The 288358-nt window shown below is 40.9% G+C and overlaps 4 protein-coding genes and 1 long non-coding RNA gene across 10 annotated transcripts; 3 read left to right on the top strand and 2 right to left on the bottom strand.

Moving 5' to 3' along the window:
- Positions 1–68109: 68109 nt before the first annotated feature.
- LOC112988740 (zinc finger protein 366) lies at positions 68110–104523 on the top strand. Of its 2 annotated transcripts, XR_003260612.2 has the most exons (7): positions 68110–68254; positions 84992–85061; positions 87256–88574; positions 90744–90935; positions 96930–97104; positions 99725–100359; positions 103773–104523. XR_003260612.2 is itself a non-coding variant. In XM_026109431.2 (6 exons), the coding sequence occupies exons 3-6, from the start codon at positions 87285–87287 to the stop codon at positions 100258–100260; spliced, it is 2193 nt and encodes a 730-aa protein (XP_025965216.2). In that variant the 5' UTR covers positions 68110–68254; positions 84992–85061; positions 87256–87284; the 3' UTR covers positions 100261–104523. The 2 variants fall into 2 exon arrangements, 1 of the variants encoding a protein (XP_025965216.2); XM_026109431.2 differs by having other exon boundaries at positions 99725–104523.
- A 34121-nt stretch (positions 104524–138644) lies between these two features.
- LOC112988737 (pentatricopeptide repeat-containing protein 2, mitochondrial) lies at positions 138645–154705 on the bottom strand. Of its 3 annotated transcripts, none has more exons than XM_064500833.1 (10): positions 154562–154705; positions 152354–152446; positions 150020–150167; positions 149091–149208; positions 147760–147838; positions 147205–147296; positions 144117–144230; positions 142469–142543; positions 141536–141649; positions 138645–140759 (listed from the first exon to the last, which is right to left on the bottom strand). In XM_064500833.1, exons 1-10 carry the CDS (start codon positions 154665–154667, stop codon positions 140538–140540), a joined length of 1161 nt encoding a protein of 386 aa, XP_064356903.1. In that variant the 5' UTR covers positions 154668–154705; the 3' UTR covers positions 138645–140537. The 3 variants fall into 3 exon arrangements, with proteins under 3 accessions (XP_064356903.1, XP_064356904.1, XP_025965211.1); XM_064500834.1 differs by having other exon boundaries at positions 150038–150167; XM_026109426.2 differs by lacking the exon at positions 154562–154705 and adding an exon at positions 154297–154407.
- LOC112988732 (small ribosomal subunit protein mS27) lies at positions 154668–205753 on the top strand. Of its 3 annotated transcripts, none has more exons than XM_064500831.1 (12): positions 154668–154819; positions 156441–156518; positions 162359–162429; positions 164443–164501; positions 186447–186561; positions 187070–187148; positions 188447–188562; positions 191407–191509; positions 193785–193927; positions 197020–197175; positions 201601–201877; positions 203976–205753. In XM_064500831.1, the coding sequence occupies exons 1-11, from the start codon at positions 154756–154758 to the stop codon at positions 201838–201840; spliced, it is 1224 nt and encodes a 407-aa protein (XP_064356901.1). In that variant the 5' UTR covers positions 154668–154755; the 3' UTR covers positions 201841–201877; positions 203976–205753. The 3 variants fall into 3 exon arrangements, with proteins under 3 accessions (XP_064356901.1, XP_064356902.1, XP_064356900.1); XM_064500832.1 differs by lacking the exon at positions 203976–205753 and adding an exon at positions 200265–200389 and having other exon boundaries at positions 201601–201758; XM_064500830.1 differs by lacking the exon at positions 203976–205753 and having other exon boundaries at positions 201601–201988.
- A 4968-nt stretch (positions 205754–210721) lies between these two features.
- On the bottom strand, positions 210722–284513 carry LOC112988742 (microtubule-associated protein 1B). The gene is made up of 7 exons (XM_064500829.1): positions 284120–284513; positions 279223–279324; positions 233799–233881; positions 229763–229903; positions 218778–225738; positions 216296–216534; positions 210722–215173 (listed from the first exon to the last, which is right to left on the bottom strand). Exons 1-7 carry the CDS (start codon positions 284295–284297, stop codon positions 215018–215020), a joined length of 7860 nt encoding a protein of 2619 aa, XP_064356899.1. The 5' UTR covers positions 284298–284513; the 3' UTR covers positions 210722–215017.
- LOC135324447 (uncharacterized) lies at positions 284067–287461 on the top strand. The gene is made up of 2 exons (XR_010385819.1): positions 284067–284189; positions 284885–287461. It is a non-coding gene; the product is annotated as an uncharacterized LOC135324447 (long non-coding RNA).
- Positions 287462–288358: the final 897 nt, after the last annotated feature.

Here is a 288358-nt window from a genome sequence, read left to right as displayed (position 1 = left end):
TTCACAGTATATCAACAATCTGAGAATAAAACCAGACCTTTCAGCTAACATTACATTAGGTATGTGGGGCTATGGCTTCCAGTTCAGCCTTTCCACATGCAGGGGTATATAATTTATATAACTTACCTCCAGCACTGGGATTCTACATGCCAGCCACAGCTACAACAGGCAAGAATCCATAACACTGGGATGCAAATGTGTTAGTTGCAGTTGTCATGGCTGGAAGAAAGGAGATAAGGGCCAAATTCATGAGTTTCATATTGAAAATATGAGACTTGACAGGTCAAAGTAAAAGCTGCTGATAGAAATGATTTTGTATGGTGATACGTGGTGTACATTTACATAGTGTGCATTTATGTAAATGAAATGGTCCCATTTAACTTTTTTACTTACTACATTTAACAAAAAAAAAAAAAAAAGATAGAAATTCTAAAAAGACACTGAAAATGCTCTAGCTACTCAGAATCCAGAGAACGCCCGTTTTCAAACTTCTCTAATTCATTCACGAAATATATCTATCTGCATTTCATATAGCAATCGTCAGTCAAATCCTGGCCTGCTTTCCTCATGGCATGAAGCTATGCAATTCTAGTCTCTGTTTGGATGTCTAGATATCAATTATTCTTTTCCTGGCAGTTTTGAACCAAACTGCAGTCAAATTTGACTGACAGGTGGAGGTCTCAGAAAGATAATTAAGTCCAAGTCTTGTGACTGCGGGGAGCTGGGTGGAAGAGAGAGGCTGTACTAACAAGGAGAGTTTTGAAATGGTGGGAGGAAGGGCTATTACCTGTTTGGTATACGACCAGTCCATCAGCGCCAACGTACTGGCTAGCCCATCCTGCACATGTAGTTTGCAACCAATCTTGTCATGCTGTTTGTGACCCTGCTATCAGCCTAAAGATGTGGAAGGAGCCTGTGACAACACAGAGGGTTTAGTGGATATACAGGGGGGAACTAGACATGCTCAAGCTATGGTGCTATCTCCCGCTTCCTACTACAGGTATTTTAACCCATTCATAATACAGGAAAGCTACAGAACTGGCATAACCACCTCAGGTATTCCTGCTAAACATGACCGGGAAGCCCATGTGGCCACACTGACCTTGTACTTCACAGTCTCCAGTCACCAGAGTAGTCTTTTGCTGGCTATCGCAATTCAAACAATCTAGGCCCTGTGTGGCCTCTCATGGAGTAGAGACCAAAGCAGGGAAGACTGAAAGATGAGAGTTCATCTGTCTGGCTCTAACCAGAGTTCAGATAAGTCCAGGGTAGTCACTTTCTGCCAACTTTGTTAGGATTTCTCTATTTTAATAAAGTGAAATATTTATAAGCAAGCAATACATTTGCAGGTGCAGCTAGCTAGGCTCCATTGAAATACACCTTCAGACTTGGTATTGTAAGCTACTACTAAGTACGTACAGAAGACCAATAATACTATATTTTATATTCCCTTTTTGCTCTAATGATAAGCAGCAGCAATATGTGTTTGATTAGTTTCTGTTTTCCATGCACACTCAGCATCATCTGCAGGGGTCCATCCAAGATAGTCTTCTGTCCAAAGGAAAAGTCCTCCCTGATGGTCCATTTCAGATGATGCTGACTTCTGATGTACTATCAAGAATGAATAATGGAAAAGGGTTATTGAAAAAAGTATGTTGTCTCCATGTTGATTTGGAATATATAGGCATTGTACTCTGTCGTGACTGCAGGTTACCTGGGTACCAAAACGAGCCTAGCCATGAGAGCACATAACAAAGCATGAGCTAATTGACTTGTCTTCTCTGCAGAGTAAATTACCCTGAGAAAACGAGTCACAGAGTTCCATGCTAGACAAGCCCAAACTTACTTAGAACCAGCTTAACTATCTCTACATTGCACTAGGCTGTGCATTATACAGGCATACATTTAATTTTTCTTCTAATTGTAGGCTGCACTGTACTCATTTCTTTCTATGTGATTGCAGATCTTTTTTCTAGAAGCAGCTTTAGATATTTTCACCACAGTTTGTTATCCTAATCAATTGCCTTTTAAACATCTCATTTTCCTTGGCAGGAGTATGCAATTGAGATGAAGTCATCTGGATACAAGAGCAGTTTTCTTAGTCATAAGGGAAACTATGCAGTTCCCATGCAAATTTGTTCTCTAGTTTACCAAGAACCACTTAACTGATTTTTTTGGTTTGTTCAGCGCAGAAATAGGCATCAAACTGAGGTGTTCTATAGATGGTGGAAAGGTGATCCATAATTCCTCCAAGTTTTTGGCTTGTATTCCAATATCTAAGCATTGTATTTGCAAGTAAGTGTGAAGTTATGATTGAAGAAAACCCTGAAATCCTTAATTAAATGTAAAAGAGTTGTGATATTTGCCTAAGTCTGCAGATTCTAAAACATCAGATGGAAGAGGCATCCAACTCATATCAGTGAGATGTTAACTCAAATGTTCATGGACAATATTTAAATGTTAATATTACTGTTTCATTGACCATCAAAGTGAGGGGAAAAATGAAGTTGTATTGTGTGGATCTCCATCATCTAGTTTCTGGGATGTTCATTCTTGCCTAGTGTTAGTGGATCTGGCAGAGTGCTATGAGTTACCATGTTGCCTAGATAAGAAATAACTGAAATCAACAAACTTAGCAAAAAATGAGCAACCCGATAGAGCACTACTGTCTTACAAAGGGAGAAGAAAGTCCAGATGTGAGTATATGCATTAATACACTGTTTTAAAGCTACTAAGAAGAATAAGACAGACAAACAGAACGAACAAAGGATGAAAAAAAGAAAGAGAAAGAAAGAAAGAGGAAAGGAAAGAGAAAGGAAGAAAAAGAGAAAGAGAAAGAAAAAGAAAGAAAAAGGAAGAAAGAAAATATTTAAGTAGCTTATGAAATATATGTTTTCATATAGTTAAGTATTCTAATAAAATATGGCAGGATTTGTTCAACACTACTCAGTTCACTTTTTTTGGAAGCATCATACATGAGAACAAAGTAAGATGAATAAAGCACAACTTAAACTTGCAAAGACCTGGTCACTGACACATATGATTAACTGGGGATGCTGCTCAAACGGAGGAACTATCACAGATTAGTTAATTTCATAGACCAGATTTTCCACTGACCTTCAGTACACGCAACATGACTAACTTAACTAGTGCCTGGTCTACAAAACCACAACAATATCACTGATATTTTGCCTACCTAAGAGTATTTCTTTTTAGCCAAACTCATGAACTCTCTCTGTCAGGCTGGTGCCCTACAGAACTCACTGTTATCAGAAATGACAGATTAACTTTTTACGTTTGGGTCATTGCTTGCAAGAATTTGATCCACTTTTTTCTAAATTAAAAATATTTATTCAACTACATACAGTCAAGATGGTGTTTAGTGTTAGGTTTTGAGAATCTATCTCAAGTTACTTTCTATTTTGCACTACTACAAAGAAATAAGTGGCCCTTCTACAGGTTTTGATTCACAGCTGAAGCTAAATTTAACAGTAGCAACTAAAGTTGCTGTTGCCTCAAGCAATCTGCACCACCCATCTCTCTGAGATTACTCATGGATGTTAAGTACATTGTGAGTGGAATTTAAAATGTAAATGTTCTGTAGTACAGGTGAAAAATGTATTGACATTAATATGTTTAAATTAAACTAAAAACACACAATTAAGTATAAAGTTTCGTTGGACAGGTTAAAAGTTCGAGCTGGTATGTTAAATAAATGGATAGGGAGAAGGTGTGAAGCAGGTCATCAACATGTAAACCAAGATTAGTGGCAGCTGCAGCCATAATAAACATTACTCATCTATCTAGGTATCATTTTTAACAGAAAATTCTTCACGAACATTTCCACCATCTTCATATCGTTCTTTATAGACATATAAATATATCTATATAGAGACATATAAATATATATATAGAGAGAGAGAGATATAGTTTTTTTCAGTAGAACACTGGATCCTGTTTCATAAAGTCACCAGTCTTCCATCTGGAAACAGTAGCAATTCATAGACAGCAGAAATCTCTGGAGAATACCTGAAAAAGCCAGACAAGTTACACTGAGAATGTCCTCTACTGCCACTAGCACTGATCTTTTTAAAAGTTTTAAACATCTGTTTTGTGGGTGAAAAAGTAGCAATAAAGTAACAGTAGTAGAACCACAGGAAAAGATGGAAGTGACCACCTGGCAAAGATTTTTCATTTAAATCTTTTTATTATATGGGGATAACAAAATCAACAAAGAGGGGTGTAGAGAAACAGGTTAAGACCCCTTACTTCTGTCTTCGCAGTGAGTGAACAGAGCAGCAAAGGAATTCATAAGTCCCTCTTCTTGTAGCCAGGAGCAGCGGCTACTGGCGGCCTACACGAACCTGGGAAGCAGCTGTGAACTTCTGTATGTGGGTTATCTCCTAGGTAGCAGTTCTGGAGGAGAGAGAAAGGAAAGAAATACCCTGAGAGGTTAGAGATTGGCTTAGAGGATTGCGACTTGAGAAAGATAAAAACATCTTGGTGAAAAAGAACCAGAGAAAGGAAAGACACTAGAAAAAAGAGAAGGGCTATGAAAGAAAGAAAGAGATAGTGGGGATAGCTGGTAGAGCCAAGATAGAGGAGCAGTGGAACTGGGAATAGAAATGACTCAGAGAAAGAGAAGGAGGATTGCCAATTTTCTCCTCCTCCTTTTAATTTACCTAATTCTTTCTCGGAATAAAGTGTTGCATCACTTTCTTTATTGGTCCTCGATTTCCATTATTGCAGATTGCTGTACCCTAACGCAGCAGCTTCCAACTGACGAGGTGTAAAGCCAGGAGCAGTGCAGTGCCTAGCTGGCAGAGGTCTCATGGCCCTACAGAGGCAGCGCCAGTGTCCCCACACTGCGCGGCTGGGAGCCAACATGCCGGGGCCAGCATGGGGCTATCTGCAGTCCCCAACGCAGGATCTGGCCCCCAGTAAGCCTTGTCCAAGCAAGGGTCCTGCCAGAGCTGGCAGCGTAGCCCACAGGGGCTGAGGGCAGGTCGTGACAGGTCTAGGAAGCTGAACACAGTGATGTATGGAGTACTGCTCATTTTTTGAAGAATGTCTTTGGCTAGAAATAGTTTGGGAAAGGCTGGCCTAGTATTTCAGGTTGCAAATCAAATTGCAGAGGTTATTATTGATTTCTGTGGTAGTTAGAGGTCTCACCCACAAAGAACGCACTGTTCATTGGGTCTGAAGTGATTACCCACATCCCTCAGAAAGGGAGATATAAGGATACACCTGTATGTGCCCCAGAATATTCTGGTAAAAATACCTATTGCAGTATTTTCCCCATATTATAGAATCATTTCTCTTTCTCACAACTCTGCTCAAAGAGATGGCAACAAATCCTCATCTATGGAATGAAAAAACACCAAATTCCATCCGTAGTCAGGTTAGTTAGATTTGTACTAGTTTTGACATAGCTGAGATTTCTATGTGCCGTCTTACATTCTATGCTTAAGGAGAAATACAATTACTGTTCCATCAGGATACGCAGTCCCAAAGTGCTCAGCCATTATGATATAAAAATAGAGAAATTGATTTCTTGCATTGCAGTGAGTCATATTTGTAAATAACTTAATACTTAAAGCCAAAATGTTGATATGAAAAATGTAAATTGCACGAAGTGTAAGAACTATATAATGAAATATTTCAGTGGCACAAACAAGCAGCTGGGTTGCTTTACTTCTCTGTTCTTAATCTTTTTGTTGTATGTACAAATTTAAAGGACAAGTAGTATATGTTTTACAGTTACAGCTTGAAATATATTAGAATATCCAAGCCATACCGTGGGCTGGATAGCCAGAAAAGATGTATGGTAAATATAAAATGATGACATAGTCCCTAACTAACTCTGGCCTCATTGAAAGCCTTGGCAACATTCCCACATTTTATATGGTGCTAGGATTTCACTCATTGTCCAGTGGAGACAAAATGGCCAAAGAGACAAATTTCTCAAAGGCACCAAGTTATTTAAAACCAGAATTTCTATTTAGATAAAATCATGAGGTCAAATATTTAGTAAAATGCCTATATTTAACTTAGAAAAAATATTCAAAAGGAAATCTGGATGATTGCAATACTGCTATGACAGCCACCTTTGAAAAATCTGAAAGCTTCTCTTTCTCAAGGCATCATCAATATAATTTAAAAAACATCACTTTTTTCTCACCAGTAAAAATGGCTGCTGAACACAGTGAATTCAAAGCTGATGTCGAAACAGAGAGAGAGAGAGAGAGAGAATGATGAACATTTTAGGCATGAGAGAAAAAATGACTGGCTCTCAAAAAAAGAAGAAAGAATGAGTAATTGGGCTTGTGTTTACTTAGATATTGGAGATTTATCAAAGGACAGACATCCCTGGAAAGTATTCCAGTGCAAGCTGTAAACATTTTTGCTAAGGAAACATGTTGAGAAAGACACTTACTGACCTTTCTTGGACAAAATATCCCTCCAAACCCCTTTAAGAGGTGTAAATAGAGATGAGCCTGAAAAAACAGTCATTAACTGAGCTAAATTAATTTACAGTATTTGAGGGACTGAACGTGGCTGAATGGCAGCGAGGCTCTTGCTTTGGCATGTATTTCTTCCTGATCCCCAGGGGCAGTCTGACTGCTAGCCAGAATCATCCTGGAGATTACTAAAAGCATTTATTGCACAACCCTCCTAACGCTCTCTGCTGCAGTTTGAAAGCAACAGTAACTACACTGTTTAGGACCAAATTGTGCTTGATCTCTTGCAAGCGTAAACGGACAGGGAGAGACTACATGATGCCCTCTTAATTCTTCTTGCACATCTGTGTGCACTGGAAGGCTGTTAGCTCCCACCTCCAGCTCAGCGACGGAAGAAGGGAGGACATGGTAGCTGTGTCCTCTCCTCGCGCTCTGCGCAGGCCTGGGCGTCCCAAAGGGTCCTTCTGGGGAGGCGGGGGGCTCTCAAAGAGGTGCTTTGTACTGCACCATGCACGCTTCCCTTGAAGACGTGGGGGCTGAGGAAAGGCATGTGCCCCCCTAGGGATGAAACTCAGCTGTTTGGATCTTTCAGTCCTAGCAGCACTCTCTTATTAGATAATGTTTTCATTTACAAAGAGAAAGTCTATACTCTTAAGCTATTTTTATACAGAGCCTGTGGCTCTCTTTCGTTGGCCTACAATAAAAGGCTCCCACGATCTTCACCCAATGGTATTTTGCAGTGTTGATTGTTGAAAGGAAAAACGAACAGCCACAGCTGGCAAAGTTTTAGAGTTCTGGAATCTCTCTTTTTTTTTAAAAAAAGAAAAAATTAATATAAGCAAGAAAAACTTAAGACACCAACAGTTCTGGTCTGAGAATCTTCATGGCAGTAAAACTCTGTTTCTCTTCCCCAATTTCTTACTGGTTAGTCAGCAATCCCAAGAGATTCTGTAAGGAGACATTCCAGAAGTGCCCCAGTGCTCGGTCATATTTAGACTGTATATTTGGTTTATATTTATCTCCTTTTGTCATAAAGGGATATCAAATTATTTTGGGGCTTATTATTAATTTTGCAGATCTAAGACTCTGTATCAATTTCCTGGCATTACTGCAGACTGGATTTCCCATAGCCTTTTGAATTGACAGACTTTGACCAACCTTCATATCTTCTTGCAGCCTATTATGCACAGTTTGACATTAAATTTTTAAATGGCTACTTTTGGGGTTTTGCTGTTTTATATTGTTCCCTATATGCCTGTGACCAATTATCCTGACCGCATGGACCATCAGTGGTCTCAGTTTGGAAACTGTTTTGCCAGACAGCAGCTAGTAGTAGAGCATGACAGCCAACACCTCTATTCCAGAAGAAATGCATGCTTATTAGTGACAGTATTTTTTTCCCAACTCTGCACGGGGAGGTTATCATCATTTCTGCCTGTCATCTTTAAATAACAGCTATTTTCATTAGACAGCTTCACTTCCCTACCAATTAAAAAGAAATAATTTCTGCAGTCTCTTCCCACAAAAGAAAGTTGCACACTACATGTTGATTTGTATTTCTACCCAGTTGGAGCAGTGTTTCTTTTTATTTCTTTAAAAGCTATGCTAATGATTTTTTATAGATACAGTTCTTCAAGGCTGACTTACTATGCTTGTCACTGTGCTATATCCCTTCTGAAAAATTAAAAAATATGACATATAAATTAGAAAAATATAAGTGGTTATGAAGCAGAAAAGAGGTACAGTAAGTCAATTTAATATTTGTTTTGTTCCTTCCTTTGCTATGCTGAAATTTAAAACTGATGGACAAATCATTATCTGTCAAAGAAGGAAGCATATGGCAGTTCTAGATGAGAAAAATCTCATTTCTGAAATGAGATGATAGCATGTGATCCAATATAAACCTCAGAAATTGCTTTATTTTCTTTTGGAGATCTTATCCTTTTCAAATTATAGTATATCACATACATAACAAGTCATTTCCTGTATTATTTTTATTATGGATCTGTTTGTAGAAAAATATGTTTTTAAACACTTAAGACATTCCTATTGCTATTCTGGCGATTTTCTCAGTGACAATGTCATAAGAACAATATTTGTCATGAGAATATGTAAGCTGTCATGAGATACATGCGATGTGAATATATGAGATGTCAATGTCATGAGAACAATATTTTTAATATTTACCTTTCTGCGACCATCCATAACAGTATTTACTTCATTGTTTGACCTGAAGAAATTAATTTAAGATCATTCCTAAATAGTGTCCCACCTGTAATGCATCAAGTTTTGTAGTTCAACACAACTAGTCATTTCCTAGGGCACAATCCATGAATGAAAGAATGAATGATTATTGAGACTCACATTGTACTGTTGCCTACGGTTCATACGGTGTTTCATACAGCATTTTGGAACTGTAGCCGGGAAATCTGAGCCATAGTAAAATATGTTACATCACCTATGGAAGGGAGTGGAGGAAAGCAAAAGTGGCACTCAAAGAGTGGCGCTCCTGGGTGTTCATACGGGTAGCAGATTTTTAAGGGCCCAGGTTGCCTATTTGCACTCCAGTGTGTGAGGTTTTCAAATGCACGTTGTTCTTTTCTTTGCAATTCTATCAATTAGTTCTGCCTGTATCAGTAAGGATACCACAGTCAGATGACGAGCTGCTGCAGAAAGCAAAGAGGTTACACGATCATAGCAGACCAAGAGGAGCCCCATTTAGCCCTGCATGGTATCCATCAGCCTCTACAGTGACGCTGCAAGCAGGGAGGAGAGGTTACAAGGGAAGGATGGACACTAAAACCTGCCTCTTTGGGGCCTCAGCTGGTATTTCTAAGGAAGGAAGGCAATATAAAGTGAAATGTTAGGGACCAAGTAGAATGATGCTACAGTGAGAGAAGGTGAAGAAAGTCTCGGTAATGTTTGTTGACTTGGATTTGTTAACCTGAAGATGCATCCATGTTGCAGATGAGAAAACACAAGTAACAGAGCTTCTACTTGAAACCATTAACTTCTCACGCATCAGACACTACCTCAGTTTCAGGGGCTCATTTGAGACAGTTAGAGCAAGGTATTCTGAGCAGCTGATCCCATCTGTATCGCCCACTTGTTTCAAGCTTGTCTAAATGAAGAATTTTGAAAACTGATGCCTAGGTGACTTGCTAGCCTCACTATGGAAGTCTTTGGGAGAGCTACAAACCTCACTCAAATCTGTCAGCTAAGACCTGCACTTTAACCACAAAATTGAGGACTCTTCTTTCATTCTCATCTGTCACCGAAGTTTTCAGCCATTGTCTTTTCTTGTTCCACGGCCGTCCAGCATATAATAATCACAAAATAACACCTGGCAGATGCTATTTGTGCATTTTCCCTCTTCTCTTTCATCCCTGAGAGCAGTAAGAGCCATAACACTTGTATGCCATTTGTCCTTCAGTGAAGGCAGCTGATGTACATTTTTCCTTCACTAGATAAAGAGCAGTTTAATGAGATTTGAATGCTGTTTTTGGTAAGAGGCCAGTGGCTGATTAGTGAACTAGCTGTATACTGACCCCATCCTTTAACCTTCTTTTCATTCACTGTATGTTGACATACCAGTGTAAAGCTTAGAGCCAAATATTTAATGACATTTCCATGATTCCACACCCAAATTTTCACTCACAGGTACCATTATGCATGCAGCAGGCTAACTAAATGTTATTTGATTTCCCTGTTTCGTCACTGAAACTGAATATGCAGATATACATGCACAGTTGTGTACAGGTCCTACACCTCACCTTCTAGAAATGATCTTTAATTTTAACTGCCTGAAAGTATCTTTACAAGTATTTCTATAGTTCAGTTTGATTTGTTTACCATTTTCCTGTAACTGGTTAAGCATGACATTAAAAAAAAGTTGGATTTTTCTTCACACAATGGACTATACCAGTACTGGTATTTATTGTATTTGCAAGGTAAAATTCCAAAGAAATACCAGTCTTTTAAACTCCATGAAACTGGTTTTTAGACCTGGGTTATGTTAAGCAATGGATATAAAAGGGTTACAGCAGAATACATCTATAAAAATTCTGCACTAAATCAAACTATGCTGGAATGTAACAGTTGCTGCCTTAGCGAGTGTCGATGCTATTTGCTGATGCAGCTCAGTGCAGTTGAACCACCACAAGGGAGACATTCCAAGAGCTTGGTGTTCAAGCATCTCTTGGATGAAATCCATAAAAGAGCAGACATGACCTGAGTAATAAATCCTGGAGACATTTATGCTGGTGCCATGAAATGGTATCAGTAATCCTATCCACAGTTACAATTAAAGTATCACAGAGGAAGTCTACCAATATTTTCCTTTTAATAAAAAACCTAATCAACAAAGCAACAAAATGACATGACAGAATTTTTTATACATGATGATGATTTATTTCCAGTTACTACTATTTACTAATGGTAAAATATATGATTGCCTTTATCCCAGTAAAAGCTAAAACATAAAAGAATAAGAATATGCCAATAAGGGCCAGGCCCTTAGAGTTTTTATGCACAAAGATGCAATCCTGAAAGATTCTGCACATATTCACTAAGGTACTGGTATTCTTAAATGCTTTAGCAGTATCTGAGAGCTGATGGTGTATACTTGAACATCTCAAGGCAGCTTACTACGCTGCAGATTAAAGGCTCTAGCTCATTAAAATCTACAGAAGACTTCCAAGCTTAAATAACTAGAAAGTTGCAGCCTGTTTTTTCCAAGGCCGTGAGTCAAAAAGAGTTGAGGGCATTCAGTACTTTGCAGGATTGGACATGATAATGGACAAATGATTCGGGATATCTTTACTATGTTACCAACACGACTACTGTTACCAGATTATTAAGAGAGCAAAAGTATCTCAAATCCTCTGTGGCACTGTCAAAGCACAGAGATGTTTCAGTCTCTCCCAAAAGTTCCAACGTTGCCCCAACAGCCCTCGTCTTTGCCAGAGTACTCCGCAATGATCACATCCAGGGGCATGAAAGTTATTTTGCCAAAAACATAGGAAAATTAAAGTAAGTAACAGATGGAAACTTCAATGGGCAGATATGTAAAAATTAATTAGATGGCATTACAAATAATGAAATTCTAAATCACAAACAGGTAAATTACAAGTAGATGTTAAAGGTGAACAGAAGAGCTTTCAGATCATCTCCATCATGATCCATTAACCTGTTTCTGTGTTAACCTTGCTAACCTATGGGAAGCCAATATTTTGGGCAGGAGAAATACACTTCCTTTTACATGGAGTATTTAATGACTAAGAACAGAAAGATTATTTTCGTATACCTTGTGTCTCATTCCACTTTTCTTGTTTTTCTGACTGGTTCTATTGATTTCACTTTCGTTTTAATGTGAATTTGACTGAACTAAGTTTGACCTTTTATTTCTAAGACAGCACTTCCATTTAGCCTCCCTAACGGGCTAGGGTTGGTTCCACAGCGTGTGGTCAGAGCAGCACTGGCCAGCATACTTACATGTTCCCGCACATGTCCTTTTTAAAGAAGTGATACTAGCAATGCTGTCCTAATGTGGAGCATGTTCTTGATAAAGAGCGCAAGCAAATTTCAGACTAAAGTTCATATGTGTTTTGATTTGTTTTCTAGTCCCACAGTCAAAGGGTAGCTTCTGTTGTGTGGTAGTGATAGAAAGGATTTCAGTGTCTAAACATGTAGATTTTGAGATGCCAGCACAGTGCAGTGTCTTCCCCACAGTTTTCTGAAGTTGTTTCTTTCCAAGAAATGCAGAGGTGTCCGATTTCTGCCTCCCTCCGTTTGGGGAAATAATGCACCTTTTCTCTGGGGGGATGAGTGGATTTTGCAGTTGCCGAAGGGAAGCCCTGCTGGTGGGCAGGACTGGTTTTGTGCCAGCCTTCTGCAGAGATTATTGTGGACAGGAATTGCTTCCTCTAGTCAGAGCATGAGATCCATTGGAAGGGGCATTTTGGGTCCTGAAGGAAAACCCAGAGAAGTCCTCCTTTCCCCTTGCTACAGTTTTGACCCATTGGGCTGAATTTCATATAGCTGGGGGAATGCATGGGCCATTTTTGGCACTATATTTCAGGAAGAACAAGATGCTAACTTGCCAAATGCAAATGAAGTTGGCTTTGTTAAAGCTGCTGGAGGAATGCTGGAGGAGGGGAAAGTGGTCAAGATAAAGACATATTTGAAATTCATTTGGAAATGAACTGAGTAACAACAAAAGCCCTCCACCAAGACTACATGGTACATTCACTGTAAGATCTTTTCAACTAAGTTTAAAAATTTGAGTTTTACTAGTCTTTTTGCACTTCACTGTATTAATTATAAAATCCACACTAAAATGCATCATGACTTAAATACATGTAAGCCAACAGTTGTTATCTTGACTTAATAATAGTTTTTGTAAAATCTGATTAATTTTTAATTTGTAACACACCTACATTTCACAGAGGTAATCACATAATCCAGATAATCTGGAGATAATCTGTTGATGACCCCTAACCTAGACTGCACTATGTTATGTTCTGTACCGCTGTCCATTCATGAAGCTATTTTTAATGACATGATTATGAGAAGTCTTTACTATAAATAGAAAAGGCATAGTTCCCCTCCCCAATTGTAAAAAATAGATTTACACTGACAATAAATTACCGAAATCAATGTTAAAAGTAGCCCATCATGAAGGTCAGATGACAGCAGCATAATGGTATTGATGCTTTTTATTTATAATGGGGCCTCTTGTCCTATTTTATTAATTGAAGAATGCCATGCATATACACCCTACTTTTTACCACTTACTGTTTCTTTTAGTTTTTGAGTGGGTGAAGAGAATGTCTGGCGATAGGATAAGGAATATCTTCATTTTAAAAAAATTAACTCATTTTGGATGAGCTCATGCAAACAAATTGGCCTAACTGCTTTGATACCTACTAGCTCCTAAGAACAGGCTGACTAGAATGACTGACATTTACTTTTTAAAACTAACTTTTTAGACAGTGTTTAGAGATATTGAACATATTGAACAAAGAATGTAAAGAAAGAGAAAAAGTACCTTTTTTTGCTAAATATAGATTGCAATTACAAAACTAATTTCTCTTTTTAAGCAGTCTACTATTTTGCTGCTGGTTGCCATAATATCTGAGTTATCTCACGCTCATCTAATGTTACTGATTGCTACCATTGAATTTCTGTTTTGAAAACATTGTTCAAAACGGTTAGCTGAGACTCTTAAAGCAATGTCTATCTATCTGACCTGTAAATGTCTAGATATATATGGGAAATTGATATTATGGAAAATATAATTAAAAATCATGATTCAAATTACCTGAATTCTGTGATACTTTTGTGACATGAAATGATTTATAATTCCAGTTATTCATTTTGGGTTAGAAAATTCCAGTGCTGATAAGATCACAAAATGCTTGCTGAAATTCAAAGGGCTGATAAGAACATTTTTTTTATAGCTATCTGGTAAATTAACATGGCTAGGGCAACCAAAGCGAGTCTCTATACTTACTGCTTATTACAAGGATAATGTGGTATTATCTGTGAAAGTTTCTCTGGAGCGTAAGACTGAAAAAGCAGTTTCAGGTAAATTGCTTTTACTTTATCCTCAGCTACTTCACTTTAAAAGTTTGCACTGGCCCTTTGGTAAAGGATTAATATGAGGCTTTGGGGCAATGAAAGATGAGCTGATGAGATTTTGAATGAAACCAGAGCAAAAATTTTAAAGTTATAAACCATTCAACTGTGGAAAGTCCCATCTGAAAATAAATGATTGGGAATAAATTAGACAGACCTTAAAGCAGAAGCACACAATTACCTAAACTTAACAGACCAGAAAGATATATATTTGCTTTACCAGAAGAATGAGCCACCAGAGGTTGACTAATGCTACAGGTACACTTAATTACCGAACCAATAATTTCCGTTTCTTTTCTTTGTCCCATACCTGTCTATTCTCTTTCTACCTCCTCCACATATATCCCTATCTTCAGCTGTCTTTTGGGGCTTCGTGATGTGTGCTCTGAGCAGCAAAACTCTTGGGAAACTATACTCTGAAAGCTTCTGCCCCCTGTGATGTCCAAAGAAATCGCAAAGAAGGGTGCCAGAGAATAGGAGAAGGCCTGGCTTGTGAAAGAAAAGGAGGACCCTGTTCAAGTATTTGGTACTTGGGAAGCTGGCTTCTCATAGTAAAGATATCTCTTGTAATTTCCAGAATAGGAGATACAAATTTTATTTTATTACCCCTGCAACACCCAGGCTAGTGAAATTCTTCCTCTGAGGATGCCAACAAATAGGCAGTTCACATCAATGGTATACCAGACTTCCCAGACAGTGTGAATTTTTTATTCCTCTTCATGCACATATGTTTCCATAACATAAGATGAGCAGGAAAAAAACCCCTTTCACCTTACATTCTTCGCTCATCAGTAAACTGTGTTGGCTAGAATCTGTTAATAAATTGTAGGAGCTCTTTGTTTTTATCGGCGTTCCATCCAGCAGAACGCCTTGAGCGTTTACAAGACTCCTGACTCTTATTTATTCCAAAGAAGAAAGAAAAATTCTGCCAAACGCTTGCTCTTACTGTTTACTGCATTAGCCAGGCAGACCAGGTGAGTAAATGGTGAGCATTGCTCCAGCATGGACTTGCTGTGCTCTTTTAAGGACAGATTTGGGCACTCAATGAAGGGCAAATTCATAAGGCTCCTGTCTCTTACACCCACTGTAATGAAAAGCTGCTGTAGGTACCTTCACTGTATTTAATCATGTCAGCCAGCCTTCCACTTTAAGAAGCCACTGCCTAATGGACAAGGATTTGTGCAGCTGAGTGGGGGAGAGCTGGAAGGAAGAAAAATGAGAGATCACTTGACATACAAGGTTGGATTCAGAAACCTCTCAGAACCTCATTCTGCTCATTCTAGGGACCACACGAAAGACGTCTGTGCTCATAGCACCATAAAAGCCTGTTTTTTCAGTTGGTGCCAAGATTACCATTCTCTGCTCATTTCTTTTCTCTCTTACTCTCTTTCCCACCAAGACTGTCTGGAAGAGCAGACGGGACTATGAAGGATAATAAAGCTGCTGCACCAAAAAGGGGTGTGTTTCTACTGCCATTTTAGGACCTTTACAGTGATGAAAGGCATCTCAGCTCCCACTCTGAGGAGTACGGAGGTGTGTTAAATCCTGGTCTGTCAACGCTCCCATTTCACTCCACCGTCATATCCAGTGCTCCAGCTCTTGACTCCTTTAGCTACCTTGAACTGGAGGTTTATATAAGAAAAAGTGAATGCACTAACTACAGCATTTTCAGCATGGCAGTTTTAACATCATAATCTGCTTTCTCTTGCAAGAGACTGTTTATTTAGATATGGGCAGTCATGGCCAATGACTAAGGCCATGCTAGGACCAGATGTATCTCCTGAAGCCACAAGACAAGTCAGAGTGAGTCCTGGTAGGAAAGCAGAAGAACTTACACCTCCCAAGAACTTGTGCTACAGCTGTGGTCAGAGGCAAGGCTGAAGGTCAGGCAGCCACAGAGCTCATTTATAGCACAGGCTCCAGGATGAAGGGCAAGACAGCAGAGAGTAGGTTCAGGGAGACAGGAGGAGAGATCAAGTCTACAGAAATAGAGGAAAGGAGCAAAAGAGCAGCAATAGCCAAACAATACATGGTGCAACAAAGAGCTCGTGGCATTGCTTCCTGTATGTGGGGGAAAACAGCATTTGGCTCATGGCCAGTCTTTTGTTTCTCTTCAGTCAGGTCTGTGTTTTTAGGTCTTAGTCACCATAGATAGTAGTTGTGGCAAGCCTGTCAGTTGCCCATGTAGATGCATTAATATGCAGTTAATTAAAAAGTCAATATGCAGGACTAATATGTCCTGATGCTACTTTGAAATGGAAGGTAGAGTCTGAAAAGCACAAATTCAGATTTTTATGATTAGAATTGGTGCTTTTCTACAGATGCACAAAGTGCCATGAGGATGGTGACAGAGAGGAAATATGCTCAAGTTTCATACAGAAACATGGATCCGCCTCTAAAATATGAACAGAATTGTTGAATTTTGGGGATGAGGAGACTGAAGAAACTCTCCCTGCCATATCAGAAAAAAGCAGTTGTGCTAGCTCGACTGTGGCCCAGGTGAGCAGAGATGCTTCCCTGGCATAGGTGTGCTCTGCTCCCCTGGAATCACCAGCTGCAACATGAGCAACTTCATGAGGACACAGCAACAACTGACCCCATGCGGGTGCTTCTTCTGCTGATGCTGGAAAGCCTACCTGTACTTTGTGAGAATGACTTCTGACATACTCACATTTATTTTAGTCATTTTTCTCAAAGATGCAATGGCCGATATATTTTAGAGTTAGACCTGCCACTACAAGCATCAGCCACTATGTGTTTCAGAACATAAAGACTGTAACATGTTTTCACTGTACACTTTACCCATTGATTTCTTGAAATATAAATTGACTTATTTCCACACAATGCTTTGAAAAAGTTATATGCTGCAAGAATAATACCAAAAATACCGGGTTTAGCATCTCATAAAAAAGTACTAAATCTCAAACACCAGCTTGAGGGAAATGTCTATATTTAGTTCTTTCTTGGGTGAGTGCATAACTCCTAGATTTAGGCACTTGAGCTGAGTTTTGTTTTTTTAAGCCATTGCTTAAATTGGTCATAGTCTCTGCAGAATATCTATGAATGCATCACATATTTTGTCATTTCTCTTAACAGATTTCCCGGATGCAATGAAATAAAATATATCTGTAATCCTTATAGACCATGAGTTCAGCACCTTCCAAAGTACAAAGACATAATGGCACATGAATATTCACAGCTTCCATCAGAGCCACAGTACATCACTGTGACATTAATATCAAACAGAAGGGACTTCCCACTGGAAAGCTGGTGCAAGTAGGCTTAAGCAGACTGTTCATCTATCCAATCAGTTGCTGTCATGTGTGTCACGCAAAACTGGCACAACAACTTGTTAACAGGCATAATGTCACCGCAACATATCACTGCAACCATAACTACAAAAGCACATATGTACACCAGATTGTCGGAAATGCAGAAGACAGACATGTTAGAAACAAAAATCTTGGCCAACACAGTTTATCTTAAGCTTGCATGTTTAAGTAGCAAATAATAATTATAAATACTTCCCTTTTTATAACTCTCTTACATCCTTAAATATCAAACACTTTTACAAAAAATGTTATTAACACTACAGAAGGGAAACTGAGAGAGAGAGATTTCGGCTAGAGTTGGACAAACTCTCCAAAGCAGCCCAAGATGGTGTTGCCACTGATAGAAATATCCTGTTCTTCCTACACTCCAAGATGTTTGTGAGACAGATGTGACTGCTTCAGCTGTACTGGCGAAGTTAAACTACAGAAATGGGTACAAGCGAGGGCACAGAAACCCCGCTAGTCTCTCTTCACTGCCAGCAGGGCCACAGTTAAATAATGTTGCACAAGTGTTGCATTTTGTGTTTTTGAAGGTTCTAACTCTGAATTAATTAGCTAAAGCAGAATAGTAAAATGGTGTTAAAATATAGCACACCTAAACGAAAAACAGTTAACTTTTGTGCAATTCATTTCTGTGGCAGGCTGAGGTATATCTCCTATTTCTATAAAATATGGAAATAATGCTTTCCCTGCTAATCCTGTCAGTGCCAAATAGCACAGTCCTATAAAATGCATTGAACTGCTGGAGCTTCAGCTGCTGCTAGATTCCCACATTAGGGATATAGCAATGGGTAATAGAGAGCCCATTCTGCAATCGATCTTCTGGCTCCGCTCCTGTCCTAGCCTGCCCCTGCCCCTCTCCTGTCTGCCTCCCATGCCCTGCTATTTTCACAAAGGCTGTTTTCAGAAAGCAGTGATGTGGTGCCCCAAACTATTTGAACTCTATTTTCTGCTTTCATTTCTTCTTTCTTTCCCTTGCCCTTCTGCAGGTGAAAACATGGAGTAACAAACTTGCCCCTCTGTAGAAGTTACTGTAGTTTTTTACAACAATCAACATTTTGGTTATTCACTTGGCTCTGGCATTTAAACAAATAAAACTCATTGTTCTATGTTTAGATGACTAAAATGATGTTTCAGTTATTTATTAATAATAGGCAGAGCAAGCCAGCCCAACAAGCTTCCTCTTGACAAGAAAAGCTTTCTCATTCTGGATGAATAATGCAAATTGGAGAAATAACACCGCTCCTGCATTTTATGCGTAGGCAGATAACGTCCTATCCTACAGCAAGTGCATTAGGCAAACAAGAACACTTTGGGGAAAGAGCCATCTCCCGGAATAGAACATTGTGTTCTTTCCATAGCACAAAGAACTTTCCAAGTAAGTTACGGTATTTTCAACTTTATGTTTTAAGCTTTTGATGTACAGTTGTTTCTGGTGCCTCGCCTTTGCAGTCATTACTAGAGTTGCTGGAAGAAGAGATCTTACAGATGAATGGTCTGCCTTAGTGTCAGCAGAAATATACAGCTCAAAGGGCTCATGCCATCTGCAATAGGTAGGAGAACAGGGTGATGTTTCATCCTGATGAAACACTGAATTTAAACTGCAGGGAGGTGCATAATGACCCACAAATATATGCTCAATGCTGGTGTTTGGGTAACTGTCTAGTGCCAGTCTCTTGGGCAGATCCCAAGAAATGGTGATAATGTTCTCTGGAAAGAGCCAAGCTATGCCCTCTTGTGCTGAAGTGTGAGTTACTCTGATTTGCAGACCAGGAGGGATGAATGTTAAGAGGTTTTCAGACTCACCAGGGGCTTAGATGATGGAGTCTCCACTGCTTCGGCTAGCTCAACATAGCATATTTCCCAGACAAACCTTGTTAGGCTGGTATTAAAGCCATAGATTCTTATACATATCAATAATACAAAGTAATATGGGAAAAAATGCCTACAAACCTCACACTATAAGCTCTCTTAGGCAGGGAGATTCATTACAAACATTCCTTTATATATTGCATATATACAACAACTGACATATTTTAAAATTATTTTGAATTAGGCAGTAATTCAATTATTATTACATATATTTGTTAAGTACTGAAGGTATGTTTATTGCTGTATGGAAAAAAAGAACAAACCCCAGTGTCTCTGTCGGAACTATTTAAGAAACAAACACAGAAAAGGTAGGATGCTCTGACACTCCCATAGCAAATGTCACCATTTTTCTTTTCACTTTCTTCCTCTTAAACATGTGGGTGGTGAAGACAGCTGATTAATGTGTCTGTGAGATCACATATAAACTGGGTCTCTTGGAGAGATCTAAATAGGGAGAAGGCAAGAAGGCAGCATGGACAAAGGCACAGCGACAGAAAACTGGAGAAGCAAATGAGAGAGTCAGGTATACTGGTGCCTTTGACAGCACCCGCTGAGTATGGGGAAGATCACAGGAGATGAGGTTCAAGTGGTGCTGTACAGAAGCTTCAGTGGTGTAATGTAATTTGAAAAAGCCTCAATGCATTTGAAAGACAGTCAGTTGAAAGCTACAGTTATTTATGCCCTGTGTATTTGGTATATACATTCTCAAAGGCCTTGTGTCTCTTCCTTCTCTGCAGCAGTGACTCCTGGCTCCCAGCCATCTGCTCAGTGCCCAGGTCCGTGCCATATCTGCACACCCAGATACCCTATCGCAGTGGCACCAGCACTGTCTAGTGACACATCCGAATGCTGTTTGGGGTCAGAGAGAGCCTGCAGCATTGTCCGGTCATCATTCCTTGGCTTACTGCCTAGACTGAAGATTTATTAAAAATTTTAGGAGAATATAAAACAAACTTATTGAAAAGAAAAAATACCACAGAAGCTCAGACTATGATTTATGGCTTTTGCAACTTAGGTGTCAGAACGAAGCAGAAGAGATTGAGAGCATAACAGACCAACTTCTTCCTTCGTGTTACTCACTTGATCTGGTAGGAAAGTAAAACTGACCCTCTGTTGCCACAATTTGATTATTTTTCTGAGTTACTGATAAATATGATTTTCACCCTGATTCTAGGCGCAATAAGGTATCTGGCTAGCACGTAAAAGCTTCCTGAATACCATGTTTAGTCCTGAAACACATTATAAAGAGAACAGATAGTGCCAGCTGTTATTCTTGTCTATTTGTATTGCTGTAATGCTTAGAGGCTCAACCAAATAGTCTCTGTGGATACACAGCCAGCCAGTGATAGACCGGGCATAAGAATCAGGTTTCTCAGGGCACTGTGCACTGGACTATGTACCTCAGCCCCACTGGTTTACTGGATTTCCTCAGCTGAATTATTGCAGGTCATTATATACAACGATCAAAATAGAAATGTAAAAGCCTCCAAATATAACCTATTCTGTGGCAATAATATATACAAGAAGAACTGATATATAGAGTTGATATTTTGAATAAGCCAGGATGTTTTACCATTGTACATCTCTTCAGTAAAAGGAAGATAAGAATTAGACAAGAAAATGGGAAAAAGTATGGAAAAGAGTATGTTATCATATCAATTCTCATCAGAAATTTTGTATGTTTACATTTAAAGCCTCCTTGCTAAAACTAGAAACTAACCTGAGCCTGTCAATGTGACTAAATGCTGCAGGTTTGCTTACTAGCTGTTTTGTTAATGTTGCTTTTTTAACATAATTCCCTGTAGTTAAGTCACCAGCAGGCTAGTTTATAGCATCCTTTAGGTCAAATTAATTCATTTTTAAAAATTTATAACATGGGTTTATTTTACATGAAAAAAATGGATTCTATGAAATTAATCATCTGCTAAAGGGCTATTTGGAAGGGATAAGAAAGCTCTTTGGCTCTGCTAATAGACATAGATCCAGCAACAAAACAAATGCCCTCCTTTCAGAGCTCGTGTGTTTTCTTTTTGTGGCAGCTCTTAAATACCATGAAATTTGCAGTGGCAGCATTTTATGTGTAGATATAGAGAACTGTCCAGGAACACAATAGCAAGGATCAATGAGACAAATTTTGAGAGCATGCAGAAATATGAATTGTCCTCTAATAGTAGAACACATATTCAATTTCTCTTGAAGCAAACCAATAATGTAATTATAATTGGTTTGAGACTTTCCTTACAATATATGATAGATACACATGGAAGTTATGGCATAGTACTATAACAGCAGTCTTGAAGAGAAAAAGCTTAAGGGAGCAGACAAAGACAGTCTGAGAACTGGGACTTATTTTGCATTCTGGGCAGAAACATGAATTTCATCATATGACTGTCAAAACTGGTGCAAGAAGCAGCTGAATAAAATAACTCACAGAACATATGTGGAAAGCCTCCATAAAGATGAAATTTTCAAACATCTTTGGGGGAATATTCATTTCAAAATTTCTAGTTTTGTAGTGTGAGACCAACCTAACTCTTACATAGGAAAGGTGTTAGTGGAGAATTTTGGATATAGCTGTATTAGTTTTGAGGTCTTCAATACCCACACAGAGAAATCATGCTAAAACGGGCTACAAAGTGCCTGCATAATTTTGATACAAGAAATTCCAGTATTATGAAAAAAGCTGCAAAATATCACCAAACACAGAACACCAAACTGTACTGGTGTTACTCGTCCTGAGTAGTGGTTACTCCAAGAGTAGCCCCATGAGTGAAAGGAATGAAACATTTGTCTAGTCAGTCCCAAATCTTGTAACAGGTATGCTGGAGAGACATCACTCTTTTGGCAACCATTCAACAGCTCCAACACCATAATCAGCTTGCAGCTTTGGCATTTACAGTGGTCTATGCTGTTGCAAACACCATGTCTGTCCCAGTATCAACAGTAACAAATCCAGGTAACACACAGAATAGCCTTGAGGTTCAAAACATCCCATAGTTCAGCCCAGAGACAAAACGTACAGGTATACCCAATTCTTCATTTTTCTCTTTGTCTCGGTACGTAGTATGTAGCTACAGAAACACCAGACAAGGTGCCACAGAGAAGCAACCTTCTCTGAGTAACATGTTAAAATTTAACAGAAAGCAATCAGTGTTCTGGGCTAATCTGAAGAAGATCATGCTCATCAAATTCCAGCTACACGCTATAGAACGGTATGCTGGTCTAGGGGTTGGAGATAACTACAACATGCCTGTCAAAGCAGGTGGCTTTCTGCCAACTGGAATGAATGGCTCAGAAAGCCAGTTGCTGGTAGCCTAAATGAGGAATCAATTATCTGGTACTGCAGTGACAGTGACATTAGCCTCATTACAACTAGCAACAAATTACCTAAAACAAAATAAATTGTCTCGATTTAATGCCATCACTGGTACAGACAACAGCCATGGTCACTTTATGTAGCTACAAGGAACTTTGGACTGTGCTCAGCTATCTTAAATTTGCCTTAATTCCCTGTGCCTGGTGTGTCCCACTGCCTAGCTCTACACTTACATAGGATCGCTGAACCTCTGAAGCCAACAGAACAAATCACTGCTCGACCCAGGTGTGGAGATTAATGTGTCAATCAGAGAGCCTAATTCTTGGCCGGAGCTTTGTAGGGCAACAGATGACATCTGATTAGAGCACTTCCATCTCATTAAAATCAATGTATAACATAAGAGAGCCACTCAAAGAGAGAACGCCAGAAACCAGCCCTATAGACAGAGTATCTTTCTAGTGCTTCAGCTCTGTGTATGCAAGACCCCCGGGGAAAGGCACGCTGACAGCGCAGTCCTCCTTGGGAATGATGCTTGTATAATCAGAATGACCGGAGCAGCATCCCGGTAGGAAGTGATGCTCCTTGGCACCATGCAAGAGTGCAGAAATGTAAAAAAAATCCCCCTCCTTCAGGCAGCAGCATATGCACAGTGTGCTGGTCAGACTGTGGGGCGCGCTGGTTAGATCCCAGCTCGCGCTGACGTGGTGTCTCAGGCACCCGCGGGCTGTGCAGACGGAGGCTGCGCTCAGCCCTGCTGGGGTCTTCCCAAGCCGGCACGTCTGTGTCCTGCAGCATTGCAATCTGTGAGTGAAACAACTGTAACATAGAGGCAGTACGTGCATCGGATCGTGGCAAGTTAGAGCTTTCTCTCGTGATGTCTGCACTCAGACACAGTATTAGCCATGCATCAAGCTGTTAGGTGCAATGATGATAATCTTTGGTTTTGACTAATAATACCGGAGAGGTGATATAAGAGAATTCTCGCATTAGAGGTAGCATCAGGGGCAATTTCTTCCAATATTCCTTCCTCTTCCTCCTGAAAATATAGTCATTGACACTGTCTGTAAAAATGCTTTGCTTTCTGAGGAAGTTTGGAGGAGTTCTTAGCTCCCCAAGCACTCAGTAAAATCATAAAACCATAAACTGAAGCTGTCTTTTGAACATTTTGTGAAGTACAAGTTATTTTTCCTCATAGAGAATACCAATGAAAAAAAAAGATGCAAACACAAACTGCTTAAATCTTGCCTAATTTGTAGACAATGTAACATGTTAAGTCTGACTAATGGAATGACATCAGTGATGAAGATACCTTCGCCATATAACTTTAAAATGTTTTTCAAACTCTCATGATTAAATAACTGTTTGACTGCTAACTCTTGTGAAAGTTTGTGATGATTTTTCAGTTGTCACAAGACAACTATTTTGTAGACTAAGTTACACATTCAGATTTTGTTTTCAAAACAGTCTGGTTTTCAAAGTATTGAGCATCTCCTTTACAGTGCGTTTTACCAACTGCTCAGGATTTCCAGGAAGCCACACCGGAGTGATTAAAGATTTACCATCTTTATCTCTGAGTTTAGGCTCAGAGTGTGTAAGGTCCTGGCACAGGAGAGTTTTTCCCTTTGTGCTATTTTCCCCTCATTCTGTCAGTTAATTTATATTTTTACTGAGGTTTCATTCTAATCACATTGTCTTGTTCAGCCCTCCAAGCACCTTTTTAAGGGGCAACAAGCCCTTTAGAAGCCAATTATTATTCATTAGCAATTCAGAGAATGAAATGCCCAAGTCATACAAATTTCTTCAGGGTTTCAATTTTACCCTTATTTCTGCACTTCTTAAACTCAGTGGAAGAAATACTGTTGTTATCTATGTTATGTTTTGTTAAATATCTCCCCTAGTTTGATGGCCTCAGTTCTGCTTCCCACTGTCACTCTAAGCTATACATTACTCCCTAGAACTGTCTTGTTGGTTCCACTGAAAACAACTTTTGTAAAGTGAAATAACAAAAGTTAGATCCACAGGTGATGGACCAAATAACATGTTCTACAGCTCCACTGAAATCAGTCACCTGAGACATGAGCTTGGCCAGCTGGTTCAATTTCTGCAGTCACATACTATATACTGAGCTGAATTCCCTTCAATATCCGTAACAGAGCAGTCGTGCAAGAATCCGTAATTTGGCGTAAGAAAGTTAAATCTGTGTAGTTTGCCACAGCTTATCTGCAAAGCATGCAGGAAAGTGTGAACTTTAGTTCTTGAAAATGGACTTGCATTTATGAAAATGATATGATGGGTTTATCAGTAATTGATATTACATCAAAGCCAAGAGATTTCAACTAGTTTGGGATCCCATGGAGTAAAGCATTCTGCAGACACGCAGAAATCTTTTTCAAGAGCTTACAATTTACATTATTATCTAAATAGAAGACAAAGGGTAAGAGGAAAACATGAAGACAATGACTTTCGCAAGGCCTTGCAGCAGAGCCAGGAATAAGAAGCCAGTTCTTCCAAATTTTTTTCTGCGAGCCAGTCTACCACACCACATTATCTCATCAAGATAAGTTGCATCTCGTCACATGAAACAGCTTCAACATGTAAATTATATGCATGCATGTCTGTGCATGCATGCAGATACATACGTATGTATTCCTAAACAAACTGTTTAAAGCTTTCTTGTTTAGCTTCTTTGCCCATGCACTTTGACTTTCACATGAAACAGAAATATATTGACTATCTCCTTTCAGGATAAATCCTAGTACTTCTTTACCCTTTCTATTTCTTGTTTATTTTCTGCTCCAGTAACTTCACTTGTCTTTGTCATCTGCAAGATACTAGGAAAAAAACCCACTCAGAACAGCAGCATGTTGAGAACAAGCTTTTTTCTTGATGTCACCCCATAGAAGCATGACTTTTGTCTTACCTTGGACTATATTTTTTCCAATAATGTTATGCAGGCTTTAGCCACCCTGCTTGCAATTATTTGCACACACACCATTTGTATCACTGCACTTGCAATGACATTGAGGCATGTGAATATGTGAACTGCCATCTTTTTTTTGAAAATGGTATGCAAATTAGGTATCTACTTGCAAGTTTGGACAATAAATACCTTAAAAATCTGATCATAAGATATTAATACATATAATTTATGTAATACATATAATTTATTTATTCACTTGAGAATTTACAGAACTACTGATCATTTATATATCTAATTATTTGTGCTAGGAGAACAATGGGTAGTGTTTTAGAAACTGGTATTGAGACAATCAGAATAAAAACCACTTCTAAAGCCAGTTCCTCCTTTTCTTCCTTGTTAAGGCCGGACTTTAGAGCTATATCTCACTTTGCAGCACATTTCCCTTCGTGTCTTGTCTTGATGCAAGAGCGCATGAAATCCTCAGATCTGGCTGTTCAAGCCAGCACCTGAGATCTATTTGCAATGTGATGACAGGGCAACCATTTCCAAAGGTTTTTTTTTTAATGCAGATGAATTTGTAGTATAGGAGACAAATTAACATTTGTTAGCTGGTTGGACCTAAATCATGTGTCTTCAGAAGGAGTAATAACATTCCTAATTTCCCCACAGCCTGCTCTCACACAACTTTTCTCTCTCCCCTGTCCCCTGCTCCTGAACTTGAGCAAAGGTGAGTGGCATGTACCGATTTTGAAGGGCCAGCGTGAATACCAGCCACCTGAGTGGTGTTATTAGTTCACAGTCAAAGACTCTCCTAGATATGTATGTGCATCTCACCCTTCAGTATTACATTTTCTTAAGTACTTATTTAACTTCCAATGACTAATATAGCCCCCATACTCCCCAAAACTTTTCAATCTCTAGCATTGTTTTTCCTAACAGCATCTCCCTGAGATGAGGCCAAGGGCTTGTATTTTTAAAGACAGTGGGGCAGACAGGCCTGCTCTATAAAACTTTGACAACTTTGCTTCTTTTCCAGATGGATATTGGCAAGCAGGCTTGTGGCAGATGCAGTCCTCTGGAAGGAGCTCCAGCAGCCTCAGATGTTTCTGCCCCAGCTGTCGACCTCGTTGTGGTGCCAGAGCTCGCCAGCCCCGGCGCAGAAGGCGAGGGGCAGGTCTGCCAGTTCCTCGCTCGAGCTGGTTCACACCCCGTGTACCCGCTTCGGCGGCCGTCGACCCAGGGCCATTCGGGCTGTGGAGGAGCAGGCCGCTGAAGGGCCGGCCTGTGTGTCCTTCTGCCCCCAGTGCGAGGGGGACGCTTCGGCATTGGAGCAGGGCACAGCTGGCCACAGGCCACTTCACGCGTCCCTGTGATCAGCAGTGCTGCTGTGCCAGAGCCCCAGATCCTCAGATAACTGCTGCCAAAACCAGGGGGGCTGACCCCAAACCACCGCTCAGTGGACTTTTGCTATAATGAACTCTGATCGCACACACACACGCGCACGCGCACACGCGCACACGTGCACACACACACACACGCTGCATTCTTGGGAAGCGCTCTCGCTGCCGCGGTGCCCTCCCCCACGTGCGCTTTTCAGGTGTCCGAACCCTGACGCAACCTCTGAGAATTCCTGCACAGCAAAGTCGCCGACACCTGCCATAACTGTTTCTAGAAGTTTACGGATGATTGACAATTTGCGGTCAAGTGCAAACCAAACACTTATGTTCTTGTTTCATTCCCACATGACTTTAACTTTTGGTAAATTTTGTACGCAATTATCATAAAATACAACTACCAGCATAAAACATAGCAATGACCATGAAACTCTACAGTTTTCGATGCTGCCAAAGCACTCCGTTTTGCATTTTTCCGAAACATTTGCCATCTGTTTGAAGAAGAGGATCCCCTACAGCATTTTTTCATTTTGATGATGGAAATAGCATAATGATTCAGTCCAACAGCTTTTCTAACCGCAAACTACTGGCATGCAGGAACTGTGAGAAAAATTAGGTTTGACACCTCACCATGTTCTGAAGCTGACAAAAAAAAAAAAAAAAAAAAAAAAAAAAAAAAAAAAAGGCCTACAGGTTTTTTAAAGCAATAGCAAATAGCCATAAATGATTACACCGGACATGAGCCCTGAAACTTCAGGTGTAAAAGCTGAATTTGGATATTGTGACCCTATAAACACATGCTCCAAAACTTTGGGTTTCCCTCTTGAGGGCTGGAAATTTAGACTGAAATACAATTGTACTACAAGCTCCTGCTATTTGTGTTTAGCCTATGTGACTTATGCCACTATGATTACTTCTGCTTTTTGCATGCCGCTGCTTTCTGTTTCTGAGGTTCCTGCTCTACAGAGACTAGCAGCCATTTTTCAGGGAGCTGCTATAGTCTGTAGCAGAAAACAGACACAGTGTTGATGCTGTTTTTTTATTAGAAATGAAAATGTTCCATGTAGAAGTTGTTTGTTTATTGCAGAGAGACATTTGTACTGTGAGCAGTGATCCAGATACAGGAATATATATGTAGGTGTATCTTCAGCTGAAATGGATTTAGATACCATTGTTACAGCTTGTGGAAAAAAAAGGAAAGGCACTATCTCTTATGCTCTAATTCTCCTTCCAGAGTTAGAAAACATTATCAGGAGGTCTTTAGTAGAGCCCAGCTGAGAATTTCTCATCAAAATTTTTTTCATCAGATAATGTCAGCTTTTACTTATAATTTTTCATGAAAAAAGTTCAGAAAGTTCTCATTTTTTTTCCAATTCACAAGAAAGAAAATCCATTTTATTGCAAAATTGACTCTTTTCTGGCCATCCGTAGTGTGTAATGTCTTGTCTTGTTTTAATTTCCTTCAAAAATAGGTTTATCAATATTTTATCTGGAGCTGTCTGTAACTAATAAGGATATGAGAAATTCACGTTAAAAGCTAAAACAAAAGACAGAATCTGGGTTGGAACTGTATTCAAAAATCATTACATTTTAAATCAATAAGCACAACATATCTAGCAGGAAAGCCAGTATTTTCTACTCAGTTGTTGTTTTCAGTGGTTATAGTGATGGTCTATGGAGTTTTCCCTCATAGGGCTGAGAAATGTGAGTAGAGTTTTGTTGCTATTGTTGTAAAGTACTATCAAATTCCAGGACCACGATACTAGAGTAAATTTGTTTTGAAAAGCTTTTAAACACAAAGTGTTTAACAACACTCCCACTTGTACTGTCCAGAAAATTGCTTTGATAACCATAAAAGCTGAAGTAGCTGAAGATTTAGAAACAGATTAAATGTTTAGACAGCATATTACCTACTTCTTAGTAGAAAACAGGGTCACAGTTTTGCCTTGTGGAGTTCTAATCAAGAACCAGGATGGACTGGGGATGAAGCACTTCTGAAAAGACACAGAACATGAGAAATCAAGGGGTTAAAGCACATAATAAATCAACCATAATGCAACTGTCAATAAAATGCAATGATAGTAATAATATACTTTGTATTTATTTAATATAGCTCCTTCCCACCCAGCCTCTTTCCTTTCAAATATTATGCACTTAGTATTGCAATAGTTTTCCTTTGTTTTATTATGTATATATATATTAATAGCCACTATTCCATTTTTTTAGCTGTCTGTTCACTATCTCAGTGACTTTCTGTCAGTGCACTCTTCTGTTTCAGGTCAATGGGATCTAGAACTAAAAATACTACAGACTTCAGTGAACACCTCCACTCTAAATAAAGTCTATAGCGGATATGCAGATCAGTGCACAGGTTGCCCAGGCAGGTTGTGGAATTCCCATCCTTGGAGATACTCAAAACCTGACTGGACATGGCCCTAAACAACCTGCTCTAACTGCCCCTGCTTTGAGCACGGGGGTTGGACTAGATGATCTCCAGAGGTCCCTGCCAACCTCAACTATTCTTGATTTAGCTTTCACATCTCTGCAGTGAATTGCATGACTTTGGAAAGAAATGTCAGCATCTTGGTCGTCACTCACTGCACTAAGTAAACCTGCAAACTCTGTACAATCTACAAGCATAGATCTTGTGCAATGGGGCCCGATTTTCAAAATAGCTCAGCATACTATTGTTGCCATTTAGGACGCCAAATCAGGAAGCTGTCTGATATTTTAGCAAATCCCTTCCATGTTAATGGCCTGTCTTAACTTTAAAGGCCCTATGTTTCTCATCAAGAACTTAAGAAGCGAGCATTTTTGTTTGATACCCTATAAATAACACTGTCCACATTTGTTGTAATGTAATAAACCCTGCAATCACAACCCAGCATTGTGTCACATCTGACACGGCCCTTAATACTTTCTCCACTGGCAGCTCACCACGCAGAGTTCTTCTTAAGAGAGACTCATAAATCTACATAAGTGGACAGTCTCCATTAGATGTATAGTAAAAAAGATCTATGAGATGCTCATGTTGTGTTTTTGTGGGCTGTTTATTCAAACAGTTATATCGAGTTAATATTTAAACACTCGTTAGTTCCCCAGTACACTACTCCATAGCAGAGTCATTTCCTCTTATCTTAACAAAATTCCTGTTTTCAAATATAATGATGTAAAGGGGGCTTTGCATAGGCTGGAATACAAAAGCTTTTACATTATAATGATTTGAGTAAAATTACTTCTTTTTTAAGAGAGTCTAATGCACAGAGCCAGTTTGAATGGAATAGCACTTTGCACATTCAATCAGAGATTGCATTGCATGGACAATAAGACATGAAAAATAATAAAAAAGCCCTTCTTAGTAATGAAAAGTGAACATTCAGATCTTGAATAGCTACTGTGAGTATTCCTGCAGAATAGCTGGTGCATATCACAGCCTCAGAGCTCTCTGTAATTACAAGACACGGGCATTTCACAAGACTCATCTTGTGCTCCTATTCTAAGAAAATTGTCAGGAAATCTATGAATTAAAAATTCAGGTTCTATCTAAAGTGAAATTTTGACTACAGTATCTACATATCAGCAGCAAGAGTATAACATGTTTTTTTCAGTTATGAAAACAATGAAATAATAGCAGAGAATGTGTCCTATTCCAAACATAATAAACGGCTCATTAAAACTTAAAAACAACAGGCTATCCTCTGACTATAGTCAAATTAGATCTTAACAGCCCAAGGAAAAATACAGATGGTGTTGAAAGGTATCCTGTGAACAGAGCCTCATCTACTGCCTATCCTAGGCTGCAGTGACTCTGGGTCTGGAAGTGAATATATTTCAAGCTCTGCCAAGACTTTGCAGCAAATTAAAATGGAATAACTGAATATATTTGTCAGTATTGGAACACTCATGTTGAACACTTGGATGATCACTATGTTGTGTGAATTTTGTAATCGCTATGTGGAATTTGGCTGCTCTTGCACTGAGAGGTTGAAGAGTTGGTTTCTGGATTTAGTCCAGTTATAGTCAAGGCTGCTGTTGCTGTAAATCATTTGAGTGTTATGAAAGAATCTCTGCTAGGCTGACTACACTAGCAAGGCAGAATGAAGTGCTTTAATCAGTAAAAGCTCTTCCCCAGCTGGACAGCAGAAGTAGTGACATGAACTGCTGAAGCAACCCCTGCTGAAGCAACCCTGACGAACCTGGTACTGAGTCATCTTCACAGTCCCATTAACCTTGGGACCTTCAGCAGCTCCAGTCTTCCATTTTGTTAATCTTCATAAAGAAAACCCACGTTTCCAGTATTTAGACAGTGTAAATACATTGGGTGAAATGTTAAGGCCGGTGAGAGTTTTGTCATTGCTATTCACTGGTACCACAATGCTAACTATTTTCAGTTCAGACCGGACTGTAGGTTGCACAGATTTGACATAGCAGCAGATGTGTAGCCCACTGCCCAAGGACACACGTCTTGGGGCTGTACAGCGCAACACACAGGACAACAGACCCTAACAGGAATTATGCAAGGTCATAGCCTTTCATGTCCCCAAAACAGGCAGGCGGGTTGTAACTGAGCCAGCAGCAGTAAGACCACGGCTCTTTCAAAAGTGTCCACAGGTGGCTGGGATTTTAAGTCCCACGTCTCACATAGCAGATCACATAGCCGATGGGATCACATCTCCCCTCTTACAGCTTCTTCTGCCTCAGCTGGGAACGCTTCCAGCTCAGCAACATCGCATTTTGCAGAACCCTGCTCACCTCCTCTTGGCCACCCTCACCAGCAAAGGTGCTGCAGATCTCCCTCCTCAGCTTGCACAACTTTGCTGCTCAGTCTGGCACCATGTGAAAGAAAATAGTCCAGAATGGGTGTAGTAGAATCGTTTTTGTGCTCTGGCTCCTCCTGTGGTCACATTTATGCTGCACCAAGGGTGCCTTCGTGTGTTTTAGCTTAGTCTGTCAAAGTGGACTGTAAAAGCACTCATACTGAGAAAAGGCCACAGTAACTGCTCATGACTAGTAAGTCTTGTTGACAAGCTCCGTATGGAGCTCAGAGATTAAAAGTGTGAAGATCCTCTAACATTACCAAATAAAAATGGAATGTAGGTAATTGTAGGAAGCATTTCCTCTGCAAATTAGTATTAAATGGATCAGTCAGACTCTGCAAGTTCTATTAGAAGACTTTATAGTCTGAAAGAAAATTCACAGATAAAAGGATTCATCAGAAAGTTAGGGTTGGAAATGCTTTTCAGCAGTCCAACTGACAACACAAATCACTTCCACGAAAATTCAATATAAACTACTTGATGATATCTGGGCCTAAACTCTCCAAAAATCTGCAAAAGTAGATGCCAGAACTCAAACCTGCTCTAAACTGTGCTTTGCAATAGTCCCTTGAAGGGACTTTGATTCTGTTAGCCAGATATTCTGGAGTATCACAACGTATTGGCAATGACTTTCCCCTTATAAAGTGGTTTCTAAACTGAGTTAGTGTAACTATACATTAAAGAAACTCATTGCAAATTTCTAGTCAAACACTGTTGTTGTCTCAAGCAGTATTTTTGATGGGATGATGTTTCCTTTAAAATATTGCATTTTTTCACTGCACATATGAACAGAAAAATGAATTTTCCATCCTCTAGTTGAAAAACCTATTGGTTATCCTTTTTAAAGAAAATTCAGGTTTTAGTGAAAAACTATTTTTTCCCAGAAAAATAAATCCATCATTTTCTGATTAGCTGCATCTTTTAATACCACAAGTTTTTTTATGAGTAACCTCTATAATGTGATCCAATGGATCTTGCATAATTTCAGAAATATTCCTATGTGCTTAGTACCTAGCTGAAATAGTTATCAATCTCACATAATATTTATATGGTGATTCAGTATTTCTTAAAGGATCTGTTCTATCAAGATCCCTGCCATTAGATTAGATTAGATTATGAACATTCTTGACATAAACACTCTGGATAAAATGCAGAGGACAAAACCAGTCAGAGCTGGAGCAGTCATGCACAGAAAGCCATTTGTAGCTAATTGAAATGGGATTCCCAGTCCCAGGCCCTGTAACTTAGAAATCTGTTGCAGATCCATTAATACATAGGTGCTGGCATTGGAATGAATCCAAGAAACTGATGGTACTGTTTCTGTGCGATTCACTGATCACAGAGCCAATAATATGCATAAACCAGTATTAATGTAAATGTTGCTGAAATTTGCTTTCAAAGACTATTTCATAATTACCATTTTTTTGGAAGTGTTTGCAGTAAAAATATCTTGGACAAATGTTCCAAACATATTATTAGAAATTCCTAGTGATTATAATTTTTAAAAATATATAAAAATCACCAGAATAAAAGAACTTCACATATTTATGTTTCAAAGAAGCCTTCCAGGAACAGACACTAATTCTTCTGGTCTGCCTAGCTCTTCCTGAACTTAATTCTTAGCTAGGATCAAATATCTGATCTGAACACCATGCTAGAATTAGTAAGTTATCGCCAGCTAACTAAACATAGGCTGAAAAAAATTTCATTATTAATGAGAATTCTTCAGTAACATAAGGCAGCCTCAGTTCAGCCTGGACCATAATTTTGATAATAAAAATCTGCGCGTTCTACAGTCTCTTGTCTGTGGGCAGTGGGGAAAAACCATAGTCGGAGAGATCGGTGCCAGCCCGTACTGTTCCCACGAAGGAGCCCTGCAGAGCTCAGCCCCTCTCTGCAGAAGACGTGGAGGTGAGGAGGAGGAGGGGGTGCACTCCTGAATCACTGTAATTTTCACCTGCTCTCCCGGAGATGAATTTCCCCACGGCTCTGAGGCCCACGCTGAAGCATTACATTCCACAGCGCTGCTCCCTGTGGAAACCGAGAGTTTCTACAAAAGGGCTAATTTACCTGGGAGCTCTATTCATCTTCTCAGGTAACATAGGTTTTCTCAGGCTCTCCTCCTAGTACCAATGCACTAAGAATTAGCAACATAGGAAAGCAGCATGCTGGGAAGGAGCATATAGCTTAAGAGTTCTCTGTGGTTAGGATGTTAATAATTTGGACTTCTCTTTCAACATTAAAAAGTGATAGTGAAGTATAACAAGCAAATAATTAAAGAATAGTATCCATGAATTTATAGGACCATGTACAAACATTAAAAGGATTCTTTTGTGCACGTAATATCTATGTTCCCTTTCTATATCAAAAAGTGACTCTAAAAGCATCACATTTTCAAGAAATTGATCCTATCCCTTGATACTGTGAAAAACCTCTGTGTTCTGGAAAAGTGTATAAGCTCTAATGCTCTATTCTTAGAAACCTGATGATGTGTTTAAAGAAGCTTAAAAAAATCTAGCAGTGATGCATGGTCAACTGGAGTGTGGAATGGCTCTTCCACTTCTGGGGGAAGGGAAAGCCATTCTTCTTCATTTAAAAAAAAGAGGAAAGAAATAAAGAACCAACCCCCCAAACTGTCTGGTCACTGCAATCCAGTCACACACATACTGAGCAAATATGAACAGGACTGTTCTGGCTCTTCCTTGCAAGAGAAAAAAATCATCAGTACGTTTGTTTACATTCTCTCTGCTCTGACATTTGGCCAGGCCACACAGCTCCCAGCTGAAACAAAATGCAAAAATCTCATGCCGCAAACACTCTCAGTATGAGGGGGCTTCTCCTCCACAGCTGGCGTCCCCACGCCGCGCATACCAACACACCCATAGCTGCATCCTGGTTAAACCAGCACCTTTTCAGCGCCTTAACCCCCAGTGCAACATGCGACGGGCTGAAATCGTCCCCTTGCCAGCGTGCCAGAAAGGGAAGGGCAGCAGGGAGGCAGGCACCGGGGGGAGCGCGCCGCCTGTGAGCCCGAGCGGCCCCGCCGAGGCAGCCACCCAGGCGCTGGGCGCCGGCGGCAGGAGGCACCCGGGGCCCGCGGAGGCCCCGCAGCAGAGCGGCACCCCGGCGGCTGGCGGAGGGCCAGCGGCTCGCACGGCAGGAGCACGCAGCCCACGGCCTGCCCCAGCACGGCAGCACACGGGGGTTACGTGGGGACTTCGGTATTTTGTGCGGCTGCCCTAGGGCTCGACACGTTGATCCTAGTGTTGTCCCTCAGATAAAGCAAATACGCAAACACCTCCAGCACGCCAAACCTCCAGCCCTGAAGGATTACACTGTTTATTTCTGGTGCCTCTGCTGAGGTACGTTCATTCTTTTGAAGCAGCAAAAATACCAAATTGTGCTTTTTACTGGCTGCAGCTTCAAGATGCCTAAAAGTTTCCCAGGGGATGCGAACCCCTGTTGAGAGAATGTAAACCTGCTGATTGTAGGGTTGCTGTTCTTAGCTACTCGTCATAGAAACCCCAGAACTAGCCCACAGGTCCCCGGAGTCCGCAGAACACGGATTGAAAGTATTCCTAGAAAAAATTAATGAACCTATTTTGGCAAAAGATTGCATCTACTCATTCAGTTTAATTTGTGTCGTAGGTTAGAAAACCCATGGAAACCAAAATAATTATATTTAGGTCTAAGCAGTTCCAGCTACTTACTATAACATCATGGTTCAGTTATTTAATTCCTGGACACAGTTCAGAGAGAAGTAAAATCAACATCCACTTGGTGGAATTTGTTTGCTTTTCTGTTCATCCCTCCATTGTTTTTCCAGTCCATCAAGAATTCTACAGGAAAACGGTATTTGTTTTCTTTCAGAGTTAACAGAAAGTACAACATGTTACCCATAAAATAAGAGAAGGCCTTACATGTTGCTGTTTTCCTGAGCTTCATGAGCCAGATTCTACCCCCAAACAGTTATGAGTAAATTGGACCTATATGTTGTTCACATATGCATACCACATCAACCTAACGCTTTAAGTAGATCTACTCTAGGAATATTAATAGAAAAAGCTTAACAAAAATAGTTCACTTTTTATATTTTTTTCAGATTTGTTTCTGATCCTGTAGGCTTTGATCTAATCTGCAGGAAAATGAATGTATAGATCAAAGCAAAACCTGAACCGAAATTCTAATAATATAATGTATCTACCAGCCACATTAAGAAGGCAAGTAGAAGTGAATTTGAATATGATTTATATGTTTGTTGATCAGAATATACCTACATAGATGTACGTACACACACTTGTGCTCAATTGCAAGCCTCTCTGAGTTCATTTGGAATTACCCTGGAGATACAGTGGTGCAATACAGCAGGTTCTGGTCTAAGTAACATCATGTTGGGCTAATAATGACAGTGACTAATCTGTAAATTCAACATTCAGTAAAAAACATTCATAGCTGAGATGCCAAGTATGTGAAACCCTCGTAGAGAAACGGCCTAAAAACTTGTGGGGAATGTGATGATTTCACCAGCCCCTCCAGGGACAAAGCCTGTACACAGTTGCAGATGTAGAAATCGGTTTGTAGCTATATTACCAAACGCCAGCCTGACCACGGACCATGTTCAGAGCTGGTGTGAGAGAGTGTAGAACCCATTAGACAGATGGAGTTGCACCCCGGGGGACTTGCTCCGCAGGGGCAGCGAGGCAGAAGGGTCCTTTATGGATATACTGCTGTTAGCAAGGCTATATTCATTAAGAGCCAGATTTTGCTGATCTTGCTCATACTGAATAACATTCGCTTGGGACACGTCCATCTCACTGAATTCAAGGGATAATGAAGGAGAGCCACTCGGGGAGAGAATGCCAGAAACCAGCCTTGTAGAAAAAGCACCTTTCTTGTGCTCGAGCTCAGCAGAGCCTCCTGGGGAGGCAGCTAGGCTTGTTTCCCTGCTGAGCAGCTTGCCTATCGCCTGGGCGGCCCTCAACCTTCCGGGTGCATTTCCATGTGGTCTATTTAAGTCTCCAATAAAAACAGCTGACAGACCTTAAATATGCACTGTAGATCTCGGGACAATAAATTTACACTCTTTGTAATTAAAAAAGATTCACAAAGATCTGTGCTAACTGTACTTTTCACACATTCAGCATATTTCTCCGCATTATATAATTAACATCCTACTTCAGTGTTCAGTAAAAGAAATGAATAAATAGTACAGTGATGGGAATGACAGAAGAATCGGAAATTACTTGGGGATTACATTTGTCACTCTTGACTTAATGTATAACTGTTATATCCAATATCCATACGCTGAGATTATTGACAGTCTGAGAAATAACTGAGAATGCTACACAGCATATATAAGCATTAAATTTGTCTTTGTAGCTAAGGATCAGAGGTAAAACACTCATAACTTGGACGCTGATTACTGGGGAGGAAACCAAGTGGTTTTGATTCCACAGTTACTCTGTGATAGATTCTAAAGTGCTCTAAATAGAAAAAATGAGATTTAACTAAGTCTCCTTTTCTTTGTTCATAGCTACAGCTAACTGCTCCCTATTGAAGTAATTCTCTGTGGCAACATTTCCTGCAAATACAGCCATATCCTCTACAGAAGTGTCTTTTTTAGGGTAAACAACAAATTAGAGCCTTCTTATCCTTTACAGAGAAGAAACACAGAGAAGAAACACAGAAGAAACAGGGACTTTCTTCTGTGAAATACCATCCATCGCGTCTTTCTAGGATCACCTAAACTATTCCAGCCTGAGGCACATGTTAGCACTGGATCAAGATGAGCACCTTCCTTGCTGCCAGGGCTCTGACACATCCACCCGCTGGGGCACATGGCTGTGGGGCTGGGTGCTAGCTCAGCACCAGCCTGGCTGAGGCCACCCCATCCCCTGGGGACTGAGGAGAGGCCCCTGACAGTGTGGCCTGGGCTATCCCCGCAGTGGTGCCCGATGTCCAGGGCTGGGGCTGCCCTGGTGCCCTGCTCCCTTCTGCGTGGTGGGACAGGGCCTGGCGGCAAGACCTGACCCTGCTGCTGCCGGCAGCCCTCTGACACCGGCGCTGGGAGCCACCGGCCCCCACGGCGCCCTGGCACTCACCTGCTTTGTACGAGGTGGAAGGAGAAGCGACCCAAAGGACCAAGTACTCTGCAGGCTGTTGGGCTGCTGTGTGCAGGGGCGGCGGGTCTGAACCGCATCTCCTCTGCCGGCAGGAACGCAGGAGCATTTAGCTTGTCATTCTAAAACTGAAAATATCCAAAGTCCCCGAATAATGTTTTGCCTTTCCTCATGGAAATGACGACAGGGAAGCCGAGAGGGACTGGGAGAGTGGAAGATCACACAAGTGGGCAAGCAGGTTGCTGCAGATGCATATCACCACGTACTTCCATTTCTCAAATACCTCTGCAGACAGTCAAGGCCAGTAAACTAAAATGAGGTAGAGGGTGATAGCTCTCCTTTAACACTTACTCCACAGCTTGACAGGGTTTGGCTTAGACTTCTGTTTACATGCAACATTGTTTACAAATGCAGTACAAATTCTGATAAAAAGAGACAAAAAAAATTCTGCTATCTAGAAAAATGCATGTACTCACTAAACCAAGCAGCATAAATGTCCCAACTTGTAAAAGAGTACAGATTTGATCTGAAAAATAAATGGCCTTTGTTCTATAATCTCCCTCATGGAGAGTACCCCTGAAAGTTTTGGTTATATCTTACTTGCAGTGGGAATACATATCTAAAATCTATTACATGTCTGTGGCACAGATACTGTGAAGAGATTCATTCCCACAACCATCAACAAATTTCAAAGTTTAGTGCTTAAACTTGCAGTATTAAGGGTGTAATAGTAATAGATGGAATGTAAGGAACTGAGAACCTTTTTCCTTCTCTCAGGTTAATGGTAGAATGATATGCTGAAAGACAGAACAAGTGGGTTGGAGCCATTCAAGAAAAATGAATGTTCCAGCTCTTCACAAAGTACACTCCAGTTCATGTATTCACTCAAAGCTGTAGACCATACTGTCTCAGCTTCACGGGTTTTTTTACCTTTTACATATGTGATCCTGCCTTTTCAACTTAAAGAAGAAAATAATGTAAATAATTTGATTTTTAGAGTATAGCATTCAGTGTGTATGCCCCTCATGAAGCAAGTATTTAATTGTTAATTGCCAAACTGTATTCAAATGGGCAAGGACACTTACACAGCAAAGTCATCTTTTCCTTTTGCTGTGAAATCACTGTATCAAATTCACTACATCAGAACTATTTCAGTAGCAACATCTGATTTTGCAAACAAAAGATTAAGCTGTGAGAATACGCAAGTGCAACTCAGTGGAGCCGTGCCTGCCTGTGTCAGCAATGGATCTGGCCCCAAGCCTTCATTATTTAGATTGTGAATTCCTGATGTGAGGAACTATTTCTCTGTTTGTTTGAGAAATGCTTCAGATACTTTAGCCACATTATAAATAATAAATAAAATAACAACTAGAAGTCTCAGGGAAGGGGAAGACTGATTGTAAGGGAGAGGGGCTTTGTGCAAGTATAGAAAAGCCTCACTCCAGCTATCTTCCTGGGACTCAGCAAAAAAGCAATTGCTTAGTTAGATGTTGGTCTTTAATTAAAAGGTTCAGCCCAAGTGCATTGGGTTCTCTGGGAATAATTCAACATAGCTGCCCCAAAGAGTGAGTTGCCTATCCATAGATGGTCCTACTGTAGATCCCAATGTGTTCATTAAGTTTTGGGAAAATATGCAAAAGGAAATGAACTACATGAAGAACTTTTATGGCCCCTTTTTCAGATGTGCTCAGGAAAGAGTTTACTGAGAAGGGGCTGGGAAGGTAGGCACCATTGCTATCACCCTCTGGGCAGTGTGCCTCACCACGACAAGATGATGAAGCAGTCACTCATCCAGGCAATTACCCATCCAGGCACCCTAACCATGCCGCTGCCTTCCCAGGTGGAGGCAGCTGACCCACATGCAAAGCCACCATACATGGTCCAACAGAATAGCCAAAACTTTGCTTGGACTCATCAGTACACAACAGCCAAACAGCACAGTCCTTGAGAAGTTAAGTACAACCAGTCATGTTTACAGGAAACTTGGAGAATTTTTACTCTATATTTAACTAAAATATAATGTGGAGGCTCGTCATCTGTATCAAACAATGAATGTTGAGACATGACATAAGCATTTGACGAATAACCTAGCCAAACAGCCTTCGTCCATGCCATTTGGAATACCAATTCCAAGGCATCAGAGGTCTAGGCAAGCGCTGTGTCTTTGAGCATCCTGAGAATACAGCTAAAGCAGCTGCAATAGTATGATGAATGTAGATCCCAGGGCAATGACTTTAGAGGACTGCAGTCATCTGAATACTCATTAGGTAAAAGTTTAGAGGTTGCAATACAGTCAAATTGTTGGTGAAAATGTGCAACAGTCCTCTTGCTGCAGAAATTATTGGAAGACGACTATCACAATATCATTTTTTCAGGAGACACCAACATTACGCTAGAATTATATACAGAGGAAAATCCTCAGTGCCAAATGTAATTGAAACTCATTTCCACAGAGAATATTAAGACATGAAATGTGTTACCTGTAGGGGCCTCTGGAACAATGACTGCAGTAATAGCTTTGGGACAGATAGAAAACTAGATGCATTTGCAGTTGAGAAGACAAGGACCACTGCGGGATTTCATGGTCCTTCTGCTAGCTTGTCAGATCTTTGAAATGACAGGTATGTTTGGCTAGGTTATTCGTCAAATGCTTATGTCATGTCTCAACATTCATGTCAAAGTCCTTTAATTTCTTATTTCAATATATATAGCCTCTGGAAACCTCTGAAGGCCACAGATATTTCATGTTAGCGTGCTACCACTGAGAAGTGGTAAGCTGAGCACTCACACAGAACTCCTCTGTATATTGATGCATCGTAGAGCTGTGATTAGAGAGACATGTGGGCCTCGTTTCAGTTTGCCTCATCTGACGCTATTTTTATGGATGTGTATTCTATAGGTTCAGCTTTAAAAAACACAAGGAAAGAAAAGCTGTGTTTTGGAGATGCGAATGCTCCTAAAGACTAGATGAGTCAGCAATAAACAGCATGTACTTAATGAAATGCACTCTTCATTATTACTGTTTAGAAGCAATTTTCAATGAGTACCTGTAATGATGGTTAATTTACTACAGAATTGATCCAATCATATATTGTTAGGCATACGATAACTATAACTTGTTTTTCTTCTAATAATACAAAAATAGTGTAGATTAAAGGGAAATGAGCAACTGCTGAAATAAAAAAGATGCTTGCACACAACTTATCACTTCATTACTAATCATCTGATCAAAACGTCTGCCATCCAAAATGTTTATAGTATTTTTTGAGATAAAGTAGCCTTTTCTACCACCCTGCAACATAATTGAGGTTTAACCCCCTCCCCTCCTTTTAATCAGTGATGCTTTAATAGGGCAAGTATTTTCTTCTATACATAATTTAAGGAGAAGAATGGAATGTACATGATTGTGAGCAGAATAAGAATTGTGTACTTTTCCACAAATAGGAGAGTTGTCCAGAATACATGATTAGTAGAGGAGCAATAAGACTGAGCAGTTTAATCAGAGAATATATTTCCTTTTTCTCAAATGTCCAAGAACAGATTTTTCTCAAACTTATTTAGCCAATTTCAGTTTATGTCATTTACCTCAGAGATTACACAGAAGTAAGCTAAATCTTAGCCATTTTACGCAGTTGTTACGAATTAGTGAAGTCATAGCGGTAACATTGCCTCTGTTCCCAAATGTGAGAGCATTTCTGATACCAATTATAAAATTTACTTTTTGGCTGAACATGCAAAAAAGCAGTCTCACATATGAAGTATAAAGGGAACAGCATATATAAAGAGAAATGCTTACATGTGTAAGCATTGGTAGGTTTTAGGATTGAATTTCTGCACTGAAATCAGAATATAATACCATATTTTTCTTGGATAGGAGGTTTTTGTTTGTTTTTTGGTTTAGAGAGTTAGGAGCAAGCTAATTTTGTAATAGCCACAACAGCATTTTGGAACACAGTTTGGCAAAAAAAAAAAAAAAAAAAAAAAAAAAAATTAATAAGCAAAACCATACTGTCATATGTATTAGTGTTTCTGCTACTCTTCTACACAAAATTACCTCTGTATTGAAGTATTTTAAGCTGAAGTAGTAGCTTTCACTCTCCCGTGCAATTTCTTTAAGATTATCTCTTCTTCTCTTTGGTCAAAGAATGAAAAATAGGAAAAAAAAATCCCTTCATACCTCCAAGACTATGCTGCTCTAGTAAAAAGGCAGAGAGATGCAATAGCATCCATTCAGTTCCCCAGGGCACAATACTTGCAGATGATGTTGTAGCTGTATTACCAGGCTCTGATAGGAGACCCACACAGTGCCTCCTGACCTATGAAGGTCACTGCACTCCAGGCTCAAAGGAAGTTGCTGATCACCACAGTATATAGGCACTGCAGTCTGTGTGTCCATGACGATCAGAAGGGGAAATTCAGGAATGAGAGGCTGACACAGAACTCTGGCTATAGCAATACTGTGAGACTGTTCTGTGGTTTTGTGGTCTGGGTGCAGGCGAGGACTTTCTGTAAACTTCACAACCTGCCTCCTTCATTTTCCCCATCTGTAAAATGGGAATAATCTGTGTGCTTCAAAAGAGAATGGAAGAATTAGCAGGGTGTTTGCAAAGCACTGTAGAAGTGCTAAAATGCAGACAGCCAATAGAAAGCCAAGTTAAATAGTTGTACAGAAAATGAAACAGAAAAGTTTAGGAGGAAGTCCAAGAATAAACATCTGGCAAAAGAGAGAGGGATGGGAGGCCTGACAGAAGGGACAGAAAAACAGCGTTATTCGTTTGTTTTTCCTTTTGTAGATCAAACCAACATGTCAGATGCAATGCAATCTGTTGTTTGTACAGAAAAATTGGGTGAAGAAAGAATGGGAACATCTGAGCTAAAAAGTCCCTTAAGAAATTAACTGCGCAGTGCCAAGAAGTAGATGGAGAGCATAGATGGACACATAGGGGAACGGAGTCTGGCTTAGTGCATCAGCAGCCTTCCAGGACATGGACACTGTCAGCTCTGAGATCCAGGGTGGGCTGATATGAGCAATGCTCACGTGTGGATGGAAGTACCTTTCTGAGTCTCTACAAAGAAGAAAAAAGAAAGGGAAGAGGGAGAGGTTTAGTTTATTCAGGAGCTCCAATCCACAATAGTGGCCAGTATTCAAGCATATCAATGAAATCAGCTCTCAAAGATCAGAGCGTTTCCTGTTATTTTGTCCCCAGGCTCCCTCTTGTTCTTCATGTTCAGCTCCCCTCTTTCCCTTATGCCTCCATTCTATTTCTTCACTTCTCTTGCACTCTCTCTTATTCACCTTGTGTCCTACTCATCCTTTTCTTCCCTCTCTCTTCCATTCCCCTCTTCCTTTCTCCTTTGCATTTCACAATGCACCTACATACTTATTTTCCTAAAGCCCCACCTTGTGCTATTCTCTCAGTAAGTAACAGCTGGGACAGCTGTTAGGCCTTGGCACTCTTCTCCACTTCTCGTGCCTGTAGGTAATGTTCCTAATATTCCGGTTTTGGGAACCAAAACCATGGTGATGAACCAAAATCTACCACTATATGCTGTACAAACAGTACCAAAAAGGGACTTCATTATCCAAAAAGTTACGCTGTAAGACATAAGAAACAGCTGGATGTTGTCAGGCAGCTACAAAAAGAGCCAGCCTGATGAGCAACTTAGCTCTAAGAAAAGTTGAGGTTTTAGTAGGTACCACAATAAAGAAGACAGGCTGGTCTGAGGCAGAGCAGGGAAGCCCCTAGGAAGTGTAAGGGGCACCAAAACATAAAGCAGAAAAGGGTTTGGGTGAAATTCCAGTCTGGGAGCAATGTAAGATAGCACCATGAGTGATTGGAGGCTGGAGCTGATTTTTTCGTACTACATGAGAGAGGGAAAAGCTATAGAAGTTCTGTGAAAAGGAAGATGGACAATTCATGTCCTATATGGTAGAGAAGAAGGCGCTAGGAGAGCAACATGGCTGAAATGCTTTAGCTAGGTGGATAGTTGTTGACCACGCACTTATGGTTCCCATTTCAAGCTTTTTTTCTGCTTCTTATAGTTAAAGAAACTTAAAAAATAGGCACAGAGATTCATAACACAGTATGATTTCAGAAGCTGTGGTTTAAAAAAAGCTCTGAGTATTGTGACACTCAGAAGAGCCAAAGTCAGAAACGCTAGATGAGGAAAGTATGAAAGAAATACTCCTCTGTTTTGGTAGACTGTAGAGTTGCAGTTAGATATGACATTCTCCCTAAATGCTAAGAGGACAGAGGAAAACAAAGAGATGAAAAACACATACCATCATCTGAAGCCATCCAGTATGAGAGTGCACATGGAAAATACCTCTCGCCACCTCTCTAGAAAAGGTGCTGACATAATAGCATATCTACCCCTGGGCCACATGTAGCAAAGGGGTTCTCCAAGGAAACAGCAAGTCTGGTTCCAGCTTTGTCTGTGGCAAAGAGCTTAAAGTGTCTGATTCCAAATGCCATCTCAGGAGAAGCTTCCTGCTGAGTCCCAACCTCCTTTCCTATTCCGGGTTGAGGGTACATCCTTCATTTGACTTTTTTTTCTTTTTTTAAGCACTAAGATCAATCACTACATGTCAGCCTGAGAACATGTATGCTTGGCACCAAAAATCCTTCCATTATCTTACTACCTGCCCCTTTCTCCAAACTACAATGACTAGTCAAATTCTTATTCTACTTCTGTCAAATCCAGATAACTTTTCAGACAAAAGCTATAAATTAATATAAACAGGATAATTTCTTTTCTCAATGCTTACATCATATTATTCAATGCCAAACTGGTATGACTGTAACAGAACCTCCTCATCAACTCCCAAAACAGGAATTGGTGGCCATCAGTGAAATATTGTCTGAAAACAATAAGATGCTCTTGGTCAAACAATCTGGCTAGATTAAAGATATAACATACTGTTCTTTAGGTGGAAATCACATTCAGAGGAAACATCAGAAGCAAAGCAAAAAGTCTGTAGTAGCTTTGTGGTGTGAGCTCTCAAGACTCATTAACATTAATTGTATGCATGCTTCAAAGAGCTAATATACCCCAGGATATTTAAATTCATGTCCTTGGTTGAAATGTAAAGTGCTGAAGGCAATTAAAAGTAAATATATTAAGGGTCTGATTCTGCAACCCCTTTCTCACCTAGTTAACTATCCAATCACACTAAATTTACCTAATGCGTGAGAGTTGTCTGAATCAGGCCCTAATTTTCTAAATCAAACCCTTCCTTCATACTAAAGGAAGATCTCTAACCTTGAAATGACAGTTTCAAAGAGACATTTCTTGGCTGTTTTTAACAACAACATTTAAACCTAACATTGCAGTGTTTGGGAAACTTATCTGGCTTTCCTTCCATCTTTGGTTTTAATGAATAATAAGTAAGAAGAATATCGATAGTATGCTGCACTTACTTACATAATACTCTTCATTTCATGATCTCAAAGAGCTTCATGCATATGAGTAAATTAAGCATTACAACAACAGTCTGGAAGTAAGAAGTGTTATGCTATGAGAAACAACTGGAAGTGCAAAGAGTAACATGAAGATCTGGAAACAGAACCCAGGTGTCCTGGCTCTCGGTTTCCTATTTTAACCATGAAGCACATTTTCTACATTTGATCACTGGAAGTGTTTTGTTTTAGCAAAAACAAAACTAAAACTTCATCAAAATGCTACAGTAAGAAAATGAGATGGTCAGATGATGAGAATGCTTGAGGAGGTTCCCTTTGAGGGCCTTTCCATGCACAGTTCCCAGGCAAGCACAGAGAAAACTGGGAGCAGACATTCTGGAGAAAATGTCACAAGGGTTCCCCCAGCAGTTTCCTACCTGTGTCCTCCACAGAGATTTTCAAAGCAGATTCCATGCTAAAGCCAGAGATATACGTAAATATGGTACGTATAAGCAAGGAGGATGAGGGAGGCAGTGAGGGAAGCTGGCTGCTCTCCTGCCCACCTTGCTCCCCATAGGTGCCACCAATTGTTCTCTTCACTTCACTCTCAAGAGGAATGAGAAATAATCCAGCAGGTCTTTTTTTAAAACTTCAGGCTACCTAAAACTGAACTTTAAAAAGAGTCCATCCACCTAAGGGTGGGCTTTCAGACTTGGCCCAATGCAGCACCCATTGAAGTCAGTACAGGCCTTCCTCTTGTATACAAGGCCTATGTCTATATATAAGCACGGGTAAATGATGGTAATGTTTGATAATCAAAAAGAAAATAAAAAATTAAATATTTCCCTTAGTTGTTTCTTGAAGTTCTTTGAAGAAACAGTGATGCTGAAAAGGAGAAAACGGGAAAATGAAATAACAAAATGTCAGTGTAGCCGTAGCATATAAAAATGCCTTTGAGAGTGAACTAGCAAACTCTATGACTTTAGCTTGTTATACACTGCTTTTCTCAGAGTAATAAGAAACAATGAAACTGCAACAGCAAAATGATCAGCTTTAAATTTGGCAAGTCACCATTAATATAAAATGCACACACATATACCCAGGTACAGATGCATATTTCCTCATGTGGCTAATTTTATAATGTTCATAATTAGCTTTTTTAGCACATGATTTCAGGCCTGTTGTATTTGTGACTAGAGCTGAACTGAGCTGCAAGATGAGAGGATGCTTCATTCAGCAGTTCTCTCCCTGTGCAAGAGCATTGCTTGCAGACTTGAAAGGAGATCAAAATCCTTGTGCTTGGAGACCTCTGTCTTAGCATGGGCCTGAAGAGGCTCAGAGGATTCAACTGAGGGCAGACAGCACTGAAGAAAAGAGCAGATGAGGAAGTAAAGAAAAGAGGAGGAAAACACAAGAAAGAAACACCACAGACACAACTCCCTCCCAGTTACAGAGCAGTGAATACAGAGAAACTGTTGACTTCAGTGGACTTATGCTGAACATGCTACAGTGTAACAGAAAGATGTTTGATCCAAGGCGTTCTCAGCAAAATAACTTTTTTTTCCTGATCACTGATATTATTTCTTTCACAAAGAAAACGTTGTCCTGGCTTTGATTTTCATAAGATATGTTTCCCTGAATCTCATTTTGGTCTGAGATGGAAGGCATTCATCCATCTGCATCCATTTTAGCTTGTCTCTGTATTTCTGTGCAGAGATTCACTGACCAAAAAGTTCTTTAACATCCAGGGGAGAAAGGCTTCTGTGGTGGCCTGTGGAATAATAATTATGGTTAATATAACCAGTACTGGGACAGGTAATAATCTTCCAGACACAGCAGTAGCCTCTTACTCCTCCAAGTGAAGAGGCTGAGTTTCTGCCACCACTGCTCCTTTCACATCTTGACCCTGTGGGAGGCTTGGTTTCCTTGGAGCTTCACCAGCCCACCAGCCTCCTTTCCTGCATTTTCATGATTCTTTTCCTTGACTTCTGTGTGTTGCCATGCTGTGTTTCATGCGCTATGAAAAAGGGGGAGAATAGTAACAAGGTGGCATGCTATAGTCAAACACAACATACCAAAAGGCTATGAGAAGCAGGTCCCAATTTGCATTTGAACCCTTGTTGCCCAGCTCTCTTTTCTGCAGTCCCTCCATGGAGTTATGTTGCATTAGCCTCTGCCACTTTAACCTACCAAGACGCCAGCTGAGCTCATAGCTTGATCTGAAGTGTCTTGGAAGATGGCTTTACCCCTAAGTCCCTGGTACTCCTGAGATGTCCATTTGGCCTGTTGCCAGACTGTACATTACAACGAGACACAGAGTAATGTGTGCCAGTGGAATTCGACATTGTTTGTGAAACGTACAGGCTTGGGACAATACAACTTCTGGTCTCGTTTAATGGAAAACATTACACTGAACTTGACCTTCTGACTGAATGCAATGCTGTGCTAATGTCTTTCTCATTTGTATCACTCAAGGAAATCCTGCTCTCTGTGACATTAAGTTTTATCTGTACCATGAATCTTTAGCAGAAAGACATACAGAAGCTCTGCTGAGGGGACTGCACAAATCTTTTTTAGTATTATTAATGCCAAGTATAACCACTTTGGCTTTGTAGTCATTATTTTGCAAATTCATCTGTTCATTTTTCTGGAACTTGAGAAAAATGTAGGTTTTATGTCTTATTTAATGAACTGTGGTTCACACTGTAATGGAATTGCAAGCTACTGTCAAATCATAGATAATATGCCATCTGTGATGTTATATTAAGTTGTTGGGCCAAATATTCTTCTGGTATAAATCAGCACAGCTTAATTTACATCAGTAGAGCCTCTCCATCAAACTTTAAATAACAAATTCATCCATTCAAATGATCTTTCCCTCCTTCTAACTCCATAGCTGAAATGTGGATTTTAGAAGTTGTATTACAGCCTCTAAGAGTGTGGAACCAGTATAGTATCAAAGCAAACCAAATAATAAGCAAAACAATTCTTTTTTTAAAAAAAAGTTCTCTGTATTATTGTGTTCTCTCTACCTCTAAAAATTAAACTGGTCAGTCTATAGCAGAATATTTATCTCCAGTCCTTCTTAAAAATTAATGTGTGAACTGAGTTTTTCTATTTGTTACTGTTTAAGGTCATTGTTTTTTTCTTGTGAAAGTGGATAATATACTGGGTCCACAGTACGGTCACATTTTGGCTCTTTCACCAGTATAAAAACAAGGAGGCTTTCTGATATTATTGTGGTATTCCCAAAGAGATAATTGAGGTAGTTCAAGTACCATCAGCAGCCTAGCTGGGGCAATCACCTTTGCTTTTCAGCAAGGGCAGAAAGGCTCTTCTGCCTCCATGCTATTTCACATGGGTGTCTAAGAAAGGCATATCTCACGCATGGAGGCAGTGATTGGGGCTACCTGCCAACATACTCCCGTAGCCTGCAACCTGCCCCCGCTGCCTACTTTGCAGGGGATCTTTGGGCACAGGCAGGGAGGCTGCTGCGGGCAGATGGATTGTTTGGACAGCCCACAGACAGGGCCATGTACCCTCCAAGCAAGGATCAGATGATCATCTGCCATGAGATCAGAGCAAATGTTATATGATCAGATGTGCACCAGGCACACAGCAGGAGAACCAAAATTTTGGGTAAATGACGGGTGCACTTCCAGCCATTTGACAAGGAAGAGAAAGGAGAGCATAGCCTTTCTGTGCCCCCATGAGGCGTTACAGGACTTGCCTTTGCTGAAATGTTTTTCACCCTCCCTTAAAGTCATGTTGAGTCACAGCTAGTAGCAGCATCAGCCATTAGCTGATGTTAGTAAGTGTTACATGGATGCTATTATCATGTTGTCCATGACACTGTGAGACAAGGACTTCAGAACAACTCAACACCTGGACAAAGGCCCAAGTAAGAAGTAAACAGCACATGACGAAAGAGCATCACAGGTGTATTTCAAAGTTTTCCAAACTCTAAACTTTGTAGCAAATCAGAAAAGATAAAAACCTGGCTCCTTCACAGGAAAAACTGAGATGACACCCTTTGGGAAGACATAGCAACAGTTGCAGATACATCCACAGTGTAGTTAACACTCCTGGTAGTATAGTTGCCTGGACTGAGAGCTGGTGAAAGCTGAAGCTCAGCCATTTTTATCCTCTGGAATTAAAATAGTTTTCCCTTCACCTTGCAGAGCAGCAGCACAAAATGGGCTTACCCACACTCCAGCAGTCAGGATTGTGTTGTCAACAGTCACTGTTGGGAAAAAGCAGCTTTAGGAAAGAAAAGATAGGAAGGTTTTCCACAGTGAGTGGGGATGTCTGACATGCAGAAAGCCCCTGCTGGCTGCTGGGCTGCCCAGGAGCAGGTGTTCTGCAGAGGAGATCTGCAGAACTCAGCCAAAAGCGTCAACTTTACTGCTGCTTTGAGTCTCTTTTGTCATTCTTGTCCAAAGCAAGAGATAGACAGGATGGGCCCCTTCCTGCTCTCTTTGAACCCACTAGCAGGTTTTCCTTCAACAGCAAGGTTCCAGGATCTGTATCTGGCCAAATCACCCTGTGTTTCTGCAGCTGACTGAATTTACCTAACTTCATCTAGATCATGATTCCCACCCAGCATCCAGTGCCTCCATAAGGACAGCCCTTTGCTTCCTCCCTGCTTGTGGCAGGAATGATCAATGAAAAAGTTGTATAGATGAGTAAAGAAGAATACCTTCACAACATTTACAGCTTATGGGGGGAGTCAGTTGTTCAAGGAAAGTGGCAGGCTGGACCTGGCTCCTGACTGCCCTGTGCAATGATGGTGGAACCGAAGGAAAGTGGTAGCACTCTGTTTTTTTGGCTCAAGAGCATTCGGGGGAGTATGGTGCTGAAATTAAAAATTATATCTGATTTTCACCTCCAGGAGACACATGCTTACCTACCAAGGAGGCCAAATTTAAACATACACAAAGAAGCATTTGTATAACAAACCTGTAAGAAAGGGTATCCTGTAAAAGAGATCTGTGGGCCAGAGCTGAAGTGGCAGTGATTTTTCTGGTGATAGCACTACCCAGGCTAATAAACTATGGGGCGTTGAGAGCACATCAGAGATACAAGCTAATGCTTATGGCATTCAGATGAGAGCAGAAATGAGTCTACTGGAGCTATTCCATATCTGAAGAAGATGCAAAGCAATTGAGTTTGCAAGATGCTTGTATGCACAGAACTAACAAACACAGTCAGGAAGCAGGAGGCCATATATTATGTGTTTACACAATACATGTCATACATATTGCTTTACACTATGATGTGATAAATCATTTGTTTGTATCCACAGTCTGACATACTTTAAAACAAACAGCAAAAGATTGCATTGCAAACCAACTTGTCACTGCCAATTCCCTAAACTTTCAGTGACCACTGTTTTGGACCATATCATTATTGTTTGCCCTTTTACAAAACACGTGGCAATAAAGCAGGTATCAAAACAGGAAGAAAGGAATATGCCCAAAACTTAGTTTAACTGTGCCCATCCTTTCTTGAAGCAGAACTGCTGTTAGACATCTGTAGCCTGGATGCTAAGGCATTGCACCTTTTCCCTTCCTCCCTTAACATCACACAACGTGCACTGTTACCTGATGGACCTGCACCCTACAGCCTGCAGCCTCACACTGTGCCTTTTATTGTTTATATCTAATAAAGTACATTTAGAATCTCTCTCCACCCTGTCGCAGTTAAAAAATAGCAGATGGCAATTCAATGTATTTTGCTTTTCATCCAGCATTTCACATTCCTTTACAGATATCTGTTAAATCTCTCAACCCTCAGATGAAAAATGTATGTCTGCATTTTGTCAAGACGGAAATAAAAGAACAGAGAGGTTAAACGACTTATTCAAAAGCACACCAGGAAATCAGTAGCAGAATCAGGAATGAAACAACAATAAAAAGTCCTAGCTCCAATTTCTTCTATCAGCCATAGTACAATACAGTCTTTCATCACTGTCCTTGTAATGCAATGCACAGCAGAGTGTGACTGCTTCCACTGATGCTCTACTATTATCAACTTCATTGCTTAACTTTTTCTGCGGATGAGATAATGCTGGCGTAAAATTTTATAATGTAGATTGTTCCCAGCCAGTAAAAATTATCCCTAAAATCCTGACATGATTCTTCAGTGTTTTATATCTTAAACACAGAATGTCTTCAACGATTTTCCTTCCATAAGCCAGAACAATTTAACATTAAATTTTTTGGATAGGATATGAGGATAACCAGAAAAGATGGCCCTCTTCCTAACGGAAGTCTAGGAATGCCTTTAATTTTTGTAAATTATTGCCACCCAAGTTGAACACTAGGGGTCACATTTAGATAACCACTGACATATTGTAGAACACATTCATGAGAAAAAATAACCACATGCTCCCACCAACAACCCATGAATCCTCAACAGTTCACAGAGAAACAGTTGTGTTTTTTTATAGTACGTAGGCAAATGCTGGTTTGCTATGGAGTGTTGGTCAGCTCCTGTAGTTTTGTGCTTTCACTGGGCATTTGGAAACAAAAGAGGAAGGCTCATAACATCCTCACAGCACCAGACCAGCTCATTTTTTTTCCTCGAAAGGGGAATGTTCCTGCCCAGGGGTCTCAGGGTCTATGTCCCTTTGCATTCTCTGTGCCACACCAATTCTAGTTCAAGAAAGCAGGCCACAACTTGCTGTTGTCTAAGTGCTCTTGAGAATCCCCAAAAGTTCAGTTAGGAGCCAGTTTTGGAGACAGAAGCACTTCTTTTTATTATCAGTTTTACTAAGCTTTTTTATATTTAAACATTTCTTGAAGTTAGCTTTCACCGCCTACAATCCTCACAGAAGAAAGCTGATTTCGAGCAAAGTACCGTGACATTACACAGATTCCGGTAACCCCAAATAGTGCCATTGTGAAGAAAAGCTGTAACATAACACTGATTTTTCATCCTTCCCACAGAAGTGTAAAGAGACTGCAAGAGATATGTACTTCTGTGGAAGTGCAGCTCTACTAGGGTTCGAAGAGATATGTTCACTTATGCTGGCAAGAAATATTAGAAATGGCCTGATTCATGTTTTTGTTGTCCCACTAAACCCAACTGTGTGGTAGTTGCACAACAGTTACAGAGAATTCATATGGTCACACTATTATGGGTTGTCGTAATGCTGGTTTGGTATCAGCTTACAGCATTGTGCTACTGAAGATCTGTACAATGCAAAGTAGGAGAAGACAAGCATTTTTTTTGTTCCATGTCTTTTTTTCTGCACGTGTTGCTTGTTTCCTACATTATAGTTTCCAGTGCTTTGTCCAGTCACCTTTAAACATCCTAAGTAGTGGGGTTTCCACCATTTCCTTTAGGAGACTATTTCACAATTTAAAATGTCTTGCTGTCAAGAAGGTTTTCCTGACATTCATCCTAAAATTTCCTTCTCTTAATTTCATCTCATTATTCCTAATTAAATACTCATGTAAATAATTCCTTCCCCCAAGTAAAGCCAGACTGTAACTGTTCTTTCACGTATATGCAAGCTGAGGAAAGAGAAGGAAACGTGAACTTACCCCTGTCCTGTGAGGTAAATGCAGAACCAACTTGGAACAATACTTTAAAGAATCTTCTTTAAAACTTGAAATGATGAATTTCAAATTATATATAATAATGCAAATGTATAATATTTCCATTTAGTTTGAATTCAGATGCTGTTGAAAAGTTGCATCATACCTGAAATTAATAAACAATTCAAGACAAATAGAAGGTGCTGTGGAGTTTCATTACCCTATGCTTTTTTAAGACCGTTTACTGCTACTACATACTGAAGAGATGATGACACACACATATCTTTGAATCTTTCTCTTAGAAAGTACTCTTTCAGTTGAGCAACCCCACTGTTTTATGCAGATGCTTGTAAAACTCCTTGACTGTTACAACAGCTTTTTATTCAGAGGCTAACAAGTTACTTAAGCCTTATTACTGGTAACTTAGTAATAACAGGTTATCTCTCAAAGCAGGCAGTCATGATCAGGCGTGGTGATAAGAGACTCCAAATCTGTAGGTATGACTAAAACTCATTAGCACTTTTGGCAATAATAAGAGATTAAGTCCTTGTTGTCCTGGTTAAATTCCAATTTACCTCTCTTGTGCTGACATTTAGTTCTCCTGTAGTTTCAAACTGAGTATGTTATTTTTCATTTCCCTTCTCAAAAACAGTTGCACAATATTGCTAATACGCAGTGGCAGCTTTGGTTATAACTCAGGCACTGAGTCTTAGCACAGAGTGAAATAGTTAGTGAAATGCTTCAACACGTAAATCTTTTGCACGAAAACAACAAGCTTTATCAATGTAGAAATTTAGCAGAAGTACAGACATTTTGTGTTAAAACATGTAGTTATGTCACAAATGTTGCTCTTCAGAAACGCTCCTTCTTCCTTGCATATATCCTTGGTTTGACTTCACAAAAGTCAGACCTGTATCAGTTGAGACCCAAATGGACTAAGTTAGGTTTTAATGGAAAAAAAGACCCTGCAGAAATAAAGGAATATTTCAAAATGCTCTAATTAAGTGAAACAACCTACAGCTCAAATATTCCTATTTTCTTTAAGATCTCTGGGAAAAGATCAGCTTGGTTTAACAAATGGTTTGTCTTTAAAAAATGCCTACAGAGCACAACAAATACCAATGGTTGAAATTTAGGTTTGTGGCAGGGATACTAAAGAAAAAAAATTTACTCTCATGCTTTTGCCTGCTTGGGCAGAGAAGCTCCACATGTTCTTTCCTCACCTGTGTTCAGTTGGATATGTGGGATAGTTTCAAGCACTTGGATGAGGAATATGATGCTAATTACCTCCAGCTGACACATCTCAGCAGCTCAGATGTGAAAGGGAGTGCACAGTAACCTGATGCTGAACCTGGCTTCAGAGAGTGAAGCCACAGGGCTGGTCCAGCTCGTGGTCCTTGGGGATGGACTCGGGTGCTTATGTGCATCAGAAGGGTGTCGGGTACAAAGCCTGCTCGCCCATCTGCTGGTGTGCTGGAAAGGGCCCTGCCTGCAGAAAATCAAAGCAGACAGGGAAATGGAAAGAATAAAAACTGACTTCTTCAAAGTTCTACAGTCTGGGTGAGAAAGAAGTATAGCTATTGCTATATTTTTTCTTTGTTGGGTGCAACGCAACAAAGGAAGTGGCTAATGGCTGAAGCTAGGAGGTGGAAAAAGCCAGCTCTTCGTGCAATTCTTTGTAAACTGGCATAATACACAAAGGTTTATTGTTAGTATTTTCATACTAGTACGTTTAAAATAATTTATTGCATTCTAGCAGTATGACTCATTTCAAATGATAAGCACTGCCCTATTGATTCTATAAAATGTAATGCTGAACAGGGAAAAGTTTTACATGTATTTATTGTCAAGGACTATGGAAATTCTTATGTTTTGTTACTCTCCAGCCTCAGAACTAGACTTTTAGGATAAGAATTTTTTTCTCTCTCATACTGCATAGATAAAGATTTTGAATGAGCTGCTGTGTTTATTTTAGCATAATCTATTCCTAAAAGCAGGGGAACTACAAAAGAGGAATAAATATTGAGATACAGAGTTCCTATTCAGTAGCAAAAAAGAAGTATTTTACACCAAGTATGCAGCTTTGGGACAACCCCCTCCCCTGATGTATTAAAATAAGGCAGATGGGACAACTCGTCAGAGGCAGGTTTATAGAATGAATGTCCTGGAAGAATTAGCACAGGAGTCTTATATAAATCATTGGCACTAAATTCATTTTTGTGGTCTAACTGGTAATCAGATAAACAGCATTTGTGTGCTTAAAAGTCAAGGTTAGCATTCCAGATCAAAAGCTGGACATGTTTTAAAATCTTTTGCCATTTTGAGAAGGTCTTGTCTTGGGAACCTCAGTTTATGCAAAACACTTGAGCAATGGACATTGGTTGTGGAGATGAAGATAGTGGGTCTTCTTTAGATACTAACTTAAGAAATCGCCTGTTCAAGTAACAGTTTCCCTGTCTGGGGGTAGCAGAGGCCCCTATCAGGCAAGTGACTGAACATCCTCACTTCTTCTTTTCAGCAAGGATTGGGGAATTCAGCACCTTACAATAAAGGGTAATGTTTAGGGAACTATGGTGCTTCACTATAATTTGCTGTAAAGCTGCAAAATCATTCCTTTGGCAAGTTGTAGTTGAAGAATTATTTAAGCACAGTTAAACTGAAGTTTTTGACACTGTAAGTACATAGAACTATTTTCTGCAACCTACTTTTCTGGGGTTTTATCCAAAACACATTAACTAAATTTATGGATTCATTAGGGAATGCACCACAGTGCACAATGCGTCACAAGCACATCTTGACAAAAAATATGTGCTTTACTCTGACAAACAAGGATATAAAAGGCAAAAATTGCTACAGGAGAATAGTGTGGTTTGCTTAAGGCCATGCTTTTCAAAATGTAGTTTTTGTAACTGTTCAGTGTTGACAACATGCTTGCCGCTCTACAAGAGCAAATAAAAATCAGATTTTAAGATCTTTCAGCCAACATAAGAAAGAGGAGGCAGGACAGAAAGTAATGAAATATTAAAACAGGTAATTTGAATTATTGCTGTGAACTTGCAATTTTATGGCTATTGTAAAAGAAATGATTTTTCAAATGGGATTCAATGAAGAGAGGTGTAAATTTTGTGAGATGGTGTCAAGAGGATCCAAAGCAGTGTTTCCAAACTACGCCATTTCTGTTATTTTGCTCAGGCAACAGTCACACCACATAGCAGGCACTAGTTTTAGAATACTTTTCCCAAAATCTATCCTCTCAGAACATCATGTAACTTCTTGAAATGATGCTTAGCTCTCCTAAAACTAATGTTGAGAGAGAGATGTTGCAAAGGCTTAACCCCACCACCATCAGATTGTTTTCCTTTATCACTCACAGATATCATGTTTAGCCTTCACCTGGAAAAAGCTACATATGATGAGGTGAATAGCAACTTACTTTTTTCCCTTTTTTAAAATATGCATCATATAAAATATGATGTGGAATTGAAAACCACTGTGGCTTGCAAGAAAGCTAATAAAGGTGGCAGGAATCTGAAATAACAGCAGAAACCAATGGCTATGCAAGTTAAGAAAGGCTGAGAGGGCAGGGAGGGGAGTTCCCTGCATTTCCAGGAGATGTGCCAATGCGCATAACAGAAAACTAGAAAGAAAGCTCAGGTTAGGGGTAAAATAAGACTTGTGCTCCCTCGCCTTGCCCAAGAGAAGTGGGGGTGCCAGGCCTGGCAGGCCGGGAGCCACGGCGTGGGCGCTGTCGAGGCGAGCGCTCGGCAGGGCAATGTGAGCACTCGGCAGGGCAACACGGCCCTTAGGTGAAGGGCTGAACATCACCTTCCCCTGGCTGCCCTGCTCACCCCCGCCCAATGCGATACCACGGCCTCCCTATAGCAAGTTGATTCCTGAGTCTGTGGCTTCCTTTTTGGTGACAAAGCCTGCTCAAGGTACTGCTGCCCTCGCTCCCCCCATGTGCCTGGTGTGCACTGCTGCCTTGCCTGTGGCGAGGGGAGGAGGAGGGGGGACGACAGGGCAGCAGGGCCCATATTGCTGCCAAAGACACAGCCAGCACAAGACATCCCCTCCTTTCCAGCAAGCTAAGCAAGATGCCCCCATCAGTTTTGCAAGGCACCTTTCAACAGGGCAGGAGGGTAACCCCGACTGTCTTCAGATTAAACAGCTGAAGATACCCTGGGAGCAAAACCCAGGCCTGGCAGCCGCCCGTGGTACTGAGGGGGTGGTTTGGCAGCTGGCTTAGGCCGAGCCAAGGCTGCACTGTTCTTGGCAAAAAAGGCCCTGTCCTGTCTGTGCTCCCTTCCCTCCACGCGTCTGTCACGTCCCTTGCGTCAGTCTGTGTGGCTACTGCTCAGGTAGGCAAAGACATAGCATTTAATTGCTTTGTTTTTTCTTTCCCTTTCATAACCATGTCAAAATATTATAGTTGACTACTTCATCCCTGATGGGATAAAGCAAGTGCGTTCCCTCCCACTAAGTGCTGCGTGGTGATAAGTAGGTTTCTACGTGATCTGGCAAACAGAGACTATTCCTCTGCCTTGGGATGAACGAATCACTGCTGCGGGCAGATTTGTTTACTCTCAGAGCCCCAATACCTAAGCACAACTAGTGGGACCATTCCTGCCCCAAAGGCTGTTTTATGGCCTGATGACAGCCCATAACCAACATCCTTCTGGCAAGCAGCAAAGGATATATAAAAGTAGCCCAGGTGCCCTAGGTGACGCAGCTCTTTCCTTGATTTTCATACCCTCCACCAGTGGGAGCTCATCCCAGCCCCCAAAAGGGTGACTGCCAGCACCAGGGAGCACACTACGATGTTCTTGGGTGTCTATGCACCAAGTCCTATCATGCTCTTCCTCATGTTTCAGGGGGTCCCAGGTCATAGAGTCATTCTGGGGCCAGCTCCAGAGGGGAGCGGCTACCCCAAATGCTGCCTACCGAGAGGAAAGAGGAGGTCTTTGAGCAGAATTGCACCAACAGCCCGGCTTCTCCTCCCAGTGGCGATCAATCCCAGGACGCTCCACAGAAAATTAGTGCTTATCTGAGGCAGTGTTGATGCCCAAGAGATGTATTCACACTGTCTAATTTTAGGCATCTAGCATATGTGCTCTGACTAGCCTTCTGAGTACCTCCCCCTCGCTTTCCCCATTAACTCTGCAGGGAGCTCAGGCTCCCAGACTTGGCTCTTCAGTGCCGTCTCCCTCCGTTAAAGCCCAAAGTGGCCCAAAATACTCAGCCTGCACAACTGCACAATGCGTGACTCTGCTTTTCTGAGTCATGCTCGAAGGGCAGGAGCTGATAGCTGGTGCCTGAAGCAGAACGCCTGCAAAGTTTTTGCTGCTGCTGAGCCAGCCCCCACCACCCGCACAGGAGCGGTAGGAGCCAAGGCAGGACGAGGGCTCCCCAGCATTGACTACCATCGCCACACGCTTGCCACCATTTGTTCTCTGCCCCGTGCATTTGGACAGCAAAACTCGAACCCTTCCTATCTCTGAAGCAAATGGCATAGGGACCCTTGAGGCTAGGAATGTTATAATGAAGGCATAGAGAATAAAATAACAAGACTAGCAGAACAACACTTTTAGTCATTTCCAGCAATGTGTGATATTTTTATGATGTGTTTAGCTCCTGCTTTATTCTCCAATAAGATGTGATCTGTCTTACAACTGCAAAGTGCTTCAAATCTTATCCTGTAGTGATACTATATTTTATTAAGCTTGTGAGAATGATGAGGTACACCAGAGAGTAAGAGGACTGTTTGTTTAGTGGATTATAGGAACAAATTATCAAGTGCTAACACATACAACATCTTTGTGTGGTTGATCTTTCCAAATATCTGGTTTAGTGTCAGCTACTGGCAAAAAAGATGAAAAGGGAATCTATGTTACAGACAGCTATAGGGAAATAAAAAGGAAAGAAAAATGTCTTCATAATCTGTGAATTGTTTTTTTATTAGTGCAATAAAGAAGTTCTAAGAGTGTGCTCTTCACAATAAAAATGTTAAAAGTAATTGACAGGGAGTTCAAATGCAAATTTTACTGCTCTCAAAGACAAAAAAAATAAAGATTTACAAAACCTAAAGATTATGGAAATATCTTTTGGATTAAAGTGTTACTGAGAGACAGTTTTTGGTTTGGTTTTTGTACGAACTAATAAATGATACCAAACCTGATTTATAAGAACAGTGTATCTGATCAATCTAATTTTTCTGAAATGAATGAAAGGAAACAGTAAGCCAACATGAGAAATAATGAAGAATATATTGACTTGAAAAAACACTACTGAAATTCAAAAATCAAACACTCCTAGATTTGCTAATGCAAAAAAAGGTGAACTGAATTTGCTATGAATGTTTCTGGCTGTCCCATGATGCCTGCTTTCTCCCCCTCGACACGCATGCCAAAGGAGCGGTTCAGCCCTCGTATGACACCGACGCAAGTCGCCAGTGATTCTAGTCCCTGGAAAATTATCTGCTTCTCTGAGTGTTTCATTATCCTGTGCTGAATTACATTTAGTGTACATTTCTGAAAATGCCATCCTGTGGAAAAAGATCCAAATCATGTGCTCTTACAAGCACATCCTCCCTTCTCTCTGCAAAATTTTTGCCTGAGCTTAACTCCCTTTGCAGAATGACTTGATTTGTGTTCTGAGTTAAAGATCAAATTCTGGTATTTTTCTTTGCTACATTGACCCTGCTGATTTTCAGACAGGCTATTAAGGAACCTGAATTTTGTTCTTGTTCTCTTTCACTCCAAATTATTGCATATTCCCTGCTGTTGTAAGTTGCTATATGACAACTTACACCCAGGCAGAATCTGTTTCCTTGGTTCTGAAACAGAATCAGAACAGTTTTAAACCTTTTATCAAACAGTTTATTAAAGCCTATTATTAAACAGTTTTACCTTTTATTTCTCTCATCAGCAAAAACCTCTCATTCCCCTTGTGGGATCTCCCCTGTCCCTCATCTGGGACATTTAATGCTCCAGGTTTTTTCCAGCATGACTCCGGAATCACACTGTTTACTTAGAGTGAAGAAAATCAAGACATAGCCAGAATCAGACATTCAGTTTCTGATTTGGTTTCATCCTGAAAGTAGACTTTGCATGAAAAACAGTCATTTCAGTAAATCCAGCTAGCTTCTTCAAAATAATCCCTGCCTAGACCAGCAGCTGGAAGGGCAGGCATGTTGCTCCCAGAGTTCCTCACGCACACCAGAACTGGCAGATACTTGCAACAGCACAGAGCTTTTCTGTGAGCTCAATCACTGTGAAAAAATAGACATCCAGACTGACCAGGAGGAGACGTGTCAGAAGCCTGAATATACATTCCTTTTGCATACAAAAGCAACACTCAGAGGCTGCGTGTTTGGAATGCACATGATTTGGGAGACAAAGCCCATATAACAACACTGGAGTTTTAGCACTTTAATCTTTTGCTCATCAGACTTAAAGACAAGAATACTAAGAAGGAACAGTTTCACAGGTGATCTAACAATTTCCTGTTAAAAAGAAATCAATTCAGCAGCCAAAGAAAACTTGGATTTATTGTTCCATGTCACTTCTGCAGTTTAAAATAAATACCCGCATTCCTTACCTGAACTGTATGGAAAGTGCCTGGGCCATTGTTTTGAGAGCTCCTTTTTGAAAAAAACCTGCAAATTGGAAACAGAGACAAAACTTGTGACATCTGAGACTGCTTATAAATATTCTCTCTGCTCAGCAGCATTCTCAGATTAATGGTACTAGTAGAAAAAAACCTTCATTGACATACGTTCCTGAAATGCAGAGAAGAACAATGATTAAATTGGTGATGGTTTTTGCAATGCTCAAGGAGCACAGTAAATCCAAAAATACTCAGTAGATCCAAAATACTTCAGTTGACTTCACTGAGTTCATGCTGGTATAAGAGATTAACATCTTCATAGTTACGCAGGGCAGGCTGGAATCAATCTTGCCATGCATTATAAAAATCTGAATGCACATAACTTTTCATGTTGAAAATTAACAGAAGCAATATTGCAGTTGAGCACAAAAATAATTTCACTACCAGTTGCACGCTACTGACAACTATTTACAGTACTGTCTTGAGAGTATTGATTCACTCCCACAACCTGAACTATGGCTTTATAGAGTTTTTTAAGAAAAAGAAGAAAAAAAATCTTTTCCTTCTGTATTAGTTATTTGTTAACTATTTGATTTGGAATCACTTGGGCACATACCGTGCCAGTATAACCTCTATGGACAGGGACAGCTGCCAAGCACAGAACATACAGTCTCTCCTTCTCCCCTTTTCACGCTCACTGCCTGGTGACTGTAGGCTGTCTTATTACAAAACCCAACAATCTTTGCAGTGTAGGTGGTTTCAGACAAACAGAACAATGACAAATAACACATCTGAGAACTGAACAACAGGCTCGTCTGATGGCATAAGCCATGCTAAGGGATGATTCAGGAGCTCGTTTGGGTTCCTTTTCTCTTTCCCCAGATTTTTAACCTACTCATTGTCAGATGCCTTATGACAAACTGAAAAGGCCAATGCCATACGTAGGCTGACTTTCTGTTCAGCTGCTAGGTGACTTCTCCCAAACTGGCACCTACTGGAGCTCACTGCAGTTTCTGTTCAGGGCTTATATCTGGATTCACTTTATCACTGTTTTCTTGGGTCTTTCTCCTATATGGAAAAGCAACAGAGGTAGAGTGTGTGTCAGGGCTGGGCAGCAGGCTGTGCAGCCAAGGGTAGAGACTAGGGAACTTACACAGCCAAAGACTTTGATTTTCTCTTGTTCTGAAACTTAAGCCTTAGCAAAAAAGCACAAGAAAAGGAATTGGGTTCAGAGATTGTTACTGAGGTCCAATAGTGCTTTAGACTCACTTTGCACTGGTGGGAAAGTCTCTCAACAGGACAGTGCAATGGAGGACGAAACCATGCAGCACTTCCAGCAATGCTGCTTTAGTGGGCTAATCTATCCCTATGGAAAGGGCCCGATCATAATGTCCATTAGTGAGAAGGAAAGAACCAATCCAGTGAAGTTAGAAGACCTGCAGCAGTATAAAGTAATTACACCTAACAGCAAGTTATATGAAGGATTTCTTCTTGGAAGGAGACAGTGAAAGGCAGCAAACAGTATGTGGATGCTGACTCTGAACAGAGCTTCAGCTGCAGCCCTTTTCCAAAGCTCTAACCTCCAGCAGCAAGACAAAACATCCAGCATTCAAGTCTACATAGTTGCCAGGAAACAAAAAGTGCAGAAAAATCATCATACGATCATGCAAGCCTAACAGTCCAGAGACAATACTTGTTCTGTAACTGCGTTCTGTTCATTTTCCTTCCATCCTCCTCTCTAGGAAGTCAGTTGTTTGAGACCAAATGTTGCTAGTCAAATATCTCAACTGACTTTAAAAAATAAATAAACCACACACAAAATAGCCCTGTAATCGGCCACAACACACAGCTTCTCCAGAAATGTTCAGGAACTGTGAAACACTGCTTGCTGGGTAATAACATCTTAAAAGGGGTATTCTGGCGTTATGCATATATAGAATGACCACCAGCAATGTTGCATCAGGGAATCCTTTTGCTGTATGCACCAAAGTGAGGAGCCCTGATGAGCAAAAGGGAAATGTATAGCTGAAGAAATCCCAATGGCAAGACTTCTGGTGTAGTCTGAGGTTTTTCCTGTAAATGGGGTTTTTTCCTGTGCTTGAAGTTATAACCGAATGCTCTTCTACAGAACAATAGCAGTCCCAGAAAGCGTTTCGTTAAAATAAAGAAGGACCAAAACCAAAACGTTTTAAACTTTTTGAAGAACAGAGGAAATCTAACAGACCTAAGAGCTCTGCTTTTCTTTTCCCTTAGTTATTCTTGGCTAGCTGTCTTAACACTCACTTTTTATTTATTGATAACTTCTCTGAACTCCTGTGAGCTCATGTGTCAAACCATATACTCTGTCACATACAGTCAATTAGTTTGCATTGTCTGAGTACTGCTCATAGCATTTAATACTTGTGGGACCTAACACAATTATCTTCTTTTATGGGGAAGTCTTAGAGCAGTCAATGGGAACACTGGGTGAACAATGACTGCAGGAGTACAGCCTTTGCTTTGCCTAATATTTCTCAAGTGTCAAGGCACAAAACACCCTCCTCCAAAAAAACCCAAGCCAAAAAAACCCAGCAACCCAGCCATGAGTAGGAGGATTCTTTCTTCCTTCTCTATAGCACAGAATGGTTAAAAAAGACTAAGAGTCACAACTTATCATCATTCACACAGGTGCAATGATCAGTGGAGGACTGATTTCCCAAGGGTGGAACATTGTCCTGCATCTATAGCTTATTGGCTATAAATCAGAAGTGCACTGCTTTGTAGCACTGGTCATGGGTTTTCAAGGGTGCTCCTCAGTAGCTGTATTTTGCTCTCAGAAAGGGCATTTGTGAAGTGCCCACTGCATTTCACCAGAAGCAAAATCTGTCCAATACCAAATACTTTCGAAAAATATCACAAGCTAAAGGACAAAAGTATTTCTCACAAAATCATTACTACCATTTTATTTCACTACCACATTTTCATTACTACTATTTTATTTCACATAAAATAAAAGACTACATTAGCCATGCCTGGTGACTAAAAAAACTAAAATGAGCAAGACTGTAGTTGCAAACTGATAACAATTATTAGATATATTCATATTTATTTGAAATTCATCTTGAAATTTACTGGCAGGCTTCCAGGGGAAATACTATTGTATTATCAGCGCTAACAAGGTAAGGAGCATCACTGCATAGGGAAAAGCATACAGACGTGCTTTTCCTGATATTTTTGAAAGTTTCTGAAGAGCCACACATTCTACAACACCACATGTCTAGCCTAAACTTGTAAATAGGGTAAGTAATTTCAGGTTTTAAGGTACACTACTGGGCATCAGAGTATATGAACACCTTTGAACAAGTAACATCACCAAGACAGACCACAGCAAATGCTACATTAATTTCCCAGTCTAAGTACAGATAAAACTGCAGTGTTTACTGCAGTCAGATGGCTAGTTTTGAGGCACCACCAAAAAACTTAATGGATAGCTGGCAACTTTCCACTTGTTACAGATCTTCAAACGTGACACCAAATTCAAACATACTGACCAAAGCCAAGTTCTCTTTTACTTCTGACCTGAACAGGGCTCACAATCCAGCGCACATAGCTTTTTGTATGTTAAAAGATGAAAACACATCCTCTTAATTATACCATCTTATTTTAAAATAGCTTTTGATGGTATTGTTTTAATAAATGTAGCTGTGATGATTACATACAAGGTACAGGAAAAGCCTGTCTTTAAATGACTGCAGCCAATGTCATTTACAAGAAATGAATTTGGCCCAGGATGGGTTATAAAGGGCACTTTATATTATATTAAGGTGTTTATCGCCAGGAAAGCTACTCTCTTTAAATCATTTTTAAAACAAATTTTCACCTCTCTCTCCCCAAAACAATAAGCGAATGAGGCTGATTTGAAAGTTACAGTCTGCAAATGCTACTAATCCATTAAAAAGTCAATTAGATACTATCTGAGTCAAAAATCAAAACAGATTGACACAGATACACCGAATGTTAAATCTATCTGCACAAGCACATAGCCCTGAGAATACTCTGACCGTATAATGATCATGAAAGACAGGTAGTAGTATAAAACATTCAAAATATTTTCTAATATTCTAGTATGTTCTAACTAGAGAAACTAAATGAATTACTTACAGTATGACTTCAATAATAAAAAAAACCCCTGAAATACATTACTTACAACAATATATGCAGGCTTAATACAAAACCATGCAGCAAATGGCAATACAATAACTGACTATTGGTAACCAGAGCCACATTCTTCCCACACTGCAGCACAGGAGGGAAGCCCTTTAGATTCATCCCTGCATGTCTCTGATCCCATTAGCATTCTGCCAGCTCATTCCTGAACAGTCTACAGTAAACATGTAATGCAGAAAAGAAGCCAAGAAGGCGTAGCAGAGAGTGACTGATGGAAAACAATTAGGTCTCCTTGCAGTTTTTATATCTCTAAGTGAGAACTGTATAATTTTAACTCTGTTAAAATACCATGGGTATACAGTAGATTGGAAGGACAATACTCATCTTTTTTTTTCTTTCTTTTCGGCTGTTGTCCTGAAACAATCAAACAGACCAGTAATTGTCTCTTTTTTTGCATCTGGTCTCATTCTCTCAGGTTAACTGAAGCAGCGACAGTGTTTCACTTTACCTCTGCATCCTCCTCTATCTATATTGGACAGTTGCACAAAGACTGCTGTTTGAAACCCTTCCCTCCTTGTTTCTATCATGCTGAACATGTTTTACTTCATTCTTATTTTTTACATAAGAGAACATCCCTGACATCATCAGAAAGAGCCTGTGAAACAGAATTTATTCCTTATTGGGAAAATGGCTGAAGATCCAGCCAGATCATACAGACTGGCAATAGTAAATTCTTCCATCTCCATTCTGACCATGACCATAGATATGACACTCTTCTGCCTTACAGAGACTGCCTACTGCACCTGGGAAGCAGCCACACTTAAGTTGTTTGGTTATCTTCATTTAGGCTTGGACTATACTTTTCTGAATTTGTGCCTGTGGATTCATTTTGATACGAGAAGAGTGAAAAAAGATGAAAAACCTTCTTCCAGAAACACTTCTAAAACCAGATGAACATGTTCCTTAAAAGCTTTGTTAAATATCATAAATAATAACATCCAATATGGCTCAGTCTGCATGACTCTAGAGACCAATGATTTTGGCCATGCTTCTATTTGTCCATAGTCAGAAATCGCATAAGCAATGATCTTTCATGTTTCAATGCTCCTTCCTCCTTGCGCTGTGACTGTCTGGCAGCAGCGGTGAGGGATGGCCAGAAGTAAGAGGAAGTCAGGCACCACCGCCCCCGCACCCTAGGAAGCAAGATTACTCTATCTGGCCTTGGACAGAGCAACCGTGTATATCCTGAACACTTGGTCTGCTGCAGAACCGCAATTCCACTGGCAGGAGTACTGTCTGGAGACAGTTACTCTTTGTCCTCCTGTTTCATCCTGGCATGGTCTGAGACAGTGGCAACAGCAGTTGTTCAAGGACACAAGTTGCTCCAGCTTTGAGTGTTGGAAAGGCTGCTGTCAGTGCAGCCTCAGGCAGATTATCAAAGACCTTTCAGCTCCTGCTCTCCTCGCTGAAGGAAGAGGGCTACTAAAGTCAGCTTATAACCAGCTGCCACGTGGATGTAAGTGGCCAGCTTCCTAGCTTTGCAATACCTCAATAAGTAAGTGAAATCTGCTCTCTGAAGAAGTAAAGAGACATCTGTGACAATGAAGATCCAGTCCTTCATAGAGGACTACAAAGACTATCATAGACCTGCAGTGGCTTATATAAGAATGATTCTAACCTGGGCACTCTAGGTTTTCAACTAAACTTCTCCAATGTGTTCCCAATGGAGAGAAAAACAAAAAAAAAAAGATATCTGATCACAGTATTTAGGGTTTCATTAACCTGGCACATCTGGGTGAATGGAAATAAAAAAAACTTGAAAAATTGGAAACCGCTATCATTTTTAAGAATTTGTGGTGATGCTGGAAAACTTTAAAACAAAGTCGGACTTTTTCTTCAGCTGTTACACTGTCCCGAGAGCATGATACATTTGTTTGGTTGCTTCCCAGTTGCTCTTTACTTTCCCTGTGTTTCATATGCACGAGGACTCCATTTGACTGAGCTCTCCATTCCTGAGGAAGAATCAACAAGTCCTTTATTTATGGTATATTCCCTAAGTTCATTGCATTCTTTTGCTTTTTAAATCTACGCCATGTGTTAAGCCTTCACTCATTGTAGGTAACACTGGTTATGTCTTATCTCCAGAAATCACTTGTAGCACCTGCTGTGCTCCGTCAACTACTGATGTCCATAATCAAAGCTTTCAAGGCTGAATATAAAATGAAAGCCTCTCCAATCAAATCATTGCTAGACCTCTTCTGGAAATAGTACCAGGAACTGCATGAAGGAACACTGATGCCAGAGAGCTACTTTCTATGTTGGTTTGCCAGCTTATCAATTCTCATTATTGTACAATAAAGGAAATAACAATCTGGTTTTATGGGACAGCATACCAACTTGTCCTCCTGTTAACAGTGGATTTGTAGCAATAAGTCAATTTATTTCAGCAGCATTCATCTAGCTATTACTCCCACAGCAGAGTCTGGATTCCCAGTTTACAGGAGAGGCCATTTGAAACAGCTTTTTTTTTTTTTTTTTTTAACTGTCTTTCACAGAGCTCAACATTGAATTGCTCACTGATGAGCTGCACTGTCTTAGGTACCACATCACTAGGCTAAATGAAAACACAGCCCTCATGACAGAGTGAAGACCTTTACTGGAAAAAATGTCACAACAAAAAGAAATCCGTGGGGACAAAAAGTGACTCTCTACTCGCTATAAGCGGACTTCAAATGATAGAGTCAGCTGGAGGAAAATATACAAGCAAACAAAACACAGTGGAGCATGATAGACTAAATTTATTCCAAGTATAACTCCAACCAGCTGGCCAGTGTCTGCTTGTCAAAATTTGTTTAATGGGGAAAGAAAGAAACATTATAAAGTATAAAATGTGTTCTAGAATATAGAGCACGTATTTTTCATTTGGATGAATCAGGATGTCTTCTACATATTGCAGGTCTGTGAGACAAATTACTTGTTATTGCAACTTCAGTATCAAGCTATGATCCCTACCATTTTTGTGAAGTCCCCCTTAACTCCCTCCTTTCTATTTGAAAGCATTCTGTAAATACCCAATCTATTTTCTTGTGATCACAGCAAACAGGGGTTTGAGGGATTTTTGAGCATATACGAGATACATGTGTATACATGTATTTATGCTCCTTCTCTACAGTAAAAGCCTGCATTATCTGTACAAGCTTTTGGCTAGCTGTTCTGCGTAAGATATGGGTGTCTTATTCATAGTCGCTACCTCGGAAATTCATTTGTTTTAATGTAGTTGCATACAGCAAGCTGTAAAGTAGCTTTTATGAAGCCAATAATGCAGATATAATACTTGAGGAATTCCTTTTGGTTTGGTTATATTTATTTTTCCAAACATTTTGTTTGAGAGAAAACGAGATTGCTATCTGCTGTTTCCTTATTTTTTTGCAGGAAAGCAAAGGGTTGTTGACTTCCTCTCCCCTCCCTTCCTTCCTTCTTTCTGAAGGTACTGTACTCATCTGAAAAAAAGAGAACGAAATGATTGTTCCTGTTCTCTTTCTTAAGTCATTTGAAACACTGTCCCTGTTAGTTTTCTAAGTTTACTGCAATCTCTGCACAGGGGGAGAGAGAGAGAGAGAGAGAGAGAGATTACCAACATGAGAGCAGGTAGAGGGTTTAGGGCAAGATTCCTTCCAGCTGCAACAATTGGTAAGTTAAGTAAAAATGCTTTTATGGCTAACTCTTTAGAAGTGCAATATATATATGTTTTTATATTCAGAAAAGGCATTTATCAGATATACATTTAACTGGTAAAAAGGTAATCATATGCATTGACAAGCAGTATATTTATGGTATAGATATTTATGGTCAGGTTTTTGGATACTAGTGATAACAGTATGTGATTTAACCAATGCAGACAAGAAAATGTTTTCCAGTGAGATTGATAAAATTCATAACTTAATATGCTGTGAATTTTGCATACAGAATTTCACTTACCAGAATCTTGTTACGGGCTTCACTGACTTTACCATGAACATTTCAGTAACCTCCACTGGGTCAATGCTGAAATACAGAAAGAAGCTGTGTCATATGCAAATTAATGTATTTCATATATCATCTGCTACTACTGAAATTTGCACCAGCCTACCAACCTGTGCTGCAGTGGGAGAAGAGTTACTAGCATTTTTTTTCTTGAAATGGTACTGTGTTTATGAGTGCACATGTGTTTATCTCTGCTCGTGCGTGTACATGACTAGCCTGGAAACAATGACATTTAAGACATGCTAAGACAGTTCTAGGTTCTTGCTTGAAAAAAAATAAGAAAAAACAGTTTGTGTTGCATAGTACGCAACCAAGGTTGACGACCAGCAGCAGTTAATAGGATGGACTCAGATGTTATTTACTGCCTGTACTGTTGTAGATACCCATAATGTCTTCCATGTCAGGCATAAACACACAAGAACTATCAGAAGTGGCGCATACAATGAGCAGCCGAACATTAGAGTATATTTCACACACTTGAAGAGAAAAATTCCCACACTTTTATAAAGCAGAATGCAGAGAGGCAGAAGAATTAGAACAGGTGATCATTTCTCTACAGAGAAAATGATCATCTTGATCACTTGAGGATCAGCTTGATCATCTTCTGGACCGATATTTGCTTCAAGCTGCAGCTCTCGGAAGCGTGAGCTGCCCTGCGGGATGCGCTCCAAGCAGCGGGCAGGAGGCACGGGGGCAGGAGGCACGGGGGCGGGCAGGCAGGCAGCCCCAGTTGCCCCAGCCGCTCCCACCCAGGCGCCCAGGCTGGACTGCTGCCCCCACAGCCCTCTGCCCTGGCCCCCTCGCTGAGCAAACTGCCCGCACAGGCTTTTTATCCCCTCTGACTGGTACCTTTCTGCAAGTTTTTCCATAGGAAGGAGTAATCTACCCCAAATTTAGCCTGATTTCTGGGGAAGCTGTAGATTCCCTTCGCTTTAAGAGCAGCAGATGCATTCTGTCAAAAGAGATGAACCAGTTTCTACAACTCTGTAGCTTAATGTTGCAGCTGAGTCAAGTCTCATACAAATTATTAGGTCTACCTGATGATATTTACCTACGAAGAATTGTCTGCTAATAGCCAGACAATGCCAGATGTTGCCATGAAAACCACTCATTTACATCTTTCACTTGGGACATATGGGTTTGTGCTTTACCTGACTAAGTACTGATTCAAACTAAATAGAGAATTAGGACAGCTATTTGAAAGTCATGGGGCAAACATCCGGAAAACCACTTTTTACTTCAGGTGAGAAACCGAGAAGTCTTTCAAACATTTGAAAATAGTTAAGCCCTGTCTTTGAAAATCACAAAATTACTCTGTTGTGGTATTTTGCTCAAACAGCAAAGCATTCATCTGGATTGCAATCTCCTGTAAGTTTTGATGTGGTTAGTGCAGAAGTTCAGTTTGCCATTTAGGTAAGAGCCAGTTGCAGTGCTTAGGTACAGATTTCATTTTTGAAGATACTAAACATAAGTGCATTCTTTATTTAGACCACGTATATGATAAATTTTTTCTCTGAGAGATTGTAAAAAGGAGATAATCTGAATACATAAATAATAATATATATGCTTACAGTCATAGTAGATGGACAAAAGCAGTACATGCTTTTTCTAAATCCATTCCTCAACAATATGCACAGAGAAAATGCATTTTAAAAACAGTGTTTAATAATTTGGTAGTAAAAACAGACCTTGAGCATTGAACTTGGTTCTTGGATTTGACCTTTCAGTTTCATTTTTCCTTCAAATAATACTTTTTTGCAGTCATTTGGAGTTTATTTGTTTTCACATTGTATATTTTATTGTTAGGATAGCTGTAACATGGTTTAATAGAATGGTAAATAAAACAACTAACATCTCGCTGGAGGGGTCAGGAAAAGGATATTTTTGGCTGATATGTTACCCTTATCTTACATTGCTGAGGTATTTACAAGCAGAAAAGGGTATATTCTCTGATGTCAGATTTGACTATAGATCCACTACCAGCTTATGGCACAAACTGAATGTGAAATGAGTTTTCAGTTATTCATTTCAATGTTATTAAAAAAATAAAATTCATGGATGCCATTAATCAGGACTATAGAGAGATGACCTTGTTTATTTTGCTTAAAAGCTTGCTACTGCTATCTCTAAAAGCTTTCTTTGTATACGTAGCATAAATAAGTAAAAGTCAGGAAGTATACGCATTTCTGATTATTTAATATTGGCTATCATTTTCCCAAAGGCTTATCTGAAGCCATTATTTTCATTTGTTTTGTTATGAATTATGATGAATCAAATTATAGATGGATTTTGCTTCTGTTCTGAAAAATAAAATCAAAACTATACTAGTGATGTTGAGGATGATAGGGAAATCAGTTGTAGCCCATGGAAATCCAAAGTTAATGGGTCTGATCCAAAAAGCACAGACAGCAATAGAAGTCTTTCGAGAAAAGTCAGATGTCTTTCTGTACTTAGGAACAGATTCTTTAATGGTGAAAACTGATTTACAACTGTTGAGAATCTGAGTTTTGGATACTGAATACTAGAGCTGAGTTACATTCCTGCCGACATTTCTAATATAGATTTTTGACCATGGGATAATTTAGTCTTTGCATTTTAATAAGTTTCTTATTGTTGTTTGCTCATTCTTTCCAACAAACACGTCAATACGAGCCTTGCCTTAGTACTGCCTAGAATGTAGAGCAGATGCCGGTGGACGGAGAGGTGCCATGTGCAGTCGGCAGATGCACAGATCACCATGTCTTTTAGATGCCATTTCTAGTGGTGCCAGATAGATATACCAGTATTTAGAATGGAAGAAGCATAGATGTCTGAATCATAGTAACAACCCAAGACAAGCCTCATACAGAGGAGTACTGATTGCCTTGGATGGAGCTTATATTGGCTTCAGTCTTTGATATTGCAAAACCTGGATGATGTAGAAAGACTTCTATATGAACAGACCACTCCACTCACACAGACAAGTCAGCAGGATTTTACGCCGAGAAACAAAAGCAGTAAATACTGCATAATATAATAGGGTTTGGGGGCTACGATGGTTCAAGGATACAAGTAAGGAAAAGGTTTGTAAGGAGAAATAGCCTCTTACTAGTTGTTCAGAAACTAGCCAGTTTCTGAGTGCTAATGCATGTTCACCAGTAGCAATTGGTTTAACGAAGAAAACTGCTCCTTCCAATAGACATTGCAAGTGCATGGTAGGTTGCTGCAGATAGTAGTAATATCATTCATTTATTTGCTGGACTAAAAAATTTATACCCCAACCAATTTTTTAAAATTAGCTAACCCTTAAAACCAAATGAACATTTTCTTCTTGAATGCAGGAGTTATTATTATTTTGCGTTCTTATTTCCCATTGCAGAAGACCACTGAAAAGGAACAAATATCAGCTTGGAGAAGAAAGAATTATAGTGGGAAAAAGTAAAGCCTTTAAAAAGAAGGAAACAATGCAAAAAAAAGTTTGTCTGAAAAAAAGACAACTCAGGGCTATCCTCTTTCTTGTTGAAAAGCTGATGTTCTGAAACTAAGAATGCAGCTCTTGCTGCTGTGAAAGTTTCAGAAGAATTTTATGGATGATATTCAGATTTTCAGCTAACCAAGAGGTCTAAGTTAATATTCAGCAGTTATTTAGAACACTTATTGAGCTTCATGGTGGATGACTGATTTTTCTTTATATCTATCTGGCAAGGATCAGTCTTTCTTGCCTGGCTTATACAATACTAATGATCCAAGGAGAAATATTACTTAATTTTTGTTTAACTTCTACCAAACTTAATACCATGTGACTTGGTTTTATAAAACAAATGGGTTTACACTAGTGTTACCCTGATCTGTATAAGCAAAATAAAGCATGTTCCTTCTAAACCGACAATGCTGAGTGTATTAGAAAGATTTCCAATGGCACAGGAAACAAATATGCTAGGTAATCATATATTAAAAGAAGATATTTTCATGCTCTGAAGATTACTGAAAGAAATTCTGTGAATATTTGCCTAAATGGTCATTTGTATTTTTTTTACTTTCCCTCCTTATTTCCTGCTTCACAAACTAGAAAGACACATTATTAATTATTTCAATTGAGGAGGAATTTTACTTTTTCTCTGTTCCCTCTCCAACTATGAAAACGAAAACACCAACACATTTTCCTTCCACTTTGTGGATATGCATGAATTCATGTGTATAAATTTTTATTTGGTCTAAAGAAACCATGAAACCTCAGGTAGGATAAAAAGTACATTTCCTGAAAACCTTCATTCCACTTGTCAGTATTGATAAAAATTAAAACGGAAAACATCCAACTTGCCATTTGCTCATGCTTATTAGAAACATTAGAATTTGGGGAACACTCAGAGATGCAAATGTTCATTGAATCTGAAGGTTCCTAGCATTCAGCTACAAAAATCTACACAGTAACTCGAGTCTCATATATTGATAACATCACTTTTCTCTAATAAATTAGGAAAAGGTACAACTGATTTAAAATTGAAAGCAAGGCTCTGAGAAGGGTCATACATTTTTAGCTGTATTTTTAGGTGATGCTGTACTGCAAGGAATACTAACTTATAGCAAGCAGGTATTAACCATACAATCCTCTGTTCAGAGGCCTGATGAAGAACAGAAGCCACCTAATTTCTCTGCATAGAAAGAATGTGTCAGTGTGGCATTCCCAGTATGGAGAAACTGAGAGAAGTAGATGTAGGAGCTCTAGGATGGGAGCAAACTGCTTTACCCCTTTTTTGAGCAGTTTAGTCTTTCCTAGCTAGAGACTGAGTGCTCCTAAAAGCAGCAAGATGACTCCAGCCTTCCTCTTCGCTAATTCGTTGGTATTCCCCAGTAGCGCATAAATCACTTATGCTTTAGCTTTCTGTGGCCAAAGTTGCAATATAATTATTGGACTCTTTTGCAGCAACAAAAAACCTACTATTTTTCGGAGGGCTACATGCTGGACCTGTTACTACTCCTCTGGAAATCAATGGCTAAAATCCAAAGGTTTTCTAGGATCTTTATAATTGGAAAAAATCTATGCTCTAACATCCAATACACTAGATTTAAACCAAACTTAAACCTACCTACTCTAAAGATACCAAAGATAAACACATTGTGAAGTACAGTCACTATTTCAGGTTTAGTTTTAAGCATCTCTTCTGAGATGCTTTCTAAGGCAGGTATCCCCTTGGTGTTTTGGGCTCAGAAAAAAATTATCAGGAAGCATTATTTGAAAGGACGTGTCTTTCATATAACACTTCCAGGTAGCAGGATATTTTTCTACCTGTCTCCCTTTTCTTATAAGTATTTAGAATAAAGGCATAATGAAAATAATATCAGGAGGTGAAAAGGAAAGTGATGGCCTATTGTTAGAGCATCCCTTAGCTTGTAAAGAACTGTTTGAACCATCTGGCCAGCCCCAATCCACACTGAGTTGGTTCCTTAGTGCAGATTTCTGAAGCCATGAAGAGTCTCCTGTATTCAGTCCAAGTTTATTGTCCTGTCAAAGGAATCACAGAAAACTATACAGAAATGCCTGGGTGAGCCAGTTGTCAACAATGTGCTCTTAGGTTTACCAGAAACTAAAAACATCCATGTATAAATGTGCAGGAAGTTAACACTTTTCTGCAGGACCACAGCAGAGAATCACAACAGCATGAGTTTTATCAAACAGTTTTTCTGCATAACACTCAACTCAGAACATGAAGCCACCAAGGTTCCCAGAACCAGTATATGCCAGTAGGGAGCATTTTATCAAGATGCTACAGACGCAGTCCCACACATCTGAGAAATGGTGCTGACAACATCCTCCTCCATACCGCTCTTCTCCCACCAAAAAAATCAAAATATTAATCAAAGCCTTTTGACCCCAAATATATTAATTTCTTCTTTGTTGCACCACATGAGGGAAAACCCTCCTAAGCTTAAATCACAGGTAAAGAAATGCAATCGAACAGAAGCCACAGGACTCTACAGGCAAGGAGTCATGACTTGGGATTCCCTCTGCTGACTGCGGTAAAGATTTGCACTAGCTCCTTCGCTACTGGAAAAAGAAAAAAAAGCATGAGCAAGCACCCATTTGAAGGCAGTTAGCCCAGTGAGTCAGAGCAGAATTCACACAACTAGGTATCCTTGGACCTTGTCACCCGAGCACAGCGCCGCGCTCCCTGCCATGCCTCCCCCATACAAAACAACAATTTCTATCAAATCTTCGAGGCTTTTGGATATGGGACTTGGCATTTTTCTGGGTAAAATCTCTGAATGGAATGACTTTTTTGTTATTTATTTGGGTGGAGATTTTTGACAGAGAGAGACATATTAATATACAAGTTTTTTACAAAACTATTTCATATTGCTGGTTGGGCATTCTTAAACATAGGGTAGAATCTATGGTTTAAGTTTTTTTCAGTTTCATTTTTCTTAGAATTAAAATGATAATTGAGTTAGTATCCAAAACAGGCCCTTGGCATCACTAAGGGTGAAAGACTATTTCTGCAGTGGTTTGAGAAATGTTCAGAATTCCAGATTTCAAAAAATGCTGAGTTTCTTCCTTCTTTTTTTCCATCAAAAATAATTCCTTATTTGTTCGTCGCTCTAATCCCTGTTCCAGTATCTGCTGATGATGTTTGGCTAAGTCTGAACTCCCATTCCCACTCCTTACCCTGGTTCATTGTATTCAGTAACACTGGCATTTTAAATCTGTTTCAGTTTAAAATAATTAACCTCAAGAATTTTTCCCTATTAGTTAATTTACATGGCGGTTTGTTTGCCAAGTGATCAGGAGCACAGAAGCCATATAAACTCTTGATAAATGTCAGATTTCTTTTATCTGCAGCAGCTAACGAGCAGCCATTTTCAGAACCTTCTGGAAGTCAGCAAAATACGTAAGCGCTCTGTGCAGGATGCATTTGGGGGGTCAGAGAGGGAAAGTGTTTGCTTCTCTCGCTATTCAGTCAATGACAGGATTCAAGTTTGGCATCACAGGGGAAGGGTAAAGCCAGAGCGGAAGTCATCTTAAATTACTTCCTTGCAGGCATTTCATATGAGCAGTCAAAAATACCATTTTAAGCTGGAACTAAAGAACTAAGCGCATTGCTCTTGAAACAAAATAAACTAAATGGATTAAAAAATGAACCTCCTCATCTGAATGCAATTGTGAGATGAATCTGAAGGCGACCTTTTTCTGAACAACAAACAAATATTCTAGTTCAGCCCATGATGAACGCTTTAACACAGGTTTTATGCTCTGGCAGTCTGGAAAGCAGAGCTCCCTAACCATAATGCAGATATATCAGAAGCAGTTTCCTCCCAGTGCCCCAAAAATTTGCCTTAAGAGCTTGTCTCTCTGTGCTTGAATCTTGGGTTTTCTCCTGCTCTTTGAGTGCCAGTGGGACTAAACACAGCAGTGTCCTAGGAACGGCACTGCCCTCTCTGGCTCCTCAGCTTTTCAGAGGGAAATGGCTAAGTCACTACTGAGCCATCTTAACTGCAAGTGCAAATATAATTAATTGCAAATGTACAAGAATAGAGGTTAATAGGGATTAATTTGTCTTTTCAGCCAAGCAGCTTTTGCAGCAAGAAGTCTGCTCAAACTTCAGCCTTGTATTCCTGGCTGACATTATACAGAACCAAATTTACTTAGATCTCCTAAATGACTAGGAAAGTATCATCTGGTAATAACTTTTAAGGAACTGGACACCGAGATAGATGTTGGCAGACACATTTTTCCTAATTCTGCCAATTTCTGGATGAAATCCTCTTCTTTCAGTTCTTGTGGTATAGAACATCGCTTACTGGAACATGTGGCACACACCATTTTAGCAGCCTTCAATTTCGCTATGAGTTTTGAACTGTGTGAACCAAAGAATTCAGAGTAAAATAAAAACAAAATACAAAATCTTGGTCCTGCTGGAGGTTAGCAATACTCCCCATGTTCAAATAAAACTAGAGTTTCATTAAAAATCTAATCTGTTCTGGAGACTTTATATGAAAACTCCCACACAATCATCTTCTCCTCTGCACTTCTGCAAGTAAATGCACATATTTTACCTGATACTTTCTTTTTGAGGTACCTGTAGCTTTACATATACATATATTATTCACGAGGTGCAATTGCTTTCTGATACATTAATTGCTAATGATCTGGGAAGGCTGAAGGTGCCCCTCAGCTACCCTTTAAGACAACAAAGAGATGGGAGGAGACCAGACCATCTCTCTGGCCTCCAAAGAGGTGATAACCATGTTGGGGCTACTGTAGGAAGGAAAACTCAATCTATTTCCTTTTTAAAGTCATGAATGCCAGTGAAAGGTTTACTTTCAAAACAACACCCAAAGCAGGACAGTATGAGGGTTATGGAAGAGTATCCTTCTTTGTTCTAATTCTGGAGGTTCTGCAAAGCTCCATTATTTGTTTAAAAATAATACTACTGCATAGCTCAAAACCCTTCTCTCCCCACTTCACTGTATACTGTTTAATGGTTGTGCTTTGGAGGTAGAAAGACTCTGCCCAAAGCATTCTTTCAAAGACTCCACACCATTCAAGTGTTGCTATTTTATCACCAGGTCCCTCCTTATATCTATATTATTTATTTTTTCTTCTGTTCACCCTCTCTCTTATAATATCTGGAAGGTGAGAAAAACAAATTCCTAAAACTGCATTAGTGTGATCTGATAATTTTCCAGAGGAAAAATTATTTAATGCATGGGATTCCTATGATGCCAAAAATACACTATTTTAAATTGCAGTGGCAGATATGGAAGTAGACAGGAAACAGGGATGTAGTGATAGGACTTCTGTAAACAATGATTAAAGTGACTTTGCATACTTCATAAAGGCAGGGGCAGATTCATGGTTCCACGCTGTGACATGAGAGCTCTTTACCCACTTAAGAAAAGGAAGAAATGTATCTTATTGACATCACTTCATAATAGCCAAATTCCAGATCCTGTTCTCAGCTACACCCCAGCTTCCCATGATGATTCCAGTAGAACAAGGTGGACAATACCAGGAGGAGAATGAGGATAGTTACTTAGGATGAATTACTGCCATTGGAGTCACTAAATCAGATGGCAGGACTCATCATTATTTCTAATAAGGGCAGGATCAGGTTGCGTTTCCAGATGGTCTGCTGGCACCAGTTAAGCTTGCACATCTGAAGCTCTGATACCGTATGTGCTCTGGATGTCACCATCCCAGCTGATCTGGTCTTGTCAGCCCTGATTTCTGGGCAGGGTCTAGAAACTCAGTATACCTATGCCCAAAGGCTACTGGGGAGCCAGTCCTGCAAGCATATTTATATGAAGCTGAATGGCATCAAAATCAGTGCAAAAAATAACAGCCACAAAATGGGAGACTTTGATTTATTTCCTCCTCCCCCCAAGGGATTCAAATCCACATCTCTAGCAGCTCAAGAGCATGCCCTCACCCAAGGCAGTGCTGATAACCCCGCTCTCCCTTAGCTAGAGCTGGGCCATTGTGCAGCCAAGAATACAAGTGCCAAGGGGCCTAAAGGAAAGCAAGAAGACCGAAGTTAGATGGGGCAGTTAGAGGCTGTAGGTTCCAATCACTCTAGAGACAGGTCTGGTCCCTCCTCCAGATGTTGCTACTGTGGGTTTACTGAAAAGTCTCAAGTTACAGGTGCTTCACCCTCCTGAGTGACTGTACTTATCACTAGGCTACAGAGTCAGGCTCCTTTCAGTTTATTCTCCCTGGTAACCCTTTCTCTGCAGTGGTAAAGCTCCAGAAGAAGGGATGCAGGGTCTAGTATGGATGAGTGCAGTCTGTTAAGGGACTTTGTTAGGACTGGAACATCCTCAGCCTAAACTCGGACCTATACACACAACCAGGATGACAGCTCTCAGCACTCAGCGTTACATTTTTGTTTTCTTTTCAAAACAGACAAAACTAGTCCAGGATACCTAAGACAGTTTCTTCTTGATGCAAATAAGAGAGTGCCTTCCAAAAGGGCTGAATACCTCTCACTGTTTAGCCTGCTTAAGACAACAGTCCACTACCCAAAGAAGATGATCAGGCTGCAAACCCCCAAAGCTTTCATTTAGAGTATGAATATAGTTAGTTTTGTTGTTTTGGTGAAAAAAAAAGACCGTCACTGTACATTAAAAAAAACCTAACCAATAAAGACTAAGCATTTCAAGGGTTCTCAGCAAAGATGATCCAGTTTCACAGTAGCAAAAGATGAGTTTCTAAAGAAAGGAGAAAGGGAGGCAGGACAGAGTCAGCTCTTTGGGAAGTGGAAGAGAGATGGAAAGTGGGGCAGTGAGGAAGTAGTGAGATTTCAGGGGGCTGTGCATGAGTGAAATGGCTTAGAGTAAACACAAGTTTCAGGGGACTTTAAGGAGAGGACACAGAAGGGTTTCAGGGTGAGGTAGATTGGGAAGTGTGTACACAGGCATCTCTCCTCTCTCTGCTTCTCAACAGTACAGCTCTCACTGCCTTGACTTCTCTCCTAACCTCTGGAGGTACAAGACCTGTCCATCACAGCACTCAAAGATACTTCACTTCCCCAGGACACAGCTACCTCTCTGCACACACCCCTCATCCCTCCTTGGATTTTTATATAACCAACCTTTTATACAAGTCCATCCTTCATAGAAGAAAAAAAAAAAATCAGAAGACTACATATTTGGCTCAGGAAGCACCTGAGCCACAGACAGCAGGAGGTCTGAAGACCAGTCTGGAAAGTTATCACTATACTCTTGCCTAGTTCTTGTATTCTCCTGAAGGTCTCCAGTCGTAGCCTGTCACAGACAGTATCTTGGGTAACATAAATGACAGCCTGAGCCGATAAGGCTGGTTTTACATCCTCCTGCATCTCATCGGCAGTGCCTATTCAGGCTGCACTTAACAGGTTGCTGGGGAGAGAAAGAGAGAGGCAAGAGGCTGGAGCTGAGCCTAAGCTGCTGTGGGAAGAGATGGGGCAGGGCTGGGATGTGAAGCCAGAGATAAAGATCTGCCAGCAAAGGGCTATCCCCTTCCTCCCCAACCTGAAGTAGCCTTGAATTCCCTGTTGGTTGTGGAGAACCTGGGAGGCAGAGGTGTTCAGCCCAAGACACATAATCCTTGTCCCCATAGATACTGCAAGGCCAAATTGTCTGCTGTGCCTTGCAGGCTCCCTCCATTAGGAGCTGTGATTTGGGAGTGAGTCTGCACAAAGAGCTAACATTTCGGAGCCTCTGGGCTTGAAACCAAAAACATCTAAGCACCTAGACTTCCTTGGGGTTTCAAAGAGGACTCGTACAGTGACACTTCATTATCCAGCTTAACTATTGTGTTGCTGATCATTTTAGCAGATAGAAGAGGGAAGCAGAGAGGGAGTGAACCGCAGATAGAACAGAGAAGTGAAGAGGGAAGGAAACATAAGAACTAAGAAAATCACAAAGAGGAAGAAAAAAAGAGAGAGAAAGGAGGAGAAGGACAAATAAAGAGCCAAAAAGCAGCAAGCCTAAACTGCACTGCAAGGTTGCTTCAAATATATATTGAAATCACTAGAGATGGTCCATGGGGGCAAAATAGTGTTTGGGGCAGTACCAATAAAGCCTTGCTGCAGATGTTCTGTGTGGCCTCCACCCCACCGTCTTGTTAGGAAACACAAAAACAGTGAGAGTTGTAGCAAACTCTTTTGCTTAACATGAGGACAGAGCATTCATACTGGAGGAAAGAAGACAATATAAAGCTACCTGACTACACTACCAGCCAACTCTCTTTACACTTAATCAATGTCACATTGCAAAAGCAAATTATGCCATAACCCGCTCTATAAACACATCTGATGCCGCCAATAGTGCCCCAAGTTTGTTTAGGGCAGGTGGTGAGATGGCTCCAGACTTTCAAGAGAAAAAACCTCAGAGCCTGGTTTAACATTTCCAATAATTATCAAAATGAAATGGATGTTTAAGTTATGGAAAGATGACTGTGTTCATTTTGATGTTGTTTTAAGCATTTTCTCTACTACAAGAATAAAACAAAATATACTTCTGTAAAAGTGCTTATAGCATCTTGCTCCCTGAAAACTGTGTAGAAAAAGAAGTTTCACATATATCCAGGATGACCCCAAAAGCACGCTAACTGTATAGACAGTGTAGGCAAGAGGGTAGGTTTCCCAAACACCTGTATCTCCCAGCTAAAATAAAACAAAAAATGATGCGAGTTAAAATGTTAGAACTTGGCAATAGCAAAGATGGGGCTCATACAATGCAGGGGGAGGGTATTTCTCTTGCAAAGATTTCTTAGAGAAGACCCATTTCTTCATATTGGTATCAACTCTCCAGATCATACAATTGCAGCTACATTGCTATAAGAAGTCCTTAGAGCATAAGGAATATCCAAAATGCTTAAACTTTGAGCATGAAGCAAGGAAAGTATGTGTTCAAAACAGACACAGTGAAAGAAAAAAAATAAGGGTTATTTAACAATATGAGATATATTTGAAAGTTCATTGTTTGTTGCAACTGTCTTACTGTGTCATGTTAAGCTGTTTAAACCTGTCAGATTTTTTAATCAATTAAGCTTACTAGGTGTGTAATTATATGTTTTCCATTAAGTTTGTCTACAAAGTTTACCATCTGTTAATGTAATGTCCCAGGATATCAGGTATTTCTTTCCATATGTGTACAATGAATTTGTCCAAAGTATCAAATTATGGCTCAGATGGGTTATATCTCATTGGACAACCAAACCCACAATAAATTACATGAAAAATCATGAAGGATTTGTTTCAGACTCTAACGGGATACTTTCCATAAGCTTTAGTGAGCTCTGAATTATGCCTCTAGAAGTGTTATCAGTGTTATCAGCTTTACTTCACTATATATTTGCTGAGAAAAAATGTTTTTTGTTGGAAAGAAGAAGTTTCATCCTGAAGCCTGATATCAGCAGATAAAGGTAACTTCCCAGGGAGAAGTGAAAAGACATCCAGCTCCTCAGTACTACCGCACTAATGCAGGGAGAAAAAACCTGATTTCGTCTAGTTCTCAGTTTCAGTCATTCCAAATAATTGCTAACTTGTTCCCAATTCCAATTCTATTTATGATGGTAATCCAAAAAGGGGAAGAGAAATATATATGGCAATATGTTGATCTTGATAATGTTCTCCATTTAAGCAGACATATCTGTCTCATAAAGACAGGAGACAAGAGACTTTATCTGAGAAGGCAATTAAGCTGATGCTTAAGACATAGACTACATTTAACATGAGGTGTGTACTTAACAGTATAAGGTTGTAAGTATGAGATAGAAAAAATTGCTTGTAGAAGTGATATTAAAAAAAAGATTTGACTAAACTTCACAAAGTCCGAGCTCTGGCCTGTTTTTCTTTAAGGCTTCCCCAACATTTGTGTCTCCCTAATCAATATCCGCACCCATTGATTTCGGATACTTACCCTAAATCCATGCTTATTTTTGGAAGGTAGTTGCATTTCTGCCTGCTCCCAGCTCCACATTGTGAGAGAAAAAGTGTTTTCTTCATTCAAAATGTAAATCAGATCTCTTAGGTAAACTTCAGATAATGCAGGATGAGGACTTAAAGGCTGATTTGGAAATAATAAGTGTATGTTAATGGAGTCCTCTTTTCAAATTCGTATGCTTGAAAACATGGCTACTGATGCCTGGAGAACCTGGGTGGAAAAGACACTTTGCATAGGCTTCTCTAAAGAACTAGGCAGTAAGGCTGACACTGATTGTAGAGACGTTCTGGTTTGGATTTGAATGTGATCTTTGCACCTCCTGCCCTCCTCTAATAGCTCAAGGCATTCAAGTCCAAAGAAAATAAAATGCCTCCATCTAAAAAAAAAAAAAATACAAATAATCAGGTATGGAACAACAATGGCACTTTGAACCAGTATTTAGAGAGCAAAACAAACAAGAACAAAACAAAACAAAGAAAACAGAAGCCTGAAGTACAAAAGACAAGCAGATGCATGGATTTTACAGATGTATCTGATGGGATGTTAGCATCATCTAACCCTACTTCTTATTCAAGACAGGCCATAAAACTAGCAAGCTAGACAAGATACACTTGAAAATTAAAGGTATAAAAAAGAAGCCCCCTTTATTGTTTTCCAGCTGTCTGAAATTATGAAACTCCCAAAAGAAAAGGAAATGAGGAAGGGTAACTGTTGTGGGTAACTGAAGGGTAATTGTTGTGGGACTTCACTCTAACGTAGGAGGTAGCATAAAAGAAGACAAGAAAAGAAGAGGAAGGGAAAGAAAAAAGGGACTTATGGGGGACTCATGTTGCCATTGAAGGAAAGTATGAGATAGGAATTAACTGAAAATTACTTAGTTACCAGCAATAGATACATTCATATTTGTATAGGTATTCCTGGCATTTTCAAAGTCTGACAAATACCTCAAACCAGTCTAGATTCTGTAGGGAACAGTGCTTCGCTGCTAAAATCAGACAAATGCAGCATAATAAAGCCCCTTCAGTTAGATCCTGAGGCTGATGCAAGTTTTATATAAATAATGAATGAATAAAAACTAAGTATAGACTTCAGTGTTTAACTCAACAGCTGTATGACTGATTACATTTAAAAACAGGAACTAAACTGAAGGATGAATTGAATGAAGGAGATCCCATAAAACCTATTAAGACAACCATAACCACCTCTAAACAGTTTACAGAAGTCAGCTATTGAAAAAGCAGCTTGTTGTTCAATAAGACAGTGAAGCTTTCCAACTGCTCAGCTTTGGCTCAAGAAATATAATAGCATGGCATTTGTCACTGGTCCTTAGCATATTCTACACAGAAGTAAGCAATTCCTGCGATAAAGAAACATGACTTCTTTCCATAGAGATGCCAATATTTCAGGCCCCAAGAGGAGAGCAGATATGCACTCTTACAGCGCAAATAGCTGTTTCTGAGGTCATACATGGTCATTTAAACATGGAATTTCTCTTCTTCCACCTAAGCTGCTCAGCCTATACTTTCCTCTATTTCATGTTCTTTTGAAACAGCAAACACAAGTGCAAACCTTGTACTGAATTAACCTGTTTCCCCTTGTCAGAGGGTGCATATCACTTTCACTCATCTTAGTCTCAGTTCTGTTTTTACCGTTGTGTTGCCCAAGAGCAGAATCAGCAGGGCTGGTGTTTAAGCTGGAGCTACATAGTAACCTCACACTCATATTGCTGTGCTCATTATTATTATTCAATAGATAGATGGCACTTCCATACGTGAAGCACAATCTTGGTTCTGCTGAAGTCTAAAGAAATTTTGCCATTGACTTCAGTAGGGAATGCTAACTGGAAACTCGAACAATGTGTATGCTCATGGAGTGAGGAGCATGTTTTATTTACATTTATGAAAATGAAATGTGATGATTGGAAATGAGAAAGTAAATGGTGATTCATATTCTGTGTTAAACTCTCTTCCTCTTTCATGGAAGTTAATTCAATAAAATTATTAGCTGCTGCATAGAGATTCTATTCTGGAAATACTTCAACAACTATCTGAACTAATGGTAGCTTTTCTTTTATTTTCTGAAAGGGGAGTGAGAAAGTTTATTTGTGGTTCTATTTTTTAAAAATATCTCAAGAGTATATTCCAAATATACTTATTCACATAAAGAGAAAGGAACTGGGGGATGCCTGTCTGCTCTAAAGAAGTTAACCTTTTTATGACCTCTGGAGTGCTGGGTTTAGGATTTTTTACTGTTTTAAGTGCCAAAACAGCATGGAAAGTTCTGTGTCAGTGAGCTTTCCAGACCAAGTTTTCAAAACTGAAAAGCTGAAAAACAACTGAAAAAAGCTAAAATTTTTAATGTCTATCCAGATTTAAACTAGACTCAGTGTTTAGAATCATACACTACTGCTCTCCATAGCATTTCCATCTTAAATAACTAGGTGCTGGAAAAGGAAGGATTTAAAGTGCTTATACACGAAAGCCAAAATGTCTCTAAGAGACATTTAATACAAAAATTCCTCACCTTCTCCCCTCCTCACTTACAACTGAGTAGTAAGAGACCAGCTACTCCAGAGTCAGATAGAACAAAATTAATGGGGAACTGTGCTATTAAAAGTGTTAAAGTTCTCTACTGAAGTTATTTAAAGCAGAAGGGACTACATATATCAGGGAACTATTTCATGCATGTTGGTCTCCCCTACAGTTTTCTCAGGACTCATTTTTTTGTGGAATAAAGTTATGATCAAGGTGAAGATCATGCCCCTATTGAAATTATCACGGGTTTGCTACCAACATGAAAGCTAGATTTAACCTTTCCTCAATTAATTTCTGTACTATCAGGTTTGACAGATTGAAGAAAAGATAAAAAGCAACAAGGTGATCCATATTTAGACTGTAAATCTATATTTCCCCCAATTTTAGATTCTCTTTAATCTGATTATACAGCACCTCTGTGATTGTACTGGTCACTGACTATTTAAATATTTTCTTTCCCTTGTAGGCTCAGTCCTACGATGTGTGTAGCTGAAGACAGTGGGATAAAAACAAATGCTCGGTGAAAGCAACCAAAGGTTAGTTGTGCAAGGAAATTATTTCTTTCTAGTAATTTCAAGCAGTTCTGCAGTCTCTGCCATGACTCCGTGCTCCAGATAGATTGAAATCTTGCATAAAACAGCCTGTGGAAGAAGGGAGGAACTGTCAGCTAAGAGACAACAGAGCAATTAGCCACAACTCACTGTCACTTCTGTGCATTTTGGCAGCATTTCAATAATCTAACAAAGTCAGTAAAAAACATAGCCTGGCTCTCAATTGCTATGGGCTTTCTGAAGCATTTTATACTCATTTTGCTGAGAAAGAATCAGGTACATAAGATGAAAGACATTCGAGGGACAGGCCCATACTGTTAAGGGAGGATTTTGATGTACAGGTACATTTTATGTCCAGATTGTATGAGTTTAACGTTGCTTAAAATGAATTTTGAAAAAACCTTTTTCCCTTTTGGAAAGAACTGAAGTTTTTTTTGGTAGTCAAAGGATTCCCTTCCCCTCTACTCATTTTAATAAGCCAAGCTTTATTACTCAGAGTTTTCAAGATCTAACTGCTCCTCATTTTGCCTGGGAGTTAGAGTGATAAGGAAACATAGCAGAATGCATACTCCATAATGATCCTCTCTAATGGAACATATATAAAAATGTGTGTGTGTGTGTACATATATATATATAAGTACTATCAGCAATCATTGAGCTAGGGACTGAAAGTCACATCCTGATATAATTATTAGACAGTCATCTCAGGTTTAAGTGAGGATTTTTTAGGCTCTTGCACTATCACAAGTGCTTTTGGAACCATCATTTTAGAGATCCTACAATTTTCCCTTCAATTATTATTCCGTTTTTGTGCATTGTTTGAGTCCTATTACTATTTCTTTGTCTAAAAGTTTCCGACTTAAAGTTTTATCACTGAACCCTTGGCTTTACACAGCATCTCAAAGACAATTCAAGAATCTATCTTATTAAATGGGAGTAATCTGTTTGCAAGCAAGTTTTTAAGGTGCCTTCTCCTGCCCACAAGCTAACTAGGGTGCAGAGATGATCTTTTATCTATCTTTAGAAGCAGGTCTATCCAGCATGGGGATTCCTAAAAAAGAAGCAGGAGTGTCTTTAGTACTCTAACCATCTTCAGCCTCTCCACCCAATTTTTCCAAGAACAGTGTTATAAATAGCACCAATATGTCACAGGTGACAGAGGGAAAATATGTCTAGTTTTCCAGCCCAACCTCCTCCCGGTTGCACAGACACATTGCATGTACACAGACACACACAAACAAAATTTATAACCAATATTTCAGGTGAACCCCAAATTCAGGAGAAGTTCCCTGTACAATCAGAAGAACACAAACTTTTGCCAGAGGACTTTATTACTCTGCCTTGTCACAAGGTATAATTAGAAAGGATCTAGGACTTCTCAGGTGTTAATTGCTCTGGAGAGCTGAGAGGTTGTTGAAAAAATTCTATATTTAGTTTTGCAGTGAGGTTTTCCCCCCTTTTTAGATTAAGTCTAAAAAACTGAATGGAGTTCAGAGAGTGGTTAAAGGCCTTTCCTTCCCCAGATCTGCCAGGTAAATATCTCTGGGCTTAAAACAAAGAAAATGAATTAATCTCCACCTTCTTATTACAATGCAGAGTGAGAGAAGCCAGGAAACACAGCGCAAAACCTGATGGTACACAGTGTCCTTAGATCACTTGGCCATTGTTTTCTCTCACAGCAGCACATGTTAATGATACAAAGAAGTTTAAAATTTTTTGGCTTTGACTTTTCATGTCACAACCATAATAAATGTGCACATTATTGTTTGTATTGCCATATCCTTTAGATGCAACGCCAATTTCTAGAGCCTGTGCAGGCACAGCCAAGGACAGGATTTTGCCCACAAATAGCCTGGCTGAATTAAATTAAGCACAAATGTTGCCATACAGATTCAGCTGCTAAGTAGTGTGTTCAGGTACAGCATGTTTATATTGCAAAGCCATTGTATGAGCCAGATTTGATACAAACCACCAATTCTACCACAGGAAGACCAAAGCTTCTTTGTTCTCTGCTAGCCAATTTATTTCTGCTTTAAAAGGCCTACATCTTACATGGGCCTAATACCTCCTAGCTGTACTTAACTGAAAAAAAAAACCAAAAACCTTGAAGCCAATAAATTAGAAGTTTTAATCGCAGGAGAATGGGAAGAAATAAAGAGATTTATTTGTTTGTTTAAAGGAACTTCAGCAACACAGAAGAAATTAAATATGATGAAGAACGAAGAAGCAAGTTTTAATGTGGACAGTACACAAGCATCTCCCTTTTCCCGCTGCCTGCCGCCACTAAGCCCTGTTACAAAGCCCCACAGAACAGCTCCATTTAGTGAGGAATTCAGACCGCACCTCTCACATTTCCGCTATGGTCCTCCTCCCCTTGGAGACATGGAGACTTTCCAGGGGTCCTTGGAAGGAGGGTCTCGGAAACGCAAGAGCATGCCAACAAAAATGCCTCCTTCTATCGCTCTTGAAGGTTCCTCATCACCACCCCGCAGACCTGAAGATATAGGCTCTTCCAGTCTCCCTTTGATGTTTCAACAGCCAGCACAGCCCAAGTACAGTTCCCAGATGATTGACCTCTGCAACTTTGGTTTTCAGTTCTACAGAACGCTGGAGCACTTTGGAGCCAAGCCCATCAAGCAAGAACCTGTAAAGCCTAACATGGCATGGCCCAGTAGCCCAGCATTCATGCAGGCTCCTTACTCTTATTATCCTAAAGTCCATCCTGGCTTAATGTTTCCTTTCATTGTGCCCCCAAACTTTAATTTCAGAAACGCCTTTCAAATGAAAAGGCCTCCAGAGCCACCCTTCAAGAGGGCTGAAGCAAGAGAAAGTGGTGAAAATAAACAGAAAGTGGAAAGAGTAGATGTCAACCTTCAGATAGATGATAGCTATTATGTTGACGTGGGGGGTGAACAGAAACGCTGGCAGTGTCCAATGTGTGAGAAGTCCTACACATCCAAGTACAACCTGGTCACCCACATCCTGGGGCACAGCGGCATTAAGCCACATGCTTGCACCCGTTGCGGCAAGCTTTTCAAGCAGCTGAGCCACTTGCACACACATATGCTGACACACCAGGGCACTAGGCCACACAAGTGCCAGGTGTGCCATAAGGCTTTCACTCAAACCAGTCACCTTAAGAGACACATGATGCAACACAGTGACATAAAGCCTTACAACTGCAGGATCTGTGGCAGAGGTTTTGCCTATCCCAGCGAGTTGAAGGCACACGAGTCTAAGCACGAGAGTGGCCGAGAGAACATCTGTGTGGAGTGTGGGCTGGACTTCCCAACCTTGGCCCAGCTGAAGAGACATTTAACAACCCACCGTGGCCCTATACAGTACAATTGCACTGAGTGCGATAAGACCTTCCAGTACCCCAGCCAGCTGCAGAACCACATGATGAAGCACAAAGACATTCGTCCCTACATCTGCACTGAATGCGGCATGGAGTTTGTGCAGCCCCACCATCTCAAACAACACTCCCTGACACACAAGGTAAGCCATTACGCGTTGCGCTGGCCCTTGCACCAAAAGGCAGTCCAAGGATCACAGGCTATTAAGGATACGCATGGGTCCCCAGAAAGGTCATCAGCCTACAGAGCATCATGCTGGCCCTTTGCCAGCAGCAGAATTTTTTGCAACGCAAAAACCCCAGTGGTATTGGCAATAGCAGAAAGTAGATATCTCCACCAGTCTTAAGAAAGTACACACACAAGCGTTTTATTATAAACAGGAGTTCAACTATGCCGCCTGCATTACTTCCCAAAACTGTATTTGCATCTCTTTGTTTCTGGGTTTTATCTTCAGAATGACCTTCTGTAAAATAACATAATTTTGTAGAGCTGCCTAAACCCTCTGAAATAGCAACAGGAATTTTCTACTGAAAAGCAAACCTATTGCTTTGCTTCTCTTAATGGGGAAGTAGGTGGATATGTAGAAGGCTGTATACACGCAGCAAAAGAAAATATATTATTACTTATCAGATTTTGAAGAATCATTATAACATGACATTTAGGGAAAGAAACAACTTAACAAAATTTCCCTTTTCTGTATAAGTTATTGAGAATATCAGTTAATAGAACTGGACAGACAGGACTATAACCCTCATATCAAGTGGCAATCTTGCCATTGTTATCAGTAAGTTTCAGACTAGGGGCAGGTTCTGGAGCACATGCACAAAGATCACTTTGAAAAATAGGAAAAATACCAGAGTTCCATTCAAGAACATCCGAAATAAGTTTATCTGTTTTCAAAAAATATTATAAATACAAATCAAATAAACAAACTCCACATTTTATAAAAAAATTATTCCAGTTTTGCATATTTTTCCTTTAATGCTTGAATTTTGGCCTTTATATTAAAAGTATTAAAGATACAGAAAGCTACAGCATTTTAATTTTATAGGCATTTTTCTTTTTTTTTAAGAAAAACACAGCCTCTACTTCCATGTTTGCTTTTTCTTCCCTTTACACTACTATCATTTCTTCTTTTTCTGGAGATTCCCTAGTCTTTGGATTTACCATACAAAATTCTGCTAACTTAAAACCTGGTAATTTTTTTGTCATAGGAAATGCAATGCCCTTGGGCCCTGAAAGAGCTTCTGCTTCTTCGTCCACAGCTGCGGGTGGATTCAGCTGTGAACATAATTAACAGTACTTAGCTGCCTAAATGCAGCTTCAGGTCAGATGGGTAGACACTTAAAAGCTGCTGGTGATGCTCACAGTTGTACAGCGCAATTAACTCTACGAAAACAACTGACCGGCACAAAAGGAGAGATCCTTACCAGTCCTCTTTGTTAGTGGGGCCCGCAGGAGGAGTTATTGTTATGAGCAGTTAACTAGTACATCCTCATTACCTGCAGCAAGTTATACTCAAACTGCTGAAGTGTTTAGGTGGCAAACTCATTGATTTTCACAGCATCTAAATGACTTTGAGTAGCTGGCTGTTAGACTACACAGGTGTGACAAGTATGTTGAAATGAAATATGTGTTAGTAAAGTGAGAGGATGGCATACAGAATACTAGGCATGCTCTGTAAACACCAGATAAAACGGAGTCACTTCTTTTGGGTTAGTTCAAACCCCACTAAGAATATATAGGACTTTTTTTCTTTACTGAATATATCATATATGTCCTTACTTGGTGTCATTGCTTAACTATGTGATGTAATTTTTGGTTATATCAGATTTTTTTCTATAGTTTTCTTCAGAACAGAGGTAGGTCTTTGTTAGAATAGTATTGAAGCCCATGAGGTTCAATTACCTTAGGCAAGCATGGCCTTAGTCTCTTAACTGGTTAACTTTTATTCCTGGTTACAAAGTGTACACATTTGACCAATACTTTACATAAGCAATACAGTAGAGCAGAGAAGATGTCAGTTCCTCAGCAGAGAATGCTACTATGTTGTGTTGCTCTGTAAACTTACTGATGGAAATAAACTTATTCTTTTATTAAGCTTACATTTTGTTTTCCTTTTCTGCTTCTCAGATTCTTAAGAGAAATTGCCAAGATACATCAATATCTATTGTTTGAGCAAATGATGTTGTAAGCAAAATAAGTTATTACCTGCTTTTGTAGTGCAGAATATATATTGCTATACTCAAGACGAAATGGATTAGAAAATAATTCTCTCTATTGAGTTTTCTCATTCTTTCTTTCCTTACAGGGTGTGAAAGAGCACAAATGCGGAATTTGTGGCCGGGAATTTACTCTGCTGGCCAACATGAAGCGACACGTCCTGATCCACACCAATATCAGAGCCTATCAATGTCATTTGTGCTTCAAGAGCTTTGTGCAAAAGCAGACTCTCAAGGCCCACATGATTGTTCACTCTGATGTCAAACCCTTTAAATGCAAGGTAAGTGTATCTCCTTTGGTGGCAGAGTCATAAATTCCCTGGATATTTCTGTGATGTTATCATCTGTGATATGGTAGGACTAGAAAAGCAAGACACATTCTAAAACACATTCTAAAATTGTATTTAAATTAACATAAAATAGTAGCCTGGCTTCTTTTCTTCATCTAGGTTTTGCTTAGTTAGCCCAAAAGAAGGGAGGTAATATCTGTGATTTACTCCCTTCCCCTTCAATATCAGTAACTTTCATCTTGAAATATTTTCTCTGCTTAGTGAGAATTTAAATGCCACTGTCATTTGAGGACAATAAACATACCTGACATTTGCTTAGTACATCCATCCAAACAGAAGTCTAAGTGCTTAATAGCTTGAAACACTGACTAAACGGATAGATCCATTTTTGCACCCCACAGAGCACAACAGTGGAACAGCAGCAGCTGCGACTTCACGCAGTGCTGCCATGCAACTGTTCAGGGAAGGACTCAGAGAAAGCCACAGCAAAATAGAACTGTGGACGGGATTTGAACAGGCTGAATATAATTAGCAGACTGAAATTCAGGGCAGGACATCAGTATCGTAACAAAATGGCTTTCTGAGAAATACATCCTGCCTTTTTAGGATCCCCTGGGAATGCAGGATTGCTCCCTCCCTCCTGCACAGCGGAGGCTGACATTCTCCTTCCATCCCCTCTTCTCTCCCCTCCCCATAAACTTTGGAGGCTTTGGCTTTCCTGTCTCTGCTCATCTCCAGTCTCTTCCTTATGAATTATTAATGTTCATTTTCTTACCCAGTACTGGGCACTACATCTGCTCTTTTTGCTGCCTATGTGGTTCATTAGTGCAGTCATACCTTGTGAAGCCAAAGGTTGTAGTTTTTTTCCCACTTTGATCTGCTCTAAGAGGACTATAAATATGGAGTGCAGCATATTATCCAGTTTATGCATAAGTAATTGAAGATTGATCTGAAAGCAATTTCTAGAACTCTTTCATCCAACATCTTCATAGAATTAAATATTTTCTCAAAAGGAATCTTTCATCGAGAAGTAGAGCTGGATGAAAATTTTAAAATGGAATTATTTTCTCTTGGAAAATGTAGAACTTCAAAATGTCATAGGAAAGTATGGCTTTCATTGATAATTTTTTTTTAGGAAAATATCAAAACGAATCTTTTTTGCTTCATTTTGCTTTGATAACATTGAAGCTTTTCACGTTGAAAAAATAAAAGCAAAGGCTTTCAACCTTAGCATTTTGTTTCACTTTAATTTATGTCCTAGTAAAATGTTATTTTGTATACTAATGCTTATGTTATTCTATACAGGTAAATAATTTCTAGTATTGAAATACGTGGGTATTCCCATGTCAGGTCTGCTGGGGACTTTGATTCTTTGAGCATACCTGCAAACTCGTGTTTTTGTTCCCATTTGGACAAAGTCCTCCTCCGACCTCTGAAATTTCAGAAAAGAAACTCAATCATTTGTTCAGCCGTTCTGGATGCTGAGCTGGACCAATGCTGCTTTTGAGATATGTGCCAATTAGTTGGCAGTTCGTATTCAGGACAGGATTTGATGATGACAGACTATTAAAACTTGGAGATGCCAATAGTGTGAGCCACACACTGAGGTGCCAACAGTATGTTTTCCAGCCAGCAAAGCTCTACAGGAACACCTGTTTTTCTTATTTTTTTCTTCTCTGTCCCCACCCAATGTCCCAAAGAGAACAGAAACAAAGAAGCCCAGTGAACCAGCTTCTCCTGCGCCTGATGAGTTTGAATCAATATATTAATGAACCCCTGAACCAAGCAAGGATCCCAGCTGTCAGCAAAGGGAGAATCAGGAATCGTGCGCTGGCGTTTGGAAGATCCTTTGCCTGTCTGGCGGGGTCCTTCAAAGACTCGAGCAAGCCTCTCTGGCTGGTATTCAGAGGGTTAAGGCAATGACCAGATAGCAGCCTTTTGGCACCAGGCTCCTCCTCAGCAGAAGGAAGGATATAGCTGTATGAACAGGCTGCTTAACAATGGCTCACATGTCCCTGGGGAACCGCCTGCAAATAGATTTCATCTTGCTTTCTCTTGTACTTTTCAAAGCTTCCTGTTTTCTCACGGTCCTTTTGGACAGTTTACAGTCTTTCTCCCTCTCCCTCTCTCTTTGAGGAAAGGAACACCCTTCTTATGAAGAAAAAATAAAAAGAAGAAGAAGAATGCAAGGGAAGGGGAGCACAGCAGTAGCCTTTCTACTTCACCACATGCCATGGTTTTCTTTACCTTTTTCTCACAGCAAAAGAAAACATGAGGCTTTCCTATGTGTCTAATCACAGCTAAGCACAGACTATCTGAAGTGAGCGAGTAGCAAATAGTTGTCCCTTCTGTTTCCTCATCCAGCTGCAGCCTGGAGCTGCATTTGATTTTTCTCTGAAGAGTGAACATCTCTGTAGCTTTTAGAGGCCTGAACCCATGCTTCCTTGTTTATTTTTGTTTTAAACAAAAACACTGAAGAGTTCTGAAGGAGCTGCACCAAATGGTGCAACGGTGTAGTTCTGATTCGCAAAGAAAGCTCCTACTGAAATTTATAGCTGCTTTTATGCTGAAGTCAATAATGTTTCAGACCGGTAACAGAGAGCATAATGATGTTTTCTCCAGCCCAGCCAAATGCACTTTGCAGCAGACGATCTGAACTTCCTTGCTCCTGTAAATATGCAGTTCAAAGTGAATCTAAACAACTTTGGTTTATGATTGCTCGTCAAAATCTCCTCTGGAGGCTCTTTGCCATGTAGGAACGTGCTCATATACTTTTGATGAACTGGGCCCTGTTCCTGTGTGGAAGATCCTATGAGATAAATTCAATCTTCATGTCCATTTGGCACTCTTTTTTCCTTGCAGGAGTGCCAGGTTACATTGTACATCAAATAGTGGTTTCAGACCAGGAGTCAAAAAAACAAGAAACTGTGAGCTATAAGTACTCTGGGAAAAAACAAAACAGACTGACCAATCTAGAAGGGTGATACTCAGTGCAGTGGCTGAGGAAGACACAATCTAGTGCTGAGCTAATAAGGCTTTCTCTAAGACATTGTGCTGAAGTCCAGTTCACCAAGTCCAGTTCACCAGCTAGTGCATCAGAGTGTGTTCAGCAGACTTACAGCTGAGGTCGTTATCTTCAGGGCTTGAATTCAATTTCATCTAAATTACAGAGCCTAACTAAAGGTCCACACGTCAAACTTGTCATTCCTGCTATCTCCAGATCTCTCGCATGAGCTTTCCATCTTTCTGGGTGCTAAGACCCTCTCTGCTGACTTCTGCTGGGGCTCTCTCCCATGTGGCCTCGACTCTGGGTCATCTTTCACAATCTGCTCCATCAGTGCTCCCACCCCTGTCCTGTCAGAGAGGAAAAAAATCTTGTATGCCTTCCTAGTCTTCATTTGCTCCCCAGACTCAGGCTATTTTTTGAGCACTAGCTCTGTACCCCAGCTACTTCTGAGCTGTCATCTTCCAGGATGTGAGCCTTGGACCAGCTCCCCTCACCCTCTGAATGACAGAGATTCATTTGAAACTTGGCTTCTGCCTTGTGAAAAGGGCAGCTTACCCAGAGACTATGCCACACACAGCCATCATCCTGAAAAACAGTTTTCGTATCTGCATTTCTTTCATTTTCCTGCCACACCCCTCCACTCTGGTACCATTTCCTCATGTGTTCAGAGGAGATTTCAGGACAGGAACACATTATACCTCCCTAAAACTGTGCATGACTTTGGGAAATGGAAATCCTACCCTCTTCATTCAGAGACTAAAAATTGTATTATGCTGCATGGAACAATCCTTTAGAAAGTCCCCTCTCTTTTCGTTATGAAGAAAGAGAAATAAAATGTTGTCTTGCCAGAAAAGAAATGCTCCTACCAGACCCATTTTGATGCTCAATACCTCACTAAGATACAGATTTGGATGAAGTACTCTAACCATTCAACTCTTCAGCCTGATTTTCTTTGATTATCAGTTTAGATAGAGGTAAAGACATAGCTATCAGAAAGCAAGTTGGCGAGGACACAGATTAGCCATAATACAAGCAGATAACCAGAAGCCTCCCGCTAAGAGGTATTAGAGAGAGTATTAGTGAGGGACCATTTGGTATTCTTATAGACAGAGAAATATTGATACATCATAGCTTGTTCCAGCTGCTGTCAAGATATAATCAGCTGCTGTTCTTCCTCATGAATTTACTGTGCTCATCGATGCTTCTTCTTCTCTTTGTTTCCTCCCAGCACTTTCAGAATGTTTTTTTGTGCATTCATTTCACTGAATGTAAGTCATCAGGCAGGTTAGCCTTCTCTGAATACAAAGGAGAGACAGTCCGCTTTCCTAAGTGGATGGATGACCCTTGGAATCAAATGTTTTTCATGAATACTCTACAAGTTAATAAATCATTTTCCATGGGCTTTCTTTTTCTTTACCTTTTCTGTGAACACTTTTGCTGACAAATTAATTTGCTAGAATGTTCATTCTAGCAAAAGTACAGAGAGAAAATCACAGAAGAAAACCAATACAGTTCAAGTAAACAATTTTTAAAAAGCAAGTATTTCCAGATTTTTTCTTCTTGCAGCATTCACCCAACTCTAGTTCTTTATTTAAAAATGATATTCCTGTAAGTTTTTACATTAATAAAATACAATTAATAAAATACAATTACAATACTGCTTCCATTTTCCCTCAAGATATGGTTTAAGAAGAAAAGAATATGGTACTACCTCAATCGGGATCAGTCTACAACCTAAATCTCATCCTGATATTCCTGCTGACGGCTTTGTGAATTTGAATCAGAGATTAATGTAGCAGACCTTCTGTATTACCAAAATAAATTAAATTAAAAGTCAGATTAGACCAAAACTTTGGTTGAACCTCAATAATTGCTTTTTAAGCATTTTCTCCCAGATGAGTTACACTGCTTGATGTAATTTTCAGCTACTCAGTAATGGTGATTCTGGCTCTTTTAATAGTGAAGATCATAATAAAATAATTCTGATGCTGAAAGTATTTGTCTAAAATCATTCCAAAGAGGAATTGAAGTAGAAAGCAAACACAGAAGTTTACAGAGGGTGGAAATAGCCACTTGAATGTGAATAAAATTATAATTCCTGATAAGGAAAGACCAGAAGACAAGTAAGACTAGAAGCTTATATTAGTGATGTCAAACTCTCATGTCTAGAGAATACATTTTATTTATAAGAGATGAGACTATAAAAGGACTCATCTAGAAAAACAACAATGAAAAAAATCCCTTATTGTTTCATCAAAGGGAAACCTACGGGATCAATGGCTCGAGCCGGCAGGAACCCGCTCCAGGGAGAGCTGAGTCACCGTTGCAGTCCCATGACTGTTTAAATTCCAGCTTGCTCACCAGAGACACTAAAACACAGAAGTTGGTAAACAGAAGATGAGAAGCAGAGAAAAATGGGGCAGCAAAAAACAAATAAAAAAGGAATTGCTTCTTCTAGCTTTAAGCAAAATGTGCAGTCATTTCAGTTCCACTTAAGGAGAAGTGATATTCTGCTTGACTGTTTCATAGATACCTTTCATTGGTTTTATCTTGTACCTCCATCTCTGCCCAGCATTGTTCTTGGTTAAAGGCTAGATTTATCAACTGTAAAGTAAATGGTTCACCTGACCAGTAAGTTACATACTTCGGATTTCATTGAAGTTAAGAGCTTTTCAGGTTACGTAATTATGTCTCTCCTCTCCTTACAATAACATTAACTGATCTGGGGGGATTCTTGACAGTGCAGCTTCTGCTAGCCATCAAATTTAAAAAATAGCAGCTGTGTGAAAGGGCCTAAATAGGGCAAACTCAACCATATATTCTTGTCTGTATGATTTTCTTTGTACCTATGATAGAAAAATTAATTGCAGCAGGAATCTGCCAGGGCTGAAGTTAGAAGGGTAGGTTCTATTTTCTTTTAGAATGTTCACCTTGAAAGTACCTGTACAAATAATTTTCATTTTTACTGCTTTTGACAGCTGTGTGGAAAGGAATTTAACAGAATGCACAATTTAATGGGACACATGCACTTGCACTCAGACAGTAAGCCTTTCAAGTGCCTCTACTGTCCCAGCAAATTCACCCTGAAGGGGAACCTAACCAGGCACATGAAAGTCAAACACGGAGTCATGGAAAGAGGATTTCATTCTCAAGGTAATATTTATCAGCAGTGTTGTTCTCTGAGAGGTTTGAAGATGTGCATCAGTACCACCCTAGTGTGCTTTGTGCCACAGATCTATGGTCCTGTGCCACAGATCCAGTGTTACTGGAAGAGACTGAATCTCATAAGCCTGGGAAGTTGTTATTCGCTGTCTGTATTACTCTAGTGCTACAGATCAGAGACCCCAAGGTACTGGCCCTTGTCTCAGAGACCTTTCAGGCTAAATATCTTATGGCACAGAGGAACAGGCCAAAGTGGAGTAGTAGATGGAAACAAAATGAGACAGTACTTGTGAGCACGAAGGACAGTATTTCTCGTGCACTGATTAACTGTTGTCAGGTTTTAGGGAGAATACATGCAGTAGTGTGACAGCAGAGGACTTATCAAGCTGTACAAATGTCCCTGTACTTTAGCTCAGGCCTCCCCATCCCCTCACTGTAGGGAACCTGCAATATCCCCAACACTGTGGAGCTTCTCCCAACATGTGGGTAACACTGAAACACAAACGGCAGCAAGCTAGTGCAGACTCAGTCTTGCTAGGACTGTGGCACTTGTAGTGGGCTAGGAAAACTATTGGAGGACATGGATGAAACTGCATTGATCTTCCTGACTAAGGGTGTAATTCTACTTTTATGAAATAAATTTAACAATCTAGGAGGATTCAATTCCCAGATGCTGGCCACAGCCTAGCAGCCATGGATAAGCAGGTTTCTTTCCCCAGACACATCTGGTTAGGAGTTCATAGTTTTTCCTCTCATGTTTGAGGCACATTATCATGTTCCATATCTTTGCCATTTCAACATTAGATTAATAAGATGATTTTAGACATGAAGATAAATCTTAAATCCATTCAGAGCTGAAAGAAGCAAAAAAACTAGAAAATTTCACAGTGACCATGAGGTACCAGCAATCTTGCTCACTACTTACTGGATTCCAGTCTGGAATGGGAGTGGAAGCCCAAATGCTTTCAAGTCCAGGAGCCTTTCTGCTCAAGATGCATTTATTTTATGCCACATTGACATAGCTGACTTTAGAGGAAGACCATGAGCTCAAGACCCAGCTTACAAAGAAGCAAGCAGACAGGAGGAGGCACTCTTCCCCCATCTCACAGTATATGGATTTTTGATCCCTCAGAGTATCCTGCAAAGCATTTCCTATCTCCCATCCACCATACACACTTCCTAAAATCAGCCTCGTGTGCACACATGCCAATGCTATCTAAAGAAGTGGGGGAATTAGGGAGGATTGTTTTGAGAGTTTGAGTATCCAAGAGATTTTGTTTGTTAAGACTTTCTGGATAAATAACTCCTTCATGGGTAAGATATCTTGGTGTTCCTCAAATTCAGGCTTTAAGGCAGCCTGGCATGAATGGAGACGTCTTTTAATGACATTTGAGATAAAATTTACATGGCTCCTAAAAGGTAATAATATAAATGGTTCTTTTTTTTCCTGTAAACCTCCTACAGTACCATGCTAGTTACACAATTACTTGTAATTGAAGACAGGCTAAGTGCTTTTCAGTGTACACAGATTCTTTAGCCCCTGAGGCTTATCAGACACAGACAATTTGTAAGGGCTGCCACCTGCTCATAAAGCATTTTAACAAACACAACCTGTTGCAGTGTAGAAGCTGTATCTAGTGAGGCTGCATAAATCCTGCAGAAACTGAATCCAATTATTGAAAAAAAAAAAAAAAAAAAAACCAAGAGAAAAAAAGCAACTAAAATAGTGCCCTAATAGATTTTTGCTATTGGATGAAATCCTCACCCCAGAACCGCCATTATTCTTTTAATTAAGATGGACTGTGCTTGCAATGTCTGAACCTTCCTCTGTGCATCCTAATGGTTAGGGCATATCTGAGCCCATGGATGCCTCCTGGTTTCCAGCAAGTAGAACAGAAATAAAGAGCAGACGGTCTGACAAATATTAAGACAAACCAGGTCCAGGACCACATTCAGACTTGTACTGAACAGCTCAGAATCATCATTTGATTTTAATGATTTCCTCAAGCTGTAGCACTAACTAGTGCATAGAGCGTTGTAGTGGCACCAGATGAGAGAGTAAAAATCAGCAAGAGTGGAGGTCATAGACCAATCAGACATGATTTCATCTTCATTTTCAAAGTAGTAACTTTGCACCAGAGTGTCCACAGAACAAACATGTTAACATGTTCAATCTGTTCCACTCCTCTGGAAAAAAGTGGACAAAAGTAGGTCTTTGATTATGGCATGTGATGATTTAGATCAAAGTGTTGATTTTAAAAAAATAGGAAACAGGAGGAAGTGGGTAGGTTCACTGGCAAAAATAGTTTGCAGGAGGCCAGGACACTTCACTTTTATTCCTAGCTCTCTCATCAAGTGTCTGGCATGTACAACACAATGTTTCGTTCCTGACCTGGCTGTAAAGTGGATACGAGAGTACTCCTTTTAACAGAATTTCAAAGGAGATGTCATAAGCTGTAAACCTTACAGTGCTTGGAGATAGCTGGGTGGAAGACAAAGGTAAAATATTAAGTAGAAGGCCATGTCATTTTTTATTCTTTAACTGTACCTTATGTAGTAAAATTTGCTATGTATAAATTTTACCTTTTCTCCCCCCTTAAATCACTACAAGGTTTTGGAAGAGGAAGAATTGCTCTGTCCCAGACAAATGTCTTAAGAAGCTTGGAACAGGAAGAGCCCTTTGATCTTTCCCAGAAAAGCCAAGGGAAGGGAATCTCATTTCATTCGGACGGCGAGAGTGCCAAGGGAAGTTCGTGCCAGGAAGAAGAGGAAGACAACTGCTATGAGGCAGAGCGGTATAGCCCTGGCATGTACCATCATGACGACAGCAAGCTGTATGTGCCTCAAGATCTGTCTGGCAAACCAGAGTGTGTGATGAAGGACTTCAGAGAGGCCTACTGCAGTGAGAAGGAGGAAATGCTAAGTGAAGGCGGACTGGAGAAGAGCATTGGAAATTCAGACAAGCAGGAGAGCCTGGGAGAGAGAGACCTTGCTAACAACAAAGAACACCTCAGCTTTAGGTCCTTTGAAAAGGGCAGACTTGGCCGTTCTCTCTCTGATTACTTGTATTTCAAACACAGGAACAAGAGTTTGAAAGAATTACTGGAAAGAAAAATGGAAAAACAAACAATGCTTATAGGCGTTTAAATGGACAACATTTTAAAATAGCTGGAAAATGGGAACCAGACAGCTTTTAGCATAAATTGTAATTTACCAGAGACTGGAAGTTGGTAGCAGTCTTTAGAGGTGAGCAAGCCAAATCAATAAAGATAATTTAAGGTAAAACATGTATATTCAAAGACTAAAGCAGTCCAAGGGCACCAAGAAATGCAATAGGTATGGAACAATAACATTTTTATACTTATTCATTTGATGTATAAGCAGACAATGGGGTGGGTACAGAAGTTTATTTTCCTTTATCTGGGGTGGCAAAGACTTGTATGCAGTTTTCTAGTTATCAAAAAAGCAACATACTTTAGCATTTGATTTATTATCTGAGTAAATATATAAGAACACTTCTAACCATAGGTCTCAGAAAAATTTGAAAATACTAAGCATTTCACAATATAAGCAAGAGTACTGTTAAATATGGCATGCCTGAAAGTGCTCTCAGTCTCAGAACTAACACAATCCAAATATTTTGTTTACTGAAATGACTGTGTTAGTTCAACCACTTACAATGAGAAACAGGAAAAAAATTAAGAGGAAACGCTAATGTCTTGTGAGATAGCAAAGTGCAACTTTGTAAGGCTTTGAAAGGACTGGAATTGGTTACGGCCACAGAAGCTTTTCCTCTGGCACAAGGGATGCTCATGTTTTGCTACATTTCTATCAGCATGAGAGCATTTAACAATTCTTCAAGTGAAATATAATAGACTGTGCTGACATTTTGTTCTACTGTCTGTTCAGACCAATACATTTAATGAGCAGCAGCAGCACATAGCATTTGCAAGTCTTCCTGTAATTGCACGTAAAGCAATGAGAGTCATTTCATTGAGAAAATGATATAATTTTGCCATTTATCTCTTCAGTTAATCTTGGCTAGCAAGAATGATTTTGAAATTCCAAAGTCTGATCAGATTTTGTCTTAGAAGCAACACCAAAAAAGAGCCCTTACGAGGCAAACAGTACCTCACAGAGAAAACAAGCCTTTAGATTTCCTCTTATCGGAGTCACAGATTTTCCCTTATTAACACAGCTTGACTAGTAAGGTCTGGGCCTTTCAGAAAAATAATTAAAAAAGAGTTCTACTGATGCTATTTTCCCAGCTGCTCATCCTCTGGTTCCCATACAAGCATATGTGACATTAGTTGCTAAAAGCACACTTCATTAAGCACATTCCATTAATTGCATGAATTATTTGACCAGTGCCTTGGTTCCTGCATCTTCAGGATATATGACAAACAGCCTCAAGCCATTCTGCTGCCTCAGAAGGAAATAAAGATTTAAAAGGTCTTTTAAATATTCCTATGTCTTTTTGGTATCCCAGCTCAATAGGTTAAACTCCTTGCATATGGTACATCATTTCCAAATATTACTACCTTCTTTATTTACCTGCCAAGATCTTGATTTAAAATACCTTTTTATCATGTTCAACATATAATAAGTTCTTACCAAATACGTTATGGCTTGCTAAGGCTAAAGGCCTGTAGCTGTCTGCTATTATAAGAAACCTCTCACCTTACAGTAGTAATAATTCCTACACCTACTGGTGAGTCAGCATCCGCAGGACAACATTACTTACTCATCACACAAAAAAGCGTTTGTGCAGTCTGAGATTGCAGAAGGTGTTTCACTTTCCAGGGCTCAAACATAATAGGTAAGAAAGATTCTGAATGAAGGGCAGAAAAAAATGTTGATATAAGAAGCTTAAACATATGGGTCATTCTTCTAAATGTAATTTACTCCACAGCTGATGTAGGTACTTTTTTACAATAAAGAGGGTATACCAAGTTGAAGTGGAGTGTAGGTCACTGGGACTAAAATGAATGATGTCCCTCAACATGAGGTATATTTCAGAGGTTCATAGAACATGTGTTTTCAGTGATGGACTATTTTATCATGTACATATAACTTGTCCCTTGCTTCCACTGCAAGGTATCTCCCTTTGGAAAAGGAGCCATCTTTCAAGGAAGACAGTGTGGTCAAGTAGAAGAATCAGGAAACTTTCAAGAGTAATGTGTACAACTGTATTCTTTCTCAGATTAAAGGAGAAAAGATCTGGTAGAAATTGAGCATGAGCTAGGAGATTATCTCTTAGAAATCAGAACAAGCCCTTCAGTTACTTTCTTGGCAATATCTTGCCTCTCTGCAAGATGAAAGCTCCCATTCTTAAACTTACATAGCCAAGAGCTGGGAGCCACTGACTTACAGAAATGTGTCTCAGGATGGTGTAGTTCCCATTCAAGATCTGTCCATGCCATTTTTGCACCCACATTAGTTCTTATGATAAAGGAATAAACAAAGAATCAGAAATCTAGCTGCAATTTCTAGCTCGTCGATCATACAGATGAACTGCATTCAGCAAGTCACTTCACTTCAGCAATGCGTAGAACCCACGCATTGCAAAGGCTTGTTGTCTGTAAATTTGAGAGCATTATGGGAGAGATAGACAGTTTTTATCAAGACAGAGACAAATGTTTACATATCAAAAGCATTCCAGACAAAAAGACAGAGCAGTCCTCTGCAACAGAGGAGAGATTTTCAGCAGAGCTCAGCTCCTGTTTGGTATTCAAACTACTGAGCAGAGCTTTCAGAAATGCTCGGTGTTGGATAGTCTGCTTCCAGTTGAGAGTACTATACATCTGAGGTCCTGGTCCTGAGTTCTGTGGAAAATCTATCTGCAGCAGATAACATCACAACCACTAAGAAAATGTCTACCAAAGGTATGCAGGGGAATTACTGGCTCCCCAGAATTCCCTTACAGACCATGTAAGGGCAAATGCCAGAGGTGTCATCAGGAAAGGAAATCACTGCAAACGAATCTGGTTGTTTGAATGGTTAACCGAGACACTTTCAGCCACACCCTTACTGCAGCTGAGTTATCCACTTGCACAGTCCCACTTCTAATTGCAGCAAAAGCAATAGCCAGCCACATGCAGCCATGTAGGAAGGAGTAGATGTCCCCAGAATGGCAATGCTAGTTGGGAATAATTCCTAATGTAACTCCCTTTTCTTGAATCGTTCCTAGAAAGCAGAGAATATTCCATTACAATGAGGCTTTGAGACTGTACTAGTCACATAGTCTCACTAAGCTAATTTATACATAACCAAGGTAATTGATCTTAGAGCAGTCAAGAACGCATCTAAAAACCACCATAAGTCACCAGTCAGAAGAACTGCAAACAAAACTATTACTGAGGAAAGGAGCGAGTACCAAGCAAAGGGACTAGGAGAATGATAGTCTCCCTACTGCAGAACATAGTATACCTGGGTCCAAGAGACGTGTTATATAGAGGCCCCAAGGGACAAACTAAATGTGAAATAACAGTCTTCATTGTGAAGCACCTTGCTTTTCAAACACAAGCCATTTTCACACTATTTACATTGGCACTGTTTTGGGAACAGACAGTAACAGCCTTTGCTTTTTAATAGCTTTGAAAATGCTTTATAGAAATTTGATCTCTTAACTAAGTTATTTCCCATTTCTAATTTTCAAGGGATCGGCTTCCTTATTTTGCTTTGAGCAGAGGCCCACAAGTCCTATAGAGATATTGCCTGTGTCCTATGTTGTTGGTAACCCTGGAACAAGGTATGGTTTGGATTTGACCACCAGGACTCAGCCATCTCCTTGTAAACCTGAGTTCTCCTGCCTGCGAGGCAGCTTCCAGTCTGTGACGGCAAAGATAGGTGCTATGTGCTCAGCAACTCAAAGGATAAAATGTTTTATGATAATATTGTAACAGAGGTTCATTCTGTGCTGTGTTCTATTTGCTATGCTCTTAGAAGGTTATTTATCAGAAAGATGAAGTAGTGTTGCCGTACTCCTCTGCTTATAACTCCCTGTTGATCTAGAGGCTATTCTCTGATTTTTCTCTTTATAAGGTGCTGCTGGACTCTGCTGTTATGTGTGTACAGTTAAGAAGTAATATAAGTACTATATTTATTATTCCAAGAAGTATTTAATAATTATTAACAGTTTGAAAATAAGTCATGTCTGCTTAGCTGAACAAGATGTAACAGAGCTAACATTTTGTACTCCTAACAGATTTTGCCAATGATGTTGTATATATTTATTTCACACAGAACACTGGGTTCCTATTTAAAACCCCAACTCAAAGACTGGACCAACCTATTTGTGAATATTTAGTTTCTGGCTTTCTGTCTCAGTAGTAAAAGCAGTTCTCCTGAAACTAGCATATATGATGTATCGCATTAATTTAAACAAATAAACATATATTAGAGATGTTCCTTTAGTTTGTATTGAAATGGATCAGGAGTTCTCGACATCCTAACTATTTTATATAATAAATGTGTAGGGTTGGTCTGACAAGGTCATACTTCACTCAGCACCACTGAAGAGTAGTTCTTGTAAAAGAAAGCCTGAAAGAGTGGTAGAGGACTACTTAGGAGACAAGGGGAAAAGGGCTGCCAGGTTCTCTGAGATAGAGAGACTGCAGGGTGGACATAAGAAATGCTCTGGAATGATTATGGAATTTGTTAATATAGCCTCACCCAAGCTGAAAAAGAAAGATGTAATTTCTATCTATCTTAAATGAGTTTAAAAGATCTGCACCCTGTTAAAAAAAAAATCAGACATTTTATAAAACTGAAGTTAAGAATATAGGGATACCTTTGTAATTTCAGGTTCTAAATAAGCAGAAGACTCAGAACTCAGATGTTCAAAGTTTCTTTTTCTAATGCAGAGCATCACTTTTAAGTAATGAGTAAGTTCTTGGTTTGTTTGTTTGTTTGTTTGTTTGAATGAGATCCTGATGGAGCTGGCATAATGAAGCTTCACAGAGCCCATTTTAAGTTGTTTTTGAACACAGAGAGAAAGCATCTGGAATACTGGCTATAAAATATTTCAAGTAATAACTAAAATAAACAAAGATATTTAGTCTCTAATTCTCAAAGGGTTGTACTTTAAAAACTGCTAGAAGACTTATATATACAAACACCAGAAATGCATGCAAGAGACTGAAGGAAACAGAAGTAGACCTTTTCTGTTTTCTTCTTTTCCTCTGCTTTCTTCCTTTTCAATTGCAGGTAGCAACCACTTTGAACATTATAAACTAGTTCTATATGAGGAGGAAGATACACTTCTTTAGCTGGGGAGTGACCTAATTCATTCCTGTGTGACTCAGTATCAGTGACTCTCAACATTTCTTCTTTGCTGGTTACAACAATATATATATTTGAAAAAAAGTATGTTTTGTCCTTTTCACAATTTTCCTTCTCATTTTTGTTGAAAACTGAACTGTGCTCACTTAATCTTCAAACAAACAGAAAGGAAGTAGAAGGAGAGTCTCTCAGATACTCCTGGGGGAATTGCTGAGCCCGTAGCAAAAGGTGGAGAAAGGCTCAGTATATCTAAAGTATTGTCATGGACGAACACAGACGTTATGCCAAAAAATGAAGGATCATTAAAAAGAAAAAAACCAGCCCCAGTTAGCTACAAATGAGATGGGATATCTATCTCTGACAGGAGCAATGAATACAGTCAGTGTCAAATTGCAGTGTGTTAGATCTTCAACAGATTAAAATCCTACTTTAAATACCAACATTGCATACACAGCCCAAAGCCAGACTTGTCCAATTCACACACCCTGTGGCTTGTGCAGTGTGATGCAGCTAAATGTGCTCGCCCACTGATTCATGATGCAAAGATCTGATCCAAAACACATGCCAGTCATTTCAGCATTTGGCAAGGATGAACCACTAAATAGGTATCACTGCTAAGGCTGTTCCCAGATACAATGGAGTGTCGGATCATATTCCATAAATTTCCCTAGTGATCAGCCTACACAGTACAATTGAACAGAGAATATCCACTTTGTGAACAAACCTTCTGCTGTCCAATCATTCTGTTTATTCTGTAATAAAAACAATATTGTATTTTCAGTCCAATCCCACAAATCACCTAATTCAGATGGAGCCAGGCACCATTCCCTTTCAGTGAAGTACTTCCCGGATTAACAAATCTCTGACAGTGTGAGCAGTTGAGTTCAACAGATCTCTGCCAATTTACATCAGTGGAGAATGTGGGCCTATGTTTTTGGAAATGGGATTGTCTATTTACATTGTATTTGTTTTATGTACTTAAGTAGCCTTACAGTTCTCAATAGAAAATCATTACAGAATAAATTATGATCAAGACACTAATTAATCTACTAAAAGACAGAGCATAATAAAGTGAGAATGATGCAGCTGTCTTAAAACAAGAAATGTGTTTCTATCCGATGGAAAGTTACTGCATAATTTAATGGAGATGAGCCCAGTATAAAAATGATAGACAGGGTATCACAAAAAGGACTCTAAAAGAAATATAGATAATTTAGTGAGGTAAGTGGCAGATAGAATCCCAGAAAAATACCAATCGATGCAGAATGATATCTTTCCACAGAATTCTGCAGACTACTTAATTTTTCACAGACCTTGCCGTTTTCTACTACATGGTATAGGACTTTTCCATAAGCATGTAACTATTGATCTTTCATTTATAGGACAAGATGAATTTTTAAAATCAGTATATAAAGCATTTGCACAAGAGAGAGAATTAACTCTCCAGCCCGCTACAAGAATATAATGAAAACTGACAACAATGACGAAGTCCTGCTGTGAAAAGAGCTACAGTAAAATTGAAACAGGATTGTGCCTAGTACTTGGAAGTCTCTGAGAGCAGCACCAAGGCAAGCAAGGTGCAAGATGATATAGGTTTCATAAACGGACATGCAAACACTACTTGGGAGCTTGAAAAGAAATGTGATCTTACTCGAGGGGAAAAAATTCAAAGTTACCCCCGATGAGAATTTTTATTAAACTGAGATTAACTGCACTCCAGGTTCTACAGGGATGTTAGGTATGAGTCAGACTTCACGTGAGCAACCAGTTGGGACTAGGCGCCGGCAAAACTCATGCCATCATTGTCAAATATTTCCTACAGAAATGGCCAAAATTGTTTACGATAACAGTAGCCCATACATGCTTGTTGCCATCATCCTGCGGGAGGCAGCCACCCCACCACTAACCAGCAGAATAGACCATACAAATGGATTGTGCAAGGCTGATCCACTCCAATGCAAAGTTAATCTATTTTGGTTATATCCTCCCCAGGTTAAGCAAACTCAGCTAATTTCACACTGAAGTGGATGAGCAGTACTCATGCAGCCTGTTCAACCCACTTTTCGGTAAGAAGCAGCTGCCGCACAAAGTATTTTTAATGACTGCACCCATTTCAGTACTGAACATCTAATGGGGACACAGACTCACGTTCTTGATTTCAGCTATAAGTTCAGTGGGTGATTCTACCTGAATTACAGAAACAGATCCAATCCCTATGCAGCACGAACCAACCCTACTACTCATACTCTGTTGGATAATACAAGGCTTTCATTTTCTTTGCCCCAGCACTCTCACTGTGGGAGTCTAATAATCTTGCAGGTGGGCTGACCTATTTCTTCAGTTTCTTATAATCACATACTTTCAGGTATATTTGTCCCAGGCTTTAGTTCTGTATTTTTATGCTCCCACATGGAACCAATTTTTATGTAGATCTTATCGTGAATCCTGAGGAAAGTGAGTAGCCAAAGTGATTACTTGCATGCATTTTTGACAGATGGTGGCAAACTAGCAAATTGCATTTTCTTATGCTTCTGCTTTTTTATTTTGTATTTTTAAAAAATATTTCCTCTTTTTCCATTTCACTTTCTCTGATTAACTCTTTAGGAGCCTGGTGCACAGAACATTGAGGCACCTTTCTACAGGAGACAGTAACCGCTCAGGGTGACCTGCTCTGAGACTGCTGCCACACTGCCACGTCCATTCTTTTCTGGTGAAATGCTTTAATAAAAGGGGAATACCCCAGTATGACAGACAAGCCCTAACTTTGAAGCAAGACATAGATTTAAACATTTTTAGGTAAATTTAAAAAAATGTTTTAATGTTTTGGGGTTTGCACTTCTTTTTTCAGATTAGAGACAGAACATGTGAGCACTAGCAGACAGTGGGAACCCCTTGATTAACTCATAGTGGACAAAGATTGTTAACCTCTCTTTTATCTTTATGCGTTTCTACCCCAGGGATTAACAGTCTAGTCAGTCAGAGTATATTTATAATGCAGCTGTTTCCATATATGGCTTTTTTCAAAGACACTTGAAAAAAATCCCAACAGATTGACAGCAACCATAAAATCCTGCCTATCAGGATTATGAAGGGTGGTCTCATCCAGTTCATGTCATCCCAAAACAACAGCTTCATAAAGCAGCAAAGTCAGCAAACCTAGACTTGCTCTTGCTGTGCGAATGTGCGTGCAAGTTTGTCAGTGCAGTTAAAGCTCCCTTCTCCAAAAATAATCTGCCACCTGCTCTTTCCTGCTGCTCAAGCACTTCAATTACAACGTTGTCAAAGGAGAGGAGCATTCCCTCGTACATCTGAAGATTTTCTCCATTTTGATTCTCCATTTTCAACTGTCAACAACTTTCCACCTTAAAGTTTCAACCTGAATTGCCATGAGTCATACAACAACTTTGGGGGGTAAGGAGAAAGACAGCATAGCTATTTTGGACATCTAGGTTCATAAAAAAATAGGTCATTGTATCAATATTAAACATTTTCCAATCTGTTTAATAAACGTCCCTAAAATTTCTTTGATTTGAGAGCCTCCTCATGACGTTAACACGGAGACGAGGCCAAGTTGCCCAGCAACTAGAAAGCTACCTTACACCGTTCAAATCTGCGAACTCTTCAGAAACATTTAATTTAATACTTAGCGTTTCAAGTCTTACTAGCGTAGGCCTTTCGCTGCATGGCATACGCACATCGCTGGCCCCTCTGCCGCTTTCTGAGGCTGGCAGGGAGGCAAGGCGGGCAGGGAGGGAAGCCCCTCGCTGCTCCCTGCAGCCCGGCCACTGGTCCGCCGCCCCGGGCACCTCGATGCATCATCTCCTGATGGGGGCATCCGGCAAACGGACACTGAGCAAGGCTTCATCCCTGGGCCCTGGGGAGGGAAATCCCATCCGCTTTGCAGAAGAGACGTGGGGCTTCGCGCCGTCTGCGTCGGGGGCTGCGGAGGCCCCGCGCCGCTGCTGCTCGCCAGCCGTGACCACTTCGCCACAGCGCACGGGCTCGGCCTTCCTAAGCACCTCTCATGTTTGCAAACTATTTCAATCTTTTTATGAAAAGCTTGGTATGAGAGTACCAGGCCCATCTGCTCACCTTCAAGCCCTTTCTGTGGAAACTAAACTGCTGACTCACTACTATTCAGGCTCCCTCATGAGGGCACCCCCACGATGCCAGGCTCCCGCTCCCGGCCGCAGAGGCCGGCGTCGCCCCGCGGAGATCCTGCCCGGCGGGCGCCCAGGGCTCACAGCTGGAGCCCGCCGCCCTCAGCTATGTGCTGAGATGGGGAGACAACTTACTTTCTGGGGCCTGTGGAGCTGCCGGCAACGGTAAGCCATGGGCGAGCTTCCCGGGGGAGGGTTGTGCAGGCGTTCACAGAGGCTTGTCGGCGCCGGATGCTGGCATGATCTGCAGCGGGCCTCCGCCTGGCTAGCATGACGGGAGTGCGGCATGAAGTGTTGAACTAGCTTCCCTTTTTTTCGCCGTTTTCTGTCCATCGTTTGCAGCAGAGGACAAGGAGGCTCTGCCTGGGGAAAGGGAGGAAACCCCTTGGCAAGAGGGGCCGGGCCTGGCCCCAGGGGCAGCATGGGGCGCCGGGCCTGGCCTCCCGCCAGGGGGGCCCTCGCCTCACGAACACCCTCCGTGTCCTCCATTTTGTGCCTCGCTAACCCCTCAGTGCCTGACTTTGAGAAACAGTCTAGCTTGACTAACACAAAATGTGCTGCTTGGCTCTCCAAAGCCTGCTCTTCCTCTCCAGGCCCAGGGAGACCTGCCTCCGGTAAACGCCAGCCTGCCTGTTCGGGAGCGCCAGCCGTGTCTCCCGGCCCTTCCTCCTCCTCGGCCTCTCGCTCGGCTCCTGTCCGGGGGCCACCACAGCAGCAGCGCTGGCCCCTGGGCAGCCTCACAGCTGTAACAAGCTGGTCAGGCCTCAGACACACTCCAGCCACGGCTACTCAGATCCAAAGGCCTGCAGAAGACAGACAGACAGGTCTGAGCTTTGACTTCTCATATGCCCAGTCCAGACTCCATGCAGAGTAGTTTTTGCAATTATTTCTGCACTCTAAAATGCAGGTGTGACCATATATCACACAGAAGTGTAGCCATACCTTCCTCTCTCCTCCAGAAAAGAAACCATTGTTTTCTTGCTAATGTGGCAAAAGATGAACTACTAGAAGTATCAGCAAATAGATGAATAAAGCCCAACAATTACCTTTGAGATATCTTATTGCCCATCTTCGCCATACCGTACTTGGATGACAACTGAAAGGCAAAACCAGCAGAGGTGCAACTGCTTACAAAGCTGCAGAGTCTGGTTCAACAGGTCCCAGAGCACACATGGCTGAAGACTGAGGGAGTATTCTGGGCAAAATTTTCTAAACACCAGCAATCCAAACAGAGACACTGCATTATTTTGTCTGTATTGCAAACAGGGACATTTGTGTGTCCACACCAGGAATAACCGATTGGTCTTCCTTCCACAAAAGCTAAACCTGGGGGGATTCATTATGGCCTGCTCTATGTGTTGAGAGGAGTTATTTAAAGAAACACACCTTTCAGGAGAGCACAAATAGTTTCAGGATGAGAAAGCTCAGTTGAATACCAGCCCGAGCTGATCAGAGGAGAAAAGCACAGTGATAACTAAAATGCAGTCGTGTCTTTCACTTCTTATAGCTTCTCCCTGCACTTCGTACTACCTCCATTCGCTGAGGTGCTTCCCACTGCAAGGTACGAGCCCTTGGCCTAGCAGCTCTGCAAACCACTCTTACAAGGATAACCAATTCTTATGTTCCTCTTCTCATTTTTCATTACAGGTTTCCAACATCTTTAAAGCAAAGTTACGTATCAAAACCACAAACTTTTCTCCAAGCACTAGGGAAACAGAGCTTCTTCCCTCCAGACCCTCTGACTCCCTCTCTCCACCTCACTGTAACCACTGACTGCTCTGTCTCACCGGGCAAACTTGCACAGGCACTTGGTTTCCATGCTGACGGGGGTGCTCGAACCCTTTCTTGCCTTGTCAGAACCCACCTCAGCACACCTTCTTTATTTTTTCCTCTGCTAACTTTTCAGTGTTTCACTTTGCAGCCTGAACTATGCCCTGTTAGTGTATACATTTTATTATTATGGAGCTCTCCTTTGTGAGAGGAGGAATACTTAAAATATCAGTCACCTCATTTGCCATCATACTGTACTCCATGTCTTTTTTAGCAATCTTTATTCCTTCTCTCCTTTTCTCTCCCCATTTGTTTATTCTTCTTTCCTCTAGGCAGACGCAATTGCAACGTCCTCTCCTCAGGCAGAAAGTAGCAGGTGATTATGCAAGTCAGACTATAAAGCCAAATGAAAATACAGTGCAAAACTGCATACTGCCCTACCTGTGCAGCTGAGGCACATGTTCAGGTTCCCTGGGCAAGAAAATAATTAGTAGCTTCATATTTATGATGGGTTTGATTGCACTTACTACCTTCTAAGTGAGAGTCAAACCAATTGTGACACATATGAGAGTAAAGAGGATCTCATGGAGCCAGTTCAGCATGCATGAACTGCAGCCCAGGTCTGTTGCCTGTCTTAAATAGTCAGCAGATTGGGCCTGACAGCAGGAACAGCAGTTGCCTCACCCACCAGAGATGACAATATCAACCTGAGCTGTGTGCCCATGGTGCTTGCCTATGGAGGCAAGAAAAACATGCAGAACTTACAGATCAGTGGAGTCCACTGCACAGCTGAAATGGAAAACGGCTTTAGCTAACAGCTCAGGCTGCTGCCTGATGCTTACGCTTTCGGCCCATTAACTGAGGAAGGGATGTACCTAAAACAGGTGCCACTAGACCTTTAAACTTTGAATGCCTGACCAGCTGCCAGTTGGCTATTTTCAATAGAAGATAAAACAAGGTTTCTGACAGCCAAACTTCCTTTGCTCTCTCTTCCTCCTCCCATGACTGAGCTGACGCTGATCTGAGAATGCTCCTGCGCCAGCGTATGACTAGACAGCATTACCCCAGTAAAGCATAAATCTGACCCAGTTTGACTTGGCTGTTCAGTTTTGAATGGCACACAGCCAACTTGCTACCAGTTGGGTTATTCATGCTGCAATAGGAAGCAATCTTCCTGACATGCAAACTTCCTTCTTCTTCTGCCTGAGCAGCAGTGCAGGCAGACAAAGATGCTGAGTTAGATAAAGAACAATTTGACCTTGTGAAGATATGGGTCTTGACCCAAGGCTGTACTTCAGCTTCATTGTGCTACCCAGCAGCACAAAATGTGCATGGCAGATCCTGGAAACACAGAAAGCAATTGTCCTTCTTGCAACAGAGAACTGCTATTACACCTCCTATACCAGCACTCATCCCATATACAAATGGAAAAAGTATATGGTCTGGAAACCCTTGATAGCTAGAAAGAACCTTTGCAGGGATAATCTAAACTGGAATTCAAGGGGCCATTGTAGAATGCAATTACATTCATCTTGCTGTCAAGAATACCAATCTATTAGAAAGGAAGTCATCATCTGAAGGTTAAACTGGTTACGTGGTATCACTTCTTCCTCTCCCCTTCCCTCCTCATGGAAACTCTGCATTCTATAAAAAAGAGGCTATACCAGTCTACAGTGGGTTCCATTTTTCTGGTCACTTGAGCTGATGCGCAAATTCTTCCTGCAGAACAGCAAGTTAGAAGAATTACGTGTCCCACCCAAAAGAGCTGAAGCATTGATATCCACAAGCCATGTGTTTGCACAAGGCTCACCTCAGCTTCTGACCTAAAGCGGAAGGAGAGTCTTGGGGTAGAGGGAGAACGGGAAACAGCATCCTATTTCTTACTGAAACAAGAATGTTCTGTCACTCTCATACTCAAACTATGTACTAATTCTCACCATTTGTTACTCCAGGGTATAACAAGTGTAGCTGTGGGACTGGTTTATACTCTGACCATGAAAGCCAGGTGACATGTTTTGAAGATCTAGTGTACTGTTCAATTGGGTAATTAGAGATCAAAATCAGCGAGAAGACCTAGTAGAAGAGCTTAGGGAAATTAAAAGCCCAGGAACTTGGTTGTGATCCAGTTGTAGGATCTATGGTGTAGAGCATTTTTTCTAAGCCAGAGATAAGTAATCTGCAACAGGAATAATTTAACAGTATTCATAGAAGAATACTGTGCTTCAGACAGCGTAATTCATGCCCCCCACCCTGCAAGCTACTTCTTCATTCTAACCATAGTCTTTTTAAGTCAGGTCCCCATGAGCATCCTTTACCTCTTGCTGATCATTTATATTAGTTTTCCAGAAGACCAAGAGGGCTGAAAGGCAAGCTCGGACAAGGAATGTTCCCCTGGACCTGCCTTGTTGCAGAGGAGTACGTCAGTTCACACTGGCTGAAAACAGCCCATGCCTCAAAGGCCAGCACCTGGAGACTCTCCCCCAGCATGGCCACCCCTCTGCCGGGGGCAATGAGGGCTCTGTGCTAACCATGCTTTTCCCGAGGGGTGCTCTACCTTGCCAGGCAGAGGCACAAGGAGAGAAAATTATGGTGACTTATTCTGCTATTTACATCAGGGCACGGTATGCAAGGAGAAATGCAAGTAGTGTTTAGATTCTTGAGTTGACTGTTTTTTTCTCCAAAGATCAATACTCACTTATATCTGTGCAAAAGGAGCTGAGAAGTAGAGTTAACAAAGGCAGCAGATTTTAGAAAAGTAGAAGGTATGTACTGAATATCAAGTACCCCAGGCATATAATTCTGCATTCAGTCAAGACTCTTGAAATAAAACAAGTTACATCTGAAGAATCTGGGATTTTTGGGTGTGTTCCTCTTTATTTACAAAGAACATACACAGAATTCTGTCTCCCTGAATACAGTAGGGACAAACAACAGGAGGCAGTTTCTTTGTTCAGAAAATCAAACCTGTTTTATGCCAGCATTCTGTACAAAATTAGTTCTTTTTCCCCCTCTTTGGATTTCTTCCAGGGCCAAGCTACTAGTACTTCCTTGGCTGGCCCTGGAGTTTTTTTAACTGCTTTTTTGTTAGGTTCACTTCTCACTCACACATAGGCAGTCCTGCGACCTAATCAGAACCCATGCTCTGTATTTGCAAAGTGTCACAGAGAAATCTTGATTGGTAGAGTCCAGGTTTTCCTCACTGGTCTGTGGTTTTGGTAGCAGTGTCTAGTGTCTCATTTATTGCTAACCAAAAGGGTATTTAATTATTTTCTTACTTAGGTTAAATGAAAGTTTGCTACCCAGATGGTCAGCTATCGTGAGGTTTGAGATCACTAATGTATCAAAGTTGAGAATACTGGTGGCTACTAGCATCCTCCAGCCTAGCAGTGTTGTGTTTATTATAAGAAAACAAGTTAGGATACACAGGAATTCAGCTGGGAAGTTGATAACATGATCAGAATTGAGAAGATGAATCTGAATTAACTAAAGAGGTGCATTTAAAGTGGAGTATTCGAACAGCATTAGATTATTAGGTACTAAGGTAACCTGAATTCAATCTGATTAAATTCCTTTTGAATTTGAATTAAGCTACATAAAATTTAATTCTGAAGACAGTATCAAAAAAGGAGTTAAATGCAGTTTACCTAAGCTACTTTAAAATTAATTTGTTTAACATTCTTGAGGGTCACCTTGTATGCCTAAAACATAAATATTACCTCCCTGACTCATTTCATGACATCCATGAAAATGAAAAATGGCTGGTCAGTGTAATAATAATATATAGTGACATGCCTAAAGCGGTATGTAATAGGCACTCAACATTGTTCTGAAAAATAACTCCAGCTGATGATATAATGATATACAAAACAGAAGAGTATAACAATGCAGTCCCTCTGCCAAATTTGCTCTTAGCGGCAGTGTTTGATAGATGTGACTCATGAACACTGCGATTTAGTAAATGCTTTGCTGTTTGGTAGAGTGACATATCCCTAGTCAGGTTTAGGAATCAAGGGGAGATTTCACTTAATCCATCAATGGGAAAGTGGCATGAGCAAACTGCTCTGTTGCCCCAAAAGCTGGCTGAAGCTTAGAAACCCAGTTTAATCGGAGTGACAAATTGGCATTTGTTTTATTATTAATTTGAAGGAAAACAAATACTTGTGGAATTAGAAACTCTAGAAATCATGGTCCTGTAAAAAAACAATTCCAAGTTTTTCGGTGTCTGAATTTTCTGAAATTATTTTACAATTACAACATCGTTTTACATTGTTTTATGGATGGTGCGGTTGTCGTGTTTTCACATTCTTTTATGATACAGTAGTGCAAATATTGTATTTTCATTTTAAAAATGAATGAGGTCTGCTTATTATTGGTATGAAACACTTTTTCTTTAGTGTAACGAGTCCTGCCTATGTTATTGAGAAGCAATTCGCCACATTGTCTGAGAAAAACCCTTTCTGGGCTCAAGCTGTTGTAGCATTCCCTCTTAGCATGTGGAGAGTGGTAACTTTCAGCCTCCAAATTTACTCTACCTGTTCTTCAGCATCATTATCCTTAAGCCTCACAGAAAATAAATGCACTTACCTCTCCTCCCCTGCTGACTATGCATGGAGACTTGTTTCCTAATGAGCAATCACATTACCTGGATAAAGGTAAGTAGCATAAATACCAACTTCTCCCCAAAATGTTTCCATATAAACCAATACCTAAGTCCTGTTTTACTCCAGAAAAATGAAGACCTAGAAGTCTCAAGAAATACAAGCAAGCAAGTGTCCGGAAACATTTACAAATGCAACTTACTTTACTTACGTGATATCGTCTAATAACAGCAAATAATAAAAATAAATTCAGAATGGATTCCAAAATTAAATCTGAATCTTTTCTGAAGTGAAACCCTTTTGTTGGTAGAAATTTTAATTGAAGTCAATACAGCTTTGTGGGAGAGGAATAATTGGATTGGAAACGGCTTTTTTTCTGGCAGAAGTTATTCAGAAATTGTTCACAACTGTAGCTACTGCTGACCTTATAAAAACTTCAACTATTCTCTAAAACTTGAAAGCTCTAATGGCTATATATGCCCTACTGTGTTCCTTTGACTTTTCCCCTTCCTTTAAAATGTAAACCCATGACAGATCCATCTATTTGTTTATCTTTCACAGTACAGAGCCATGCACATTTCTTGTCCTATACATGATTAATAATGTCATGACTTTTAAGCCACTGACTACTAAGGAACACTTTGCTTCTTACCCTCTGCTTCATAATTTGAAGTCTCCCACCCCCATCCATGACACACAGGCCTCTCATTCTCTTTCACTGTCATTTCCTTCTATTTTATCTAAGTGTTTCAGAGTTTTCCCCAGGAAATTCTTTTCTATTCATTTTTAGTGTTTTTAAGGGAGCAAACAAGATGAAAGCTTAAGGAAAAAAAATGTTGTCTTTCTTGACATTGTAAATATAGCTGATGTTTCCCTTTTTGTAGCCATGTGGGATGCAATCTGAAAACTGTTAAGGTAAATAGCAGTTAGTGAAGCCTTCATTTTACAGCACAGCAGATGCTTTGCTCAAACTGGGTATCTTTTGAAATCAGTTAACAAGCAACACAAAGTCAGAGCAATGGGGTATGAGATTTCAGTAGATATCTAAAACCTAATTGCTCTTCTTCCTAGCCAGACGTCTCAAAGGTTTAAGTATTTGTTGGTTTATAGGCATTTCTTATTAGAAGCTTCAGACCCAGGAATATAATTTGATTGCCTTCTTATGGTGTAAACCAGAAATAACTCATTTGAAGTAGGGTTGTCGTTCCAATATGCAAGGTTGTTAATCAGACTCTGGTGAAGCAGATGAGAGCATTTTCCTTTTCTTTGGACAACAAGCAGAAGATAAAATGTCTCTTCGCGTTTCTTTCCAACACCAATAGCCACTGTGCAGTTACTTTGCTGAACATTGTCTCAGCAATGTCTTCCTCATCCGATTGATAGAGTAACTGAATGGTACAGCATTTTGAAGAAAAGATAATCCTGAGGTAGTGAGGGATTTCTCCACCTTCAGTTAGGTCTTCCTTCTTACTAATATGGTAATTAATCTAACAAGTAGGAAAAATTGAGAAAGTGGAATTCCCTTGTTACCATGGAAATTGCAACTTGGCAGACTGACAAGGGAAAACAGATTTGTTTTATTAATAACTTCAGCAGCAGAAGAGGACACAATATTAATAGAATCAGAGAATCGCATAATAACTAAGGTTGGAAGGGACTTCTGGAAGTCATCTAGTCTGACCTGTTGTTCAAAGTGTGTCCAACTAGATCAGGTTGCTCAGGACATTGACCAGCTGAGTTTTGAGTATCTCCAAGGATGTAGATTCCACAGCCTCTCTGAGCAACTTGCATCCTTTGCCTCTTGTCTTGTTGCTGTGTACCTCCAGGAAGGGTCTGTCTCTGTCTTCTTTATACCTTCCTATGAGATAGTTGTAGACGGCAGTAAGATCTTCTCTGCAAAGCTCATTTCTAGTCACTCAGCGCCCAGTCTGCAGTGTTGCATGAGGTAATTCCATCCCAGGACTTTGAATTTGCCTTTGTTCAACTTCATGAGATTCTTGTCATCCCATTTCTCCAGCCTGTTGAGAAATAGAGGTCCCTCTGAATAAAAGCTTTCCCTCCAGTGTAATAACCATTCCCCCCAGTTTGGTATCATCTGCAGACATGCTGAGGGTGAACTCCTTCCTATCGTCCAGGTCATTAATAAAGATGTTAAACAGTATGGGACTTGGTATTGGTCCCTGAGGGACGCAGCTAGTAACCAGCCAAAAATCGGACTTCATATCCCTGATCACACAACCTCTTGAGCCCGTCAGCCCAGTCAACTTTCCACCTGCTTGATCATCTGCTTATCCAGTCCATATCTCACCAATTTCTGTATTAGGATACTGTAGGAGACCATGTTGGCGGCCTTGCAAAGTCCAGGTAAACAACATCCAAAGCTCTGCCCTCCTTGTCCACTGACTGTGCAGTCACCTCATCATAGGAGTCAGTCAGTTTAGTGTCAGTGACCTCTGAACTGCTAAAGATCCATATTGATTTGTTGATTTTTGTCTGCCTTCTCATCCACTAGTTTTGACCCTGCTATCTGTACTCAGTTAAAGCTTCTGGTTTCCATCGTCCAGTTGACCTGTTACTATTTGGCAGCCGAAAGACTATGCCAAATGAGTGAAGGGAGGGATAACAGGCCCAAAAAGGAGACCTGTCTTAAGTCTCTTGGTAATTAGTACAACACACTCGCATCTGATACTTTGATTTTTCAGTCAGAATGCTATTTTTCTCTACAGACCAGGATCCCTAGCTGGCTGAGATCTCTAGGAATTCACTATGGCCTTTCTTTCTCTGACAAGTGAGAAGGCCATGTATCGTGCTTGCGTGGCCAGCATGTATGATAGAAGATTTAGTTTAGTCATTGCTGATAGACAACACTTTACAAAGACCCCTTTCAGAAAAGAAATTTTTAATTTCAGCTGAAATATATTAAATTTTAGCCACAAAGAAAACCTATTCCAATCTTGAGGCATTCCATGTTTTGACAAAAAGTTTGTTCTTTTTCATGGAAAGCAGAAAATCCATGGGGAAAAAATCAATCAAAATTTAGCTTTCTGCTGAAGAGCAGTTTAGCTGGAAAATACTTCCATTCTGTCAGCTCAGACTAGGTGTGCTGAGTCACTGCAACCTAGCTGAAAATTAAGTCCTGTCATTCAACGGTGAAGATGGAACTATTGACACTCACGTACACTTTGTAAAATCCCCAGATTCACTCTAATAATAAAATGCCTGTTTGCAACATCTATTCAAATATTTATTGAAATTATTCAAATTAATACTTCAAATATATATTTGAATACCCAAACTGAGCATGCAACAACAACAACCTTGGTAACATAATTTCTTATTCATACGAAACACGTAGGATAGTGTGGATACTCTATTTTTATTTCCTTACTGCATTTCCATAACAGAAAGTAAGCGACACATATTTACAAATGTTAACAATAATTGTCTGATGTTTAGGGGACCAAGTAAAATAAATGCCCAGTGTCTCTGATTCATCGGCCCTCAGAGCTTTATAGCTGTCTGTTTCCCTTGTCCATGTCAACATCCATGTGGCCTTGTCAACGCCTGTGCTCTAACAAATCTCCACACATTCTTTCTCAGGATATCAGAGCTACTTCCTTGTACCCTTAAAGTTAAAGCACTGGAAAAGTAGCTCATGTAACATTATCCTTATATAACATCAGTTCTCACAGATATCTTCCCAGCAGATATCTAGGAAAATAACCCATTTGAATCTGTATAAACATTTTGTGCAACTAAACTGGAAGTCACTTAATTTTGCACCTGTCCCTTCCTTAGTTTAAATAATACACACATATTTCTCCTTCCTGCTATTGTTCTCCCATATAGGAAAAGTGAAGGAGTTCAAAAATTATAAAGGAAGTTGCAGTAATGTATATTGGAAAGACACATGCATAACAAATGAGTTAGCATGTGACTGAGTTTACTATAGAAAAAAACCAACTTTTAGTATCAAAAGCTTTTTTCCATAAATTACAGGTATCTATTCTTTTCTGCATGTGGTCTACATCCAATTCCTGTTTTACCCAACTCCCTAATAGGAAACATGCTGTTTAGTTTATTTCTCTAGCACTGACAAAATCAGTGCACAGCAATAGCACGAATGGTTTAAACTTTCTGTTTATTCAGTCTCTCCATGTATAAGATTATTATTAGAGTTTCAATCCAGAGAGACTTGATAAATTTAAGGGCTGGTCCAACAGCTAGCTCATGAGTTTCAATAAGGAGAAGTGCAAAGCTCTGCGCCGGGATGGAAGAACCCCGCGCATGGGTACAGGCTGGGAAAGGACTGGCTTAGAGCACTCTGTCCCAGAGAAGGCAAACCTGGCTGGGCTGCATTAGGCATAGCCAGCATTTCAAGGGAATTTGATATCGCACCCTATTCTGTGCTGGTGAGGCTGGCTCTGGGATGTTGCATCCAGTTTCATCCATCCCTGCTTCAAGAAGGATGTGGAGAAACTAGAAGGGGTCCAGTGGCAGGCTACCAATGAGTACACAAGCTGTGAAGAAAGGTTGAAGGACTTATTAGCTGAGGGAAAAGGAGGCTAAAGGGTGATCTAATAGCTACCTGCCACTACGTGAAGTGCAGTTACAGAGATAACAGCCAAATTCTTGGTAGCGCTAGATGATATAACAAAGGCAATGGCCAGAAACACTGGCTTGAGAGGTCCAGGTTGTACATTAGTTGCATTAGACTGGATGCTTTTTCTAGGAAAAACTAGTGCAGCCCTGGAACAGGCTGCCCAAAGAGGTCATGGGATCTCTGTCCATGGATGTTTTTTGAGACTTGGCTAGAAAAAGTTATGGCTGACATAATCTAGTCTTGGCAATAGTCTCATTTCAAGTAGGAGACTGGAATAAATGACCTCCAGCCCTTCCAGCTCACATTTCTAAGATTCTGTGAACTAACTTGATCTGAAATTCATCCATGGTAATCCTACCAATACACCCTGACCTCGAGACTATGTAACAGAAGTATGTTATTGACTAGCTGCAAAAAAATGGAAATCATCCTTAGTGATCTCTACTAAATAGTATAATAAACAGCTAATAGCATGCCTGGAAACTAGAAAAAAAGGGAAAAGACAATATTTTGGGGTATAATGAGGATTATTAAAAATTTTCTGTGGTATAACAAAGAATTTTTTTTCTCTTGTGAATGCAAGCAGAACTCAGTCAACATGCTTATTTGCGTTTTAATTGGAAGGGCATAGCTATTTATTTTCAATAGCTGTTTATTTTCAGCAAAAACACATTACATCCAACAACACACTCCAGAGGAATGATTTTAAGAGGGCAAGTTTTTAAAATTTTATTTCAGGAGGACAAAGGAGTAATAGAAATAAAATGTGGCCCTGGCACATGACATTATAGCATCAACATGTGCACAAAGACAGGTCAGCCTTACTGCGAGAGCCTCACTTTTCACTTTACCTCACCTGAGCAGTATCCTTCACTGCTAAGCAGCACTACTGCAATACCACATAATTCTCTTCTCTTAGAAGAAATAAAAGGACTTCCTTATTTCTCTCCCAATTCCTTCCTACTTTGATGTCATTTTGGTACTCAGCAATTACATGTGTGAAATAACTAGGGTACATATATGTAGGGGCAGACAGCGAGGGATTGGACAAGATAGAGTTAAGGAGCCGAAAGCCTTGGGAGGAATAAATAGCAGTATGTAGATACGGTAGTAGCTGCACGGGATGAGAAGGAGTGATGATGGGAACTTGACCTTCGGGAAAGTACCGATCTGGGCTAGAGCTTATATAAAGGGCTTGCTTGCTTGAATAAAGTTGATTCTGATCAAGCACATTGGAGTCCGTGAATCAGACCGCCACAAATGGCACCCGAACAGGGACCGAAGACTGACTTCGTCCAGGGCTGTAGAGGCAGCGGTTAGCTGAACTGGTGGCGGAGCCCGGCTGAACAAACAGCTGCTGAAAGGAAGCGGAAGGGGAGCCGCTGAAAGGAAGCGGCATTGCGTGCAACAGGTTACCTACCGTTGGACGGAGCTAAGCGGCTGGGAACGCGTGGGAGTCATGGGAAACGGAATCTCCCCGCAAGATAGGTCCATGCTAAACATAATGCAAAAGACTTTGAAACAGCATGGCAGAGATATACCCCTCCAAGATCTCCAAATGCTATTAGTGTGGGCACACTCAAACTGTCCTGAGGTGAATTCTAGTATGATTTATAGCCTCGGTACATGGGACTCGATCGGAGTTAAGCTCTGGGACATGGCAACAAGAAACGATAAGACGGCAGCAGGACTTTTAGCCCCATGGCATACCATGCTTGAGACCCTGAAAGAGCATAGCAAGAAGAAAACACAGGGACCGGAGGCACCCGCAGCCCCCACAGCACCTCCGTCAAGCGACACGGTGGTGGGGGCGGTGGGTGGACGGGACTCCCCAGGAAACGACCCAGACAATCCATTTGACCCAGGGCCGATCGATCCGGAACAGGAGCCGGACCTCTATCCACCTCTTAACGTGCCTTGCTGTGTCCATCTTACGGCTCCTTCGGAACCACCGCCCCCTCAAGGGACGGGGCCGCCCGTGAGCGCGGACTGCCCACAACCCCCCCCACTGACCCGGCCTTCTGGGAAGGATCCATCGCCCCAGGGCCGCTCGGTGGGGCGTGACTACACCGGCCGGGGCGCCCACTGCCTGCCTTCCTTCTTCCCTCCCTCCTTTCCTTCCCGCCTTCCTTCCCCTCCCATCCGGCCCTTCCTCTCTCTGCCTGGTGCCACCTCCACCTGGTGCCGCCTCTGCTGAGCAGCAGGAGGAGGAACATGGCGAAAGCGGAGCAGGCCTCAGCCTGGAACCGCAGCACGAGCTCAAATTCAAAGAGCCTTTCACAGATGTTGTCACCACAACCCTGAAGCTCGGCAATCCTACAGATAGAAATGTGTGCTTCAAAGTTAAGACCACAGCACCATGTAGATACTGTGTAAGACCTAACAGTGCAATTGTCGATGCAGGAACACCAATTAATGTTTCTGTGATGCTACAGCCTTTTGACTATGATCCTAATGAGTAAAGTAAACACAAGTTTATGGCAAAAAAAAAAAACCCAAAAAACAAAAAACAACCACCAACCACCAGTCTATGCTTGCTCCAGCTGATACTTCAGATAGGGAAGCAGTATGGAAAGAGGCAAAACCAGAAGAACTCATGCATTCGAAACTGAGGTGTGTGTTTGAGCTACCAACGGAAAATGATACGCCTTATGACATAGAAATGAAATTGTATCCACAGCTGCAATAAAGACAGATTCTTCTGTAATGCCTAAATCAGTAAGTCCCTCTTCAGAAGCACCCAGCTTGAGCTGTAATTACTGCACGCGTGTAACTAAAATTTAATTATTTAATTTGCTTTGATTTGGCTCTGAACTTTTCTGCGGGAACCTAGGGTCAGGCCCTGTTATGGTGGCCACAAGCCTAATTTCCATAACAGTTTGGCGACCCAGGTGGGACCCTAGGCGACCACTGTCGGGGCCTCTCGTCTCCAAACGATCATCTGGCGCCATCGGGTGAGTTCACTGGGGATTTTTGGCAACGAGAGGCACCGAAAAGGTGAGTCTTAAATTCCCGCCTAAATTCTAAATTCTGGTCCGGTAGCAGTGCACTGTAAGGAGTACGCGGGCTGGCCACCGTAAGGCCTACCAGGGGATGGGTGCGAGTCCCATCCCCAGGGTTTGGGTGGGTTTTAAGTCCCAGCTCGGTCCAGCTGGAAAGGGGAGTGCGCAGCCTGATCAGCATGAGGCACACTGCAAGACTGTAAGACAGAAGTCTAGAGTCACTGTGACTGGTGTGAGTGTGAACAGTGCTGTGTGTGCGAGTGCGTATAGCCTGGGAACCGGCCGGGGTGCCCGTCAGCTGATGAAGCCACCCGCTGCGAAAGGACAGCAGTCCTAGCGGTTAAAGACTCGGGTGGTGTGAGTGCGGTTCCCAGAGAGTGAGAGAAAGAGAGTGTGCGATGATTAAAAAAAAAAAAAAAAAAAAAAAAGTTGGTCCAATTATGTCAGGAGGATTGCCCATTCTTGACAAAGGAGGAAAACCCAGTGGAACCCAGCAAGGGAGTTTTGATCAGCAGGCTAAATTGTCCCATGATTTCTTTTTTTTTCACCAAAATGCAAAAGCGCTACAAAAAACTTATTACAAGAGACCAGGCCCAAGACATTATTCGAAGTTGCCCCCATTGCCAAAATGTATCCCCATTACCATCCTACTTAGGGACCAACCCTCAAGGCCTGCAACCCTGCAATATCTGGCAGACAGACGTTACCCATTATCCCTCATTCGGAAGATTGAAATATATCCATGTCTCTGTAGATATCTTTTCCCGTTACGTTGTCACTACTGCCTATGCTGGGGAAAAAAAAAGCCATGATGTATGTCGTCACTGGCTTGCCTGTTTTGCCACAATGGGGGTTCCCACTCTAATTAAAACTGACAATGGTCCCGCGTACACTGCACAACGAACGCGGGCATTTCTTCAAACCTGGGGGGGTCACTCATGTGACCGGAATTCCCTATTCCCCAACTGGCCAGACAATAGTGGAACGTACCCATTGTACTCTAAAAAACATGCTTGAAAAACAAAAAAAGGGGGAATAGCCCCAGTGCCTCCCCACAAGAGCAGCTGTGGAAAGCCTTATGTGTTCTCAACCTCTTAAACTGTTACACGGACCAAAGTGCAGTTAATAAGCATTTCTCATGCCCTACGTGGCGAGAACAGCCTCGGGTTCACTACAAGAACCTGGAAACGGGTCAATGGAGTGAACCAGTAGACTTAATAACGTGGGGGAAAGGTTATGCTTCTGTCTCCACAGGTAACGGGCCTCGTTGAATGCCTGGATGGCTGATTCAACCTGTTGATGCATCCCTCGAAACACCAAATGAGGACTGAGAGCCAGTTAAGATGAGCCCATGTCGGGACATTTTCTGGCAATACCTGCCTGCCTCATGCAAGGTCAATATCTATTCATAAAAGCTTACAGCAACTACATGACCTAACTAATAAGTTGTAGATAGAATCAGAGTGGAACCCTTTTGAGGGATAGGACTGGATGTTAGGTTTGGGATCATGGGTTAAGAAGGTACTGGCGTGTGGATTGGTAATCTTGCTAAGATTTCTAGCCCTTGCTATCTATCTCCCCTGCTTAATAAGCCTTATGCAGAGAATGACTTGAAGGGCTTTGCATCAAGTACTTGCTGTACAAATACACACTGCACTGGCAATATTTAGTTTAGAAAATAAAAAAGGGGGAGATGTAGGGGCAGACAGCGAGGGATTGGACAAGATAGAGTTAAGGAGCCGAAAGCCTTGGGAGGAATAAATAGCAGTATGTAGATAAGGTAGTAGTTGCACGGGATGAGAAGGAGTGATGATGGGAACTTGACCTTTGGGAAAGTATCGATCCGGGCTAGAGCTTATATAAAGGGCTTGCTTGCTTGAATAAAGTTGATTCTGATCAAGCACATTGGAGTCCGTGAATCAGACTGCCACACATATAGGTGATGGTAAACAGTTATGGGCCCTGGTACAAAGTGACATAGATTTGAAACACGGCAAAATGTATTCACCTTGCTCATGATACACAGGAAAAGTATTTGTAAAAATATGTATATGTAAATGCATGTGTACACATATATGTAAATGTATATGTAAAATGATCTAACATACATTCCAAAAAAAAGGCCATCATGGTTAATAAATATCGCAAGGTATTTGTTTCTGATTTAACATTATTTGATCAAGAGTCAAGAGTAGTGCAGTGAAGTATCTTTCACCACAGAGTTCTTCTAATTGTTCTTTTATGTGTAGAAGTGAATGGATGAAGGTCACTGTGACCTCCATAAATAAGTAACTTTAGCATTATTCTTTATTTCCATTACTCTTTGAAACCATTCCAAGGATGCAGTCACTTTGATAGAATTAGAGTTTGTGAAGCTCTTGAGAGTCAGCATCTCATACTCTGTCATTACAGAGGGTATACTTTTTTTTACTGTACCAGTATCACCATAAAACAAATTTTAGTTCTGTGAACAATGCCTTTTACAGAACAAGCCGTTTCTTTAACATTATCTCTTCCTGATAGCTGAAACTAAAGTCATTTTTGCAAAGATGGCGATGGTGTTGAAACAATGCATCTTTTAACTATATGCAGCTTCAGTACAGCCAGTAGGTACTTGTTCTAAATAAAAATACCAGCAAACACAGTACAGAATTCAGCAAATATGCAATATGAATCAAAAGTCATTTCCTTGGAAGGAACCCAGGAGAGAAATTTGGTCTTATGGACATTGAACTTAGAGTAGAACGATGTTGAAAGTATCTAAAATATGGCAAATAGATGGATTTCAGGCAACATAACACTTACCGAGTCAATGACAAACTTGCAGCTGTTCTAATACATCAGAAACTTTATCTACATACATCATTAAATCCACAGTATGTAAGGGATTTATTTTATTCAGTAAATTCAATTTTTATGTAATATTTGCATAGATTTTCTTCTGCAGAATATGCAGCATAACTGGCATTTGTGTTTTAGATCCCCAGCTATAGAAGATTTGTCCCGTGTACGTAGAATTTGCTTGAACTTGTGGCTCTATATTTGCCATATTGGAATTTGAGATACAGCTCTGTTTGTAATGCTTGAATAGTTCTTGCTTTATCCTGCTTTCATTTTTCTTCTGCAGTTGCTTATTCAGCATGATGAGAACCAACAGTCATCTGTAATACCAGGTCTGATTCTAGCAATAAATGCTCTGTAATGCCGTGAGCCAATCTCACATTATTTCCATCCACCTTGCTTCCAAGTGCACATGACTACCTGGTCCCATGAAGCAGCAAAATACTGTTCTGTTTATTTGCCCAGTTTCTGTCCATGCTGCTGAAATTTATAGCTTACCACTACAATACATAGTTTACACACACAAAAAAGTTGTTCAATGCCAGGAGTGCAGTAACACATTTATCATTAGCGAGAGGAAGTGCACAAAACACCAGCTGGCTTTCAGTTCCAATACAGTATGCAAGTCGAACATTTTCTCTCCTCAGAAAGCTCTTTGGCCTTACTTACAAGTACATAGTTTTCAAACATTTTAATCCATCACTAAAAAGAATTGCAGTCTCATTCCAGCTTCACCAAAATGACATAGGTGGGTCCAGATTTAGCAAGACATCTTTGTCACTGGTTCACTGTAGAAATGGTGAATTCAGATTCTCAGTGTATTGCATAAGTGTAAAGGAACAGCAGCAGTAAAGAACGGCTGCAGTAGTATTGATCAGATGCAGAAAGACAGACAGGTTGTAACAAAGGAAAAGGTCTCTGCTTTCCTTCTTACCTTGCAGAGTGGGAGGTGCATGCTCAGCTACCCAGCAGCAATACTGCGCCGCCAGCAAAAGAGAAATAAATCTGCATGGATTAAGATCAATAAAAGGAAAATGGTTTGCTAGCAAGTCAGGGAATACCAAAATAACCTTGCCAACAATGAGACAGAAATCATACAAAAATTCATACAATGAACAAAAATTAAATTAGACAAGGCCAAAATTAGTTTTGTGCCATAAATTGCAAATCTGCTGTGTGTTTTTCTACATTTATGGACTGAATTTGGCTCTATTAGTAAAAAAGGCTCTTTTTTAAAATGTCTGACATTTTCAGTTTTATACCTTCATTTTTTCCCTTAAGGTCACTTAGGGAAACAGGAAGCATTCACACTTACTATGTTTCTGCTCATTGTTTAAACAACAGCATTCTCTGTGCTGCCCTTTTAACCACATTTATAAAGTCTAGTTTGCTATGGATTACTGCTTTGGTGTTGGAACCCCATAGAAAGTGGAACTGCATAGAAACAGCAGAAGTAATCATAGCTCAGCTGAAGGAAAGTGACATACGATAACTTATACCAGTGGAGGACTGGCTTCTATATTATCCTGTGTGTTTCTACCCAGGGAATCCAGGGAGCTCCACATTATCTCAATATAGCCTATTGGAATGCTGTAATATGAAAATAGTTATATTGCAAGTCAAAATCAGTTTTATTGAACCATCCAAACACCTTGGGTTCTATGAAGTTTCTAGGTTAATTGTGCTGGAATTGAAAAACTGTCAAGTCTTCAGGATCTTCAGGTTTGCTAGGAGAAATTACAAGACCACATCCCTTCTCAGAATCTTCCTCTATCTCTATTTCTGGCACTAGGAAGGGTTGTGGAAGTAAGACAGCTTGGTTAATATCACTTAGACCTGGCAGGTGACTGCCAGGAGCTAGTAAATTCTATTCACAGCTAGAATTCACTGAGATACCATACAGGTGCCAGCAAAAGCTGTAGACAGTACTTTTACAAAAAACATCCAGTCTGGAGTGCCTCATTTCTGGGACATCCTACCTTGTACGTGATTTTCAGAGCTGACAAACAGCACAGAAAATCCACATGAAACAGCATCTGAAAGATCACTACATTTCTAGAGACAGGCTCTCCAAAATGGAGGCAGATATCAAAAGTCTGGCTCTAAGTACATCTTTAAAGTAAGTGCAGTAATTACATCATATCAATGTAATTTCTTAGCCCCTCAGACTTTCTGGCCAGCAGCTCAGGAAAAAGCTCAGCTATATTATTTCATGCAGTCCAAAGGAACATATTTCAGTTCTTACAGTAGTTATCGATTATGACTACGGCAGCATACGAAGGATATATCCATACTTTTGCTCAGGACCAGAGAGAGATGCCAGTCATTCATGCCATTCACAGGAATTTTTCCTGAATTATTGCATTGCAAAGTGAAAACAATTCAATCAAATTCATCATTATAGTCATCGTATGTTTTCTTTTTTAAGAATATATTAATCAGAAGCATATTGAGATATTTAATAGGATATCGCAGGTATTGAAACAACTGGAAAACATTTTCGGTGTACCTGTGAACTAGTTGATTTGCTACTACCCATCCTCATTTCTGTGATTTTCCCTAATTCACATAAGAATTGTGACTGCATCCAAGGTAGGAAAAGCAGCTCTGCTGAAGTAAATATCCACCACTTTTCCCCACCACTCCATTTTCATTGGGCTTTCTTTCCTTAAGCTTGCACATTCAGAAAGAATATTTAAAAAAAAGAAGAAAGAAATAAACATCACAGTATTAGCATAACTTGCAGCTTCAAGGCTGTCTGAACAAATGTCCAGTCTAATTAAATGAGCAGTCTTGCTCAAAACACAAATAACCTGACTCACTATTTATAAGACTGACCTTGAATATTTATAAGACAAAAACCACATGTGTAAATTAGTCCTTGCAGCTAACAGGAAGATTAAGCGTTTATGCAAGCAAAATGTTATAACAACATGCATGATAATCCCATTGGCAAATTGAGCACGAAGTGTTACACCTCTTGCTAAATGGTAGCGAAGGAACAGAACCAAGGAAAACACAATGGGGGGAAAAAAATTGCATCTGGTTCCATATGTATGTACGACTGGGGAGAAGGAATACGTAGTGATGTACCATCTTGGGAGCAGAGAACAGCTGACTGCTGAAGCTCGCACTGGGAAAACAGCAGCTTGCTCTCTGGATGGGGCATCCAAATCTGAGTGAGGGAAAATGGACAGCACAGCAAGTCCTACTGCTCATAAACCTTCTACACAACATGCATCTCACACAGGAATAATCAGAGCCATACTGGGACACTGCTTTTTATTGCTTCTGTTTTGCCACAATGCAAACTCTTTCCATGATCTGGACAATCCTTTTCCGTACATCAGCAGGATTTGGCAAGAGGTCTTCAGACAACTGTGCTTGGGAAAAACATGACTACCACCCCCATTCCAAATACTTATAGGAGATAAGAGTGGCTATTTATGCAGGTATACCATTAACTGAGCGACATGTTAAGTGCTGATTTGGTTCAGGAAGTGGTACATCCGCTCTGACCCTAAGGAAAAGATATTTAAAAGAACAATGTAAATATAAAAAGGACATTATTTAAATTAATTGGAATTCTAATCATATCTTAATTGACAGGAAAGCTTCACCTGTAGCAGAAGGTGACCAGTTATACTTAGCCAGTAGGTAAGAAATAGAGTGCCTGTGAATCAAATGGTGCTATAGCAGCAAGATGTTTAAAAAGATCCATCAGTGGAAGAACATTTCTTTTCTCCACTTTCTGAAGATCAGAAGATATTTCTATGCACCTCTGCTTAGCAAGAAAACAATAAAAACTAAAATTACTAGTACAGACCCTGATTTAGGTAGGTTCTGATCCTGTGCTTAAAACAGTTTTCTGAGCCTGGAGAAAGTCATTTTCAGAGTAGGCAGGAACAAGAATAAGTGGTAATCAGTTATGAAGCAACACAATTCACTGAAAATACATGGCTGCTAAAAATCAAGGAAAAATGAAGGAATAGGCTTAGCTTCACTGGAGGAAAAGGCAACCTCACCCATATGGCTGCAATTGCACAGGCAAGGATTTCAATTTCCCTTCTCTAATTTAACATTTCAGTGCTATTTTCTGCTGATATGTAATGGGAAGTGGGACAAGATGACTGCCAAGAATCCCTCCAACATAAGTTATTCTATGATTCATTTGGAAGAAAAAAGAATCAACCCAAGACATAGGTGCCACCTGGTTGCAAATATATGCAAAATATAATCTAAAAACGGTTTTGGTGCTACAAATATGACCACACTATTTCCATCGCATTGTCCATGGCAGCAAGCCACTCTGCCTGGATATGGCAGCAGAGAAAGGTGCACAACAACTTGAGAGAGAAATCTCTTCCAGCCCCACAGGCTCTGCCCATGCAAAGGTGTGTACTATGGAACCTTGCAGGCCTGGACTTTGCCACACCGTTGTTTCTACTTGGGTGGCTGCCCATAAATGGCTATGTTAGCATAATAGCCACTGCAGGTTCTTTTCTAAAATCAAGCGCATCCCTGCATTAGCATTTTGTAAGACTTGGGGCTTCAAAGTTTTCATTTGTCAATACTTACAAATCTGAAATCCTTCCAAAGGGTAGTAGAAGTGCAGCAGAGCAGATTCTGTGGTCTGAATTTCCCCTGAAAGTACTTAACCACTAGGGCAATTTTGTATATGTATCATCCTTTCTCCATCACAGTTCTCTTTTTCTGTCATTCTGATGTGAGAACTGATAAAACTTCAAACATAAAGAAGAAGTTCTCAACAGTGTCTCTGCCTTTTATTTCTCCTTTTTTTCCTCCCTTCCTCTTACCCCTCCCCAAGTGATGGTATTATAGAGAACAGGGATGAGAAGTTTGAGAATTTTTTGCTAATGCTTAAAAAAAATTCTTAAATATATTGTTAATTAGGCTAAATGAAATCATGTGAACTGATTTCCCTTCCTATTCTATCAAGTTTATGCTGGACTGAACTCTAGCTCCAGTTCTGCAGTGCATGGTGCCTGAAAGGAATGCAGGACCACTCTTTCTAATGGTTAAGCAAACACCAATAAAAAAATCATTAAAATCCTGCCATCCAAAGCAAGGTTCCTTTTCTGCCATAAGGTTTAACGAAGTGCTGTAGCATGTGCAAGTTCTGTATGGAATAATTTACAAGTTGTTAAAATAGCTGGGAATTCACACTGCACTCCCCAGCAGTTCCAAACATTACAAATAAGTTACCTCTTTCATTATTCCTTTCTAAAATTTTCCATTAAGGGTGGCATTACTGCAAGTCTCCTGCTGCAAGACATTCCTGCTCCTGCTTGTACAGTAGATGTAGTAATTCCTGGTATAGTAGTCAGTCTGAATTACCTAGCACAGGCAAGATTGGATGTGGGTAATTTTCTATTTTATTTTGATGCTGCATTTTCTGAGGGGTCTGGCTGAGGTCTTAATCTCTCTTCATACATGTTATGAAGGCCCATGGAGCTGAGAACCCCACAAACTTTTCTCAGCTACATAGAAATTCACAACAAAGCATAGTCTAGGACTCAGGAAATTGAACATGAAGGGCACGTCCTACAAGCTACCTTGAATACGAAGCCTTGAAAACCTACCACTACTGCGGACTAAAGAGGACACTTTCTCTTTTGGAGTAGATGCCAGAGTGGATCCTGCGGTAGGCAGCCGGCAGGCACCCAGCCCCTTGGGATTCCAGAAACAAGGAGCTGTTTCAGACAAACACCCATCCTGCCACCTGTGCAAACATATCATCAGACCAAGTAACTAAGTCCAAAGCTTCATGTTTGGCAGAAGTCAATGCACTTTTTTTTTCCAGCCTTGTTCCTGAAGCAGGCAGAGGGGATGACTTGTACACGGAGCTGTGGCTAGTTGGTGAGAAAATTAGAGCACTGGTAACTGTATTAGTAGATTTTAGTTGTCTGTTTTATATTGTCTGTAAAGAGGAAACTTCCCCTTGCGTTAGTACAAATACAGCAATGTAAAACCATTGCTCTAACGGCCTGTTCTTACTGCTACAATAAAGCAACATGTATCTTTTCTCCTGACAAACTAGGAAGTTTCTGAAGACACATAAAGGCTGAGATTATGTGAAATTCAAGACTATACACATGAACTCTCTGTGAATACGTTATACCAGCATCTCAAGCTGAAATACTAGGAGGTATGTCATATTCAAACAAGTAGCAGTAATTCTGGATCTAAATGGAAAATCAAGTGATTAAGGATTTGAATCAGAAGCTCAGGACACTAGTCCCGCCTAGAACAATCGAACATATGGCAACATAATATTGACCTTATGCCTTTTATTCTTGAATTTTACAAGATGAACCAGACAAACTGAGGAAAAAGAACAAAGGATGCTCTTGTTCCACAGTAGAAGGAAAATGTCTAACAGTGTTCTTGAACTCATTTCTAATGCCCCAAAGAAGTTTTGACATTTGATGTTAGAGTTGTTTACCACCAAATAATGTTTGATCACATAATACAGGCCCTATAAAGAATCCGTGAAAAGACTATTGTGCCTCTTCAGAAAGTCTACCAGATTATAGCTAACTTTTAGGTGACAAGTTATCAAGGGTACCTCATTCTGATTACACCAAATCCAGCTAAACTTAGTGATTTCCAGACTGAAGTGTGGTGACTGGAAATCATCTTGCTTGTTTGTGCATGATTGTCATATAATCTGTGAAAATGTGCACTGCTATGTTCTGAAGAGCAAAGAGATGCCAGACAGGCCAGGAGAACGGTCTGCATTCAGAGCTTTCTTTATAGCTCATAAACCTGATAGCCCAAGTATGCATGCAGACCAAGCAAAACTATCCCAGCCAAGTAATTACCATCTTCAGTAGGGAAGGGACCAAAAAGCAAGCCCTTTCTATAGAAATTTGCAGAAGCCAACCACTCAGCCAGCTACATGACAATGTGCTGGGAGTTTGAAATCTGTGTGCACTTATTTCTCACAGGACAGTACGGAAATGTAAGCCAGGATAGTCTGTAGTCCACTCTATTGTAAAACACAACAATTCAGGTTGGAAGAGACATCCAGAGGTCATGCAGTCCAAACTCCTGCTTGGAGCAGGTCTAATCAGGTCGGGTTGCTCAGTGCCATGCAAAGTCAAGTCTTGAACATCTCCAATGAGTTTCCACAACCTCTCTGGGCAACCTGTTCCAGTGTTTACCATTCTCATGGTAACTCCCCCCGGCCCAATACTTGATCAGAATTTCCCATGTTCCAATTTGTGTCCATTGCCTCTTCTCCTATCACAATGCACCTCTGAGAAGAGTCTAGCTCCATCATCTCTGTATCCCCTGAGCCTTCTCTTTGTAATGCTGAACAAATGCCGGTTCTCCAGCCATCTGACCAGCTTGGTGGCAAAAAGGCAGCGTGCCTCAGCCTTTTCCCTATTGCTTGTCATTAGTTTCCCTGCCCCACTGATCAATGGGCCTGCATTCTCTTTAGCCTTTCTTTTTGCTACCAACGTTCTTAAGAGAAACCTTTCTTGTTGCCCTTCTCCTCTTGCTAGTTTCAACTCCAGGTGAGCTTTGGGTTTCCTGACTCCATTCCTATGTGCATAGGCAATGTCTTTGCATTCCTCCTGGGTAGCCCATCCCTGCTTCCACCTTCTATGTACACCCTTTTATGCCTGAGCTCAGCCAGTAGCTCCATGTTCACCCATGCTGGCCTTAAGCCAGCTTGCTCAACTCTGTACATTGGAATGGACCATTCCTGTGCTCCGAGAACACTGTCCTTGAAGATCAACCAGCTGTCCCAGGCCCCTTTCTTTCCAGGACAGTTTCCCACAATATTCTGCCAAGCAGGTTCCTGAACAAGTCAAAATCTGCACTTCAAAGTCCAGGGTTATAATTCTCCTGTTTATCTTGCTCACTCCTCTTAGGATCTTAAATTCCACAAGTCTCACAGTCACTGCAGCCAAGGCTGCCCTTGCCCTTTACATCACGCACCAGTTGTTTCTTGTTCATGAGTAGCAAGTCCAAATGGAGTATCTTCCCTAATCAGTCACTTGCATCAAGAAATCATCTTCAGCACATTGCAAAAATTTCCTGGATTGTTTACAGGCAGCCATAATGCCCTTCCAGCAGATATCAGAGTGGTTAAAGTCACCAATGAGCATCAGGGCCTATGAATGTGAGACTTTCTGAAGCTGCTTAAAAAAGGCTCCATCTGCCCCCTCTTCTTGATCAGATGGTCTGTAGCAGACACATACTACGGCATCACCTGTGCTGGCTTGTCCCTCTGATTCCTACCCACAAGCTCTCTGCCGGTTAACCCATCATCTGTCCCAAGACAAACTCCATGCATGCAACTCCTTCATGCAGAGCTTAACCCCTCCTCCATACCTGCACACCTTATCTTTCCTGTCTCCCTCCATTGCAGCACTCCAGTAACAACATATCTCCACAATCCCAGTGAAGTCTTAGTTCCGCAACTGTGTGTGGACTTTAATTCCTCCTGCTTGTTCCTCATGCTACACACATTTGTGTGCAGGCACATGAGATGGGCCCCAAGTCATGCTGCTTTTACAGGGAAGTGTGAAAGCCTTCCCTGTCATGCTGTCTCCCAGATACATCTGCTCTGCCCCTTCTGCTCTCACTTCTCTTCAGGTTACAGTAACCCTCCCCCCACCTACCTACCATAGAGCCCTCCTCACTAGGTTAACATGCCTGTCTGACCAAACGTGGCAAGCATGTTTTCGCAAACACGTCCCTCTTTGGAGAGTGAGGGCTACTGAGCAGGGATGGGACATGTGACTACAGAATTCAAAGCCCAGCCTGTGACACCAGCCACACAGCCAAGCGTTGACCCACATGATGAGTCCACTTCTGCCTGAGCCTTTCCCCCTCACTGACAGGGTTGAGGGGACACCACCTGGCTCCCCTGCCTTTCACTCTCGCCTCCAGTGCTCTGTAGCCATGCTCCAGGTTAATCCTGGCAGCATCACCGCTGCCCACCTGGAAGAGCAGCACGGGGTAGTAGTCCAAGGTCTGGACAAGACAAGGCAGTCTCTCCCCAGCCTCCCAAGACATCAGGTCAGGTTGGCAGACTGGTGCCTCCATCTCCCCTAGGAGAGAGTTCCTATAACTACCAGATATCTTTTACTTTTCATGTGAACATGAGGTGCAGGCTCAGATGGTTCTGACAAAGCCCATAGACTTGTATAGGTCTGATTTGTGCAGACGGTTCCTACCTCAACCCTTTTCTATTATCAGTGGTTCACTGTTTGCTCTGTGTTGCTTCTTGGAATAGGGACTTGGGGGCTGACCTTGCCTGACAGTATATGAGAAGTTTTGTTGTTATTTAGAGCATCAGTACTTGCAAAAACCAGCATCTCTGCTTGGGTAGGTGACAATCTCAGTTTTCACTACATGTACTGCTGGAATTGAGTAGGAAGTCCAGACAACTGCACAAAACAAAAAACACACCATAAGCTCCTCAAAGTATTCTGCTTTCTGCAAACAATTCCTCCAATTACTTAAGAAAAGACAAACACAGAAATACACTGTATTTCATGTCACAAAGTCTGCAACCAGTATCAGTAGTGCTGTTAAGTTTTCCCATTCCCTCTCACTGCCTAAATCAAATAGATGGAAACAAGGTGACTGAAAGATTTATTCCTCAAATTAGCCTGGAAAGAGAGCACACAATCAGACATTTCCTGAGTTTAAACCACTATCCACCAACAGCAGGAGAAAAGTAACAGGGGAGGAAGGGGATGTATGTGAAGCATCTACTTTTAATGACCTTGCTAAGGAATATTTGGCCACAAAAGGGCATGTAAGCAGCCACAGCTTAAAAATAAATTAATAAAATTAAAAATAATAATAAAAGACAATGAAGTCTTTATACAAGGATGCAACCTGAAACAACCTTGAGAAAATAATAAACTAAATAGCTATAGACCTATATACTACAGATCTGCCTACCTTCTATAGTGCTGCAAAGTTCTAATGAGGTTTTTGTTTCAAAGTTATTTAAGCTTGTCTACAACGTTCATTAAAATAAGTCAAAACTCGTCTTGAGGCCTGGAAGCATTCCTGAGCTCCCCTCCAATGACTAAGCCTTTCACCTTCATTTTTACTGTTTCAAACAGAGAGAAACACAGAGGAGAGAGTGGAGAAACACAGAGGAAGCGATCCCTAATTACCAAAACTCAAGATGCTTGTTAAAGGGAATACCAAAAAAAAAAAAAAAAAAAAAAAGGTATTAATCCATGGAGAAAAGCAGAAGCATCTACAGCAGGAAAATAAAGTGTTTTGAAGACTGCACAATCCCGATCCTATCTGAATGTAAAAATGAATACTTGTCCTACTTAGGTTGGAAGAGTTATCCCAGCTTTCTCTTAAATATAGAGTAGGTATAGCAAAGTATGCCTTTTAAATTGTCAGTCATATATTAGAAGTAACAGCAGCATCCTCTCTCCTAGGTCACAGATGTGTATTTCCATACAATACTGTAAAAACTACATTGTGATGACTGACAAAGATGATTTTCATCAACAAATGCATTACATTTTCAAATTAAACATTGTAAACCTCTGGGTTTGCAGTCTATGCCAGTTACCAACCATCAGAGACTGTTGACTTAGACTCAGATTTTCTGTTCCATACTTGAAGTGGCTTGTGGTAAATATAGGGCAAAACATTCATTCGTTCTTGCCTTTATGTAACTGATCCTGCAGCTAAAAGCTGCCCCTGAAGTTCATGTTGGTAGGAAAGTATGACCAAGAACGCCACCTGCTGTCTTCCAATTACACTTCTAAAAAGCTTCTGAAGTGCATGGACATAAAAAACTCATGTTTATTTTACCGTAGGAAGAATATTTGAATGTGATAAACAAAAGCCAATCCCTTGCCACACAGCAGTGCCCAAAAGGGCCTTCAGACCTTCATCAGAGCTACTTACTACACAAAACTATAAGCAGCATTTGCTAGAAAAGTCTCTTGCATTGAAACCTAGAAAAAAAAGGCAGTGATTTACTTTGAAATATGCATGCCTTGCTTTTCCAGCATGTTAACCAAAACCATCTATTAATTGAATTCCACAGTGCTGGCTCCTCTTTAATTTTATGGCTCATCCTTGATTAAAATTCCATATAAACCAAGTATAATTATTTCACTGGCAGCAATATCATACTGCATATTCCTTTCCTGTGAGGCTGTCTCCTAGATGTGCTCTGTAGTAATGCAGCCATCAAAATACTAAGCATTCTGACCCAGCAAAACATTTAAGCATTTGCATAACTTTAGACAAGTTTGGTTTCCTGAGCTTGACCCTGGGAAACCAGAAGCCAACCACACTTAAATGCCCCAAATTAAGCATGTGGTTAAAGACTCTTCTGGACAAAAGCCAGAGTGCTCAGCACCTTGACGCACCAAAAAGCTAACTTTATAAACATCCCCCCCCCCAATCTTTCTGGATTAACTCTAAGCAGCTGCACAACCTGTATGAGACAAGTCAGACTTTGTTTGAAATCAGCTCCATAAATGTTAGAAGTTGCTCTTTACCCTTGCCTCTTTCCATAATTGAGGATTTTACCAGTCTTCAACAAGCCTTCCAGAACAACCTCCAATATTCTATCTGAATTTTATCAATCTGTGTTTCTTTCAACTTACTCTTTAATCTTTTGGAGAGCATGCTTTCATTTTCCAGTGAAATGTTATTGGCTATTTAAATATCGAGGTATTTCAGATCCCTCATTGTAGAGCCCCTTAACTTGAATGACAGGGAGGAATGCTAGCCCAGTGTTAGATTCCTGCACACTGTCAGTCAGTTCCCTTTTGCTTTGGAAGACAATAGTGCAGAAGCCTGATGTAGCAGCTCTAAGACCATCACTCCTGGTACCAATCTTTCTCCCATTTGCAAATCTAGAGACATATCGCTTGTTAGAGGCTTATAATGGATACAGCATTCCTCTCCTCCTCCAAGAGAGGGAAATAGAGTTTCTCCTTAAAACAAATTACCAACATAATAGCTTGAGTCAATCTCAAGCAAAGCAGTAGTTATGAGAACAAAGAACAGAAAATGTTGACTATATTGAGAGTGAATTACAGTAGCAGAAGTTATCATTGCTTCAGCTGCAGTCAGGATCCAGCCCAAAACTGAGACCTAACCAAATCAGAAAAATAGGCAAATAACAAGCAATCTTGGCCATTAGGATGAAGCTGCTTACTCATAATTAATATATGTATGAAAATGCTAAATTAGGTAATTTAGTAGTACTGATCTGATATATTTGCAATGTAACAGATTAAACTGGTCAAATTATCTTTTATTGCATATGAAAATATAGTTTTACATCACAAGTTTTTCCCCTGAGAGAAGCAAGCACCCAAATAAACTCGGATTAGCTCACTCCTTTCATTTTGCTTAAATTAATCCTTGCCACACGGAAAGCAGCCTTTACAAATCCTGTATCAAATTAAGGGATGAAAGATCAGGAGGTACTTAAGGGTGTTGTGTTGGAACTATTGAAAGAATTCCCAATTGAGGCCAAGGGGAACTGTTAAAAGTCTGTAAACTCCTGAATAACATAGGAAAATTAGAAGTTACACATGATGTTCCAGAACCAGCATTCCAAAAAAAACCCATCTGTAACGTTAGTGAGAGTCTAGCGTATGATACTTCAACCAAATCCTGTACAATCAGTCATAAAAAATTGCACACATTTCTCCAAAACACAATATAAATTTCAAACAGATAAATTGTTACAAATATGCACACACACAATTCCATCCACCACATAAATACTAAAATGCACAAAACAACGTTATCAAAAAAATATATCAGTGACAGAAATGAATTGCAGTCCCACAGCCTCAGTGAAACCAGTATTATTTTACTCCAACTTGCTTTAATGGCTTAAGATATATCCCTGCATGGTGGGTTCTTGCTTCTTCAGTGATCTGCCAGCTTCAAAGAACTTTCATATAGCATGTACAATCCATCCACAGAAGGAATTCTTTGAATTCTGAAATTTGCTTGATTTAGGATACCTTTACAGTTAAAAAGTAAAATAAATCTCATAGAAGAGATAAGGAGGAACAACTTGGAGAGCACCAAGCTAGGTGGGCTCCAGCCATTCTTGTGCTCATAGGACTGCTTACTAAGTTTTAAATCAGCAGGCATATACACAAATACCCCAAAATCACCTAGGTACTAGCCAGGGTATCACTGTTTCCAATTCTTTCTACTCTGGAGGGTGAAAGAGAAAATATCTTTGGATATGCAGGACTAATAGTTACAAAACAACCATTCATAATAGAACCAACCACATTTGACCTAGAATCACTGAAGCTGAAGCTTCTTTATGCTGTTTTCATGACCAAATTTTAGGCTAGAATTGCATCTCGCCTGCATAATTCACCCATAGCTTGAATCATACTTGCTAGGACCAGACTTAAGTGCAAATTTGTATCAAAATCTGCTTGTCTTGGGAGTCTTATTATCAAAAATACAATCTAAAAGCAGCAACACGTAGGGCCGCTCACTCTGAGAGGACTTTTGTTCATGAATCTCCTCCCAGTGAGAAAATAACCAGTCAGCTACCTTTCTGGCTTTCCATACTATCTTCCATAGTATTTCCACAATCCCTTTTGATTAAAAAAACAAAAACAAAAAAAAAATATAGTCATTTCTTAAGAGAAAGATAAGAGAAGTATAGAACAAAGCAAGTGTCTGATTCATTTCATATCTTGAGGCATACAAAATTTGAACAAACAGTTAATGCACTTGGATATTCTTTCGTCTAGGGTCTGGACTGCATCTATCCACAGTGAGAACATCACATCTGATGAACACCGAATTTTCTTCTCATGAACCACAAAAGTCAGGTCAGATACACATACTATTTTTGTTCACTTCACCTAGGACATTCAGTATAGGAAAATCCTGATTTAAGTACTTGAGGAAAAATTCAAAACATTCTGATCACTCCATTTTGGAACAAAAAGAAATACCCACCTTCATGACTTATTTGCGGCATGAACATTCAAACACAGAAGCCACATGATACGTGTTTAAAATGCAGTTTCACACAAGCAACTTAAACAATTGCCCAGAGTGGAGGAAGTGAGAAGATGTTTTATTCAAACATGCTTCTAAGTAGTGGTAATTACAGTTCAGTTTATCATCAAATATTGAACTACTCCAACAACAAATTTGAGTGAAGTGGTTTAGCAGCCTGATAGCCTAATTGTTTTTGATTTAAAAGCTTTGCGCAGTTCTTTGAACTAGGAACCTGGAAAAGCATGTCGTCCAGCGTGCAAGCGGTTATTCGTCCTGAAGCTTGTAGTCTGGCATAAATATCTCCTAATTTGGCAGAAAGGACAGGGTTTTCTTCCATCTTTTCTCTGACTGCAGCCAGCTAAAGATGGGCAAATGACATACTGTTACATGTCAGCAAGTGAAGACACTATATTCCAGACAAGCGCTCACTCAAAGAATAAAGGGGGGGGGGGGGGGGGGGGGGAAGCCAGACAACATAAGTAAAAGGCCGACACAGTGATATGTAAGAAGAGGTTTTTAAGCAGCGCACATTACACACCATCAGGCGATGGTGGACATGCAGTAGATACCAATTAGAATATATTAGATTAAAAACTTCCTTAAAGTTGCACAGTCCTGTTTTCAATCCTAGCACAGACTAACACAATTATTTTCTATTTAAACCCAGGCAACATAATTGCTTCTTGGAACCTCTTTTCCAGATCAGCACAATTATTTCTACTGTATTATCTAACATACTAAATTTACAGTCCTGACTAATGAAAGTCATATTCCAGAACACTGAAAATTTCAGTAAACTATGCCATATATACAGAGTATGAACTCATGAATGAGTGAATCTGCTAAACACTGTTGATCAATAACCTATTGTAGAAGGAACAGGTTAAGATTAATGTTTGGTCTTTTAGTAAGTGTTACAAATTTGTCAAATAAAAATCAAAATACAACACTGATACATACAACATCTATTGCAACAAAGTTGGATGAACTTGGGCACTTGAAGTTCTGTAACCGAACAGTCACCATCCTGGTTTAGCAAAACATCATGGACCTCCTCTCAGGCCCGTATCCCTGACCTGGGTGCATCAGTGATGCTATGCTTTCTACTGATGCAGTTCATTATTGTATACTCACCACTTGCTCAGAAAACTCAATTTTTTTCACAAAGGGTGGAGTATCTACTGCCACTGCTGCCTCTAATGTCTTTATTACTTCTTCTAGTGAACCAGACTTGAGTTGGACAAGAACCTGAAAAATAAAATAAGATAAAATCCACACCACACAAACAATACTTATCATCAGAAAGCAAGTCTTTTTAAAAAAGTGTTAGAGGAAGACATTATGAAGCAAAGCAGGAAGAAAATATATTTCTAGATGCTGACAAACCATTAATCATGAAGAAGGCAAAGGGAATGACTGATTTCCACTGGTAAAATTAGTTTCTTTCTTACAGCTGGGACCCAGAAAGGAAGGGCCATCCTGGAGGCGGAACTCCTCTGAAGGAACTGCATTAACTGTTCTGGAATAAAGTGTTTTTTTCTGTAGCTTGTAGAGATCACTTACAGGACATGCACAGCAGACTTTCTCTCAGGTTGTAGAGAAATAATTTGTTGTATGTACACACATAGTTAAGGCTCATAGGATTGAAGCAGGCCTGAAGTGAGCAGAGCAGAGCCACGGAAAACATTTACTTGGAGCTATGGTGTTTTAATCTCTTTCAGCAACAGACAGGAAAAAAGTCAATGTCATAACTAGAAATTTTTCTCAGGTCTATACTCATTGATGTAGGATCAGTCTACGTCCCATCTTTAGTAAGAAGTCAATTAAAAGAGAAGGGGAAAAAAAAAAAAAAAAAAGAGAGAAAGATTTTTTTCTCTTTTAACTTCTGGGGTAACTCATCCAGCTGACAGAAATTGTCTGTTGGCAGACAAAAGTAAACTCAGAGACATTACTGAAGTAAGTATATGCTGCTAAGAACCCGGCCTTCTGCTACTTTGCACTTGAGAGTTGTTTGTCCAGGATAGCTTATTTCTTTGTACAACTCTAATACAAAGCAAGCATACTTACGCTAATGTTATTGTATAGTCTGTTTTCCGTTTTCATTATCTGAGAATAATAGAATTGGGCTTGTGCCACATCATTCTAGGAAGGAATTAGAAATAAAAACAAATATATAATTATACATGTGTGGCATATTTTCACAATAAAAGTTCAAGAAAAATGAGTTCTTACAACTTGTCAATGAATCACAAAGCAGTTTAAACCTCTAAACCCCCTTCACCAAAAAGCCTCATTCAGCACCCAGCCTGTAAAAGGAACACCCCATGTTGTAGTTCCCATGTCATCTGGCTCATTAGCACATCAGACAGTATTTTCAAATCTCAGGTCTCAGATCAGTAGGGAAACGAAACATGTTACCAATACTGAGCATTAGAGCACCTAAAAGATAAAAGAACTACACATGCTCGGAGTCTGGCACATGCTAGATAGAGCACTTAAATAAAATGTAGCTTATGTTAATATTGGGTATTCTTCCTGTCCAGAACTTTTTAACCTTCTGGCCATACTCCTCTACAGTACTATATCTATGACATCAAATGGTTTCTACAGACAATAAATGTTACACTGACGTTTACTAGATCAGCATCAGATACTTGGGATGAAGACATCTTTCTTGTAGCAAGACATGTTGCCAAAGACTATACAGTTTAGGATAGTTAAGTGTAATCATTATTCTATTTGCAAAAAGAAAATTTTACCTAATTCTTATAAAAAACAAAGGCATCAAGGATTTCATACATTTCATGGCTAGAGATTTTGGGTTTTAACCTCAACATCAATGAGAAGCCCCATCATGCTACCATGCACATGAATAAATAAATTTCGATGACGCTGTTGTTCAGTCTCTACCGTTCCCAGAGACAATGCAAAGAGACCATGGAATTAACACCAAAATTTATACCAGTGCTACTTCACACATTTCTATCCATGAATAACATCAAATCACTAGGTCTTATAGTGCTCATGGAGAGACTTTTAGACAAAAAGCAGAGAGGGTTCAAAATTTGCTCAAGACATACAAATTAATGGGAGAGAAAAGATTAGACTTTAGGATTTCCTAATTGCTATTCTCCTGTCAATCCTTCACCCTCTACTGCCTCGGATCCTTTTCATGGCAGGGTTTAAGCATGAGTTATATGGAAAACCTTACCCTAAAGCCACATGTGGAGAAAGATACGCCATCTCCCAAGCAGCAGGGCAATACACATTATAGCCTTTAAATATGCCCCCCAAATAAACATTTTGAGGAGCTGACTATGCAAATACTTTACAATTATTGTTTTTATTGTATATAAAGGAAACCATCACTAAACACAGCAGCATCTGCAAGACTGGGTCCATGGTTACATCTAAACCTGCTGGCCCAACTCTTCTATTTTGGAAGAAAATTCTGCCATGTGACACTGTCAGTGGCACAAAACGCACCTGTGCATTAGACTCAAGACATATGGTTAGATTTCAGAATTTCCATATTCACTTTATGTAGGAGTTGCCTACAGTCCTACTCTTTCAGGGGCATAAAAATTACAGCACTTCAAGTTATTGCATAGATCATGCATGCAACATGATCTCCTCCATATTTGCTTTCTTTTACTATCATATTGCAAGGCATGCATAGAGATTCAGCAATAAATCAAAATAAGCAGCACTGTACCTGTTTCAGAGCAAACGCCACAGCAAAGTAGAATGCTCGTAGTGGTAATGTGTCACCCTTTAGCTGTGCTTCTTCAAGCAGCTTTGCAGAGATTTTGCAAGACTCCAGGCTGTCCTGTGTAGAAATTTCAATCTAAGCTGCAATTGTTAATTCTGTGACCTGAAAGGGCTGTAGGCAACTGTAGAAGCCTAAGTTCACTGCATTCAGAAGTCAACACACTATAAGATTAGCGAGGCAATTACTTCTACATCTGAACTCAACCAGCACTTCTTGTGAAACAACACCAAAGGATGATATTCAGAGCTACAGAGTTCAGAAGAGGGTAAAAATAACTTCCATTATTTGAATGTAATAACTATGCCTTGCCCTGACTGTTTCAGCTGCTACAAGAGATAAAATAACCCCTGGCAGTCTGCTAAAAGCAACGGATACTTTCCTTTCCACTTTTGTATGATTCCCAAGTCAGGAGGAAAGCTGACTTTTCCTCCTTCCTGTACTCTAGCATCTACACTGAGCAGCTGAGGGTGTGGGTGGGAGGGTGGGTGGAAGGGTGGGGAGGCGGAAATCAATGTTTTCTAAGCATTGGGCTATTCAGCACCATTAACCGGAGACCTTAGTATGTATAAATTTGAATATTTATCAGTTTTGAGTCTGACTCTTATAGAATAAATCTTACAGAAAGTGTTTCCAGAACAGATATTCTAATGCAACAGCTTAGATATTTGCCTGTTTTCCAACATGGAAAGTTTGCATTATTTCTGGAAAGCAAAACTTACATCAGTGTTCCACCTTCTCTTTCAATTTGCAATCAAGTACTCCAAAAGTCAGGATTTACCTGCACACTTAGCATTATGGGCATAAGCAATCTGCAAACTATTGTTGTGAATGACATACTGTAATAAAAATAATGTCATTAGTTTCAATAGGAGTCCATAGTAAAATCCAATGAGTTTGTTTGTATATTATCTTACAAACCAATTCAAGAATAATGCTTCTCATACTGGAAATTATAAGTAGAGCTGTTTGGACCCCAAACAAATTAATACCTGCTGAACCTAACAATTGGCAGCAGCAAGGTTTCTGAAATAACTGGTACCACTGTTTTGGATAACAGCCTTCATGTTGCTTCCTATTGTTTTGTGTCAATTTTTGTTCTTACTGTTCAAAGTGTCACTGCTGCAAAATACAAGCCTTTAGGGATAGGGTCTTCCTTAGGGTGCTTAGAAGATACTTTTCCATTCTACTGTTGGATGGCCTGTACAGCTTGTTAAAACACCTTTTAAACCACAAGAGAAGTCCCACAAGTTCTTTGAAAATTTAGAAATATTCTGACCACCAAGAGATTGAGTACTATTACACATGCATTTTGTTGCCATCAGAAGGCCTCCTGCCATTTCCTGCACTAAAAGGATGACTGTCTGTTTACCTTAGAGGAAAGAAGTGCCTTCCAATGATTTAAAACATCCCAATAATTGACCTCAAAAGCAATTGTGTACAAAGATTAAACATTAATTCCTCTGTTTATCCACTAGAAATAATCCCAGCTTTAAGCCCTGTACATTTTTCTGAGGTGGTCCCTAACACAGTTATTCAAAAGAAACCAAGAATTAACCAGGTACAAATTCAGCACTCCTGTTAACAATGCCAGCTCCATTATCTCCTGCGTTCAGGTAGTGCATATTGAACCTATTGAAGAATTTTCCTGAGCTTCTTCTGTTGCATCTTTAGCAAAAAGATTTTGAGCTAAGCAGTGTCCCCTCTTAGCCTGAAGTTTTAGCATATACCACTAATAGCAGAATGAATGAACAGATTAGGCTTTTGAAAGATCTCCATCTAATCCTCTTTACTGCACAAAGGGTTAATACAGCTTATTCCCCTATTGGCAGTATTTTATCTTAATGTAAAAAGAAATTTACTGTGGCTGTTAGAACAACTGGTTGGCTGTTTAGAATCATTTCCCCTCTATTCTCATCAACTCACTGAACAAGTAATGATGGACCAGATTCTCTGTTGAAAACAGACATGACCAGCTGTTTCTAATAGCAGTTTCCACAGCTCTTCTCTTTTTGAGTGTTCTCCATCTACTGTCCCACTCTCTAAACACCACAGCCACATGACTATTCCTATTTCCCCTGGCTTTCTAAAGGCAGCCTCAATTCTTTGGACTGAGGATTTCAGAAGCACCACAGAAATTACTGATGGGCTACTGTTTCAGGGCAACTCTTTATTACATATGCATCATCAGTTTCACTGTATGCTTAACTGAGAAATTTGAGAAGTTTAATCCAGTGGTATCATTCTTCCCTCAGCCAGCGACTTTATTCCTTAAGAAAAAGGAAGAAATTGAAACACAGTTTTCTACTGATTCAAATTTGAAGAGGAAGAACAAAAGAAAGGAGTTTGGGGATCTCACTTTGCTACAAAAAGAAAACTGTTCTAGGGAAACAGTTGAGGAACCTCTGTAGCCTAGTTTCTTGCTCTGTGTTCTGTCTCTGTCTGATCTGATAACAGTTGAGCTTAAGGGGCAGCCTGTCTCTCACTGAAGGCATTCATTTAGGTTTCTTTTCTCCATTCAGTTGCTTATTTTTATCAGATATGTATGAACAGATTATATTTGCAAATGCCTTTTAAAATTTAGGTGCAATTGCAGAAACAGCTCAAGAGTTACTTGGAGGAGGATGGAAAAAAAGGGGAGATGTCTGACAAAGAGAACATACCATCTATGCCTTGTTTAAAGCAGCCAGACAAAACAAACACTATTGCAGCTCAGGTGCAGAATGCACAAAGATGCAGAGGTCCCAGAGAAAGAATGCTTATCATTTAATCAACTGCTGTATCAAATTTGTCTCTTAATGATTACATCTAACACTCTAGAGGTTTGCTTTGTGACACTAGTTTACACAGAAAGCTATATACATGCACCACATCATATACAATGAAGCTGCATATGACTTTAATATGTCTAAAATATTTGCATTAGATAAGAAATCATGACAGGGAACCTACGGAAATTTTAAAATCCCCCAAAAATAAGAGAGAGAAAAGGCAATTCAACCACTTTGTCATAGGGCAATAAGAAAATACTTACCAGTTTGTAGCATATCGCAAAAGCAAGTAGATAGGTTTCTTTGTTGAAAGGTATACCTTGTTTTTTCATTTCTATGAGAACTTCCAAAGCATCTGTCAAAAATGCAGCAGTGTTAGTTCACAAATTTAAGGCTGTACCAGTAGTGACTAAAAAAAAAAGTAGGGTCAAACTTTGAATGGGGAAAACAAAAAGGTATGCGAAACTGCAAATCAAAGAGCAGTTAAGCCTTCAGAGAAAAGGGGTTAGGGAAAAAAAAAAAAAAGGCCCTCCTGTATAATCACCCTTCTGTACTAGCAAGAGGGGAGGTAAGAATACCATTGCAAGTATGAACCAGGTAAAGCCTTCCACTGCTATTACACACCATAGTGCAGTTCTTTGACATCTCTTTAACAGAGATTTATATAATGTTTGGTCCTCCACAACCACACATCACTCAGAAATATTCTTTTATATGTATATATGCATATATATGTGTATATATACACACGCGCACACACACACGTGCGAGAAGCATCCTCCTCAAAATGCATTTGGCTTAACACACACAGTACTTACTTTCATAAAGGCCCTTTTTAAACAACATAGTCATCAGAATATGGAATGACGTACTCTCTGAGAAAAAACCACGCAAGTTCTGGAAAAGAAGTATATAAACAGAGCAAGCTTAAAGAAAGTTACTACAGTGACTGCATGCAGTGACCACTACAGTTACTGCACACAGCACTGAGAAGGTTCTCCTACCAGAAAAGTGCCCCATCTTTGCAAGTTCAAAATATATCTCTCTGAGTTCCTGACCATCCCTCTGTCAAGTAATCACTAAAATACCAGTGACTCAGTATGCTGAAAAGCTCACTTTAAAATTAAACAGAAATTTCCCAGAGATTTCCCCTACTTGTTTCAAATGACATATTTTGCTAATATGTTATATGACAGATAAGCTAATTACCAGCATCTTTGGGGTAAAGTACCATCACCATGAAACTGAAGGAATTTTCTGCTACTCAATACCAAATGATGAGCAGATCAGCGCAAGGGCTTGAGTCATGACAAGCATAGTAGCACAACAAAGAAAAAGTATATTTCACATTCCACTCCAAACTCCCTGTGCATTGGGAGAACATGAATATCCATAATAAAATGACAGAATTGTTAAGTCTGAACTGTGGCAGCCTCTGAAGAAGAGTTACAGTGACACTGCATATTACCCTCCGTTATCTCATACTATCCATCAGCTACTAAGTCCTGCAACTACTATGGGATCTGTTTCAATGACACAGATCTCAATGTAAAAACAAAACCAACCAAACAGAAAAGGACACTCATACACATGCCTAGTTTAAGAACATTAGTAGTCCAAGCAATAGTTCTCCTGTATTTGGCTAGGTATATCCCATAGTTTCTTGTTGAACTAACAGCATAGACCTGACTTTCCACTGGCTCCCAGGGAGTTTCAAGCACACAATATTATTGCACAGATTCTTTCTTATGTATTAGATGTTGGACATGATATATATCTTGTCATAATGGCACACAACAACATTTATATAGCATTTCACAGTTGCAAATAACTGCTCAGAAACAGGTCTTTGCAATAGTTTCTTCACGATAAAAATGGTTGAGTACCTGAGCTGATTAATATTACACTGTCTCTACAGGGTTCAGAGGGAGTTTCGAGTACAGAGTAGCATGGTACATCTGTTGGTGTAAATAATCCAAGGGACTTCAGAAGACTGCCACACTTTTTTCCTGGTAATCAGATCTTTAAGTTAGTATGTTATAGATATCTTTGCAACAGATCTGCTTCAAGAATCTGAGCTCACAAACATAGCATACCAGTCACTCAGATTGGAATAGTAACAATTTTCAAAATATATATGGAAAATTACCTGATCTTTGATAAGTTCTACTGCAGGTGTTTCAAGGTCCAGCTCATAACACAGCCTCATAAATAGGGGCCCAAATTTAAAATCATGTAGAGCTGTAATTCCATTCTGTTCATGGTACCTATTGGAAAGATTCCATAGAGTTAATCACACGATGTATAAAATTTGTCAAAGGAAAACAGCTTTAAATAGCCAGTGAGATCTGCATGTGTAATGACAGAGGCAGCTTCTCTATCTGCACCAGTCAATGGCACTTAGCCAAATAGTAGGCTAATATTATCAAAAAATATTATTTTGATTGAGCTAAAAAAACCCAAAAACCTCAAACTAGTACTATGTAATTTCTTCTGCTTCCAGTAAAGTAAGCTGCAGCAGATTAGTAGTAGAATGGGCCTCTACCACCAAAATTTCCCAGCTATTTTACTTTCTATTCACAGAGCAATAGCACAGGAGGTAGTACTCATCTTTCCTTGCTAAAATACCTCAGCTTTCTCTCCTTCATTTTGCTCTATAAAAAAGGGTGGTTTGCACTTTACAATCATGGTTTCATAGCTCCTACATTGTAATTGCTGGAAAGGCTTTAACTTAGCAAACCTTCTGACCTGCCATTGCTGCATCCAGATCAGTTTGTACCTGGGCACATCTCTGCTTGAAGACGCCACAGCACACATCTCTACCTCTCCGCTGACAGCTTTCTGTGTGGCTCACCATTCAGTCTGCATACAGCAGGACTCCAGTTCACTCCCATAACCTGACTCTCCTTTGAACCAAGAGTCTCTGAAGGTTTGCAAATCCAAAGTAAAGAAGAAAACAGCCTTAGCTTAAGGGATTAACTATGCAGGCAGCCAATGAATTAGGGCAAACCCTCAGCTGCAGATATAACCTGAGATGATCTGATAAAAGCAAAATACACAGAAAGAAAACAAAGTTACCTGGATTGGTAAAAGTACCTGTAAATAACTTTTCTGGCTAGTTCCACATCAGAAGAAGTCTGACATAAATGCAGTAAAATCTTTAATTCACGTTTGAGAATCATTCCATTTTTCTTTAATTTTTCTTTAATACTTTTAAAATATGGATCTGAAAATAAAACATATTACAGTAGCAGTCTATAGACTATTCCATTATCTGTATTGCATACTTGGTCCCTGAAACATGGAGATTCAAAGGTGCAGAAAGATTGTTTTTATCGTCAATAAAAAGGCATAAAGTTTCCCATAAAGAAGCATGTTTAGTTATTCCTACAAAGTGGGAATTTTCCAGATTTGGAAAATTTAGAGGATGCTTACTGTGGACTTAATTGCATTGAGTATTTTAAGGAACATATCAGGCAATACAAAAATCTTAGAGGGGAAAGAAATTTTCTTAGTGACATTTTTTGCCTTATGCTTTTTTTTCTTAGTATCACCCAGGATTCAAACTAGCACAAACGCTTCTATTCAACACTGTTAGTACAAAAGATTTTAACTCCTTTATATTTGATGTAAACACAAAGAGTGTCATACATAATCTATGTATTTCTATACATAAGCCATAAGCATAGTGTGACTTCCCCTCTCAGGGCGGGGTGGGGGGGAAGTCTCTCTATCCAGGACAATTTTCCTATGACAGAGCAAGAAGAAAGACCAGTCCTTCAGTAATCTCATGGCTCTGACTCAAACATAGCCAAGACTAAAACTGCATGTACCACCTGGCAGTCCTGCTCCACTAATGACGCTGCCCCTCCTGTGGGAGGGTGAACTGAACTTTTGTGTAGCAGCTCCTGCAACACTGCTGTTTTCAAGCTAATAACCTCCACAGGAAGGAGCAGGTGAGCACTGCAAAGAGCAACATAGGTGTTAAATGTATAGCTCTTGCTATGCAATTAACAGTCCTCAAAACTGAGATGCAGGACTGAGTCCTGTGAGGTCAGAAGAATGTACAAGTATATATTTGTGCATTTTTTTTCATGACATGTTCCAAGACGCACAGAAATTTAAAAATATTTGGGATCCAAACTGTATTTGTAAAGAATACATGATCAGAATAATTATTACTGCTTTTTCCATTTCTAAACCAATATTTATTACTAGTCCTAATTACTCCTTTTCATCTTTCAAATGAGCACAAAAACTATGCACAAAGAAGCAGGTGGTTAATTGTTTTCAACAGTTCTCAGAAGCCAGTATTGTACAACAAAAGAATAAAATGTGACCCATAAAACCAAGTATGTGGCTTCTACAAAACTGTTCCAGCAAGCAATTGATCCATAGCAACAAATTCAATATATCATAAGTACAGGACGAATCATCTCCAATACAAACATGCCACCATCACAGCAAAATGTAGTAATACTGGACTTGACACTGCCCTATTTAAAGACCACTATCACTTAGAACAGAGAAACTGTCATTCTAACTTTGCCTCCCTCTCTGTCCCAGAAGACTGGTTCGTATAAAACTGAACTTGATATCTGTGCATTCCTTGCCCCTAAAAAAAAAAAAAAAAAAAAAAAAAACACACAGAAAAATTAACTATATCCTTTGGGACAACTGTCAAAATGAAAGGTTTTGCATCACTAAAACACCTGCAGATGATTAAACAACTGCAGAAAGTTCTTGCCTAATTTCTCAGGGCAAATTTAAGTTACCTTATGGAAAGGAGTTTACACACATTTCAAATCAGCAAGATAAAATCTCCATTAGGAAAAATGTGAGATCTTGCTCCTTCCTCAGGTTGGAAAACCTGAACTTGTTTTTCATATTCTTAGTATATAGACATCATCTGGAATCAGATGTACAACTGAAAGTTACATTAGGTGAAAGGAAAAAAGCTAAAAGAATAAACTAGCTAAATTTACAGAGCAGATTAAAAGAGAATTACTGGCATAAGCCTTTTCTGGACAGCTAATTAGCTACTAGGCTTTGTATTAACTTCCTCTGTTGAAGATGTATTTGAAGCAAGATTTATAGAAAAGCAGTATTTTCCATTAGACCCTCTAACGGATTTGCAAAAGTATGGACACAGGCATTTCAGGTTTAACATAAACAGCTTACATACTTTAAAGTGCCACATTTTTCAGCACAGCATAACTAATATTGTTTCATTCTACAAAGCCTCAGACCTTCTGAACATTTTTCCTACAATCAACCTGCAAGAGGAAGATATAAGTTGTTGCTTTAAATGGAGTCTATTTTGCATCATCTTTTGATAGCTTTGACTGTCTGCTTGTTTCCCAGTACTCAGACCAGTATTAAGAGTGATGATCACCAAATAAATAATAATACCTTTATTGCCATGAACTTCATTTCTAATTGCCGCTTTTGTCCGCTGAAATTCTTGTAACTTTAAATAATCTTCTGTTAGCAGATACCGCTTTCCTGCCAGAAGAAACAAAGAGGAACATTAAATTTTGTATCCCATTGTCTGCTTTAACAGTATTGATCTTTGCACATAAGCTACTGCTGTTATTTACCGGGCAAGACCTCTGGCAGCACAACACTTAAAGAATGTAAAGAATTGCAGTTGCTCCTATCACTGACAAAAAAATCCAAGCATCATGTCATACCTTTTCTAGTATTAACATATACAAGCAAGCAGCAGCATATCTTTACTAGATGTGCAATAGAAAAACGAAAATGGAGACAGCATAACTCTGTCGCCTAGTCAAGATACAAGAGGACTCTGCACAGAAATAAGATCTTTCTTTCCATCTCATAGCGATTTTTCTAATCTCTTCATTCACTAGAATTCACAGCTTCCTTTCCTCATAACTGTTGCTCCCATTACTGTAGAATGCATTGTTCTGAGAGCTGCCAAGCCAATGAGGAAACTAGGGGGAAAAAATGCAAAGATAATTATTTGGATGGCAGCAACTCTCAGGAGACCTAGTGAAGTTCTGGTGCTGTACAGATACCAGATCAGAGGTAGTCATTTCATTGAGCTTATAATCTCAAAATTAACTTTGGGTGCCAACCTCAACTGCACTGTTTTGTAAGATCCTTTAATAAAATTGGTCATGCAAACACTATTTGGGAAGTTCTTGCTGTCACACACCTCTTCAGTAGTAGATACTACTTGCAAGCAGTGATTTTTTTAACAGAGAGTAACTGTAATAGTTTACAGTGTCACAATCTACACTTCTAAATTTTTGGCTGATAAAAGAATGATTCTAATCATGAAGGGACAATACCAAGTATTGACCCAAGTTAGGTTATTTTATACTTCTGTACTTCTCTAGCCAGAAGTAGCAGGCCACATAAATAAAACTGCTTGTTTTCTACCTCAGGCAGGCAAGCTAACGATACACTCTATAAAACCAGAGAAAAAATATATTTATGTATATCCATGCCACGGCACCCGTACCCATGGAATTTAACGGGAACAACTCAAAGGCAGTTCCAATAGTAAACAAATACATACGCTTTATCCAGCATGAAATTAGCCTGGATCACCCAGCCATTCATGCCCCACAGACCTTCTCAGCTGGTCTAACACTGAGAGACCATCCCTGATTTGACCTCTCTTGAGCTGATGCTGGAATTGTGCTGATGTTTGGAGTCACACACGGGCACTCAGCAGTCACAAGCTATCAGCAGACAGCTTTGAGCAGAGCTTTACCTTTCTTGAATTCAATTCTCTGAATTCTCCTGTTTCCTAAACTTCACATCTTACAAAGTTAAAAGAACAAAGCAAAATAAAGCTAAATAAGAGTCTTCCAGGCAAAAGGAGGGAGCTTGACATGAACACCAGCCTGCGTGCACGGCAGCGTGCGTGTGGAGGCTGCTCTGGGGCTTTATGTGCTGACCCGCTTATCTCCGACATGTCACGGCCTTCCAGAAAGGAAGGCCAGAGATGGACAGACCACGGGGGAATTGTCACTTCTCAAAAGGTACAACTGAGCAATAAACAGACCAAAATATTTCGAGGTGGAGGCTCTCTGTGTGTGTGCTGCATGCGGGGGGCCTGAGAAGCACAGAGCCTGGCACGTTTGCCCGGGTTACGCTGGGGGAGACCCCTGCCAAACGCCTCCCTCCCACCTGTCCCTTGTTTCAGCCTTGGGCGAGGGAGCACATCGACCTTCGCAACTCGGCCACAGTGAAAAGTGGCGTCAGCGGGAAGGTGCAATTCTCCCAGAATAAGCACACACTTAAGAAGCGGTATTAAAAGAAAAAAAACCAAAAAACAAGAACAGGCGACACATGATGAATAAAGAACTGAAATAACTAACACGGCACTCGCACGCCTGGCGCGGAAGACAGACCCATCGCCGGGGTCCCCCCCCAGCGCCGGCTCCCTCCCCCGCCGGCCGCCCCTCGCCTCCTCCTTCGGGTCACGGGCGCCTCGGGGCCCCCCAACCGCCGCTGCGCGCTAGGCCTGCCGGGAGCTGTAGTTCCCGTGCCGCCCCCACGGCGGCGGCAGCCCAGGGCCCAGGGCCCAGGGCCCAGGGCCCCGGCCCGCCGCCGCCGCCGCCGCCGCCGCGCCGCCCGCGCTACCTGCAGGCGCGCAGCTCCAGCAGCCCGGGGCGGGCGGGCGCAGCGCCGAGCGCCGCACCGCCTCCCGCGCCACCCGCCGGGAGCCGCCCGCCAGCACCGCCGCCATCTTGCGCACGGGCGCGGCGGTGGGGGCGGGGCGCTCCCAGGCCTGCCCTCGGCGCCGCGGGGCGGGCGCTCTCTCGGCGCTCGCCGCCATGGCTGCCCCCGCGCTCCGCCGGGGCTGGCTGTGGAGCAGGAGGGCTGCTGGCGCCGCGGCAGGTCGGTGGCCCGTTGCCGGGGTCTAGCAGGGCGCGCTGCGGCGGCGGGGCGGGCCGGGGCGATGGCGGCGGCGGCGAGCGCGGCGGCGGGGCCGGGGCCGGGGCCGGGGCCGGGGCCGGTGCGGCGGCGCGGGGTCCTGGCGGGGCCGAGGCCCGCCGGTCGGCGGGGGTGGCCGACCCCGCTGTGCGCGCAGTGACGAGAGGCTGTGCAGGATCTTTCGCTTCCCCCTTTATACAGGTGCGCGAAGATGTGAGGTACTTCGAGAGCTGCATGTCAACAGCGTGAAGTGTAGAAAAGTATTGCTAATTTGTTTTTATCTATCTTCCACCTTACTGACTTGTAATACTTCACGACCTGCCTTTTTGCGTCACAGGAATTAATACAAGGCTGTATTGAGGCTGCCAAACCCGAGGCAGTAAATGTTCAGCAAAACCTACCTAATTAAGGGGGCAAAAGCACAACCGAGATCGATGTTTTTGAAAAGATGTCTTTACCAAAAGCCTGACATCTGGGGACATGCAACTCAGCAGTGTTTCCTTAAAGAGACATTGCGTAACTTTATTGTGTCTTTGTAGCTTAACTCATTACCAGTGTCTCTGTCTTGCTTCTTAATAGCCAGATGTCCATATCTCAAAAGTATCACCTTTTTTGCTCTGGCACTGTAACTGCTCAGAAGTGAGCCAGCACGGAGGATGCAAACCTCCCTTCCTGCATGTAGTTGCTTGAACTGTAGAAAATAGTTTTCAGACTCTCCTGCTTTCTAGTGCCATCATTGGCTGTGTAGAAACACACAAAACTTTGTCTTAAAAAAACCAAACAAACGTCTTTTATACACATCACTTATCAGTGTAATGAAAAATGTCTTTAAAAAAGCCTCTTACTCTTTTTTGACTGTTCGGTAAAGCTATGTACATAATATTCTCCTATTATGACTGTGGGACTCCATGTACCAGGTCTTTTTGGAAAAAATTTGCAAAGTTGTTCAGGAGCTGGGCATCTGTATATGTAAGAAGAATGGTAAAGTAAAGCAGAATAATTATTTTGCTTTCAACAACAACAAAGTTTTATCGATAGTGGATAGATTTTCAGATAATAGTTTTAAGGTAGTTGTTAAGAATTCTGGGTAGCATAGTAATTAGCACAGTAATGTTTATTTTTAAAATACTTCATGTTTCTTAACATTAATTTCTGCAACTTTCTGTTTACATTTCTATAATCTCCTTCAACAAATCTTACCCTGATGTTCATCATGCATCTTCTAGGCCTCATTGTGTTAGTGATGCACAAGTGTTTCATGCTTACGCTTTTATGCCTGCATTTTACTAAATGTGCACATTTGACAAAAAGGGTCTATGTGTGCAAAAAAGTTATCTTTTATTGTTGTTTGTTTTTTTCTACCTTTACAATTTTCTTAAAAACAGATTTCAGTTTTGGGAAAATTTGTCTCATGCTGAAAAAACTTTTTGGGGAAAACTTTTTGCTGCATTAAAAATGACAAGGTAATGGCTTGTCCTAATACAGGGAGTGCAGACTGATACAGTAGCTACTTCTGACAGCTGTGCCATAAAGGCAGTTTAATGCATCCAGCTCAGTAAATATGACAGATTTCTTTTTTCGTTAGGCAGAAGATGTCTTCTTTCTGCAGCATATGTGGACAGCTCAAAATGGGAAAAGAGGAAAAAAGAGGAGCATAGCCTGGGTGAGAAGAGTTTCTTTCTTTTTTTTTCTTCCACTTGACTAATTAATTGCAAACCTAAAATCATTTAGACTAGCTCATGATCCATGAATACTTAAAAATAAGAGTGTGTGTGGAATGGAATGCTTCTGAAATTGTGTCAAAATCTACCCCATATGTTAAAAATCTGTCTTGTATGTTCAAACCTATATGCAGAAACAAGTCAGAATTTGCCCAGCTAATTACTGTTTGTTTTTTATAAGGTGATTTTTTTTTCTTTCACAAAAACCAAAGCTTTTATGAATGTCATATTTTTGTGTCTGAAAGTTGGAAGACTGTATTCTTTGTTGATATTTTAAAAGATTTATTTTGTAATTGTAATGCAGTGTAAAAAAGCACCTATTATATAAGTATTATAGGTCATTACTGTTTAAGAATGGTACTTTAAAAGAACAATTTATTCACAATTTTGCAGGAGGAAAAATTGTATTTCTTACTGAAATTTTGTATTCTTTGGGGGAAAAATATTTCAGATATGTTTTACATTAAACTACAGTACTGAAATCCCTTTCGGGAATTTCATAGATAAACTCCTCTTTGGCTAGTCTATATGTCAGATGACATTCCACTATCTTTCTGGTGAATATGTTGCATGGAAAGCATCATGGCAAAGTTTTTTCTAGGCTAAAGATATAAATACGTTATTTGATACCGTGAGTAAAACTGTCATAGAGAATCCCTTAATGCACACTCTTTATCTTCCATTTTTCATTCCTGAGTTTTCTGTGTCCTTGAATGATATTTGTTAACTGTAACACAGATTATGGGGCTGGAAAAAGAATCAACAAGTGGAATTCAAGGGCTTTTGTCAGGCGGGAAGACAGACAGTGATCAGAATGATGTCTTTAGCATTATATGCATTAATTTGTTTTTGTTACTTGCCCATGAACCGATAGATTGATACTGTCAAGTTGTTTTACTCTACATGGGCCAGAACCAGCTGGAGGGTGCTCATGACTGTAGCCTGGATCCTTCAGAGACTGTTGTACCTTGTAACACTTTACGATGAATGGGACTGGTCTCCTCAGAGTAAGCCTTTTTTGGGTTGGAGCCACAGACTTTCATAAACAGGGATGTGTTTGAATCAGTCACCTCCAGATGAAAAATGATTCTTATTTTGACCAACTTCCTAGGGAACAGAAATCCATTGTAAAGAAAAACATTGTTGTGCAAGCACTTGTACAGTTAATGTCTGGCTTCCCCCAGGCTTGCCAAGACCTTTTGTGACTCTTTGGCTAGCAAATTTCTAGCTGCTGCTCTGCTAAAGACCTTGGTCCAAAGCAGATGCCTCCTCCATGCTCTCTGAAGAACTACTTTGCATTTTCATTTTGTGTTCACAGAAAAGAGAAAACAAGTTAACACAGTGTCAGCTGCATTAGCATTTTCAAAGAGAAGACAGCACCACAGACATCTGCTCTGTAGCTGTCAGTTGTATGTTTGCACATACCATCTTGTGTATAGTGACTGGTGACTATAGCTAGAGTGAATTCCCTGTATTCAGGAGATACTCTTTTATTTGGGTATTTCAAACACTGTTTCAGAGCTGTTATGCAAAATTGTGTCATGAGAATATATCTGCAGAAAAAAATGTTTTGATTTAAATTCCATTCTGTTTCTCTGCTACAATGCTGTGGTGCTGCCCTGGACTCTGACTCATTTACCATGTCCATATAAGACACTGTTTATTCTCTTCTCCGTAAGAATAAGTGCACGTGATTGTAGTCTCAGTTTAGCCTGAGTGGGCTTAGCAAACCTCAGTATTGAAAAAGGTGTCGGAAAGAACAAGATTGTGTTTTGTGTACAGAAACACACTTGTTCAAGAAACTAAGGGCTGATAACACCATAATTTGCTATTTGTAAACTGCTGACTGGTAGGAAGATATCTGCTTAGTAGTAACTTGGATTCCACTTACTAAAAATCAGATATCAAGGAAACAGGAGGCATAGCTGGACTTAGATTCTCTAATGTTGCAGTTGGTTTGTCACTAACAAGAATAAAATGAGGTGACAGTAAGTGAAGTGTCTTGATGACAAGCCGGGGACATTATCAAAATCCAAGGGGATGGCAAAAAGCAAGTGAAATAGAAAACATCTTTTTGGTTAGAAAAGCTCGTAGTATCAGAAGTGGCTCATCAGCTGTCTGGGAGGAACACCAGGTGGCAGTGCAGCCTTTGCAGACTTGAATAATTTCCATTCAAAGCATACTCTGGTATAAAGCTGTAGGTCTTTCCAGAAGCTACTAGGGATGTGGATATTGTGAGAAGTATAGAACATAGATTTGTAAGGCAGAGTATTCACCTCAGCCTTCCTTTATGTTTTTCTTGTGCCTACAAAATAAATCAGGGCTTTCTTTTATGAAAACTAAATGTTTGCCTGTGAGTTCTGCCCATCATCCCTAGGACAGGTAAACTTTGGGTGACAGTTCTGTCAGCTTTCCAGTTGCTGCCCCAACACTGGATTTCAACCCTGTCCTGGAGGGATCACTGCTAAGAGTGAGAGGGTAGCTCATATTCCAAGACTATTCCACTTGTCAGAGTGGTTATATGCTGTGGATGGGCGTACGCTGGGAATCGAACTGAAACCGTATGGATTTTGTAGGCAACCAGGTAAGTGCTAGATGTCATAAATAGTAATTTGGAAGGTGAGGGACTGTGTTTTCCCGATTGTTGTCCTGAATCGCCCAGTTGCGGGAAGCAAGAAATTGAGTTTCTGTGAACAAAGGAAAAAAAAATAAAAGCGAATGTAAAATCCTAAATGCTGTTTTAAAGACAACTGTCAAGTCACACCCAAAAGTGAAATGCCCTCTGCTCAGACTTAGTTTGTTAGTTTGTTTACATCCGTGAGGTACTGCAAGATACAAAAATATTTTTGTAGAGGAATTAAAGTTTTGTAAAAGTTAATTTTATATTAATTCATTTTTAAACAATAGGTGTAAGAGAGTTGATATCTAGTGTCCTTTTTGGTAATGACTAGCAGATAAATAATGTAAAAGTACTTGCAACATATATCTGTTAGAATGTACATAAGATTTTACTTTGGCCATAAAAGCACTCGCTTTCTATAGTAACCTTAGCACTCAGGTTTTACTACCAACAGTGCTAAAAGACTTGAGCATTCACATTCTTGCATTCTGGTATTTCTATCAGGATATTTTTGATTGACAGAAAGCAATAATGTTGATTATTGAACAGCAGTTCACAGGGTAAGCTTGGTTCACAGAAGGTAGCTGAATTATTTCAAATCATGAATCTGAGGAAAAAAAAAAGCTGCTCTTTGAAGAAAGCATACCAGGAAAGGATTACTCATTGCAAATTATTTGTGTTTAGAAACTACAGCAGAAACTGCAGTTTGTCTGGCAACAAAGCTATATTTCCAATTAACTTGATTTGCGTCTTATTCTTTAAGGTTTAATCAGCTTTCATTTTATCATGATGCTTTATGCCAGAGCTGATGGATAAGTGCTTCATGTTGTTTTCCATGCTAAAGTTTTGATGGAGAGTTCCAGCTTTTCAGACAGCACAAAAGGTCAATCATTAAAATTCTGTGTGAATGCTCGTGGAGGAGGCCTGTATATAAATGGCTAGCAGTCTTGGGATCCTGCACTCTTGGCATTGTATTCATTTGGTTTATATTTTACTTCAGTGTGTCAGGGTTTTCTGAGATGGGCTCTTCAGCTTCATGAGCACCTACACAAAAGAAATCCTAGGCTCAGGGCCTTAGCGTGGCCTGTGACGGTCTTAGGTATCAGCTTCTGTTTCTCAAAGGGAGATGAATGACAACTCGGTGAATTGGGAAAAGTGGTTCTGGAGTAGATAAATATGATCCCAACCTGTGCAGTTGTTCATCTCAGAGTGACGTTGCCATGTCATTTAAACAAAGCAGATTTCTGAGTGAATACTTACCAATGATTTTTTCAGCTATTTCTGAGTGCAGATGAAGGATGACAGCTCACAGTTGGCTTAGTATGTTTAGGCAAACTTTTAGCCTTTTTCTCATTCCTGTCAACTTGACTTGGCTGCAACATCTGTTCTCTCTAACTTCTAATGCTACTGATTGTGCTTCCTGTGGAGTGGTACCATGCTCTACCATAATCTTCTCATGAGTGGTGGAGAGAAGTGTAATATAGAGTTCTTCTTATAATGATATTCCCACAGAAAATTCATAATCATTAAAAGAGTTGTCTCCTGTTACAGTGATTATGCAGTACAGAATGACATTGGTGGCCCACCTCATCTCAACATTTTGTGTTGTATTTCGTCCGAGCTGATACTTCCTCAGTACCCTTGTGATCATGTGATGTTGCCTGCCTCTCCTCAGCCAGAAATAACTACATGTCAGGAATGGTTTTTTGTGTGTTTTGAAAAGTACCCCAAGTGCCTCAGGAAGATGCTGTGTAAATACGAAATACTGGTATGCGGTGGACAGCAACTTTATTCAGACTAGGAGTTTAACACTTAACTCCAAACCAAGACTCCAGCATTTTACTGCAGCAACAATCTTTGCATGTGTGTTGTAATTAGAGAAAGTACCTGTAAGATCACAGTAGCACTGAATGCTGTTGTTACTATTAGAACTGCATGTAACCCTTAGTATTTACTAGTGGTACAGGAGTGTTTTTAAAATGATGGATAGTGATACTACTTTTAAAATGATGGATAGTGATATTGCTTGTTCTGTGGACAATGCGTTCACAAACTGCATCCCTCAGAGACACTGCTTGCTGTTGGTGCAATGCTGCTTCCTGATTACCTGTCCTTGCCAGTTTTGCCAGAGTGGAAGGGTTAGTCGACTGTGATGTGGTGCTGCAAATTATGCCCACCTCATGTTTCACTGAGGTGCGGAGTTCAGGTGACTGTTGTGACCTTTGTGGAAAATGAATTGCAAAGCTAGCCAGCCCATCAATTCTTGCAGCATGGCCAATGGGGCTGATCCAGAGGTGTAAAAGGAGGCTATTGCTGGATTAAAAACAGCTGGAGTCTCCATATGCAAAGGATGAAGGGAGGTGCTAGGGATGCAGAGAGCATACTTAGGGTTCCCGGTGCTGGAAGGTGCAGGAGGATAGAAAGTATATGATGGATGTCTCTAAATATTATAGATGGAATGCCATCAGTATGGGCCTCTGGAAGGAGGCAAACAGCTGACACTAAGTACACAGTAAACAGCTTACTCTTCCTGGGCCGTCATTATTTTCCATGAAGAATACAAAAATAAACTCCAGATTATTATATTCATCAAGTTCAGTGTTCGGCTACTTGTTAAAGAGTCAGAAGCTTGAAGTTCCTGTGTGGTCAAATTAATATTGTTATATGACTGCTGAAACAGAAAGCTATAAAGTTAATAAGGTACTGGCCCAGTGCCCAATTTGATTAACTGGATTTCTTTGAATTGCTGTTTGTGCCTGTAGGGTTTATCAGAGTGGTACTGCTTGTTTCTGTGTCTCATTGTTTTACCATAAAATGAAGGAGAAACCCACCCCAAAAGCACTGTCCGGCAAATGCTAAGCTTGAAAGCAAATGTGAATTTTCAAGGTATCTACTCAGGTTTTTTAGCTATAGCTATAGTATAAAATCATCATGTTGAAAATCCCTCCATATATTATTTTCTATTCAAATATTTCTCAAATAATTAAACAGTAATTGATAGTATTGTTTTCATACAATTTCAGAATGAGAAGAATTACAGAAGACGTTATTAGGAAACCAATATTAAACTTCATGGACATAGGTTCTGTTCCAAGTTATATGATAGCTCTAGATTTTCCTATAATCTCAGCTGATTAAACATTCTTTTTCTGTTTTCTGCAGCTGAATTAGCCACCTTAATGGACAGAACCTATGAAAGAAAGCTGCCTGTCAGCTCTTTGACAATAGCCCGGGTAAGGAATAAATTCCAGTCATAAAGTGATAGGAATGACAATAGAATGCTTATGAAATCAAGTGAGCTCAGAGGGGATAAATGATATCACCTCTGCTGGGAGTTCTGGGATCATAAATGTCTTGTTATACTGTTAAATTGCTGTGTAAAACTGTTTTATTGTTACTTTGTGCTCATTAGTTAGTACCTGGGCTGTAGGCTTTTCAAAAAGGAAATACGTTATTTTTCTGTTAGGTAGAGTGTTCAGCAAAGTGGAGCTTCGCTCTGTTACTAGGCTATGTATTTTCATAATATATGTTCCCTGCCTTTTTGTGGTTTCTGTCTTTGTCAGTAAGAGCTTTAACACCCCACCCCCTCAGGCACCTTATAAGAACCCAGCCTGCTAAGGGAATGCATTGAATTAGCACACTGCCTATCTGCCTGCATCTTCCTATACCTCTTGGCTCCTTTGGGAATAAGGCAGAGGTGGCTACATTTTGCTGCTACGATTTTCTTTCTTCACCTCAGCAGACTCTGGCAGGACAAATGCTGACATGGGTTAAGTGAAGCCATTACTCTTACTGGAATTAGTAACCAGAGCCATCCTTTGGATGGTTTAATCTGGGAAGGGGAAGTGGAGGCAGAGATGCAATATGTGCTTTTAAGTTCTTTATGTAAATGGGTTGTACTGAGAAAGCAGAATAAACATGGCACTTCATTTTTAAAATCAAGTTTCAAAATACAAAATTATCCAAAAAAGCTGAGTTGCCACCCTGGCACCTCAGTGACAGTTACACTAATTAGGATCATCTGTACCAGCAATTGAAGAGTCATAGAACATTTTGTACCATAACCAAACATTGTCGATCATTTCTTCTGAGACACTGTCCACGAGGGAAGTGGGTGTTCCTCTCCCCTTTTGTTATTTAATCAGCTTTATTCCTTTTCTTCTTCACACTCCTGCTTTGGGATGATATTTTTTCTGCAGAGGTAGCATTTCCAGACTGTCAAATAGCCCCACTTTCCAATACCTGTAGTTCACAGATAAGATTCTCATTTTCTAAAATATTGATAAAGCGCACAGGCATGCTATTGCCATACTCAAAGATGAGATCTACATGTAGACAGTGTGCAAGGAGAAATAAGAAACTGGAGAGCAAATCAGCTGAAACTATTGTTTTTAGTTTACTCTTAGGATAAAGAGAAACACTGACCTTGAGATCATGCTGTTTATATATTCTGAGCTAAAGGCATTATATAGTGGAGTCTCTGGAGTGTTCCAGCATCTTTATGCTCGTGTTAGTTCAATCTACAGGAAAACAGAATTCATTGTTACCATAAGACAAAGTCTGGTTGAAAAATTTGCTTTGATTTAAACATTTGGTAGCAGTGAAAATTTTGTAAGATTGCCTGGGGTAGATGAGGTTTTACATGGCAAGAAAGTTATACTTAAAGTCTTTTGGGGGATATTATTCTTTTTTTCATACTGTTATTTATTTGTGCTCTGAGAGATTCTAGGTAAGACTGAGACTAGGGAAATACAAGATAATATTGCCCCTGTACTTCAGAATTTATAGTATGAATAGGCAAGACAGATAAACGTTAGGGAAATAATGCTTTTTAGAAAGAGAACTAAGGCATGTTGAGAATTACCCAAATCAGAAAGAAGAGTTAAGAACTAAATGTGGATTCAAATTAAAGGATGTGATTAAAGTGGAAGTAATTCAGAGGGGAGCAACAGAAGTAGTGGGTACTGGATTATATGGACATCATTCTCAGGTGGTCTCCATGTTTTCAAGATATGTAGCATTTCTTAGAGGTTGGTGTAGTCTTTTCTGGGTCATTTTAAAAAGACTTTACTTTTAGCAGTGTAGGAGGAACCTGTCTAGTAGTAAACAAAGATCTGAAGACCTCCATTACTGTCAAACACTTAAATATGCGATACAAATGTACTCCGTTTATTCAAGTGGCATTTTATTCTAATATGCTTTGTGAGTGCTCTCTCTGAAGCTTCTATTTCTTATTTTTCAATCAGTTTGTTGACAACATTTCTTCACGAGAGGAGGTGGATCAAGCTGAATATTACCTTTACAAGTAAGTGTCTTTCCTCCGGACATAGACTTAGAGACATGCAAGTAAATACCATGAAGCCTTGACATTTTAAGATTCTGACTCTCTCCAGCATATTGGCTTAGATTTCTCTGTTTCAAAATATGTGCATCTACTTGTCTTATAACTCACACCTGAGGGCGTTTTGAAAACTTTTGCTATTGTTATGGCTACCCTCTTTCCTGACCTCTGGCATCAATGGCAGTGAAGCCTGCTAGTCTGAGCCGCTGAACAGCTAATACAACTGCCAGCTATGACTTAAATTAGGGATGCTGAAATTGTAAGGAATTTTGTCTATTTACATTTTTTCCTTCTGTTGCTTTTTTTTCCCCTTCCCTAAGTCACAATTTAACTAAGTTGGGTATGTGTGTGTTTGCATGTGTAAGAGTAGGACTCAGGGAAGCTTTTAAGTTTGTTTCCTCCGAACGGGACTCAGGGAAGCTTTTAAGTTTGTTTCCTCCAAACAAGCAGGACAGAGAACTGGGTTGCTGTGGTAATGATCAAGTCAGCAAGACTAAAGGAAGTATAGTTGTTTATCCCCTTGGAACTTTATGTGTTCCAGATAAGCTGTGTAGTTCACCTTATGCAAGGGTTTGGGGTGTTTTTGCAACTATATTTATGTTTACTGAAGTTTATTTGGTACCTTTTCTGCTAGCATGAAGTTGAGTGCTCGCTTGCCTCAGATCAAAACATCTCAATATTGACTTTGAGAAGGCAGTCAATCTTGCTGATCACTAAAGTAAATTATCACTTTTATGGATGGTTACACATACATTTTGAGAACTGATTTTCCTGATGGAGAAAGTAACTGATCCTTTCCAATTTCATGAGAAAACATTTACTTTACAAATAATGTCAGGTTGTTATTTGTAAATAATAATGTTTGTTATTTTAACAAAGAAATTTACCATCTGATTGCTTTAAGTATATGTATATTTGTAAGTGCACAACTGCAGTAGACTTCAGATCTCTGATTATGAACTTCTGGTACTAGCGGGGAAGTAGTTGAACTTCAGAGCTTCAAGATGGAAATGAAAGAAACCCTGTTTGTTAATACTAGCAATATCCTAAAATAAAAAAATAAAAGGTTGGGGAAGACTCTTTCACAGAGCACAGGTTAGTGGAACTTTCATTCCTTCTGGTCAAGGTCTCGTTAATCCCTAAATAATCAGACAAAATCTATGGGGATCCTGTATTACGGCGCTTCCTCTCCAAAAGATACTTCTCAGTGGGCAGAAATCACTTTTCCATTCTGCAAAAAGTCTTGATTAGAAGAAGACAGGAGAAAGTAAAGCCTGTTTAAGGCAAGCCCTTTTTTTGGCTTGTTTTAAAGGTGTACTGCTAGTGCCTTTTGTTAACATATTTGAAGATTCTCATATAGGTTGTACCCCACAAGCTCCAGCTCTTGTTGTTGGTCAAGTCAAGCTCTGTAGGGTAAGGGATCTTCTAATGCCCAGACATCAAGAGGAAGGTGTGGTAGTTTAATTGTTCAGTCCCAAAATGGTGTAGACAAAAACCAGATAGTCAGGGTGAGCAATTCATATCTGATATATCTTATGGGCTTTTTCTCCCTTCTTGAAAGCAAGAAGTCCAGAGAGAATGACAAAAAAAAAATTGTGAGCATAGAAAAGCTTCTTTAATAAGAAGGAAAAAATAGATAGAATAGGAATCTTTAGCATATAAATAACTTTCCCACTGTTCATCTGTGCTTGGTTAGTACATCAGTTTAAAAACAGATTTTTATCCTTAAGACCACATTCTAAAGGAGAGATTAACAGTTCAAAAATAATTATAGCTATTTACCACTTCTCTAAGAAGTAATAATTCTCCTGTGGCTGGTGGGAGTATGGTTATGTGCACGTTAAATATGATAAGTCATAATTGATACAGATTTTAATAGCAAGTGAGGAGAAAATAGAAACGTACTGATGTGCGATGTGGCTTGTCAGAAAGGCATCAGTCAGAATTTTTCTTGTATGTGTTCCTATGATGCTGGTTGTTTTGGATTTTGCAAAATGTTTAGTCCTTTGGTGATGTTAGCATTAGTTTTCCAGGAGACTTCATTCCATCATCATCCATGAAACTACTTGTTCTCAAAATGCATTAATATGCAGGTAGTGAAGCAGTGCAGAGAGGTCTGCAATTCATGTGAAAATGTAAAAATCCCAATTATAACATCAGTTTCCCTTTCAAATGAAAATAAGTGTGCTAGCTTCAGGAAACAGGAGAAATGGTTGGTATCCGCAAAGTCTCTTTTATTGTTCTTTACATTTCGCACTTAGGCTAGAGTTCAAATGAAGGACATGTTTATAAAGAGATCTCTTTGCAGCTGGGAGGATGTTTGACACAGAAAAAGAGCACTGCATAGACTTCAGACAGCCACACCATGAGGCATAAAGGAGGCAGTAGGAAGGGAGAGTTAAGGAACAGACAAGCTTTGACAAGGAATCTCTTTTTTTGGCTTGTCACTGCCTTAATGTTAATGAAAAACAGTTCAAAGCACAATATTCTTTTTGCTTTATGTAATAAGGGTAAGCCTTTAAAAGTAGAGAAGAGAAGGAAGAAATAAAAAAACCCTTTTCATTGATACTGTCTAAGGTTTACAAATTTGTTGTGAGCAAATGTTATGTATATTTCCTGATAACTTGGCTGTGTGTGCGTTTACCTGAACATAAATAAGCAGAACATTCCCAAACAAAGTGCTGTGTTTTTTCCCCTAACTGCCTACAGAATATAAGGGGGAGATTTTGGTGCCCCTCCCCAGTGTTGGGTGCCTCCAGCAGTCTGAGGTGAAGGGTAGTCAGTTCCAAGTGGTCTGCAAGGCTGGGAAATGTTCCTGACCAAGAAGGGCGAACTGGTGGGAAGAATCAGAGGGAAATAAATGGCATTTCCGTGCTCCCTGTGTGTGTTTTTCTTGAAGATGGGAGTGCCAGAACTTTTAGTTGTAAACTTGGTAGAGTGGAGACTTACCTTGTATTGTGTCAGGCAGAACATAGTTTTGAAAAGTGGTATTCAGGAGCATTATAATGTATTTGGGATCTTGAGATACGATATATGTATTATATTCAGACCTGTTTCAACCTTCTATGCTTTTAAAGCAATGGATCTCAAGCCATACTGTCTTCACAGAGGATCTTGGGCTCTCAAGAATAGCTTTGTGGAAGCTGCTATACTACTTTGTGGGACATGTCAGTAAGATGGTAAAGGCCATTCTGAGGCATGATGTCATCTGCTTTCAGTGCTCCTCTTTTTGTTCTCTTCTGAATACCAGCCCCCCCCCCCCCCCCCCCCGCCCCGCCATTTACTGTCAGACTTAAAAAATCCTTTCATCTCCTAGGATCCCAGCAGAAATTCTAATCAGAATGCAGAGCACTTTCTGCCAGATCAAAGACCTGCAGTTTGCCTCACTTTGTCCTGTCTCACTGAGATGTCACTATTTCTCACTTTGGGGTGGTTTTTGGATGATAGGAACCTTAGCATAATGGAGAGAAGTTTTACGGTGACGTAACTCTGCTGATTCTGTGGGTAGGTTTTGTGCTAACAAAGATTTTGAATGTGTTGGAAAGCTATTGTGAAAGTTTAATGTTGAGATTCCTTGAGAGGCTTTCTAATTGCATTAAACCCATGACCACAGTGTTGAAAAAAGTATACATGCAGCCTGTAAAATGTAGATGTTTGTGTGCTGTGTGTGGATATACTCTTTACATTCTTGCACAGTCTACTTGGAATTTTTCATTGCTTTTACTTGATTGATATTTATTTGTTGGAAATGCAATTATTTCTGCATATTTTTATATGTATTACCTGGGATCAGTAGCTGACTATGATCACAGAATGGTACAATATCAAACTATTAGAAGTTCTTCTTAAATATGCTATTCTTGCATCTTTCATGGTAGCTAGTTATATTTTTGAAGCCTGATACAGTCTCCATGTATAAGAAATTACGTTTTTTCCTTGCAGCGCCAGTATATCAGTAGTTAGTCCAACATTCATTCCCACTAATATGATACCTTGTTTCTGTATGTGTAGCTACAGGATGTAGTGAAAACCACTAACCTGTTCCTGTACAAATAGAAAAAAAAGATAGAGAACAGACTTAGACACACTCTACAAGATACTTGGTTCTTCCTTTGAGGTGCTTTCTTTGTCCTAAGGCTGGAGCTTACATACATTGCATCAGCTAGTAGGTCTTGGTTTTAACTTCCTCCACAGAAATGTGAGTGTAAAAGCAATAGAGATATAAAAATAAATGAATCAGAAGAATCTGTGTATTATTCAAGATGTGCAGCAACTGTCTTGAAATGATGTTGAAGAGTGGTGGAAGGGTCTTAGGGAAAAATACCATTGGTAGCCAGGCTGATACATTTTACCTGTCTGGGAACCTGCCTCAGCTGAGCAATCCAAAATAACTTTATTCTCAGATTCAAGCTGCTCTCTGGCAGATTGGGAGAAACAAGGAAGGGAAGCACCAGAGAGGTTTACATAATTAGGACTTTCAAGTGATTTGCAAATGATTGACAGGAATATCTATTTTTAATGCAATTGCATTGTGATGGCCAGTGCGTGATGTTGCTCCATGGAAGAATTGTTGGTCACCATCCAAGCAAGTCCTGTCAGATGTAAGGGTTGCAGTCTTACAGACTCTACAGCTCCTCTGGCTTCAGCATTCATGCATTTCTACATAGATGTGCGCATGTGCTTACTCTCCCTGTCATCTTTCAGGGTTTGTCCATTGTCCAGCCAGAGTCTGAACTGCAGTAGTCTTTGGAGAAGATAACTAGCAGCTCCATTTCAGAGCCCAGAACCAAGTCTCAGAAAGCTTAATCCTCTAGCCATATCTCATTCAAGTAGTTGTCACTGCAACTGTGCTATAAAGCATGGAATACCCATCTATAAGGATGTAACGCTGAAAAGCATTCAGAAGGTTCTCTTCCTGTAACGCAGAATTTTTTAGTCATCTGCTTTTCATAGTTCACCTATCCTTTCATGTAAGTTTTCCTTCAAGCTTGGCAGATAATGGAGAAGAAATTTCTAGGCTCCATGTATAAAGGCAGAAAACATTGAGAGACTTTCCCTAAACACTGCTCTTTTCTTTTCTTTATGTTGTGGACATTAAAGGGATAAACATTTGGATTTTAAAAACCTTTCATGTTTTCTAAAAAAAAAAAAAGGAGGAGGAAAAAAGATTCTTCTATAAGCAGAGTACATATATCAACCTAAGGAGGAAAAAACTCAAAACTTCTGGAGTATATAGAAAGATAAAGCCAGTCAGCTTCAGAAATAGAAAGAGCTGACTCAGTCCATACTCTGGGTAGGTGAATTTTTCATTTAGTAATGGGAGGAAGGCTTTCATTTCCATCCTTGCAAGAAAAAGAATATTAACAAAACTTTTCATATCCTTTAGCCAGCAGCTTTCTTGCCAGTGACCCAAAGCATTCTATATAGTAGCTAAAATAGACTGAAGTACGATGTGAGAGGTAAGAATTTAAGGCCCAGATCTTGACTGAATGTTGTGCTTGTTTAGAGCATCTGTTGTAGGAAAAAAGGTGATTTTGTCTCAGGATTTGGCTCATACTCTCTATAAAGTTAAATTTCAGTATATCCAGTGATGTTCTGGAGGTTGTTTTGTGAGTTCCTGCACCAGCAAAAAGCCTGGCTAGAGACAGATTTGTGCATTGTGTTTTGGAAATATTAAAAGTCTAGACAGAGGTGAAGTTGCAGCCAAAAATGTAAAGAGTTAGCAGTTCATATGAATGTGAATAAGTGGGGCAGAATAAAGTCTTTTATAAGCTTCAGAATTTAAAACATAGAAATACGCACAGAGATTTAATCAATTGCCAGCTTGGATGATAAATAATGGAAAGATACGTGTGGGAATTAACCCCCTCCAACTTCCCCTGAAATGAACTTCTGGTTCCATGGCAGCCCCTAAGTAGTAGCAGCGGCCAGTACCAGACAGCAGCTCCAAGCCCATGTGAACAGAAGAGGAAAGCATGTGAAGGTACAATTTCCATTGAACGCCCTCTGTAATGACTTTCCTAAGTAGTGTTAACCAGCATAGCAGTCCTGACTTCCACATAAGTGATGTTCAAGATTGCAGCTACTAGGATAAAAAACAGAATTTTTATCAGGCTTGAAACCCCACCCAGAACAACCATGTTACCTTCTTTGCAAAATGTTAACTTTGTGCTTATTGTATCCATCAACCTGAATCATTCCCTTATGGTGCAAGTATTCACTCTTTTTTGAACCAAAACAAATAGAGCAGAAAAAATAATGATGAACTACATCACTGAGAAATAATCTTGCCATGACGTAGACCATAGCTGTTTTACTACAGATAGGTTGATTTGAACTAGAATTATTTGAATTTTTGAATTTGATCCCAGTTAAAATCAGCAAAAAGAAACCTTGATTGAAATAACAGACTTGAACCATGTTTCATGTCGAAACTTTTATTCTAAACAAAGCCTCATTCCTGTCTTCTGGTAGCCCTTTAAGCCATTTTGATTTTTTTAATGTGGAATTATTATACTAAATTTGAAACTTTTTTTTAACTGACCAGGAAGATCATCATATATTTACTTATAAGGTTAAGAAGCATTTATTTGCAGGCTTAATTTATATGTTTGATTGTTTTAGAAGTATTTACCAGAGTGCTGTTTTTTTTCATGTAAGCTCTATTTGGAAATAAATTTGAATGAAAGTATCACTTTTCTGCAAATGTGCACATTTTAATGAGCATATAAACATTAATTTTATTAGATACAATGGGGAAAGCATTTGTCCAAACGTATTTTGCACTTAAAACTTAGTTATCAACTTAGTTATCAACTAAAGGAAGTATTCTATTTAGTGAAATTAGCTGATTTTCAAGACATCAAGATTTTAGTATCTTTAGATGCCAGTTTCTGTTTATTTTTTATTTAGAAGAGGTAAGCATGCTTTTCTGCTTTTTTCAATCCCAAATTGACTTTACTGAGCTGAACTAAACTGAATTTAGGAAAATAAAGAAGTTATTATCATTGCAGCTGTAGAAGGGGTAACAGCCATTAAAAATTCTGGTTTCAGTGGCTTAGTCAGTGACTTTCTCTAGTTTATGGTTATCGTGTTGGTAAAAATTGACTGTGAAACATGTACTGCTTGAGGAAAAAAGGTATTGAATACAAGTCATTGATTTCAGGGTTTTTTGATGAACAATTTATTTCAAATAGAAATGCCATTAAAAATTTTTATCAGCTTTAGCTTACTGAGTCACACTACTGCGGGACTGTAGTGTGAGTGAAAGTGGGGAAGCCATCTGAATAAATAGGTTAGGACATTGTAACTTCATCTATCTTCATATGTATGAAATAACAAAATAGGTTAAAAATGGGAGACCACTTATCATTTACTTTGGGGAATATACGTTTTTGTATCAGTGCAAACAGTATGTAATCAGAGTGCTGAACAGCTTAAATGTCACAGGGCCAAAAACCACAGAAATAAGTACAAAATCAAAAGGCTTCCAGATCAGGCAGAAAATTTCTTGGGAATGTCAGTGGTTGTGAGCATCTTAGTGTATTTAGTCATAAGGCACCTGAGAGAGTGAAGGGGGGTTATGAGATAAGTTATGGTGTTGATTCACTGCCATTAGGGATGATTTTCTATGGGGTGAATCAGCGTGTTTACTTATGTGAAATATAAAAGCAAGTGTGGGTGAGCTTCTCATAGGATGAAAACAATTATTTTTAATAAAATGGATTTTTAAGAGAGGGATGGGTATTTAGAGCTTGGATATGGTTTTTTGACATTGTAAATTTTATTCTGAAAAAAAAAAGGAGCCAAAGATGAATGTTACGCAAAAAGTAGTGTTGGCTCTCAAATGTCCTGGTGTTGGGTGTAGGAATCACGCAGCCTGCCACAGCCGTTAAGTTGAAAATACATGTTGGTTTTCATGTTGTAAAGCTGACTGACTTACCTCGGTTTATGCGGGATTTTCTGTTTGCCTTGTTTTTCTCTTGTTTGTAGCAGAAGGTAATGCTTATGGGAAGGTGGGACTAGAGATCCATTTAGAATGTGAAGCGTTTTGCAAGATTCAGGCCGTATTACTGAGCAGGTTAGCATGGAAAGAGATTATTTGCTTTCCTCCGTCCCCCCCCCTTTTTTTTAACCTCTATTGAATTTTTTTTGTCTTTACAATCTTTGAAGAAAAATTTCTCCAGGAGACAAATGTGTGTGCTAAGAACAGCTATTCAAGCCATTCATGACACCTTTGGTTTCCTACCATAGAAACAGTATCAGCCATTGCCAGGCGCACAGTAGCAGAGCTGGAACCAAAACATCTCTGTGAGAATTCCCATTCTGCTCCACCTCTCCATAAGGAGATTGTCAGTATTGTCGAATGATGCTAAATCAGGTGCTGGTTTTATAGAGTAGACTATGAAAACCAAGGGCATTGGAGTCTCTTTCTTTTGTTATCTCAGTCAACATACAAAATATAAGGCTAACATACATACTTTAATTAAAATTCCACTTGTTTTTGCTATATATAAGGAAAAACCTAGAATATCTTAATTTTAAATGCATAATTGCTGTATATAGAGAATGTTATGTTCCACAGGGCATGTAAGATGAACACACTTTGATCAAGCAAGTAAAAAAGGCCCACACCCATCTTATTAGGCATCCCAGAGTCAAAAAGAGTGTTTTGTACTTGGTTGATAACAATGAAGACATTTGGTTTAGTAATGTGATCCAGCAGAGTGTCTGTTGCATTGCACTCTGAGAATTTCCGTGGTTTTGATGTATGTTGCTGCCTAGTGTGTAGTAACAGATGGCAGATGTGATGCAGGTTCCAGAAGGGAAAAGCTTTTGGAAACAAAAGGAACATTAAGCTGACCTTGCTAGCAGATAAAATAGACAGTCAGTGTGCCGTAAGTATAGATCTGGTCTTCTTTTGTTTTATTATACACTATTGTAGACAAAATGGTTGTGACAAAATCAAAATTATTGTGACAGGGAGGAGAGAGAGCTGCTTTAGCATACATCTTTCCGGCATATGATTGGGAATGTTAATTTTCAAATATCTAGCTCTTTTATTCACAGAAATGGATGCTTGCGCTTTTGTAGGACAGAAAATATTTGATGAACCAGTAGTGATTAAGACATTTGAAAAATTATCTGGTTATATCCATCAGGCATAGATTGCTTTCTGGCCCCAGTAATAAAGAAATTTGAAAAGCTAACCTTTGTTGCTTGATTATTCCCATGGTTCATTTTTCCTAAATACTTTTGTCTTATTCAGAAATGTTCAAAAACATTAAAGTGCAAAAGAAAAGCAAATGGAAATAGGCAGGTATGTTTATCTAACTTGTATAGCATGTTATTTCCAGAGCATATACTTTCCTACCTGTGAAGAACTGTTCTACTTCCTAAGGGCAGAAGCAGCTCATGTTACAAACGGACTCACAAAATAATGCTTTGTTATAATTGGATAAAGGTACTGATAAGCAAAGGTCATAGCTTAACATTTTCCTGTAGTGGTTTCTGAGGTTATTTCTCTCTCTCTTTTCCAGAAATGGGAAAGTAAGGTGTAATTTTCTGAATGTAAGATGTCTAGTAGGGAAGAGGAAAAAAAATGAATTCAGGCTGCTTACCATTTTTTTCTTTTAATGCTGCTTTAATAGTGGGCTATTTTTAAAGCTGCATGCTCCAGATGACACATCTATACTGTCTGCTGGAATGAAGCCAGTTGCATTTTTGTTGCTTCTCTGTACCACGCACTGCAGTCACTCTGCTCAGCTACCTATGCCTGTCCCTTCTGCCAGAGTCCCAGTTACCTTTTCTTCCCTTTCTGTCTTTCACTTGGTGAATATTTGGTTCACAGACACAATGATCTTTTCCTTATTCTTTTCTCTTTTTTGGGGAAAGGGAGGGAGCAGGCCTCAGAAGTAGAAGCCAAAATGCCTCCTATCAGCTGATGATGCCTCATCATCATCATGCCCCTTACCTTACTGCTAAAATCCTGGCATACCCCCTTTCCCTGAAGTTACATGTCCCCAGGCCTCTCAGCCACCTCACTGTCTCCCCTTTGCTATGCCAGTTCAAAGCCTGAGGGGCTCTGTTAAACATGAGGTTGCTCATACATGGAATAACTCTGCTGCTGCTCTCTTCTTAGCAATTGTCACCCAGGCTAATCTTGTGGGACACTGGGGTGCACATCCTTAACATGTGCCAGGCAGAGTTATAGTCTCTGCCTCCTTGCTTTAATTTAATTACTGATCCATGTATGTGTGCAGGTACTCAGCTGGTTGAGTCAGGTCCATTGTAACTGGAGGAACCATGCGTTATTTCTTTGGACCAGGGGAGGATTTGGCCCAGATATTACTTCAGGGAGCATTTAAACAAGCAACAGTGAATGCTTTCTTTGGTTTGTTGTTAAAATTGGAAGTGGGTATACAAGAGAGCAGCTGGTAGAAGCTCTTGTTTTTTCAGCTGTAAATGTAGACACAATAAACACACTCTTTGTTGTTTCTCTTGCTGAAAAATGAACATGGATTTTGGATTTTTTTTCCTTTACTGCAGAACTTGTCAAGCTGAAAGCACTGAGATTTTGGCAATTGGCTTTGTAAGTGGGTCTGCACCTTTATGAGTAATCTCTTTTTCCAAGAATTGGTGTGTATATAAAGCTGGCTTTCATCTCTAAAGTCAACTTTGTGATCATCCTCTTTAAATTGTTGTTTATTTCATTCTGATCTCTCCTCTTCTTTCACTGCTGTTCTCATTAACTTTTCACAAAGGGGAAAACTACTCCTTTCTCCAGTCTAATCAGCCACTTTCTGCTTTGTTCCATTAGGAAATGAGCAGAGCAGGGCCAAATCCAGGCGCAGACAAAATAGATGGCCTCTTCTGGCAGTAGCCTGCTGGGAGTAAAACAGACATAGTCACCCTGCCTTACAATGCCTGTGCCAAAGCTCTGGAAAACCAGACTGTCTGCTGATGTTTCTACTGAGGGGATGGACAAGGTATAGCAACTACCATGAGAGCAGGGCAGGGGAGCCTTCATGGTAGGAGCAGAAAACTGAGCTCTCTTTGCAGGAGGAATTCCTCTCTTTCTCTTCCAGTGAATTTACTATCCTGCAGTGATCACCACTTCTCATAGGGCTTCCCTTATCCAGGTTTAATAGTATAGCAGCAGCTTCATCCCACACAAGATGATAGTCATGACTCTTTGGAGGAATTAAAAAAAAAACCCTGGAACATATCAGATTAATAATTGCACATAGTTGTAATGTTCCCCACCCTCCTTCCTGTCCGTCTTCTCTGTTCTCATGTGCAGTACACAACATGACATTTATAAGCCTCCTATACTGTGAGTGCCTCAGAGAGCTGGATGCTCCTAAATGTCAGTTCAGTGCCTAAACGTGAGAGCTGAGTAGGCCAGTGCAGCAAGGAGCAATGGCAGGATATACATGGGCTTGCATTGTGTACTAACGCTCAGCAGCAGCAGCGAAGCCAGCAGTGGGTTGTATTTGCGACTATCAGTCTTGGCTGTATTCCTATTCCAAAAGGGAAGGAACTGTAATCCTTTTGCATTTTCTCATCCTTCGTCTGTTTTGAGTCACACAACCTCATTTAGCTGTGCAGTTTGTACCTACCTACACAAGGGAAGGTTTGTCCCACAGTACATACAGGACTTGAAGTGAGTTACCTACTCTGTCTCTCTTTAAATAACGGATCTGACAATACAGTGTTTTTCTGAAAAGGACTACCTAAAAGTAAAACAGTCACAGGGCTGGTGAAAGCCCATAAATTTCAAACTGCCTAACAAAATGTTTAAGTCAGTTTTATCATGATTAACTTTAACTTGCTTAGTGTTCAGTGTGCTTGGTATCTTACACAACAGAGTGAGAGTCATTCCTGTCCCACCAGGCTTAAGAAGTTGTTTCATTGGGAAAAGCAAGGAAGCTGTTGCTTTTTGAGACATGACATCAGACAGATGGATTCAAGGTGGACTGCCCACTAGCAGCTTTGACCAGAATCAGATCTGAGAAGAACTGTTGGTCTGCTTCAGGTGTATTTTTCTCTATTTTCCCCGAGTAGGAACCTCAAACATCAAGCCCTGGCTGTGCACCTAAGGTTTACTTTTTGGAAATGGCTGCCTTTTGCCAGTGGCTGTGGCTGAAACTAGAAGTGAGCATCAGGTGTTGTGCTTAATATGGAAACTTCATTTGTTTTCCTTGACAGCTCATCATATAGGCCTGCCACCCCTTTGCTCATGGAGTGCAGAAGAGCAGCAATGCACAATGGAATCAGACTGTAGTGGTGAAGAATGAGGAGAACGCAGGTAGTAGGTTGAAATCAGGTTAACTTGAACTGTGCAAATATGGCAGTGAATCTGAAAAGGTGAAACTTGAACTGTGCAAATGACATTTTCTCAAGTGTTTGGCAGCATAATGTAAAGTTCAGCTCTTCCTGAGCTTAAATTGACTATTAAGATCTGTTCAGTAATTGTATCCTGACAGCAGTCTCTTGCCTGTACATTCTTTTTGTTCAGGTTGCATGTGGTATGAAACTGAACAAGTTTGCAGAATAAACAGTTTGGCACAGATGCTTCTATATTCCAGCTTTTGTACTCAAGCCAGAGAAATACATAACTTGTAATCTGTGCAAATTCAACTGTAATCAAACTGAGAAGTGTCAAAGGTTACATCAGAAGGTGTAACATTACAGTAGTCTGAAGCTAGTGTCTGGTGTGCTCCTGGGAGGTACTTTGTGAAGTGTAAGGAATTTGAGTTATGCATCTGACAGAATGATGTTCGTTTCTTCTCAAGTTAAATTTAGCCAGTACGTTAGATACCATTAAAAAGTCTCTGTTTGCAAATACTGCAATAGCGGTATCTAATAATAGGGGTTTTTTTTATCCTGCTCTTAGAATAAAAAGTCATTTCTGGTGAGATTGCTTTTGTTGATGGCATTTTTATGCACGCTCATAAAGCATTCCCTTTTAATATAATGTGAAAGAGGTGTGCTATAATAGTTTAAGCATAGTAGTAGAAGGCACAAACTCCTATATGTTGATCCTAACTCTGACTCAGTCCCCTCTGTCACTGAACAAACTATTGCAAAACTTCTCTGGAGTCCCAGTCTTGTCAGCTTGAAAACCCTGAGGTTTTGCCTCTCTGTCCAGCTTGGTTAATTTTTGATGGAACACAGACTTCGCCACGGCATCATCGCAAGAGGATGCAATAGTTTAAGTAAAGGTAGAGTAACAGAACTTTGGTTTTCACATTGGGGCTTTCAGTGGCTGAGAGGAGGACACTTTCTGAAGCATCTTAACTGCTTTATTTATTTCCAAAAATGTAACACTAATTAGTAATACCTAATGAGCTTTGAAACAATTTATTCCCTAAAATCACATAGTCTTACTCATAGCCCTGGTTTAAGAAAGCCCATGATATAAGTACTTTTTTTGGCACCCAAGAAGTTTTAAACTGACCTGCAATATGCAGTTAGTAGGAACTAGCTTTCTGCTTTGTACTGTTTTTCAAGTAGTCTTTAGGAGATCTCTCTCTCACTTTCTGCACAATGAACCAGGTACAAAGGCAACTGCAGCAATTACAAATTACAATTACAAACAAGCTTTCACAAACTTTTCTTTTTCCTTTTGAAAAATTCATCCAGTCAATAACTTGAGTACCAGCTTTCAGGCAGGTAGGAGAATCATTTGAACTAATGACTGCTATAACAGCCCTGGTGAAAAGGTAACAACTAAAAAGGTATTTTATTTACATATACCATTTTACAGGCATTGTGTTAATGAGTTTTCAGAGAGACGAGTTAAGATTCCAGCAGAAGTGACTTTTTGGAAAGCTATAATACAGTAAGTTTTAGTCTGATACACTTTGAAATTGCTGAGATTCAAAAACCTTCCCAAAGCAAGAAATCTAGTGTGTTGAACAGTTCTTGGTTTCTCTCTATATATTTTTCTATGCCAGGATACCAGGAAAAGATATAATTAATGCAAGTGTTGCTTTTAAATTAGGCTTTATTATGGTTGCATGGGGATGAGGAAAGGCACTAGAGATTATCTTATCAGAGTCACTATAGCAACAGCTCACCCCATCATTCTCTGTTTTCCTGAGCCTATGATACTCTCCGTTCTGTCACTAGATTATTAATGGCATTTATATTCAGAACCAGTCATTTCAACCGTAAAAAGCCCAGAAGTATTTTTAAGAGAGAGAAATCCTTGGAGCCATGTCCTTTACAGTCAGTAAAGGAGTAGTTTGGGGAAAGGTTGGGCTTTTTATTATTATTGTTATTATTAAGACAAGGTTTTTCTTTTTTTTAACTGATGCTCCTCAAAGAAGTTCAATTTTAGGATGAAAGTAGTGGAGTTCTTTATGTGAGTGAGAAGATAATCTGATTTCCTTGCCCATCTTTTCCAAAAGAACTGAGAGAGGTGGAGGGTGATGGGTAACGAGACATTCTATTCATCCTTGGACAGGAAAAATAGGAACACTGCATTAAAGTGTCTGATCTTTCAATTTCTTTCATTGTGCATATATTTTTAAGCAATAAGAAGTGAAGCAAATCTCCCATGCTGTCCACCTATATCATCATTCTGTCCTGACCGTAAAGAAGTAAAGCCCAAAAGGGGCTTGCTTGTTTCTTAGTTTGCATTTGTAATAAAACTTCTGAATGTTGATAAAATGACTTGCTTCTGTTTTCTGTGTGAACCTAAGCCAGACACCACGACCTTTTCTCAGTAGCAATATTTAAACTGCCAGAATGCTCTTTTCTCCCCCAGTCTCCTGGGGATCCCCAAATGGCCAGTTTTAGCTTCAGTGAGCTGGCAACCTTCCCTTTAACCTGAGTAGTTTAAATATTATGCTTAAAACAAGGAACCATGTTGCTATCAGAATTTTGAATGTTAACGCCTTTAATTTCTCACTAGACAAGGCCTGTGACTAAGGTCCTGTTATACCAGGTTGTGAAAGACGCGCAGAGCACATTCGCCAAATGAATATTGAAGACCTGACTCATGCTGGGACCGTTCTTTTGAGAAGGGAACTTCCTCTGGTGTCCTGTTGGGAAGCGCATGGTTCTGAAGTATTTTGAATCAATGTGGTTGTTAGAAGATATTTTCAGCAAACATATTTAACAGCCTGGAAGAGTCTTCCCAGGGACCGAGAGTGTGTCCTGGGAAGAAATATGTTGTTTGAGCCTGGGGTCTGGCTTTTGCTTTTCCACTCTGGTTATGATCTAATTAGTATAAAGGCTGGAGTAAATTCAAGGCAATCCTGTAGGATACTTAGGTTGATAATGTTTTCTGAAGGTTTATTCCTCTCTGCCCTTTGCAAATGATTCTAGAGGGGTTCAAGGCTGCCAGTTGTAACCTAATGGCAGAAGACTGGAAGAGCTGCCCCTCCAGTTCTGTTATGTTCACTGCTAGTAGACAGAAGGACAGATAAATCACTCAGGTATTTTCAGAGCCAAGAATCCCAATACAGTGTTTTAGATTTTGCTGTAGGCTCTAGATCTGCTGCTGTTACTGTTTCTTTTGTGGTGTTTTTTCTGTCTATTTATGTAGAAGTAAAGCATTTCTTTTGTGTTGCTGTATACTGCCTCTCCATTCATACATTGTTATGAAATTTATAATGTTTATAATGTCCAGTGTTTTAAAACTATTTGATGATTCTGTTTTTTCCTTTTAACATAATAAGAATGTTCTCTGTATTTTACTTACAAGGGTGCCTTAAATCCATGAAAAGCAAGATGATCATTTAAAGTGACATAATGTTGGGAGTTGACAACAATGGGCATAAATGCTTGTTGTATCAGAAATTCAGCTCGTCGGTCATTTGTTAGTCAGCTCTAATAACAGACTGTCAAATAAAGTACATAGGTCAGTAGAGAATAAACTAGATCCTAGCAGCCATATGGATTGATTGCCTTATGTGATATTGTTAGGAAGAGGCTTTGCAAAGCTGAGCTTTCTGTGCAGCACGGTGGTTTTGAGCAATGCAGTAGCTACTTTGAGACTATTAAATGGTAAAGAGTGTCCCTCCTGTTGTTAGGAGAGGGTGATTACCAGGGTGATATCCTGAGACTGCCAGTATGTCTCCTTTCTAACTAAATGACTGTATAGTATATCCTTCTCCCAAAAATATGTTCTCCCTCAAGTCTGCTTGTTGCTTCTACCAAACATAAGGCTAAAACCCAAGTAAAACAGTAACACTGGACTAGGCAGAAATAAAAAATGAATGTGGTATAACTGGTGAGCAAGACTAGATAATAAAGGCATTCTTTAAGTTTCCTCTTCAGGCTTGATGTTTGACTGTGCTTCTATATTGTAGTTTCCCCCATATCTAAAATCAGATTGCTTAGGCCAGTTTTGAGGCTGCATTTATCACTGTTAGAGCTCTGTGGAACTCCTGAGCAAAAGATGCTATGCAGGAACCATGCGTCCATGTGGAGATGGAGTGAGCCTCATTTAGAAGAAGTAACTTTAAAGCTGAAGCAACCAAGAGCTAAGCAAGTTTAAAATCAAAATTCGGGAAAGTAAAAATTAAAACAGAAGAAGGGATGAACATGGGCTATCTTCAGGAAATATGCAAAGCTTCTTCTCTTCTTGTGTTAGAGTGCAAGACTTCTGCTTCACAGTGTTACTCTATCCTCCACTATAGTTAATTCATCCAGTTCTATAAACCTGTTCTGTTGCTGCTTTTGATAATTGCTTTTTTACACTACAGATGCTATTATTTTTATTTCAAAAGGAAAGTGTTCCCTCTGTTTTTGTTTGAGTGTAGGCAGTTAGTGTGTATTTCGTATAGGACATGATTAGAGGTGAAATTTTTAAAAGGATGCATACAAATAAAGGTATAGGCACAGATGTAGGCAAAGAAGAGGTAGAAAAATAAAGTTTCTTTCATGCTTAAAAGGAAATTTCAAGCAACAAAGATTTTTTTCAGGGCTGTTGTCTTTGACGCTGACACATGAGCAGTGCCTCTGGGTCCATTTAAAATGCAGAGGTTTTCTCCCAAGGCCTCTGGCTTGAAATGACAAACAAAGGGAGACTTTTGGGTGACGTTTTCCTTAGGCTTCCAGTTTCCAAGCTAAGCCTGCCTGGAATCTATTTGATCATTATGCACTGTAGCTTAAAAAATGTGCCTGGGAAGAAAAAACCATGGCATTGCCAAGGAGCTTTGCAGCCCTATATGATTTGTGTGCAGAATGTGGAGTGGCTTTGGATTCATTCCATTGAGACAGCTTCTTCCTGGCTCTCAGAGACTTTTCTTAGGATAGTATTTATTCGTTTTAAGTCTCTTTACATTTTGCTTCGAGACTTTTAGGAATTTGAAGTGGATAAGAAATCTGACAGTCTTCTCTCCTGATTAAAACAAATGAGCATTCAGACCCATATTTCTCTCTAATTCTAAGAGAAATAAGATTCGAAGTGTAGGTGGAAGAAATTTATTACGGTGGCTACCACTAGGTAGGTTCTCTTTCTTTTCTGCATTAGATCCTACAAGTAGCCCAGCAGTATATGAAACCTTTTTGGTTTTAATTCTTATGAAGGAAGCAAGGTAATGCATCTGAAAGATCCATATTAGAAATAATGAAAGAATGGGGGGTTCTCGGTGTTGTTGTGTTGTCAGTTTCTCCGCTTCCTTGAAAATGGAAGGAAACAGTACAGGAATTCTTGAGACATATGAACAGAGCATTATGGTGAAGTTTTATTTATGGAAATGCAAAGTTAGTGAAACAAAACGCAGATGAAATTTAGAAGGTCTCGAAAAAAAACCCAGAGGCATAAGAGATCATACAGTCCTGTGCACTGTACGTATGGATCATACCAAAATACTTGCTCATTAGGTAAGGCAGGAGAGAGAGAAAGGACAGGGACTCTTCTTCCTATTTCACAGATAAGGAAAAAGAAAAATAAAGTGTATTGCACAAGGAGAGCCTCTGGCAGTACCAGGACTTCAGTCCACCCCTAAGAAAGCTAGAGTGGAAAATGAGAGCTTCTGATCAGCTTAGCAAAGAATTAGAACAGATTTGCTGAGCTGGCTTTCCCTCCATACAGCAGACCTGTTCCCAGTAGTATACTGCTTCTGCATCAGCTACTGTTCTGTGACCCATCAGGCTTTCCTGTACTGTCTTCCTCATTCGTGACTGTCTCCAAAGCAGTGAATCCCCCTTTGCCCCCAAACCTGGGGAAAAGACAGGGCTGCATCTTCATGCTTCTGTTTGCTCTCAAGGTTGCTGTGTTATTTCCCTTGAGAAAAAAAAAAATACGTGAAAGCAGCACTAGAGTGTATCACCACTTGATGGCACCAAAGAAATTTGAAAGGCCATCTAAAGTAAATAAATAAAGAGAAGCAACTCAGCTTTTCTGCAGTGTGGGAGAGCATCAGCAGAACTCATGCTTGCTAAGATAGTAACAATCCTTAAAGCATTCTCTGCGTCTGATAAACTTTACGATTGTTCAGTTTCTCTAACACAGCATGAGTACTTCAGCACTGCTGTAAATAATCAGCAATAGGGTCTTGTGAGGAAATTAGTAAACTGGAAATGTACTCTTAGCTTGACATGCTGGCCAATTTGTGAGCGAGAGAGGGTGTGCGGTTGCTTGGCTAAAAACGCTCTCACTGCATTGTGCTGAGTCTGTATGCCCTACCCTCTTCTAGGATGCAGTAATATTCATTTTGCAACTATGAGACAATGGTTTAATGAAAATCACATTTTTGGACTGGATCATTTGAACACTTTTCCAAAATAAGGGGAATTCTAGTATCCTTGCACTGTGTGCTCTTAGATTCACAACAACCTTGATATTTCAGTAACTCCTTCTCATAAAGATACTCCTCTCCTGATTCCCTTAGGAATAGATGTTCTCAATTCAGTGTCTAGGAAATTACCATATTGATTCCTTAGCCGTTAACATTAAAGTGTACCAACAGTCAGCGCCCTTAATACTGTTATGGGTGCTTCTCCTTGTCTTTTCTGAATGCATTACAAGAATCTTGTGTTTCTCAGGTTTTTATTAGATCTCAGAAAAATTAGTTTCAGCAGCAGACATCTGCAAGATAACCTCCTGGTCTTTCCATTAAACACACAGCAATTGCTAGAGGCTTCCTTTATTTAATTCATTCTGAATCCTCTGCTTTCTGTAGCCTTAGCTTCCTTCTGTCTTTTCATCTGTCCCTGAACATATTGCCTTGCTTAATTATATCCTGTTATGTGTTTCATGGAGAAAGAGAAGGAGGAAGATGTTAATGCTTGTCAAAATGACCAGCAATCTCCTCCTTCCCTGATTCCATTTCAAATAAAAATGTCTGCCACAACATTTGCTTAGTTAGTCTAGGTTAGCCGTGGAAAAGATACTCTATTGGCTTCTGTTCTGAGAGAGCTCATCCCAGCGTTACATGGATCAGAAATGATTAAAGATTGCAGTGTGCCTGTTTCTCTTTCACTTCCAGCTCTCCTTCTACCACATCATGGATTAATAGAAGTGTGTAGCGCTGGGGAAGCGTATACATGCACATGTATTGCATTCTTGTTGACATAGAGACAGAGTAATTTTGGCACCAGTCCTCTGTCTTCATTCCCACGCAAGTGTTTTGTAATTAATTAATTAATTGTTTTGTAGAATTAACTAGAAAATTCTTTGGCTGAGAAGCTGTTTTGCTTTTTGTTTGTATAGCACCCAGCACAGTGGAGAGCTAGTCCAAGAGTAAGGATCTTAATAGTAACATACGGTAATTATGTTATATCTGTTAGATCCCATGATTGTCTATATGTACACAAAAATCAGTCCCAGACCTTCAAAGTTCATGTGCAAGATTGTTTAAAGTGTCTTCATCATATGCCCCTGAGTTGTGCATATTGACTCCAGAAACTTGTTCATATTTAAGATCACTGTTATCCTGTTTCTAGACCATATGACATCCCTGATGAGACCTTTTGCTGACCAACTGCAATTTAATTTCTGAACTTAGAAGTGTTTCACCATTACAGTAGGCTGTAGCATGCCCAGGGTGCAGGAGATACGGGAGTACTTTCTTCTCCTGTGGTGTAGTCAAGAGAATACATACAACTTTGCTTATATATGACTATTCAAAGCCATTAAAACATTCAGTTTTTTTAATGTCTGCTTATTTTCTGGGTAACAAACTTGTAGGAAGGATGCCAAATACTAAGTGTAGCAATGGAAAGGGCTAAGTATCTGAGAGTATTTGAGTGTCATGTTTTTATAAGGCAAAATGTAGTCTTCCATTTTGAAAAAATAGCAACCATGAAATGAAGCAAGTTTAAAAGATGCTGGCAGCTTTATTAGTGGGTGCTGATGTTGCACTCTGACCTCTCTTTGATGCCTGGTGAAACAGTCTGTAGCAATTAGATAATTGTTTCACCAAAATATGATTAAATCCAAATGCCCGTAATTGATGCTTCCTGTAAGCATTATTGAAATAGGACTTTAACGAAAGCAAGTATACATTCTTACTGTTCCCAATATTCGAATTCCAGAGGGAAGAAAATGGAAAGCAATTAGAGCAACAAAATGGGATGTTTATGATTTAATATTCAAAGCATGCTTTTCTTTTTCTGTTAAATTCTAATTTAATGGAGAGATTTCATGTGCCACTTAAGAAAGAGCCTATTTAGACTTTGTGTAGTCATTTAGCTCTGCTCTTAGTACTGAAGTCTTCAGGATGCTGAAGGCTCTGTAGATTGGGATATTTTTCCAGGCTTGGCAATCTGTATAGCTCCTAGCCATGGGATACAATATGCAGGAATTCACTGGGGGGAAAAAAGAGAGTTGGTGGCCACATTAATCTGAATAAATGTTCTGGAAAGCATGCTCATTCAGATGGAAGAGCCAACCCTGCTTCTAAATGGTGCTGCAGCTTGGCTCGAGGCTGCAAGCATCTGCACATGAGCCCAGCTCAGTCATCAGCATTTTCTACAGGAAGTGGCAGTCACTTCTGTTCTGGGGACTGAGCCCGTTCTTCATGCATGCAATTTGAATTGAGAAAGGTTGCATGCATCTCTTGACACTTAGGTGTGAAATTCAGCCCAGAATCAAGTCAGCAGCTCCTACCACAGGACCCTTAATTGGTTTTTGAGTCTTTGCCAAAGGTAAAACCCCATATGCTTTCAGTCAGTTCTTTTCTAAATACATAGCAAAGTGTAAACAGTGCCAGTGCAGTTGATGAGTGGGGGCAGAGGAAGGATCTCCAGCAGAGTTTCCCAGTGTGTGAGGCATGCTTCACTGATGAAGCATTTCTAAAAGCAAAGGAAACATGCAGCAGTCCAGGGATGGGCTGTGCTGTAATGCAATGAATTCTTTAGTGCTTGAAGTGAGGCATGAGTTACAGAGGCAGGGAGACACCAGGTTACACAACCTCTGAAGGTGCAAACTGAGATGTGTTTTCCTGTGACTCTGATTCTTTCTTATGTTAGTTGTCAGTCATGGAGCAACATCGTGCTTTAAAGTGACCAGCAAAAATATAGAGTTACACAGTCAGAAGGAAATAGTTAAAAAGTACTACAGTGTTTATAGCAATCTTAGTTGTTCTTCATAAATATACCAAGCCGTTATTTTCAGGTATTCATCTGCTTAGGAGAAAAGCAGTCGGCTCTCTGGAAAGTAAGAAGTTTAAAATATGACACATTTGTTAAAAGATTAGATTCTCCCTTTGCGCATGCTCTATTAAAGTGCATCAAAGTTTTGTTTCTCTTGCTGAAAGGGCTAGCTAGATCCCCTTAGAGTGTAGACAATGATCAACTGCAGAGTGTCGAATTAGGAAGTAGAGATACTTATATTTGGGATCGTGAAAAACAGGAGTTCTTAAACCCACAGTTTGCTGATTACAGATTTTGTATCTCTGCTGCTAAAGAGTTACACTGTCACCTGGACTATTTGTCATCCTTTAGGTTTCGGCATAGTCCAAATTGCTGGTATTTGAGAGACTGGACTATCCACAGCTGGATCAGGCAGTGCTTAAAATACAATGCAGAAGACAAAGCCCTGTACACATTAAAAAACAAGGTAAGCTTTTTCAAGGAAAAGCCAGGACTCTATTTGATCATCTTTTTTAGACAAGTGAAGCTGACCTGGAATTCTTGTTGTAGCCAGGTTTGTAGACCATGTTTTCAACTTTGGATTTTTTTTGTCAAAATCAAAATTAAAGTTGGACCTGAGCTTCAGCTGAAGCTCTTCAGAGCTTTTGTTTCCTCTTCTTCCCTGGGAGGCTTTTTGCTTTTAAACAGTGCTAGCATCCAAAACGTGCTAGATACAGGAGTGACATAAAAAAAAACAGAAAGGCAGTCTGCCTCCTGCTCCCAAAGGCTAAGGTAAAACACCAACCCAATACATCAAAAAGTAGAAGGCCCACATTGTGGGAGCAGTCTTAATAAGCTCCTTGAATTGCTAATTGATGGTCACATTGCACCAGTGTGCAGTACCAAGGTTCTGATCCTTCTGATATGTACTGATTTGTGCTTGGGAAGATTTGAACGGGAGATTTTCACACTGATTTTTTCTTTTTTCTCTTCAGGTTCAATATGGAATTTTCCCAGATAATTTTACATTCAATATTTTGTTGGATTGTTTTATAAAGCAGAAGAAATATGAAGGTAAGAAAGTATATATCACTTGTGCATTATCAGTTTTATGCTCTTAAATATGCAGGACCTTTAACTGAATTCAAAACTTTTAGCCATGTTTTCTCTGAAGTTCTCTTAAAAACACACCTTCTCCTTCGTGCCTTCCTTAAACTTCTTTTCTGCATGATTATGTCTTCTTTCTATTGCAATCTTATTCACTGTATAATTTTGAAACGCTTGTAGTTCAGAGTTTCTACTGTGATTGGTCTCATACCAGTTCTAAACTATCTTGCAAGATAACAATGCCTCAGGAGTTATTAGTGAGAATTAGAGTGTAGAGAATTGAGATGTATGGTGTAGGGTTCATCTCACCTACATTTAGCCATTCAAATAGCTGCACACCTGAACTAAGCTATTTGTGTAGACTTTGTCACTGGTGAGAACCAGCTGTGCTGAATTGCTGTGTTAAGGTGCCTCTCTTTCACTATTGACTATTTAGGGGTCCAGATGAATGATCATCTCATGTTTGCTGATAAATATTTAAGGTTTTCATTCCACTGCAGGTTTTCTGGTACCGTAGACTGCAGTGAACTTTTCTTGGCATAAACTTCTTGCAAAACAAACAGCTTAACGGGAAAGTAGAACAGCAGAATGACTTGTCTGTACCTTTTGTCATGATGATTATGCTAAATGGCAAATTAAAGCATGTACTTATTTTAATTTGAGGGCCCTCCCCATGTCTGTGAATTCCCCCTCACTCAATCCATTTCTTTTCTTTGACAGGCTCAAGGCCTTTTGTTTAACATACTGTCCTTCCTGACAGAGAGCATCACTGGAACTCCCTGTGGAGCTCCTCAAGAGTGCTGTTTGCTGAATACAGTGAATGCCCATGGGTGATGCGTGACAACATTTCTGCTCTCTTGTACTCTTCTGTCACATAAGGGCAGTGAATTTAAGCCAGTCTTCTCTTGTTTCTAATCTAAACAAAAAATAAGTCATTTTTAGACTAATTTTTTTTTAATATTAATGACCAAAGGGCTGACCAAAGAAAAGCCAACTGAAGTCAGTGTTAAGCTAAGATGGGTTTAGAAAGCTCCCTTCCTATAGTCTGATGTTATGCAACCCATTCTTCCTTTCCAACTGTGTGTTAGAATAACCTGAGTGGGTAAGACTAATTCTCTACTACTGGTCATAAGAAATCTTTAATTTTCTCCCTAACTACTTCAAGACATACTACAGCAGTAAAGTATTGGTAAGCATCAGTGGGTGCAAAAGGAAGGAGCTGTGTAAATTTGCCCTTGCTGATTATGTTTTTATTTCCTCTGTAGATGCTATGTCAATAGTAACAGAGATCATGTTGCAAGAAAGTTTTGATGAATTCTCAACACAGCTTCTTTCTCTTTATGTCTTATACCAGTACCTGGCAACCAAGTCTGAACATACGGTAAGCTGATCACACTCAAAATGATACCCAGGGCCTCTGGTTCTAAGCGTCATAGTGCAGTCAGCTGGGCATTCAGTCTTGCATAGATTATATTTCCCTTAGGTTTGCCTAGAAAAATGAAATTCTCCAGTTTTTTCCATTTTACAACTGTAGAAGAAAGAAAAAACAACAACAAAATACAAAAGCCACCAAATAACTTTTCTTCCCTTTCAGTTGCTCCTTTCTCTAAAGGAAAAAGTCTGTCAGGATTTTGAGGAGGTCTGATGGTCTGCTCAGTGGAAGGTTATGAAATGAAACTACAGAAACTCAAACAAGATTCCATCAGTTAACATATATGTTGTGAGGAAAAACTGCAGAACAGTTTTACCTATTGTATGTGACATTATATTAAGGAAGGTGAGCATTGTGCACCATTAGAGCTTGGTAATGGAGATGCTGCAGCATTATAAAGCATCGTCAGTAGGATTTTTACTATCCCATTTGGTTTTGGGAGTATTGTTTCTGTTGCATCTCTGTTGCTTAAGGCCAGCATGACAGTTCAGACTCTTGGAAATGGTGTTACTCTACCTTTACAGAAGGGGCTCAGTTAGGAATCAGCAAAGGGTTCTGCCGTGTCCATTGCTTTAGGCAGGTACTTCTGATGTAGTTTGGTACAAGCCTTCGAAAGCATGTTGTCATCTGTAAGAAGAATACTTGAGGCCTCCATTTGTGTTACACGAAGCATATTTCAAAACACATAGTACATTGTAGTGCCTTAAAGTTTTAATCAATTGTATTGTAATTTCAGATTTCACTATAGAAAACAGGTATTCATTTCCCTTGTTCTTTCTTCTCTCCTCCATCTTCCATAAGTTCAGTATTCATGATCACTTGTATATGGCAAGTAGAGGGACCAAAATCTCATTTTCCCATTGTTTGCATATCCTTACTGCAAAGACCAGCACTCATCATTTCATGAAGTTGGATATGCAGGCAAGGATGGCATAGGCACATGATAGGTTTAAAAGACAAGCATATTTATACAATTGTGGTCTATTTAATATTCATTTTGAAATAACCTCATTCAAGGCCACCTTTTCTATGTCTTACTTTTATATGTATACCCCACGCAGACTGCCATTCAGCACCTCATAACACTTGGTACCAATATGTTCCATAGTTGATTAAGGAAAGAGTTAGGAGATCTGCTCAGCTGCCTCTGAACACGCCCCCCCTTCCCCCCCATTCACTTTTCCCAAGGTGCAAGATCAGTAATCAGTGTCCTGTTACAGACAGGCCCTTGATGATGGCTTAGGTCCGGCAGACTGATATCATGTATTTTAACTTTGAGAACTAAACCGTGGGACTGTGTCAGTGCTTGCATGCCAGAATTCAACCAATGGGAGTTGTAATAAAAAATTGTGCATGGCACTGGTTATAGAAGGCTTCCATTTTTCTATTGCTGTGGGCACTGCAGAAAGCCTGACTGGTCTTGGCTTTCCCAAGGAAGTTTCTTCTTAGCTGCTGCAAGGAATCAGTGTGATTACACTTTCCACTGAAAAGGTATGAAGGTTCAGTCCTTTCATCTCTGTCTCTTGAAGCCAAGTAGCTTCTTGGCTGGCTCCAAGAAGAACCTGGACCTATAAAGCACTGTTTTTTCCAGTTGCATTTAATTTTCCTAAAAGTGATTCAGCAGGAAACAGTCGTATACCCTTTCATCCTTTTCCTGGGTCAGATAATTCCTTGCCTGGCTGTCAGGTGGTGATATTTTGTGTTGGACAATGATATGCCAATGTCATGTAGCACCCAGATAAAGACAAGAAATGCCACACCTTGAATAGACATCTCTGAATAATGCTTTGATCCAAAAGGCTGAAGTTAAGTGCTTTTTAAGAGTCAGTGTACATCAGGGAATTTTTCAGAAGGTTTTTTCCTTTCACCATGAATATTTGTTCCAGGTGTTATGGTAATAACCAAGATACTGAAGTACCCTGCAGCAGAACCCCAGTATTAGACAGTCTGACCTCCTCCAATCTCTTGCCATTTATATCTTTCTTTTCGCTATTTTCTTAGCAATGGTATTTGTTTAGTCTCTTCCATTTGCTGAGGAGAGACATTTAATTCTTTGAATCTGTGTTCCTGTGGCCTTGAAAAATGTACTGTACTATCCGACAGCAAAACAAAATCCACACCACTCCCATGGTTTTAGTCTACTTACTCCTTGGGTCCCCTTCTCCAGCCATCACTAGCAGTCTGGCTTGGACAGCTGCTACTTCTTTCTAGCTGGAGAGACAGCTGTACTCTTAATACTAGGCCATTCCTAAGTGGACGTACAGTGGTCTTAGTGAGTTGCCTATATTCCTTTCACAGTGCAGATTTTGGACATGGAGCAGCCCCTAGCAGCATGTTCTTCTTTCAGCCTTTTCCTGTTCTAGTGAAGAATAGTGGAGCATGCATTTAATCACCACATACTCAAAAGAAAGGGTTTCTCCAGTACAGAAGCCATGTAATTTTGTTTTCAACAGCATTAGCCTGAAGCAATTGGTAAGACTTACAGTGCAGAGGCAGAGTTTGACCACTGTAAAATTAATGTAAATCTTTATCCCAAACGAATCACATTGATTGATTTCCATGCAGACTCTCAGACGTTTTATTGTCTTCCAAAAAGAACTATTTCTTAGTGTAAGCATACTGTTCCTCAGAATATATGTTCCTCAGTGTTAGCTGGTACTGTAACTTTGAACACTTGACATGTTTAATGAATCTTTATTATTAAAACATGCAACGAGAACTGCATGTGCTGTCTTTGATTGCTGCCATTTCATGCTTGTCGAGCAAAACTTAGTTGGTTTACATTATTTGCAGTGGGAAGAGGAGAGAAATCTTGGCGCATCACTGGTGCTTACTGGTCTAAAGCAAACAAGCACTGTGGGTTTTAGCTCCCAGCTGTATGGCTATGCATTCCTTGGTAAGTTTTACCTCCCTCATAGTCATCTTTTCCCATTATTGTCCACAGTGGCTGAATTAATTGGCATCTTTGCTGTATTAAAATGTAATCAAGAAAAGACTTAGAAAAAAAAGGCAGAAATAGTAGAAGGAACAATTTCAGAATTACGACTGAATCTGTTTTGCAAGGCTGGAATGTTTGTACTGATTTGAATGCTGTGCCCTTTATCACACTGTTCCACAACCTTGTTTAGGGCTCCCTGCAGGTTTGGATTGGCAGTTGAAAGAAGGAAGACATTCTTACAAAACAGTAGAGTTTGTTTGTTTGTGGACTCACAATCTTTTCTAAAAACAAAAATATAAAATCCCATAAAACAGTTTTAAAGTTATGGACAATAGGCACTTTTTTTTTTAGTTACAGCCTGTAAGCTTCTAAAAGTAATCCTAAAACCCCAAGAAGTTCACAGACCACAGCTTGAAAAACACTATTTTTAGAACATTTACTGCTCATTGCAATGCTAGTGTTGTGAACAGCAGTGTCTTTATTCTGTATCTGTTATGGAGCCCTGATTGCTAATGATAAGCTGTATTACTTAAAGAACAGTTAGATAAGAATATGTCCAGAATTGAGGAGGAGAGAAATGGGGAGAAGGGGTGGGTAATTCTTGAATTTAGATAACCTTTCTAACCTTTAGAGGAGTACAGTGCAGAGAGCTTTTGTCCTTCTCTGCAAAATTTTTATTTACTTGAAATTAATTCATTCAGAACTAATCATTACGCAGTTGTTTCATTATTGCATTATATTTTATTCTAGAAGTTACTGAGGGTGATAAAAAGTGGGCATGTTCTTAAAACAAAGCTTCAAAATACAATGTGTAGTGGCAGAATAAGGATGCTGATTCTAACTTACCATGACTATAAGACAAAACCACATATTCAGTCAAAAAGGGAGATAAATGTGAAAGTTTAATTGAAAGCAGATTTTTCATAGGGATGTTTGTCATCCTTTGAAGATACTGATACAGATAGAGGAGCTTTGCTCTCCAGTCGGCATTCATTTTGGAATGTTTTTATGTCATATAGATTGGTTGAGTAGTGGCTGATTTCAGAAATGCACTTCACTGTTGTCTGTGAGCAATAGTACTTGTTCCATGACATTAACATTCAGTAGATCAAAAGCTATTTACTGTTATGTCACATATTTCACAGTCTTGCCAACACTAATGGAACTGACCTCTGTAAGAGTTAAAGATGTCTGCGGGCACAGAGTGGCTGCAAGCACCTTCGCTATTTTAATTTAGCCATAGTCCATAAGCTTTGTCTGCACACTTACTACTCTGCTTTCCCTAAACTATTCTCTTCCATATAAAGAAGAACAAGGTGCGTTTTCCTGGTTTTGCATTATTACAACCAGAGTGCAAATTAGATTGAGAAATTGGATACGTGACTACTAAACTACACCAAAATAGTGTTATTTCTTATACCTACAGTAACAAAATCAAGAGCTTAGAGTGACAGTCATTATAGATTAATACTTACAACCGGAATGCGATGTGCATTTCTTCTCTATGTAGAACAGGTGTTTCATATTCTTTAGTGTCACTCTCAGTAGATAATCCACATTGTGTGCTGTGCATCACTGATCCTGCTAAAGCCAGTGGAAACCTTGGTGCACAGTGTGTCCTAAATTCAGAACCAAAATTTCAGTTTGTCACGTCTCCTATATTTCCTCTCAGGAAACTCCAGCTGAAATAGGAATACTGAGCTGTACAATTAGCCAGAGCACGTGCTGTAAGTCTCATACAGTCTGGCCATGACAGTCCGGTGTGAGGAGACCCTAACGGCCACACAAGTGAGTTCAGCTCCTCAGATTTAGTGCACACATGCTGCACAGCCAGTCCTTGAAGGCTAAATCTTCAACTTTACTGAGATCTTCAGGCATCGTGCTCAGAGTTGCTGTTAAAACTGCCAGACAACCAGGAAACATGGACACATTTCTTCTTTTCCTTTTGGACAAGGCCAGAAACAAATATGTAATAGTCTTGAAGTTGGGAAAAAAAGGTGCTTATACAAAGTAAGATCTGATATCTGTCTTCATGTCTCCATCCGTAAACTATATTGTTTAATACTTCCCTGGGTAATAGCAGTTCTGTCAGAGTAGTTTTGTAGAAAAGTTGTTTTTACCACAGATACCAAGAAACTTGCTGTCAATTTTTAAAAAACAGAGCCAATCCTATATGGATTTCCTTCAGACTCAAGTGTTGAAATACTAACGCTAAAGTATTGTTTCATCACAGGGAAAGTGGAGCTGAATAAAGGGCTAAGAGCTGTATACAATCTAATGCCACTGATGTGGACACCTGGATACTTGAATAGAGCCTTGCAAGTCATGGAGAATGTAGCTTCATTGTCAGGGGACAGCAAAATCTGCAAAGAAGCTGTAAGTATGAGGATGATAAGCCACTTAACAGAAGAAATTTCTTACAAGCCAAACTCCAGTGAGACCCATTAATTTCCTGTCTTGCTAATTATACGATACCAGGCCTTTCCAGGCCCAGCAATGTTTCAAAGGTCTTGGCAGGGCAGGAGAGGAAACAACGTTTAGAACAGAACCACTGCCTCAATCATCAAGGCAGCAGTCGTGTCTACTGGCAGTTCCTTGGGCATGAGTGTCCACTCTTGCCACAAGCTATTAGAGCATGGTCTTAAGCCTCCTTATCTAGGCACCTGACTCTGTGTCTCAGCAAGGAAATGGCTAGAGCAAGCTGAGCTTAGTGTGTCAAGAGGTGGGGAGACGCCTTGGTTGCCCAAGCTTTTTGAGCTTGCTCAGAGACATACTTTTTAGCAGCGATGGTGAAATGTTGCATCCCATGCCTTTCCTCGCTACTTGCATGTATTGTGTGCCCTTGAGGTGATGTTATGTCCTGAGTGATGATGGTCCAAAGGTGGTGCAGAGTGATTTCTAGAAGGGTTCTGGTGCTGTCAGATGGGGAGGGTGGGTGGATTAAGGCTCTTTGCAAGGACAACACTGACTAAGGGACTTGATGCTTAGCTGTACTCTAGGCTTCAGGCTATGCCTGGAACCCAGCCAGCTTAGGCAGAGAAACTTAGGAAACCACCATCACATGGGTTGGCCCATAGAAGCAGCACTGAAGCTCTCCTTCCCTTTTTGGTACATTTTACTGAAGGGCTGTCTAGTAATAGGAGTCTTTCCTTTGCTAGCATCACTGCTAGGCTTATGGTCTTTGCTTTTCCCATTGCTGGAGGATGATGATGATGAGCCTCATGTCCTCTCCCTGACATACAGAGGCCAGGGCACCGCTCAGCAGGTTCTCCTGGTGTTCCCTACTCAGAAGCAGCTCTATGTGATACTGGAGAAAGCAAGGCAGGAAGCAGCACATAAGACCCTCCACCACCATGGGGCATAGCTCAAAGAGCACATTCCCTCTTTCTAATAAGTACTTACACATGAAACAACTCTGGGGAGCACAACCGAGCATCCCAAGGACCACAGATAGAGAGCTCACCAGCCACTGTTTGTGAACTGTTTGTATAGGTCTTTAACAAACATAAAGCCCGAAGACATCTCAAAGATGTCTTTTTTCTTCTCTTTTTTCTTCAGAAAGAAAACAAGTAAAATATGTTGGTCCATATCCTTCTCTAGTATAAACTAATTGCAGTGTATTGATTTGCATCATCTGGTCTTTTCTACCTAAATGCTCATTAAGATCTTACTATTAAAAATCTGTACAGATATTTTTAATGATTATCTCCAACTAAAATACAGTATTCCCAAGGGTGAAGGACTAATAGCACTGACCAGGTCAATACTGGGGTCAGTCAGCTGCCACTGAAGTCACTAGCAGATAGGGTGGAAACAATCTCGGGTGTCAAAAATCCCCTTTTCCTGTAGTATTCTGGGCCTCTCTTGGGTGAGACTAAATAGACCACTATGCAATACTTGCAAATCTACATCATGGCATCGATATATGTAAACCACTATGACCATGCATGCCTGCACAGCAGCAGAGTCATTTGAAAAAGAAACTATCCTGTTTCACAGGCTTGGGGGTTCTTTTTCAAAATGTGATTTTATCTTCTGGTTGAAGAAATTCCATTATCTAAAAGAGAAGTTTTCAGGGGAACTTTCTTAGTTGCGCAGTTTTGGTGTAAGCATTTTCAAGGGGGTTGGCCAACTGTTGTCAGAGTCACTTGCTTTCCCTTCAGTCTTTAAGCTTTCATCTATCTTTGACTGGCAAGGTGTTTCTCTTCTCTGTGCCATTACTATCATAACAACTTAATAGAAGTATTGTTTTAGTATTGTTTCAATTGTGAACAAGTAAGACAAGCGATACTTTTTTTTTTTGATTCTCTGAGAAACTCTCCAAATGAGAGCCTATGTATTTCCAAGCACACATTTATGATTTTGTTGTTTATTTCATCCTGTTTCACTACTGATAGCTTAAAGATGTTTTATGGTACCATTACATTTCAGTATAAAGAATGTGTTATTTCCAATCAGCCTAGTTTTTATTCTTTAAGCATTATATATTTATGTTAGGAAAATGAAACCACAGGTATCAAGATCCCTTTATTCTGGCGGAAAGTGTCATAAGTTCAAAGGTCACACCATCCTACTGGCAAACATGCAGAATTAGGGTTCACAGAAGGATAATAGCTCTTCACATTATTAAAGGCTGATCTTTAAAATGCAGGCAGACTGCTTTCAGTAATTTCAGTTATAAAGACCACGTCATTCCCCAAACAGCAGTACATCCATATAGCCTTTCCATCTTCTGTATCAATAATACATACAGAAATAATTTACCAAGTCTCTTAGTGAAGCTAATGCATTCTTTTGATACAATTGCAATTAGATAGGAGAGGGTGGTTCTCTTAGTTCCTTGACATGAGAGCAATGTGAAGAGAAAAAGAGTGTCGGAGATTAAAAAATATGCCTATACCAAGATGATACATGCCTACATTTCCATTTTTCCTGTTAAATTATCAAACTAATGACAGAAATGATTTTTTTTATTGCTAAAAAGATGGTTTCCCCCACTTATTTTCACTGAAGAGGAATTGTAATGTAATGATCTATTGCAGATTTTATTGTTTAAACATTCCATAGTAACATCTTATTTAGATGTATCTGTAACTGTATATCATGCTAGTGCTGTTATCAGTGTGACTACCATTTAGAGTTAGTATTTATGGCCAGATATCAGGCCAAGAGGAATTGTTTGTCTAATGCCTGACACATCTGCAAATACAAGTCACATCTGAGTTGCAGGGAGTTTTACTGCTGACAGGAGATGGGGGCGGGTTGGTCTGACCCAAGTACAGTACACAACACTTAATTCCTCCAATAATAAGCCTATTTCATTTTAGAATTTGGTTTTCTTTTTATCTTACAGAGTAGTCGCCTCAAAATACACATTAACTTGTGAGGTTGTTTGAAAATGTGACAGCAGTATTATTCAGATTGTATTTCTAAACTTTATGCTAACGGTGAAAATTGTGATTGTTCAGATTGATATTGTGGAGACCATTTTGCGGTCTGCCCTTGAAGCAAAACCTGATCCAGAACCACCAGAAGAAGTCAAGAAGGCAGAGCAGAAGTCACAGTGTGCAGAGTCAGAAGAAACTGAGCAGTCTAAAATACCTGATTACTACAACCGATTCAAGGTAGGAGATTTTCTTTCATCTAATTATTACTAAGCAGTAGTAGAACTCCAGCAGTAGTAGATGATATATATCAGTAAATAAATATTACTCTCTTAATACGCTAGTAGACTGACACCCCTTCAGTGCATCAGGAGCACTACCTGGCATTTTTGAAACTGATGTCACATTACATTTTTACTGCCTCGAACAGGAAGCAGCCTTCAAAGGAATGAATGCTCAAGGCCACTTGTCTTTTGTCTGTCTGCTGGGATTTTATCTTCACTTTTCATACATCAAACTGATAAATCCAAATCCTGTTTGCTAAAGTGGTATGTCATTACAGATCCATTATTTGACCTTGTATGGGCTTTTGCTCATTAAAATAAATTGTACTGGGGATGAGGCCATCCTGAATTTATTGTCCATTTATGTATGTTATCATTAAATAAGAATGTTGCATCCTATACTTTCAGTCTGGGGAATTAGGTAAGTGTATAACCCCTTTCTTTTATCTTTAAGTCTTCACACTGCTGCTAACAATGTGGAATACAAACAGTTGTTCATTAAGGCGTAGCTATATAATGAGGCCATTTTATTTGGTCATCTCTGATTTGTGCTGTGTAAAAATCAAATACCCCAGGTTAATATTAATTTGTAGTTCCTGTAGTTCCAGGAGTAGTGTGCTTTCCTTAGCATATCACTTTTCATTGTTGCTGTCACAACCTTGGACAGCTGTTCTGAGTACAGATAGCTGTTCTTCTAAAGAAATTTTAGAAGTTGGAAGACTAGTATCCTACGGTTTCACCTTACAAATGCACACTTTTCCCTTCTTCAATTTTTATTTACATAAATTATTTACCACTAATCTTTGGATATTAAACTTGTTTCAGAGGCACTTAGAACTTTTTAATTAAAGTCTTTGCGAATCAGTGGGTGCTCAGCATGTGATAATTAATGCCTGGGTGAATTGCAGTCAGGTGGATAAACACAACTGCCCTTTGAAGGAGGGAGTGAGACATTTTTAGAGTCTCTCATTGTCTGCCCTACAAAGAAAATAATTCAGAGTGCTCAAAACAAGGCATAGATGCCAAACGAGGCATAGACTGGTGCCAAGTGGGGGTGTTTTCTCATCACCTCAGCCTTTCCACAAGTTCCATAATTAACCTCAGTTCAGGCATTCCCTGGTCTAGTAGTGAGTGCCTTGACACTGGGCCAACAAACCACAGTATCCAGCCTTAGCTCTAAGGCCCCGCCAGAAGAGTCTGAATATAAGGAAAGACATAACCCTCGTGAGAAGTCTAGGCATCCAACAGTAAGTTACATATAAGCAAGCCACGTTTTTTAGTTGTCTAGATGAGAAGAGAGCTCTCAGGTCATTTCAGCTAAGTCTAGACAACCTCTCAGACTCCTCTCTCAAGTCCATTAAGCCAGGGGCAGCCAGTCTTCCCGACTGAGCCCCAGGACGTTTACGAGAGTAGTTCACAGTCCTGAGATGACTGTTCACTAGAAGCATCTCCCAGTCTTCCCCTGGTCGTCAAATTCAACTGCTTCTGTCTCCTGCTTACACAGTTCTCTTTCACAAGTTATACAACTGGATATCAGTATTACTGATCCCTCACATCGCAGGAAGTCTTTAATTTGCTCTCTCTTCTTACACCCAGGTAGAAAAACCAAGGTCTGTAGAGTAAACAAAAATATTACAAAATACTCTTTCTTTACCCAGCCCATACGTTCTCTGTAGTGACAAGAGGAAGACAGTCAGATTTTGGTGATGATTTTTTTGCAGGGTGAGTTAGTTCTGTTAATCTGTCAAATAGATGCTCCTGTGCTGTATGTTTGGGCATTATTACTATTTTCATGCTTCTTGCAGTATACACGTGGCTTAGTCAGTGGCCCAAGTGTATAGAGGCAGCCTTTCCACTCCATGTCTTTCCTCACAGTGTAACTCACTGGTTTTTCATGTGCCTGTTTGCTTCACATCATGTCATGCATGGCTTTTGTATGCATATTTGAACTTCATGTCTACTTTCAACCAAAAGAACAGCCATTTGTAGAAGTACCTGGAAAAAAATGTCAGCTTGACTAACAAATAAGATGTTGTGTGAGAGGCAGCGTGTCCTTCCTTTCCACTAAAACAAATAGGACTTGAGGGCATTTGGCTCTTTTCAGATAAAACCTCTGGAGCTGTAATTTGAACTCTGTGTCTGACACTGTCATTCATGTTGTAATTACCTGTCTTCAGATACCATACACTTAGGCCTGCTATTCAGTGCAGCATTCCTCAGGCACTTTCTTCCATCTGTGTCAATGATCAGTGGGCAAGCATTTCATCTTGCAATTGCTGGGTTCATATCAAGAACCAAGCTGCACACAAACACCAGCTCTAAAAGCAGTGCTCCTTCTCTGACCGTCTGCATACAAAGCCCCAGAGTCTGCTTACAAAAGTCAGTGATTTAGCCTTATAAAAATGTGCCCTTTGGGTACCTTCAGGATGTATAGCTTATCAGTTTCCTAAATTAGCTTTACTAATATTTTACAGAGAGCAGGGAGGATTACAGGAGTTCGGTGGTACCAGTAAGGGACTAGGAGGGAGGTCCTGCCAGTTCCCAGTCCATTGTATTTCTTCTAGTTCAATTTCGTACTACTTGGGTTCAGCACACAAACTCCTTTTTCAGCACATCCTCAGTAGTGGTTGTAGGGAGAGTCTGAATGATATAAGACAGTTATATTTAAACTGCACATGTAATCTGGAAGAATGAGGATAGTTGTCAGGAATTACATTCCTTTCCTGGATCCAAACTGCACAGTCTTTTCATATTTCTCACTGGTGTGCCGTATGCTCACTGACATCTCAAACAAAATACAGATGAATATGCCTAAATATTATGAAGTTCAGTTTTAGTCCAGTAGTTTCAAAGCCTTTTTTTTCCTCACTTGTTTTCTTCCTTTATACATGAAATCAAAAAGCTGGCACAGCCAAAAACCCAGGGCCCTCAGACTTGCATGCCTGCTGTTTTAGAGCCTTCTTTGATCTGCTGTCTGTCCAGTTCAAACTTTCTTGGGCCTGGCAATACACAGCAAAACCATCATAGTTGTTTTCGCTGAGGCAGGGAGAAGTGGAGAGGCCTCAGAAGGGACATCACCGTTTCCTGTGTGCTGCAGAGCAGAACCCCAAGGCAGGAGCTGAGGGAAGAAGTGGTTAGTGCATTTGCAGATCATCTCAGCATGGGCTGGGGTAAGAGGAATGCTGCAGGCCAGTAGCACACTACATGTTTCCAGTGGTAACTGGGGTGGAAGTCTAGATGTCCATGTGACCCAGAATTGCCATTTTGTTTGGAAGTGAATTATCCCTATTGCCTCTTTCCATCATTCTGCAATGCTAAACAGTAGGCTTTCCTCGAAGGGACCGTGAAAGAAGCATGGAGTGTACCTTTCTTTAGGCTACCTAGTTAGTTACTTCATACAGTTCTAAGAGTGCTCTGCTCAGGAAGACATTTTATTTAGAGGAACAAGCAGAAAAATGTGTTCCTATCTGATGAATGAGTAAGGGGTAAAGAATCTGCCTGTGCCATGTCATCTTCCTCCCCCAGGAACCTCCTCCATGGCTCTCTGTGTATCTGCACTTTTAAGGCAATTAATCAGTTTGTTAGTGAGGCATCTGGCTAAAGATTCCAGAAAGTCAGAAATAGTATCACTGGATGATTCATCATCTTAAGTGAATTAATATTTTTATGCTGCATAAAATCTAGATAAGTAAAGCTCAAGAAAGAAATACTATGCTTTCCTCACTCAAGCATTGCTCCTAGCATAGAATATCCCTGAATAAATATTACTTGCTTCAGCTCTATTGTACAGTCTGTGTAAGCATAGTCAAGCTTCCGATCACATTACTTGTTGGGAAAAAAATGCGGTGGAATGTGGTGGTGGCTTGCTATAGCTGCAAGGGCTCATGGGATCTATTTAATATTCCATTAGTAAGAGACCATTTAAAGTGATTTGCATCTGTTGAAAAGGATGCTAATGCAGGAGCACAGAGCAAATCTTTACATCAACTTTGAGTTAACGCACAAAAAACCAAGGTGTTTAGAGTATATTTGTTGTAGGTGACTGGTCAGCTAATGAAAAAGATTTTTGTTTATGCCATGTAACTGAACTTGGAAAAACAGAGAATTTCAGAGCTCGACTAAAATGAAACTTGATTGTTTCAGTTTTATTGCTCAATAAAAACTTAATTGCGGAGGCTACTGTTTGAAGAAATGAAAAAAATTGTATACATTACCACAGTCAGAACACTTTGCTAAATAGTTATCTGGCCCATGTAGCCAGCTAACAGATAGATTCAAACAGCCACAAATTGTTATAGGGAAGTATTTTGTGGCTGATTATTTTGTGACTGACTGGCTCTCTCTTTCTTCTCTCTCCCCACCAAATCCGTTTTTATGACAGGAGCTGTACTCTAAGCTGCATTCACTTGGCAAGGTTGAATCTGAAAGCCTGTTAACCCTGACCACCCAACTTGTCAAGGAAAAGCTGCCAGCATGTGAAGTGGAAGACATTGCAAAACATGAGCAGAAGCTAAAGGAGTGGGAGCAAGAACAAGCACTTCTTATGGAGAGAGAAAGAGAGATGAGAGAAAAGGCTAAGCAGGAACTGGAAGCTAGGAAGCTGGCTAACGCATCTGTTTAATACTGAAACGCAAAGACTAGTGTTACACATTCTTCTGGTAATAAACTTAAGTGCTTACCGTTATTAATACCTCATTTTAATCCTGCTACAAACATGTCTGTATGTGACTACTTACTGTATGCAAATTAAACTATTTCTATTTTGCCCATTTCCTGAAGTACAGCACATGTGGTTTAGAAATTATCATCCTGTATATGATATCTATTCCTCCTATCTTCTGCCAGGCAGGGGGTGGGATGGAGACAAAACAAAGAAACAAAGGCATAAAAAGCAGCTTGCCTGTGGTGAAAGGTGTTGAGAGTGGAAGAAAAAGGAAGAGGGAGGAATGTCAAACACAAGTTGTTTCACCAGACATTTCTCACAGGAAAGAGTAAGAATCCCTTGGTTACTCTGAACTTCAGATACTAAGAGGATTAATGTATTGATTTCTTTTTTCCCCCCTCCCAGCCCATTTGGAAGAATCAGGTTACTGTGCATGGAGTTGGAAGCCTTCCTTTAGACTATTTTTAAAACTACTTTTAAAGACTTTTAGCTTAGAGAGTTAGCATGTGCACAGGCACTCAGATGTGTCTCTAAAAATATCTCCCTGTAAGGCAGTTGGAAATTCACTAGCACTACTTTGTTCCATTTTTAAGGTCAATGGAGAGACATCCACAACCACCTCAGCAAACACCAGAGAGCCTCATACTGCATTGTAGTTCCCTTTTATTTTCTGAACAGTTTCATGGGTTTTTTTGACCCGATTCCCTTCTGGCATCATCTGCGTACATGCTCTGTTGCTAATTTTCCCATGCCTCATCCCTCAGTCTGGTAAAAGAAGGTAGCTGCTGACACTAAGCACAGAGCACAAAAAAACGGGAAGGGCGGAAGGGCTCACGCACATTGGTTGGGTGCATCAGCATCCGTCCCTGCTTACATTCCCTGTCACTGCAGAATCTGATCAGCTACAGCCTGCAGCTTTTTACAGCTCCTGGCAGGGTAAGTTCCTTAAAAATAGGGAGATCCTAGCAACAGTCCTGTTGTATTGAACTTGTTATGGCAACAATAGTGTTCTGTCTCTCTGTGCTTTGGTGTAGTAAAGCATTTGATAAGCGTTTCCAGTTTTATCATGCACCTGTCTAGTCTTACAGCTTCAAAAGACGTCACAAGTTCACTGTAAACCCAGTGAGAACACACAGCAAATCTCTGAACTTGTTTGAAGTGTAGGAAAGGATCTTAGCAACATCTACCAAATACTACTCGTATTCACAGTGCATGGCAGTAGGGTCTTTCACCCCATCTTGTCAACAAGTCCCATAGTTTCTTTCACATCTCAAGAAGAGAGTGCAGTCTCCAAGTGGATGATTTTGTGGCTTGGACTAACCAAACCAGCAGTAGCCCTTCCCAGGCAACTTTTCCCTATCAAGTCTCCTTAAGTATTTTTTTCTCTCTTCTTTCTTGGGCTAAATAGTTCCCGGTTGCTAGGAGGTGAAGTCAAGGAGTCTTAAGGGAGACCAAACACATTCTAAGAATAGCTTCCTTAAAACCAGTGGCTTCAAGTGATCATCACTCCTAGTCCATCTACAGGAGGCTGAAGCCTCCCTCTCCTGCCCACATATTTGGGGTCCTTCAATATCAGAACACAGGTGGCACCTCCAAAGGGTCACAGTTACTCCTGTGGCAGATTTTTTTCTCAGCTCCTTGCTACAAGCACAGAGATGACCTTTCCCTCCTAGGTGCTTTTCTACACCGCCACACCATTTTAAGACGCTCCTCATCTTGCCAACACATGGCCTCTAGACATACAGCTGTTGAACCTGTGCTTACAAGATACTATTTAGCTAGGCCACAAGGGGTGCTTCTGTATTTTTCTGTGTTTCTCATCAGCATCTGTTTTTTGGCAGCATAAGAAAGCTGTGTCTGTCCGCCCTTTGCCCTGCTCAGTAGATGTGCCAGCCCACCAATGCTAATTGAGTGTTAGGGAGCTGCTAGTTGCCATTTCCCCACCTCTCACAAGCATGCTTCATTTCCCTCACAACTTACCCCTCCTCCATTTTAGACTTAACTGCGCTAACCGGGGGGGAAATCCCCCCTCCGTCCTTTGAGTAACCTGTTAGTTGATTAATATTACAGCTTTCCACCTTGTTTTATTCCAGGTTCAAATATGTTGAGCCCAGGCTGAAGCTGAAACTCCTCTCAAACAGTGAAGAGACAAGCTTTTATCCAGGCCTAGACTTTAAGTAAACTGTGGCGAATGCCCGTGTGGGATAGTGCTACCCTTCAGGAGCAATTCTTCTGCACTGCGGGTAGACCAGGTATTCTGCGTGAGGCCTGGCTCGTCACCAGGCTGTCCCACCTATCACCGGGACAGGAATTTCCCTACTAAACGCTTTGTGGGCAGCTCTTGTCTCTGGGGCTGGATGAAGGAAATCAAATCCAAAAACCTGCTGCAGTCAAAGCCATCTCCCACAGACGCACAGGTCCCAGGCCGCTTGTGGCTTGAAAAGTCCGTTTTGCCAAGCCTGATCCCTGCCCCACACCAGGCCCCAGCCAATTATTTCTTCACCATCCAGCGCCTCCATCTAGCCCAGGTCTCACCACTACCTCCCTCAGTAGCAACCAGCTTCTGCCAAACCAGTTTTTTCTAGCTTAGCAAAGTCTCACATTCCCGCAAGCCATAAGCCTGCCTATACCCTCTTGAATTCACCAGCAACCCTCTTTGCCAGCTTTCCCAGCTTCCCCTTTGATATCCCCCATCATGTTCCTCCCATACATCATCTCATGTTTATTCTCTCACCACAGCAAGGCCGTGTCTCTTTGCTCCCTTGTCCCCGACAGCCATGCACCAGTGCCTGTGCAGGCTACAGCACAGGCTACTGAGCCCTGGGGCACCTCTAGGCATCCAGCCCCCACAGGCAGCTCCCCCAAGGGGTTTGCACTTCCCTTGGAAATAGAAATTAGCATCTGTAGTGTGTCTGTCTGCGGGGGGGTGGGGGCGGGGGCAAATAATAACCTACAAGGTGCTCTCTGCTTTGGTGCTCTCTCTCATCTGCAAGCTGCTGGTGGGCCAATACTGGGGCAGACAGATACCGTGAGAAGGAAAGATTCAGAGCTCCTTAGAGAAGAGCACTGTTGAGGCATGTGCTCAGCCACTCGAGGGAGACACAGCCGATAATTCACCACACAGGCAGCAGTGTGGAAAATAGCAGAATGGCAGCTAACTCTGTTTGACTTATCTGCTTTTCTCTTTCTCACTCCAGGAGAAGTGAGATAGATTTGATTCCTCCACCCTTGCACAAATAATATTGCACACACACACTTTCACAACCTGTTTTTCAGCTGCTTGCTAGACTACATTTAAAAGGAGTTTGAACAACACACAGACATTCCTCAGCGTAAAACAGAGCACCAGACAGTCAAAAGTCCCTCCCGTGAGCACCTGCTTGTGTGCTCGCCCGTGATAGCCATCACCTGCTGTGATACAGCTGGCGACACTTAGAAGGGCTGCACAGAAGCCGCACAGCACCTTTCATCAGCTGCTGCTCAAACAGGAGCTGGGGCACCAAGGGAAAAAGATATGTGTGTATATACGCACACATAAAGAAAATGATTTATGTATTTTCTAGAACCACAAAAACCGCTGAGTCCCCCCAGTCCTGCTCCCTGATGCTCATTTGATGCGAGCTCCCTAGGAAACTCTCAAGCTTTCTGAAACCTTGCTGCTCTTTGCTGCACCATTTCAGACAGCTGCTTAGATGTTTCTGCGTGTGGATGGGACTGTCAAAATATTTCCTAGAGGGGACAGACCAAGATCTTTCTCAGTAGTAACATTATCTCCTTTTTTTGGATCACCTCTCCCTCTAGAAATGTTCCTTCACATCCTGTTTTCTTTTGTGACTACAGCTGCAATTTGGATTAAAGCTACTGTGGTTTCTCCCTTGTCGATTTACTTCTAAATCACAGGAGCATATCTTTCATCATAAAAGTTTTTGAATAATTTCCCTACTCATTATCCAAGCATCTGTATAGCTACAGGTACAGAAGAGCTCCCGGTGCTGGAAGCAGTGCCTTTGCACACACAGTCACCGAGCTGTGCACGCAGATGGGGTGACTGCCAGCCTACCTCATACCAGCATGCACCTTGCTCCTGCGACAGCCTTGCCAGCCTGGCACATCCTGGCGGTGCTGGTCACCCCCCGCTGCCTCCCCGGCGGGGCCAGGGCCCCTCCTGCAGCACCGCCCACCACGGGGAGCAGCAACCCACGCAGATGCAAAGCCTCTCTGCTCCCCGGGCAGCCATTTGGCTGCTGCTTGGAGAAATACCAGCACTGCAAGGGTTAAACTGGTCCCTTTAATTCAAAAAGCAGATTGCTGATTCAAATCCGTGGCAGACACTGAATACGCTGCTGATTAGGTAAGCAAATATGTAACTCTTCCTCCCACAAGTGTCTCCGACAGATGATTTCCGAAGCACTGAAGGCCGTTATCCATTATTCACAAGAGGAAAATTATATATTTATTCCCTTGCAGTTCAAGTAAATGTAGCCTGAAGCCTTTCGCAGACAGGGCCTATTTATGGTAACACCTGACCGCGTCAACCTAAAATTCACCGGTGCACTCAGGCTGGTCGGGTGCCAGGTCCCAGGCAGTGAAGCAGCAGCCGCGGCCCTTCTTGTGGCGTTGAGGGAGGGGATGGCACCAGCCCCGCAGCGACGCGTGCCAGCTGGCTTCTACCTGCGTGGGGCCCCGGCCGCCCCGGCCCCCAGCGGGGCCGCGCTGCCCCCCCGACAGCCACGGTCAGCCCACGACATGGCGGCGCCGCCCTCCCTGCCAACAGCAGCCCAGGATGCCGCGAAGCCGGGGCTCCCCTTGGCCAAAAAGCCACCCCGTGGCAGAGGCTGCCCGCTCTGCGGCTGCCGCAGAGCTGTGGCCAGCGGCCTCCCCAGGTGCAGCGGCCCTCAGCACCGCCTGGTCCCCAAAAACGGCCCAGGCCCCTTCCCCTGCTTGTGGGCTGCCGCTCCCCGCCACCCCATGACTCCTGCCGGCGCTGCGGGGCCCCGCTGCTCCCGGCTGCCTCGGGGCTGTGCCATGGCCGTGCTGTGGCTGTGGCCCATGCCGGGGCGGCAGGGCCAATGGCACCCGCAGGCTCTGTGCGGCTGTGAAGGAAACGTGGGGGCCGCTCTGCGGGCAGATGGTGCAGCAGGGACCCGGCCTTGGCACCTGAGTGACCACAGCGGGCACGTTCCCGCCGCAGAAAAAGGTAATTCTGAGGCAGTCGGTGTATTTTAACTTCAGTTTGGACCTAACGTTGTCACCTAAACCATCCCTGACAGGATCACTGAGACACAGCCAGGGCTCCAGCCACCAAGACAACCGGTGAGCAGCGGGCGCTGCCAGGCCGGGCGCTGCCCCCGTGGCTGTGCCTGACGGAGGGGGCAGCAGCAGGGCCGGTTCTGAGGGCCAGGGGCAGGGAAAGCTTTAAGGCTTTCCCGGAATTTCAACAATTGCCATTAGAGCAAAACAGATTTTAATGTCCATTTTTCATTTGTATTGCTCTGAATATGTGCCTGTGTTGTTGTGAATCAGATCTCACATCCTTTGAAGCCAATGACATGACTTGGGGGGGTACAGGGTAAGGCCTAAATTGAATATGAGAATATCAGCAGTTGGCTGTCAGACTGTTGCCATTTCTGCCAATAAAGTCATTTGTTACAGTATTTACAAATTCAAAGTCATGTTTACAAAAACAGAGTCGCACCACTGTCCTCAAGGGATGCAAGATCTGGCCCACTGAACTGCATCCAGTTCTGCAAGTACTGCTACTGGCTTGCTACGGCTGTTTAAGCAGAAAGTTTAACTGAACTTTGGAAAATGTATTTCTAGTGAATACTTGAGCACATTTGTGGAAAATAAAGTTAAACTTAACTTGCTAGAAATATGAGTATAGGAAACAGTATTACTGAGGGAGTGCTCTTCCATGGCAGAAGAGTAACTACTGCTGACATAAGTGACAAACAACCTGAGCCTGGGACAGCGACTCCTTGAAATAAGACCCATGAAGAATGAAGTATAAGCCAGGAGTTAGCCATTAGGCAATAATTCAAGAGCCAGTTAAGATAGTAAACACATTCAAGAAAACTGCTCTGGGTCAGTCTCCCCGCAGAAATGTATGCAACATTCAGTAATTACAACATAGGCACCAAGCTCTGCTAGCACTTCTTACCGCAGTAATTCTGTTGCTGCTCTTAAACCTTTCTGATAAACTATAGTCCACCCAGCATGTCCTAAACCGCAGGTGCCTCAGGCAGAGGAATTGCATTAGAGCCTCATTGACATGCACATTAGATTATCAAAACAAAATTCAGCTTTCACTGTATCTTGTTTATTGCCATTCCTTACAATTCAGTCCTTAAATGAATTGGGAAAGAAACTTTCAAGCCTATTCTGCTCTAATACACATGGTAACTACTGCTACAATTACATCTTTGGAAATTGTAAACTCTTGTTGGAAATACTGACTTGCAAGTCTAGGGGGTTCATATTAAGTATTTAAGTGGCTTAGTGGTTTAGTTTACCTTCAGCTGTTTAAGCTAAGAAAGTAATACAGCTGGGTTGAGATAACATGATGTTTGTAAAAGCTCAGTTAAAATGAGTTTCTGAACCATAACAGGTATACAGGATATAACAGCAATGTATATAAAAATTGCTATATATATTTAGGTTTATTGATATTAGGAGAAAAGTTCTATCTGTCTCACTTCTCTGCATCATTCACAAGCAGAGGTGATGACTGGGTTGCAGTGTGATGTATAAATCATGGCAGATGCAATCATTTTGCCAGTGAAGGTGCCAGCAGATGCCCAGCGACACTCTGCTGCCGCCTTGCCAGCTGCTCACAGCAGGGCTGGGAACTCTGCAATTGTTAAACTGCGGAGAAGCGGTACATAAGGGGCAAGGGTCCCTGAAAAACAGCCGTGAACACAGCTCCCGCAGCTTGCAGTGCTTATGGGTTTAGTTCCTTAGTTCTCTTTGATATTAATGGGGGAAAAAAAATCATTTCTAGTGCAAAAGACACCGAGCATGTTCATTTCCTACTGCAGTCAAATGCCCCCAGCAAGTCCTCCAGTAAACTGAGGGCATTCAGGTTTTCTCCGGAGACACTCAGCTTCTGGCGGTCAGGCTGAATCTGAGGAAAACACACGCAGTAAAACGGAGGAGGATCTCCCCCGCGGCCCCACACCAGCCATACTGGCCTGCCCACATGTGCAAGGGGAAGGTGGGGACCCAAGCAGCAGCTAACAGCAGAGGCGATTGCCACGATGGATGCACGCGGGCAGTGGCGGTACACTGCGACCTTCCGGGAGGCTGAGCAGCCCTGCCGAAATGCCGAAGTAGGGCTTGCTGCAACTACAGGGTGTCACCACCAGCGTGACTTAAGGGCCCCCCCACATCTCTTCTAATCCCATCCTAGGAGCCACGAAAAAGTACCATTTCCTCCCAACCCTAAAATAATAGATATCAGCATTAAACAACCTCCAGGTCTGGGTGCCACAGAATAGATCCCTCATTTTAGGTGTTCCCAATAGGACTGCGGGACTATCAATTTCCTATGCCATCTGAAATATTTTACAACCTGGATAAATTTGTTCATTAATGACACTAGGGGAAATAAAAATTCTTCTCCTCAGCAGCTGCACTGAAGAAGAGTGCTTTCATTTGGCCTCTAACCAGCACTGAAAATGCTACAGACCAAACCATGTCTGTAGTTCTACCTGTGTAAATCCAGAGGCTTTCTCTGCAATTACAGATGACTGATCGGGAGAGAAATGTGACCTGGTATGTTTTACACTACCACAACAGCTCAAAAAATCTTGACATAAACATATGCGGGATTATCCCAAAGGTTCAAGATTTGTAGCACTTGACTCCTCTCACCTCGTCTTTGTTTTGCTCTGCTTTGCCATGCTCAGCCCAGTTCAAGCAGCAACACAACACCTCGTAACGTTGTTCAAATTTATGAATGAAACTTTAGAAGTTAGAAGAGACAGAAAAGGGTGCACAAAGAGGGCTCCTGTCTGAGGATGAAAGAAATCACGTAGTGCCACTGCTTCCCCTTGCATTGAGCACCCCTCGCCTTGTGCCGCACCAGCCTTTACCCACTTCCGTGTGTTACCATCTCTCACTGTCTCGCTGTTCACCCACGAGAAAGCTGTAGGCGCTGGCTGTCATACCTCCCTCCGGCGGTCGCCACAAGGCCAGCGAAACTCTGAAGGCGGAAGGCCTGCTCTTGCAACATCCCTTTAACAGGAGCACAGGACAAGCCTGCCATTCACAGGGGTGAGCCCCAGAAGCAAAAAACAAAATCACAGCATCAAAGTACAGTTTCAGCTCAAACACTAGCTCCTCCCAAGGGGGCTGTCCTGCCCGACCCCCCCGTCCCTGCGCAGGGCCAGGCAGCGACGCTCCGCAGGCCTCTGCGTCCGCTGGGGACGAGCCGCACATCTCTGTTACGCTGCAACTACCACCTGATTTGGGGAAGAGCTCTTCTCAGACCAGGAGGGGCTCGGGCTGAGGCAGCTTTATGGGCTGTCTCTGACACTGCCGCTAGCAGTGCGCTTACTGAAAATGGGGTGTTTTCTCATGCTGCTGAGGACTACGGAAATGAGAACAAAAAATAAAAGCCACATCATGGTACATCATGATAATGTTTTACACCACAAGATAAAAGTAATCTTCTCCATTTATTTTCTGATTGCTAAACGGAGATTGGTTCTTACCTAGCATTTAAATAGGATCACTGATCTTTTAAGAAAAACCCCATATAGTAGATAATCATGACTGAAGGAAAGGGCAAACTTACAAATACATACATACACAAAGACAAGAAACATGTCAACACCACTTTACCACTTTTGTATTTTATTGTGGAACTGAGTTTGTTTCCTTTACATCAAATATCCTCAATGGAAGAGGGGATATTGCACACAAATATCATAAAAGCACTACATATTACTTTCACTGGAAACTAATTTTCTACATTAGATATGACTGGATAGAATAGAAGTGATGCAGGATTATAAGACATAATACCATACACAGCTGCAGACTGACACAAACACCATTCAGAACAAGAGAGAGGAGGTGTGTGAGGTGCTTCTCAGCCAGCAACAAGACTGTTTCTTTCCACAGTTTGGAAGATAATGGCTGCATGCAAATGTGTGAAAGCATACTTCGATTTGCTCTTTTTGCAGTTGTGATTACAGCCCAGTCTTGAAGAGGTAGCTCCTGCCATCTGGAGCTCCTAGCTAGTCTAGTGCAGAGAAGCTTTTTCTTTTTTTCTTTTTTTTTCTTTTTCTTTCGATATTTTTATACCATTGTTTTATTTAGTTATTTAATTTTTTAGATTTTTTTGTAAAGCCACAACAAACAGACTTTTTTTCTTTTTTTCTTTTAAATAGCAAACATTTTTAAACCAGGTGAATAATATAATTGCATTCTAAGAAATGCTTACCCCTAGTTGCTTTTAGTGTTTTGTTCAATTATTAAGTGAAAAGATGAAAGCTTACAGTTTCTTTCAAGTGTAAACATTATACTTTTTCCTTTTCTAATAAATCCAGACCAACAAAATTACTATTTCTCTCAAAACATCATCACTGAGCAAGAACCTCTGGCGACAGATGAACAAAGAGAAGCATATGACAGAAATGTCCCAAATGCACAGTAAGCGCTCGTTGGAGCTGACTTGCTTGTGGTGGGAGGGATTGAAAATTCAATTAAAAAATTGATTAAATCTTAGTAAATGAGTACCGGGACTCTCCTAAAATGCATAAGCTATCATAGACAATTAAAAAAAACATTCATATACACAGGTTGCTCCATTCACCACAGTATGTCAGGTAATCAAAAAAAAAGCAAAAGTGATTTCTATGAAAGATGGAGTGAAAAGTAGAGGTCAATGAAGCCAGGCCCACCACAAGACTTTGAAAAGGCATGCAAGAGAGGCCCTGTTCAAGTTCAGGAGTGGGATGTGATCTCTAAAGTTAATTCTTCATTGAATTTTATTAAGCAGTATAGTAATAGCACAAAGATCATGACTGGGGATGCTATTATGGATAATACCATCATTTAAATGGAGTGTCCTTTACACTCAACTATTGAATCTTTATAATTAGAGTAATCAATATCAAACCATGCTCCTAGAAATCTATGCTGATCAACAGCACTCATCATTAATGTACACGGTACATTTTGATGACTGTTACTAAACTAAATGTGCAGCATTATGACTAGCACAGTTAGATTAGTTCCACAGGCAGGAAAGACATTAAGGGCAAGAGGAGCTAACGGAGGAGTTCATATCTGTATTACACCCAGGTGTGGTTGTCATTGAAAAGGGAATGGATGGAACAGGCATTACAATACCTCAGAATAGCCAGACTGGGTTTTTAATATTCTTGAGGCAGCAAAAATGAATGTACTTTTTAAGATTGGCTGTAACTGCCTATTTTATTAAAACAAATACTTGAGCCATCACAAACTTACTTGGGGAAATTTAAGGCTTGATTCAAATTTCATTTACAGTAGGACCAAATAACTGTAACTTCACTGATTGCAGTGAAATTGTTGCTGATTTACAGCAACATAAGTGAGATTAGTCTCCGGACCACTGCTATACTTAAAACAGATTTTCTGCCAAAGCGGAGGTACAAACTGTTCCAGATTTTGTCAGAGAATCAGAAAATCTGTTCGCACCCACGCAAAAAGTTTGAAATCTTACCTATATAAGAAAGTAGACAAAGCAGAAAGAATTGTAGAAATAATACAACTATTCTGCCAAATATTTTGCCTGTAACTTTGAAGACTATGTATTACAAAAGCGATTTTAAGTAAATGATTATGAGCCCAGCCAACATGCTTGATTTCACAATACATTTTCATCTACCTTTTGTGCCATAGTCATTCTAAGTTATCCTTAAGGACTTAAAAGGTATAGCAATAAATAAAACAGCATTGCTAGAGATAACTAAAAAAAGAAAAGAAAACATTAAAAATAAATCAAAAACCTCAACAATTAACAAACAGTAATTCACAGCATTAAATGGGCCTCAGGAGCCCACATTTAAAGGGCCCTAAAGCAGTATAAAAAAAAAACCCTCATAAAAATTAGGAGTGCAAACATATACCTATTAAAAAAAATCCTATCAATGTAATTTTGAAATAAATTATAAGTAAAGAAAATAAAACAAGGTCATAATTCACTACTTCATGAAACTTAATACCAGCCACAATGGTGAATCATAGAGACCAGCACATATCTCCATTTTGGAGGCCTTTACACCTTCTTCAGATTCACAAACGTCCTACAATGTAACAATATTTTTACTTGGGTAAAGCTTCTGAGACTGAAAAATCCAAACTGCCTTAAATCATGGAACTGTTGTATATGCTGTTCCTCTGCAAGTGAGCTAAGGAGGAAGGAGAGGAAGAAGGAGAGGAAGAAGGAGAGGAAGAAGGAGAGGAAGAAGGAGAGGAAGAAGGAGAGGAAGGGGAGATGTGACTTGTTTTAGCTTATCATTGCTTATTCTATCTTCCTTCAAGATCTTGCGAGGGTTGAGAATCTAGGTTACACCCTTGTAAACATTAGGCAATCAACTTTTCAAATTCCATTTTCTGTTACCATCAAGAGGTTAATTTTATCACCAGGGTGCTCCCCCTGCCTCCCCCAAGGTATTGGCAGTTGTCTATTTTCAATAAATGTTACCGCAATATTCATTCTCACCAGAACCTTAAACAACATTATTCATTTATCTTATAAAACTACTAAAAAAAATTGCCTTCACCTGAAAAATTTTTCTTTGCATTTTCCTGTAAATGAAAACTTTTGTTAAAAATTCATCTATTAAAAGTTCACGCAGCACTAAAAAAAAGGATCTGTACATTTGTTCCCATATTCACTCTTAAATTAAACAAAATAAGGTAAGACAAAGGAAGATTGAATACTGTACAGACTCGCAGGTAACCTTTTTCATCATCCTGAATGTTTCACTAAGTTTTGCAACTCTGATACTGGACACCACTTCAATCTTGCTTCCACAGTACAAAAGAAGCTTTCAGAAAAAATGCTTGTCTTGCCTTGTTGAGCTGTCCAGGTGCATCAATGAAGTGATCACATAGCTAACACACATAACTCATAGCACCAAGCCGTTTGACCAGTCAGATAGGCTTCTAGTACCACACATGCACACTCACACTTCTTTACTGGTGTAACTATGATCCTACACAGATGTTTTATAAACTTGCTGTCTCAACATTAAAAAATAAGTGCATCAAGTTTCTTTGTACATTCAAGTCACTTTCTAAGGCAAATTGTCTACTATATGTACTCCCAACTGCTTTGGTATTTTGCTTCAGTTAATTGACTGTTGACGTGGGTGTTTAAGCATGTGGACTGGTCAATTCTGCGTTTAGTAAGTGGATTTTCACTGGGAGCATGCCTTAGACCAACATCTCTGCATGTGGAAAGAAAGGTTTTCGAATTCTGAATGGGGTTCAAACTACTTGCATATTTGGTCTATGATTGTTATGGCATGTCAGTATGCAGAGTTCAAATTAAAGTGGATAACTGCTAATGAGTGTTTAGGTTGTACGTCCCTTCCTAGCCACATTCTGTTTCTTTTTATTTTCCAGCTAACTTAATTCTGTGAAGTAAGGACCCCCTTTGCAATAGCTCAGATTGATATAAATTCAAAACTTTCTTTTCACGTTAGAGCATAAGCAGACTGCAGTAAGCGATACATCTATTGCCATGAGACTAATGCAGATCTAATTATTTATTACTTTCTCCTCCTACCCCTCTCTCTCTTTCTCTCTCTTTGTGTTTCTTTAGAGGGCAAATGCCTCTACCTGGCAGAAGTCAGTTGGGGTTGCTAGTGCATGGTTTCCAAATGTTCAGCGGAGATGAAACTGGATCTGTTTTTTCGCAGTAATTTGAACCCTACTATGGGAATACTGTTATTTCCCTTAGCAATCAGCAAAGACTGAAAAATATTAGTGATTTGCATCACCTTGACACAGTATAGCATTTGGCAGGTATATAGTTCAGCAGTTGAAATAGATGGGTTGAATTTTTAGAAAAGGTGTTTTCAAATTGAAGAATTTCTGGAAACAAAGTTTAATGTTGTGGTGCATGGTCTTGTTCTTACAGTTCAATCTTGCATGCAGGAAAAGATTCATCTTGCATAACAACAGTGCTGCTGCTTGCCAAAACCATGATGTTGAGGTCCTGCTGTTTCTCATGGGTCTCTTGGTACCATTCCCTCATCACTTCTGAGTCATGGGTTGGGATTAAGGTCACCTACAACACAAAACAGGAGAACTCCTGAGGAATGGACAGTGATAAGAAAAACATCTTTTAAGAAGTCCCAACCAGCAAGCGTTTCCCTTTTGGAAAGAGTGGATCTTTATGCAATAAATACCCAAATAAGTGGATGAATAAGAGAAAATAATTAAATGCATAGATAGGATAAAATAACCACAAAGAAGCAGTTCATCAAAATAAAAACTTGTTTTTGTAAGGGGCTGAGATGTACTTTCCAGAAAAGTAGCAGTCTGTAGTCTGCACTGATATCTTTTCAGATTATGACAAAGATTTTTTATTTGTGTTACATCAGAAAGGCATATGAAGTTTCCAAGTGTACATGATAACTATATAAACCGTGAAACATTCACTTTTTCTCTCCTGCTTACAGACTGAAAGGTTTCCAGACTGGGATCCTATATGGAATAGCAATAAGATCAAACAGTATTCAAATACAGTTAAGCCAAATGGCGCTGTAAACCAGGAGTTCCCAACTGTTTTGGATTGAGTTTCACTCTCATTTCCTTCCTCAGATTTCTTGTTGAGGTCCCTGGAGTTTAAAGGGGATACACTGCTTCTGAGATGCTACTGGGACTGATGGGAGAAGGCTTGGGGTCATAGTTGTTGGAAATAGCGCTACAGGTAAGAGAGCGCAGATGAGAACAGTTTGGGGGGAGTGGAGGAAGGAGGTGATGTGCTGTAGATAACCATCCCTTCCTCTCCCTCCCGGTTGCTCTTTTTGCAGCGCTCGCTAGAGAAGAAAGGGCAGCAGCACTGGTAGAGGCCCAGGACAACAAGCTGAACAGGCAGCTTGGGGGCAGCGAATGGTGCCCAGCATCAGACCATGCGAGCGCTGCCACTGATGTGAGGAGGAGGCAAGTCTGAGCCAGATCTGTGGCTGTTTTATTCTCCAGGAAGAGATTAGAAGAGCCAGAAATGGGGGCGCTGCCAGGTGAGGTCCACTCTAAGCTTCACCCGTGCGTCCCCTCACATCACTAGTAAACAAGGCGCCCTGGCTGCAAACCCCTGCTCTGAGCAGCCGCAGTCCACTCTTGCTTCCTGTAGTTGTTTCCCAGAGAAGTTTAAATTTCCAAGTAGAAACACTAGAGAAGAGCATACCTGCATGTTACTCTCCCACTGGGCCTTGCCCTCCAGCAGGGAGTCCAGAACAGCCCTACTCGGCTCCTCGGCAGCAGCATCGTTCCCGCTCACCACATAGTAGGATGACCGGACCCTCTTGAAAAACTCAACATCGACATTCTTGCTATTGCTGTGGTTGGGGATGTACACAAGATCCAAATACACTGGGGGTCCTGGAGGCACAGCTGTTGATTTTGTCAACTTACTATTTGCAGGTCCTTTGAAAATCAAACAAGAATGTATTACAGACTGGTTGAAAAGATGCATTTATGAATTATCACTATAATTGCTGAGGTGATATTCTCTAAAATAGCTCATGTTGGTTAAGTGTCACATAGCTACAGCTATACTTCTGTGTCCTCTGAAACAGTTATCGTGTTATCCTCCTACATCTAATGACATGTTCCAGTTTAGTCGTATCTAAATCATGACTGGGAGAAAAAAAATTGAATAAATGTAACTAATTATATAATATAATAAAAATTCACTACTACATATAACCAGCAATTGACTGAGCCTTTCACAGTAATATGCTACTATTATTCAACATTTACTATGCAGGGTTGTGATTACTGAATTACCATACAGTGAATGGGAGTATTATTTTTCAAGTTAAGAAGTACAGCTTTTTGAAAGACTGGGGTACGCATGATTATAACACAACTCCAGCACTTTGCTCCTGGGGTCATACTGGAAGCCACGCAGCTTTGAAGTGGTCTTGAGTTTTGGGATATCAGGGCGTAACAAGGCGTAGTAGCTGTTGATATGCTGGGACTGTCTTACAGCTACATCAGGAAGCTCCTATACGTGAGCAGAAGAGAGAAAAGGAGGAACTTGGGAGGACAGAAGTTTCACTGCAGTTACTTCAGGGAACTAAGAACAAGTGCTTGCTTGCCTGCTGGATCCTTATCTGCACATACAAATTAGCCATTTATCACAAAAATGAGGTGGGGGAGCATGTTTTTGCTACTGTACCTCAGTGTAATACCTGCTCTAAGAAGAGCTTCAGTCAAAAGGAAGTTTAAAGTTTAAACACAAACATAAAAATACTGTAACAGATTCTGCTTCTGCTATAAACTGACCGTCAGGATTTGATCAATGATTGTATTCAGATGATCACCACTGATATTTTATTAGCCTCTTCATGATGTTACAGAGGATGACCTTTGGTAAAATAAATTATCTAAGCAATATGCTTTATTTTAGGGTCATATATTGTAAGGCCAGGAAAGTCTGCTGCAATTGTCTAATGTGACCTGCTGTTCATCATACACCAGTATGCCAAATAAGCATCATAATATGATAGGATTTCCTGAATTAGAGATTTTTTAACTATTGCGTATGTCACAAAATCATCTTTTATCATGAAAAAATTTGTGATACATTTTTTCTGAAGGTGTGGATACAAACAGTAAATACAATACTACACATGAAATTTTACACTTAAATGCCAGTATCAAATAGGGCCTTGGTTTCAGCTCCAGCATATACCTGAAAAGTATGCTTCAAGGAAGATGAACCTAATATAGAGCTAAACTGCTGGAGATGTGTAAGGTATGAGGAACCAGACTGCTGTTTTGAAAAGGATCTATTAACAAAGACACAGACACTATGGTGTACGAAAGGAACAGTGGACAGCATAAAATGGAGAGGCTACAGATAGCTGAATGCTGGTTTGCTTCCACTGAGTCCTAGACCTGCTGCTTGTAAAAAGCTTTCAGTAGAACATTGGTCCTGACAACTGCAAAATCAAAGTATCCTCAAAATACTCTGTAACAAGACCTGCAGGAAACAACATATTAGCACAACGCTTCCTTGAATAATCTAATTCATATTTTTTACTACTTAGTGTACACAACAGTCATTCAAAATGACATTAACTTCCGATATGTTTAGTCATCACTGATGGCATAAGACTTTAAATGGATTATGTGATGTACATGCTTTTGTCACTGAAAGTGCTCTTACTACTGTTTCAATTAAAAAAAAAAATCTTTTTAAAACTAATCCAGCAAAGTAATGAGAACATCCAATGTCTATAGAACTTCTGCCTCTCACAATATTAAATTGCATTTGTTTTTGTTAAGAGTATTGTATCTAAATGATTCTTATAATGAAAAAGTGGCCCATTTTACTAATTTCACTTCACCTACAGCAGTACATTCAGTCATATCAATTGGCCTAACAATTTAGACAACTAGTATTAAGCTTTTCATATTTGGTGCACTTGCTCTAAGTCTTTACATCTGAGCAAACTGACTCAAGTCTCTCAGATTACAAAAGCTAATTCAGTGAATTCCATTCATTTAAGTGTGGCTGTTCTGTGCTGGATTTCATTTAAAACATGGACTTTTTTTGGGGGGGGGGGGGCTGCCATGATCTCAGCTGATATAAAGGCAACCTAACCTAACTGCAACCACTAAGAAAACCTTAACACTAGGGAGATCCTATCTGTCTTTACCTGTAGTTGCAGTCTTCACTGACTTGGACGTTGTTGCATTTGCGGCATTCTTGGTGTCCTTATCTTTCTCTTCCACTCGAGACTTTACTTCTGGATTTGAGATATTTTTGGTTGCCTTCTCAACAGACTCCTTCTTTTTTGGAGAAGCCGTTTTGGAAATTTTGTCTAAAGATTCTTTTACAGCTGGCTTTGGGGAAGCCACTTGTTTTGGTTTACCATCACTTTTTTTAGCAGGAGAGGAAGACTTGGTCTTAGTACCCGGTTTTTTTGTTTTTGTCTTTTCTTTGAGGTCCTTCTTCAAAGGTTTGCCCAAGTTCTGGTCAACGGGCAAAGCCTCTGGATCAACCATGGAGACGTCAGGGTGCCTAGGGGAAGGGCTGCGATCTTGCATTGGGACAGGTGGAGGGTCGATGTGTTTGTACGTAATTGTCTTGTCTGTTGGAATGGTTTCTGACTCATCTTCAGAGTCAATGTTAGCATCTGCAGTGATGGAAGGGCATTCTTCTGTCTCGGGAGGAACATCTGAGTCAGTCTGAGATGGGGCAGACTCGCTTACTGATGTGGGAGGTGTTTCATCACACTGCCGTGCTGGCAGTTTTCCACCAGAAGGTGGCTGGGCTCCCCCAGATTGAGTTAATGGCTTTTCTTGATCTTGAGACTGTTCTTCACTTGCAAACCACTCTAGGGGATTTGGGTTGATAAATGAGGGTGAAAGTTCAGTTTTAGGGTGTTTATATTCACAGGAGGACACAAGGCATAAATCAACATCTTGACGGGATTCTGCTAATGATTTTCCTGGAGTAAAATGTCCACCTGCTTCATAGGAATAGCTAGTAGCTTCGGGTGACCTGGTGGCTTTCCCAGTTGTCTCAAATGAATAATCTGTGGCTTCAGGTGACCTGGTGGCTTTCCCAGTTGTCTCAAATGAGTAATCTGTGGCTTCAGGTGACCTGGTAGCTTTCCCAGTTGTCTCAAATGAGTAATCTGTGGCTTCAGGTGACCTGGTAGCTTTTCCAGTTGTTTCATAGGAGTAAGCCATGCCCTCAGGTGACCTGGTGGTTCTCCCTGTTGTCTCATAGCAGTAGCTAATGGCTTCTGGTGATTTAGTGGTTTTCCCTGTTGTCTCAAAAGAGTAATCCACAGCATCAGGTGATCTGGTGGCTTTTCCAGTTCTCTCATAAGAATAATCTGTGACCTCAAGTGATTTAGTGGTTTTCCCAATCATCTCATAGGAATAATCTGCAGCCTCGGGTGATCTGGTGGTTTTCCCTGTTATCTCATAGGAATAATCTGCAGCCTCAGGTGATCTGGTAGCTTTCCCCATTGTCTCATAGGAGTAATCTGTGGCCTCAGGTGACCTGGTGGTTTTCCCCGTTGTCTCATAGGAGTAATCTGTGGCCTCAGGTGACCTGGTGGTTTTCCCCATTGTCTCATAGGAGTAATCTGTGGCCTCAGGTGACCTGGTGGTTTTCCCCATTGTCTCATAGGAGTAATCCGCAGCCTCAGGCGACCTGGTGGTTTTCCCCGTTGTCTCATAGGAGTAATCCGCAGCCTCAGGCGACCTGGTGGTTTTCCCCGTTGTCTCATAGGAGTAATCTGTGGCCTCAGGTGACCTGGTGGTTTTCCCTGTCATCTCATAGGAATAATCTGTGGCCTCAGGTGACCTCACAGTTTTCCCAATTATCTCATAGGAATAATCTGTGGTTTCAGGTGACCTAGTAGCTTTCCCTGTTGCCTCATAGGAATAATCTGTGGCCTGAGGTGACCTAGTAGGTTTTCCAGTTGCCTCATAAGAGTAGCTAATATCCTCTGGTGATCTTGTAGTTTTCTCACTTGCCTCATAGGAGTAACTAAGTTCTTCTGGAGACCTGCTGCTTTTCTCCGAATCTTCTTTTTCTGGAGTGGCTAAAGATTCTGGACTATGCTTTGTTAGCGGTTCTTGTAATGTGCTAGCCTGATAGCCAAATGCTTTGTCAGAGGACACTTGCAGTGACAATGATGATGCCTGACTTGCTGACATTGCTTCTGTGACTGCAGGAGGTGAATCTGGAAAACTAGGAGAGTACAGAGGAGAGGATTCCCTTGGAGTTAATGGAGACAAGTCAGACTTTGGTGACAGCTTTTCTCCTAGGCCCTGCACCTTTTCTGAGGTAAAAGAATGTAGTGACATATCTCTGGGTGGAACAGCACCTGAAAAAGTTTCCTCTGGAAGTGGTGAAGTTACCTGGGAAGGTGTATGAGCTGATGAAGTTGAGGATGAAGCTTCAATTTGGGAAACTGAAATAATTTCTGAAATATCCTTCTCCTGAGAGTAAGATGTTTGCTCAACAGGGGACATCTTCTGTGCAAAAGTAGGCTCCTGTATATCTGAAGGGCTATAATCTACTTCAGTTGGTCCATTTTCAGATATATGATGAATACTAGTGCCTACAGTAGGATATTCTGGAGACTGTCTACTAAAGTCCATTGCTAAGGACTGCTCAGGGGATTCTTGGCCAAATTCTACTGACATAGTTGACTGCTCAGGAGACCTAAGATCGTGCACTGGTGTTCTTGATTTTGCAGTTTTAGGCGAGAAATCTGGTGGAGAAATTGACATGGGCCTTGGGCACTCTTCCTTAGATGGAGACATTTCTGTTTCCTGAAACGTCGTTGGTGTTTGTACAACTGACACTGAAAGAGAATCATCAACTTCTGTAGAGTGAGGGGATCCAACCTCAGCATGCAAAGAAGGAGATACGTCATCAGTAGTTGGTTCTGGAAATGAACTAGTAGCAACAGACGCTGTAGAGACAGAAGCAACCCCTTCTATATGGGAATAGGTATCTTCTGCTACAACCTCATCAACAGGTGTTGCAGACTTGTCAGAAACAGTGCCTTCAGAAATTGACATTTTGGTGTCTTCTTTTAAGGAACCAAACTGACTGATATCTATTTGAGTAGGTGAGAGATCACCTGCTAACTTCCGCTCATCCAAGACCAGTGAAGATTGAGAGCTGCTGGGCTCTGTATCCTCCATTTTCCTTTCTAGGCTGAAGCCTTCTTTAATTGCCATGAATTCCAGGCTTTTTTCATCCTGTTTTTCTTGGAAAGGGCCCACAGAGCTGGCTTCAGAAGTTGGGCTAATCTGAACAGGTGATTTTTCCTTTTCAGTTTTCCCCTCAGGAGGACTCTCATAATCTCTGACAGGAGACTTTACATCAGCACTCAAAAATGTATCATAAGAGGTTTCTGAACCTATCAACGGTGGACTCCGTAAAGGTGAGAGAACTTTTTCAATAGGAGATTCTGAATCTGGCACAGGCTCATCCATAGGGCTTATTCTGGGTTTTGCAGACTCATCTTTGACTTCACTGAATTCAAAGCTAACTGGAGCTTCTCCTGACTTTTCAGTGAGTTCAGAAGAAAGCTGACTGGATTTTTCATCAGTGGGAGACTGATAGTAAGGTGTGTGACCAGCACTACCAGCAGCAGACTGTGAGGGAGATGCTACTTCTAACGTTTTATCTTCAGGGCTTGCACAGTGCTCTTCAGTTACTTCTTGATGTGCATCAGGCAATGTAGCAACTGGGACAGGCTCAGCTGAGACCTTGATCTCATTGGGAGTGAGGGAAAAGTTCACACTCCGTTCACTCAGTGGTGTTTTGGCAACTGGTGATGGAGGGGACAAACTCTCAGCCAGACTCTTGGTTGGACTGTGTTTTCCACCAACATCTTCTGGATAGGTTTCTTTGATTTCTAATTTGGCAGTGCCTTGGATTTCACTTTCTTTTTGCCGGTATACTTCTTGGAAAGCAGATCTGCAGAATCTGTCTTCCTCTAATGAAGAAGGTGGCGAGATGGTAGAAGCGGAAGCATTATAGTCTTTACCTTCTGTGGCCTCTGTTTTGGATCCTTCAGATAATCCATTGAAAGCATCCGGAAGTGGAGAGAGTTTAGGTCTACTAAACTCTTGAGAGTACAGTGATGTCTCGTATTTGGTAATGTTCACATACTCCTGAGAAGGTGACTCACTTTCCTCATTGTTAGTTTCATCACTCATGACATCCCGGGGTGTAGACATTTCATCCATTGGAGTCGGTTCACTGGATATTTCGATGGTGGACTGTGTATAACCTGAAGTAGCAGTGAATTCTTCAGGTTGATCTTCTCTATTTTCTTCATCAGAAACAGTGGCTTCACTTTCTGAACCACCAGGTAATGTCTCATCATGGATAGAAGAAGCTGGCTCAACTGCTGGAGATTGAGGTTCTGAGCGTTTAGTTGGTGTAATTATGAGTAGGCCATATTTATCTTCAACTTCACCAGCTTCTGCAGCTTTGTCTACCACAGCCATCACATAATCTTCTTCAGCTTCTACTTTTTCAGTCTCCTCTTCATCTCTGACATCTTCTGCTTTGTCTTCCTCCTCTTCTTCAGTCTCTTCAGTTTCTGCCTTTTCCACTGCTTCTTCCCTGTCTTCCTCAGCCCGCTCATCTGATGCCTCGTAGTCTGCCTTTTCAATATATTTTTCATCTTTAATTCTAGCATCTGCTTCAGCCAGTATTTCTTCTGAACTCTCTTCCATTTTTCTTACTTCCTCCATATACTGTTTTGTGGTGTCCAGTGGTGTCTTTTCTTCCTCATCTTCTCCTCGTTCTTCAGCTTCTTCTGTCTCTGCCTTTTCTTCATAGTCTCCTGCTTCAGATGATTCCTCCAAGCCTGTTCCTTCATCTTCAAATTTCTCATTGTCATCAACCCTGTGCTTTTCCACAGGTTCCAGTTCTTCAGGTGTCTGTTCACATTCACCCTCAGCTTCTGTGGTAGTTATGCCTTCATCAGAGGACTCGGCAGGTCCTTCAGTATCTAATTTTTCTTTTTGGACTGTGCTTGTGAGTTTCAGCTCATCCTCTATGAGTGCAACTTGAGGTTTTGTTTCTTTTATTGTTTCTACTTCTTCAGCTTTTAATTCTTCAAAGTCCTTTGTTAAATCCTCTGGTGAAGACATGAGGGATCTCTCAGCTTCAAGTTCTTTTCCATTAGCTGCAATTTCTGCAGCTGCTACTGTTGCTACAGTTGTGGCAGCGGCTCCAACTGCAGCAAGGGCAGCTTGTGCTCCATTGACTTTGATCTCCTTCTTCACAGTCTTGATTTTCCCCTTTTCCTTTGGCTTTCCAGCAGGTACTGGTTCTTTCTTAGCAGGTTCCTCCTTCTTTTGTGGTTTAGGCTTTGCTGCTGGTTTTTTGGCTTCAGTTGAAGGAGTAGGTGTCTTCTTTGTTTCTTTAGGGAGCTTTTTGATGTCCTTTTTGACTTCTTTTTCTTCCTTCTTAATTTCTTTCTTCTCTTCTTTTTTAGCTTCCTTTTTAGCCTCCTTTGGTGGAGCTTCTTTCTTCACTTCCTTTTTAGTTTCCTTCTTCTCTTCCTTTTTCACCTCTTTTTTAACTTCTTTCTTGATTTCTTCTTTTTTGGGTTTTTCCTCTTTTTTGATGGGTGTTTTCTCCTCTTTTTTAGAAACCTCTTTCTTTGGTTTTTCTTTCTCCTCTTTCTTTTCTTCAGGTTTTGCTTTGACTTCTTTTTTCACTGGCTTCTCCTTTGCCACTTTTGGTTTTACATCTGTAGCTTGTTTTTCAGCAGTTTCAGGTTTCACTAACTGCTCTTCTTTGCTTGTTACATCTTTTTCTGCCACTATAGGTTTGGTCTCCACTTTTGCTGGTTTCTCTTTTTTAACTGGAACTTTTTCTTTGCTTTCTATTTTCTGAGGCTTTTCTGGTGCTGGACTAGGTTTTGGTGGTTCTGGTGTTTCTTCTTTAGATTCTTTCCTGACTGTCTTGCTTGGTGGTGTCTTTGCAGCAGGCTTAAGACTCTCCTTGCTGTCTGTTCGTTGTTTCAACTTTGCTTGTTTCACAGCTGGACTAGCAATGTTCCCAGTTAGGTCTTTCTGTGTAACCATTGGTTGTTTAAGGAAGTCTAAATGTTTGAGTTTTTCCAGTCCTTCTAGAATATTATACTGGGTACTGTTTCCAGGAAACAAAACTCGAATAATTTTTTCTGCAGGATTAGCTGGATGCCACACAATCAGGGATGAGACAGAGGTGAAATAGGATAATGGAATATCTACTTCTTGGCCATTTGGTAGCAGAAATTCAGCTTTATCTTTATTAGTACCACTCCACTGTTGCATAAAATATTGCATCTCTTTGCTGTTTTTGACAGGATTAAGCACATACATCTCAAGTTTGCCAACTCCCATTTTCTGAAATAAAATGATGGGGTCTATGGTATTTCCTACATTTCTAGAAAGAGGCTCTGGTTTCATAGACAATTTATTTAAATACTGGAGAGTAAAACAAGCTTCTTCTACACTCCTTTTTACTCTAAAGTTAGGATCAAGGTTCTTCAGGTTTTCAGGTACATTGAGGAATACAACTCCTAAATCAGGTGAGATCAGATTTTTCATCCAGTCACTGTTGGTCGTAGACCCTTGGGACTGTTCCTCTTCTAATTCAGCAATCTTTCGCTGAAGCATGCTATTGATTCCTGGCAGGTTATCATCTCCAATGTGAGTGAGCAGAATGGAATCGACTCTGTCCAAATGTCGGATAAGTTTCCAGAAGCAAGATTTTCTTTCAGATCCTCCATTGATAAGCATGTTGAACCCATTCACTGCAAACAATGCAGAGTCCCCTCTTCCACCCGGAAAAATATAACAGCAGGGTTTGGAGAGTTTCAAAAAGCCTCCTGAGGTTGGAGGTTCCAAAATGTCAAAGGGTGATGGCACTTCTACTGATTCTGACAGGTACTCTGTGAATTCAGAGAGTCCTTCCATTTCAGGCAATATGGAAGCTGAGTTGAGTTTAATGTTAATAAAGTCTTGAAGGTTGTGTCTGTCAAGGTTGGAATTTTTCCAGTCCCCTTCCTCAGGGCAGAAGAGAGTCAAGCTGGCTTTGTTGGCAGGATGTGTAGTGCTTAATAACTCACCAATCTATGGATGTAAAACAAAAAGATAGAGAGATGCATGTAAATTCATTTTTTCTGATAATTAATGTCAAAATATAACAACTCCTGACCAGATAAAACTTTTTTCACTCACTTTTGCACTGGTGAGTACCAGTCATAGAAGCTAAGAGAACTTGTTGCTATAATTAGTCCACTACTGTATTTTTTAAATACAAAGGAGCAGCTTATTCGTGGTTCCTTCCTCAATGTCCAGAGGAGGAAAGTACCCTGAGGTTTCCCTTTTCCTCCTCCATCCTTTATAGAAAGCTTTTATGAGGACTATGGAGTTGAAACTACCAGCAGTGTCACTGTCTTTGCCATTGGCTCATGAGTCTCTGCACTGCCCCAAACCATCCAGAAGAGCTGGCCAAACACCTAAGGGAAACTTCACAGCCTCAGGCAATACCTGCAGCCCAGGGGAGGCAGGCATCCCCTGGGGCAGGTTGCCCTCTTCGCCCCTCCTCACACAGGCTGTACTCCACACCACCACTGTTATTTCAGTTCTTTCTGCAGCCTGGCTCCTGAAAAGCCAGCAGGAAATTAGGTAAGTGCAGCCCCTGCTTTTTGCTCTTAACGAAGACACCACCAAATGATGTAAAATTCTTCTTTAAAAAAAGTAATTCAGACATAAAATGTCAGTACAAAATGTGCCTACACAGCATCTTGCAAAATACCGCAACCTTCTTTGCAGAGACTCAGTAGTCAATTCAAGCTGTAAGAACAGTTTCCATAAAGATGACTTAGATTATGTTACAGCTGAATAATTTCAAAGTCTTGGACCACAAACTGAATCATCAAAAGAAATGGACATACACAAAACTAATTACGTTTGATTGCAGATCTCTGTGGGCCTCTTTGTGTGTGCGTCTAGGTTTCCTTTTTTTGTGTTACATAAATTATTTTCAGCATTTACTAAAGATAAAACTCAATAAAGATGCAGTGGCTGTTATCCAAACAAAAATAATCCATCCAATACTGAAATAAAGCAGAGAATAAATATTTTTATGTTCCTTTGTCAGCCTTACTTAGTATCCAAGCCATCTGACAGGAGTATAAATAAATCTCACCCAAATGTCAGACGTGGCTTTGTCTGGAGAAATGCAGAGAAAAAACAGAACAAAACAAAACAAAACAAGAGGAGTAAATGCAGAATAGGATAAAAAATAAGGAAAATAGAAGAACCATTCCCATTTTTTATCACAGAAATAAGAAAAAAGGACAGAAAGGCAGTTAAGACATTGTCTGTTAATGCTCAGCACAGACAACAGCTCTGAAACGGATTTAGGGTCTTGAGTGTACTCCTTACGCTATATCTCTGGTCAGAGTTGAAAACGTTATCAGGGAGAGACAAAAGTAGGACCAAGATCTCTTCTTTTGGATGAATAAATCAAAGTCAGCTACATACATAGGGAGATAACTTGAGTACAGACCATTTTTCATGTAAGGCCAATTTTCCAGCAAGATGAAAAATTATATGGTAATATATTGGGCTACTGAATATACTGGGACAAGGTTTAGGGTTAGTCCTATTCCACTGATATAATACCGTCCTTGACTTTCTGCTTCATGCTTCTAGATTCTAAACTCTATTTGCTCCTAAAAGTTGGCATGCATAATACAGGCAGTGTTAATGCACTAGGAGCACAGGCCATTGAAAAGCTGGTGAAAAACTATTCCAAAGATTGTACCTGTTAGGAATAGCAAGTCCAAAGATGCCTCAGAAAGGCTTTAATGGATTTGTATTTCAAATGAAAACACAATGAACATGGACACTTTCACTGCTTCGACTATTTGATAATGCTTTTAGACATCTCAGGTACATTATTACCATAGCATTGACTTCAGTAGTGACTGGGAAGGATGAATGTGGCCCACTGCTGCTCTTCTTAGGTTTAGGGCCCAATACTAGTCCCTGTTACTTCTGCACAGTCTTCTGCAGCCTAAAAGAGACTGCAGAGGAGTAACTACTCATTATCTTTTGGTTGAAAGTCACCCCAGGACCAAGGAATTATCTTTGTTTGTGAGGAACCTGATCATCTTTTGAAGCACTAAGGTACATCTGTCGAGGAATTCTGAAGTTTTAAAGGTGTTATGCCTGGTGATGGCAAACGGGAAGTCGGCTGCACAGAGAAAATACAAGATTGTTTCATACCCTGGAGACCACAAAGGTAAAAAGAATGGTTTTCATCTGAAAGCTGTTGCTGCAGAGGCAGGGGAATGGGACATCTTCACTGCTCTGGCACAGGAGAAGTTGGAAATGACATTTTTAGGCATTGCCTGGAGGGAGTTGAGAAAGTCAGAGACGGAAGTCTGAACTGGACTTCATGAGAGAATCCCCCAGGTGAAGGGAAATACTTATTTTCCTATATGCACATCCCAGGACCATAGTTCAGGTTTGGTCCAGAAAAATAAAAATGGACACAGAGCAGAAATATTAACTTTAACTAACATTCATCAAACTTCACTGTGTTAATGGGTCAGCAGAGCACAGGAATTTATCCTTCTAACCACCAGTTAGAAAACCACTAACCACTTTTTTCTAGCACTGATTTTTAACCTTGTTTCTTATTTGCAGTCTCTTAAAAATTTCCCACTAAAGGTATACTGACTCTTTAAGAAATGTTACATACACAGCCTGCAGCACGGCAAATATAGTCTTCGTTTGTGGAGTTACCTTTTGTGAAATCTTGTAGAAGCAGTGAACAAAAACGTCCAAGGCTTCAGAGATGGTAAGGTGGAAGTGACCACATTAAAACCACCATGCTGGCCGGTTGGTGAGTGTGCAGCCCCCAGCAGAGACCAGCCAAGCAAGCCTTCTCCGCGACGGCAGGGCATGCTCTGCATGCACACCAGTGCCGGCAGTCCCTCAGCTGCTCTCACTCATACGCCAACATCACTGCTCCACTCCCCAGCCAACACTTTGGCTTCCTAACTGTAAACGTGGAATTTGCCCCAAGTTTAGCAGGTAACCATAAAGCAATCACAACTCGTTAACTAGCCAGAGATGCAAGAAGCTGCAGTTCGCAGTTTTACAGAACTGTAACTCTTTGAACTGACAGTGACTTTCAGGGGTCATGTCCCTTTCAGAGACCAGGGATCCAGCTCTTGCCCCAGCTGTATCACCACAGGCTGAACAAAAAGCTTTGAGAATAGGATCAAATAGATACAATAAGGTTACACTGGGACTCCTGCAAACTCTGAGTTTTCAATGCTGAACTTTCAAATCTCACTCTACTGAAATGCTTGTAATTAAATTTGGATACTAAAATCCCAGGGATGCAGTCATATAGTTTATTTAAATATATACTTTACACAGCAGCCAAATGAAGTGTGACAGCTTGTTTACTATGGGTTCCTGCCCTATGGGAGCTTTCAGACACAGTACATTAAGCAAGACAACAAAATAACAAGTCATGAAACAAATGGCATTAAATTCTGGTAGACTTCATGGTTTGAGACTTATATTTCTGGCATGTGAAAATCACAAGATTTACAGAATTAATTGGCCAAATTTTAAATACTACAGCAAAGAAGCCAAGCCGGTAGGTGGTGAGAAAACTACTGCCATTACGACAGGCAGCCTCTGTCCTATTTAATGTCACATATCACTTAGCTGCCATCAGGCAAGAACCTGGTGTCAGATTCAATTTGACTGGTTTGTATGTGCACCTTAGATGAACAACCTGTGTATTTTAAACACATCAATGGAGTGATACTAACAAAGATAAAGCTGAATTCTTCTTTCCATTGTTTAAAGATTCCTTGGTTTTCTGTTTCTTAAAGTTATAATTTAATTCCCCAAATTAAAATATTATTCTTTCCTTAAGCAATTTACATCAAAACTGAAGTAAATTAAATGAATGTTTTGAAGGAAAGTCTGTAACAAAGAGTAAGGAGCATCAGCATCAAGCTGTCAGTGCTAACTCAAAGTTAAGAGATGGCCTTTTTTAGGCTTCTAAAAACGTGTGCCACCACATGACAACGTATGGAAGACACTTTTTGGTACACACCTCTTGATCTGTGAAGATCTCAATGAAGTTCTGGAAGGAGAAGGACCCTGACTGAAGAATCAGTTCTCCTGTGTTTTCAAAGCACTGTCCAGTGAGCACAAGGAGCTTGTGTCTTGCAGCATCTGTGATCATTAAACGCACCTGTAGTGAAGAAGAGAAGCATATCAGTAATGGGAGTTACCATGCGTTGCTATATTCCTCTGAGAACATGCAGTTTACCTTGCCTAATTTAAAACCCATTTTGCACAAAAGTCTCCCAGGACTGATGAAATATTATCTAGTTACGATGCTGTTTACAAAAGACAGTAAGAAAGGAGCAAAAGGGGGAAAAGGGGGCACAAGAAGTGACTAGAGAGAAAGCTCAATGAATAAACTAAACTAATGACATGGAAAAAAGAGCAAGGAGCAGAAGAGAATAAAATTTGAATGAAAAAATGATTACAATGAACGAACATATTTCTTGTATAACTCTTAGTGGATTTTAACAGCGCTGTATCAGGGCCACCTTGGCCAATTGCCCCCCATATGGTAATGAGGGAAAACTGTGTGTGTCAGCCTCAGAGCCTCAATTTTTGGAAGGCTGTTCTTCTTTTCCCAATGTACAGCATTACTTGCCATTTAGTTGCAAAAATGTCACTGAAAACAGCCACAAATCAAACAGAAAAAATGGCACATTTGGACTGTTGTTCTGTTGTAACTTGAATCATCTACAAAGTTAAAGGACAATTCAGCTTCACCACAATCATGAATTTGAACTTCAAGCACTCAGATACAGTTAAACGCACCATTTACATCTCATGATGTCACTAACTATGAACACTATAACTTTTTAAAATGTGCCAGCACAAGATCTTTTTTCAATACATATTAGTAAATTATGTGGATGCATGACATCTCAAAGGAGACTGCTGCTGACCTTCTTCTGCATTTTGAAATAACTTCTGAATATTTCAAAGTATATTCTCTTTACTTTCCTTGACCCTCACTAGAGCTAATAATTCCTGCTTCCCCCCAGGGGGAAATTTACTCGTATGCTAAATAAAATCCTTATATCTAGAACTCTGTTGGCTGAATTCAACCTAAATCCAAACAAAACCTTTGCAAGATTCTGTATTATTAAATAAACTCTTTGAAAATATTTCCAAGGTCTTGTCCAAACTGAAAATCAATTCATGTTAAGGTAAGGTATGAACTTCAAGTGCAATAATTCCTCCATTCAAGGAGGATTAAGTTAAACCAGAAGAGGACACTGATTCCAGAATCAGACTATCCATGTATTAAGCCAAATGAGAACAGTTCACCTGGAACAACTCCAAATGTAGATATTGCATCCGAACTCCATCTCCATGGAGATGACATAATCACCTCAGTTCTCCTAGTAAGCCACTCTTTCAAATGTATATATTGATTGTTAAGCAATCAATTGTTCTAAATAATTCCCTCTCACGTCAGGAAGGCTGAGCCAGGAAGGCTTGACCTAAATCTCTGCTCAACAACTAAGATTGTTGTACAAGCAGAAAAGAGCCAGGGAAGACTATGGATCTGAAGGATGCTCCCAACTCTATCACATCTTCATTTTTATTTTACTAAATAAGTAGCCTTAACTTTGAGCAGTGGAAGGTTCCTTTAATTAAAAACAGGCCTAAATGCTGGTTTATCGCTAATGGTACTAGATGATTAAAAATGCAACAATATCCTTGCTGAATCGAGTCAATCTATTTCTATTTCAAAGAAGAACATAGATAAGTGCAGCTGTCTGTCTAACGTGTGTTGCTGAAATCTCGTCTGTTTCAGTTGTGTTAAAACCATAAAAGAACTGGCTTCCTCTTCTATTTTTCTCTCTGGTTGCTGGCAGCATTTCTGGGCAGTCTGCCAACCTATGTATAAAATCGCCAGCTTTTCCAACAGCAAAATTACTTCCTGACTTGTGAATCACTGATATGTGATTGTCACATAATTCCCCTTCAACCTATTTTATTAATTGATGGTGAAACAGGCTCTGCAGAGCTAGAAAACTATGGTAGGAAGAAAAGCAAATAAATGCTTGCAGATTACAGAGCGTAATATATGGTATACTGAAAGAACTTCAAGAGACACATAAATTGTGTGTCTGGGTAAAATGAAGGCTTCCTGGGGGACTACCAGAATTTTGTCAGCTGATTTCAAGATGATTACATTTAAGAAGAAATGTGTTAAGGTGATCGTTCTGCTCAACTTTACCCTTGGTTGAAGTCCCAAATTGTTTAAAGTAAGTGAACAGCAAGGTATAGCCTCAGTCGAAACTGAGTTAAAGACAGAGTGTGACCAGAGACAGAGTAAGGAGTTTCCAAGATTTACGGTATAATGTGTTAGAGCAATGCAGTGGAGTCTTCTAAAAAAGGAAGCAACTGTACATGGGGTTTTCAGAAACTTGCTTTCTTTGGGCAGCTGTGATCTCTCTCCCTTTGGCCTTCTCTCTTTTGGGAAATATTTGGCAGCTGGCTGAACATGACAGGAGCTTTGGGTAGAATCATGCTCAGACAACCAACAGTATGGCTATTACCAACCACATTAGCAGTACTGGAATTTCTTTTAACATCTTTGCCTTTGTTTTTCCTGAACTGATAGATTCAATATCCTCTTCCGATGAAGTAAGAACTCCATGGTATATTGCTGTCTCCCCACATGCAACCTGGAAAACCCTTGAGATGAGAAACTAAATTTCCTGCTTGTCTTAATGGGCAAAGCATGTCTATTCCAACCCCTGATTTAATTCCCTTGCCTCTTTCTTATCTCCTTTTTTGGCTTTTGTCCAGCGAGAGTCTGGCTTAGGCAGCCAAGGTAAATCTCAGCTTGTAACTTCTGGCTGTGACCAGTTTGGCAAGATGAAAGCAAAGCAAAGATTGCCTCCCAAAGACTAAGGGGAGGAAATGAACAGTAACCTAGCCAAACATCTCCCAGAGCCAAAGGAGGAAAGCCAGGGTTCAGAAGTCATTAATCGGCTTCAGACCATGTACTTCCACATGGTCATCCATCAAAGGAACGACAAGCAGCGGCGACAGAAACAGCATTTCTGTACTTTTGGCCATTTCTTCTGCTCCCACCGCCACCACCCTTTTGCGACTCTCACTTTTTTCTGAAAGCCACAGTGCATGGGATATTAATGGAGAACTTCAGAGCTGCCACCTTGCTTGTTCCATATCAAGTACCAACGCAATGTCAGAGATTTTCTAGTACAGTGTTATAGTGAATGAGCTGCCATTAACTGTGACTTGCTTAATTTTTAAAACTTTACACCTTTCATTTGTTCTAGTGTTTTTCCTCCTGTTTGTGTTTAGTATTACTTAAAGTTGATAAAAACTAGATTTTTTGACAAAGTACTAGAAGCAGGGCTACTTCACTTCCCAACAGAAAGCTTACCCTGCTAGTGCTCTCCAGCACTGGCTAGCAATGCAATTATCCCTGTTTTTTCAACCTTCAGAATCTTACTGGCTAAATTTCTCTAATTTGTCTTTGAACTGCATGCTCAGTTCTTTGACTCTCTTCTAGTGGGTTCATGAGGAGCTGGCAACCCTTCTCTGGGGTGTTCTCCACAGCCCATTTATCGCATCATTATTTTTTGAGAGAGAAAGGTAGATCACATAGATCTATCCAGAATGACCACCATATAGATGGTAATTCTTCTCAAATATCTAAATTTGTGTCAGGTGACCTGGTTTCTTTTCAGGCACTTTTTCATGTTTAAAGTGGACATCCAGAGCTACCAAGCAATAGAGGGGCAGAAGAAAAGTAGAAGCAATCTCACAGCATCTGCCTCCACTCTGCTGGAAAGGTGGGTTACAAGGGAAGCAGGGCTGAGAACAGAGGTGTTTGTCTGACCTTCGCCTTTGACGTTGCTATCACGAGGCAGGGAAACCAGAAAGAAAATCAAAGAATGAGGTTTTTGATGATGCTCCCTCCTATCGCATCTTTCCATCCGCTCTCAGGACCTGCTCTCATCTTGTCCACGTAATGGAGCTTTCCTGACAATCCATCGACATATTTCTGACTGACTTACCTCAGTGCTAACTGCTTCGTCTGAGGGATTGATCAGGACTACAGTTTCTAAGACGTCACTTCTGTGGTGAAGAATTTTTTGACCTGCAAGCACAGAGAGGAGAAAAAAAAAGAAAAAAAATTAAACTAAACCAGCAACCCAGTATTGTTTAAACCAGCGCTTTCTATCAACTACTTATACATCCTACTGCGAGACGAGTCTCAGACAGGCTACCCAGAGCAAAGCACACCAGCCATAGTAACTGTTACTGGCTCGTGTTCAGAAACGCCACCGGTATTTGTCCAGTGGGGCAGAAACGCCCCTCTAGAAATTCAGGATAATGAAAACCAGCTGGCAGCAGCACCGGGGCCTGCCCTGTCCTCCTGCCCGGGGGTTCCCAGTTCCTCGATGGGGCCTCGCTGAGCCGGTGCAGGCCAGGACTAGTGTGACTGGCATCAGCTCAGGATCTGGCCCTGTACTTTTATGGGCATATCTGCACCACCGATGCAGCTGAGGCTGCAGGACTGTGCAGCATGCCCAGTTGGTTTTACACAAGCTTTTCCAGGGGCCATTCGCAGAGCATCTGCAGCAGCCGGAAAGTCTGCATGGGCAGACACATCCCCCGTGAGAAGCACAGCAAGTGCTGGGGCCTGACGCTGCCCCGTCCTTCACCGCTAGCAGGGGTGATCTGTGGGAGCAGAGCAGGGGATCGCAGCCGTCCCAGGGACCTGGCACCGCGTGCAGCACCCCTGCACCGCGCGTGAGCGCAGTCTCGCCCCAGAGGAGCCTCTGGAGCCAAGCAGCCCCCACCCCAACCGCAGGTCCCTCACACACCAACCTAACCTGCTTAAACCCCTGGCAATACGGGCCCACCCTACCGAAATGCCACTTCCAGCCTTGCGCTGCCCCAGATTAACGTCGGGACACTGTGAGAAACTCCCTATCACGATGGCAGGATACTTGCCACATCCCTCTACTGCGCTGCTTGATCTTTCTGCCCCTACAAAAACTCTCACAGGCAATGTTATACAACAAGAGCGAACAGACATACAAAATACGGTCCGTTCCTAAATGAATAACGTCTGGGTAATTTTTGGTGCAGCCTCGCAGCCCACTGGCTTTCCTGCTTGGTAGTTAGTCTGGCTCTGCATTTAATAGTGATATTCATCTGACTGGGAGTGGATGCCAGAAAAACACAACAGGACTCTTGACATTTTTTTTCTTATGGTAATTGGCAAGTTCTTATCAGCGTCTCTTTCTGTGAGAACTGCAGCGAGATTAATTAGCAGCCGTATTGTCATTCAGAAACCCGGACTGGTAATTAGTCCAAAAACCAGAATAGCTGTCTCTTCCAAGCAAACTGCTTGGTGTAATATTAATTAATTAAAATAATTAATTGCACTTAAAAGGAAGTACAAGGGACACAGAACAAGTCACCTATTTGCCAACTTAGAAAAATCCCCCTGTAAAGAGACTTAAAATAACACCACTGATAATCGCAGTCATGAAAGGAGCTCTGCATTCCTGCAAGCACGAGGGCAGGGCTGCCGCAGCCTGAGACGGTGGGCAGCAAGCCGTTCCCACAGCCCAGTCGCGGCTGCCTGAGCGCTGCCGCCGGCCCCTCCAGCCCAGCCTCCCTGCCATGCCCGTGCCCGTGCGCACCCCGCACTCCTCCTCCTCACCCTGCTACCCGGCACGGAGAAAAAAGCAGCACGCAGCCCACTGCGGGCGCGATTTGCCGACTCTGCTGCTGCTGCTGCAAACAGGGATGCGGGTACTGGGATTAGCCGAGCGGAGAGTCGCGCTCAGCGGCCCCAGGACAGAGGAGATACTTTCTGCCCTGGGTGGAGGACGTGTCGCGTTGCCCTCCACTCTCTCCTTTAGGCTGGCGCAAGGGGTATTTGTCAACTGTTTCTGGGAAGGCTGCATGTATCTTCCATCGCAGGAGGGACACAACGTGAAAAGTCCTCAGGGAATAGGTAGCTAACAAAGAAATGCGGGTGACTAGTAAAATTAGTCTTTTGAAGCAAAGAACAGGAGGTAGAACAGCAAAGCCAAAGAGGAAAAGAAAAGAAGTCTGCGTCTTCACAGGAGCAGGAAGAAAGAAAAATTCAGAAGAGGTTCAGAAAGGAACGTGACTCTTTGAAAGGGAAGGCGAAGGAAAGAAGAATGTTCTAATGTAAAATGCGAGATAGGGTTGTTGTCTACTCTGTCTTGGCCATGACAACACGTAGAGACTTTTGGCTAGTAAACTAAGTCCCTTAACGAAATCTACTTTTCTTAGCACCTATTCTTTTTGGTGTTGTTTTCTCCTTTATTGAAAGAAAGAGACAGACCGTATATTAATGACAGGGGAGGAGGGTAGGTCTCACCCTGTGACATTCAGTTCTGGCATTACCCTTGTAATTCAATTTATTTTAATAGCTCTGCTTCCTTGCCTGACAGGAATGCATATATAAGGCTATATTCAATAAAACGTCCAGATGGCTCTGTTAGCACAGACTCCTTCAGAAGATGCCCTATGATCTGATATTTTACTTTGCAGGCTTCCCTCAAGTGAAGAGATTAGGCAGAGTTTACTGAATCTGGTCTTTAGTGTTGGGAGGGAAATGAAAGAAATTGTCACCCTTTAGCTGCCATAGAAATTTTTTGTGTAAAAATTTGTGAGAAGGAACAAATACTTTGCTTCAGGCCAAACTAAGCCTGCCTATATGATCGGATGTTAATACATTAAAGAAAGGCAGGAAAGAAAAGCAGTTATCCGCACAGCAAGATAGACAAAGACGTATGACGCAAAGTACCAACTTGGGGCTTCACTGAAGCTGCTCCAAGTCAGATTTGCACAGCTGCAGCGGATTTGTCCCGCGGAGCGGTAGCTCCTGCTGCCCAGCACGGACCGGGGTTGCGTCCACCCCATACTTCCACGGGGCCAGCAACCAGCTCCCCGCGGCTACGCCACTTCCAGAGGCAAGCGAGCCGGTTTGCGTGATACACACGTGGCTATTCAGAGCTGCACGTGTGACTTCCGCCCTCACAGGCTCCTTAGTGCGAACATGTGTTACTGCTTATTTATCACATAGGGTAGAGCCTGAGCTCTGACCATGCGAGTCATTACGAGCACTTCCACCTCATGTAAAGCTTCAGAAAAGTCTCTGTTCTTGGTAACAGAGTCCTATGACACTGCTTGAGAAATAAATAAAGAATACATCTTTCATTAAAACTGTCGACAATGCTGCAAGAGCCGCGCAGACTTACTGCTCACATTAATACTCCATAACGCGCAGTCAGAAAGAAGGAAAAGCTCCCACCTTCGTGGGGACAGTTTTGTGGAACAGAAACAAAGAATCACGGTGCAGGATCAGAAGCAGTAACAGCACTTCAGAAACTGGAAAGAAATTGCAACTTATTAAACTCCATATGGAGCTGGAGAATGTGAGACGTGTGTAGAAGATCTGGGGTTGCCTTAAATGAACTCCACCTGATTGTTACAGCAAATCTTTATACATTTGCTAAAACATTTTTCTAGAGTGTCAGGGTGAGAAAGGAAGATAGTTCCAGGTTGCACGGAAGTGGTTAGATTTTGCCCACTTTTGGTTTCTGGAAGGCAAGTAAGTTTTAGCAAAGGAATTTAAGAAATAAAGATTAATTCTGTTTGGAAGAAATCTAAGTATCTGCTCCTCCTTGATTTTATTAAATAGAGCTTCAAATTAAAACCAGATATTCATAAAGAGTCTTGGCAGCTGTTTGATTCACAACCAGTCCAACAGAGATGAGAAGCAAATACCCTGTGACAGTTGCTTAAAGGGTGAATCCCATGTGTATCAGCCCAGCTTCTATGGTCACAGGATCACATAGCTCATCCACTCAGCCAAATATCGATGTCATTTACACTGGGATTATTGAGATGAGGATGGTGTTAGTAACACTTTCTACAGAACCAGCTGAAGTTTCCTTACTCATACAGTTGATCTTTTCAGGCCAATCAAGCAGCATGGGCCTGATGCCCGCCTTTAACAGTGATGGTATTGCAGTTCATTTTGTGCAAACATAAAATGTAAATGAATGGCTAGGGACAGAAAGCAAGCCCTGTGACAAAACTTGCTCAGCCCAGGATCGCTAGTGACACACTACTCGTAACTGGGTACGCCCGTGCAATACCACCCCACGGGGATGCATGCCATAGGCAACAGCCTAGTCAAGAAAGGGTTCCCATCAGCCCTTCCTGCAACCCAGTGCTGCCACTGGCACTCGCCTGCTCCCCATAAATGCCATTCCCACAAAAACTGAATTCAGACTATTTCATGCGTGGAGGAAGGAGGCAAATTGTTTCTGTGATGACTGTGACAGAAAGGGAGAATACCTTCTCTCTGAAGATGAAGACTGCTTTGCACCTGAGCTCACATTCAAACACAAGCCTTTGGCAATTTTAAGCATCTATTATTTCACTGTAAAGAACTTTAAAGCTTCGTTTCTCTTCCAGAGGCCATGACTGCAGTGCTAGGCCAGGCACCCGGCTGGGCGGCAATCGCAGCTGGCTCTGCATGCAGGGCTGCCTAACGAAACTGCCTCCTCGCCGGGAGCAGGGAGCGAAGCCTCAGCAGCCGGAAACGCCCCGTGCTCGGCACTCCTAAATCGCACACAGCCCCCTGCATGCCTGTGTCTTGTGGAAGAGCTTCTGGATTACTACACAGGCAAAAAAACCCTTTGAAATGAACCATAAAACATGCATTTCAACAGTTCTTTCCTCTACCCTGAGATGTCTTTAACAGAGAAATACAATCACTGAAGAAAAGAGATTTCCTAACTGGGCAATGCTGTGTGTGAGGAGCAGCAATGTGCAACCCTTTTCTCAATGCTTCTGGGTAGAGACGGCAAGAAAGGGTTGGAATATTTTCATTTCTTCTGTGGACAAAGCCCTGTTTATGGGTGTTACACACACACCCACATCTGAAAAGCTTGATTTCCACTGCCGTTACACCCATGATAAGCAAGAGGCAGATGATTCGAAAATGTTGGCAGGTAAAGATTTCAGATGTGTGAGTGAAGAGGGGGTTCAGGTAGGACTGCAAGGGAGGAAAGGAAGAGAAAAGGGATTTTACACTCAGTTTTCATGCATCCAAACATCAAAGATCAAGGCATGGGCAAGTCAGGCACTTCTTTACATTTAATTCAGTAGAAGAAACTACCTCCTTAGCAAAACCAGAAGCAATAAATGGGCTGAGGCACACAACAGAGATCTTCACCACTGAACAAGGTATCAGCTGGAACATAGTTCGGAGCAGTTGGTACAATACTGACTATACTGAAAGACAGTACTGGAGCACACCAGTCACTATCCTGGAAAGCAACAACTGATGTTCATCAATCATCTCAACTACATCCGTTTCAGATTTACCATACCTGATAAAGAAAGGTTATTGCATCCTCTGCATATAATCCATCTAAAGCATTAAATTCCCTTGAAAAAAATTGATCTTTTTGCCTAGCAAACAATAGTGTAATAACCCTTAAATTGTAACTGTGTTAACCTTGGTATCAGACTAGGATGGTTGCTGTGTGTTATCAATAAGGTATTCTGATCTCTGGTTGAGGATAGGGGCTATTTCTTATACTAAATTAATAAATCAATTTTGCCCAGTTTTTGACACCAAGATCAATGGACATAAATTGTCAAATAACACTATCATTTTGACCCCAAAACCTCTCCACTATCAACCTGGAGACACTACATTGCAACAACAAGGATTTCAGATCAAGAAGAAAGGATCAAGATTCCCTTTTATGTCAGATTATCAATTATCTGAAGAAATCTTGTGTAAATGATATGCAGCACTCCAGCCCCTTCACCTTCTCTGTTGAGATGTACATCAGAGTACTTTAAGCTTCCTGCTGACCTAAATTGCAAGCTGGAGAAATAAGTAAATCTACACCATTAAGCAGTCGTGGGTTTCATATAGCTACCAAAACAAATTATGAGTTCATAAAAATTTGGAGTTCTCTGTCTGCAAGCGAGAAGAAAAAGATTTGCAGACTTTATGGAAAAATGGCCATGTAATGTTCACGCACTGGACTGTGAGAGCAGAACTTCAAAAAGCACCTCCCAGGCATGCTCTGAGAAGCCCGCAGGTCATGTCAGGGAGCTGTAGAGGCTAATCAGTCAGTCCTATAACTTGCTGACATGATGGGGCATGCATAACACAGGCATAACACTATTTACGTCAGAGAAGATGTATTCACTGCCTCAAGGGCTCAATTTGACCCCATGACTTCTTAAATTCAAGCTAGGTGCAAGAAAGAAATAATCATTTTTTTCCATCAAGAACTCACATATATATGTGTAAATATATATATATGAGTATCAGACCACTTTACTCATTTCTGCGTGCGAATAAAATCCATACCTGCGAGGATGCTGAGCTGGCATGACAGCTGTGAACAAAAAGTCAACTCTGCTAAAACATTCCTGAGCCCTCTGACAGTGACAAAGATTTGGAAGATTGAGACTGACTGTGAAGTGTTACTGTTTTCCTTGCAATTACTGGGACCTTTTGCGATCTGAACACAATTGTTATTTCAGAATCAAATCCGACATAGCATGCTTTTTACAGAGAGTTATGTGTCTCTTCTAAAATGTTAGGTTAATCCTTCTTGCCGTCTGCTGTGCTGAAGCACTGAATTGTGCTGTGACTCTGCAAGAAGCATAAATCCCCCATTCTCCAAAAGGACATCTCTAACGTTACCTTCTCCTCCCTGCATAAATGCAATTCATACTCAAGTTTCACGTCATTCAGCCACAGCCTGGTAGTTAAACATCTTTCCTCCCCACATCTGTCTTGCAACAATTTGTCAACTAGAAATTCTCAGGCGCAATGCCCTGCAGCGTATTGTATTTTAGGATTTTTAAATTCACTTTTATGTAATGAAAGAAGACTAGTTGGATATGATTTTATTTTAGTTCTTGGATAAGTCCTTATCTGACAGGTTTCATTTGGGTTTATATGTCCAGGTGAGTCACAGAGCCCTGCAAATAGAAGGCTGGACGCAAGACGCTGTTGCAGCCTGAGGAGCCGCTGCCAGATGAGCCTGCAGTCCCTGCACATGCGCCCAGCCCGCCCGGCCTCCTTCGCAGCTCCTGAACAGCAGCGAGCAAAAGCAAGGCGACCCATTGCCCTCATATTCAGAGCTGCACTGACATCTTCTGCCTTCAAGTTTAATCTCTGATACTTGCAGACCTATGAAGTGAGCTGTGCTGGGAGCTGCTGGGAGAACCACCTCCGTACCAAATGATTGCAGGGGACTTCACAGCACTGGGGGCGATGCCCACTGGAATCTTTTGAAGTAAATCCAGTGCATTAAACCACTTTGTTTTCATACACCTTGTTGATCATCAGACTAATTGTATCAATTTTGCACAATAAATATTGATTTCTTGCACCATTCGTCAACTTCACGTGGCATCTAACTTGCTGTCAAACTACTGCCAGTTACCCAGTGGAGGCAAACTGCTGGCCTTTCACTCCCATCTGTTACTGTCAGGGGCAGATTATTCCCCTCAGCTGTCTTTTCCCACCTTCAGAAACAGCATTTTTCACATAAGTCTTCATGTTTTGCAGTTTTAGGGCTCTAAAGATGACTGCAAGAACACTAAAAATCTCTTCTGAACAAGGAGGTACTGCAAAAAAAGTACTCCGAACCACAGTTGAAGCAAATGAGTCTAAAACACAACAGTAAGAGCTTATATATCATATACATGTTAAAGCCTACTAAAATAGGTTTGTCTGCCAAAAGATGGGATATGCCACAGAAACTGAATCAAGTCCACTAGGGATTTCATTACCGATACCACTGTGACTCTGGGCAGGAGTGGAATTTAAAGCCAAAATAGCTGAATAGCTAAAACAAAATCTCAGAGCCAAAAGAGAACAAGAGCACATCTCTGTTTATATACTCCACTTGCAACACTAGTTCAATCCAATGCTCTGGATAAATGAGTTCCCTTGACTTTGCTTAAGGAAAAATATATCCAAAACTCAAGTCAACAGCACCAATCTGTTTAACATATTCAGCTGCAAGTTATTGCTATCTAGCATTAAAATATGCTACAGACAGGCAAAAAGACAAACCTCTTCTTGAAGAAAGCACCCTCTTTTTCGTTGGTTTTCTTAACCAATATTTTTGGCAAGGAACGTTGAAATATTTTAAGGAGAAATTTAAGACAGAGAGGTTGCTCAGTGGGTGAGGGGCTGTCTTTAATTATTGGAATTCTCCTTTGATTAAGGGACCAAACATCTCTGATTCATTTTCCATCCTAGGATAACCACTTATTCCCAATATTTATGATTTCATATTTCTGGGGGAACTACCTAATATCCCAACCAGCTGTTGCAGAGATATCTGGTTCCTGGCAGTGGTTTTTGCCTTTCAATATGATGTCTAATTGTTGCTGTAGTCAGGCACAGCGGCCTCCAAACTCCACCACTTCTGTTCTTTCACAGACCGGGGCCATTTACAGCCCACGAAGTGGATTGCAAAGCCCGCACCCAGAAGCCTTGCCCACCACTATTTGCAGCACCATAAATTCAGTGATAGGGCAGCAAGCAAAGGACAAAAATCTGAACTGGCACCGCTGGGATTATGCTTTGCAGACAGCTGAGTGCAAGAAATGATGTCCTGTAATTACAGGCATAAAAACAGGGAGCATCTGGACAGCAAGGCAATTTCATACCTGGGCAGAAAGAGCGGGAAGAGCAACGGTGGTTTACCGGAGGAGCTGTACGAGAAGCCGTTTCCACATCTCCGGTCGTGAGAACTGCCTCATTCCATAGCGCAGCTGTAGGCCACGCGGCTTCCAGCAGCCAACGCCTCATCCCGCCCCATCCCATCCCCTCCCATCCCGCCCCATCCCGAGTGCTTAACATGGGCTTTCACTAACTGTTCATTTACCTGAAGTCCCCATTTCCCTCAAGAATCACCCTTTAAACCCTGAAATGACACGTTTCAGAGACAGCTAGAAGATGCAGCACTAATCAACATGGAAATGCTGTGTCCCTTGCTCTCCTTCACATGCACCTCTCGTGTCTTATTCTTAGTTTGTCTTGCCCTTAAAGGCTTTCTACATAAATTGCAAATTCTTTCCCATTACTTTCAAGGCAATAAGTAGCACTTACTTACGCTCCACGTAAACAAAACTTAGGATCTTCCTCCAAAATATTCACAGTTCAGAGTGGCTGACTGAAATGCATGTTTTAATCTTGCTTAGGAATATCTCCATACATTAGTCTTGTAGCTTAGATATCTAAACTCATTGGGATCTCTGAACAATTATTTTCACAGTGAGTGTTATCTTTAGAACAAATCTGGTAGGTGTGAAAGGATTTTTATCCCCATAATACAGAGATAAGGAAACAATTTCTCCAAGGGTCAGACAAAAACAGAAACCTGAATCTTCAGATGCCAAGCAGAGTGCCTTGCCTACACAATCCATTTATTTCTGCTAGGTGCATCACTATGTGGTGCATTAGAAAATACTACATATTTAAAAAATATATGCATAATGGAATTTTTTTTTACAAAGATTTCCTAAGTCACCTTTAATGACTTGCCACTGTTCAGTGAGTAGCAAGACAGTATTCAACACTGAAATACTTCCATAATCACTGCCTGCCTATTCAGATATCTATATAATTCAACAAATAATAATTTTACCATTCCATACATTGAAACCACAAACGGCAAACAAAACCCAGAGCCCACTAAAGTTCGTGAGAATTTGTCTGCGACTGTCTAGCAAAAGGAAATCAATCTTGTATTTCATAAACTTGACAGGGAGGGGTAGGCGAGTGTGAGCTCCCCTGTAGGCAGTCACCTTGTGCTGCACGTCTCCTGACGAGCACCTTCATTACCACTTGCCTGCTAATGGCGAGTTAGTAAGTCAGTGGTACGTATGCCCTGGTCGGCCCTGTATTTTTAGGATGTAATCCTTCTGTTGTCTCCTACGCATCTGTCTCCCCTACCCTTAATCTCAAACGCATGGAAAACGGCAGGGGCAGCCCCAGGACGTGAGCTCTGAGACGGGCCGCGGCGCTGCTGGCCGGGCGCAGGAGCTGGCAGTTCGCCCGCGCCGCCGGGGCTCCGCAGTGGTGCAGAGCTGACTCATCCGCTGTGAAGGTCACCCAGCGTCCCGGGCTGGGGCTGCGTTTGGGAACAGCACTCACCAGAGAAAGAGAGAGCAGCGCAATGCCAGAAACCATCTTATCTGTCTAGAAAAAAGGAAATTTCTTCCTTCCCCACCAGAAAACATTTTGGACACAGAAACTAAAATAATCATGAGCACAGCAGCCTGGTTCCCAGGGTAATTTATTCGGGAATAGTCCCAACAACGTGATATTTTAATCCTGATCAGTTATTCAGAAAAGGAAGATCTCTTTCACATCCCAACTTGCTATAACTGTCAAAGAGCCAAATAAAATCTTATTTGGGAAAACTGCTACTTCTTTCTCAGTATCTCCATGGGTCCTTACATCACGCTCCAGTGTTTGATAAACACCACCATATATTATAATTCACAGAAATGGCTAGAAGCAGAAGTATTCTTTTGTTACACTGAGTGACCAGTATATTCTCAACACTTCAGGGAAAACTATTTAATGGGCTGTATAAAGATGCTAAGCAAATTTCTGCATCGAAGGAAAAATGCCTGGGACTTTTTCCAAAGGCTACTTTTTATGGAAAAGAAGCATCAGATTTATTTGAAAAAAGTGTGATTGTGCCAATGTGTACTAAATAAGCAGCGTCTAACTCAAAACCAAGTGAACGCCATAGGAAAAGTGCCACCAAGCTCAACGAGGACTGAAAGAGGTTCTCAGATTATAAATACCTGCTGCTGCTGAAAACAAGACTTAAATAGGAAATGCCAGCATTACGCTCCTCTTTGATGGAATTAAAGCAAGTAGCCAAAATCCTTACTGTACTTTCAAAAAATCTCCGTTAAAAGGTACTTCACCTCCCTTTTAACGTTGTCATTATTAAAACCTCCCTTTTACCGTTGTCATTCGGCTGCGGTGGCCCCGCTCGAACCAGGCAGATGAGCGTGCCGCGGGCGGCCACCCCTCGCGTTGGGCCCCGGGGCGCGAGGCCGGTGCCGAGCGGGGCCGCGTCGCAGCCTTCGCGCCGCTCTGCCCGCCTGCGCCCTCCCACCCTCGCCACGCTCGCTGCCGGGAACCGAGCTTTCCGAGGAGCTTTCTTCCTTCCCCCTGCAGCTCTGCGCTGAGGCTTCCTCAGACTTCACAGCAGCTCCCGGCTCCGCTCAGAAACATCAAGGAAAAGTGGGTAACTGCAGAATGCGCAGCCGAGGGATAAATATGGAAACAAATATTTCAAAAAAACTTTTTTTCAGAAAGCTGCCTCTCCTCTTCTCACACATCTCCACCTGAATACATTTTGAGTCTTTTACTCCCTCTCTTCAGGGAGACAGCTCTGAATTTTGATCGTTTCAGAAGGTCTCTGGTAACATCTCCCAGTTGCCGCAATCTACTTGCTAATGGGCTCTCATCACCATGGCAGCTGAAGCCAAACCCAGAGCTCCAATTAACATCCTCGCGGGGATACTTCTGATCTTGGGGTCGTTACTGCAAATGGGGCTTAGTTGTGCGTTCATCTGCCACCTCTCTAGAAAGTCAAAACAACCCACAGGGATTTCAGATAGGGGGAATCCATTCTTTCCCTTAAGCAGATTTTCTTTGATATGTATTTATTACAAAATTAAAGTTTCTCAGTTTATGTATAATTTCTATCTTTCCTCCCAGCTCAATGCAGAGAAGAATTTCAGTGGCTTGGCAGCCCATGAATAATGAATGACAGACCTGTTAGCAAGCACGGAGGGCTGTCGCAGCAGGGCTTGCATTCCAGATTAGACGCTTTAACCTTGCAAATATAAAATTACTTGTGGTTCAATCATCCTATAGTCTCATAACTGGTAAATTTTCTTGGGAAAAGAAAAAACAGTTTGTAACCTACCATTTTTATATGTGTATATATATACACATACATACATATAAATAAAAAACATTCATTATGTACAATAAAAATCCCAGGTCTCTTCAAATCACAACCAGATTGTTTGCCAAAATACCTCCTTAAACATAATGTACCTAATGATGCTCTTCGAAAGGACTTTCTGTTTTTGTGAAGTTCTTTCACAAGTAACACCGCAGGTCTATCTCTGTTTCCTGAGCAAATCATGCAATTATAATAGCTGTGTTACAGGGGAAAAGTTACATTTTTGAATGCTTGCTTTCAGTTTTATGTGCTTTAGAAACTTCTTATTCTGCCAACCATATATTATTACTATCAACTAATTTACCAGCTGTGGAATACGCTTGAGGCCCTGCAACCTCTGCAAAACCTAACAAGGCTCTCTGTTTGTTCGCCTTTAATGAGAATCGGGCTTAAGCTTTTCCCCTGGCAACCATCCAGCTTCCCCGTTCCATGGGAGAGCTTGCCCAAAGCTCATATTTTGCTTTATGTATAGTCAGTGAAAAAAACACGAAGATAAGCAGCATTACTAATCAATTGCTGAACTTGAATTCACTGTCCTATTCCAGTAGCACAGACTTTCCTGGTCTAAAACAGTAGAGCGACTGTTCTGCCGAAGGCAGAGATCTTGCTGTGCAAGGCAAGAGACCCACTTGAAAGGCTCAAAACACCTTCATTTTCTGAAGCTTTACGGGATGTGGGCAATTATCCACCGTGATAGTTTTACACAAATTGCAAACATAATATGAAATAAGCTGCCTCTGCCTACAGTACAGGCAAATACAGTTAATTAATTCCAGGCTTTCATAAAGAAGAAAATGAGAAGGTGAACCTGCCAGGTAGATGTTTCAGCACAAAATGAACATCATTTTAGTTTTCATTTCTTGAATTAAAACAAGCCACAGAGTAGTCCCTCTAGACTTCATCTCTAAATTTTCCTACAATGTGTTTAAGTACAAGCCATCAGGCTATACTATTGAGACCGAAAAAGACAATGCAATCCTGTAATTTGAACGTCAAACACAAGTAGGGAGGGGAAAAAAAGGCAAGTATTTTCAGGAAATACAAACCCATGTCCAAATATTACTTTGAAAAGTCAGTTTCCTTTAACATGTAAGCTCTAAAATTTTACCAAGCAGCTACCCTAACCAGTGGTGGAACCTGGAATAGCACCAAGCTGTGCATGAACAACCAAACCTAACGGCTCATGTGCACTGATACACTACAAGAAAAAGGGACCCATCATTAGAAATCAGTCTGATTTTTTTCTAGTCCACCATAAGTAAAACAAAGAGTCAATGCAATATAAAAAACTCCATTTTTCACACACAACTACATGTTGTCCTGTAACGCCCTACTCCTTCAACAGAACAGCTCAACAAAGCTGTTTAAAATTATGTTGCTGTTGGAAGCTTGAAGTGACACAGTGAGATGGTCAAACTGCCCTAACGCAAGACAAGGTACCCTTAACTAAGTTCAGTTTTTTCCAAATTACATAAAGGTAGGGTGTTCGCTAATACAAATTCTCACGAGCTACCTCCTTCTGCAATGAAAAATACCACAGTTATTCATAATTTCCTCACATATTGCCATCTGTAACCTAAAGTATCCGGTATCCGGGTTTTTCTCCTAAGCTAAAATCCTTGTTCTCGCTTTGTCGCGGAAGGCGCTGGCAGTGTACGGTGCTCCAGCGCTCTCCTCCCGGCCCAGCTAAAGGAGCAGGCTGGCTACACCCTACCTACCTTATCTGCCATCAGCAGTGCCGGAGCTGCAAGGATTTACTCTTCTGTACGATGCCACCGAAAAGAGCGGCAGTTCTGCACGAGAGATGCACAGAGGCCACCAAAGGGAAGCGGTGGTGCTGGGCATGGGCACGGGCACGGGACGGGCCGCGCCTGCCGACGGCCCCAGTGCTGCCTGGCGGCACGGCAAGCGCGGCCGCGTGGCTCCCTCAACAAATGCAGTACTGTAGCAGCTGGCGTGAGGAAATCCTAAATCAATGGCCCAGCAAGCCTGAAGGCAACAGCTGGCCATCCATATGATAAAAGCACATGGACGTCAGAGGTCAGTCAAGGGTCTGGCTTGGGGTTTTTTTTTTTTTGTTTTTTGGCCCTCTCCCTGCCCCAACGGCAGTAGGGAAAAGTGAGGAACAGATCTAGTTCTGGAAACCTACTTTAACCTTAATATGTTTGAGTTGTCGATTCTGGTACCCTTTCTTCCTCCCAGTCTTCCTCCTGGGCAGGAGGAGACGCGGCTGCAGATCGCTGGGGCAGCCTCTGAGCGGAGCACCGCAACGGGGGCACCTTCTGCGCCCGCGGGCACAGCCACCCCTGAAGCAGGGCTCCTCATTTGCCCCCAGGAAACCAGCTCCTCTGGCACGTACAAGAACTGCCGCAGAGAACTGTGTTGTCTCTAACTAGATAAATGTTCAGCAAACTCAGAGGAAGTCCCCTGAAATACTCACTACATATCAAATCTAGTTAGCTTAGACTGAAAGGAAGCAGAGGCTCCCGCCGTCAGGGAAAGGAGGAGCACTTCGCTCAGCATGAGCCCTGCCTCAGCTTCCCTCTCCTGCAGCTGAGTCTGCCCACCTTTTCCCAGACCCTCACTGATATTTAAAAATCACTGATCATCCTTTATGTCTCAAAAATACAAATCTCTGAAAATACCTAATGTCACCCAGTGGGAATAGTCATACAATTTCAGGCAGGTCCTTTGTGAAATTGCTCAGAAACCTTTAGTATACCATGATTACCAGAACTTTAGGGTCTATTCTTCCCTTTATGTGCATGCTTAACTCCTATTAATGCCAGTAAGAGTTATGTGCATTCAACAGTGAAAGATTAAACTCTTCATTGTTTAAGATGTGGTGATCAGCCCTGTGCTGAGTTAGGAAAAACCTCCAGGATATTGCAAGTACTGTGGGGAGTTAATCTCATTACGTACTACTAATAGCATTTGCGGCAGTGTTTGCTGCTTAAATCAACCATAGGTAACCACCTGGTGCCCTGCAACGGGAAAGCTGCTTCCACAACGCACACATGGACCCATCTCTGCTTCGCAGATTAATCTGTAAGCTGCTGCGACCCTATTCTCCTGACACTTTCTCCCCCACTGAGAACAACATGTGTTTTTACTTTCAGTTTGAATATTTGTAATTACATGATAGAGCATTTTCAATTAATTTTTAACTATACAGATACTTCAAATTTTCAATTTTTTTTTCCTGTTTTTGGAGGAATCATGGTTTCAAGTACAGAGATGTTTATTTAGCAATGACTATATTGTGATGCTCTTCAGTGCAATCATCACACAGGCTGGTCTGCTTGAGTTACCATATAATCAGTCTCACCTAATACTTTCCAAAAGAAAAACTGCTGCAGGGCTGATTTTAAGTACTCTTCAAGATAGAGATCAGAGAAAATAAACACATCTGTGAAAGAGAAACACTACACTGAAAACCATATGAGATGCCTCTTTTACTGGTCATCATCATCATGTCTATAGAGGCTGCCTATATTATTCTGAAATCTATATGGAGATATTTTTAACTAGGTTAACTTACTGTATATTAGTAGAATCAGGCTGATTTACACCAGCTAATGACCTGGCGGACAGACTGTGCTTTTAACACAGATTTGAGCAGAAAGGCCATTAAGTGACCAGCTGCAGGCAGCTACTGAGTAATTTCTTAAAGCAGGTTTCATCATACAAATTACATCATATTGTGAAAAAAATAAATTGCTACGGGCAACCCTTGTTTCTCTGTCTGAAATCAATAAATTTAGAGAATTCAAAGAGCCCCTTTCTAAGATGCAAACACAGAGTAATTCTATTTAAGTAAGAAACCTATTCACTTACAGTAGGCTCAGGATTACAACTAATTTCTTTCACTTGCATCCAGCTATGATGCTTTAGGGTACAAGCAGGAAGAATGGGGATCACAGATTTATTAAACAATTTTCTCTTTCTAATTACTTCTGGCAATTGACACCAAGTAGCCTCCAACAATGGGTTGCCAATGTGTTACTATGGACATAGGGAAATGAGCGGTCCAATTAGAATGTAAACACTGAAAAGAGAAATATACAATATTTTTATTTTGTAAAGTGTGCTGTATATATATTCCATCCAGGGATTTTATAAAGATTCAAAACCATAACTTATCTAAAGTGGTCGCTCATAAGTAGTACTGGGTAGATCCTAGAGACATAAAGGCTCTGTTTAAATTAGGTAATGTTGAACAGTTTGCATTTTTAAAGAGAGCCAGTCCACTTACTGATCATGCTGATGGTCCCTCCGTATCTCTGGTTCCTTCCCCAGCAGGCCCCCGGACATATCATTATCTCTGTGCACTCATTGCCCCTGGAAACCTTGTTCCAGGAGTCCTCAAGTCTGGAGGCTCTTAGCTATAGCCAAAGGGTCATACTATTGAAATTATCTTCATACTGAGTTTCCCCTGAAAAAACAATCAGGGCATACGAGAGCCAGAGAAAATAGATCTTGAGAGACTAAGTTTTTTAAAAGAAGGTGATATACAGACTATGCAGATAACAGAGAAAAAAAAATCTCAAATCTCACATGGATGAGAATGAAGGTGAGCGGCAAATTCAGCAGACCGGATAAGGACAGTTTTATTGAAATAATATAAGTATAAATCATTTACCAATAGCCAATATCTTAATTTTGAGCTAGGTAGGCTTAGAAACTCCTGTAGAGTTCCTCTGTCCCATGCCCACATGCACATAAAAAAAATCCTGCAGGAACTGCAAAAAAGGGAATTCTATAGCATTTGGCAAAACTCGCTGAGGATATTCAAAAGCTCTTGATAGTGTGCCCTTGGACAGACGGACAGACAGACAGACAGACACACACACACACCCCCATGAGCCCCACTACAAGATGCCATGAAGACCATTGGATCTATCAAGCGAAAAACATTTTCCTGATTCAGATACTACAATGTAACGCTAAGTGTTGTCTGTACAGATATCTACAGAGCAAATGAAGAAAGTGAAGTCCAAAAGTTCATTAGTGATAAGACAGTTAAGTGCTATAATTAATACGCAGTACCAATTAATAAGCAGTCCCAACTAAAAGTGAATGTGCTGCATAATTCACATCTCCCTTAAGGTGAGCAGTAGGCACTTGCTCTGCACACACTGCATGAAGCAAGGTAACATCATCTTTGCACAAAGGGCAAGATTTCGTTTCATTCTCAGAAGAAAATAAGCATTGTTACCTGCATTTCTTACTTTAAAGGGCAACTTCTGATATGCCTTCTTCAAAGCCACAGCACAGCCAGTTTGGTGGGCTTATTTTGTTTTATTTTATTCTCAGATGATACAGAATGATTCTCTTATTCAGCTTGCAGCCCCCGCAGTGATGCAGAGCGTCCTCCATTCCCCACACTCCTCGTTACCGCGCAGGCCAATCTAGACTGAAGAAAACCCCCCTCACTCCTGAGAAACATGTACCTTTCTCACTCGAAACAGAACTGTCATGGCTCACCACAGAAACAGTCTTTGAGACTGTTTTTTAAGCACCCAGAAAAAATAAATACTGAGTGATTAAAAAAGGGTTGTTGGCTACAATGCCTTTCTCCATACAAGCCTAGTAGTTTGGGCTGAATCCTACAGGCTGTTATTCACTGTTAATAGGTCACTGCTTGGGCAAAACTGCGTTCTTTTTTAATGAGTGTTTGAGTAAGAACTGGATACGACTGCTGGTAGGCATGGGCTAAGCGGCTGTATCTTTACATACAGAGGCTATTTATTCTCTTCACATAGCTAAGAAAGAAAACAAGAAAAACGTATATCTTTATACTAATCCCTGCTCCGGGGAACACTCAGCACGTACCCTAAAGCTGTTCGCATGTCTCCAGGCCAAGGAGAGAACCAGCAGATCCAGGTTTGGGGGCTCAGAAATGCAGCGAGGTCACCAGCGAGGTGAGCAGACATCTCCCGGCCGCGGGAGAGCCTCGTCACAACCAGAGGCTGGTTCCCACAGGGGATCTGCAGGGAGATCTGGTCCCGGTCTCCGGATCCCCTGCTCCCGGGGCTGCGGTGATGGGCATGGCCTGGGCTGCGCGCAGCACCACGGGCATCTGCCCAGGAGGTAAATTTGCTTCCCCATCTCTTCCAGGAAAAACCTGGTGGGTCAGACCCACAGTTCCCCCTGCTTTAAATAGTGACCAATGGCATAGGAATAAATCTGATTTAGTTTTTAAAATGATACTTCTGGCCTCCTCCCTACCAGCCCTTACTTCCCAAACTGAAGGCCTCCTCAAGTTTCCCAGATTCTGCCAGTTTTTTCCTTGCCCTGTTTTCCCCAAGCATCGTGGGCCAGGCCACGTACTCTCTGGCAGAAGAGGCCAGGCCTTTAATCAGGCAGAGAGGTCGGTATCTACCCAGATCCCACAACTGTTTTTGCTTCAGAAGACAACAAAGCATGGGCTAGAATCCAGTCAAATTCTCAGCACAAATATTGTCTGGTATGTCTGTTAGACCCTAACTATTATTGTTCATATGGTCAATACTGAATGCCCTCAGAAAGACAGCTACAATTGCAGGAAATATCTTCTCTTTCAGATGCCAAAGAATAAATAATCAAAGAACCCCAAGAAAATCTGCAGTTATCAACAACTTGTCCTTGGCTTAGTTGCTACAAAATAAAAAGTCTTTGGCTTATTCCTCACAGCATACAGATTTAATCTATTTGCTATTACTGAATATTAAATCTTGATATGCAACTGTAAACACATCTCTGCTGCTCCTTCAGGTCAAAGCATGTGCCCTTATATTTTATACATGTATCATTATGCCATAGCATGTTTGCTATTATTTTAATATATTTATATAATGTCCCTTGCCACTCTCCTTTGAAAGTTATAAACTGCTTTCGTGATCTGCTATGGGATACTGAGAATTCAGTTGGTATTGTAATACTTTTTTTAATACATGCAACTCTCAGAAACACTTTATAACATTCAACAAAGCCACACCAGATAGTTCTTAAAAATATTAAGGGCTCATTTATATCTCCAAAGCACAGGTCATTTTTTAAGCCACAAGTTGTGTATGCAAAGCATGTTTGGGGGAAGGATATATTGAAGATCACAAAAGAATTAGTAAATCCAAATTAAAGTTTTAATCACACCAATACAATTCTGTGTATCCTATATCAGAACTTTGTTTTTCCCCCACTTGACCTCTCCTATATATTGACATACCTATGAGATGGTGCTTCATCCTTGTTTCCCTGAAACATGCACACTGATCAGCCCACATTTTCCGTCTGCCCCAAACGCTGGAGCACGTATCTGCCCCCACTGTCAGACTCCGAATACGTGCCAGCCTACCGGCACCTACATACTGACAGCCCAGATCGCTTTCTTTCTGTCATTTTAATCTCCAAAAAAAATATTCATTACCCATCTTAGCATGAGATAATATATTAACCAAGATGTTCATTTCAATTATGTAACCGTAATTAACTCCAGTACATTTTCACAGTTTTGTTTGCTGCAGTAAATCCTAGACCCTATGAGTCACACAAGGTGCTACTTCTGGCTCTGCGCAGTTTATTCCACTGTTCTGCTCCTTCCCATTTGGAAACATGATCTCCAAGGTCTGACACCAGCCAGAGGGACCGCAGCGTTCAGGCAGGGCCTGGCAGCTTGAAAGGGCCTGTCTTCCCTGGCCAAATCCACGGCAGTGCTGCCGACCTACAGCCCGTGGTGACTTGGAAGGAAACAGGAAAGTTACCGCAAAGCGAGGCTGGGTGCCTCACCTCGCCTGGGGGGATTTTGTTTCCTTTGTACAAACAGCATCTCGAAATGCTGGCAGTGCTCACGCTGACGAGCTAGCAGACCTTTCATCCTTCCTCAGCTCCTTCCTTACCTGTCTCCATCGCAGCCTGCGGGGCGAAGGCTCTCCTGAGCAGTCCAGGAGCCGGCACAGGCGCGCGACACGCGGGGAGCCGGATCCCGGGAGAGCGCGTGCCCCTGCGAGCCCCAAAACGCGGGACAGCCTCCGGCGGTGGGTCCCCAGGAGCGGACACGGGCCCTGGCGGCACGTCAGGACCCCGCCGGCACTGCCATGCGTGACCAAATCAGGGCCCAGGTCTCAGCTGTGCGGCCCCTCTCCTCCTCCCTCACCCCCTCCCCGAATAAACCCCAAGAAAGACAGACTCCCTTCCTCCCAGGAAATAAACTTATCTGTAGGAAGGTCCCGGATAATGTTAATCTTAGGTTCACTGGAAAACGATGTTTTTCCAATAATACTTTTTTAATGAAACTGAATTTTTACACTGAGTTCATCAACGCTTCTGGAAATTGTGGGGGTAGCAGAAGGGAGATAAGTTTTATCACGTTTTATTCTCTCTGAAAATGCCTGTATCTAAGGAAAATTTTCTAAAAGGGCATTTTACATGAGAACATGAACGCTATAGAAAGGGCATTGTCAATTAAAATATGCTTAGCTAAAAATTTTGCCCAGCTTTACAGTTTTTATTTTTAGTGACAGAGGTCAAAATTCTCCACTTTGGTTTCCTTTCAGGGCTCATACCCCAGCCCCGGGAGGGCCTGCTTGCTCTAGTCCTGACAAAACCCCTCTGGGCTGCGGGGACGGCAGGTCAGCCCCCGCGCGCCACACGAGCGTTTGGCGTGAGCTCCATGTGCCACAGCCGCAGCTGTTGACCCACCGTTTTTGCCACCATTTGCATTTCAAACAGAATCAATGGGCTCAATGGACTACAAAATAAACTACAGTTCCACACAGAAAACAAATGCTTTTTGGCAATCTAACCCAGCTGCTGAAACACTGAAACACAGAAAGCTGGTAAGAATTGCACAATCCCTAACTGTGAATATCTTTTCAGGTGAGATCAAGAGTATTCATATGTCAAAAACTGTATTTTAAAAAGGAAACTTTTTCTACAGTTGATGGTGACCTAGTTTTCAATAGCTAATCATCTCTGTTACCCAGCTTAAACACACTAAAATATGATTCGAAAACCAGTGCAGTAGAAAAGGAACTGAAGCTTAGTAACTCTTCCTCTTTTTTGTCTTCCCCCAAGGATCTTCTGCTGCACTACCAAATGCTTCAAGTGCTGTAAAGGTCCGAATATCCTGGCTGGAAGTTTGATTTGCAGTTCACAAGATCACTATCAACCCAGGTGCTGCTCCCAGTAATTTCTCACTCATACTGATCCAGAATTTGGAAACTTACTGTGGAGGCCATGGTCACATACAACCCAGTAACTGCATCAGTGTTATAAATTTAGACTCTAAGGGGAAAAAGAAAGGGGGCGGGAATAAAGTCGGAAACAAACGGCAGCATCCCTGTGCAAACTCTATGGATGTTTTCTGTAATAACCCTGGAGCACAGCAGCACAGCGTAAGTACCTTGCCGCGACATGCTGGCGTGTCTCCGGGACATTCCCAGCGTGCTGGGCAGGCCCTTTGCTGGGGGCTGAACGGACGAGCCCCATCTCCCCCGCTCGCCCACCGACGGGCTGCTCCTGCCCCGCGTGCATCCTGCCGCTCCCAACGCCGCCGGGGCAGAACCGGACCCCATCTGCCCCCCTGCTCCCAAACAGCCCCGCCGCCCACGCCGCCTCCGGAGGGTACGCATCACCTGGACGCCAAGAATTGCTAAAGTGTCACAGCCATGTTCACACCGAGGAGCGGTTATATTTTACCCACTCCTATCTCCCTCGGATTTCTGAATGGATCATATATTTGCCACTTTTTGCGATAACTTTCTGGGTGCCATTAAAAAAGTTGTTACAGATTTCACTCCACAGCTGCATTTCAAATAAGGCACTGCCTGTTTGCTCCCTGTATTTCTATTTGTAAAGTTGCTTAAAATTCATTTTGGAACTATCTGTATTTTACACGCTGTTATGCATGAGGTCTTCATCCCAGTTAGGGCTCCTGTGCATGATTTGTAATAAAAATTGCAGAACTACTATGGAATATAAGATACCATTATTACGTGCAGAGATAGTGGTTCAGCTGTGTATATTTCTCATGCACCATCTATCAAAAATGCTGGAAACAGAAGAAACAGTACTAAGGCACACAGACATAAGGGCAGAGCCAACTGGTTTTCAGACAACGGAACTTTTTCCTCTGACTTCAGTGGGAGTTGGACCAAATCACTAGAGAGATAGAGCCATTAAAAATAACAGTCTAGAAAATATGTTTTACAAGATAAAAATACAGGATTTTTCGCACTGCCAAAAATATTTTAGTTTGCTAATTAGCAATCCCAAGGAAACCCAACGCTGAGAGATTTTCAATGAATTAATACATTCACCATGCAAAGCAACCTGAATTTTCCCATGGCTTCAAGAATGAGTTAATTGTGGATTAGTTCTTGGTTTAATATTGTGAACGCAGACATAAATTATTCATCCTCACTCGTATAGCTCTATATCCCATCTGCAAGTTGCATGGAAATTACCCCCTGGCTCAGATTCCACCTAATGTGAATTGGCATAGCAACAGTGAATTCAGAGTTACTCTGTCTTTAGCACGCACTTAGCAATAGACCTAATAAATTCTAGCTGAGAATGTCTTTAATAAGCCAGCAGTTCCTGCAGACTATTTTGCAACATACACATGTATCAGCAGTCCCAGCATAAGCTCTCCAGTTCATCCATCAGAGGACTAATAGCTGTAGCAAATAGTATAAAGAAAAATCAATATTTCAGTATAATGCTTAAAAATAACACAGAAGTTCCTTTTTTATTAAAGATATTGATCTAATTTTACTAATTCAGGTCCAGGCCCTGCAGCAATATAATGTGTGATTTTTTGTATTATCTTGTTCAAGCTTTTCTCAAGTTTAAAAAATTCCACATTTCAAAGCGCTATTTCTTAATCTCTGTAAAATGATTATGCTACAATATAAGCAATGCTTAAATCTTTGAAGGATAGGGTCCAGCCAAATCCATAAGAACACTGAATGTCACCTGAATAAGGAGGTCAGAAATAGGCTCAACATTACAGTATAGCTACTGTAATATTAAAGTTGTTCTAAAAATTTCAGAAGACAATCTCTCACTTTCTTATATATTCATCTTATGTTTTAACTTTTATTACATCTTACCATACTGTTTAAAATACATTTTTAAGAAATACATCTCAGAAGCATCTAATTGTCACCACCCCAATTGCCACCCTAGTTTATGCTGTCTTTTGCTGCTGAAGACAAGGCCTATCATATCAGATATTTATCCAGTGACCATTTAAGGAAAAGTGAAAGATAAAAAGAAAAGTTATTTCCCTTCTCTCTTCTACCTCCTAGCATGTCTGCTTTAATTCATGTCTGTCTTCTGTGATCTCCTCTTGTACAGCACATAGCTTATCAACCAACACGCAAATGAATGCATAATAAATAGTTACTGTTTTCAAGATGAACAACAGTAGAGAAAGTGCTTTGCTACATATAAAGAGAAACAAACTACATGGCCAGGCTTCTGCTCTTGTCCCTATGGGTTGGTACCATTCTGACATCTCTCAACCTCCTTCAGGGCCGTCTCAACCACTACCAGGAACTAGCACTTGCTCTAGCTCTCAGGTCCCTTGAATAACTGGATGATCCCTACAGTTACGGTAGAAAAAGGGGCAACAGTTCCTACACAGGGCTATTCTAAAAAAACAGCTTCATTTCTAATATTTAATAAACTGTTTGTAATGTTTTAACATGCTGCTGTAGCAGCAACATGCCAGAAACATAAGCATAAGCAATTGCTCCAGGCGTGGAAGAGAACTGGCATGCAGGAACCTCCAGTAACCCAGGCCCAGTGTCAGTTCATACAGGAGACGTGAGGCTCAGATCAAAGGAGGGATGAGTGGAAGGGCAGGAGAAGACACACAATTCTAATGGGAAAAAAATAAAATAAAAAATAAAAAATTAAAAATAAATGGATATTGATGTTCTTTCTTCCCCTGTCTGCCCTATGAAAAGGTCAATGAATACCAACTGCAGAGTTAGAATTCCTAAACTCAACTTTTAAGTGACTTTTTCTTGCCCTAACAACCAGAAAAGGACACCTGTCTTTGTCTGGGGACATGGGAGAAGTACTGGAAAGAAAAACCTTGAGTTAAACAACTCAAAGAATTTTTGTCATATCAAATTATTACATGTTTTCCTATTTCTTGCCTTTTTTTTCTTTTCTCATCTGACCTCAACAAATGTGAAGGGAAGAGGCTGTCTTCTGTCTGGCTGTTACTACTAAGTGAAATCTGATTTAGAGTAAAAGGCACATTCTAACTTTTTTTGCACAGGGTTGAGATAACAAAAAGACCCAAAAACTAATGGCTTAAGCTTCCTTTTCAGTTTATATACTTACATCTTGCAGTAGAGCACAAAATAATTCAAATCTTTGGATGGTCCTATCTGTTATATTTCTAGACAGGGAATAGCCCAACGATAGCATTTTCCAACTAATTGTTTGAAATTAAAATATTTTCACCCATTAGTGTATAATTAGCTCATAAGATCAAATGCTGACAAAAGCTTTATTACTTCTAACATTGAATGAGTGAGATTTAGATTTCTTATAGAAATAATATCTTTACATGGATTAAGAATATATTCATAAGTATTATTCCAAGAGAGATGAAAAGAAATGGGATGAATTCATTGGGAACATTAGTAATTTTTGATTAAGGAATATTATCTCAGTTTTCATTCAGCTGTTTTCCAACATTATGTATCTTTGCTATTACCATTAATGTGAGAAAGTTATCTGCACTGCTGATTAGCCTTTGAAAAAAGAAAGTCGCTTAAGAAAACATCTTGAACAACAGGACTAGTCAGCTAGGGCGTGAATTTACCAGGTGGTGATGCCACGCACAGGCCGTGCAGGTCCACAGAGGGTCAAGGATGACACCTCTACTCACGCCACTGCTGCTTTGGAGTCTGAGGAGGAGAGAAAGGACGTTCCAGACAGTAAGACAGGGCAGGGCCTCCAAAGTGTAAGCCTTGAGCTTCTCCTCATGGATCTTCCACCACGTCTGGAAAGGACTGCTAAATTACAGGGAATTGACATCTTAGGAGGCCAGAGTGCAAGCATTTAGAAAAGGAAAAGAAATTTCATCTTCCATCCAGTCTGAAGATATGTAAAAACAAAACCCCCCAAAATCACAGAATTGGGACTGGGCAAACACTTCTTAATTGGAAGGTCTGAAATATATTACACCATAAAAGTTTCCCTTTTCAGCCATACAAAGGGAAGCGTTTAATCACCTATTCAACCTACCGTTGATGTCCGGTTCTTACGGACTCCTGCCTCACACTCTACTTGCAGAGCACCAAATCGTCATCGATTTCTTCAGCTGAGAATACTGAATTCTGTACTGCGTGGCCAGTGTCTCCAGTTCAGAACAGCGATAACACAATAGGAAATTAATAAACCAAATTACCACATTTCTAATCTAATCCCACTTTCATCCAGGTTTCCTGTTTTACATCAACATTTTTATATGTGTAACAGTGACAGTAATATGGCTATTAACATCAAATTGGTCGCTCAGCAGACAGAGGCAACAGAAATACAACATAAGCGATCATAAACTGTGAGGACAAAAATGGAGAAAAGGTTAAAATTCTGTCCTTTCAAGCCTAAGCACCTGATCTAGGCAAACAGGATTTAGTCTTCTCACATACCTTTGTTACTCTGAACATTACAACTTAAGACTCAAAACTAAGGCTTATACTTCAGCCCTTTCTAAGCCAAGGATACACATAAGAACATACTTAAGCGTTCTCTTGAACCAAGGCTTGAATTTCTAGCACTGTTATGTTGTGTTCACTATCTATCATATTACTGCATGAGGAAAGACACCCTTTGGTTCTTCTATAAAATCTTGGCTACCTTTTACAATAATATATCAAACAGATTTATTAAGACTTGCAGGAGCTCTCTGCATGGAGGGGAGAATGAGTGCAAGCTGATGTCTGGATCTTTTACTGCTTTTTTTTCCCCCCCCAAAGAAGACAAGCTCCATGACAAACTCCGCAGAGACCTCTGATTTGGCAAAGGAAATTCACAGAACCCAATACAACCATAACGTAATTTCCTAACAAAATATGTGGTTTCTTACATTTACTCCTGGGACCCTGGGTATATTTCTACTCAGAAGACACCTGATAGTATGAGTTCCTTTGTAGTTTATCTATCAAAGCTAGGTTGTAATCTCATCATAGGAATGGCCCAGTAGTATAAACACAAATGAGACATCGTCAGCACTTTCTTTATAAGCTGCTGGCTCTGAGTGGTTTATAACTTGACTTTTATAATTTGCTTTGCTTCAAAAAAAGCATGGGAAGAAAAATGTCTACTGTACTTTTTTTTAATGAGTAGTGAAAGTTCAGAAAAATATTGGGTTTAAGTTGCATCTCTAGTGCCCAAATTGTTATTGTTTTTTCTACAAATGAAGAGAAAAAACAAAGTCCCTTTTAAAATGACCTCCTTTAGCTAAAAGTCTTCCTGTGAATCATCTAGTTCTGACTTTTATAACAATCTCGTGGTCTTTGCTTTTAAGACACAGCTTTGTGGCCCGGGACCCTCGTCCCAAAGAGGAGCGCGGTCGGCTGCTGCCAGGAGAGGGTCCAATGGGCCCGGGCAGACGTGGGTGTCCAGGAGGGCGAGCGCACACTGTGGCCGGCCGGGTCGAGGCCTCCCCTGGGTGCTCCCTGAGGGAGGCACTGCTCCCGTCGGGCTCCGTCTCCAGCAGCGCCCACTGCGCTGTGGGTCACGTAGCCATATGGTCCGTAAGACCAACGCGACACTGGTAGAGCTATCTGGAGATTTAAGAGCTGGTAGCAGCACTGACTGGTTACCTCCAATAATACACAGCCTATACAGAGTTCCTTTGACGTTAATGACAGTTTTGCCAGCCTCCTTTTTTTCGGAAGTTCAGAAGGGAAACTTGCTTAAATGAGGCACAAAGGGAAGGCTTGGCTTCCCCCCACTCAGGTTCTGTTAAAGAGGTAAGGAAGGAAAAATTAAAACTCAACCCATTTGTCAAAGCATCTTGTGTCAGATTTGGCTTTTACGTTGTTTATGCAAATTATACACAGACACATAAACAGCTAATTATTTAAGCAGAGTAAGCATTGCTTTACAAGATCAGGAGCAGCATGTATGGTCTCCCAGTTGGGTACATATTCCCTAGTTCTGCATTTTATCACTTTGTTGACAAATGCAGATTTCTTCATAATAAAACTAACCATTTAAGTTGTGAATTATGTGACTATATCATGATTGGATGCAATTTCTCCCTAACTATCAGGTTAGTACAGTAGAAGAGAGTTGTAAGTAAAGGAATGAAATAATGAAAATCTATAAGGAAACAAACACAATAATAGCTCTTTAAATAAATTATCTCTACCATAGAATATTACTACGCCAAGAACTGGACTGAACAGGTTGCCTGGCTATTGAAGAGCCACTCACCTACTAATGTTTTAACAGGGATATGCTATAAACAATTCTCCTTTAGTACTAATTAACCTGAAAATGATGTCTGAAGAGCAAATGTAACATGCAGTGTGTACTTCACTGATTTTTTTTTTTTCCATGAGAACACAAAAGCAATTTCCAGGTCTGAGTTTCAGTGTAGGCTATTAATAAGTATTGCCTCCAGGGAAAAATCTATATTAGATTAGAAATAGCAAGACTTCCCTTGGGCTGATATAAGGGAAATAACAGGCTTTTTTTCGTCAATCATCTTGTTCTTCTTTTAGAAGATCTAGAGTCAACAGAATGCTTTTATAATTTTTTAAAAACACAGTAAAATGAAGACAACATTAGCTACATTGCAGTTTGAGACAGCCAACAAAACATTTTTCCCAGTGAGGAACAAAAGCCACTTTGTAAGTCACTGGGTGATACCCAGGAAAGGAAAGCTGCCTCCAGTCCCTCTCACCACTTGCTTCTCCTTCTCTTCTCAGGCACCATTAGCTCAAATCTCTCCCAGGGGTGGCTACAGGATGAAGAGACATAGCAAGTCTAGGTCTGGCATTTTTAAAGTTTTGATCTATCCTGGCATCTATGATCCTCGCTAGTCACCAAGAGACCAAGAAAATGGCTGGTGGCTGTGAAAACAGAGGGGGCTCTGGCCAACCGCCCCTTGGGATTCTCATTAAATGCTTGAGGCTGTCAGGGAACATGTGGCTCAGATGTCCTCAGAGCTAAGAGACCAGGTATCGCTCGCAGCCCAAGCAGGTCACAGCCTCCACCCCAGGAGGAGGAGTTGGGGACATTTTGGTGCAAAGAGCTCACCCAACGGCCAAAACGGAAGCAGAACCTCCCTCTCTTTAGGGTTTCTGCTAGCAGCAGCCACAAAAAATACTTTTCTTGACAGGGTTTTGACATAAAAATATTGAAAAACTGGACATAAGTAAATCTAAAAAAACTGAAAGTCATTCTTCCAGCCCATGGATTAGTGAATGATGGAATGGCAGCAAATCTTTGCCATTTCATTCTTTTATAGCCAGCAGGGACACCCAGAGATTTTGCAGAACGTGAGTAAAAGCCATCCAGCCTGTTTACTGCCGATGCTACCCTTGATATATTTCTCAGCCCCTCTCCTTCTTCCCCCGAGAGCAGCTGCCACCAACACATCACTCCTCCTCTGCCTTTGAGGATGGTATCTGCAGCCTGCAAGAGGCTACATTAACGCTGGTCTATTAATCATCTGGCAGAGGATGCTCTCACAGGCGGCTCCATCAGCAGCATCCATCTCCAAGACAAAGTCTGTCTCCCCCGTGCCCCATTTCCAGCCACACAGAAGTGAGTGTTGTGCTGGGCCTCTTTTTCCAACAACCAAAGTCACTGAGTCGGGACAAGTTGTGTTTACTACCCTTTTTCTTTCAAACACCTGCGTTGACAGAGGTTTTGCCTAAAGTATGACCTGAACCCTTTGGTGACAGGTGCCTTGCTTTGGGATTATTCAGCAGTCCTTATTAGTCCTTATCAGGAGCCCTTAAAGTACAGGTATAAAATGTTTATGTGACTGAAATCTGAAGCTGTATATGAAAGATGAATCTTTCCAAATGAGGTGGAGAGCACGGGGAAAGGACCCTCACAAGCTATTGGAGCTTTGTGCTTAACTCTTTATTATGGTTTAAATGGAAAAAGTAATCAAGTTGAAATTAAATGAGCAATTTTCATGTGAATGCCTTTGGGCATTATTAAGGTCCCTGGTGCTAAGTGTCATGCTGGTTCATAATAAATTGATTTGAACAATGTAGTGACTATCTACCTCCTTTATGATGGAGAAAATATTTTGCATTACCAATGCTTCTAAAACAGGATGGCTGAACCGATTTTTTTTCCCAGGATACATAGCGACAGGTTAAATGCTCTAGCATTTTCCAGCGGCAGCATCCATGTTCCTACACTTTGGTGGCAGGCAGAATAACCCTGATTAATTTAATCAGTGTCTTCAGCTCCTCTTTGTGCTCATTATCAACCCTCTAACATTGTATGTTCTGAAGATATATCCTTATGTTAAGTGCAATAATTGTAGCCATTGGTTCATTAGCAAGTATGATCAACACGGGTTATCAAAAGCATTTTTCATGCATAACAAATAGAGCAAATTACTAAAACAATAAAGTAAGTATCTAAGATCTACAGCAGGTCAATCTACATGATGTAATATTTCATTAGCATAATTAGAAGCAGATTTATAACAACTCAATTTTCTACTTTCTTTTGTCTAAAGGAGGCCAGCAATACTTTGCTGCTTCTTGCAGAAAGCTTGTGCCCTGGCTGGCAAAATGTCAGGTGAAATTAGACTATGCAATGCAGAAAATGTTATTTTAGATGTGAAACATCCCCTTTGGAAATCTTGCTGATTACACATAGACTGTATAATTACAGACACTCGTGAATTATACTTCATTAGAATGACAAAGTGTCAGCACTGGCGAGACATTTAGCCCACCCAATGTTAAATGAATACAACTCAAGTACACTTTTAGGATCAGCAGCAGCTGAAGAAACAATGTGGAGAAATGCTGTAGATATATGATACAACATAGTTTCATTTTTTTCCCCTAAGAGATTAAAAATAGTTTAGTATTTAATGCATTTTCTCTTCTTTGGGAAGGGAAATACTGTGAGTTTTAATATTTTTTTAAACAAAGAAATTAAAAGGTTGCCACTAGATTTCCACTGGAAACTTCCACTAACTTGCACCATAGGCAGAGTTGCCTTTTTTTTTTTTTTTAAATACGTCTGTGAACAGCAATACATTTGAAGTCTGGCAAACTTAATTTCCTAATTAAACTAAAAGGAGAACTCCTATTAGATGTTAACCAACTGACCTATGCCTGGTGTAGTTTTAAACAGTACAAATCCCAATGAACATATTTCCTTAATTAAAAAAAAAGTACTTACACATGCAGAACAGGAATGAGGAATAATGTGGAGGTTGATCCTGCCTCCATTGGAACCAACCGCAAAATTCTCAATTTCCAATGGAAGCAATTTTAGATACAAATCTTTTCTAGCTAAATAGACTTATCAATCTACAAATTCAGTTTATACTCAAAGACATCAGTAAAGGAAAGAGGTGTTCACTCTTTCTATGCTAGACAAATTACCCATATTCCCCAGTTTAGACATAATTATTTAACTTGTTATTGTCCTTATTGCATTTTTTTTCAGATAGCTGCATTTCTACAAAGTTATGTTACTGTATAGTTCCTAAGTCAACTTGAAAAGTGCCATCCTTAATACTACATATATGGAATTATAAATATTATGTATAGAATATAGTAATATATGAGGACTACATACAGTCATATAAGTAGCAAACTTCTGTAAACTCACTCATCTAAATGAATCCAAACTGCACAAAACTTGGAAAGGAAAAATGTTTGTTTTCTATACAAATTATGTAATTCCTTCTTATTAGTCAACATCACAAAGTCTTTCATCTTTTTGATTTATGGCTTCTATTTCAGGTCCTTTGTAAATCCTCACAAGGAAGCAGACTTTGCATATTGTCCCAGTACGCTCACTCACAGGTAAACGGAGTCTTTTGCATAGAACACTAACATGAATTAAACAAAACAAAAAACAAACAAAATAGGAAAAACAAGGTGAACCTGATCATGCAATCCCTCTTCCTATGACATTTATTGGATGGCCATGGTCAAGCTGGCTACTCACATGAGTGGTTAGAAGATGGGACCCCTTCATGCCCTCTTGAACCCAGGGCAGCTGTATTTTGACTGTTCAAGACGACTTTCGCTTCAAATTTGGATAACCAGGATAAACGTATGGGCTTAAATGATCTTAAACTCTTCTCAGAACAGCTGTGTATTCTCTACAGTTGCACACTTCTGTTCGGGTTTACTCATTTTTTAGCCAACATCTTCACCCATTTTACTTCCTACCTCCTGTTTATGCTGCCCTAAGGGATGGGAAGTAGTCTCTGAACATATCAACAGCTATTTCTAGCAAACCTAAAAACCAGATTAAAATACCAAGACACAGAAACATAATGGAAACTAGTGAGACTACTTGGTCTGTCACTGTTAATCCTTTTTAATATTCCATTTCACACCAGAGAGGATTTAATTGTTTCTTAGATGGCTCTAGGGCCTGTGGATATGAGCAAACCTGTCTAACAGAAGACATTCATTTGAAAGGATCTTTGTAATAACTATTGATCCGTTGTATCAGTAGATCTTTCTGGAAATGCAGCAATCTCTCCTTGCCTAATTAAACTGTGCTAATATGAAAATGGGGGCCAAGTCTATAAGGCACAACAGATCTGCCGGAGTGTGAAAATGCCGGCAAGTCACACGCCTCTTGGAGGATCCGTACGGGAACCCCGTCTGCATGCTAATAAACGCCACCCGATCATAATCCATACAGACGGGATTTAAATTGCCTTCCACAACTTCAGCTTAAAAGTCTCCTAATTAACCCTCCACCAGGAGATAAGCAGCTGCGCGGAGGGGGACAGCCCAGCGGGGGCACAAAAGGCAAAGCCTGGGCGCTGCCACTGCTCTTCCCCCAGGGTTTGAAGGTTGTGGCAGTCGCTAAGCCAGCCTCCGAGGAGTAATCAAAATGTCATTTATTTTATCTCCCCATGGCATTTTAACTTTTACCCTGTAAGCACTTCTGGATTTGAGACTGGCAAGAACATTTTAGTAATAATAAAGCATGCATATTTCCACAGACACGTGGCAGCGTATAAAAGCATTTCACTCCCACTTGAAATGAAGCTTTGTTAGAGATGGCAGACAATATTTCACCGGTTTGCATTACACTTTGCACAAGCACTCAGCTTCCTACAGGGGCTTAGGTCTAATGGCAGTCAGCTGATTTATAGCCAACTCCAGCAGTGCCCAAACTAACAGGGAAACCACATGAGAAAATTGTTGGGTTTTATTTCCAGGCAAGCCACAGTAACTCAATAGTGCTGCAGTGCATTTTATGTGCAACATTGCTACAAACCATAGACCAGCTCTCCGGAACTGATCCCCTCAAACTAGCTATGCATGCGATCTACAAATCGTAATTCTTTGCAGCACTCCAATGTTGTCCTGATTTATAATAGGGTAAATCCAGAGGGACCCTTCTGCTGTCAGTAAAATTACTCAGAATTTACATTTGTTCAAAGGGAAGCAGAATTTGGCAAAGTGAATGTAGTAATCACAATTTAAGATAAACTGCCAGCTATGTTTTTAGAAGTGGAAACAGACATCTGCTCCCAGCAAACACCCAGAACCCTGCTACTTTGCCCACAATTAAGTTAAGTGAATAGACAAGTATGTGAACGTGCATTTTCCAGTATTTGCATCTATCTAAAGGTTTTGTTCATGCAGATCTGTGCAGGTGTTCAGTTTCATAAAATGGTCCTCACTTTTTTTTTCTTTTTTTTAAACCCAAGTCAGAAATCTGGAGAAGTTACATGAATTAGGGAATGGCTAATCCTCTTCTGAATTTTGATCTTCTGTGTTATTTTCAAATCCAGTTGAGCGATCCCTGTGGTGATTACTTTGACATTTGGTTGGTGGCTCATCTGAAGAGCGCTGGTGGCCTCACTGTGAATTCTAATGAGGAACCTGCAGCACAAATCACTGACATCAGATTGCCTCCTGGCACACTTGGCAGAGCAGTCCTTGATGGAGCTCAAGCAAGACAGAAAGAATAAACTGGAATTACATCCCTGCAACTAAATAATCCAAATCAGGGCCTGTGTGCAACATCTGAGTATCACAGTCACGACAGTCTCCATGTCATTGAGGGATAAGTTAAGAATTAAATTTCAGGTCTCTTGATTTAGGATACATCATGTGTTCTACAGTCACTTGGAAAGTCATGTATTTTTTTCCTCATTAGGAAAGGGCAAAAGGTGACACTGGGATTTAATTTGTATGAATAAGTATTTTTAGATAAACAATACTGAAGTGCTTCGTCAAACTACATGGCACTGTATTCCTAACAGAGTCATATCACAGACAGACAGGGGAAAAAACTGAGATATACTAAATTTGACAAGTGAGTCAGAGCCTACTTGCTTAGGTCTCAGGGCTTCCATTGCATGCTGTGCTGTAAGCTCAGCAAGGCAGAAGCAGCACTACTACCTGTCTTGGCACGGTTATATTGCAGCTTCATAACAAGGGGAGTTTAGCTCTTTTAGAGGCATTCTGACAAGACACATAATACAAAACCTGCAAGGCAGATTTAACATGCATCTCCTCAGCTATATCTACAGCACATGTTAATTTGTACACAAATATATCCATATATATATAATGGTCTTGTTTTTTCCCCACCGGCGCCGCAGAGTTAATGCAGTGTTAAGCACTTTGGTAAGTGATCACTATCTGTGGTCTTCAAACTGTGAGAGCTATCACCCTGCATGAGCTATACTCTGCTTCTCCTACACTGACTATAAAATATTTGGAGCTTACTGAGCTCCTTTCACAATGACGGATTTATCCTTCACAGTCAACATAGCATTCCAAACTGAGTTGTATGAAATTTAAACTCCAAGCAAAATTTCAGGGCAAAATAGAGACATTTGTATCACATTAAATACTGCAACCTAAAAATCTTCAATGAAGTATTCATACTGTTTTTAGTATTTGCTCATTTTTTGCATTGCAGTAAGTACAGACATTGAGAATGCCATCTTCTGGCAAAAAGGTGCATAAATGCTAGGCAAGCGATTTCCAAATAATGGTACGGGTAAGAAACTATATGCAGTGGGTTGTTAGCTTGAAGTTTTTAGTTGTCCATTTTAAATATTTTAAATCAAATAGTTGTACCTGCATGATATAATACTGAATGTTATGTAGAAACTCTGGCCAGAATGAGTTTTGAACCTGAAGACTATTACAAATGAGTTTTATACTGGAAAAAGGTAATGTTTGAATGTAGTAATAATTTAAAAGACACTACTGCAAGACAGATTTCTTTTACTTTCCTATGTTTCCTCTTATCTCACAGGATCGCAAAAATAATTCTCAGGAGTTCTTTAAATATTTGGTGAGACTATTTTAAGCCCTTGACACCAGAACCTGTAACAGCATCAGACTGTTAGCAGTGAATCTGTTATTACGCTGCCAGGTATAGCAACCATGACTCCAAGCTTTATGCAGCCAATTCATGATTCTATCACAAATAGCCATCCGGGGGAAGAATATATGTCCTCTTATGACAAAATGTGTCCTATATGACAAAAGTGTTTTGCAAGCACTGTGACAAGGCAAATTCACTTAAGCTACACTTCTGGTAGTTTGAGACTTGCTTTATCCATTTTTTTTTCTTTGTTTTCCAGTGATTATTGATTGGATGTTTACTGGTCCAGTCTACAACACCTAGCCAACAACTAAGTCATCTAAACCATCTAATGAAATACAGTTGGTCTAGTATTGAGCCAATAACCTGAGAGTTGCCCACCTCTGAAAGTGAATAGCAGATACAGGATAGGACAGGGAGTAATATTTGGTGGGGTCCAGAATCTACCTGGTCTAAATCTAATCTGATCACTGCCTTGGTTGAGGTAGTGATCACTGACAGAGACAGCAGTCAGCTCAGAGGGATGATCAAAAAAAAAAAAAAGAAAAAAAACCTGGAAGTGTCAGAAGTAGCCTCTAATGTATTTAATAGCAGAGGGAAGCCAGAAGTAGAATGCGGAAGAACTACAACGTGTCGTTTGTGAGCAGAGAGAATCCTAACCACAGCTTTTTCTGAGCTCATCTCTTAAAAAATAAAATTTCCTTTGTTTGTAGCTGTGGTGTGGCTCCAAGAAAGGGAGCAAGCCTGGAAGTCCCAGCACAGGCAAGCTGCCACTCACATTTTACCTTGACTTACTGTGACATATAGGAAGACTAGAAGAAGAACAGGAAAGGGAAAAGGAACAGGAATAAGTGTCATCTAGGATGAATGTAAGATTCTCTGTGGTCTTGAAAACATCTGCCAATAACAAAACTCAGAGCTTCACTCATTTTGTATGCTGTTCCCTTCTGCTTTACTGATTTTAAAAGCAAGCTGAAGAAAGAACTGACAAAGCAGGTTGGGAAAAGGAGGAAAATATTTTTGGATGACACCATCACAGAATAAAATCTTTGGCCTGTGCCTTGTCCACGCAGCTATTGTCCTTGCAGAGACACCAAAGCTGTCTCTGAAACATGGCAGTAGAGCCTTGCCAACACGGGGCTGCAGCCACACTAAATACGGATGTGACCAGGAGGATCGTCCCTCCTGAAGGTCTTTTGAGAGGCCCCATTGCCGCCATGATCATTTTGCTCCCAGGGACTGAAGGCTGGTGCTGCGCTGTGCCTGGCTCACTTTAGGAATGGACTGAAAGTTAAAAAGGCATCAACTCTGCACATTGATAACATGCAGCACAAAACTGGGGGATGGGGAGGGACTAGAGCTCTAAAATACAGTAAATCTCTTTAGAAAGTTTCTTCCAGATTTGCTGCAAGAAACTGATTCCCTGGCCTGGAATCGGCTTTCAGTTACACCAATTCAATCATGAAGGGAGCGCACCAGCCATGAAACAATCAACAGGTTAAAAGTACACCTTTTGAGGCAAATACAGCTATGATGCATGATTGCACTAGACTGCTCAACAGGTTGAAGAGCAAGTCTACACTGTTTAAGGAAATCCAGACTTAGCAAAATGCTTTGTATCTTGTCTTTCCTGTGATTACTGTTACATGGTTGTACAGGACACACTCGCTGTGGATAGCACAGCCCAGTAAATGGGTTTCCCCCTGCACTGAAACAAGGCAACAGCTCTTCCTCTCCTCCTAACACATTAAGACAATCAGAGCCTCCTGTTTAACATAAAATGAAAATGTCGGCAAGGTCTCCTTCCACATGATAATCCTCTACTTGACATGCAATGACATTATCCCACCAAAGCTGGAGACCAATTGTAATTCCTGTTGTAATTACAGGGTTTAATAGGTATGGAGGGTTGTTAGGTGCAGAGCAACTACTCCCGCTAGGGACTGACTCTTCAGGAATACAATCGGTGCAGCCAAACCATTTATGCAATTGAGACAGTGCTGAGATCAAAGCATCCCTCCTTACTTCTAAAGAGTCACATAAGTAATACACCATCTCCATTTGGACTTCTTTTTGGCGACTTCCATGTCTTCCACATGTCCTGTGGAAAGACTGTTTTTCATTTGATCCAGCAACTCATGTCGTAGAACAAGATAAAAGCAAACAAAAGACCATTTCAAGCTTTTTACATATGTAGTAGATTGAAATGTAAAAAGAACAGCCTTCTGTAACACAGTTATTAAAAATTCAGACAGAAGATTAAAACTTATGAAATTGTTAAGGAGTGTCGAAAGCACAAAAACCTAATTAGTACTGAAAAATTTAAATCTTCTAAGTCTAATGAACTTCTAGAATCTGAGCTTTGCAGCTTGTAATGATAAATTTAAAAAAATGAATAGAGCTTGACAAATGATTATGAATAATGCCAGTAAATTAGGATTTAATGCTTGTTGCAGCTACTATCTGGATATACTCTCGTAGACATTGGCTTTTATACCTATTTAAAGTACTGCTCATATAGGAAATAATTTTGAATTAACTTTTTCAGTCTGTGCAAACTCAGTGCAGTTCCTGAGAACTGTGCAAGACGGAGAAAATTTTGTGACAGTCTGATGTCATGAAAGTGTGCTGGATGGCCATAATGCACCATGCCAGGATGTGCACTGGGTATTTCAAAACCCCGGGATTAGAAGCAAGACCCTTCTAGCAGGGATTTCTTTCTAGGGGACTATCAGACTTCATTCCATAATTAGTTCTCAGAAATTCAACAGCGCCAGCAAAAATCACAATGAACAAGATAGATTAAAACAGGGTTTCTCCTTTTCCCTGCTTTATATTTTTTTTAGTCCATCTCATCTGCTCAGTGTGGATGGGACAGTTTCCATGATGCCAATTTCTCACACTTAAAGTGAGGCACACAACTTCAGTCCTTCCCAAAGGTCTTTCTAACGGGCTCATCCTGGGCTGGAGTCCTGCTCTTGTTAATAAATACAAACACTCGGATTAACAGACATCCCTGTCCAAAAGAGCTTACAAGGCTCAGTAAAGCCTATTTGTGACTCAGGGCATGGGAGCTGAAGCTGGGATTGGACTTTTCTCCACAAGAGCTACAAAACTGCCATAAAATTGGAACAGCTTATGAAGGCTACCCAGCTTGGGCAGGGGGAGTTGACTTCCAGGTGAAAGTCTCCATAGCTCATTAAAGTCACTCAGATTACACAGCCTGCAGTTATATCACTAAGAATACTGCTTGCCTACTTGGAAGTTTTTTTCTTTTTTAATAAAAACCTTCAGCTTTGCAGAGTCCTGGTGGGCTGAATCTCCCACATACAGGTATGCAAGAAACACGGTCAGAGTGACACATCTCACCATTATAGGGAAGCTCTGAAATACTGAATTATGTAAAGCTGCAGCATCAAATTACTCACTGAATTTCACACAAATTTCTTAACAGAATGCTTAATTATCACATTCTGTTTATACAATCATCATTTTTTACTTAATTGACTTGTATCAGCAACTTTTAACCATAAACAGACTAATTCCAACCAATAAGAGAGGCAGGAACCAGAAAAGTCATGCCCTCCTGTCTTTGAGTCTGTGCTGCACACCAACCACAAGCCACCAGCGTTTGAACCAAAGACATCAGGAGTGCCGGTTTTGCCTCTTGACTCTAGGAAGAGATTGCAACCAAAGAGGACAAGCCACGTAGCCAAATGTGCCAATACTCCTGCCTTTCTGGTGGGACCACGTGGGGGTGTGACACAAAAGCACGGGTCTCTTACAGAACTATTCAGCTTTCTGTTTGTGACTACTACTGACTAACAGCGCACATCTTCCTTACCTATTCATACGGACTGCAACATACAAAGGGATATTCCCAGCAGCGTCCAGACAGGAGACCCTGGACCTGTGGCCTGCACTTTAATGCATCTCCTGCGGCCCTTTCTGCGCTTGCCCCTACAAAACACAGGACAGCTCTTTGTGCTGTTGCGAGGCTGATGGCAGCAGTCACAGCTGCACCTCTCATGCTACATATGGCAACAGGGAATACAAGATGTGCTACCCTTTCCACTCAGTTAACAGGCAAGGAGCGCCTACCCCTGCTCCCAGGGAAGGTCAGGTTCGTTCTCATCACAATAGAAGGCTGCTCGCTGCAAATAAAGTACCATTTCCATTCGGCAAGAAGTAGACGTTGATCTTCTTTTTCTCCCTTTTAACAGCACAGATTTTGGTCCTTGTTCTACCTTTAAAACACTGGAAAATATTTCCTCTAATTTTAAACACCTTATCCAAAGTGCAATCCGTTTATTTCAGTGGCCCTTGCATCAAATCTTTTCTCATGATAAAGCCCAATTAGAAACATTTAACATCTCTCAAGTGACTGACGAACTGTACCCGAAAGTAATGGACAACTAAACATGTAGCTAAAAAGTGTAAGTCATAGCAAAAATTTAAAAAAACCCTGACATTTGAGAGAAATGCTGCCAATGACAACCACGAACTAGATGAAAAAGTGGCAATGATGTTCTGGTTACACACTTACTATAAATCCATGGAGGAATAGATGAGAGGTGGGCCACCCGCGAATGACACTGGGCAAGGGTCAAAAATAAAATATTGTTCAAGTCTTCAGTTTCAGATATCCAAAGACAAAATGTTGGCAAATAAAAATTGAGGAGTCTCAAAAGGGCTAAATTAAGAAGTATAACACTGCAAGTATTTCTAAATAACCCTTAACAAAATAACTCCTGTGAATATATCATTAGGTATGCCTAACAAAGAGGAATGGGGATTCAAATTTCCTAATGGAGTTAAAATCCTGTCATTATTCACTCCTAATTTAATTCTATGCCTCTGTTACCCTTCTCGCATAGGTCAAAAACTTCTTCCAATAAAATATGAGCTGTTCTAACACGGCCAAACTCGTACTTGTGATACAAGGCATTAAAAATAACCTCTCAGTAATTTTGCTGATTCACATTAACAGCTTAGCATCACCATGCACTGGTATTTTAGCAGTAATGTAAATTCATGCTAATTTTCTTTGAGATGATCCCTGAAAAAACAGGAGCGGAAGTCAGTGTCAGAATGATTGTCACATAAGTGCAACAATTTATTCACTGAAAAAGATAATTTTAATCACTTATTAGCACATCTCTGGAATTTTGATTACTACTAAAAAAGGAAGATTTTTGACAATTCCTGTACCTAGACCTAGCGGCTGCTGTGCAGTAACCCTCTCCTGACCCACCAACACCTTGCACACAACAGGGGTGAGGTACGAGCCGGCCAAGGGTGCCCTCCCGCTTGCACCCACATCCACCACCTTGGCTCCCGCCAGCACCCCAGGGACGCCCAGCGCAGCCCGGGGCAGCTCAGCACTGTTCGGGTTCCACTCTGCCTCCATTTGCCTTCTTCCAAGACACAAATACTTTAAGAATGCAAAACAAGTCTGGTAGCCAACTAAAATTAACCTCTCCAAATATATAACAAGCTGAAATGACTCCACTTCATAGCTATTCTAGCTACCAGTCTCCAATAGTTGGCGAATCGTATTTATAGGTTGCCCCTGAATGTGCATACCAGACTACTTGAGTTTGTAAGCTGAATTAATTCTTAAGCGCTAACGGACAGTGCTCAGCTACTGGGCTCACCTCTTTCCCCCCCCCCCCCCCCCCGTAGGACTATGCAGGATCCTAGAGAGACCTCACAGCAGACCAGACTGTGAGGAGCCAGACTGATCTGGGTTACTCAGCTTTAGGTGGGCGTGAGCAAAACGCAAATCTGGCCTTGGCTTCTTAGCTCTTTTTTGTTTTTCATTTTAAATTACAGGTTTTGCCAAAGTACCTATGTTATCTTACTTGAAGAATTTTGATTAATTGTAGTTTTCAGTAAGACAGCACTAAATCCTGTAGGATTTTATCCATTGCTCCATGAGCTCACATTACAAGACACCAGGCATGATATTAACTGGGAGCAGACCTGCTGACAAAGGCAATGAGACAGTACCATTTTGGCCAACTACAGAGTTGCAGGTATCGATGACCAAAATCCACAAATCAGAAAATTCTCCACAGGATACCAATAATCCTTACCTGTAATTTTTAAAACGGCAATTTTCAAATTGAAAGCAATAAAGCTTTTTGCAGTTATGACAATTCTTTGAGAGAACAACGGCCTTCCCTGGAAAGGCCATGGGCCAGGCCGTCCTCGCCGCCCACTCAGGTGGCTGCCGAGGGGACGCAAAAACCATCTTGCACATTGGCAAGTTGCTCTCTGGCCGTAGGCAGGCTGGCAAAAGTAAAGTTATGGGTGCAGATGAGGAAGAAATCCCTTAAGCCAACAGTCACTAACTGCAGACTCGCAGGCAAGGTGGTGAGACCTTCCAGGGCTGTTCAGTTAGGAAACGTGTCTCCTGCAGATAAGTTTCCTTCGGAACAGCAAAGTACAAAGCAGCCACAGTGCACAGCTTCAGCAGTGCTTCTGCTCAGAGACCAAGAAAGTCCATAGGGGTGACCAGCTACTGAGCAGCAATTTCAATAAAACAGTCTTTATCTAGACAAGGACTTGAACACACACCAATGCAACAGTTAAGTGTCCCCAGGTGGAAGCAGGGGACAAAACGGCAGGTGTGGACACCTTGCAGAGGGACCCTTAGTGGTTCCCCCCCAAATCCATTTACTCTGTCTTTTGTGAAGTAGGATATTCAGCTTTTTGCAGCTGAGAGTTTAATCGAAAAAGGACTGGTAGGAACAGCTGCAGTTTCAGAGCCCTTTCCAAGACTTTGCCCTTGCTTTGCCTCATTACCAGCTACACAGCCCCTTTCCAGCATGTATGTTTTACAACTCCTTGTTTGACTTTTTTTTTTCTGTCCTTGTGAAGTTAGCTTTAACATAAAATGGAAGTTATCATCAGTCCATGACAGAGAAAACAAAGAGGCGAGCGCTGGAGTGCCCATTTTAAGTCACACTGCCTGTTGCCTTGGCAACCAGCTAATAAGCTCTGCTATTCATTTTTCACCAGCACCTGACAGCAACATCCCTGCAAGACTGGATATTACCGAGGAGTCTGCTAACTCAGCTACTTTACAAGGTATCAGAAAAGATCTGCTATCATTTCCATTCTGAATCCCATCTTTCAGGGAATGATAAGTTATCCATAAATTGTCCAAGAGCTGAATATAAGATGCAAAAATACTGCCAAGACAATCCATTGCCTTCATAAGAGCATAGTGTATTGGGATCTAGACATGCTCCAACACCAATATGTATATTGCTATTCACGGCAAATGCAGAAGGATTAGACCTCAAAAATCCTCAAGTGAAAAAACACACGAGTGCTTCAATGGACTCATTTGCTCCTGTGCCTCTCCTGGTACAGTACAGGCATGTCATGTAGGGACAGGGTCGGCCCTGTTTCCCCAAGCTTCCTTTTCGAGAAAGAGTCATGCCCTTCACACTGCTGCTGTGCATATCCTTGAGCTGCTCCAAGAAGCGCACAGACATCTACTAAACTGGCGCTACACTTGTGATTAAACATCATGACCAGACAGGCTTCGTCAGTGGTCAGCCCTCACTATGCTAGGAGCTGCGCAGACACCCTAAGTGACTCTGCCCTTCCCCAAGAGTTAATTGTCCCTATGATGGAGTCACACAAAGGGTTTAGTCTCAAAAGATTGCAAATAAAGGTTGTTTAATCACAGCCCATCTCATATACCACAGGCTACCCTACCACCTTGGAGGAATACTTCCCTTTGCACGAGGAGTCACCTAGTTACCCAAATTCCACAGGATTTCCAAGTGTGGGGCCATAAGAGAATATGGGCTCATAATCATCCCACTTTAGAATGAACATAGCCAGCTTTGCAGGTTAAACATTCACCAAAATTCAACACTCGAGTATTACAACAAATCAAATATTCTGAAATTTTAGCATATGGCTACAAAAAAGCCTCCTTCCTATGAGACCGTGCAGAAGACAAAGGAGTCTCATGCAGTTGCAACATCAAAGAACAACAGACACTAAAACATTGCGCTCTAATCTGCGCAGTGAAGAGTCTGACGCCAGTAGGCTTCTGCACAATCAGAGAAAAAAAATGGTCAAGAGGGCTAGCTTTATTCCTGGATGCTTCTTTTTCCAGGTTTAAGACTCCCTAAATGCTCTTTCAACATAGATTTTGGCAGCTTATTGTTTAAAGATTGAGCAGCGCTGAAAAACACATTCATTACTGCTTGTCATAGAGATGTTGATGAATTCCAGTCACATGCAATTAAGCTGTAATTCAACACAATGACAGACTAAACAGGCAAGTCTAGACAAATAAGAAAAAAAACAGCTAAAAATACAATTCCTAGCAAAAAATTCCTAGAGGATTCTATAATCTTTCTATTGAAAAAGAAAAGTGCATAATCTTATACTATTTAATATATGAAAGCAGACAATTTATTTTAATCCATGCAATGCTATCAAGAGGTAACATCTAAACAGGACAGCAAAAAAACCATTGAACGCATTTTTGCTAAGGAAGCACACAATCTTTTTCACTGAAGTTTTAAAGTAAAACATATGCATGTTAGAAGTGAGGTCCATTATACGCCTTCAGTGAAACTAGCAAAATTTATCTTTATCAGAATACTCCCACTGTAAAAAGGGACAACTAATGTCACTAAAAAGTTGAATTTGCCTTGTGACATTTAAACCAAGCTGAAAAATATGTATGTCAGGTTTGAGCTTACTTCCATGTAATGCAGGAACTACATGCCTTGGCCCTAAGCGTTCAGACTGAGTATTCTTGTATTGGTTCTGCTGTTTTTCAAATCAAGGGAAAAATTATAAAGGTCTGTTTTTTTCCCCCTAAATCTGGCAATGTTTATGCCATCTCTCTCCATATCCATAGAGATAGAGTCTACTGTAACTTATGCTGCAAGAGGAAGAATTATTTGCACAAGACATTTTGGTACATTATTCAGGACCACCAGGTCAACATCATGCTAGGAAGACATCAGGATCTTATCAACAGTGTATACTCATCAGCTCTAGAAATACAATGTAGTATTATGATACAACATTTCATGGCCCTCTTCACCATATTTAAGTGATGTTTCTAAGGCCAGAATTTATAATATTAGTCAATACTAGGTTAGATTAGTCAATGTGCACATATCCACAACGATTCACCAGTGAAAGCAACCTATACTACTTCAAGAAGGCTACATGTTTTTTATCTGAAAGCCAAGATTAATTTCACACATGCTCATTCAGTATTTGCATAATGACTTTCCAAATATTTGAGTCCCATGAAACCAGAACAAAACCAAATTTTACACTTCACAAAATTATTTTTTTAGTGGTATGAATCCTCTAATAGGATAGCAGGCTTGGGGGGGGGGAAGGGAGCAGAGGAGAAGACAGTCTCATGAGGCCTGGAAAGTTATAATTTCCTCATAAAAGCCAAGGAAATGTCTTGTGTTCACAGTAGACCACACACCCCTCAGCTTTTCATACTAAGGAAGAGAAAAGTTCAGAGTCATCCGAGGAAAAACATGGGGCTTCGGCCATATTCACATGACAGCAGCAATACCAGTTCTGGCTCTACCAACACTACGGAGCTACCTTCCAGGGGGAAAAGGGCCCTTTCAGCAAAGGAGGAATGACTCATTGTTTAGTTAAATTGGAAGGCCAGACCCACATCCACCTGCTGATACAAATCTTCCTGATCCATGTATCAAGGCAGTACAGGGAGGGACTCCATTTCCTGCTTCCCTCTGTCATCCAGAGGGGCAGAAAGACCCTCCAAATAGATACAGGATGGCCTGAGCTCCCAGAGGACAGCAACCTCTTCTCCCACACCCCTCTGGAAAATCATAATTGCCCAACTGATTTTGAGACAACAACCCTCTGCTCTTTGGGACTCCCATGGATAAAGATGGCAAGGGGCTTTGGGCTAGCACAGAGGCACGAAATTTCTACTGGATTCCTTCAGGGTCCTTGTAGACCTTCAAATATCTGTGCATTTTGAGGGGCTGAAGAGCCTATTCATCCAAAGGATATGGGATGGAATTTTGCCCGAAGTAGATAGACTAAGATAGTTAATCTGCTGAAGAAAGCCTGCAACGAAATGGCTGAATTTCACAAATGCATGCTTAGGGTTCCCCACCATTACCCCTTAACTGAGAAATGAACACGGCAGGGAGTTATTAAAGGGCTAATTAGTTATCACCTTCTTTACCACTTCAGTTCCTGACCCACAGGTCACTGTCTGATAGTTTTCAAGTGACCCTTGGCCATGAGCTGGTAAGGCTGGTCCCAAGTGGCACATTTCCACCTCAACGACCATTTCTATAGTGGCAGGACAAGACACATTGCCATCAGTCTGGGGCATGGAGGACGAGTCACTCTTACCTCTTAGAGGATGTCTAGCAAGATGAGAATGAAGGAATATTGCATGCACTGTACATACCACAATAAGGAACAGCTTCAGTCTCCAGTACTATTAGACTGTTATTACACAAACAAGCCGTTCAGTCAGAAAGCAAGTTTCACTTAACCTCAGTGGGGCCCTAATGCTAACATCTACTGCCAAAGTAATCATAGCGATATACATGAAGCTAAACTAAAAGTCTGATTATTTTTAAAAAGTTCAGACATTTCCTTTTGTCAGAAAGTTAAAACAAAAGATAATTTTAAAGCAAGATGTATTCATTGTAACAAGTTACAGATGAAAATGGGCCATGCAATATCTCTGCGTATTTATTTATTTTATTCTTAAAAGAACAACAACAACAAAAACCAAAGACAAAACTTTGACAAACATTTCTAAAAACTAAAGAAAACTCACCTCGAACTTCAGGAGAAAATCGAGCTGAATGGCGAGACACAAAAAGTTTCAGTTCTTGATCCAAGTTGCATTCAATCAAGTTTGTGTCCCATGATCGGATTCCTAAAATTCAAAATACAAAACACATCTAGCTTCATATATGAGCACTGGAAGTTTTCACTGAGTACTTCTGGATTTACATTCATGTTATTTACATGTTTCTAAATTCCAAAACCAGCCTCTCCTCCTTTCAAGGTAGGCCACGGCTATTTTTTTTCTCCCAAAGTTGTAAGTGCTCAGAAAAAGCACTTTGGACAGGGATCAGCAAAAAGCAAGAGGAATCCAGTTTTTACAAAAGGTAGTTGAGCACCTCCTTTAGGACTGCTCGTTCCACATCCTAGTAGCCACATTATAAGAAGTTGTTGATGTCCCTAAATTGACTTTAAAATAGCAACACACTGATTTACTGATCCATATCTATAAAACTGGAGAGGAAAAAAAAAAAAGTAACTTGGATACTTTAGCCATATTGCAAGACAATTGTATTTGTCCTCCTGAGAAATAAAAAAAAGTCAGCATCATCTAGCATGTTGCAAATTAATATTTAAACAAAATATTAAATTGCTGACTTCTTCATTCAAAAGCTTTGAAGCATCTCATATTTTAAATTAAAATTTAAGTGATCTTTTATTTATGAAGTATCAAAATTCTATTTTCTTTGAGATTTAGAAGTGCTATGTTTGATCTTTCTTCTCTTAAATAAAAATAAACTTCACAATGCTACTCCTTACAGTTTTTCCTCCCAGCTGTTTAGAAAGTGAGACACTTGACACGTATATGATCATAGGCTGTATGATTTTTAAGGAGTAAATTCTGACTGGGAAAAAATTCATGGTGGGGAAAAAAAATAAAGTTAGTTTCCTAACATAAGAATTTGATGACTAAAAAAAATAAAAATAGTCAAACATGTTTTAAGATTTTTTTCTATAATTTTCTTGATTAGCTTTGAAAAATAATGAGCAGGCAGCTGCAGTACAGGTAAGTCCAGGCACTGCTGCCATTTTGAACACCAATGTCAGCGATGCTCATTTTTTCCTGGAGGGAATGTCAGCAGGTATCTACAAATCAGCTGGCACATGCAGAAGGGACTGCAGGTGAGGAAGCTTCTATGAGCCCCTTCCCACATGTCTGACATTGTTGAGTTAAATCACTTTGGGGTTTGGTAGATTTGGGAGAGAGGAGAAGGCTGAAGAGGTGCGTGGCCTGACCCTTTCCACAAGACTCGTGCTAACTCTTTGCTAGTAACTGTCAGGATTTGGAGCTGCTCACTATAGTTTCAGTGCTACCTTCCCATCTTTATTGTTTTTCAAGAAAGCAGAAGTGTGAGGCTTCGTGTGGGAGAAGCCATGCTCTAGGGTTGAAGGTGATGAGGGGAAGAAGGTGAAGAACAGAAAGACCTGTCCTGCACTGCTGCTCTCCCACTGCAGATCTCAGCAGTTTCTCCATGCAGCTATGAAGATCTGCATTTCAAGAGCCTAAAACCTCTTTAAAGAGGATTCATCCAGTGCTTTTCCTTGACAGTTTTCCAGTCATGGTGTGAACATGCTTCTCACTGGGATATGCTATCAACTATTAAGTAGTTGAAATTTTAAACTCTAAATTAATTTGAAAATATGGTATTGCCAGTATGTTTCATAACTGCTAAAGGAAAAAAACACTGAACTATAATCAGCCACCTCCACTTCCTGACTTATGCATCATTGTTCAGAGGCATAAGCAGCAAGTCTCTTCTGCAAGTCTCCTTATTTTCGTTTCTCAAAAATCTCTTGGCCATATGGTGCATTTTTGGGGCGTAGTTTTGGCAGACAAACACAGCTCAGCAGGCTTTAATGTTTTCCAGGTGCTGGAATATTTGAGAGTAAGAAAGTAAAGATAATGTAGTATCACACATGTAGAGCACATATGAAAGCCAGGACTTGCAAACTGATACTGATCATGAAGCTGAAGTACATTGAATAAATGAGTGCTGAACTTCAGGAAGCTAGAAAATAATAGTTCACTGGTCTCTGACAGCAAGCTCATGTGGGCGAGAAAAAAGCTTTCTGGAGGCCAGCTAAGCCATGTGGACTATAATTCAGCAATGTTGCTAACGACTGGGTCTGATCCACCACCCATAGGCTGCTTTCGTTGTGAATCAAATTTGTGGCAGGGATAAGATCATGATTAAGCATAGTCAGACTGCTGATATCCAGTTGATATCCAAAATACAGGACTCGAAGGAGAAGAGAAAGAGGGAGAAAGAAGAAGGAAGGGGCGGGGGGTGGGGGGGGGAGGGGAGGCCTTGACATGCCATGCACATAGTAGTCCTAGAAGCTCAAGTTGGGGTTTGGATAAAACATCCCAGATCTGCAGCTGCATGATTCAGCATTCTGGATGTAAAAGTTATGTAAATAATTCAGTCAGGTTTGGATAGAATGAAGGTAAATCTGGAACTGAAAATCCAAGGTCAATCCAATGATGTACATCTTCAGCAGCATGGAAGTAACTAGAGGAGATATGACTGAACTGGAGCTATTTCTTCCTGCAGCCTTAGGAGTGCAATGCTGCTAGACACAGGACTAGACAGCAGACAGGGCACACCCAGTAGCATCTGCTAAACCAGTGGAAAGATCTTGAAGCTTTCTCTTCACTCTCCCCTCATTTTTTGGCAGACAGTAGGGTAGAGGATTGCCCCATTAGTGAAATGGCTTCTCAAACAAATTTAATTATTGAAAAAGCAGCTTGCCAAGCCATTCCCTCTTCGTGATGCTTTAAGAAATGACTCTGCACTCCGCCAAGTTGCGTAGCATCACGCCACTGATGTGTTATCAGCAGATGTTGTTTTCTGTGACACGCTGGTCTGCAGTTCAGCGCATGAATCCACAATTTTCAGTGATGATGCTCAGGAGACACACCAGAGAAGACACTGAGGCAAAGTTATCAAGAACCCTAAACGCATTTAAGACCCTGTCGAGAATAATGGTTGAAAGAAGCCAGTTTTTCCAGACTGCAGCATGCTTTCCAAAGAGAAAAAGATTAGTCAAGCCCATCTTTGCCTCGCACATATACAGCTTCAGACTCCCAATGTACTCATCCAGAACAATGCACCTCTAAATCTGATCAAGTTTTTTCTTCCTAGCAGGCAAAATCCCAGTGAGATCATCTGACACAAGGAGCAGTGAGGTGACTTCTAATCCAAAATGATGAATAAACAGGCCAGATCATTCCCTCTGAATACCTAACACAGCAAGTGGTGTTATGCTTTGTGAGTGGAGGTAGCAGCAGCAGAGCTATGCAGTAGGGACTGTACAATGGAAGCTTCAAGAAGAGAGTGAGGAGCATTTCTTCAGAGGAAGGATCACAGCAGATGTCTTGAGGGCAGAAGTTTTATCCATTTGCTATATATTTTAATAATTTAACTAAAATGCAGCCCATTCTATTTTGACGTGATCAAAAGCTACGTAAAAATTAGCAAAGTGCAGCGCTGAAGGGGCTCTGAATGACAAAGCATCTGCCTCAGTCGTTGTCCGTGGGAGACAATGGTAGCAATAAAGATGAACAGGTCACGATGAAGCTGCTCAGCTGTGATGAGGCAGCCCTTTACCAGAAATAAGTCACGGAAAAGAAGCGAGAGAAAGAGCCAACTAAAGCAAGGACGGTTGAGAAAACAACAATAGAAAGAGACAAACGAAGTCCTGCTCGCTGGACTGCCGAACCACACCTACAAGGCAAGGCTGTTACCAACTCCCTGTTTCAGGGTCTCTTTCTCCTCTTTAACAACGGCAGTTTTCTGATATCTTGGCTTTTATCAGCTCAGAACAAAATATACACTACAAAACCTTGTGTCAATTGAGTTTAACAAACTGTAGGGTCCAACAACCATTTTCTTTGTGCATCATGCCACTGTTACGGCATCAGGGCTTTTCTACTTCTCCTCCGTACATACACTGCGGGTTTTTTTTTTCATTAGAAACCTTATCAAGGACTTATAAAGCTGTGCCGTTTCACTTGCGAGACCTGCTCGCATTGTTGTGTTAAAGACGGGACAAACCAACAATGAGTCGCGGCAGCCCGGAGCTGCACAACAACGAGTCCGAGCTCCCAGGCGCCGGTCTCGTCGGTCTCGCCGCTTGTTTTCGCCCGAGCGCGCGTGGGCTCACGCCCCGAGAAATTCTCCAGAGGAGGGAGAAGTCTCGTCGCCCGAAGCTGGGCACAACAGGCGCAGCGGCACGCTGCCCCGGGCAGCCAAAGCGCCCCGAACGCCGCCGGCTGGCCTCTGCGGCGGGAAGCAGGCAGGCGACGCAGGGCAGCGGCGGGCAGGCGGCGGCCCCCGCCCGAGCGCGCGGCGGCGGCGGCGCCCTTTGTCCGCGCGGGGCTGCCATAGGGACCGCAGTGCGGACTGCGCCACGCCCACCGCCGCGTCGCGGGCAGACGGGGCCGCCGCCGCCGCGGGCACGGCCGCTCCCGCTCCCGCTGCGGCACCGCGCCCGCCGCAGCCCCCCCCCCCCCGACCCCGGCACCGGCCCCGCGGCGGCGGCGGGCAGCGCGCTCGGCCGGCTCCTGGCTCCCGGCGGGGCGGGGCGGCGCCGCGGGGCGCGGTACCTGCGGAGCCGACTGCGGAGCTTTGTGCGCGGCGCGGGGCGGCTCCCGGGGCACAAAGCCCCTTGTCAGAGGGGAGAGCGATAAAAACAAGTGTTTTTAGAAAGGAACAAAACGCACAACACACACTAGAAACGGGCAGGTCACAGCGCTGCCGGTGCCCCCTCAGCCCCGCGGAGCCCGGCCGCCGCCCCGCCCCGCCCCGCCCGCGGCTGTGGCGGCCCCGCGCTGCGCTGCGCTGCGCTGCCCGGGGCGGCGGCGCCCCCCCCCCGGCCCGCACCTCGCTCGATGTTGGCGATGGCGCGGCGCAGGTGCTCCTCGGTGACCAGCTCGCCGACGACCACCAGCAGGTAGAACTTGCTGTCGAGGAAGCGGTGGGAGAGGCTGGGCGAGGGGCAGGCGGGCGCGGGCAGGCTGCAGCCGGGCTCCGGGTCCACCTCCAGCACCACGGCGGCCATCCCGGCGCCCCGCTCCGCCGCGGCTGCGGCTCCGGGGCGCTGAGGGCAGGAGGGCCGCGGGGCGGCGGCGGGCGGCGGGCGGCGGCGGCGGGGAGTGAGGGCGGGCGGGCCGGCGGCGGCGCTTTTATACGGAGACGGTGCGGGGCTGGGACCGGGCGAGGAGGAGGAGGAGGAGGAAGGGGGGGAGCCGGCACATCCCCGCGCCGCCGCCGCCGCTCCAGCATCCACGGCTGATGTCATCTACCGCAACCCCCCCCGGCTGCCCCGGAAGCAGGAAGGGCGCCGGGCGCCGGCGGCCCCCGGGGGAGCGCGGCCGGGGGCGCCCGGGCGGCCCCGCCGCCCCCCGAGCCGCCGCCGGCGGGCGGGGAGGCCGGGGGGACCCCGGCTGCCGCCGCCCCCGCGGGGGGAGGGCAGCCCCGCCGTCCCCGCCGTCCCCGTCTCCTGCTGCCCGCCGTAGCACTGCAGCAGAATTTGAGGCTACTACCAAAAGCAGCCATATTTTCCTTTTTTTTGTTCCTCCCTCCCCGCAAGGGGCAATCTAAATATTATTGTTACCCTTTTTCTTTCAAACGTGGTTCTCTTAACAGCGAACTTCCAACAAAGGCCTTCTGCACATGTTGCAGGCCCGTGGACCTGTGACTCATCCCAGGAGAGCCGTGCTTCTGGATGGGCTGCGGAAACCCATGGTCTTCGGGCTCCAGAAATGCAAAGCTGTTTGGGTACCTGCTTCTGCCTGGGCCCGAGTGACCCCAGGGACCAACCGTTTCAGAAAACATCTACAGTTACCAAAACAAAGGCTGGATTCCTCTTGATTGCCATCTAGAAGTTAGACATCTGCTCTCTGATACCAAGGCCCACTCAAGAGAGAAATGCAATCACCTCCTAAATGTGTTTTATCCTCCCCTAAAATGGGATAAAGCAGTCTGAGATAAATCAGCCTCTCAGAGATGTTCCTCTCACTTCACTGACAGAAGCCAGGCACTGGCTTACACTAAGCATCTTATTCATGTGGCTACAGTAAGGTGGGAGAAATCTCACTGTGACCTAGGAAAGGATATAAACTTTTATTACCTGGTTTATGAGATAACCTCTGGCCCCTGACTGCAAAGACGCTTCCTTTGTGGGCAGCCCCTTCCATTACCCACCTTTCAGGTTCCCTGCCTGTTCCTCCAAAACACTGCCTGCTCTCAGACACAAGTGCTTGCCTGGGTAGACTAATACAGCAGACCTGTTTTCTTAGACTGTGCACCTTGTTTTATGGGGCGCTGGGCCCATTCTAACTAAAGCGCATTTCAGACTATCCCTACCAAGTTATTTGTTATCGCTACTGAGTTACTTGTCTTACAAGAGAGTGCTTAGAGGCATGCACAGATTGAAACACCATTGCTGTAGGTGTTTGTCCCTAACATTGTATCTGCCAATAGCACCTGCTGTTTTTAATGTAAATAGTTCCTCCAAATAAATACACCACGGAGAGCAAGGCCTTGGCTAATGCGATGTGATGTGTTTGGATGCTGCATCCAAACCAGACTATTTTTCTGAGCTGTTGTTCCACTGAAGTTTATAGGCTGTAGACAAGCATTTTTACAGCCATGTCAGGTAACTGTGATGACACAGTGATAAAGAGCAACGGTGCTCATTCGTCACCAGAGCTGACACTGCTGATAGAACAAATGCAACTGCATAGATGCAAAAGAACTAGTAGCAGGTTTCCTAGACTTGGCAAGGTATTCACGGGTACAGAGCGTTGCTTTTAGGAGACTCATGTTCTACTGAGCATGACTGTGACTTTTGCATTTTCTTGCTGAGCCTGGCAGTTTCCATGACGTTGTTCAGATGGGCCCAAATTAATATGGGTGCCAATGCCTACCTAGAAATAATGTCCACTCCCCTGTGGCCATGTCCTATACGACACCTCCCCCCAGCAGTCTGTATTATAATTATAGATATCCTCAAGACTCGCTGGTTGGAGGAAGCCAACTTTCAAAGTATTCTCCCACTGCAATACATAGCTCTGGGATATGCATTTATTTCAGTCACCAGCAAGCATCTGGTCTCTGGAGTGTGGAAGCGGCTCTCCAAGGCGATTTGCTAACTGGTTGCAAAATAGAGATATAAAGGTAAAACATTTACTTGCCTCACAACCACAGCAGGTTAAATACATTACTCCAAGAAATGCATGTCAGTATACAGAATGCATTGTATGTGCTTTGTAGCACTTTATTTTAAGAAAAAATGAAAACATATATAACTGTGGAAAAATGCCTGTGGATTTGAAAAGGTGAAATGAATAAGCTGTGTCAAAGGAAAAAGTCCTTGCATACAGGTAATGTACAGATATACTTAGCCTTAGATATAATAGCCTGCTGAAGTAGTCCTCTATTTTGTATCGTGCTGTGAAAGAACATGCAGCTAGAAGAAGGTATGATAGAAGGTGAACTGTTACAGTAAACTGTGTTGTGGGGGGAGATGTTTCCCACATTAGACCCCTAAGGACAAGAGGCTGCCTTTGGAAGAAAATGGTCTTGTACTCAACTCTTCAAGGGATGCAGACCTCTGCCCTCAGGTATTCACAAGCATATGCTGCTTCATCTGAGATGGAAGTCAGACAAGAAAAGGTGCTTTAACTTCACGGATATGTCTCTAAGGAGGCTGCAGATTCCCAGCTCCGTGGTCAGCATTCACACTAACTTGCCCTGGTAGAGTCTCACTAAAGTAGTTTTGTTTATCATCATCTGAAAACCCATTTACATTCTGCAATATGGAGCATATCACCAGATCCTCTGCGAGATGAAATGTGGAGATGTGCTGTATAAAGCTGACTCAGTGTCATGTGACTCTCAATGTCTGAAAGTGATATCAGCTTGCTAGCTGCAGCAAAATCACATAGCTATACCACTTCTGTAGAAGAAATAACAACATTCATGCAGACTATGGAGTAAGTCTTGCTCTTTTAAAGAGACAGTGATTGATATCCACTGCCATCTGGGTTTTTGTTTTGTTTTAGTTTTGTTCTTTTAGCAAGTTTAATACCAAACTGGTATCCCACAGCTGAATGCAGGCAAACATTACATATACAGCTGTATTTTTCTTGTGGATATGGCATTTTCTAAACTAAACAGGCAGTTTTAAATAAAGTGCTTGAAGTCTAAAACTACAACATACTTTTTGGTGGTGCATGCCATTTATTATCCAGTGACATTCAGGTTTTGTTCAAGTCCTATCTTAAAGTTTTAAATGAGGTTTCAGTGATGCATAAATCCTCTGCCAGTGCTTTGTTCAAGGCCAGGTGTCACCGCTGCCATAAAAGTAGTACAAATCGCAGTGCATTGCTTCAGACCATTTAGGAACTTTACTGAAAGTGAAGTGGTCCAGAAGGCTCCTACATAGTCCGTCTTCACTGAGGGAAATGTCGGTCTAAAGACAGCAGAGTGTGTATATAGTGGTACTTCCAACTTGGAAGTTTCTTGAAGCAGGTCGATTTTCATAAGGAGAGGTAATGAGACATAACGTACCTTAGAGGTGGAGCTTTGCCAGCCTGTGCCGGAGATGCATGGTGAAGCGAGGAATACGCCACCAATACTACAGCAAGCTTTGCACATTTTGGGCCTCACCTGATGCATTCCCAGTGTGACACACTCTCACACTCACTGCTTCCCTCCCCCAGATGTGATCCTGTGCTCCTCATTTCCGATGTCTGCAGCAGCCCCATCCCCACGCAGTGCAGACTTTGCCCCCAGGGTCTCCTGGGCACAATTCCCCCTTCCCGGCCCCTCAGCAGAGCACAGAGCAGCAGCGCCGGCGGAGGGATGCGCTGCAAGGGCTGCCCACCCCAGCAGGGCACGTACGGCATCCCATGGCCGCCGGCCACAGCACGATGAGTCAAGACCCTGCATGTCTCTGCAAGGACCAGGCTGCAGGGCTGCTTAGGAAAACTACTCTTTTTGAGGCAGGGAGGCATCCTGGCTGGAGTACGCTCCAGCTGGCGCTTGCAGCGGCGATAGGGCAGAGGCCAGCGGTTCCAGATGCAGCCGCACCTGAGCGACGGCGAGGGGCTCCTG

The sequence above is a fragment of the Dromaius novaehollandiae genome, chromosome W, assembly GCF_036370855.1.
Source record: "Dromaius novaehollandiae isolate bDroNov1 chromosome W, bDroNov1.hap1, whole genome shotgun sequence".
Classification (NCBI taxonomy): domain Eukaryota; kingdom Metazoa; phylum Chordata; class Aves; order Casuariiformes; family Dromaiidae; genus Dromaius; species Dromaius novaehollandiae.
Note: the sequence above shows the minus strand (reverse complement) of the source record. Positions and strands in the feature narration are given on the sequence as shown.

Excerpts from the sequence above, each read along its gene's own strand:
- LOC112988732 (XM_064500831.1), top strand. The coding sequence starts at position 154,756 with ATGGCTGCCCCCGCGCTCCGCCGGGGCTGGCTGTGGAGCAGGAGGGCT. Across the intron at positions 164,502-186,446 it reads GCTGAATATTACCTTTACAA|GTTTCGGCATAGTCCAAATT; the intron begins GTAAGTGTCTTT and ends GTCATCCTTTAG. Across the intron at positions 188,563-191,406 it reads CAACCAAGTCTGAACATACG|TGGGAAGAGGAGAGAAATCT; the intron begins GTAAGCTGATCA and ends CATTATTTGCAG.
- LOC112988740 (XM_026109431.2), top strand. The coding sequence starts at position 87,285 with ATGATGAAGAACGAAGAAGCAAGTTTTAATGTGGACAGTACACAAGCA. Across the intron at positions 90,936-96,929 it reads TCAAACCCTTTAAATGCAAG|CTGTGTGGAAAGGAATTTAA; the intron begins GTAAGTGTATCT and ends TGCTTTTGACAG. Across the intron at positions 97,105-99,724 it reads AAGAGGATTTCATTCTCAAG|GTTTTGGAAGAGGAAGAATT; the intron begins GTAATATTTATC and ends AATCACTACAAG.
- LOC112988737 (XM_064500833.1), bottom strand. The coding sequence starts at position 154,667 with ATGGCGGCGGTGCTGGCGGGCGGCTCCCGGCGGGTGGCGCGGGAGGCG. Across the intron at positions 144,231-147,204 it reads TTGCGATATGCTACAAACTG|GACAGCCTGGAGTCTTGCAA; the intron begins GTAAGTATTTTC and ends ATTTCTACACAG. Across the intron at positions 140,760-141,535 it reads TTGAGTTTTCTGAGCAAGTG|CTGGCTGCAGTCAGAGAAAA; the intron begins GTGAGTATACAA and ends GCCCATCTTTAG.
- LOC112988742 (XM_064500829.1), bottom strand. The coding sequence starts at position 284,297 with ATGGCCGCCGTGGTGCTGGAGGTGGACCCGGAGCCCGGCTGCAGCCTG. Across the intron at positions 229,904-233,798 it reads ACGAAGCAGTTAGCACTGAG|GTGCGTTTAATGATCACAGA; the intron begins GTAAGTCAGTCA and ends TCTTCACTACAG. Across the intron at positions 225,739-229,762 it reads AGATCTTCACAGATCAAGAG|ATTGGTGAGTTATTAAGCAC; the intron begins GTGTGTACCAAA and ends TTACATCCATAG.